This window comes from Cryptomeria japonica, chromosome 1 (assembly GCF_030272615.1).
Source record: "Cryptomeria japonica chromosome 1, Sugi_1.0, whole genome shotgun sequence".
In the NCBI taxonomy this organism is placed as follows: domain Eukaryota; kingdom Viridiplantae; phylum Streptophyta; class Pinopsida; order Cupressales; family Cupressaceae; genus Cryptomeria; species Cryptomeria japonica.
In genome coordinates, this window is record NC_081405.1 from 219,042,310 (window position 1) to 219,330,667 (window position 288,358).

Below are 288,358 nucleotides of genomic sequence, written 5' to 3' on the forward strand. Positions count from 1 at the left end.
TCAATGCTTGATTCTCATTATCTTTCAGATTTGCTTCATAATGTGCATAACCCAGTTGCTCTAACATATTTTGTTGAATTCCAGTCAACCTTGTGATTTCAACATTCTTTTCAGATACTAATGCTTCAAGCTGTTGTTTTTCTCTTTCTAGATCTCTTAATTTATCCTCGGTTGTCCTCAATGCATCAAGATTTTTAGTCATCTGTGTGCTGAAATGTTCATGTTCTCTTTTCATTGCTTTTAGCTGATCAGTCAGTGTTTTGTTCTTTTCTTTCAATGCTCCAATCATTTCTTCAGTCTCTTCAGATATACTGTTCTCAGATGATGTCTCAATTTGTTCCACCAGCTCTTGAGAGTCCTGCAAATCATCAGACAATCTTCTTCTAACTTTCAAAGATTTTTGCATTTGTTTCTACATGTCAGTAATCACTTGATTATCATGATCCGATTCATTTTAAAGATTCACAATTCTCCGAGATTGTCAGTAGCCTTCCATTGATAAGATCTTTCTCTTTAGGCAGTTAAACCCTTTTCCAAGATTCAAGCTCTGATACCAATTGTTAGGCCCGATATGGAAAGCTAATGTACTGAGAGGGGAGGGGTGAATCAGTACTTCAAATCTTTTCTTCAACAATAACTTTACTATTAAGCATAAACTGAAAACTGTTGTGACATAATATAATGCTAAAACAAATAAATAACAATCATACATGATTCACTCCATAACACATATATTTTGGTTACGCAGAAACTCCTTGTTAGAGAGAAAAACTGCGGTGGGGAAGGCACCCACAACTTCACTACTGTAATAATAAAGGTTACTCGGTTAGAGCTACATGTTTAGCTATTTCTGATAGCTTACCCTGTTAGGAGTATCAAGATCTTTAGATCTACCTTGCTAAAGGATTTTACAACACTTATTCTAAATGTTGCACCTGGTTAAAGGCTTTACAATTTATAGACTTTGTTAGTGTCTTTTACCCCGTTAAAGGTTTCTCTTACAACTCAAAATATTATAATCAAAATCTTACAAAATATCTTCAACTTCACATCTGAAATGTTATAGCAGATTCTATGTGCTCAAAATGAAATTACCTTGCTTATAGCATACCTCTGTAAATCATAAATTAACTCGATAAACCTTTCCGTTTACTTTGTTCCTTGACTGTTCTCTGAAATCCTTCTCGGTGACCTCTGTGTGTCTCTATCAATCGTAACAGTCATAACACTCTGTGCTTTCCCATGATTTTTGCTTTTCACATATGTCTTGCTTTACATACATATGTCTTACCTTTTTACACACTTATTTTGATCCACAATTCATGTTGTATAAATAGATCTCTTGTGATGGTGATCTTGTTCATGCTTCGATCTTACAAACATGATTCATTAAATGAATAACCATACAAAATTATTTCATTGGCTAGATGACCTCATAATCATATAAAATCTATAAGTGCAATTTCCAATGTGTTAACGGTTTCTTGTTCCTCGATCTTTGTAACATGTTTCCCATATGTGTCTAGGTTCAATGAATCTGGTAACACGCTCCACTCGGTGTGAATCAACTTGGTATACCATCATTGTTGCTCGGTAGTCATAGAACGTTACTCGGTAGACAACTCGGTGTATACTAAACTCTGTGGCTTGTAACTTCTGTAACCGACTTTTATGTGCTTACCGACTAAATATTTCGGTAGTAATAACCGACTAGAGTATATAGAATGACTTTGGACATAAAACTAATGACAACTTAGTAAATAGTAACAAAGAAGGACTATGGAAGTCAATCAAGAAATGGGGATGGAAGATAGAAGATATGAAAGTGAAAGAGCTTCTTGTGCGTTATCATCATTGAGCTTTATTATGGCAAAATAGGTTATGACAATTGAGGCATATGTTCGACCCAGAAAGTCATTGTACCTGTTTGCATGGAGATAAGACAATCACAAACAAGGAATGCCCCAGTTCATACTAGACTCACAGTGTCCTCATATCCTTGGACAAGTCATAGCATTACTAAGAGACAATCCGCAGACAGTAAAAGAAAAATAGGTGACGATACCCCATCCTCGCCTTTCTAGTCAAAGACATCCTGGAGATAAAATCTCTAGTCAGAGACATCCTAGAACAGCTAAAAGACATGTCACCAAAAGGATAAAATCAAAAGAAAATAAAGACTTGACACTAATATCCACTGTAGTCCTCAAGTTTAGTGTCTCTTGTCACTCGTATAAGTCTTATTTGATTGTGGTCACAATGTTTACTTTCACAAAAATGATAGATCGCAGTGAACCATAATGTTGTCTGGTCTGTTGAGAGATTTGATTTGTTGAAGCCCATTGTTGTTGTTGTGTCTCATCTGAAATTGATACTTTATTGTGAAGAAGACGTAACTTTATTGCGGATTGGTGATACAAATGTTGCTTTATTGTGGATTGTGTGTGGATAGACTGAAGAAAGCTGGAAGAAACTGTACTCCTCAGAACATGTGATACTCTCAGTTCCACACCCATTACTAGACGTAGGATTAGCCTTAGCCACAGATAGGAGCTGATTTATTATAGATAGAAAGGGGTGAAAAGGAAGGATTATTATGGATGGCTAACCAATCTTGGGTAGATCAATAACAAGCCATGATGGGAGTGGATAAGTTTATTATGAATGGATAGGTTGTGAGTGTGTGCAAAGTGAAGGATGAAATTGAATCCTGAAGGAGGGAGGAGCAATGTCTCTACGCATGGCACTGGTGACCCAGTTTTCACCATGGCACTTGCCCAGGGCGCCACCGAAGTGGTTTTCACTGTTGGACGAAATGGTTTTGTTTTTTTTGTTTTTTTACTTTTTTTATTTTTATTTTTATTTTTTTAATTTTTTGTGTCACAAGGCACCTATTTGCCAGGTTTTCACCAAGTAACAATTTTGTATTTATATGATTTTTTTGTCTTTTTGAATTAGGATATTCTGACGAGCTATGTGTAAAACTTGCGAAGGTGCATGCTATTGATAGGATCCTCCAAAGGTTCACCCTCTGTGGTTGAGAGCTGATACGCACCAGATCCATATGTTGTTGTGATGATGTAAGGACCAAGCCAGTTTGGTTCAAACTTGCCCTTCTTCTCTCTGTCTTGCTGATTTTTAGGATTTTCTCTGAGAACTAAATCACCCACCTCAAATGTGTGAGGCTTTACCTTGTGATTGTAGCTACATTGTTCCTTGACTAAATAATGTGTATCTTGAGTGTCTATCTTCCTTGATAAAGGAATTGAGATTGAATTACTAGTGTGTGGACTACACAGGCCCATATGTGTGTCACCTAAAGAAGTTTGGGCATCCCTGATAACAAAGCCCTTCAAGGAAGCTCCATTAAAGGTCCATGATGTATCACTAGAAGGGAAAGGATGTGTGGAACAAGTAGATGAGTGATGAAGGCTTATGATTGCGAAAAGAAGTGAAAGTAGGATAGCATGATGGAGACTTAGGATCAACAAGTGTGCTTTTTGACTTAAAATTTTAGAACTTTTGCCCCTAGTTATTTTGGTATTAGGGGAGATCAACTCTTGCTCTTTTTGCTTCATAGGATTTTTATCCTTGACTTTGATTTTTGTGGAGTCTAGTAGCTTTTGATTTTGATTTGAACTAAAGGACTTTTCTTTATTATTGACTTTTAGATTTTTCTTTTCAAATCTTGATTTTTGATCCCCAATAAGTGAGGGCTTTTGTGATTCTTGTTGATCCAAGTCTGGGAGAGGAGTGGAAATGGAATGAGTGGATGAAATGTTAAGGCTGTGTGAGTTCTCAAGAGGGCTAGCGATATATTCAATAAATTCTTTGTTGGAACCACTCTTAGGACTATTGATATCAAGGGTTGCTTGCACCACTAGAGGAGATTTGCATTCAAACTTAGTAGCCACAACACTAGGTGGTTCACACCCAATTCTTTGGTATTGGAAGTTGCTTGTAGACTGTTCCTGTCGACTGAATGTCTTAGGAGATAGTGGGAATTGATCAACATGAAAGATATACTCACCACATCCCATGCCTTTAATCTTGAACTTTTCTTTTAGCTCTGTTTGCTTTGATGTTAAAGCTTTTAATGATTTTGGATCCACATATGTTGATGAAGGAATAGCTTCTCGATTGACTGGGATTGTTATTTCTGATCTAGGTCATAGATTGTTGCAATATATGAATGGATTTGGGTCAGCTTTGACAGTCACTTCAACTCCATTGTGAGGGAACTTGATACATCTATGATATGTAGATGGGACTGCGCTCATCTCATGAATCCATGGACGTCCTAGCAATATATTGTATGTGAGATCAAGATCAAGGACTTGACAAACCACCTCCTTAGTAATTGGCCCAACTCTGAGAGGTAAGGTGATTGTTCCCTTGGATGAACGCTCTTCATCATCATATGCTTTGATGGTAATTTTGTTTGTATAATTTACAGCTTTATCAGAATATCCCAATTGTTTAATAGTGCTCAATGTACAAATGTTTAGACCTGCTCCTCCATCTATCAGGACTCGTTTTATTTGATGTTTGTGTATGAAGGCTTCAATGTGTAAAGGTGCATTATGTGGTTGGCTTACAGAGGCATCATCGGCTTCTATGAATGTAAGGGAGTGTGGAACAGAAAGGTATCCCACCATGGCTTGAAACTGGACCACATTCAGATCAGTGGGGACAACAGTGTCTCTTAAGATTTTATCAAGAATAGCTTTATGTGCAGAGGATATGTGTAAGAGCTCAAGGATGGATATGAGAGCGGGTGTCTTCCCTAACTGTTCTACAAGGTCATATTCAGGCTTAGTTGATGACGAAGCAGTGTTTTTAGTTGGAGGACCTTGCAAAGTGAATTTACCTCGACGAGTTGTAACATTACATTCAGAGGTAGGTTCAGAAGAAGATCCAATGCCTTTTAGAACAATCTTGGGTCTTTGGGTAGAATTCTCAGGTGTTTTGTCCTTGATGATAATGGTAGAGACATAATTGTCCATCGAAATGTGATTGATAGTTGAATCATAGTTATAAGATGCTTTGGTATAGTTGGTTTGGTCATTTGTGGCTTTAGATTTTCCCTTGTCATGTTTTGGGAATGGTTCCTTAAACATCTCATTTTTTTTATTGGATGAGTGTCCTTCAATCTCAATGTCACCTCTATCAATGAGATCTTGTATGATGTTCTTCAGTCGATGGCAATTTCTTGTCTTATGTAATTCACAATACTCATCATCATTCCACCAATTTGGTTTGACCTTTGGCTCATATGGAGGCAAATCTGGAATTGTTATTATTTTGTTTGCCACTAGCTTCTTGAAAACTGATTCTAGTGGTTCTCCCAATGGGGTGTACTTCCTTCGTGACTTTGAAGTTGTTTGAGTATTCACTTGATTGTTTGTAGAGCTTGATCCGAAAAAAACAATTTTAGGTCGCACTATATTGGCATCCACAACAGCATGATTGACTATGTTCTTGCTTTTATTCCAAAATCTTGGCTTGTCTTTTCCTTTAAAGTCCTCTTTGTTTTCTTTGAATATTTTGATGACTCCTTGCTCAATTAGGACCTTTTCTGTCGCTAAGCCTTTTTCAATGGCGTCCTTGAAGGTGGACAAACAAGCTTTTCTTAGATCATAACCAATGTCTTTGTTAACATTTTGGGTGAACATTTCTACCATTTGTTTTTGTGGAATTTCACAAGAGCATCTGTTGGCTAGATTCCTCCATCTTTGTAAAAATGATGAAAAAGATTCTCCATCTTTATGCTTGGTGTTGCACAAAGTAATGACTGATATGTCTGTCTCTATGTTGTATGAGAAATGTTGGATAAATGCCTCTGCTAAGTCACCCCATGACTTAATACCAGGTGGAAGTTGGGAGAACCATTCCATAGCTTGATCACCTAAGCTCTATGGGAATAATCTCATCAAATATGTCTCTTTTGCTGCTATCTCAATGTAAGTTGTGAAAAACTGTCTTATGTGTGCCTTAGGATCTCCTTTGCCTCTATACTTATCAAAATTAGGTGTCACAAAGTGTGTAGGAAATGGAGGCATTGGAATGATTTTGTCAAATGGATAGTGACATATGTCTCTCATTGTGTAAGTTGGCTTCAGTGTATTTATGTCCTCCATTTTCTTTTGTAAGTCCTTGATTTGTTGTTCCAAATTATTCTTAGGTGGAGACCAACTTCTTAGACCATATCCCATGCCTGAACCACCGGGTGGAGGAGGAGCATGTTGCATATATGGATGATATTGATCATACACATGTTCATATGGAGGAGGTCTCTAATGATGTTGTGTATATGGACCACTTGGTATAGAGTCATGGTGAGGAATGGAATATCTGCTTTGTCCATGTATGCCATACTCTACAGGAATGTCATGAGTTTTCTCTAGTGTGTTGCCCCCAAATTTGACGCGGGGTTTCCTTGTGTCCAAATTTTGATCATGCCTTTGGATATCCAATTGCTTTGGTAGTTGGTCTTTAGCATTGGTATGTGATTGAGCGTATTTTTTTGCATAAGACTTCCATAATGGTCTGCGAAGGTGAGTATCATATGCTTGACCATGTGTGTATGGGACCTCTGGTTTTTTGAAACAAAGATGATGGTGATTTAGGCACCATATGTGGTCCTCTATTTCCTCCACTATTAGGCCTCCTTTGATCTATGTTGGAGTGAGTTTGTTGCAAACGTCAATTTTCCATTATTTGAGACATGTCAAAATCATGAGGAATATTGGCTCCACTTTGTGCCATCACTTGTAAGAAGTATTGTCTATCTCTCCTCATTATTTCCTCAACCAAACGATTGAAATGGGGATCCATAATGGAGTCTTCCACTTCTGTTGAATGTACTGAAATGTTCCATATTGTCATTGTGTGTATCATTGTTATTTGTAGTGTCCATGTTCTCAACATTTGGAATGTTTCTATAGGCATCCATGTCAGGTAATTTAGTATGATTAGAATTGAAAAAGATATCATTGTCATACTCATAGGAACTCATGTTTGTGGACTCTTGAGCCTCTTTAGCTTCTCTCCTAGATTTTTGGGAACGGGTTTCAACCATGAACTAGGTATTGACTAAGATGTGTGAGACTAGATGAAAATGGAAAGAGTATGGAATACCAAGAGTTGGATGGAATGTAAATGAATTTGAAGTGTACTTGCAATGTCCAAAGTGTAAGACCGAGTATGTATGTAGTAGAGTAGGTGTGGCTTCCAAAGAGATGATAGTTTCTCTTGATGAGGTAAGTTGACCTTGACTCTAAGTAAGACCAAATGAGACCCAAAGGTGATAGACCTTGATGAGGGACCACTTAGCAAAATGTTGTATGTAATATGTTGACAAAGTATGATGAGGACAAGCAAGTGACCTTTTGACTCAAGTTTAGACAAATGTGAATGTAATGTAAGGTGTAAAGCAATGATGGAATTTGTGAGACCCAAAAACAAGTGGAATACTAGATGAAAACCTAGAGAGATAACCTAGGAAGTTGAATAAGTCTGAAACTGACTGTTCTTGTTTGCTGGACTGTAAATTTTTCCAATTTGTGAAGTTGTTGTTGTGACCAAATCTAAATTTTTTACTGTTTTTTGTGACAAGAGGACACAATGTTGATGAGGACTCAATGTTTGCAAGTGTTTAGACTCAAAATGACTCAAAGAAAAGTGTGTTGTTTGATGTAAAATAATTTTGCATACACTTGAAGACACAACAAACACAATGTTTTAATCTTTGGTCTTGAATATTTGATTGTTCAAAATAAGGCAAGCACAATTCTTATGGTTGGACAAGACAATAGTTGTTGATCCCACATGGAGTTTCCCCCGAGGCTACGCTATTCGGAGTGGATACTTAGATGCTTGACCCCACTGGCTCCACCCTTGGCACTCACTTCTCGGGGCAGCCAAGCATCAGTCCCCACGAAAACTCCTTGTGGTGAACTTTGTATCTCTACTTAGAACCGTATGTGTGTGGGCCACTACCAGAGATCTGACCTCTTGCCCTAACAACTAGAAGGATTTTGGCTTCTAAAACAAAAAGGTGCTAGTAAGGGCATTCGCTCGTGTGGCCATACATGTGGCACTTTCAGCTCTGTAAATACAGAAGGCTCCCAGCCGGTAGGGGTTACGCCCTACAACTGATCAAATAAATTTGATCAAACGGGTTTATGGGGAGACATAGTGTCGGTATGAACTAATCAACACACGTTATCCATAGTTTTCACCATGAATACAGTTATTTATAGTGGTTCGGAAGAGGATGGCTTTTCCTCACTACCACTTGGGTCGTTCTCTCCTCACTAGTAGTCCTAATGACCACACGGGGAGACAGGCCCTCTAAAGATGAAACAAAAAGAGCCTATTGCCCAAGACACAAAAGACACTGGTTCAATTTTAGTGCACCAACTGAAGTGTTTGCTAATCTATGAAAACAAGGCACACAATGAAAGATCAAAAACCATTGCCAAGGTCCTGCAACAAAGATTTGTTAGTAGTTTGGAGTGTTTCAAATGATCACCCCTTCCTGCAAGCACACAAGTTAGGTAAATTTTAGATCCAAAAGACTTTGTGAAATAGGGGCCTTCAACAATGCGTTTTGTTGACCAATTAAAAGATCTGATTCATCATAAAAAATTACCACCTGTAAAAATTTCAAGAGATTTCCATAAATGTAAGAAAATCCAAAAAATTTGCTAATTTGCTCCAAAAATTAATTTTTTATGAAAAATCATAAAAAAATTATATAAAATGCAAAATCGATCCAAAAAATCTGAAAGTTTTACTGGACAGTCCTAATGGTCTTCCAAACCTGCATAATAAAATTTCTACAACAAATCTAGGCAGTTTGTGAGATATGAGTAAAATACTGCAAAACCCTAATTTTTAAAGATCCGATTTTTGAGGAATGATTTTGCATCAAATTTAAAATCACAAAGAACATATCCTATGTATAATTCTAAGAGATATCCAAAAATGTAAGAAAATTCAAAAAATTCTCTAATTTTCTCTCAAAATTATTTTTTTATGAAAAATCATTAAAAAATCATATAAAATGAAACTTTGATCCAAAAAAACTGAAATTTTTACTGAACACTTCTGATATTTTTCCTGACCTACAAAATAAAATTAATGCAAAAATTCGAAGCCATTTGTGAGATTTGATCAAAATAAGGAAAAACCCTAATTTTTAAAGATCTAATTTTTTAGGAAATATTTTGCATCAAAATTAAAATCACAAAGAACAAATCATGTGTATAATTATGAGAGATTTCCAAACATGTAATAAAATCTGAAAAATTCGCTCATTTGCTCTCAAAATTATTTTTTTATGAAAATTCATAAAAAATTCATAGAAAATTAAAATATGCTCCAATGGATCTAAATTTTTCTTTGAGAGCTCTTGATACTGTCTTCAACTTGCAAAAAAACTTTGGTGCAGAATTTCCAATCCGTTTGTGAGATATGATCGAATCTCTCCAAGATCTTTATTTTGTGTCCAAAACCCTAGCTGCACAAGGTTATTCTCCAAATTGTTTTACAAAATAGCAATATAGGGTTAGAAAAATATGCAAAAAAAACACAGATCTAACAAAAATCCATGTCCCAATGGGCGTGCCAAAATGTTTATGGTGAAAATAGAAACAACAATATTGAAAGGCTAAATGAATTCAACCACAAAACACTAGCCTAACAACAACAAAGATCCACCATAACATATGAAGATTACCTGAGACAATGCAAATCAAATGAATTCACAAAGATTATACCATCACATGTCCAATAGGGTTTGGATCTCCATTCTTCCTATCTCCATTGATCTTGCTTGATATATTTGCTCTCAAATTTTATATGTGCACAAGAGCTCAACAAAGAACGAAAATGTGGTTGCAAGTAGGCTTGATTGCATATGCAAGTTCGAAAGCGTAGTTTACTTTCAAATTAAAAAAATTATATATGTGCACAAGAGCTCATATGAAAGATATATGTGCAACCACATTTCATCACATCCTGCACACAACACATGTTACTTTGATATATATGCGATCCTACTTGCAAATAGGCTTATAAATGTATTTATTTAATTAGACTGGACAATTTTAGGTGTCTACAATAAGTTTCCAGTTTCTTCCTCCTCAATACACCCTTGTCGGTTGTTGTTGCCGGTGGAGTTTGAACTGTTGCCAGAGATGACCCTTCTGCTAGTCCAATGATCTGTTTGATTTCAGAGGACATCTTCTCCACAACTTCCCCAACCTTCTTGATTTTTCCTTCCCTCTTCTTCTTGCTAAAACCTATCTTAACTTCAGATTCCTTTTGCCTTTATGTCCCAAAGGTTTTCTCAGCTTCATCAACTGGGGCATCAATAAGAGTCTTGGCATATATGTCCAAAATCTTAGCATCAACCTTATAGCCCATCTCAGTGATCCAGATATTTCATGGTTGCACTGCCTCCATCAATGTTTCATCCTTCTTAACCATAAAGGAGATTTATGTAGAGTACTTATCAACAATATGCTTAGGCGCTCTCTCTCTTTTCTTCGTTGTCTTCTGAAAAGTTTTAAAATAACCCCATAAAATGGAGTCTCTTTCTTTGTCCTGTCCCAAGCCTTTTATAGAATATTTTATTTGTTTCCCTACCAGCATATGAAATGCCCATTGTGTTTCACTGAATCCTGGTAACTCATTTAGAAAGAAAAGCATCAAGCAAACAACAAGGTTGCCATATCGGAAAACACCTTTCTTCTTACCCTTAATCTTCCCTAGGTTTAAAATAAGCTCTTCAAATATCCATTAACAGAGATCATACCTATCATTTTCTTTGACCATCTTACAAGGACAGTAAATGCATGAACTGGAAACAGTGTTCAATTGATTTGATTTGGTTACCCTGTAACCGATGATCATACTTGCAAATTGAACAACTTTGTCTCTGATAGTGCCTATCCTCATTGACCAATTGTCAAAAGTTGCACCAGTTAACTTCTCCACCTCATTGTTAGATTTTTTTTCTTTCTGGGAGTCTGACCAGTCTAGGGAAAACTGATGATTGCACGAATAGCCTCCTTGATGATTTTGTAAGGTTGGTCTAGCTACATGAATTCCCTGTGGTAACGGCTCAACACATATCGGATCATTTTATCTTCAAATTTTGGTTCTCCAAAATGTCTGTGAAACCCTGATCCTTCAGAATTTGGAATTCCAATTTCATTGATCCCTTCCTATCCAGCAGATTTGTCATGTACATTGTTTTGATTTCAGTAGAACGTAAATCCTCCAGAGTGCAATGGATATATGCACGAACATCTTCAATATACAGAACTTTGTTTAGAACCCTAGAAAACGCACAGATTGAATCATCGACCTTCGCAATCTGAGGGAAATGCTTGAAAATCGAGCATGGACAATCCTTGATGTCAACAACAACATGGGTATCCAAACATACCAGAGAAGGAGCTGATCCAGAAGCCATTGCAAACAAAAGATAACATGGAAACTGATAATATACCTCACAAACTTCGCCAGTGAAAGCTCTTGAAAATCCACTCTAAATGCACTGAAATTCTCTTGAAAATGCTCTTGATTGCCTTGAATTGCCTTAAACTTGCTCTACTTTACTTTGAATGTTGTGAGATCAGAAATAAACTAGCATTTCCCTCTTATTCTACGAAACCCTAATTTTGCATTGACATAAATGTGTGTCGGCTTATCATACCAGATTCAAAATCCATAAGCTCAGTTCCCAAAAACCTTAAGTCTAACTTCTCAAAGATCTAAAACAAGCTTTTAGACTTCTACCAGGGGTAATGTAAGATCTATAATTAATTTACCTCTTCCTAAGCCTAATACCTTAGTTACTAGATGAGTTTCCTGCCAGTGTAGGAACATTCTGCTCTGTCGATTGAGTAAATGGGTTGTTTGTCTCTGCCTGTTGATCTTCAGCTTTCCTAACCCATTTCTTCTCATGCTCCTTTCAGATATCATCAACCTTTTGTTTTCCTTTCTCATCATTTCCTACCGGATTGTTCTTGCTTTTGTAAAATTTAGCAATATATCCTATTTTTTTGCATGCATAGCAAGTGATATTATTTTTTTGAATTGGTTTATTGTATCCTTGATAATTCCTTGACTTGCATTGATTAGCCATATGTCCAAAATTTCCACATGCATGAAATTTCACATTCATTCTACAATCTTATGTCCTGTGACCATATTTCTCACAATTTGAACACTTACTGGGAACAACATTATTATCTTGATTTGCTCTATTTCTGCAATGTCTTGCCATATGACCAAATTTATTGCAAACAAACATCTACCATTGAATGTATGTGCATTGGGTTGTCTTACCAGTCATTTGTAGTTCCAATTTACAGGTGGGTTTTCCTTCTGATCGGTTGCTTCAACTTCATTTATAGTACCAGAGATTTCTCCATGCTCAAATCCAAGACCTCTAGTGTCTCCCTTGCACCTTTGATCCTTCAATAGCTCATCAAGATTTACAGAAATATCCTTAAACTTGTCTTTGTATTCATTTGCAGTATCCAGATCTCCCCTTAGGACTATTATCAATCTTTCCAACTCCTGCTCATTATTGTGGGTTTGCACTAGCTCAATTCTCAGCATATCATTCTTGTTTGCCAACCTAATGCATTGCTCAGATTTGTCTTTTAGTGATTTGCCAAGATTTTTTGCATTCTTCTTCCAGTCTTCAATATCCCTGGACATCCTCATAGTTAGGGCTTGCATTTAATTATTCATGACAATATTCTCCTAACTCAGCTTCTGACATTATTCTTTAAGGGCATTCTTTTCTTCATCATCCTAATTTTGTAAAAGTTCCTTCCTTCTAGCTTGAGCAGATGACGGCCTCTCATGTAGGATAAGAATGAATTCCTTTGCAGTGTTCAACTCATCTTGCAACTTCAATTTCTTCATCCTTTCAACATCATAATATTTAAGTGCCACTTCAAGTTGTTTCTCCATACTCATCTCCATGGATTCCAAATTCAACATTTTCCTTAAGCTATTAGACTTACTCCAAGGTACCAGACTTTGATACCAATTGTTGGAATCCAAGAACAATGAGAGCGAGGGGTGAATCAATGTTCTACCAGTGAGATCAATTTTAATCTTATTAACAAAGTAATTCAGTAACCCATAACCATAAAAGAATATAACAGTAGATAGAAATGATGCCACCACAAGAACATACACCATAACACAAAGATTTATAAGTGGAAAACCTCAAAGAGGAAAAACCACGATGGGATTGGTGACCCACAATATCTATCCACTGACCAAATGAATAAATATTACAATAGGGGCCTGCAAATGTAGGAAGGCATATAACCTAGAGCGCACTACTCATCACAAAAGGAGCCTCATTGACTACAAACACAAAATATTGATTTACAAACAAAATTCTGAACTCAGAGAATGCATCTGGTATGCTGGATGAGTTCCAATTCAAGCAATGTATGTATCAGTTTTCACTATGTCCTTTACTTGTAACTTACTTCATATCCCAAACCTCTAAACCAATGACCAAGACTGACTACAGAATATTATATTCGCATTCAGTCGATCAACATTGCTTGCATAATATCACACCACTATATATTCCTTCTCTTTGTATGTATATCCAAAATAACCTAACCGGACTGACTTAAATACCCTTCCCAAACATAAACATGAATGCCTTATGTCAGCTTACAATGATATTATAATTTATTTATATGTCGCCCTACACAAAAATAAATATTGTAAACTTCGTGACTGATGCCACTTATTGTTGTCGTGTAAACCTTTTGGATCAATCTCCTATGTCGGCCTCATATACTGATTCCTAGTTTGTCAGTTTCCCTTGTCTATCGGATGACTTGAACCCTGGTAGCTAAATCATGAATACTGATGAGTATTGGTTAAGTGACTAACCCAAAATTATGTGTGTTGCCATCAATGACAACACAACTAAATCGGATGAGTGTCAATTTCCAATAAACTCTACAATTAGCAATTTCAACACTTATCAAGTCTTCATCAACACTTTTATCATTCATGGAAGCTTTGAGAGATATTGAAGAATAATAAGGAGATCACCAACTATTGATTGGCTTGTACCTCTTCCTTAGGATTTGGTATGGTTTCATGTTATTTTCAGATCTACACAACATTATTTTTTTAGTTTTGCATTATTGCTTTAAACCTACATTGCATTTGTAATTTGAAGCATTTATATTACATTCATTTTAGCATTTGTACTGAAAACATAGGGTAGAATTATAGTTTGCATTGTAGCTCATAGGGATCTTACAAACATATGAGATTCTAGGGCGCACACACATTTTCAATACAAAATTAACTATTTGTGAAGGTAGAAATCACCGAAACAAGGGGTTTGACTAAGGCAAAACCCTATATAGCCAGAAACACACCATTTTCCATCTCGTAGGTACAATTATAGATTTCCATTAGAGTGGGCAATTTCAAGGAGATATTAGCGAACAGGCGCAAACGCATTATAAAAGATTGGACCTAGTTTTTAGGGACCAAGGTTCTCTACGCCCTTGTCCTCCAAGACTAGGGTGCTCCACACATTGGTCCTCCTTATTTGGCTTCATATTTGATGAGCTTATCTCAAACAGACTCAGAAACAGGTTCCCCCATTTGCAGCTTAGTTCAGTCTCTGAGACTAAGGCACCTAGTGCCCTGGTCCTATCAATTCAAGCTCAATTTATGATTACAGGTGCACGTAGTAATTTCATTTCCAGATCTGTACTTTTTGTCTTAGTTCAATTATTGCATCAACCTGTTATTAGTGGTGTTATGGTCACATTTGTTCATCTTATTAGTGTATCTTTTCATTCTCCTACACTTAGCATATTCCCTTTCATATCAACGAACGAATAGAAACCCTAAAAGTATCCCTTGACTCTATTTCACAAGAGTTTTTCAAAGAGGATTACTCCTTTAGGTGATTTTATATTCTAATGTTTAGATGAAAGTGAGATTAGTTCCTAAACTACCCAGTTCCAATTTCACCCTACACATTTTGGTGAACTCTACATTCTTACACTTGCATTAGTTCTAATTTTTATCTTTAGATCTAATTTATATGTGTGCTTAAACATTCATTTTTCAATCATTATTAAACATATAGCTTATTCACTTTGATTAATTGTATTGGTTAGTTCATATGCTTGCACTTAGTTAATAACATAATTACTTCATTGCTTAGACATTCAATTTACTTTCTTTACTTGCATTATTTCTTTCATTGCATTGTGTAAACCACAAAAAAAGAAGACATTTTTAAATCTTTTCATGTTGCCAAAAAAAAAATTGCATGTTGTCAATCTTAGGATGACACATTGGCCTTTGGCTGACTTGTCTTTGCATCATCACAATTTCTTAGACCTTCTTCTTACACTTCATACCCTTCTTAAAAATCCTACTAAGGACATTTTGAGGCAAGAGGATGATTTCAATAACACCTTTATTAATGCTCTCTCTCTTAAAGATGAAGCATTAATAAATGCTGGTATTCCCTCTCCCAAAATTGGTCCTACCCATGAGGACATCATAGTGCAAGAAGATATTTTTAACACTTCTCTCAATGATCTCCCTATTTGGGATGAACCATTGGATGATGATGTTGATTATTCTCTTAATCTACCCCTCATGCATGAAATTACTCCACTGAAAGAGTATGATATTATGGTAAAATAGGGTCATATGATTGACAATTCCCTTAATAACACCTTGCCTCCCCAAACTGGCTCTACTCATGAGGGCACCCTAGTTCAAGAAGAGATTGTTAATATTTCTTTCAAGATCTCTCTCTCAAGGATGAATCTTTGAAGAGTAATGTTGATCCTTCTCCTAGAGTCTACCTCCTCCATGTGGATCCTTTGGTGATAAAGGATGTTATGATGGCTACCTTTCTTCGTCACACTATACCTTCTTTCAATAGCCATCCCTATAGGGATGAATCATTACTAGCTAGTGCTACTCCCTCTCCCAATTGATCCTATTCATGATAACATTTTGTTTTTGATTAAGTAAAAACAGGTTTTAAGGAACCCGAAACCTGATTACATTCAAAAGATATTCAAGAAGGAAACAAAACAAGACAGCTGCAAAAGACCAGCAAAAAAACAAGTAGCAAAGAAAAGGACAGCAAGAGGCCAGCAAGAAATTGACCCCAAGCCCAGCATAACAAGAAAATTAAAAAATCTTCATAGTTTCCTTAGCATTCTATACCAAGAGCATCATTGCCTTGGCCACTTCCCTCAGGTCATTGTTTTCCTATCCAATCTGACTCTCTTTCATCTTCGTGTCCTTCTCAGCAGTAGTCTACCTAGTTCTGCGCCTAGGGTTCTGGTGGGTAGGGTTGGAGGTTGGAGCCTCTTCTATGATTACCAGGTTCTTCTCCTGGTTTTTCTTTTCCAGATGATCCACCAGCACATTCATATTATGGGAAGAAACTTTAAGGACCTGGAGGCTGTGGTTCATAAGGCTTTTCAATGCCTTCTCATTACAGGAAATCCAGGTGTTGACGTTGTCTTTGTCCTCCTCCACCTGTTCTTTCATAGTTCTAATAACATCCTCCAAATGTTTCAAGTCACCTTTTATCAGATCTTTCTCCAGCCAGTCCTCCATCTCCATTTCCTCCTCTGCTTCACTATTTTCTGTATCCTCATTCTGTTTCCCAGAGTCAGACATCTTAATCAGCTTATTGATCTTATCTTCCAGCTCCCTTTGCTTACCCTGCATACTGGTGATGTTTTCAACAACCCATTTCTAGAAATTGAAGAATTCAAGAGTGCAGTTGCAGGCGGTGTCCAAGATGGTATCTACAAAGTCCTTGCTTTGTTCAATCTCCTCAGCATTAGGGTTGTCATACTCCTTAGGGTTCAGAGCCTCATTCTCACTTTCTAAACCCTTAGGGTTAGAGTGAGGGTTCTCAGAATTACCCCCTTCCTCCCCTTCACCATAGTTCTCATCCTTATTTGGCTCCATTTCAGTATCAGTGTCCTTTTCCTTTCCCTCTTCTTCATCACAATGCACCTCCTTTTCTTCATGCTCTGTTTCAACTTTCCTTTTTTTATGGGTGGGGGTGTTGGGTTGATCCCCATTCATTTCAGAGTCTTTGCATTTCTTAGATATATGAGCGTTAATGATCAAAGGATCATCCTTGGTTGCCCTAGCCTTATCCTTAATATGTTCATATATAAGCAGAATGAGTCCCTGGTGAGCTAAAGGATAGGAATTAGGCTTTTTAGCATAGTCGGCAAGGCTCTCATTTAGAGAGGATGCTAAATAGAAGGGCAAGGACATTTTAACCCCATGACGGAAATGGTTCAGGATAGCGAAATGATAGTTATAATTTTTTGTAAATCTTCCATCCACAGTCAAATATTCCATTAAAGCCCTAAGAACTTTTTGCTAGAAAGGCTTTACCTGCTGGGGGGTGTAGTAGGAGATGTTGTCCTTCTTTGCAAGCTTGCCCTTCTCATCCTCCATCTTCGGGAAATTTTTGAAAGCCTTAGCTGCATACTTCCGATCCCTATAGAACTTAGTCCCCTCCATCTTGAGTCTCGTGACCTCTGCAATCAATTTTTCATTGATTTGTCAAATCTCCCCAAACAGGGTGGCTCTGTTGTTACTCGAGCTTTTAGCAAAACTGTAAGACACAGAGTTTCTGCTTCCGTGAAGATTTTCCATATAGTCAGTGAAGCCATGTCTATGGAGCCTTCTCCAGACCTTTCTTTCGCTCTTCCAATTCTCGCAACCTGGAGGCTCGTTCCTGTTTAGGTTACCACCCATTCTGAGCTCCAAGTAAAGATACCCTCTGCTGGAGTTCTCAATCCGTAGATAAAACTCTGAAAACTTATTATTTCTGGATTCCCTGTGTAAAGACTCTTTCATAGTTTTGAAGTTGTTGCTCATGTCCACACAAACCCAGCTATTATTACTATAATCTTTCACACACATATGATCTTGGTTATGATGCCGAGAAACACTCATAATCTAACAGTTAATCTGCCCCCAAAATCTATCCTTGGAACTCGTTCCCCAGAAATAAATCATGAGATTAACTTGATCCATTGATGCGATCAAAGTATAATTTCTCTTTAACCTCCCGTTTGATGTGAGTTTCTCCACTGTATTTGACATCCTTCTCCAAATTGACCCCTTCATTGGCTTGGATATCCGCAACCTTATTGCCCTCTCTAAAGGTATGAGTTATACTAATGCTAACATAGTTATTTAGAATATCTTTAGCATTTTTAATTAAATTGGTAATATTCCAGGAAACAAAACTAGTACCTTTGAGGGCTTGTATGATGTTTGAAGAATCCCCTTCGAGCCAATTTTTTTTTAATTTGAATTCCTGAGCTAGCTGGAGGCTCTTTAGCATTGCCAGAGCTTCAGCCACATGGTTATTTTGGGTCCCAAAAGGAGAAGCAAAAGCAGCAATGCAAATTCCTTGAGAATTTTGAATAACTCCTCCTCCACCAGCCTTTCCAGGGTTCCCTTTAGCTGCCCCATCAAAATTAACCTTTATCCAGTCATAATCAGGAAACCTCCATACAATGTTATCTCTCTTCTTCTTATTTTCCGATCTGTAGACCTTATGCATTAGGTTCCATTTGGTAAGGATGTCTTTTTCCATATCATTCATATCAGTAGTAGACCATTGTTGATTATTCTTGTGAGGAATGTTTATGTTCTCCTTTATAGCCCTGCATATTTTTTCAAATACCACCTGAGTATTACACTTAACTTCCCTAAATATCCTATTATTCCTTTCTTTCCAAATGCCCCAGCATATCATGGGGAGGGTCAAAGACCAAAGGTTCTTGATGATTTGGCATTTGGTAGGAAAATTCCATTGCCAGATAATATCCTTGATGCTCTTGTTCATGACCCAGTTAATTTTCCATTTTTCCAACATTTTGCACCAAATATCCTAGGTAAAGGAGCAGTGAAAAAATAGGTGATCAACTGATTCCCCCTCCTTCTGGCAAAGCTCACATCTATTAGGGAAATTGAAACCCCTTCGGATTAAATTTTCAAGAGTAAGGGTGCTATTATGAAAAGCAAGCCAAAAGAAAACTTTGACTTAATGTTGTTCCAAACTTTACTCCAAATGGGATTGCTGGTTTGAGAGAAGGTGTTTCTATAGGCAAAAGCAACCGTAAATTCACCTTTAGGATCACTTTTCCAGAGGAAAACATCATCATAGCTTTTGTTAGGGGAAAAGGACAACAACTCCTTCTGGAGAGAGGAAAATCCAGAATGGAGGTTATAAAGCCTAACCCACTTGTCCTCCTTCCAATAGTCACATACCATAAGCCCAAACCTCCTTTTACACTCCTCAATAATTTGACTATTGTTTTGATCATAAAGGGCTTGATTCTTCATCCAAGGGTCTTCCCAAAACCTTATTCTGTCACCTTTTCCAAGGACCCATCCAGCCCCAGCTTTTGCCACTTTTATGGATTTGGTAATACTGTTCCAGATGAAGGATCCAACAGGGATATCTTCAGAGTTAAGGATCCCTTGGATAGTCTGATTTTGAATGTATTTGTCAAACCAAATTTGATTCCAATATTTCTTAGTATCATAGGCTCTCCATAACTATTTAGCAAGAAGAGCTTTGTTAAAGGTTTTTATAGCTTTAATCCCCAACCCTCCTTTGTTCTTTGGTCTACACACTTTGTCCTGGGCAACCAAGGGTATTCTCTTTTTTTCTTCCACTCCTGACCATAAAAATCTCTTCTGGATTCTTTCCATAGCTTCAACAAATTTAGTCGGGATACCAAACAGGCTGAGTGCATAAACAGGGAGATTTTGAAGAGTAGCTTGAAGAAGCTGCATTTTCCCAGCCTGAGATAACATTGAGCCTTTCCATCCGGCAAGTTTTTTATTAATTTTATCAATAAGCATATTCTAGAAGGAATTTGGGGGAGCTAACCCTAAAGGAAGGCCCAGATAGGTGGAAGGGAGCATTTCCACTGTGCGCCCAATAATGTTAGCAATTTTCTGTTGTCTTGTGACCGGAGTATTGAGGAAGTACATAGCCGATTTGTCCCAAGTGACTTGTTGACCAGTAGCCAAATCATAGGAGTTAAGAGTTGTTTTGAAGGCATTAGCCTCCTTGACCAAAGAATATCCCATGAGGATAGTGTCATCAACAAATTGTTGATGAGTGCAAAAAACATTAGTGGAGGAAGGTTGAAGACCTTTGATAGTTTTGCTTTGTTTCAACTTATGAATCAATCTGCTCATACTTTCAGCCAATATGGTAAAAAGGATAGGAGATATGGGATCTCCTTGTCTTAGCCCTCTTGAAGTTTTAAAAAAGTTTGTAGGAGATCCATTAATTAGGATAGAAAACATAGGAGTAGTGATCAGCTCTCTAATTATTTTGATTACCTTATCATCAAAACCAAAAGCCCCCATGATTTTAAAGAGAACATCCCACTCAACTCTATCATAAGCCTTTGCTAGATCCAGCTTTATCAAGAAACCTTCTTTTTTAGCAGCACTGAGGGAATGAATGTTCTCATGAACAAGGATAATTGAGTCCAGAATCTACCTACCAGGAACAAAACCTTTTTGCTCCTCAGATATGATGAAACGAAGCACTGCCAAAATTCTAGTGGTCAAAACTTTGGATATAATTTTGTAGAAAGAGTTGCATAGGTTAATTGGCCTAAATTTTCCCATAGAGTCCACCCCAGCAACTTTGGGGATTAAGGCTATAAAAGTGGAATTAAGTTCCTTAAGGATTCTTCTAGATCCAAAAAATTCTTTGACTGCATTAACCATGTCTTCCCCCACAATATGCCAAAACTCTTGGAAGAAAAACATAGGAAAACCATCAGGGCCCAGAGCTTTATCCCCTTGAAACAAGAAGACAACTTTTTTTATTTCTCCAGCAGACGGGATGGCAGTAAGGGCCTTATTCTGAATAGGGTTAATGACCTTAGGAATAATATTAACCAAATTGAGTTGATGGGTCTGATCAATGTCCTTGTTACTAGAAAGGAGCTGCTTGAAGAATCTGACAGCTTCATCCCTAATTTCATCCTTATTAAGCAGAGTGTTGTTTTCAACAATTAGTCTTGTGATTCTATTTGTTGCCTTATGTTTTAGAGAAGTCATGTGGAAAAATTTAGTGTTTTTGTCCCCTACCTTCAACCATATAGCCCTAGATCTCTGCCTCCAATAGATTTCTTCCCTAGAAATAATGTTGTGGATATTGACTAGAACATCATCTTCCATGGCTTTGGAATAACTTTTGTAGCCTTCTTTCTGGATTGAATTTTGTATCTGGTCCTGTTCCTCCTTTAATTTTTTCTTTGAGTCAAAGATATCACCAAAGACCTTCTTGTTCCAGGTCTTAATGTTGGTTTTGATGTTTTTAAGTTTTTTGGCAACTTTATACATGGCAGTTCCATTAACATCAAGATTCCACCAGTTAGCAATAGGTTTTTCAAGATTAGGGTGGGAGGTCCACATCTTTTTGAAATGAAAAGGGAATCTCTGATTATTCTTAAAATTCTCAGCAACAAAAGAGATGGGATAATGATCTGACCCAATTCTATTAATAATAGAAAGGGAGCATCTATGAGAAAGAATCCAATCATTAGAGAGAAGGGATCTATCAAGTATTACTTGGATGAGATCTTCACCATCTCTTCGGTTAGACCAAGTGTAGGAAGCCCCGTTGAGATCCAAATCAATGAGCACATTGTCATTAATAAAGTCCATCAGGTCAGATCTGCTGTTTGGTTGAGCTTGACTACCTCCAAATTTTTCAATGTCTTGCAGAGGAGTATTGAAATCTCCCATCACAACCCAGCTGTACAAAGGGATTTTTTTCCTTTTATGCTGAACTTTATTCCAGGATTTACTTCTAGCGGATTTGGAGTTAGGGGCATAGATATTAGTGATAACAAATTCCTTACGATCAAAGATGCTTTTAGCTTTTGGGGATAAAATATTGCCATCAACATCAATCATATCTCCAGAGGTTGTGCTTTTATTCCAGAATATAGCAACCCCTCCTGAGGCTCCATTCGAGTTACTGCCACAAACCCCTCCATTTTTTAAAAACTTTAATTTCTCCACTTTCTCTTTACTCATTTTGGTTTCCTGAACCAGGATAATATCCAGATTTTGATCTCGAATGAGGTTCCTTAATATATCCTATTTATTGAGACCATTTAGGCCTCTGATGTTCCAAGATATTACTTTCATTTGGAAGCCTGAGGGCAGGATTCCTTGATAGTTCGTTGCCTTCCATCAACTATATTTTTCTTACTCTCTTGGTCCCTATGCCATTTCATAGTTTTGCGTCCCAGTGGGGATCTTGAAGCCCCAAAATCAGCCTTAGTTCTGGTTTAGGTTTTTACTCCATTAGGGCCTCCTACCTTCTTGGTTTTAATTTTCTTTCCATTTCCTATTGTGTTTTCTTCTTGTTGTTCTACTCTAGACTCATCTTACATGTTGCTCCATAGGTCTTCTCTTTTTTGGGATGAAGTGGTCATATCAACTTCTATATTCTGGAATATGGCATTTAAGTTTGCTTGCGGCGACCCAAACTTGTTACTCCTTCCCAGTTTTATTTCATGTTCTTGAAACTCTTCCTCTAAACAGGGTTCATCTTTCTTTGATATAGGTTCATGAAGATCCTCAGGATGAAAGTCAGTGATATCATAACATTTTGTTGTAATAAGAGACTATCAATAATTATCTCAATAATCTCCATCATATGAATGATGTTGATCCTTCTCCTAAAATGTACACCCCTTTCAAGGATACTTTGGAACAAGAGAATGATCTTAGGTTGCAAGGGTTTAATATCATTAATAATTCCCTCTATGAGGATTTCCCTTTCATTTAATCCAAAGAAAAACCTATTCATGAAGAAATGATTAAGGTTGATAATCCTCTTTATGAACCACTTGATGATTTTATCTCTACCATATCTTCCTTGCATGTTCTCAAACCCTCTTTGATCAATATGAAACATGTGAATAGTTATGAAACACCTAATAAACCCCTCTTCATGGTTCAAGGTGCTAGTCCTTCTCCAAATTCTCAACCTCTCAACAAGCCTCTTTTTTTTGGTTCAACGTCGTCATGGTGATGATGCATTTTGCACTCCTAATAAACCAGTTATTACTGTACAAGGGGGTTGTCCCACTAAGATTCCTAATGAATATGCCAAATGAATCAGTTGAGAGAGTTACAATTTAGTTGCCCACATATTTAATATGAGGAAAAATAGGCAACCTAATCCTCCTCAAGTTATCCCTTCTTGTCTTCCTACTTCTCAACCAATACTTCCACTGGCACCTCATACATAACAACATCTTGGTAAAGAGTATGATCTTATCAAACAACTTAAAGCTACTCTTGCCAAGATATCCTTTTGGGATTTAATCCAAACTCCATCCATGTATCATGGAATAGGACAAGATGCTTTAAATAACTTAGATGTCCCACTTGCAGTGACACCTAATAATATGTCTTCTTTGATTGATCCTATGAAACAACCTAAAGCTCAAATTGTGTTCTCACAAGCTGAGTTACCTTCAAAGGAAGTTCAAAATCAATATGATCCTCTTATGATTGTTGTTCTTACCAATGGTAATGTTATAAGAATAAACTTAGTGGATAATGGTTGTGGCCTTAATGTTTGTAGCATTGATTTATTGTAAAATATTAACATGGATCCTTCTCTTATTCAACTTGATTCTCTTTCTATTTGTGGCTCCGACAATGTTGGTAGATAATTTTTAGGTAATATAACCTTGCCTATTAAGGTAGGACCTATTATATTACCTACACCTATCTAAGTCATGTGTAATAGTCTTACTTATAATCATCTATTAGGATGACCTTGGCTTCTTAGTATGCAAGCTATCCCTTCTACTCTTCATCATAGCATCAAATTCATTTATAACAGTAAGATGTATAATTTGCTCGTTGATACCAATTTACGAGCTTGTTTGAAACTTCATCTAATTGTAAATCTTCTTCACCTTTTTCTAATTCTTCTACTACTCAAGTTGAAACACCATCTCCTCATAAAGATACTTCCTCATCTAAAGAGGTACCCTCGGAAGATGATTGGGGGTCCGTATATTTTACACCTACCTTATAGGAGAATATGAAATCCCCGCAATAGAGCCTAAGACTAAAAGGGAAGATGATATGGTGGAAACTAAGAAGCAACCTACTTTGTCTAAATAACTTAGTAATGATTTTGTGGTTGCTTCTAATTCAAATAATTCTTCAAAATATTCTTCTAGTTTATCTAATTATGAAAGTTAAGAGCTATGAGGCCCCACCATCTCTTTCTGATATGGCATCCCTTTATGGTCTGAGTTTTCACATTTTAGATAAAAGTGGATATAATGGTAATGGTTATGGTGCAAATAAACTAGGGATTAAGGTTCCTTTAGAAAATAACATGCATGAAGCCTCATTTGGACTTGGACATAATCCTTTAAATCCCACCAAATCATACCAAACACCATCTCTCAATGTGAATGCCATATTTAGTAGTGATGATGACTTCATCTCAATTAGATCATCCTCTACATCTCTCAACACTCATTCCACTCATAAGGAAATTATGATGATTGACGAGTCTCTTTGTGAATCTTCGCAAGAGATTGACAATCCCATTTATAAGGCTTTACCTTTAATTCATTCCAATACCCTCCTTTATACAAATGAGACCCTAATGAATTATACTTATTCCTCTCCTAAGGTTTATTTTATGTATAAGGAAATTTGTGTGCAAGAGGAACATGACTTAGTGGCCTATTCTTCTGGTAGAGACTACTTTCTTGATGAAGACATTTCAATATTTATCATTTTATGCATGGGTTTACCTTCATTTATTGTAGCGCCTTTAGCATGTTGTATTCAATCCAATCTTGCATATATTTAAATAACATTAGTGGATATCATGTTGCTCTTTGCGATGTGGCATTGGTAGCTTAGATATTGAGGGCTCATTCTCATTTATGATAGTACAATTTCACATGCAATCATACTTTGGAAGCAACATAATAGCCTATTTTTGTACCATATCTTGTCTATATGTAAGGGATAAAGAATGATTTCAAACATCTCTACTTTTTAAGATTAAAACTTTCCCTTTTGTGAAGTAGTGTCTTCTATAAGGATCTCTTATTGATTGTGGAGGTGTATATCCCTGTTGGAGATCTCCTTCCTCTTATTGGAACAAGTGTCCCTGGTGAGGATCTTACCCTTATAAGTACATATCCTTCATTAGGACCTCTTCCTTAGTGTTGTAAGTATATAATAATTCATCAAATCCTTTTCTTTATTGAACGATATATTTTATAATGAACCCCTCTATATTGCGGACGTGCTTATCCTTGTTGAGGATCCATCCCTCTTGCAGGAAAATTAATCTCTAATGAGGATCTCTTTCCTTCTTTTAGAAGAGTGTTTCTTTTATAAATGATCTCTCTTTGGTGTCCTTGTCTCTATACTTTGGGGGCAAGAATGGTATTTAAAACTTCTATCTTTTTCCAATGATTCATCTTTCCTTTGTTGAGTTGCATCTTTTATTTGATGTCATTTCTCACATAGAATACATGTGTTCCTTGTTTAGGACCTATTCTTTGTTTGAAATGATACATATTTCATGGACAATATCTCTTTGGCGAAAGTGTGTAACCCTTCACTAAGAATCCACTTTTTCTTAAATATTGCAGAAGGTGTGTATTCTTATTTTCCTTCTCTTTTTACAAATGTTATCTTTATCAAAGATAACCTCTATTCTTGAAGGTGGATATATTTGGAAAATGATCTCTTCCTCATTTTATCCATTAAAAATATCCCTTTACACTTGTCACCATTTAAAAGGTAAGTCTTTTCCCAAACCTTAATTATGCATTTTGCACTTAATCTTTCACATCTTGGGTTAGAGAGCTCTGAATCCAGGACCATCTACTACATTGGAATCGTGATTCAAATCTCTTACTTACCAAATGATCTTAATTAGTTTTGATCTTCTCTTGGACCACATTATGAGAATTTGTCATCAGATTCCTTCACAATTTGATGTGGTAAACATGATACCTTGTTTCAACTCACTGATTAGAAAGCTGAAATAGGGGAGGCATATAGATACCCTTGAATTTCATCACTCTTAGTAAGCATTTTAGGTGATTTTTTAATTTCAATTAACAATGTGGTTTTGTGGGATGTGGTTCCTAATGTTGTATTGCAGATATTGTTGGGGGCTTCATTCGACATCTTATGGACATATCTCTTTTCCCATGAATGTTTACTTTTCTATACTTTAGCTTGCACATGCACATAGTGTTATATGACCGCTAAAATGGGTACTAAATGTAGCATCATAAATAATACACCCCTAATTCGAGTTATCCAATTCCACGCTTAGGTTAGAACCCACCTTAGTGTGTCCCATTGCATCTTGCATTTACAAGGCTTCTTTAGGCATTTAATTATTAATTTAGTTAAATCTAAATTCATCTCTCAACAATTCACATATTATAAAATTGGGCCCTTAACCCTAAGAGCATCCCTTTTTATTTTATTTTAAATTAATCCTAATAATGTCCTAATTTCATTCCTCAAAGCACATTTTTGCATATTTAAACACCTTGGATTGACCTACCGTGTTGGATTTGACTTTATAGTCACGATATCTCGCATCCCCCTTTATTTTTTTCCCTGAACTTAGTGAGCTTAATTTGGTGATATTATAATGTTGAAATCCCACTTTTTGTTAATTTTTTATTAATTCTAAGTCGACCTATTATAAAAATTAAAGTTAGGGTTTCATATATAAAGCCTTTGCTTTCCCTCATTTAAGGATCTGAATCTAGCAATTGAAGGAGATCCTTGTGAAGTGAAAGTATAGATTTTATGAGAAGTATACAATCAACAAGTTTATCATTTATCAAGTCTTCATCAATACTTTTATCATTCATGGAAGCTTTAGGAGATATTGAAGAATAATAAGGAGATCACTGATTACTGATTGACTTCTACCTCTTCCTTAGGATTTGATATGGCTTCATGTTATTTTCATATCTCTATTTGAGTTTCAGATCTATACAACATTAATTTTCAGTTTTGCATTAGATCTACATCGCGTTTGTGATTTGAAGCATTTACATTACATTCATTTTAGGGTTTTTACTCAAAACATGGGGTAGAAGTCTAATTTGAATTTTAGCTCATACAAATCTTATAAACACATGAGATTCTAGGGCACACACACATTTTCAGTACAACATGGACTATCTGTGGAGGTGGAAATCACCAAAATAAGAGGTTTGACTAAGGCAAAACTCTATATAGCCACAAACAGACCATTTTCTAGATTGCAGGTACAGTTATAGATTTCTGTCAGACTGGGCAATTTTTAGGAGATCTCAACGAACAAGCATAGACCCATTGTCAAAAATTGGACTTGGTTTTTAGGGACCAGGGTGTCCCATGCTAAAGGATTGGAGCACTCCACACCCTAGTTATTTAGCTCCAGATTTGACAGGCTTATCTCATATAAACTTAGAAATAAGTCCCCCAATTTGTAGCTCAGTTCAATCTTTGAGATCAAGGCACATAGCACCCTGGTCTTGTCAATTCAAGCTCAAACTTTTTATTATAGGTGCACATCAGAATTTTATTCTTAGATCTATACTTTCTATCTTGGTTCAATTACTACATCACCATGTTATTATTGTTGTTATAGTCACATTTGTTCATCTTATTAGCATAGCTTTGCATTCTCCTTCATTTAGCATATTCCCTTTCATATTAGTGAAGGAATAGAAACCCTTAAAGTATCCCTTCACTCTCTTTCACAAGAGTTTGTCAAAGAGGATTGCTCATTTAGGTGCTTTCATATTCTAATGTTTAGATGAAGGTGGGATTAGGTCCTAAACTACCCGATTCCATTTTCTCCCTACACATAAAGGTATAGGGGTAATACTTATGATCAACAAATTTTTCTAATAGTGAAGATTCAATAAAGACAAGTTAGCAGAAGCCCCTCCTTTCCTCTACTTATGATAATATTAGATTAAGAAGGCCTTAATTAGATTTTGTACTATTGTTGCAATCCAAAAGGCTAAGAGTAACTATAATTTGAGGAACAAAGTGGTAGGTGTGGACCAAGGAAGACCAAGAATTTTATTTATTAAAACATGTCAACCAAAGCAAACTTCCCAAATCGCTAAAAGGTCTTATGACCAAAGTCAGAAGAAGGATCAATTTGACCTTCCAAATTAGGTTCACAAGAAGGAAAAGATACCTAAAACTACTCCTGCTCAAGATGTTGTAAAATCATCTCTCTACACAAAAGGAAACACATCAAAATTAGAGGTATGTAATCCTTCTTTATCTTCTAATATGCTCAATATGTCAGGTTTTGATATGGCACATGCATTGAATGAGATAAAAATTTCAATACCTTTTCTTGAATTAATGAAAATACAAGATCATAGGAATGTAGCTTCATCCATGATTGCTAGAACCTTATGGTCATCAAATAAGGGTGATGTAAATAATAAGGATCATACATCTCCACAAAAGATAAATCAAGTAGATGAAATTCAAGATAAAAATATGAAGCCCATGAGGTTTACTTGGGAACAACTATTGATAAGACCTCTTCTCATGTTGACCCTTTTTTCATAACACTCCGTATCAATAATAAACTAGTAAAGATTTGTATGTTAGATTCAAGAGCTAAAATTAACATCATGCCTCTCGGAATAATAAAACAATTAGGATTTTGGGTTGACATTGCTTATGGAAAGTGTTATGATATGGATAGTAGAGGAATACCCATCTGTGGGGTTATTAGGGACCTAGAGTTAAGATTTGTTGCATATCCTGAGGGAGTTTATAGAATGAATGTTACTATGGTTGACATTCCTTCTCAATATGACATGTTGTTGTCAAGACAGTGGGGTGTAGTCATAGGTGGACATATGAAACTAGATCTTTCATTTGCCTCTATCCCCATAAATGGTAAATATCTCAAAATTTGTAGAGAACCTAATTCTACTGTGGTCATAGAAGATGTTTCCCTGAATGAACTTGTATGCTTTTGTGTTGTGTATATTGACAATTTCAAGGTGGACAAACCACAATCATTATTAACGAACACTAATGCTATCAAATTGAGTTACAAAATGACCAACAAGGTTTATAGAGTATGAATTTTTTATGGGGCATGCTCAAAGAGGGATCAGGTGATGGGATTTTATTTATATCCCACATGGAAAAACCTTTAAATATTCTTTCCTTTTGAATTTTGAATAGATTAAAAATATTGCAGAGTATGAAGCCTTGCTCTTGGGACTTAACATCACTTAAAAACATGGAATAAGGTTGCTAAAAGAATTTGGAGATTCAGAGCTCATTGTGTCTCAAGTCAGATCTAAATACTCCTCAAAGAATAAGAGATTAAAGCAATATAGGCATGCTAATTGGGACACTCTTGAATGTTTTGATGCATTTTCCATTGAATGGATAGAGAGGAGTAAAACTATAATGTCAAGTTTCCTTGCAAATATTGCCTTGAAAGGATCTGATATAACATTTATAGGAATATCAAAAGTTGAAATAAAAACTAGGATATTAGTGCCTTATAATGTGTATAATTGGCAAGGATTTGAAGATGATGTTGACCTGTTGAGTTTTCTATAGTGTATGGATGGATATGAGTCACAAGAAATTGATTGTAATTCGCTAGCCCAAGTAGTGAGTGACAAGCAAACCATTTTTGGAAATAAGATCATTTGGTTGAGAACTAACAAAATTTCTAGAGGATTGGTTGCATTAGAAAGAAGATTGGATGGAAATGATAGGAACATACTGAAGAATGTACCAACTAAGGATGAAAACTTAGAGGAGGTAAATTTAGGTACAAACATCTCTCCCGTAAAGTTTTTTATTAGGGAGAAATTAAATACAAAAATTAGATCTAAGCTAGTTGTCGTATTGAGAAAGTATAAACATGTCTTTGCTTGATCTTATGATGTATTGAAAGCCTATACAGAAGACCTTTTTCAACATGAAATTCCTTTAAGACCAGATGCCAAATTATTTAGGCAAAAACATATACCAATAAATCCTACATTTTCCCCCAAAATGCAAGAGGAATTAGCAAATCTTAGAGATGGACAAATCATCAATCTTATAAGACATTCAATTTGGGTGTCCAAATTAGTCTTGGTTAGGAAAAAGAATGGAGGTATTAGACTATGTGTGGATTTTAGAAACCTAAATGTCACCTCTTTGAAAGATAATTACCCATTGCCCAATATGGAAGCTATGTTGCAAAGAGTAACCAGATGTGAGTTGTTATCTATGATGGATGGGTTTTCAGGATACAATCAGGTTAAGGTCAAGGAATCTGAGCAATATAAGACATCCTCCATGGGGAACTTATGTGTATGTGAGGATGCCTTTTGGATTAACAAATGCAGGGGATACTTTTCAAAGTGCCATGGATGTTGCATTTACAAGATTCATCAATATAATTATGGTTATATATTAAGATGATTTGACAACTTATTCTAAGAGGGCAGGGCATCATTGTCTCCACTTGTGGAGAATCTTTGATAGAGCTCTAGAATATGGAATTTCTTTGAACCCTAAAAAATGTATGTTTGGAGTGCTAGAAGGGAAATTGTTGGGACACATTGTTTTAAAGGATGGAATATGGATAGATGCTAAAAGGGTGGCTACAATTGACAATATCCCTATCCCTATAAAAATAAAAGAAATATAGTCCTTCTTTGGTCAAATAAATTTTTGTAAGGATATTCATGTTAACTTTGTTGAGATAGTCAAGCCCATCTCTAAGATATTGAAGAAGAATGCAATTATATTTTGAAATGATCTTGTAATTGAAGCATTTCAAGCTATCAAGAGAGCCATCTAGGAATCCACTATCCTGATTTCTCTTGATTTTACCAAGCCATTTCAGTTATTCTCTTTTGCTTCATATCACACAATAGCAGTAGTTTTGTTTCCAAAGAATTCACAAGGCTATGAACAACCTATAGAATTTTTTAGTAAATCCTTACAGGTAGCAGAACTGAAGTATGAATCGGTTGAAAAACAAGAATATGCTCTTGTTTAGGCCACTAAAACCTTTAGGCCTTATTTGGTGGGATCTCAGGTTATTGCTTATGTTTCAAGTGCAACAGTTTAAGATGTATTTGTTCAAATTCAGACAACAACAAGAAGATGTACATGGATTAATAGGATCCAAAAAATTTAATATTAACATTCAAATTACCAAACTTGTCAAAGGTCGGGGCTTACCAAAGCTAATGGCAGAGGCCAACTTGGAGGTAGCTCAACTCAATATCATCCAAACTTTGGAGAACAAGGTATGTAGTTTACAAAGATTTCCATGGTATTCAGATGTCATTTCCTATCTAAGGACTATGAAGTTCCCTGGCAATTTTACTGATAATCAAAAGAGAACCTTGAAGTTACCAGCCCAAAGATATGTTTTTATAAACAGAGACTTATAATGGAAAAAAATGAATGGTGTATTGTTGTTTTTTTAGATTAGTATCAAGACCAACGAGTCCTTAAGCAAATGCATGAGGGTGTTTGTGGTGGTCATTACACTGCAAAAACCACAACCCTTAAGATTACCCTTTTTGTAGACACGCATAGGATGGTTCAGAAGTGTGAGGGATGTCAACAGTTTATAGGAAATTTGAAGTTCTCGAGTGCCTTACCACTCAGACCTTTTCCATCAAAGGCCCCATTTTACCAATGGCAAATTGATTTTATAGGTGAAATCAATCAACCATCTAGTAGGAGGCGTATGTGGATTTTAGTGGCCACTACTTACCTTACTAAGTGGATCAAGGCAATCCCAACTAGAAGAGCCACTAGTAAGTTTATCATGGATTTTATCCTTGACAATATTATCATCAAATTTGGTGTTCCTGCTAAATTAGTTGTGGATAATGTTGTGTTTTAGGTCTTATGAATTTGTTCAATTTTACGATTCATATGGCATACAATTGTCATACTCCTCACTTTATCACCCCCAAGGGAATGGACAAGTTGAGTCAAGTAACAAAAGCCTGATGAAGATCATCGAAACAGTTTTACACAAGAACTAGAGGTCTTGGGACTCAAACCTCAAAATTGCTCTACGGGCTGATAGAGTAACTATAAAGAAAGCAACTAGTAAATCACCTTTTGAGTTGGTTTATGGGATAGATGCAAGGATCCTTGTTAATAATTTTATACCTATTTACAGGTTCATACAAGAATATGATGATGACATTTATGATCCATTGCAAGAAAGGATTGTGTAGATTACAAAGTTGGATGAAAGTATGAGATATGCACACAAAAGAAACTTGAAAATGCAACAACATGCCAAATATTTGTTTAACAACAAGACAAGTCAAAGGTCATTTGAATTAAATTACATGGTCCTCAAGAGCTCAAGAGAAAGGAAAACATGGTAAGTTTGATGCCCTTTGGCTCAATCCATATATGATAGTTGGAAAAGATGGACAAGATTCATACATTCTACAAGATGTCGATAGAAAAAATATGGAATTGCCTGTGCATGGGTAGTTTTTGAAGAAATTCTTCACTTAGCTAGAAAAGAATACACACTTTGTAAATATTTTGTATATCTTGTTTCTTTTGTTTTGTTTTTTGACTCTTCTGGTCTACATTTCCAGAGATCTAGTTTGTCATGTCAGTTTTCTCAATTGTTTGTCCCTAATTAGAGCCACTATTAGGAGGTCAATTTTTGCTTTAAAAATATGTCATTCTTGATTTAGGGTCTAAAAATAGGAAGTCTTGTTTATATTACCTTAAACCCTAAACCCTGGCCCCTTTTGTAAAGGTTTTCTCTTTTGCTACATTATATTTTGAAGAAGTTGAGAAAGTACAACTTCTGAGATCCCAAGAACATCTGCAAACAAAATACCTGTCACAAGAGAAGATTGGAGACAACACAAAAAAGACTCTGAAGAAAAAATATTATCATTCAAAGAGGGAATCGAAAAGAAAAATTACAATACAATCCTTATGATAGGAGAATATTAAACCCTAAAGATGTGCAACCCTAAAGAAACCCTAAAGGGATAAAGAGTATTTGATAATTAGAATAATTATTAAATATCTACAATATTATTAAATTCCTAAGTTTAGCTTAAGCATAGAGTATAATAGACTAATAATTAAACAAATAATTATTAACTAATACAAGATAACTCTAACACCCCCCCTTAAGATGAACTTAGGGAGTAGCTAAAAATCTAAATGTAGGAAAGCAAAATGCGACGACATGAAGAAGGCAAAAAAATTTGGGTCCCGGCAACAAATCCTGATGAGGTACCCAATCACAACCAAATCTCTATGAAACGAAGAAATAGAGAAAACCACATAGGGAAAACTCTACTCCAAAAAGAGATGGGAAAAATCATGCAAAAAAAAACATGAAGGAAGGAAGGCCTGAATGAGACCCCCCAAGGACAACTTCCTTCACCCTGAGCATAGAGCGCAACTGAAGATAGCGCAGAGATGCAAGAAATTTAGTGAAGATGTCAGCAACCTGCTGCTCTGTAGAAATATACTCCAAGATGAGAAAGCCATCCTGAATCAACTGTCTGATGAAGTGCATGTGAAGCTCAATGTGTTTAGACCTTTGGTGCTCCATTAGGTTGCAAGAAAGGTGAATGGCACTTTGATTGTCACACTAAAGAATAGTGGGACTATCAAGAAGGAACCCAAACTCACTCATTAATTGTCGAAGCCATAAAACCTCCTGACTATCTAACACCGTTGCTCGTTACTCAACCTCTGTAGATAATAATGCAATAGCAGACTGCTTCTTGCAAGAACATGTGATAGGACTAGAACCAAGGCAAAAAATAAAGCCAGGAGTAGACTTCCAATCTTGAGCATCACCAGCCCAATCTGAGTCAGTGAAGCCAACAATGTACCTGAAGTATAGTGAATGCCAAATTGTGTAGTGCCCCAAATGTACCTCAAAATATGTTTGGCTACTTTCCAATAGCTCTCATGAGGATCATGGGAGAATTGAGGGACAAGACCAACCGCAAAAGAAAGATACGGGTGTGTATGTGTCAGGTACAACAAACTGCCAACCAACTGCCTATATAAGGTAGAATCCACATAAGATGTAGAACAAGTGGTAGGCAAAACAACACCTGACTGAAACAATGTGGGTGCAGGTTTGCAAGTAAGCATATCAAATCTATGAAGAATATCAAGAGCATACTTCTACTGAAGTATGGAAATCCCATCGGAAGACTGAATAACTTGTAGGCCCAAAACTAGTGCAGAAGGCCAAGATCTGTCATCTCAAACTGCTCCATCAAGGCTCATTGAATATCCTGAATCAAGGAGGACGAGCTACCGGTAATGATAAGATTATCAACATAGAGCACAAGAATAACTATATCATCCCCCTGACGATGAATGTATATTGTAGGATTAGAATGACAACGTGTAAAGAGTGTGGAGAGTAAGAAAGAGTCCATCTTCTCATACCAGGCTCGAAAGGCCTGTTTGAGACCATATAATGAGCATCGAAGTCTGCAAACCAAAGAGGAATCTTGCACAAATCCCTAAGGCTTCTCCATATAGATCTCCTCACGAAGGTATCCATGCAAGAAAGCACTCTTCACATCCATCTGAAAAACTATCCATCCTCGTGAAGCTGCTAGAGAAAGTACAAAGCGAATAGAATTCATCTCGGTTACTAGAGCAAAGGTCTCAGAGTAATCAATACCCTCCACCTAATAAAACCCCTTCGCAACAAGACAAGCCTTATACTTATTAATAGAACCATTTATAGCATACTTGGTACGGTACACCCACTTGCACCGAACCAACTTTCTACCTTTTGGAAGAGTACACAGATCCCAAGTATGATCCTTCATCAAAGAAGAATACTCCTCATCCATGGTCCTATCCCACTCTGGGTGTTCTGTCACCTCTGAAAAGTTTTGAGGATCATCCGAAATCACATGACTGAGAAGACTAGAACCCGATGTCTATGCATGAGTACAACAAGTGTTAGAAGGATCACCTGCCATAGAACCAACAACATCAACTGTAAACTGGGCCCACTTGGGCAAAGGCTGAGCGATGGGTGGTGGTGGTGGTGGTGATGGTGGACCATCATTTGCATCATCCTCAAAGAAAAATGAATCCTCAAAAGATGAAGAGGGAGGAGGAGGCAGTGAGGGAGAAGCTGATGATGGAGAATCCATCTGAGGAAGGCGCTCATCAAACTGGACATCCCGCCTAAACAGGACCTCTCAGGAATCAGGATCAAACAACCTGTATGCCTTAACATTCTCACAATAGCCAACAAAAATGAGTGGTTGGCTCTTCCTCTCCATGGCTTTCCTCCGAGCATCTGGAAAAAATGCCCAAGCCTCACTACCAAAAACTCAGAATGAAGAAACATCAGGCTTGACATGGGACCAAGGCTCCTTAGGAGTCAACTGGCGCAATGCCTTATGAGGCATCCGATTTTGAATATAAGTGGCACAATTAACTGCCTTAGCCCAAAAAGCAAGCTACATAAAACGTGACTGAAGCATATAATTGGCCATCTCCCTTAGTGTTTTGTTCTTTCTATTAACAACACCATTCTGTCAAGGGGTGTGAGGAACTGATAACTGATTCGGTAAACCATGCTCTGTGCAGAAATCTGTAAAATCTTGATTCACATATTCTCTCCCATTATCCAAGTTTGTATCCTCTTTATAGAAAGACCAGACTGCTTCTCTACAAATGTCTTAAAGACTCGAAATGAATCAAAGGTATCAGACTTGTACTTAAGAAAGTACACCCATGTACGTCTGGAGAAGTCATCAATGAAAGTGAGCACATACTTGGACTCTGAAAAAGATGGATTTGGAAATGAGATCACTATGGATCAAATCCAAGGGTGCCTTAGCATGGGTGGCTCTTCCTATAGGAAAAGGATCACGTTGATGCTTGCCAAGTGCACAACCTCAACATACACCATTAGTACATGAGATCTGAGGGAGCCCAATAACAAGTACCTGTGTGCTCATCTGTTGTAAGTATCTATAGTTGACATAGCCAAAACACTCATGCCAAAGTCTGCCCACTGAATCTGCATGTGCTACAAGAGAAACACTTGAACCATCGAGACTCTCAAAGCCATCAAATCGGTATAACCGAGAATCGGGATCAACACAGCTAGTAGCCACAACCAAATCAGGATCATGGAGCTCTCTAATAACCACGTCATGTGGTGAGAACTCAATTGTTTTACCAAAGCCATAATGACAAATCTAATAAACAGAGAGGAGGTTCATCGAAATGTCAGGGACCAAAAGAACATCCTGAAAACAACCACCTATCAATGGAACAGAACCTGAAACTGAAAGTTGTGCTAAGTCACCAACTGCAATATGTAAAGTAGTATTGTAAGCAAGTGAGGTAACAAGATGTGGTGAGAAGCCCCGAAATCAATAATCCAAGTGGATGCAGAAGGAATAGCTCGTGCAGAAAGAGCATGTCCTTTCTCAGTAGAAGAGGAAGATGGAGGCTGAGGAGTAGAAATATGATGTTGCTGCATGGCTTCCTCTAAAGCCTCTAATATTTTCCAACAACGAGAAATTGGATGACCTTCTTTGCCACAGAAACTGCAAAGTTCATCTGATTTCTTCTTAGTCTTGGAGGAAGACTCACTAGACTTAGATGAGTGCTCCTGTTTGGGATAGGACTTTGGTTTGTAATCAGACTTAGGTGGTGACTTGGAGGGATGCTCACTACCTGTTGAATCCTTCTTAGGCGTTAGTTTCCATTTCTTGTTCTTTTTAGATGTCCGAGAAACCAATGCTTTCTGCTTTGATCCTGTGAGAGTGTCCAACTAAGATAGGTGAGCCTACTAACGAGTCAAGCAATCACAGATCACATCAAAAGTAGGCATGGTGAAGCATGTACCCAATGCATCCATAGTAGAATAAAATGTGCAAGCAAATATCTGATAGGGACCTCGAAGCTTAGAGAGAATCAGGTAGATACACTCTGGGTCTCTCTTATTTCTACCACAACTGTGTAGGATAGATCTAGTGGTTTTAAACTTGTTCAGAAAGTCCTCAATGTGAGGAAAAGACCCAGGTAACAAGGAAGAGAGCTCTGCCTCAATCTATAATGCTTTGAATTCATTGATAGTACCAAATAGATTTTCAAATTTGGACCACATAGCTCGAGGAGTGAGAAAACCATCAAGGTGAAAAAGCAAGTTGTCTGAAATATGTAAGGAGATGACACTCATAGCCTCATCCATCTTATTTTGGTGCTGAAGAATCTCAAAAGGACGCTGCAACAATGACTGATCCGCATCCAAATAGGACCACAACCATCTTGATCTAAGAAGCCTCATCATATGAGCTTTCCAGAGGTGATAGTTATGGGATGTAAGAAGCTCAACTAAAGAATCTGCCATGTGTACCTGTACCTGAACCTGGACTTGCTCTTGATTTTTTTATAATTAAGTGATCTTTCAGACTAGACAAAAGATGCAGAAGGGGTTTTTTTTGTTTTTTGTTTTAGTTTAGGTGTTCTGATTTTCTGAAGTAAATTACAGAAAATAGTAAAAAATAAACCTCCCACAATTTGTAAAACAAAAGCCAGTACAATTTGAAAGCCAGAAAAGAAGACAAGAGAAAAGAAAATGTGTTAGACACTATCTTGTGTACTTGGTTATTTGTCTAGAAAAAATAACTCCAAATCTGAGAAGAGTTCTCCAAGACCTTTCCGGCGCCTATTCATTTTTCGAAAACAGAGTCTGTTTGCCCAAGTTATGGCTCCCAGAGGGCAAAAAAGAGTGTTGACTTGGACAACAAAAAACATGTACTAGATGAAAAAATTAGAAAAATCTCACCTCTAGATTTGAGTAGAGCTCGAAAAGAGCTTTCCGGCGCCTATTAGTTTTCGAAAAAACAACTTCGTTTGCCCAAGTTAGGACAAATAACATCCCCCCTGTCAAAAGGCTTGCAAGAAGAAGCAAGAGGAGGAGAGTTGGCGGAGGTGGCGCTCTGGCTGGGCGGTGGTGGAGCTTCGGGCGGTAGCCGGGCCCTAAGCGGTGGGCGGCGAAAGCTAGGCGGAAGGTGTTTGGGTGGTTAAGAGGCCGTTGTGGCTTCCAGTTGCTAACCGCAGCGGCTGCCGGTAGGCTGCCGATTAGCAGGCGGTGGGAGACCGCCTGGCGTGGCGGTCTTGAAGACCGTTTGCAGCTCCACAGACTGTCGCATGACTGATCGGCCTTGGCAAGCCGTTAAATTGCTGAAAATTTGATTTTTTTTATTTTTTTTATTTTTTTTTAATTTTTGTCTCAAAAAACGTGCCTGTAAGAGCCAAAATCAACAAAAAAAATTCCAAAGCTAAATTTGTCCAAACTACACAAATTTTATATGAAAATGGGGGTTTTTGGGTGTTCTGAGCTCAATGGTGAGGTTTGTTTGAGCTCAAACTGGCCAAAAAAAAAAAAAAAAAAAAAGGATACCCCAGATCTAAACTAAAAAACCTCTGAAAAAAACTGAAACCCTTGCCTCTAGAGAAAATCTTCTGAAAAGAAATCAAGAACAAGCAGCAGCAGATGTAGGCTTTGATACCATGAAGAATTTGAGAAAGTACAACTTCTGAGATCCCAAGAGAATCTGCAAGCAAAAAACCTGTCACAAGAGAAGATTGGAGATAGAACACAAAAAAGGCTATGCAGCAAAAAGATTATCATTCAGAGAGGGAATCGAAAAGAAAAATTGCAATACACTCCTAATGATAGGAGAATATGAAACCCTAAAGATGTGCAACCCTAAAGAAACCCTAAAGGGATAAAGAGTATTTAATAATTAGAATAATTATTAAATATCTACAATATTATTAAATGCCTAATTTTAGCTTAAGCGTAGAGTATAATAGACTAATAATTAAACAAATAATTATTAGCTAATACAAGATAACTCTAACATATTTTTATGTTGACTTCATGTAGGAAGTTTTCAATTATCTAAGTCATGATTTATGTCCTTTATAACATTGTGTCGATTGTCCCCTCGCATTAGCTTTTATAGTTAATTATGGACCTCACTTTTGTGTTACTAACCGTGCAGGTGTATCTAAATCAATGACCTGATTTGTGCATTATTGTGCAATTCAGAAGAGATGCTCGTTGAAGCTAAGCCTGCAAGCATGTGGTCAAAGTCTTTGGTCTTTTAACTCATGCTTTTTTTATTTTTAATCAATGGCTTAGATTGAAGCACAATTGCACAATTAGCAAAAGATGCATGTTTGTCCTAGGACTACAACCCCGCATTGTTGATGTGGCACGATAGCCCACATTACAGATAGATCAACACACATGGTCCTATCAAAGTTTTCCAAGTGTAAAGGACTCAGATGGTGGGATATTTGGTCCCATAGGGTTCATTCCATTCGACCAAATAAATAACATCCATATCAAGATCAATCAACTGATAGGAATGTCCACGCAGTTGCGTGATTAGCTAAAACAACTCATGAATGTTAAGTCTGAAGCCCCACGATCAAACAAATAATGAACTTTAAAGAGTGAACATGGATGAATTATCTCACTAGTGTGATTCAAGCACCATTGCACAATTAAGAAAAGTTTATTGATCCTAAAAAGTTTGCAGCCACACGACATGGATTTTTTAACTGACGTGTTTTATTTTCATTAGTTGTCACCTGAAGTGGCTAACTAGTTGTTATTGTCACAACGTTCAAATACAAATTTCAACCGCTACTTCGCGCCAACCTAACAATTATGTGCTTGGAATTAATCAATCAATTCTACTGTTATAAGCTAGATTTCTGATCAGATCACTTCACTTTGATCTTGCTATGCCTATTTCAATAATCCTTGTACTATGTGTTGTCTTTGTGATAAAATAAAATTACGCAATAGGGTTTTATAAAAGGTTATACTAGATAAATGTTGTGTTTTCTCCTAGTACTCTAATGCTTTCTTGCCTTACTTTGCTTTGACTTTTATCCATAACTGAGCATAGTTGAGCATTCTTGCAGTGTTCCTCACTGCCCATATTTGAAACACTATTTGTGGGTAATTGATCTTTGTTTGCTGAAATCGTAGAACTAGAGATGGGTGAATCTTCTAGCCACGATAAGAGGAAGTTTTCTGATGAGATCATTTCTCGACTACCTAGGTCAATGGATACTTAGGAAAGGGCTAAAGTTGGTGCTAGGCCTGAAGAATTCCTAATTTATTATTCAGCTACATGTAAAGACCCTATCATGGAAGCTTTAGGTTTTAGCCTTTGGAGTAGGTGTTTTAACAAGAAGAAAGAGTAAGTTTCAGTGTGTAACATCTAGAATTTAAATTTGGGAAGGTTAGTTGTTCCCAATGTTTTCATAAATGTTGAACCGATTAGGTCAGATGCCAACAATTATAAACATGTTGTAAGGGAGATTGTTGCCAAAGATGGAGGAAGGATGGTTGTTATAAACGAGCAAACAATTGAGGAAGTTTTTATGTTGGATAAGATAATTTTTTGGTCTCTAAATGAGGATGAATTAGCCAAAGAGTATAAGTCTCATGAAGGGCTTTATAGGAGAATAATTCCATCTTTTGGGCCAACACACTTAAAAAGCAATAAAAGAGCCCTTACATGAAGGGATCAGTCACCATATATTATTGATCTATTTGATGGCTATTTCAAGGACACTTACTATGCTTTGTGTCAAGTCTTTGGTGTAGATTTTGAGTCATTCATTCCTAATTGGATGTTGGTTCTATGCATGGATATTCAGAATAGGGATCATACCAGACCTTTTGACTATGTAAGTGTGTTGGCAGAGAAGTTACACAAGGAACTTTGTGACTTTAAGGCAAGTCTTTCTTTGCACTTTAGGTATTATTCAATTCTTATGCATATTTTTCTCTTTAAAGATCTTAGGGTTTGGAATCCAAACCTAAGAGTAGGACAAATGGTTAAAGATGAGACTATCCTTGTCCAAGAGCGGACATATTTCTTGGATATGCATTCAAGGCAGTCAAATTATATTGTGTTTGAAAATAATTTTGTTAGAAAACTAATGATTATTCTTCAAGGTGAAGCATGATGGGTTCCGAGTGAGAAAGTGAAGAAGTTTTTAAGGGCTAAAAACCTTGAGCAAAAGAAGAAGATCAACCATAATTGGGGGTCATGGTTATATTTAAAGGATCGTACCATTATAAGGATTTTTGGTAGCCCTGCGACTCCAAGGCTTCTACCCATCAATGTACCTGATAAAGTTGCCCTTTTGGAGATAATGCATCAGTTGTCTAAGATAGGGAAGTTTCTTGTTGTGGGAGATCATAAAAAAATATCACTCCTCCCCTCTCAAGTGAGGGAAGGGATATAACATTTTACAAATAGGAGGGATTATGATCTCTTAGATAGTATGTTAAACAAGTATAATCTTCCCCAGGATACTTATAGATTTTATGATTCAGAGTGGTTTGTACAATGCCTAATAAAGGCAAAGAGCCATGAACATCAATGGAGTGAAGAAGAAGATCTGATCAGAAATGCTTCAGATTATAGTGAATTTCTCAAATGGAAGGAGAGATCGCATAAGATTCAATACTCTAAGAACTTGAAGAGAAGATTTGACAACTCGTATGTCCCACCTTGGGAGGAGATTTTGATACTTGAAGATAAGATGAAGGTGATTATGAATGCCTACCCAGATGTTGATCAAATGCCACTACCTCATAAGGGAATAGGGGTGGTGGGAGAATATGTTCCACAAGCTGAGGGTGAACCTAATTCACCTCAATATATTGCTTCCCTCATTGGACCTACTTCCCTACCTCATAGTCCTATTCCATCATCACGTCCACCTAGCTATGAGGCTCCACCTATTGTTCAACCTACCTCTGAAGTTTCACATTCACTTCCAGTGGCAACCTCTCCTACAACCAAGGTCATTTGATAAGGAAGCCTCAAAGAGGCCCATGATTGCTTCTTCCTCATCTGATGGACAATCTTACATTGTCCTCGAGAGTCCTAGAGCAGTAACTCTTTTTCACACTTTGTCTCCTAGTAGGGACATACCTTTTCAATCATATGAAGGATTCAACATCCAAGTTGAAACACCTATGCCCCCTCACAGATTTGATACAAGACTTGGAGTGAGGATATAGTACCCTTCTCCTGAAAGGGCTCTGGATGCATTTTGGTTGGGATGTGATATTTTTTATGATGTAAGGCTTCTTGCTTGTGATGAGTTTATGAATGATGGCAGTATCATTCATATTAGAGAATTCCATTTTTTTTTGCTCAGCAAAATGGTAGAAGAAATGCAGAAAAAGGAGGCTATACAACTCGACTAGCTAGATGAAGGAGAAATATTGAGGATGAAAGATGAAATCCTAAAAAATGCTAAGGAATAGCTGACAAATATAATCCATGAAATGGGGAGATAGATAGCCAGAAAGAGTGTAATATTACTCTTGGAAGGTTGGGACATCTCCTCAACTATTGCCCTTGATAATTTAAGGAGGAGACATTATATTAACCTCGAGAATTTGGATCCTAAGCAAGCATATGAGTTATTATTTGGAACAGTCTTTAATGACCATTTGGATTTGCTAACCATGCGGTGTCTATCTTCTATGACAAGGAGACCAACAATGACTCAAGAATTGGATAGGATCTATGGGAGCTTACTTGTTAAGAGGGTAGCAGATACATTAGCCACAAAGGCAACATATATGTTTGTGAATGCTACCAGATTTGTGCATAAGATAGTTGTGAAAATAGATGAAGAAAAAAAGTACATGAAGGATAGAGTGAAATAATTAGAGGCATGACTATAATCAGGACCAACCTATTAGCATCTAGCTCTACAATAGTACACTTTTGAAGACAACATGGGATTGAGAAATGACCTTGCCTAGGCTAGAATTGAAATCTCAAGAATGAAGAGTGACATTGACCAACTGAGATTTGATACAACAAGAAGAAAAGAGGAAGGCAGTTACATAGATATTAGAGGCTTTGTTAGAATCAAATTTTGATGCCATTATGGATCATGTTGTTGCTATCTGGGATGAACATAATGCATTGCTGGAGTTTTACCAATCCCATTTAAGATGACAATGATTTATTACTTGTTCTCTCTCATTTATGCAAAATATGATTTGTTCCCTTGAGATCAGTTTTGTTAGACCGACCCCTTTGTGTTTATATGAGTTGATCTCTGACATGAGGGCTAAGTTGAAAATGTTTATCCATGTCTTCATTAACCATCAAACATATACAAGGAAGATCAAGACTAAACTCTCAAGTTTTCAGTGTTTGGTGACTTGCCTCATGCCTTTTTTGTTTGACAAGGAAGTGATGGACTTATAAGGAAGGAAACTATTAAGGTCAAAGTTAGATTGGAAGTCCAAGATCAAGATAGTGATGAAGACTATGTTGGTGGATATTTTTGTAGATGATACACAGATTATGTAGAATCTTGGCACCTATTTGGATTCACTATCAAAATTTGAACATGGGTTGACAAGGGTGGAGGTTGCAAGGACCATCCTTGATAATGAAGATTACCAGTGACATCTTGCACTACTCCAACAAATCAAGGATAAATGAATTGGGATTTTTCTAGTATTCTTGCTCTCTCTATTTTTATTATTTTAAGTTTCTAAATTATTGAACTAGAAACTAGCCACTGGTTTCCCACAATTTAAAAAAAATTGTACCTTTTTAACCAAGTGAAGATAAGAAACAAATTTAATTTTGTTAGGTGATCATTTTGTAATCCTATAAGGAAGATTTTGATTAAAATATTTAAGTATTAAATGAATATCTTTTAAAAGGTGTAGTAAGTTGCTCTATGTCATGGTGGCTTTAAAAGGTCTGCAAGGTTACAAAATCTTTTAACTTTATAAGTGGGTTTGCACGAAGAAAGTAGGACTCTACATCATCTACAACAGCTACTAGCCGCAGAGGAGAAAAGGAATGTTGCAAATGTGATGTTGATGGTTGTCAGTGATATCAACATATGGTTTTAGTATTGGTGATCTAGAAGTTGCATTCCCAGAATATTTGGTGCTCCAAAAAATGTGTTTCAGTTAATATTCACTGCACATTAATTGAGTTGATGGTGATCAGGATTTGGATATGGTGTTGATCGTTTGCATTCATGAGTATCTTGATTTCATTATTATTTTGCTAAGTTGGGTAGTGCTATTTTGGGTTACGATTAAGTTTGGAATTCGAGGATAAGTAACGACATTTATTAGTGTGTGAGTCATGATTTGGCTTCAGAATTTGTGATGGATGTAATGTGTTTATTTGACTACTGATGTGTGTTGTGATAGGCCTGCTTCTCATTCCTTCCCACCACCAAAATATAATGTTGACATAGAAAAAGACAAAAAAAATAGTGAGGTGCTGACAAAGACAAATATTCCTTGTTAAATATTTGAGAAATTGAGAGGAGGAGGTGAATCAATTGACAACTTAAACCTACTGTCATAAAGATTTTGTAAAAGGCTTGAATCTTGTTGCATCCTTATTATTTTAAAAGGATATTCAAGGCCTTACTTTGACTTTCTCTTGAAATGTTTAGTCTCTTGAGTCTCATAGTTTTCCTTAGAGAACTTCACCAAAGTGATAATGTATATTTTGTCCTTAGGTCTATAATACAATGACCTATTCAGTTCTCATGTCTTGCTTTAATTTTTCTCTATGAATACGATTGATATATGAGGTTTATACAATTTGCAGAAACATCTTGGAATCAAATTCAATGACCCTTAAGTTGTCTCCAATATTTGTATTCCACACTCTTATGAAATTAATGATCAAGGATCTTTTGATTTTGTCTCTGCACTGTGTTGCTGATGTGTGTTTGATTTTTGCTTCTTCTAAAGTAGAAGATTGGAATGCTTAAATCATATACAAATATTTTGTAGAATTCTTATTGGTTAGCAAGTATGACTTGTTGATTCATTTTTCATACTATGATTAATATTAGGTATTGATAAAAGAGAAGTGGGTGTTTCTAATTGTGGATGTTGCAGTCATTTGATATGTTATACTACAGTTATAGTGTATCTTGCCCAATGGATAGGCACTAATCAGGTTCCTTGTGTTATTAGCCTTGACATCTCTTAAAAAGTCAAATAAATTATTTTTTCATGTTTGTGTTTATTTTGAGTTTTCAATTTTAGTATTAGGGTTATTTTTTCTCAAGGTTTTTAGAGTTTACTAGTTAGGGATATAATCACACTCATTCAAATCATATGCTCTTTGATTTTCCAAAGAATTCGGAATACATGTGTTACAGTAACTAAACAAAATGAACTAGAATTAAAATGTATTTTCACGAGGTACACCTGCCTAGGTTTTATATAGCTTAAAGTGTAGAGGATTTTGATTAGCTCCTTATCCCTAATCACCATCTTGTTAGTTGGCCTATGATCCAAGTCCTTGTGGATTAAAGTTGTCTACTAATAAAGGATACTTGGGCACATCAGTTGGAATCACCAACATAGAGAAGATATCAATATACGAAGAGATGGTATAAATAATAGGATAAATGAAAGAGAGAATGGAGATAAGCCTAAGAGAAATTTCTACTCCAAAGAGAGTAGCCATTCATCTGAAGATGAGGATTGTGATAATTCTAGTGAAGAAACCTTGTTTGTAGCTATAAAAACTGATGATGATGAGGAAACCAATATTTAACGGTATAATGAGAACAATCAAAGATCATTAATTGTGTGGTCTACTATGCATGCAAAAGAGGATCTAAATGCATGGGTGATTGACAGTGGTTTCTCAAACCACATGATAGGTGATAGGAAAAAATAATCAATTTTGAGAAGACAAATGGTGGATTGGTTAAGTTTGTTGGTGTAGAATCTGCTCAGGTCTATGACAATGGGACAATATATATTAATGGGAAGATCAAGACAAAGGATGTTATATATATTAAGTGTTTGAGGTACAATCTTCTTAGTGTTAGTTAGATGTGCAGTATAGGATATAGACTTACATTTGATGATAAGGGTTGCACTATCAGAAAAAGGTGACTCTAGAAGACTGATTGCAAAGGGAACAAGAACTGATGGGAATATGTACTACTTCAAGGAAAATATAGATGTCAGTTATTTAATTTCTTAGAGTAGTGAATGTTGCTTGTGGCATAAGAGGATGGAACACATAAATTTTGATAACTTGGTGAAGATTAGTTCCACACATGCTATTAGAGATTTGTCAAAGATTACCAAACCCACAAACACTATATGCAAGGAATGCCATATGGGAAAACAAACAAAGACAAGATTCAAGAGAAAGGGGTTTACTACTTCAAAACCTTTGGAGTTGATACACAATGATTTTTGCGGACCTACCAGAACAAGCGCACTTAATGGTGAAAGGAACTTTATGATACTTGTTAATGATTGTTTTAGAATGACATGGGTTACTTTTTTGAAAGAGAAATTAGAAGCTTAAGATGTTTTATAATTTTCAAATCTATGCTTGAAAATGAAATGGATGCTAAGATCAAATGCTTAAGGTCTGATAGAAGAGGTGAATTTAAATCAAATGAGTTTGAATTATTTTGTCAAGAGCATAGAATTAGGAGATATTTGTCTGCTCCAAGAAAAGAACACCGCATCAAAATGGGATTGCTTAAAGGAAAAATAGAACTGCTCAAGAGATGGATAGAACAATGTTGAAGGATGATAATCTAATAGATGATTACTGGAAGGAAGATATGCATACTATAGTGTTTATTATTAATAGAGTGAAGGTGAGAGTTAATCATTCAAATGGCCCTTATGAGATTTGTCATAAAAGACCTACTATTGTCAAGTACTTCAGAATCTTTGGAAGCAAGTGTTATATTAGAAGAGATGAAGATGATCTTGGAAAGTTTTATTCAAGAGTCGATGAAGGAATTTTTCTTGGTTATTAAACAAGAAGCAAGGCCTACATATCTTTCAATGAAAGACTCTGAAAGAGAAATGAAAGTGCAAAAGTTAAAGTATATGAATAATGGGATCATATTACACTACTCCTGAGGATTGTAGACCTGATGTTGAAGAAGAAGAAGAAGAAATAAAAGAAGAAGAAAAGAAAATAGAGGAAACAAAATTGAAAAAGACCCCTAAGACTCCAACAAGATATGTTCAAAAGAATCACTTTGAAGATCGAATCATTAGTGACAAGAATGAAGGTGTGTAGACTCGAAGGAGAATTTCCAAGACAAGTGAAGTGATAAATTTTTGCCTTCTATCAAAAATTGAACCTAAATATTATTTTGATGCATGCAAGGGTGAAGGATGGATGAAAGCTATGATAGAAGAACTTGATCAAATTGAGAAGAATAAGGCAAGGGAACTTGTTCCTAGGCCTATTGATAAGAATATCATTGGAACCAAATGAGTGTTCCAAAACAAATCGAATAGAGAAAAGAAAGTGACAAGGAACAAGGTCATATTGGTGTGTAAGGGATATTCTCAAGTTAAAGACATTGATTTTGAGGATACTTTTTCTCTAGTGGCTAGAATAGAGCCAATTAGAACGTTCTTATCTTTTTCAGCTCACAAAAACTTCAAGCTATATTAGATGGATTTCAAGTTAGCTTTTGTGAATGGATAACTAGAAGAGTATACATAGAACAATTTGATGGATTTTAGTTGCCAAAAGATCTACATATGATATACAGATTAAAAAGGCACTTTATGGTCTCAAGCAACCCCCTGGGGCTTGGTATGGTAGGTTGGACAAGTATCTACTACAACAAGGCTTCAAGAAAGGTACAACTGATAACAATCTTTATTTCACTATTGAAGATAGATTTTTGTTGATTAGTAGTTGTATATGTTGATAACAACATCTTTGGAGGAAAAGATAAGGCATGTAAAAGATTTGCAAAAGGAATTTGAGATAACAATGATTGGTGAGTTATCCTTCTTTCTTGGAATTCAAGTTGTTCAGTTAGATGATGGAATATTTATATTTCAAGCAAACTATGTCAAGGAGATATTAAATAAGTTTAGAATGGAGAATGCTAAACCAATGAGTACCCCCCATGACGATTGGTTTTCACTCGAGTAAGGATGATGGATCTCCAGAGGTTGATCAGACTCATTATATATCTATGATAAGTGGTTTGTTGTACTTATCTACTTCTAGATTTGATATTATGCATGTAGTATGTATGATTTCTAGATATCAAACTAATTCTAAGAAGTCTTGTGATGTGACAGACAAAAGGATATTTAGATATTTGAAAGGGACTTTGGATTATTGTTGAAATGTGGCGACTGATCAACAAAGTACTGTACACTCAACACGTATCCTTGCCGGGTTGGGCCTTGGGTAGGGGTTTGGGGGCGCGAGCCCCCGAGAAATTTTTTTTGGGGGTATTTTTTTGATGAAACTGACATTGTAATAAAACCCTAAAAAGGCCGACTTTGTTTTTGCCCTAAAAACACATGTTATAAGTGGCTGGGATGCTTAAGGCATTGTAAGGTTGATGTACTATTTTTTGCTGGATAATAAGAAAGATTGGACGACTGTGTATGGTGGACGTAACCCATTCTGGGTGAACCACGTTAAATCTCTGTGTTATCTGTGTCCTGTTTTATTTCTTTATCTTTTGTATTTAAATCTGCATATAATTGTTAGTTCATGTTTGCTTCGGATCTGCTTGAAACCCTAACAATTATGACCCATGGTACAAAAAGGATATCGATTTCTCTCTCATGGTTTACACAAATTTTAACTAGGTTGATTATATTGATGGCATAAGGAGTACTAGTGGTAGTGAATTTTTCTTAGAAGGTAGATTGGTCTCCTAGTTAAGCAAGAAGCAAGATTCAATTTCCTTATCCACTAGAAAAACATAATATATTGCTACAACACTCAAGTAATGTGGATGAAGCAATTTTTGAAAAATATTAAGGTACTTTATGATGTGCCCATTCCTATTATGTGTGACAATACTAGTGTAATAAATATTTCAAAGAATCTTGTGATGCATTCAAGAACCAAGCATATTTCTATACGACATCACTTTTGAAGGGAGAGAGTTGCATAAAAGGAAGTCAGATTAGAGTATATTCCCACAAAGGATCATATTGTAGACATATTTACTAAGGAACTCCCAAAGGATACCATTGAGTATCTTCAACAAAAGCTAGGGGTTATTGCCCCTCTTTCTTCCATTTAAGATGCATACATTGGTGCATCTGTCTAAGGGGATAATTTCAAGATATATCCTTAGTCTTGGATTGATGCTAAGTGCTAGTCTATGAGGGAGAAGGAAGATGGTTTGTTACTATTGTAGAGGTAGAATTATTTGAATACAAAATTAATAGGGGGAGAGATATCATTGTTGGAATAATGATGAGGCATATCTATGCACCCTTTGTCCTTAATATCAAAGGGGGAGAGTGTTGGTGTAATTAATTATTCATCTTGGATATTATTACACCTTACTTAAGTTTACTTAGATACATGCATATCATAGTAGTTTGGGCATGAGACACGGGTGTTTGTGCCACATTGGGATAGTGTGTGTAGGAGAATTTCCACCTTTTGTGGTCTTATCTTGTTGTTACATTCCACCTTCGGTGGGTGATCCACCTCATGTAGAATATTATATTGTTTCTCCTACCTACCCCTACCTATTTCCTACCTACCCTTATTTTTCATTGAGCCATGTGTCATGTTTGTGTGCTCACATATCCATATAGCCTTGCCTATATAAGCAGACTCATATTCATTGTATGTAACGATTGATGATCTAGTTGATCAGTATTTTCATCCTGATAGAATACAGTTTATTCCTATCAATATCTTGTCTCTCTATTTTGTACTTTTCATTGAGCTCTCGATCTTGGCAAAATCTCACTTGGTATCAGAGCCTCAAGGGCTTATTTGATTAGTCATTTTTTGAGGCTTCAATTTTTGGATCTAGGGAGGTGCTATTTTTTGGTGTGTCGTACATCGATTTCAACATCACAGTCGAGTCCAGGAGGCTATTTCCATAAATTTTGAGTATAAATTTGGCCTATTTTGGTGAGGGGAAATTTTTTCGCCAATCCTGGTATATGGTAAGGATTTTGTAATTTTATTTTTTTAAATTTCTGCGAATATATATATATATATATATTTTAAATTTCTTTAAATCGTAGAATTTTTTTTATTGGCCTTATTGAAAAATTTATTTGTATTTGAAATAAATTTCAAAAAAAAATATTTAAGGGGGGGGGGGGTTTATTTCACCCCGTACCGTTGCCTGCATTTATTGTTGCAGGGTTGTACATCTACCGATGACCGCCTGCAGTTTCTACCCGACCACCGTACGCCGTCGTTGACTAGCTACTGCTGTCGTGCCTCTTCTGTCGACCGACCCTGCCCTGTCGGCTCCCTGCTGATCACTGGCTCCACTTCTTCCGACCGCAACAGACTGTCCGGAGCTCTGTCCACGCGGGTTTGACTGGCCGCCATACGATGCCCTCAGACCTGTCCACGCCGATCCACTTCATTTTCCGCAAGCACATCAACAATGGACTCATCTGCCACACAGACCGCCATGTCACCTTCCACGTCTGCACTTCTGTACAGTACATAACCTAAGTTGACACGTCGCCATTTTTGTACGGTACAGACAACCATGCAGGGGGAGGTGAAGTTTTTTTGACGGTCATCTAAATTTTAAGCTCATGAATTGATGACATCAGCACTACATCAACATTTTTTTGAATTTTTTTGGACCCCCTCTCATTGAGCTTTTCAGTTTTACAGTCCGACTTCCGGAGGCCATAACTTGCTCATTTTTGCTCCTTTTTTGGTGAATTTTTTTTTTAAATGGGCTAGAATTTCATGCTCTTCGTAGTGGTGGAGGAATTTTATGATTTTGATGGATGGATTTTTTTAGAATTTTCATATTTTCATGAGTATACCTGTCTAATCCCAGATTTTGCAACTTTAGACGCTTTGTTTGGGGTCATACAACCTCCTTTTTAGGTGCCGTTTTTTTTGAAAGTGCATAATTTTTAATCTAATTTTATAATATACCATTATTTTATAGTTATTTTGAATAGAAATTGTATTTTTAGTATTTGGCCATTCTTGGCCTATTTGGTACTTGCATTTTGCTTGGATCTCAATTTAGATCTCTTGTAGTATTTGCTGAAGTCTCTTATATCTCATTTTGAGAAGTTGAAAAATTGAAATCAGAAGTTCACCTTACCTTGTTTTGCAAGTGGCCCATTGTATATGCATTTAAGTATAAAGTGCCAAATCACCATTTTTAAATTTTTTTTTTTTTGGGGGGGGGGTTGTTTCTTGATTGAGTAATTTGGGGGGGTGTCTTGTGTGTTTGTGCCTCTCTCTATCTTATGCTTTTTTGTTTTGGTGCTATGGGTTCTCCTAAATTTTCACTTTTAACTCCTCATAATTATGCATCATGTAAGATAAAGGCATGGAGTAAACTAATGGAAAAATGACTCATTGGTTATGTAAATGGAACTATTACAACACCACCTGATCCTAAGGTTGATTCTAATTCTCAAATTGAATGGCTCGCTAAGAATGATATGACACTTGGAACTCTTAGAAAATATGTATCAGATGACCTCATTTTTCACGTTGATAAGTGTACTACAATTAAAGAGGCTTGGGATTTTTTTGAGAAATTGTATGGCCAAGTTGATGAGATTAAGGGCTACAATCTTGATAGTGAACTCACAGCATTGGATCCCACGTATTTTGATACAATCCAAGATTAGGTCACAAAAGCAATTGAGCTAAGGGCAAAGCTAAAGGATTGTGGAATTGACAAAAAGGATGCTCAATTGGTTTATAACTTGTTGGACAAGCTTCCTTCAGAGTATGCAGCCTTTGTATCTAGCTTTCACACCCATAGGTTAGCTCAAGGTTCCTCATACACTTCTCTCTCATTTGATGCATTTATGGAGACGTTGATACTTGAGCAATCTAAGTTGACCAAAATGGGGATTCTCAAATCTTCAAAGTCACGAGCTTTGGTGGCTAATAAGGGGAATCAAAGCAATCAAGGAAAAGGCAAGAATCAAAATCAACCTAAGTCAAAACCACAACAAGATGGAGCACAATCATCCTCTCCACAACAAGGTGATTCTACATTCTCACCTAAGAGGAAATCATATAAGGACAATCTTTTTTGCGCATATTGCAAGAAGTCAGGACATGATGAACATCATTGTTACAAGAATGATATTGATGAGTTGAAGAATCTTCTTGAGAAGAACAAAATCAACCTACCTTCTAGAATGTCTACATCGGCTTCTTCTTTCAAGGATAAAGGAAAGGATCACTCTTTTGGGACAAATAAAGGAAAGGGACAAGCTCTTTGTGCTACTACAAGTCATGATTCAGGGAGATGGCTTCTAGATTCGGGGGCTTCTCATCATATGACATCTTCGCAGTCTATGTTCTCTTCATTTGAGCCTTGCCACATGCCGCAAATTTTGATGGGCAATCATACATACATGGACGTGATTGAGAAATGATATATTTCCATTGGGGATAACTCCTTCAATGATGTGTTGTGTGTACCCCACTTGACAAACAATCTTATTTCCATCTATCAAATCACACATGGGGCAACTAGGAAAACTGTGGAGTTCACACCTGATTCGGTTATCATTAGAGACTTGGAGACTAGAGCTATCATTGCGACTGGGGTGGTTGATCATGCATCTTGGTTGTACTCTTTTTCACATTTTGGTCCTATTGACGGGGTTGATTCTTCCTATGTTGATGATTCTGATTTTGAGGAGAACTTTGGGTACTTAAACTTGGGGATTCTCACATGTGACCTCGTTCTTGAGCCTTGCATTTCATCTCCTCCTATTGATATCACATCACCTATTGCACCCGATGATACAACTAGTGCGACAGTTTTGCCTTCTTGTGATTCAGTGCAACAGGATATTTCATGTCTTCCAGCTTTAGTTCATTGGGATGACTACTTGACAGACATTGCAGGTTTGTTTGTGGAGTCCTGCATTGTAGATTTGGGAGACATCATTGGTGATATTCATCTTCTCTTTGATGAAGATGATCCTTCTTCGATTGTTGCGAGGGAACACTCTAACCCTCTTGTGCATTATCTACATGATCATTCTTTAGAGATTGACATAATTGTGGATACTTTTGTACATCAATTGGAGGAGGTTTGTTTATGCTTAGAGGATACATACGAGTCTTTGGATATTGTTCTACATTCATCTCCACTAGATCTTGGAGTGCCTTTTTCAACAGTGTGGAGCAATTTACCACCTTAGGAGGGGATATCCTTCAGCATCGACATGGGGACACTTGAGTAGTTTTCACAGACTTCATTCATCATGAGTTTTTTTCCTACATCTTCCCTTCATGATTGGGGAGACTTCATGGATACACCTTTGGTTTTGTTTCTTCCTAAGGGGAGGAATGTTGTTCGACATTTGTGGAGCAGTTTCTTCATACATCATCGAGCTTCTACCATTGGTGCAGATTCTACATTGAGGGGGGGCTACCTAGTCTCTTTTCTTCTTCTCTCATATGGGGGGGACTTTTTCCTCACATGGGGTTTTGTTCCTTAGATACTTCTATGAGAGTTTCTTTGTATATAGTTTTCATCTCTCTTTTGGGGGAGGGTTTTTTCCCATTGGATTTTACTCTCTTTCCCCGTTTTATGGGAGATTGCATTTGCATTTGTACATGGGTACCTAACATGGCCTCGTAGCCGAGACCCATCTTGCATTGCTTAGTTGCATTGTAGACTTAAGTACATTCCCCTAAGTTGCACTTAAGGGGGGTGTTGGTGTAATTAATTATTCATCTTGGATATTATTACACCTTACTTAAGTTTACTTAGATACATGCATATCATAGTAGTTTGGGTATGAGACACTTGGGTGTTTGTGCCACATTGGGATAGTGTGTGTAGGAGAATTTCCTCCTTTTGTGGTCTTATCTTGTTGTTACATTCCACCTTTGGTGGGTGATCCACCTCATATGGAATAATATATTGTTTCTCCTACCTACCCTTGTTTCTCATTGAGCCACATGTCATGTTTGTGTGCTCACATATCCACATAGCCTTTCCTATATAAGCAGGATCATATTCATTATATGTAATGATTGATGATCCAGTTGATCAATATTTTTATCTTGATACAATATAATTTATTCCTATCAATATTCTATCTCTCTATTTTGTTCTTTTCATTGAGCTTTTGATCTTGGCAAAATCTCACAGAGAGAAACCTACTGAGGGAAAGAGTTACTGCTAATAAGGAGAGTTTATACAATGTTATATATGGTGTTTCCATCAATGAGAAGGGGGACATTGTTGCCAATATGTGTTGTCATTGATGCCAACCTAATGTTTGACAATATGTGTTGTCCTCGATGACATGTTCTCGACATTAAGTAGTTGTTATATGGTCATTGATGTTATTGTGTTAGTGTAGATGTCAATGGAGATAGTGTTAGCAGTATTGTCATTTTTTGTCAACCCACATCTTGTATTGGAATGTTAGATATGTTTTGTATTGGGTTGATGAGATATTTATTACTGATTACAGTTGCTTTGGGTTGCGGATGTCCACCTTCTTGGTGTCTGATGTCCACATTCTATATGAATTATTGATGATAATATGTTGTGGATTTGTAGCATGATGATGATGGTGAGGATGTGCTTTCCTGGGCCTAGCACTCTTGTTGTTTTTGGAATGTTTTCCGTATGAGGAGATGTGATATGTGGGAAAGAGTATTTAAAGTCTGGCTGAAAGAATGCTTCGTATTCCTTTGCATTTGAGAATTTGGTCTCACAGATCTAGACATAATGTTTATGCTCCATGGATATTACACTACTATCTTTTAAGGTTCCTGTTGTTGCAGCTGATGTGGCTAGTGATTGTTGTTTGCTGACAGACTGGTAGCCTATTATAAGTGGTTTTGATTGGTTCAAAAAATGCTTTGCATTTTTGCACATTGATGTTTCAGGTGCCATGACTTGGAGAATATGCTTTTAACATTTTTAACGTTGTCTCAGTTCCAGTTTCAAGTGTTGAAGTGTTCTGCAAGAGGATTTATGGATGTTTTGTTCAAGACTGTGTTTCTCGACATTCTAACAATGAAGTGTTTTATGTTTTTATGTTGCACCAACATGTATAGATGTGTCAATGAGATAAATATTTGGGAATGATGTTGGATGTTCTAGGAATGTATTTATGTGCTCTGCATGGTGTTGAATGTTCTAGTTGGTGTTACACTATGTCTGATATCTTTTGGGTAATTGCTCTAGTTTGCTCAACAAAGTTTTATTTTCTAGTTTGTGCTATGTCTTAATGATATTTGCCAACTTTGGAGAATGTGTTATGGTGTATTTGGGTCCTACCTTTGGTGTGTGGGGATCCACATTGAGTTTATTCATTTGAGTGCTATGTTTTTGAGCCAACTGGTTATGTGCTACATTGTTTATCTATTCGTTACCTTATTACAATCTTTGGAAAATGTGTTCCAACGTGTATATTATTTGGAGCTACTCAGAGAAGTGCAATATGATGTTTTAGGTCCTCTCTATCTCTTGGATTTGATTGCATTCACAACAATCATGTTTGGTGGATGACTGAATAGGTCTTATGATTATCCTTTATTTTGGCTGATCAATTTGACGATTATAGTGAAGAAGATGACATATATAGAAGATCAATTTGGAGTTGTGAAGCATGCAGATAGTGTGGGTATTGTGGTGCTAGGAAGTAAATCATAATATGTGCGAATGTGCTTTGATGATCATATCACTTGCAGAGTTATGCGTGTTGAAAATATTCAGGACTAACCAAGTTACTGAGAGGGGAGGGGTGAATCAGTAACACTTAAAACTTTTAATTCATTTCTGCACTTGTATATATTAAACCATTCATTCATTTAATCTACTGTATGCATGAAAGTATAATCATTCATAACACTTAACACAAAGATTTGGTGACCCAGAAACCTTCCAAATAGAAAGTAAAACTAGGGTGGGGATGGTACCCACAAAACTTTGGTACTGCAGTAAAAGTTGGCCGGTTAAGGCTTACAATGATCACTTCTGATGATCTGCCCTGTTAGAAGCAAATTTGGACTGCTAGGTCCACCTTGTTAGAGGATTTACAAACATACAATGAAGTATGCACTCGGTTAAGAGATTTACAAAAGACTGTTAAGTCTACCCGGTAAAAGGATTTACAAACTGATTCAACTGTTAGGATGAAACAGTAGATCTTGACTTACAACTTTATTGCTGATAAGATCCTTTGAGTATTGATCTCCTTCTGAGATAGATATGTCGATTCTGCTCCTTTACTGACTCTGCGAAAATGTTCTGGTCTGCTGCCTTAATGCAATTTCTGCTATGTTCTTTCTAATTTCGCATATTCATACATCTTACATACATTTTCCACATTACGGATTACAGATGGTATAATACATCACATATATATACCGTCCATAATTACATTTACATTTCATAAAGTCAGCCTCATACAAATTAATAACATAAACTCATTCTTAAGTCGGCCTTACATAGGTGAACAAAATATTACTGAGTCGGTAGATACTCGGTTCCTCAAGCTGGCTCGGTGATCTTCTGATACACGGCATCCACTACAGTACTCGGCATCGTCATGCTCTCAGTAAGAGTAGAAGCTCGGTCCATACTAGTCCCGAAGTGTAGCTTGGAACTCGGTAGTTGTGGTGACTCGGTAGATATAGTGTCACTCGGTAACCACTGGTAACTCAATAAGAACTGACTTCTCGGTTACTGCTGTTTGTCTCATATGCTCGGTAATAGTCTTACTGCTCGGTATGAACTGTTTAATCGGTAAGCTTTACCGAATGCTCGGTATAGGCTGTGGACTGAGTGATGAGCTCGGTAAGCATTCAAAATCGAATAAGTGTTTTCGCTAAGTGTTATTCACTAATGACAAATATATCATTATTCCAACAATCTCCCCCTTTGGCATTAGTGACAAAAACACTTATGAGACAACAAATGAATCTGTCATGCTGACTTGATTCTTCAAAATTGATACCAATTGTAGATTGCTGTATATACCTGTATATCTCACTGTACATAACTCCCCCATAGAATATACACATGATTCTATACTTATCTCTATACCAATTGTTATTTACATTCTCCCCTTGTCTCTAATAATATGTTCCATATTCTCCCCCTTTTTGACAATAATGCCAAAGAATAGATAACTCAAATAGAGATATTAAAGCGTGAGATAAACTCTGAGTGTACCTGTTTGATATGAGCCAAGGTATTATCCCAATTTCCTTGCAAAATTGTGCAAATAGACAATGCAACTTGAACTTTGGCTGATAGTTCAATTACATGCTCTGCAACTGAAAAACTGTTATCATGGATCAATGTTTTGGAATGTGTAATGTGTTTTTGCATTTTATCCATGTTAGGGAGGATCATATTCTGAATATCTAACAATGTAGACCGGATCCTTGCATCTTCCCTAAGCAATTCTGATTGCTTATCTGATAGGACTCTGATTTTTGAATGGTGAGTTGAGCTTGAGCTGGGGTCAAGCTGCAACTGTTGTGCACTTGCTTTCAGATCATCATCAACTTTCTTCAGTTGATCTCTGATTCCTTTTGTGAACTCGGTGACATCACATAACTTTGCAAAGAATGAAGTTACATTATTAAAAGAATTTTCTAACTTGGCCAAACTAGTGGTCAATTCAACTTGTTTTATTGCTATCTGCTGAGCAATGTGCTCAAGCACCTTGTTATCAAATTTCTTCTCGGTTCGTTCTATCAGTTTCTCTTCTCCTGATGAGTCCTCATTGAATCTATTCACAGCCTCTTCGAGTTGTAGCAAAATGTGTTGAGAGGGATCAACTTTTATGCCTAAGGCATCTGTAAGAACGGTCTTTGCACCATTTATGATGTTGAATTCCCTGTCTCTCTCACTTCTTAATTGTTTTTGTTTTGCTTTCTGTTCTAACATCTGGCTGATCAATCTCATTTCATCAATTGATGCAGTATTGAGGTCTATTTGTGGTATGACAATCTCTTTATCCAGATCTATATCTTCCTCTATAGCCTTGCCGGTAAGCAGAAGTTTTAAAGGCGTCTTTTGTATTACTTCTGTGCTTACTACCTTATCTTTTGATGTAGTTATAATGGTTGATAAGGTTGGACTAGCTGTTATAACTGGAATAGGAAGACTCATGGATGTACCGACTATTTCCAAAATTGATGTACATGCAGGAGTGCTGATAGGTGCAAAAGAATGTGTCAAAACTGGAGAGGTTGCAAAACTTACTATACATGCTGCAGGAGAAGTTGTGATCTCGGTGACTGAAGAAATCACTTGTTGCTCGGTAGAAGCAACACTCTGCATCCCGGTAGATAATGACATGCTCTGCAGCTCAGTGGATGAGGTAACTATTGGAGTCTGGAGCTGAGAGGTGATTGGCAAGGATTGAGCAATAGATGTAGCTACTGTGCTCACAATCCTGCTGGCTGAAGGTGATGATGCAACGCCTTTCTGCGGTGAGTGAGGAAGAGATGCAATGACTTTTGCTGCTACCTGTTCAGGATCATCTTCTTCATCACCTATTATCACCGTGTCACCTTCTTCTTCTTCACTTATGATTACCGTGTCTCCTTCTTCCTCAGCTGCTTCTTCTTCTTCCTTCTCCTCTTCATCCTCTTCATCCTCTTCTTTTTCACCCTTAGTTGTTACCGTGGGGTCAGATGGCATTGGCAGATTATATATCCTTTTCCACACAATTGTGGCATTATTTACTATTGCTTCTATCTGCTTGGAGAGAACTAAGAAGGTATGAAACCTAAGTGTCATTTGGTGTTCATTCTTCTTTAATGCCTCTTTTACTTCTTTATATGTCAGGTTCGGTAACAACTGTTTTAAGGTTTGTGCATAAATGTCTTTGACAGTTTGCACTGCTGAAGTCCATCTTGGTCTAATCCTGACTAGAAGCTCATTTGGAATTTGAGAGCTGATATCATCTGGGGTATATTTCCATTTACCCATTTTATTCAGTAAAAGCTCCTCGATCTGCATCTTTTCTGCATCTGATCTGTTTTCATACCTCAGTGCCTTGAAGTTAGACATGCCAGATCCTTGTTCCAACTGCTTCAATTTTTCTTCGAAGGTAGGAGGGGGTCTCCTGAATAGAATTTCACTTTCTTTCTGCCCTTTTCTGGTTTTCCTTGTGAACACTGCAGTTTTAGGTTTGGGCTTTATGATTACTACTTTGCCTTTCTTCTTTGATGTTTCTGTTTCCTCCTCTGATTCCTCTTCTGTTTCTTCTATTTTAGCTGCCTTTCTCTTGGTACTGGTGGTGGCCTTTGGAAGCTTGTTTTCAAGCTCAATTCTGGCTTTGGCCTCATCATAAGTGCCAAATGCAGGGGTGTTGGGAATGGCTGGTTCATTTATCAGGGCTTCTATTATATCCCTTGCTTCATCTATGTTAATTTCATAGGGTAATGGTTTTACCCATGCCACTCGGGGTATGGCTGCCTGGATGTAAACTTTATCACAGTCTACCATGAAGCATATATCATCCTTGTAATCTTTTACCAACTTAGGAGGAATCCTGAACCTGTTGTTCATTTTGTCCTTAAATTCTTCAAAATAATTATCCATTACTGTCTCAAAATTCTGACCTATTTCTGCTATAAACTCATTTATCTGATACAAAATTGGAGTATCCTTCCTCCATACTACCGTGCCTTTAGAAGGGAAAAAGTTTTGTACATAGAAAAATATACAAATCAACAAAGAACCAAATTTGCATGGATTATTCTTTGATGTCCTTATACTGTCCATGTTCTTGTTGAATTGTGTTAGTAAAACCTCTGCTAGGTCAAAATCCATGTTCTTCTTTACTACCTTGTAGGCAAGGTCTACTGCCTCACATGCCACACTATTTAGCCTACTGGAACTATACAGCTTATATGCAATGATAATAATACCAAATTTAAGTTCAACATCAGATACATTGTTAATTTTCATTCCTCTGCCATCCCACTCGGCTTGAGTTAACTCCTGCAGTTCGTCCCGACCTAGGGTTTTGGTGGATTTTGCTCTGTCTGACATCGGTAATCCTGTGATTCTATGAATCATCTTCTTTGTTATTAAGATAGGTTGATCTAACCAAAGTTGCCCATCATGTACACGGCTCAATACATACCTAATCCATTTTACTTGAAAGTTTCTTGGTAGGTGTGGGATATGGGTCAAGCCTTTGATTTCCAAATGTCTATGCTTGGGTTTCAGGGTTTTGTCAACACATAGCTGATCTAGGGCATTGTCCATTTCCAAAGTCCCTAACTCCTGAATAGTGCATTTGAAATGAGTACGAATGTCATTGATGAGAAGTACCTTGGAAGGAATTCTGGACTGTGCTCCACTTGGGTCGAGTGATTCTGCGATCGCTGGAACGAGTTTGAAGTTCGGCGCTGTCCATTTAACTCCTTTCACTAACATATTGGAAGTCTTCTTCGCCTTACTCCTGCTGGTTGTGCTAGTAGAAGTCATTGCTGAATAACCTAAGTTCCTTTTAGATTCTTCGTTGCAAATTCGTCTTAAATCTCCTTAAGCACTTTGAAAACCTAAGCTCTTCGAATGCTGAATAACGCGGTGAAGAATGAAGTCGATTTTGCCCTTTTTATTAAAATTCTGTCATTAATGCTTGATAAGTGGGTAGGTGAGATGACTTAATGACTTTAGCGATTGCTCGGTAAGACTGACCTAACTCGGTGTTCTTATTTCTGACCTAACTCGGTAAGGTCTGCAGTTTTACCATGCTCGGTAACATTCAACTCGGTAAGTGACTTTTCTGTATGTATCGGAAATACTGATTTCATCGATTATGCTTTTGTATTTTAGAACTGCTTATGGTAAGGTTTTGAAGATGCAGTTCCTTATCTTCTTTAATGGATCTAATTTGTAATGGTGGGGTCACCCAATTCTTGAGTGACAGGACCATTGCTTGAATTATCCTGCTCGGTAGGTTTAGGAACCCACTGCTGTCTCATCTGTTTCCGAATGTTGTCAGCTTTAGCTTTCTTTTCATCTTCAATCTTCTTTGTGTTCATGCAGTTCTTGGCTATATGTCCGAGTTCAGTGCATGTATAACATCTTATGGTTGTATCTTTCTTCCTTAGATGATGCCTTGTACAATTCAACCCAATGTGTCCATATTCTCCACAATAATGACATCTGCACCAGGTATTGTAATCCCAACCAAATATTGCTTTGATAATTTGTTCTGCTGGAGTGAATATCTTTGTTCTACATTCTGATGCTTTGTGACCTTGTTTCTTGCATTTGTGACATTTGCCTTCAAATTTTGGTTTCTCCTTGCATTCACTAGCCTTGTGACCATGCTGATTACAGTTGTAGCATTTGCCTTTGAATCTTGTCTTTCCATTGCTCCAACATTTGTTTGATGTGTGACCTGTCTTACCACAGTAATTGCATGTAGGTCTTTGATTTCTTTGGCTACCTTGCTCGGAAGATTCACCTTCTTCATTGTAACCAAGACCAGCTTTACCCTTTTGTTTGTGAAGATTTTGCTCATTTAATTGATCCAAGTCTGTTTGAGTTTTCATCATCCTTTCATTTGCTTGCTTTTGAATATCTAGCTCATTTTTCAAACTTTCATTCTGTTCTTTGAGAATTCTGATCTCTTCATTTGCATTGGAGAGTTGCTCGGTGAGATCTTCATGCTGTACAATTTCATTGCTTCTTCCTTCTATTTCATTTTGCATTTTATTCCTTTGTTCCAGGATTTCACAAAATCTTGCAGACTGAATTTCCTGTTCTCTTCTTAGCATCCTTACTTCTTTTTGCAGTAATCCATTCTTTTCTAGGAGTTCTTTGATTGCATTGTTTGCTTCATCTACTTCATTTGAACTACTTGTAGGAAAGAGATCTTCAATTTTTGTTTCAACATACTCATGATCATTTATTTCTTTTGCTAGTTCCTTTCTTCTTTTTAGGGATTGGGAAAGATGTTCTCTTGCTTCTTTGAGTTGAGCAATGGCCATTTCCAGATCTAGCTTTTCATTCTCAATAGCTTTGTCAAGTCTGAATATCTCCATTGTCTTGACCTTTTCTCAAGCTGTCAAACTTTTACTCTGAGAACCACAATGCTCTGATACCAATTGTTGAAAATATTCAGGACTAACCAAGTTACTGAGAGGGGAGGGGTGAATCAGTAACACTTAAAACTTTTAATTCATTTCTGCACTTGTATATATTAAACCATTCATTCATTTAATCTACTGTATGCATGAAAGTATAATCATTCATAACACTTAACACAAAGATTTGGTGACCCAGAAACCTTCCAAATAGAAAGTAAAACTGGGGTGGGGATGGTACCCACAAAACTTTGGTACTGCAGTAAAAGTTGGCCGGTTAAGGCTTACAATGATCACTTCTGATGATCTGCCCTGTTAGAAGCAAATTTGGACTGCTAGGTCCACCTTGTTAGAGGATTTACAAACATACAATGAAGTATGCACTCGGTTAAGAGATTTACAAAAGACTGTTAAGTCTACCCGGTAAAAGGATTTACAAACTGATTCAACTGTTAGGATGAAACAGTAGATCTTGACTTACAACTTTATTGCTAATAAGATCCTTTGAGTATTGATCTCCTTCTGAGATAGATATGTCGATTCTGCTCCTTTACTGACTCTGCGAAAATGTTCTGGTCTGCTGCCTTAATGCAGTTTCTGCTATGTTCTTTCTAATTTCGCATATTCATACATCTTACATACATTTTCCACATTACGAATTACAGATGGTATAATACATCACATATATATACCGTCCATAATTACATTTACATTTCATAAAGTCGGCCTCATACAAATTAATAACATAAACTCATTCTTAAGTCGGCCTTACATAGGTGAACAAAATATTACTGAGTCGGTAGATACTCGGTTCCTCAAGCTGGCTCGGTGATCTTCTGATACATGGCGTCCACTACAGTACTCGGCATCGTCATGCTCTCGGTAAGAGTAGAAGCTCGGTCCATACTAGTCCCGAAGTGTAGCTTGGAACTCGGTAGCTGTGGTGACTCGGTAGATATAATGTCACTCGGTAACCACTGGTAACTCGGTAAGAACTGACTTCTCGGTTACTGCTGTTTGTCTCATATGCTCGGTAATAGTCTTACTGCTCGGTATGAACTATTTAATCGGTAAGCTTTACCGAATGCTCGGTATAGGCTGTGGACTGAGTGATGAGCTCGGTAAGCATTCAAAATCGAATAAGTGTTTTCGCTAAGTGTTATTCACTAATGACAAATATATCATTATTCCAACAATGCGATGCAAAAACAATGACATTGTGGTGGTGATTGTTGTTGGAGTTGGCTACTTGTGACAATGGTTCAAGTAAAACTTTTTTTTGGAGAAGACTTTATCCTATTGATTCAAATATTGTAATATTGTATCTTGCCTTGGAGTAGTGAGCTTCAACTTTCATGTCCTTTTGTATCTTGCCTTGGAGTAGTGAGCTTCAGCCTGCAAGTCCTTTTGTATCTTGCCTGGAGTAGTGAACTTCAACTTTCATGTCCTTTTGTATCTTGCCCTGGGATAGTGCATCTCAACCTACAAGTCTTTTAGGTGGCAACGTGCTTACTTGGCAGTGAGCCTAAATTTTTTTTGTAATCATTTCATATATTGTGAGTTGACTCTCATCGTGGTTTTTCCCTCATTAGGTTTCCCATGTAAATTTGGTGTTATCTTGTGCATTATGTTTCTCTACTTTATTCTTCATTGGTGCTGATAAAATAAAAGATAAGTTGATTGTATTTTGGAAAGATAAAGTTCAAGGTTAAACGTTTTAAGGTCCAGACTGATTCACCCCCCACCTCTTATTCCTAAGGTGTGTTCAATACCCCTATTGTTTTTCCTACCTCCAATTCAACTTTGGAACCAATGTCTCCTCAACAACTTGTCATTGCTTTGGCTTCTTCCTTTATCGACTCTTTGTAATGTGTACTTTTAATTTGTCTTCTTGGATTTTATGATTCTAAATATTTTATCTCCTTCTCAAGGACTTCGCTCTCTTGTGATTGTGATTATATGCAATTTGTTATGCTTTCTATTATTACTATATTTTCTACAAGTGATCTCTCACGTCCCATGAAAAAAAATTGCTAGTGATGCACAATTAAATATAACAATTCAAAAAATGAAAAAAATCATTGAAAATAATAATCAACATCAAATATTGCTCAATCTATAAAAGGACAAAGGATAAGTCACAACAACACCACATCACTCCATAAAACCAAACACCTAATACAAAATAATAAAAAAACAATATCAACCACCTTCAAAAAATGATTTATATATCACCAATAAAATCGTTCCAAAAAAATCAAGGCACACCAAGATATGCATATACAATTTCTCAACTGTTGCATTTTAATGATAATCTTCCCAGCTGTAAAGTCCCCTTTTATTTGATCTCATCTGTAATGCCCCTTTTATTTGATCTTAAAATACAATTAAATGATCCAATGATTCTAAACATTTTATCCCCTTCTCAAGGACTTCACTCTCTTGTGATTGTGATTATATGCAATTTGTTATGCTTTCTATTATTAATATATTTTCTACAAGTGATCTCTCACGTCTTATGAAAAAAATATTGCTAGCGATGCACAATTAAATATAACAATTAAAAAAATGAAAAAAACATTGAAAATAATAATCAACATCAAATTGCTCAATCCATAAAAGGACAAAGGATAACTCACAACAACACCATATCACTCCATAAAACCAAACACCTAATACACAATAATAAAAAAACAATATCAACCACCTTCAAAAAATGATTTATATATCACCAATAGAATTGTTCCAACAAAAAATCAAGGCACACCAAGTTATGCATATACAATTTCTCAACTGTTGCATTTCAATGATAGTCTTCTATAATGTCCCCTTTTATTTGATCTCATATGTAATCCCCTTTTATTTGATCTTAAAAAAATTTAAATGATCCAAATTAAATTATAAAAAAACAAGTAAATTTATATGATAATTTATTTTAATTATTTAAAAAAATCATAAAAATAATTAATTAATTAAATATTGAATACTTTTCAAAATATTTGTACTTAATTTAATTTAGTGCCAAGTAACTTATTATATGTCAATAGAAAATTATAAAACGATCATTTAATTATTTTCCTTTTAACTAAAATTAAAAATTGAATAGAGAGAGAAATTTAAAAAGTATTCTAATTTTTTATTTTTTTAAAAAATTTTTCTGTGAAAGAGCTCTAGAGCTTGTGGCTTAACAGGATGTAGGACTGAAGTTCTTGAATCGAGTGGATTAGCGAAAACATAATTCCATTTTTTTAGGTGGTTTCCTATTAAGATGGATAGTTGCACCTCGTTATTCAAAATTTCAAATTCGTGAAACAGAGTTTAAAGTTTACATAAAATTATTAACAAGCGAATGTTATAATATTTGGTATAGTGTTATACCTTTGATTTGATGGTTTCGATTCATTTGTATGGTATGGGGAGTTGCTTTCATTAAGTTATGAGTTTGTATCTAGACGCCGAGGTATTGAAAGAATATAGTCAACCTGGTCGTACATATTACTCTCAGTTCGAACCTATTTTGGTGTTCATTCATCCATTCTGAAGCGCAAGGGAGAGGGCCACCGTGGGAGATTTAAAAGCAAATCGTGGCTCATCTGGCTCCTTTTTTAGGGCTCAGTATGGCATGAGAATATGTAGCCAAATCGTGGGTTCTTCCAGAAGGCATTTCACTTACCTAGCAGCCCATATCTACTCATTTCAATTGCAAATCTGGACGTGGGTATTCAGCACGGGGTTCTGTTTGAACAAACAACCTTCCAGTTTGTACTTATCTTTCCTCCGCAAGCAGCGACCTGCATTCACCTGCTGTGTTTTTTTTAATATGCTGAAGGTGCCTGGTCAGTCTTGCGTGAGATCATTTGGAGATTTACATCTGCTCTTTCTTGGCACGGTTCATGATAACATCTCAACTCCTTGGACGTGAACAGTGCTGGACAGTTCACTCGTAATTTCAAGATCATTTATCCCAAGTTGGAGGTCATGAAAAAACATGCTTCTATGTATTTCTGAAAGTAATTAATATGCAAGTCATTATAATATTCTGATTTTTATCTCAGAAATGTAGTATTGTTTCAGTTCACGGTCTTTGCAAGTGTGGATTTGAATGTTCATTATATATGTATCTTCAAACCAATACCAATGCTTACCCAAATTGAAGCTGTACGAAACCTAAACTATTTCAGTTCATGTGCTTTGCAAGTGTGCATTTTAATGTTCATTACATATGTATCTTCAAACCAATACCAAACCTTACACAAATTAAAGCTGTACGAACCCTGAACTTGCAAACTGAAATTCAAAACAGCAGTACAGAGATTTTATTTCTTTTAAAAAAATAAGGGCATTAAAGTGGAAATTTGGAAGATTTTGGAAGGGGGATCTTACACCATCTTTGTAACATCGTTCATTTGTCAATCTATTATATTTTAGAAGTTGAATTTTTTTTAATAAAAAATTAAATCTATAAGCCAAAATTACACTCAATTTTGTCACTTGTTCTTTGCTCTTAGCATCTATATTCATATATTTCTTACATTGACAATCTAGGAACTGAATATATTTCTTACAGTGACAATCTAGGAACTGATATCATATGTAATATCATGATTCTCCATGTACATCTTTAAATATTTTGTTTTTCATTATATTAAACTTTTTAATGGAAAATTATTTTAGATCTTTTTAAATTTTTTTTATAGATTTGTAAAGCTATCTATACAACTGTTCTTTTTTACTAGATATCTATTAGATAGGGGTTCTATGAGGGGGGCTTAAGCTCTATTTTTAAGGAAGAGGTGGTCCTATGAATAATTTTTTTTTGTGCTATGGGATTATTTGGAATCTTTTCCAAAAAAATAGAAGCCCCTACTTTTTAGGTCTGCAAATTTGAATGGGTGAATCCAGCCCCACCAACTTAGGATTTTATCTGCCACTTGTCAAACATCTAAGTTTTATTTCTATTAAAAATTAGTTTTGGAGGGAAATGAATTATTTTTACTTGTTTTTATTATGTATATACAAAGATATTATATTCATGAGACTACCAACTTCGGAACTAAAATTTTTAAGCTGAATTACAGTACAAAATTCATGGGACCACCAGTTTTAAATTTTTCCTAAAAAATATCAGCAGCTCCAGCTCTATTTTTTAAGAAGCCCCTCCATGAGACCCCAGCCTTAATCCACTTGCATGTGGATAATACACATGTTTTAGAATACATGTACTAAGAAAAACTTTAACTACATACGTACACAACAACCATACAATTTTTTTTTTAACTAATTAGATCATTCTCAATTGCAATATTGCATTAATTAGTCACATCAAAATTCACTGTAGTCCACATAACATTGGCAAGAAGCTGATGAATCAACATCAATCGAAGATTAAACTAAATGAAAAGGGAAAAAAATTTGAATACAGAAGGAGAGGGAAATATCAAATGTTCCATTTGCGAACTATACATATTACCACACTAAAAATATCATGTGACCTAACCCACTGTAGTGAATCCCAACAAAAAAATTACTGTACTGAAAATCAACAATTTCCAAATACTTTAAAAGAAAGAAAATTCAGCTCCTAATTAGGAAACTGAAATAATGTTAAATTCAATACTGTACTGGATAGGGCATTTTTTTTTAATGTCTTATGTGATGTCTGATCTAAATCGAAGGTTTGGACATTACTACTGAAGCATTGAATTCAACTCAGCAAAGATTGATGGGTAAGAGGCAATGCAACACCTTGAAACAAGATTCTATTCTGTTTCCAGTTACTACCCATAAGTAATACATTGCATCGTTCAATCATTCTTTGTTTAGTTTGAGCTTCTCGAATTTCAAGTTTCTATTTCTTTTTTCTTTTGGGTGGAATAATAATGTTCGTTAAATTGGGTCTTTTGGAGACTAAATGGTGATTTTGTTTGCCAGGTATCTGTTGGAAAGACCATAGAAACAAAAATGGTGCAGACATTAAAGAAGAGGTCCAAATCATCTAAGGAGGACATTGTCAATGGCAGTGGAGTCAAAGATGTAAAACTTCGATTTAAAGATCTGGGTAAGTTTTCTTAGACATTGTATCTGTAAGAAGTAGCCTGGAAAAGTGAATAAGCTTATTTTTTCCCCTATTATTATGGACGAAATTGCCTCATATTTTAACTTCTCGAAACTCTTCTTTCTGTAATAGATTCCAGAACTTTCAGTTCTGAATTTCTAATTCTCTTTTTGCTTTCTTAATTTATTTTGTTATACATGAAATTTTGTTTCAAAAATTACTTTATAATTTATGCTTTAAGCCATTTTGTCAAATGGGTTTCCTTTCTTTTATTTTGCTCATCTATCTTTTGGGAAGAAATTAGTTAATATCTATGTTCTTTTAAAACACAGAGCAGACCTGTTTATATTTGAAAGAAAGGGGCCAGTAGTTCCTCTAATAATGCTTGGAATAGAATATGCGTAATTTTCTGGGTGAATTGAAATAACTCATAATGCCTATGCAGGTACATCTAAGGTACAAAATTTATGGCTCGCGCCAAACTCAAGCAAGAGATGGGGTGAATTGTTTTTTCTGCTGTACTCACCTTTCTGGCTTGCATTGCTACTTGGCATAGTCGTCCCATATCGCATGTATGAGGTGCGTTGCATATGATGTTAACGTTTGTTAACCATGTCAAACATGTATTCATATTAATGTGGATGCTAAATCTGTGTGGATAGACTTTTTTAGTTTTCTGTAATGTTCTTACAACCATCCAAATTAAAGACATCTAATTGGAACAACTACTTCTGAATTACATTGCATGTTCCAATTACTTCTGGATTACATTGCATGTTAGTTTTTGCATCTAATGTGCTAGGTGCATAAACTAGCACACAATCTTATCCAGAAACAGTTATTCTAAACTAAGTTGCTAGTACGGGTACGGGTACGTGGGTACGGCAATTTTTTCTAGGGGGGCTGGGTACGTCCGTACAAAAAAAAAGTAAAAATCATAAATATATACATATATACAGTCTAATAAGTAGAAACAAAAATTAAATGTAGAATCCCACATATCATCCATATGCTAAACAAAACTTGGAACTATCATATATAATTCATATTGATATAACTATAACAAAATTACAAATTTACTATAAGTCTAATCTAATATGAAATATCCATTTGTCAAACTTTGAATGTTATGATAGATATCGAATTCATTGTTCATTGGTTCAACCGTTCGACAATAAAATAACACAACTAATAATCAGCAATAGCATCATATGGGTCACTAGGAAGATCAAGATCAACATCATCATTGACATTAGATGATGCAGGTAGAGTATTGGAACCACATGCAGCCTCACTGCCACTTGCACTAGCAGCAAATTGGCTATCAGACTCCCCAGAAAGTAAAGATTGTGTGGCAGCTGAAAAATCCAAATCAGTTCGCTCTGGATCTACATCCCAAAACTTTGTGCTCCCATCCTTATACTCATTTTGTTTATGAGTAAGAAGGCGCAAGTTTGAATGCACATAAACGAGCTCTTCCGCCTTACTTGCTGCCAGTCGGTTGCGTTTCACTGAGTGGATAAAGGAGTATGTGCTCCAATTTTGCTTAGATGAAGAGGAACTAGCAACCTATTGAATAATTGACACAAAGTGAGAGGGTGACAATTATAAAATAGTAAAAAATCTAAATTTAGAGAGCAATAAAAATTAAGAAACTTACTTGCGATAAAACTTTGATTGCAAGAGTTTGAAGGTTTGGTGATGTATGGCCATTGAGGTACCACCAAGCATGAGAATCCTTTTTATACTTGTCACGGAGAGTGGAAACACTTTGACCATTGGAGGCTACAAAATCAGCAAACTCACTTGTCATTAAATTCTCCATTTCAGAATCGGGGAAGAGTTTAGTAAGTGCTGTCCTACACCCTTCACTGACTTCTGAATCTCTATATGGTGGTACCCTTGATGGCTTAGCAAGCATTTCATCACTGTAAAATTTGGGAGTCAATGCAAATGCAAGAAGATGTAGTGGGGTGGTCATTTTGTTCCACCGCTCAACACAAATTGATTGAACCTCTTTGAAGAAAGTTTCTTCGGGATCTTGCTCTTTTGCATTGATGATGGCTTTCATTTTCTCAATCATCGAGTCAATGCCATAAATGAAAGGGAGGCAGAGTATAAGGCAGCGAACACACTGATATCATCACCTCGCAGTGGCTATATTCCCCACAACAGCGATAGTATTATAAAGATATATAAGAACAACGATTTCAGCAAAAAGAATTTGTGTCCTAGGACAACTGATGATTCAACAACAACTAGTCAAACTATCAATTATAGTATGATGTGAGCACTTCTGATAAATCTTTATTAACGTGGGCCTCTCTCTTTCTACCATCCCGACACTAAGTATCTCCATATGGAGCAACATAATTATCCCTGTAGGGGATCCAATCAGAATTAAAGATCAAAGGGATGCTGAGGATTGAAGACTAATGAATCACGATTAGAAGGAAATAATAACCATGGTGTAAAGTGCGATATATACTAATTTGAGATTTCAATTGATAGCAAGCATTGACAAAGACAACAATGATTTGTTCAACATGCAGCGATGAGTATCCAGATATGGCCACAATCAAACAATCAAAGGAAATAACCTATTCTATATCGGTAATTGATATGAAGGAAGGATTAACTGGTTAACATTAACAAGCCCAAAACACACCAACTAGTCTACTGACCGATTAATCATCCAGCCGACCAGCTTCTAACCATTTCATTGGTTAGTTACTCAAACAAATGACTAATTTAATCATAGCGACTCTAATAACAATTGATCCTTGGTTAATATAAAGCCACAATTATATTCATATAAGGATGCGCTTAGACAAATAAGAGCCACGATTAAATGAACGGTTATGGCTGTTCCAGATCATAAGATGCACCCGATTAGTATTACATGATATTTAATGAAGATCACACACTCATTTCAAATCATCAAGTTTTCCTTTTACGTTGTATCCAGTATGGGATCCACCAGAATGGAGCATTTGTCTTATTGGCAAATCTGGTTACAGGCGCCTAAATATACATCAGACACAACACCATTATTGTGGCAAGAATACATATTCAGATTAGATACAACAGCTTCATTTCTCTAAGCAATATCACTGTATAGGTCATATACACAGATTATCATATCAGATACAGCAACACTTTATAATGGTTCGAATACATTGAAATGTCAGAAATAGCAGTGATTTAGCTATGCAAAGCACTCATAAGACGCATTATTCACAGCATTAAATAAGGCTATAAAGGAATTAATCTCCTGTAATTAAGTTTGCAAGGTAATTATCCCTACTTCCGGAGTTAGACGAAGAAGGGGTCATTACAGGAAGTCCACCTGTACTTGAGTATGATTGTGGAGTCTTCCCCACTTCTTTGAGCTGTCAAGTGTCGCATTGAAGTCTCCTCCTCCATCTAAACCTCTTAATTTGTTTGTAATTTGGTGCCATATATCTCTTTTCCCTGCCGTTGAGATTGGGCCATAAACATTTATCACAAAGAAACTCTCATTCTTCTGTAGAGACTTGCATCTGTCGGACATCTAATTCTGATTTTCTTCTTCCACACTACACACCATCGTTAGAGGATTCCATAACAGTCCCAAAGCTCCCAAAGCTCCTACAGATTCCACATAGTGTCCATTCCATTGCTTCCAAGTAGCCATTCTTTTATTGCTCACATCTAGACTCAATTTGGTATCCTGTAGAAAGATTATGTCAACTTTCGTATGGTCAAGCTGTTGCTTAACCAAGTCCCACTTGCTAGGGGCATTGCTGACCCTAGCATTCAACGTTATAAGCTTCATTGCATCTTGGGAAGGAGGTCCTTCCTGGATGTCATGTCCCCACTTTTAACCAATTTCGTAAATTCTCTAAAAGAGACGAAATTGCAAATAACGCTTATCTGCAGTGGGGTACAGACTGTTGTTGTATAGCATCGGTCGGATCCTACAGGGTCGACTTCCCATCAAATGTGTGAATGGCCTAATTGGCCTTACACATTTAATATATAATTCGAATTCTATGATGCTGACCCTTGATTTATATTGGCGAATTAATGAAGTGATTCATTAATATTGTATAACTAATACCTAACTCATAAGACGTGCTAGTTAGCATTGTGGAGAGACGTGATGATTAAGAAGAGCTGACTTTGGAGAAGTCGTGCTGGTTGATATGGGTATATAGTTCGATCCTCCTCACACTTCCAAGACAGCGATTCAATTCATTGAAGCATATCGGATAATATTCTGCAGATCGTGTTCTTTGTTCAGCAAACAATCTATTATCTTCAGCAGTCCGAATCTTACAGTCAGCATACAGATCGTGTTCCTCCTTGTGTTGCGATATATCCATTATCTGCAGATCTTCTAGACACATGGCAGTGGCATCATAGACAGCGAGTGGATAGTTCCTGTAGCAGATCGAACTTATTCCTAGCAGATTGTATGTTGAACTGAATTGATACTAGCTTCAAGCAGTGAGGCAAATTCATTGTATAAACATCTTATGTATCAATAAAATAATAAGGAACTTTTTGGCTGGGTTTTTCACCTTCAAGAGGAAGGTTTTCCCAAGATATACACTGTGCATTTTGTGTAAATTCTCTATCTATATAATCTGATCACATAAATTTAACACAGACTCGAGCCATCATCTCTTTAAGTTCGATACGAAGGAGGAATAGCATACTACCGATAAAGAATAAGAAGATTAGATCGATACTCATGCACTCAACAAATTAAGTGTTCCCAAGAAGAGAATCATAGGCATCAACATAAATTATTAACAACAAAATCCACCAGTCCAATCACCTACGTCTATGCTATGATTATCTACAGCAGCAGAAGTTTATCGTATCCAACACCATGTGATAAGTATTGGATCAATTCCAGGAGACGTTATAAGTATCGTGACTAAGATAGAAGAACGGCGATGAAGATATAAAAAAGGAGAAGCACTAATCGGGGCATCATCCATTAGGGGATAACAATAATCATTAGTGTATTGAAGAAATGCGATCTATGGGAATAGACACGATTAGGAAAAAGGCATGTCCCTTGCACATTCAGGAGATGCAGCCATTTGATTTCCAAGGTATAAGTGGGACATCAATCACACTTTAGGAAGGGCATCAGGAATTGATTGATTGTTTCTGCCCCAGTTGGATTGTTCTTAAAAGAAAAGCCTTTAACGAATCAGGAGATCAATCGCATAAGGAGAACACTTCTAAATCAGGAGAAGCAGGAATTGCTGTGCATAGAATTCGCAGATTGAGATACTACCATTCTTTGGATAGACACCATCGCACCCTGGCATTGGCAGAACAATTAACATATAAATAAGAAGATTAATCAGAAACGCACTAACACCGTGTAAGCAACAGGGGCTACTTTAGCATATTTATAGAGATAGATCAGGAGCAGCAAGACCCCTCATCACTTCAAGAGATAGAAGTAGAGTTGAGGAATATTATGTAGTGTCACATCGAAGACAGCTATCAATTACATTAATAAATCATACTGTCTGTCAGAATGTATAGAACAAAGACAGAGATCTGAGATCACCGTAATAGCAGTGATACTGTATCTTATATACCATCATATTATAAGCGATACCCTTCTTAAGTCGCAACAATTATTATTATTATAACTAGATTTTGGAAAGAAGTTTTTTGCAATTAATTTGCCAGCCAGTTGTTCCCTAAATTCCTAGGGAAGGATAGGAGGGGAACATTACAGTGGTATCAGAGCAAAGTATCCTGCCAGCCTGTAGAAATTTAGTGAATGCATACATATCAGCGAAGGAAGGGTCAAGCAGCCATGGCGGAGCAGTTGGCAAAGGAAATGAAGACGTTCATGGAGCAGACTAGTGACAAGTTTGAGAAGACAAATCAGTTAATCTTCCCAGCCATTCAAAACATGAGCAACAACAATACTAGGGTCAATCCCAACTTGGGAAGAGACACACACTCCAACCAATCTGAAAATGAACATTCATCCCAAGGGTCCATCCTTAGACCTACTATGCCCTCATCCTTGCCAAGAGAAGAACCCGTGATAGAAGTGGACGAACCAATAACTGAAAACATTGATGAGATAGCAGCAATGTATGCAAGGCTAGACCCCGAAGTACAAGAGCGTATCCCTTTTAAAGAATATTACAAGGTTAGGACCCAAGCCAACCCGAATAGGAGGAAGAAGCATGTTGACAAAGATCTCAAAGCTAGGTTGAGTAAAATGACATTACCATACTTTGATGGGACCGGAAAATCTTCAGCGCAATCGTGGGTTCAAAAATTGGATGCATATTTTTCTCTCAGCCCAATGACGGAGGAAAACGCCATCAAATTTGCTACCCTTCATCTAACATGGATAGCACACGATTGGTGGCACCATGGTCTTGTCACTCAAGATCACTGAAACATTACTACATATGGCGAATTCACTCAAAGGCTTAGCTTAAGATTCGATCAAAGGCATTTGGAGTGGTACTTCAAAGAACTAACGTTACTCACACAACGAGGGACAGTGGAAGAATATGCAAATGAATTTCAGAATTTGGCAGTCATGGTCCCCAATCTCTCTCAAGGAAGGCTCACCTACTTATTTGTAGAAGGGCTCAAAGAATCCATCAAGAAGATTGTCAATCCGTTGGAGCCTCAAAATTTAAGTGAGGCAATACAAAGGGCCATCAAGGTTGAAGATAATTTCTCAAAAGAAAGACCAAGATACATGACCTCCAAGACGTATTCTAGGAGGGATCTTAGGGATGAACCTCATAGGGAGAAAGGAACACCATGCCATTTCTGCAAAGAGACATGGAGATCCGGACATAGATGTCAAAACAAGGAAGGTCTTGGGCAAAAGGAAGAATTGAAGAGAAAGAACTTATGTTTTAAGTGCAAAGAACCATGGAGACCTGATCATCAATGTAAGAGAGGGCAATTACATCAAGTAGAAGAGTCAAAAGACGAAGAAGAATGGAACTCATACAAAAGACCCCAAGGTTGGAAGAGCAAGGACATGGAACATTAGCTGCAATTTCAAACGAATGTGAAGATAGACCATTCAAACTCAAAGGAACCCTCAAGGGACAAAAGGTAATCTCCTTGGTTGATAGTGGGGCTTCCCACAGCTTCATTAGCAGAAATTTGGTAGTAAGAAGGAAGCTGAAAGCTGAAGAGTTTGAGGGGTTTAAGGTGGCCTTGGCAGATGGAACCATCAATCATTGCACCAAGGTTATGCCTCAACTAGAAATCAAAGTGGGAGAACATATTGTTAAAGGAGACTTCTATGTGATTTCCTTGGAGAATGATATAATACTAGGGAGACCTTGGATCCGCTCATTGGGTCTCTTCACTATGGACCTTCCAAATCTTGAGATTTGTTTCCAGTAGGATGGACAAGAAGTAATATTAAAAGGCCTACCTAATGGAGATCCAAAAGTAGTTTCTTGCAAAAATATAGAAAGGATCATCCGACATGGGCAAGGAGAATGGATCACTCAATGTTTGGTCTTAGACAAATCTGGTCCAAACTCACCTTTGGTTCATATAGACATGCAACCCATCTTGAAAAGACATAAGGGAGTTTTCAAAGACATTCCACATGGGATTCCGCCAAGGAGAGGATTCAAACACTCCATAGAACTCGAAGAAGGGGCCAAACCAGTAATTAGCTCTCCTTATAGACATCCACGAAGGTTCAAAGAGGAGATTGAAAAGACCATCAATGAACTCCTTAAGATGGGACGCATTCAACCGACTTGCAGCCCCTTTGCATCATCCGTTGTCTTAGTCAAGAAAAAGGATGGAACCATGAGAATGTGCATAGACTGCCGCACCCTCAACAAAAGAACCATCAAGAACAGGTACCCTATACCAAGAATTGATGAATTGATCGATGAGCTTCATGTAGCAAAATATTTCTCCAAGATTGATCTACGAATGGGTTATCACCAAATAAGAATGAGGAAGGAAGATATACCCAAGACAACCTTCCGATGCCACTATGGGCACTTTGAATTTTTGGTCATGCCCTTTGGCCTTACGAATGCACCAGCTGCTTTCAATCATGTATGAACCATGTTTTCCGTTAGCAATTAAGGAAATTCTTACTTGTATTCTTTGATGACATCCTCATTTACAGCAAAACTTGGGAAGAACACCTTCAACATGTGGAGGAAGTCCTAAGCATCCTAGAGAAAGAATCTTTGTACGCCAAAGAGTCAAAATGTGCACCAAAGCTCCAAAGCACTGGCCCTCCATTTTTCTATCCACATGGATAAAAGACCCCATCTTCCTCCCAATCTCCGCAATTATGTCCTCCCAATATTCAATGGGGAGGTTATATACGTGGATCCAAACTAGTCCAACATCCATTTTGTGTTTCCACGGATCAAAATTTGTAGTCCAATCTTTTATGTAGATTCCTGTGCCATCCAGTAGGTGTGGCCCACTATTCATTGCTTCCATTTGTCTGAGTCAGAGGGAAACTCAACCAAGAAGTATCCATTGGGTAATGCTTGGAGCAACACATTTTCTCCCCAATTATCCTTATACCAATTTATCATTTTGCCAAATGTCGGTCTACCTCCCCCCCATTTGATAAATATTCCAACATCTTTTAACCTAGCTTCAAATTTTTCTATTCAATTTCCTCTATTGAAAGTAGATTGTTTTTCCAGAGGGTGATTAGGGTTTGGGGGCCTACCTTGCAGATCCGCCAAGTTTTTGCGCTGATTGTCTCCTGGGTCCATTGTTCCCTTCCCCTTCCAGGACCTACTAGTTTTGCTTCCTCTCTCATTCCTTCCTACATAGTTGTCTTTGGCTCACCAATTGTTGGAAACATCGCTTTGTTTCGATTGTCTTGCCAAAACCGTCCATACTCAAATTTCCGAAATCCGTTCAAGAGAAGGATATCTTTGACTTGGCCATTGTGTACATTATCCAAGGTTTGATTTCGAGAGACCCAGGCATATCCTCTCCTGGGCTCCCTCCGGATGTTTTGCCTGCGTGGATCCCAAATCAAATCCGGTCGGATCATGTCTAGGTATTGGATCTCACCAACAACTGCTTTCTCCTCTCTCTTGACACATATGGCTGGTTCACATTTAAGCATTTATCCACTCATCTGCCATGTTCAAACACCCATTGAGGGATGTGTCTGTTTCCATTTGATTTTCCTTTGCTTCTGCTGCTTTCCTTGCTCGACAGTTCTAGATTATGCAACATCTCCCTAGGTTCTGCCCTCCAGATCTCCTGCCTTTTTTCAGTCGTTGCCTCTTTCGCTTGCCATTTTTTACTAATGAAAAGATTGCACATTGCAAGTGTTAGTCCACATCAAGTCCATTCAAATATTATAACTTGGAAGCAATTTACCCTAGTGAGGCATTCCCTATGTTTTACCGCGTGATGTTTGCTGTCTTTCCACGTGGTGTTTTGGGTCTTGCCATGCGACGTTTCAGGGTTTTGTTTGATTTTTTCCTCAAAAATTGTTTCAGGGTTTTTTACCATTTTTTCCACAAAAATGATGATTTGTATCTCTAGTTTTGGAGGGTTTGCCGATTTTTCCTCAAAATCACGGTTTCAGGTTTCAAGTTGGTTACCCAACACCAGGTTGGATGGATTCTGGTATTCTTGATCATTAACACTTTGCAGATCGTGGGAGGGTCTCTGCCACAGCAAAGTGTTCTTTGCGTTTGTGATCAAAAGGCCTGCAGTGTCTTCTGTAAGGTAGTTCGTTGATAGAATGACCATTAAGGGAGGGTATTAGAATATTAATTATTATTTAATTAGTATTTTAATGGTCATTAGTGTATTTTTTACTTTATTTACTTTTCTATTTTTGGCTTCTATTTTTAGAAGCAGTTGTTTTTTTTTATAAACATCACTGCTTGTAATCACCTATTTAAACGGCTCTACAATTGAATTAAGTAATCTGATTATTTTTTGAGCAATCAATTTTTCATTCTTCTAACATTGGGCTAAGGGTCAAAAAGTCTTTGTTTTTTGAATCCAAGCATGGGCTGAGATTTTTTCTGTCCCATCAAAACTAGGGATGCTTAGATTTCCTAATTTGTGGTGTAGGTTTTGGTTTGTTATTTCCTCTCTTGGGAATGTTCTTGGTTGCTGCCTCACAATAGGCTGCAAAAGGAATGCTTCTCTTAACTTCGGGGTCAAGCCTTGCATACTTTATGGCAAGTTTCCTCATATTAGGATTATGAACTTCCCTGTTTCCCTTGGTCATCTATCCCTAGTTAAAAAGGGAGGTCTGTTTGTGCATGATTTTGACCCTGTTGTAGTTTCATGGTTGTCATCTGATTGGTTGTGGTCATCTTCCCTATCGCCTCTTTGGTTGAGAGTATCATTCATGTTTTGGATGGCTTGAAGTAATGCTTCGGTTGTTCGCTCATTTCTCCCCATGTAGCCTCTCAATTCATACTCCATTTATGAGTCCTTAGTGTTGTTTTGGAAGGCAACCCTCCTTTTTTCCTTTTCTAAAGCCCTTATTGCTCGCTGACTAATTTGCATTAATTATCTTTCCTCAGGCTCACAGGAATATGCTCTGATACCACTTGTAATGTCCCTCACTGGAATTCCCCAATGTAAGCCCACTGTGTTATCAATTCAATTTAAGTTCAAGAGAATAATTCATTATTAATTCTAAAGATAACTCAAAGTTTATTTTAAGTAAGACTGAAGACAGTAATAACAGTAATTTCAGATTCAATTCATATTATATATATATGATAACATTCTATCCTACAATCTTATATTTAAGTTCACTGCAAACAGATATATCTCAGACTGTTATAATAATTGCAATTTGAGAGCCTATAAACCCTGAAGAATCTGCTAGGATATAATGTTCCTACAACTGAATGCTTAAGCAAAGTAGAATGAGATAAAGAAATACCTGGTATGTTGAAATGGAACCCTGCAGACAAGTTAGGAGGTATAAAACTATAAGATACATGATTCTAACAGATCTATTAATGTACGGCATGAACTTATTTTCAAGAGCCTAATCATAGGAATAGAGTAGGAGAGAATGACTAAGCTTGCTGCCCAAGAAACCCTTCATCCTAGGCTCAAGGGTGGCTTAACCCCCTTGACCCCATGTGGCCAATGCCATCGATGAGGTGGCCAACCTAGTGAGGCGCCCAACCTAGTGAGGCGCCCTATCACCATTTTCCTCCACTTTGCCATACCTGGCCCACAACCTAGGGTTACAGATTCGGTTAGTATGACAGAAGGTATATGGACTGTTACAGCAAGGTGCCCAGGAAGCCTTCCCTTTATAGGCCCAAAGGCAGCACCCTTTGTGCCCCTTTGGCTTCATGGGACTCTTGGGTCTTAAACCATGAAGTGGCCTGCCTTAAAGGTGACCCTAGCACCGTTCTCCTCACTGTAACCCATCACCTTAGATCATACTTACTTAAGAGCAGTTCACCAGAATTGAACGTATTAACCTACATGGAATTTCCAGATTTCAAGGATATTTACAATACTGGATATGCAAGAATATATATATTTAAATACAGTGATATTATATATGTCTTATTGTGCAGATATAGTTATGATATAATAGTAGAATATACACATATTTGTGCAAGTTTGCATACCAAATATACTGTCCTTTGATCCCTCTGAAGTGCCTGTGTGCTTCTCTTTTTCTGACATATTTGTTTTCTTTCTGTATTCCTTCCGCCTGAAAATATATAATTAATATTCCCCCTTTAGGCCTGGCAACCTGATCCCATTTATCTTGGGTGCAAGGGCAAGTTAGAAAGGCTGTGTCTCTTATAAGAGGGCATGCCTACAAAGGGTGTAACTTTTGTATTGACCGTTTCTTAATGATTTTGTATTAGTTAAGATCCAATCAGATCGACATTAGTATTAAGATCAAACATTACAACTGTGTTAGATATTTAATCAGATCAAAGCATTAACAACTAGATTAAGTGTCTAATCAGATTATAATCGAATCGATTTTTACATTAAGTACTAATATTTATATTATTATCAACTAAATTCATGATGCTGGGTGCAGCTCATGACAAACTTGATGAAATATGGCAAATCTTTGTTGTTGATCCATGTCACAGCGGCTAATGCTACATAATTATAGAAACATTACATAATTACTTTAATACCCTCCTTGAATGATCATTCTACTAGCTACCCTACAAAAGATTTGACATAATCTGCGGGTCTTTTGGCCACGAATGCATAGAAGGCTGTCCCCTTCTCCTCAGAATGCTTTGCAATAGGAGCCTGCTACTGAGACCCTCCCTAGTTCTGCAGAACTTCTGGATATGACCAAGTTTACCACAATCCTTCCAACATGATGTTGGGTAATAAAGTTATCGCTCCCTTTATCCAAAGACATCGAGATCAACTTCCGAAAAAAGTGCAAAAAACCTATCATGATTTTTTTGGAAAAAAAACAAACAAACTCAGAAAACAGTAAACACCCTTCACTATTTTTTTGTGGAAAAAATCAGAAAACCCTCCAGCAGAGAAAGAACCCACAACTTTTTTGTGAAAATATCATGCAATTAACGAACAGAGAAACCATGATTTCCCTCCATGATTTTTTGTGGAGAAAAATCAGAAAACCCATCCACAATTTTTGAGGAGAAAATCGTACAAAACCCCCCACACTATTCAAAAACTTTACTTGCGGCCATCATGAGTATTAAACAGATATAAAAATTCCCTGATTTTTGTGAAAAAATCAAGCAAAACCCTTCCATGACTTTTTGTGGAAAATAAATAGAAAACGCACAAACTTTTTCACTAAAGTTTTTTGCCAAAAAAGAACTTAAGCTCTAATACCATGAAATGATAATTCAATGTTGTAATTAATTAAGGACAAGAATACTCCTTATATACAAAATTACAAGATCTTTCCATAAGGGAAACGATCGAGAATGGAAACACGAAAGGAGACATTCTAAAATACACTAAACATGAAAAGGGAAAGATACTAAACTAACTAACTAACCAAATGACCATTATAGAAACATTACATGATTACTTTAATAAATTGTTGCTGATTAAATCAGGATTTTTCAGGGAAAAAATCGTTACAACCGAGAATCTTTTAAAAATTGTGAAAATCAGGTTTTTTTGAGATTTATGCTTCTCTGCTTGATACAAATTACAATTCTTATCTTGTAGTGGAAATAATTGTATTGATTGTGTGGTTCCTGTTGTTCGCAATTAAACAATAAATGCTGTATTCAGCTGTTTAGGAAGAACAAGAGTTTTGTGATGGTGTTCAATTTTGCTTTTGGATTATTTATGTTTTACATTTACATGATAAGGCACTTATTATTCTATGATAGTTGTGTCAGTGACTTTTTAAGATCAATAAGCAGAGTATATTCAGAATAATGGTTTGGCTCTTGGACAGAAATTCAAAGAGTTGGAGTACTTTCTCCTTGGATTGGCTACATTAGTTCCTTCTTTGTTGTTGCCATTTCTGTTCATTGGAAAGGTACGTTCACAATTTCAGTGGTTACTTGTTCAATAATTGTATGCTTCAATGAGACTTATGGAAAAATGTTTAGATTTTTGAATTGACATTATGGATCACATCCCTTGATTCATCATCAAGATGAATCTCCTGTAGGAGTTGAGTCGGCAAGATCAACAGCTAAACACTAAAAAAAAAGGATTTCTTAGGCTGAATTAATCAAGGCCTTGGAGCCCTTCTTAAGGAGAGGCCATGGCCTCCTTTGCAATCCTAGACTCTAGGAGCTTCAGATCTGCAGTCTCCCTTAATGTTTTGGAGCCTAGGGGGGATTCAAGGGAAAACACGTTAAGATAGGGTATTCAATGTATTATAAGAGCCTAGAGGAAATGATTTATACAATTCTTCACAAAGTCACATTAGTACGATGACAGAGAATGAGGACAATAATAGAATCAGCAAGTCAGTAGCAAAACACTGCAAATATTAGATTTCTCATGCTGAATTGACCAGGGCTGCAGGTCGCTTTATGGTGAGGTCATGGCCTTCTTCACAAGCCCTCACTCTAGAAGCTTCATATCTGCTACTTCCTAAAATAATCTAGAGCTTAAGGGGGATTGGAGGGGAAACACACTAAAATAGGGGTGCCAATCTGTTTTAAAGAGAAATGCTTTTGTACAGTTATTCACAAAGCCAGCAGAATGCTATGACAAAGAGAATCAATAAAACAATAGAATCAAATTGGAACTGAAATGATATATTATATTAATCTAACAATCGACGAGTTCTATACAAAGATCTGAGTAGTTGGATGTAAGGCCAAAGCTAAAAACTAAGAACTAGAAACTTCTGGATAAATAGCTATTGCTCGTAGCTATACAAATGCGGAAGACAAAGAGATAACTTAATGGTTGCAAACAAAACTACCTTTTGCCTTCTGTCAGTTGATATGGCAAGCTTTGTCTTTTTCCAGGTGTTGTCATGGCATGACTGCCGTTGACTGTGTTGACACTTTTGATACTTAGTGGTGTCATATATGATGAATTAGACTCTGTGGTTTCAACCACATGCGTTCAAGGCTGTGATCAATCACATGGCATATACTGGATTTAGTTTGGTGCACCACCATGATATGACATTATGATCAGGCTCCTGGATTGTCCTGGATCAATAGTTTCCTCTAGAAAGAACCCTTGTCATTTTTGAAAAATGGGCGCAAATAGAACAATAGTTTCCTCTAGATTCACATTAAAATAAGTGCTCGCGGTGAGTTTGGGTTTGAGAAGAAAGAACCTTGACACCTACAAAAAAATGGACAGGTGAAATGCACAAGTTAGTTCCTGGAAGAGAACGCTTCAAGAATTGGTTCTAAGGGGAAAGAATGTCAAAGGGAGTCAGTCATAGGAGATACTACACCAGAGAGGTCTTGAATTATACATTGAAAAAAATATAAAATTTTAGAGGGATTCTGAGTTAGTTCTTTCATGTAGTTTATAGAAACTCATTTTATGTAGTGATCTGACTCTAACCCTTAATTTAATTCTCTAATATGTTGGTTATACAGTGATTGTCTTTGATGTACTAAAATTTCATAAAATATTATTTGATAGTGGAGACTGTTTGATTTTCATTGAGAGCACATGATAATGGTAAAACTTCAGAAGTTCACTACATAAAATCCTTGTTAATGTACCTTATAATGAGCACTCTATTTATTTTCTTAACAGATTGTTGCCTTTCCCTTTGACTTCAATTCTACAACATTTTGTTTGGAGAAGATGCTAGCCTTGAATTCTCCAGCTTAGATTCTTTAACAAAGAATTTGATGCGATTACAATTTAGCCTTTATTAACTGTAATGGAGACTGGACCTTAGAAATAAGGGAAACCAAATAACAATATAATATGTGAACAATCTTTCAATGATAACATGGGCATTTGCCACAAACTAATAACAATTGTTGTTTGTAATTAGGGCTGGCGGATTCCAATTGCCTTGGGCAACATTGGAATACGCCTCCAACATATAGGGCCAGGCCCAATACCTCTCGGCTCCACCTAAAAGGCCTCCACGCTACATCCAAACCCAACTCGCCTCCATGATAGGGCCGACCCTATCCAATTCACTTAAAAGGAATTAAAATAATTAAAATGTTTAATTTGCAAAGAAGGCCGACATGATTGAGAAGTATTATAAATATAGCATATACTTCTCATAATTTCATCCATTCAGTTTTTGCAAGAAAGGTGCGAAATATGTTCTAAGGAAGCAAAATATTGAATCAAGGCAGTTGACATCAGCGATCTACATTGAAGTGCAGCAGAACATAATAGAAGACAGCGAATTCTACCAAATGCAGCAGATCACCACCAAGAGATAGAGAACTCCATTGAAGGCCCAAACAAACCCTATAGAAGGATTGCGAACTACTTGAAAGATGCTGCTACCCTTGTAACACACAGCAAATCTGATTAGGAGGACTGCAAATCATGATCTTCATTAGCAAACTAATTGTGAAGACTTCTATCTCATCTTCCTTGTGACTGCAACCTCTATACTCGAGATAAGTGTGTAATGATCAGTTGAATTCAAAATCATAATAAGATCTGAGGATCTTTTCTTTGGGTTTTTCCTCCTAGGAGGTTTTCCTAGGGTAATTGTGCTTTGTCTTTTTGCATTCATTTCTTTTACTATGCTTAAATCTGGAAAACAATAAATTTAATTAACCTAGTTAAAACTAATTCTGATTTTTTGAGTTTTATTCAATCTGAAAGTACTAAAATTAACATGGTATCAGAGCTATAGGTTGGATCAATCTTCAGATTTAAAATTCAGTACACCTTTATTTCTAGATTGCTGTAGCTTTTGCAGATTAGGTCAATGGGGCTGAAAGTTGAAGATAGACTTGATGGGAATCTCAATTTCACTGCATGGAAAGTTCGAATCAAGTTGGCCCTAGAGGAAGAAGATCTTCTCCAATTCATAGAAGCGAAAGAGCTAACTGAGCCTACGGATGCTGTTGAACTAAAACAATTCAAAAAGGATGCTGTTAAGGCCAGGAAGATTCTCATTGATTCAGTCAAAGACCACCTAGTCACCTCTATTGCCTCATTTACCACTGCAAGGGAAATGTTCAGCCATTTACAAGGTACATATGAAATTAACAATCTCAGTAAGGCAATTACTTTAAGACAACAACTACTTAATATCAAAATGGCTAAAGAAGATTCTGTTATTTCCTACTTCATGAGAATTTCAGAATTAAAGAATCAGCTAGGTTTAATTGGCCATAACCTGGAAGACAAAGACCTTGTCATGATTGCCTTAAATGGCCTACCTCATTCATGGGAGTCATTTATCCAAACTATCAGTGGCAGGACTGAGTTACCTTCCCTTGATCGCCTTGAGAATGATTGCATTCAAGAAGAGTCTCGCTTCATCACAAGGGGGCAAACCAAAAGTCCCCATGTAGATGATCACCTCATGCTTGCAGCTCAATGCAAGAAAGGGGGAAATTGGAGGAAACCTTATCCAAAAAGAAATAGGGATTTCAGATCCCAAAACCCTTGGAAGAAACCAAGAGATACCTCATGTGTCCGATGCTTTAGATGTGACAAATTTGGTCACTATGCTAAAGAATGTCAGAATAACCCTAACCAAAGTGAAGCCAACCTAAATGAAGTCTCAGAACAAAATAATGACTTCCTATTCATCTCCGCTCTATCTAGCACTGTTCCTTCAGATAGCAATACATGGTTGATTGACAGTGGTGCATCCAGACACATTACAGGTTATTGTGATCACCTTTCAGGCTTAGTTGAAAAGGATACCAGCCTTCACGTGGTAATTGGTGATGATGCTCGTTATTCGATAAGAGGTTCTGGCTCTACTTCCTTGAATTTAGATTCTGGTATTTCCTTGCACCTCAGTGATATCTTGTTTGTTCCTGGAATTAAAAGAAATCTAATTTCCAGTTCTGCTTTAGAAGATAAAGGTTATCAAATTGCATTTTCTGAGGGAAAAGTCCTTGCTTGGCCTAAGAAAGCTAATTTTAAATCTGCTCGCATAATTGGTCATAGATATGATAGTCTTTATAAGCTCTCTACTAACCCTATTCAAGCACTAATTAATGAGGCTCCGGAATCCTGTGAGTTATGGCATAGAAGACTTGGACATTTGCATTACCAAGCCCTTCCATCTCTTGAAATATTAGTCAGAGGTATGCCTAAACTTAGCCAAATTCATGATAACACTTGTAAAGGTTGTGCTATAGGCAAAAATGTTAAAAGTCCATTTCATAAAAGTGAAAATAGAGCTAAAGACAAACTAGAACTTGTTCACTCTGATTTATGTGGTCCTATGTCTATAGCGTCTCCTAGTGGATTTCTGTATTACGTAATCTTCATAGATGATTTTTCTAGGAAAACTTGGATCTACTCCTTGAAATCTAAAGAATCTGATGAAGTCTTAAGTAAATTTAAAGAGTTTAAAGCATTAACTGAAAACTCCTCTGGTAAAAGAATTAAATGCTTAAGATCTGACAATGGAGGTGAGTACACCTCCGGTAGCTTTTATGATTTTTGTGTTGAGTCAGAAATTAAGAGGGAGTTTTGTGTACCATACAACCCTCAACAAAATGGTGTTGTTGAAAGAAAGAATAAGACTATTATGGAAGCTGCAAAGGCTATGATACACGATCAAGACTTGCAGATCTTTCTATGGGCTGAGGCCTCTAGAACAATGGTGTATATCCAGAATAGATGTCCTCATCGTGTCCTAAAGAACGTGACCCCGAAAGAAGCCTTCACAGGATCCAAACCAGACATTAGTCACCTCAGAATCATTGGAAGTCCTGTGTATGTTCATGTGCCCAAGGAAAAGCGATCAAAGTTGGAACCTTCCGGAAAGAAAGGCATGCTAGTCGGATACAGTGAATCCTCCAAGGCATTCAGGATTCTCATCCCAGGTCAAAGGTACGTTGAGGTAAGTAGAGATGTTACATTTGAAGAAGACATTGCTTTTAAGAAATCGAAAGGTTCTTGTGTTATTGATGAAGCTGATGACAATCAAAATATAAATGTTGATTCTAACCCTGAGATTCAGAGGGAGCAAGTTGAACCTCGGCCTCAAGATGATCATGATGACCCTCCAGAACCCATGAATCACACTGATATTCCTAGTGACATTGTCATTACCAAAAAGAGGCCTCTCTGGGTAAGGAACACCATTCAAGAAGCTGAAAGATTTGCTGCTCCCAGAGGCACCTTCCGTGAAGCTAAGAAACCTCAGGTATTCTCCAACTACGTTTCCTTGATGTGTAATCTCATTGAAATTGAACCTTGCAGCGTTGAAGAAGCCTTAAGTCATCACGCTTGGAAGCTTGCTATGGATGAAGAATATCAGTCAATCATCAAGAATGATGTGTGGGACATTGTGCCCAAACCCAAAGGTAAATCTGTTGTTTCCTTTAAATGGTTATTTAAAATTAAACATAATGTTGATGGTAGTATTGAAAAATATAGGGCTAGATTTGTAGCTCGTGGTTTTTCTCAAAAGGAAGGCATAGACTATGAAGAAACATTTGCTCCTGTTGCTAGATATACTTCTATTGGAACTATAATAGCCATTGCTGCTGCTAGGGGTTGGAAACTACATCAGGATTATGAGCAACCTGAGGGTTATGAGATTCAGGATAGATTAACCCATGTGTGCAGGTTAAAGAAAGCTCTGTATGGTCTTAAACAAGCTCCTCGTGCTTGGTATGAAAGAATTGATAAATACTTGCTAAGTCTAGGGTTTTGTAAAAATGATGCTGACGCTAACATATATTTTAAAGTAGCCAATGATGAAATGCTAATTCTAGTTCTTTATGTGGATGACTTATTTCTTACTGGTAAAGATGAACTTATTATTAGATGCAAGAAAGAACTAGCTTCAGAATTTGAAATGAAAGATTTAGGTCTAGTGCATTATTTCCTAGGTCTAGAAGTATGGCAAAGATCTAACAAAATTTTTCTAAGTCAAGGAAAGTATACTATTGACATTTTGAAAAGATTTAAAATGATGGATTGTAAACCTATGTCTACTCCTATGGAATCTAACTTAAAGAAGTTAAGTGTTTTTGCAGCTAACTCTGAATTTGCAGATCCATCCGAGTACCGGCAGTTGATTGGTTCTCTGATGTATCTAGTTAACACTAGACCAGATATATGCTTTGCTGTGAATGCTCTCAGCCAGTTCATGAGCTTGCCCAAACATGTTCATCTTGTTGCTGCCAAGCATATCCTAAGATACTTGCGAGGCACAGTTGGTTTTGGGCTGAAGTATCCTCTTAACACTCCAATAACCTTAGAAGGTTATTTTGATGCAGACTGGGCTGGAAGCGTCAAAGACAGGAAAAGCACCTCCGGTATTTGCTTTAGCTTGGGATCCGCAGTAATCTCTTGGGCTTGCAGGAAACAATCCTCAGTGGCATTAAGTATTGCTGAAGCTGAGTATATTGCAGCAAGTGTAGCTTCTAGAGAAGCAGTGTGGCTTCGCAAGCTTCTTGCAGGTCTATTTGGTCAAGATTGGGATCCTACAGTTATTCACTGTGATAACCAGAGTTGTATTAAGATGTCCATCAACCCAGTGTTTCATGACAGGTCAAAACATGTGGAAACCCATTATCATTTTATTCGAGATCAAAGAGGTGCTATTCAGCTGAAGTATGTCAGCACTTATGAGCAGGTTGCAGATATTCTTACCAAGCCTCTATCCAAAGTGAAGTTTGTGTACTTCAGGGATAGACTTGGTATTGTGGAAAATGAAACCCTAATTGAGAGGGAGTCTCAATCTCAGTGATACCTTGTGCTGTATCAAACCACCCTCTGCGGGCAATGTAAGGTGGTATTGTAAACTTCTCAGGGAGAAGTATAATTATTAACCATCCTCTGTGGGCAATGTAAGATGGTATTGTAAATGTTAACCACCCTCTGTGGGCAATGTAAGGTGGTATTGTAAACTTCTAAGGGAGAAGTGTAATTATTAACCATCCTTTGCGGGCAATGTAAGATGGTATTGTAAAACTTCTCAGGGAGAAGTGTAATTGTTAAACCATCCTCTGCGGGCAATGTAAGATGGTATTAGTGTAATTGTTGACCATCCTCTGCGGGCAATGTAAGATGGTAGAAAAAGATCCTCTCCACCCTCTGTGGGCAATGCAAGGTGGATCCAGTCTATGCTTGTGTGCAAGCTGGAAGATTATGATTATGTAGTTCCATAACTTGCTTGTGTGCAAGATGGAAGATTATGGTTATGATTCTCTTCCCTAATTAAGAGGAAGTGTTGTTTGTAATTAGGGCTGGTGGATTCCAATTGCCTTGGGTAACATTGGAATCCGCCTCCAACATATAGGGCCAGGCCCAATACCTCTTGGCTCCACCTAAAAGGCCTCCACGCTACATCCAAACCCAACTCGCCTCCATGATAGGGCCGACCCGATCCAATTCACTTAAAAGGAATTAAAATAATTAAAATGTTTAATTTGCAAAGAAGGCTGACATGATTGAGAAGTATTATAAATATAGCATATACTTCTCATAATTTCATCCATTTAGTTTTTGCAAGAAAGGTGCGAAATATGTTCTAAGGAAGTGAAATATTGAATCAAGGCAGTTGACATCAGCGATCTACATTGAAGTGCAGCAGAACATAATAGAAGACAGCGAATTCTACCAAATGCAGCAGATCACCACCAAGAGATAGAGAACTCCATTGAAGGCCCAAACAAACCCTCTAGAAGGAATGCGAACTACTTGAAAGATGCTGCTACCCTTGTAACACACAACAAATCTGATTAGGAGGACTGCAAATCATGATCTTCATTAGCAAACTAATTGTGAAGACTTCTATCTCATCTTCCTTGTGACTGCAACCTCTATACTCGAGATAAGTGTGTAATGATCAGTTGAATTCAAAATCATAATCAGATCTGAGGATCTTTTGGCTGGGTTTTTCCTCCTAGGAGGTTTTCCCAGGGTAACTGTGCTTTGTCTTTTTGCATTCATTTCCTTTACTATGCTTAAATCTGGAAAACAATAAATTTAATTAACCTAGTTAAAACTAATTCTGATTTTCTGAGTTTTATTCAATCTGAAAGTACTAAAATTAACAACAACTGCATTGTCAAGCAAGCATAGATATTGAAATAAATAGACATACTCACCAATGGCAGGATGTGGTTAAAATTTTGTTGTAAAGGGGAGTTTTGAAATTCAATTGCTTAAATATGCATTTGTTATCTTCCTTTGTCAATACTTTGTGTTCTACGAAATATTTAAAGCTTTCTGTCTAAGAACATGACAAAGCTATTTTTTAAATGCAGGAAGACAGTTGCAAAAATTGGTATGATCGCTATTGGGCAAAGGTTAGATTATAAACAAGTGCTATTCCATACAAATTCTGACTGTCTATTACAATTTTGCATATTGTGGCTCCTGTCTTGCCTATTTTTAACCCATGCAATTCATTGGTATGTAGGGCTCGATTTGACAATGATTGCAATCTAGGTTGTATGCCTTCATTGACGGAAGTCGTTTCATTGCCTGTGATTAAATTAAACAATAAGCACTTCAAATTATATAACATTTTGAAAAGCTATTTGTGAGAGTAATTGTAGAGGAAATGTTTAAAATTTAGGTACATTATGTCTATGTTTGTGTTGCTGTGATGCTCCCGATCACGTCACAATGAATTTAGTCATATAAAATATAATAATAATATTCATCAACATGTTTATGAAATCAGAAGTAAATTAAGTAGTAATTTGATTCAAAAATATGTATAAATATATTGTCCTTGCTCAGAAAATCTTCTTTAGTCTTATAAGACATTACTATTTTCTGTAATTCTAGATCCAAGAAATTAATGTACTGAGCAAGTAATTATGCTATCTAAGTCTGCAGATATGTAAGTCATGGCCCGACCCTTAGGGGAGATAACAGGTAAGAAATAAATAAGAATCTGATACCTGACGAGTCAACATGGCTGACTTCAAAGTACAGAATTTATGATCAGCATTGGTATTGATCAGCAATCAAAGAGACTTTGGGAGGGAAGTAATTAATAATAGAATGCAGTGATTATAAAGAGCAGCAATTAGTATGGGAAACTAATTGCTAATATTTTAGAAGTCATTTGTTTAAAAAATAGTCAAACAATAATAAAGAGAATTCAGCGATTCCCAAGGCAGCAGAATTAATAAAGGCATCTATGAAATAATATTATCTCCAAAGTCAAAGAACTAACAATAATTGTTAAGGGGAAGTGATCAGCATGGATTAACTTGAAAAGGCAGCGAAAAGGATTTAGCAATTGTATTTGCTAAAACAGCGATTTACTTATTTAAGGCTGTGCTTAATGATAACAAAAGGTCAGCGATTAGTTTATTTACTAAAGCGTGTGATTTGGCCTTTTAACAAAAGTCATGACATTTCTATAAGGTATTTTTTCATTTGAAAGGTTGTAATGTCCCCTTTTTAGCTGTCATGAGGTGATTTGTTGTTAGCCCATCTTGCCATGGTCCTGAGGGCTAACCAAGACTTTACAGGGATTGGTGAAGGATTTGGCCTAGGCAATTTCAGTTTCAGGCCAATCGGAGGTGTTTCGATGGTTTTTTCCAGATACTTACTATTTATAGTAAGTCAGTTGTGGCTTAGTGTCTGGTAAATTATGAAACAATTTTGTTTGACGGTATTTTGGTCTATTTAATTCTTCACTTGAATTGCGAATTTAATGGGCCATTAACTAATTGGGCAATAAATCAAAAGTTCCTACAGTTAAATTTTAATATTTAACTTTAGTGATTTATTTAGTGCTACGACTAATGTTCAATGGGAAAAATTAAAATTCCCCTTTCTTTTGGAGACATAAGGGATAATGATATTTTATTGTGACTTTCTTTATCCCACATTCGTGGTGTCTTGGGAAGTGTGACCAACTGAAGTTATAAATAAGAGCATTAACTACAGATTTGATCATCTTGGAAACTGTGTTATCGGAGTTTGTGTTTCTGGAGAAATCTGGAAAATTTCTTTGCTTTTGGGGATGTACACCCTCATTGGCAACATTTCCCACATTTGTGGAAGACCGAATCTGGGAAATATTACAAATTAAATTGCTCGTCCATGAGGTGTCGCAGTGTTTGGTTGATTGGTAAGGGCATTTTTTATCAGCCGAAGGGCATTATAATTTACAGTAGAAGCCTATATTGTTCAGACAGGGAAAGTTTGCAGGTTTTGGAGACTTAAAATGCCATTAACTTCTGTTCTGAGGTTGTGGTTGGGTGTACTGAAAGTGGAAACTACTTGACACCTATAGTGCTGGCCTCTCTTGTAGAACACACAGGAAATTTGTATATCTGCAATGCACTGTCCAGTCATCTAGTTCTGGGTACAAATTGACTTGAATGACTTCATTTATATTGCTGGGCATGAATATTAAGTACTGCATCATGATTGTGTGGAATGAATTCATTGCTGGTGCCAACGTTGAGTCAGGGACGTGGTAGTAATATGCTGCAGACCAACTGTTTGGACGTTGCAAGAAGGTCCAGCAGACTTGGTCTAACTTTGGGACATGGGCAAATCTCTTTCATAGTTTGTGTTGTTGCTGCTGGAGCTTATTTCAGACCACTACATTGGGATATAGCGCTACTTTCCAGGTTCCATGGTTTCTGGGCATCACTCTTTGATAATAGACTTTCACTCTTTGATAATAGACTTGAAGTAACTCTAAGTTCTCTCAAGTTCATTGGATGTATTGTAGTATTGAAAATAATAAAATTCTGGAAATATCCTCAGCATTAACAGTTCAATAAAATTTTCAGTTTGGTGCTTGTAAGTTGGATGTGAGTTTATGTTCGTTCTTGAATGAAATTGGCATTATTTATGTTTGAAAAGACAAACTTTCAAAACCCCCAAAATGCACCAGGTTCAGCTAAGCCACAGATAAATTCAAGAAAGGAAAAATCAGATTTTTAAAGATAGTCTGCCAACTATTCGATGAAATACCAACAAGATTGTCAAGGGAAATTACATCAAATAGGGCAGTCTATTACAGTGGTATCAGATCTTTAAGACCTGCCAACCTGTGAGGGTTAATGAGTGACAAAGAGAGAAGATATTATCAGCGTGAACTAAGGAAAGAGTTGCAACCACCATTAATTCCAGAAGGACAAACTGTGTCAGGTATTTTGGGTATCAACCGAGGTTCATCTTCACAAGAAGGAGATCCAATTCCCACCATCATTTACCCCAACGATCTACCTGAAGTTGAACGAGCAGGTGATCCACTTATAGCTGGAAATATGGGGGACGAGAGAGCTGAACCAAGTAGTAAGGATATGTTAAATGATTTGGCTAGAGGACAACGAGAACTATAGATGACATTACAGCGGATGGCAGCCCTTATGAATCAACACTTAACATTTATGAACAATGGAAACAACTTGAATCAAGGTAATATTAATCTAGGTGGACAAGGAAATAATGGTAACAATGGAAATGACAGAAACAATGGGAATCATGATGGCTCGGTAAATAATGCAGGTGCAAGGCAGCGGAATAGGGCAGGATCAACAAGCACTAGACCCCTTATGCCTCAGTTTCTACCAAGGCAGGATGATCAACACAATGATCCCACTCAACAGGAGGTATAGGATCATATTTTAAATGATTGGAGGAATTCTGGGTTAGATTTTCAGGCTGGAATGTCATTCAAAGATTACATGGATGTTAGATTGAGGCATTTACCCTTTAGAGGCAATAGGCAACATCATTGTGACCTCAAGAAGAAAACAGGACAGCTCACAATACCTTTCTATGATGGTACAAGGAAAACTATAGCAAGGGCTTGGGTTCAAAAACTTGATACCTATTTTAATCTCAATCCAATGCCGGAAGAAGATGCCATCAAATATGCAGCTTTACACTTAGATGGCAGCGCTCATGAGTGGTGGCACCATGAGAAGGTAACCTTGGGACATGCTCAAATTAATACCTATGCAGAGTTCATGGAGAAACTTATGGAGAGGTTTGATATCAAAGATCCTGAATTGCATTTTAAGGAGTTAGCACAACTTAGACAGTGGGGATCAGGTGATACTAATGTTGCTGAATTTCAAAGGTTAGCAGTATCGGTGACTGTCATTTCAAAAAATAGGCTGGTTGTTTTGTTTGTAGATGGTCTTTCAGATCCATTACATGGTTGGGTACAAGGGACATGATCCTTTGTCATTGCAGGAGGCCATTAAAAAGGCTAGAGATTTGGCACCATTATCTTATAAGAGTAAATTTCAGTCTAAGGACTCGAATTTTAGGAAAGACAAAGATAAGAAGCCAACCCAAATTGACTCACATCAGCCATGTGAGGGTGCTAAGAAATTGGATAATGACAGTTGAATGAGCTTAGGAGGAAAAAACTGTGTTTTCATTGCAGGGAACCATGGGATCCTTCCCATAAGTGTCCTCTTAAGGCCAAGGCCAAGCAGATTGAGTATTTTTTTAGCAAAGGATACAACTTCGGAAAGTTTAGAAAATTCATCAGATTCTGGGGATAGTGATGGTAAATCACTAGCTAAAGGGATTTCTTGGTTTGGTTGGATTCTATTGTCGCTTTGTGAGGGGTTTTTCTCAGTCTGCTGCACCCCTTATAGATTTGACTTGGAAAGATGCTTTCGAGTGGTCAGACAGAGCCCAATAGTGTTTTGATAGATTTTAGGAGTTGATCAACACATGCTTAGTTTTGGCCACTCTTGATTTCAGTAGATAGACACCCCATTGCATTTGAGGGCAGGAAGTTGAGGGGTATTGAGAGGAGTTACAACATTTATGACAAGGAGATGTTAGTGATAATGCACACCTTGGCTAAATTCAGATAGTACTTGGTTGGAAGCAAGTTTAAGTCAAGACGGATCACAATAGTTTGAGACATTTCCTTGGGCAGAAGGATTTGAATGATAGGCAGTAGAAGTGGGTCAACAAACTATAGGCCTATGGTTTTGACATAGTTTTTGTCAAGGGCAAGAAAAACATAGTTGCTAATGCTTTATCCAGGAGACCTCACTTGTGTGCTTTGGGAGTATTGGAGGATGATTGGAGGGAGTTGATTTCTGTAAAGTATGCGAAGGACAAGTGGGCCATTGGGATTATTGATGGCACTATCCAGGATTACAGGTACACAGTGGTAAATGACTTGATCATTTACAAGGAGAGGATTTTATTAGTGCCAGGATCTGCTATGAAGCAAAAGATCTTGAGGGCTTTCCATGACTCACCGTTAGCGGGACACCCAGGCTATTTCAATACACCACCATATATATTAATGTTTTAGTCCAAATGGCAAATAACATACCAAAATGCCAAAATACACCACCGTATCACTGTTTCAGTTAAAAAATAATAATGTCAATATTAACAATGAGCCATCATTGACCAAATGACAAATATCATCAAAAGTCATCAAACGTATCCTCCTCCTCCTGTGGCAAACTAGAAATACAAATAGTGCCATTGGTAGTGGTACTATCAATCTCAGCCTAAGGAGCAGCCTCATGATCACTAGGTAGCTCATCATCACCATCATCATCAACTCCAAGTGCATCAAGGTGGGCAATTGAATCATACTATGGTTCAACATCCCAATGCTTTGCCTCTCCTTGTTTGTAGGTATTGTCTTTGTGTGTTAGGAGCCTGAAGTTTGAATGCACATAGACCAAGTCTTCCGCCTTCTTGGAATGTAGTTTATTGCGTTTTATTGAGTGGATGGAGGATTATGTGCTCCAATTCCTCTTTGATGATGATGAACTAGCAACCTATCAAGATTTTCAATTTTGAAATTAGAGAGTTAAGAGTTATGATTACAAATTTTAAATATAAATTCAATATTCATCAAGAAGAATGAAGAATTTAGAAATTAGAATCTTAAGAGTTAAGAACAAACTTGTGACAAAACTTTGATGGCAATGGGTTGTAGGTGCTGGTATATATCTCCATTGAAGTACTACCATTTATGAGCATCAACACTTGGCTTGTCTTCAAGAGCTTCAATATCACAATCACCGGTGCTTGCGAAACTCATGACTTCAGACCTCACCACGGGCCGTAATGAATCGAGAAAGAGTCTACGAAGGGCTGCCTTGTACCCAATAACAACTTCATGATTTCTATATGGGGCAACTCTAGTGCTACTCTTTTTAAGGACTTCTCGACTATAGTACTTGGGGCTCAATGCAAAGGCAAGGAACTGCAAAGGGATAGTCATTTTTTTCCATCTCTCCACCATGATTTTTTGTAGGTCCTTGAAGAATGTTTCTTCAATATTTCGCTCTTTCTCATTTATGATTTTTTTCATATCCTCAATCATGGAGTCAATGCCATTATATATCTCACCCAAGCAAGGCCTATCCATGTCAGTGTATTGGATCATGCTCAATATAGGCTCAATAAATCTCAAGAAGTACTCAACACAATCCCATCAAGTGTCATCTAGTATCATTGCCTTAATGGCAGCTGCCCTTGTGCTCGTAGATTGCCTCCATATGCTCCAATTAGCATTGGTTACCATTCTAGACAATGCCTCTTTAACCTTCACAAGATATCTCGAAACAATAAGGCAAAACGGGTCTCAATAACCTATTTCAAAATCAAAACAATAATAAATTAAAATTAAAATTAAAATTAAAAACTTAGAAAGTTTACTAAACGAAATTCTAAAACATATATAAATTTTAAATAATTTAACTTACCTTCAAGAGCTCCAATCTTGAGAATTGTCTAAATATGGCTTGTGATATATGGTGGTTCTTGATGAACATTTGGATCCCCTGGGCATCACCATACGTTTGCTTGATCCACTCAACTTTATTTGCAATTTTTTGCAGCATTAGGTTGAGTGAGTGTACAGCACAAGGTGTCCAAAAAATGTGTTTATAGTGCTCCTCAACCAATAATCCGACAACCCTACAATTTTTGGTATTGTTTGTTATCACTTGAACAACATTTTGAGGACCAACTTGCTCAATGGCTTCGAAAAGAATGTTTGCAATGAATGGATTGTCCTTCACTTGCCCTTCACAATCCACTACTCCGAAAAATATTGCACCTCTCGTAGACACTATAATAACAGTGACCAAACGGTGATTTCTTGCATCTTTCCATCCATCGGATACTATGGACACACATGTTTCAGTCTATGAATCCCTGATGGGCTTCAAGGAATCCTCTACATAAAGTGGTGTGCACCTTCTCATAACCCAGGCCCTCGAACCCCCTTGGAGCCTCATTAATTGATCTCACCATGTTTTGCCAATATGGTGAGCAAACAACATTAAATGCCAATCCATTTGCATAGATGCATCTAGCTATGTCTTGCTCGGCAATGTCTCTAGCCTCATTCTGAAATGACATTTCCAAGGGCCCCTTTGCTCTCATATTTGTCACCGGTTCTTGAGGGAGATGCAAGAATGGATGGCCCTCTATGGATTGTTCATTGGAAGTTGAAGCCATAGAGGCCTTCGTTTCTTTTTTACTTCTAGACCTTTCCAAAGTATAAACTATTGCATTCCTAGTTGCTTCATCTGCTTGTCTTTGCTCTTCAATATATTTTAGTACAATAGAGTTTGTAAGAAGGGTTTTAGCTAGAGGTTGCCTTGGAACTCTTGGCTTGCCTGGACAAAACTTGATGCCTTTTCGAGGGATAAAGCACAAATGTGCTTTCACTCTACTATACAAGCTTTTATATTCCTCTTTGCAATACCTGCAAATCCAAATGAAACGTCCTCCACTTGTTAGTTGCTGAACCAGTTCCACATATTTCCATAGTGGAGAGCCTGGGTCTGTTTTGAACAGAGAGTTCCCAGTGCTAGAAGCACTTACCATTCTATGAATGATGAATCTATGAACAACATACAAAAGTCACAAACCAAAATGAAAAAATAAAATAAAACTAGAGAATTCATTTCTTTTTGTAAAACAAATGCAAAGCAAAATTAAAAAAAGAAACAAAATCAACAAAAACCTACCTCTTTTGTTTAAATCTTCCTCTTCAATTTCTTTGAGGAGTTCTCAACATTTGTAACCATGTAGGAATAGCTCACAAACTAGCTTAGAGCATGCAACAATCACCCTTCAACACTCTTTCAGCAATGGCAAGCAAACAAGAAAGTTTAGCAATGGAGCTAAGAAGTTTTCTTTTTCATTCACAAATGCTCAAATGAGATATGCTTTACCTTTTTGGCCTTTTTAATGGTTTATTTTAGGGTTGGAGGGTTGAGTTGACCAAAATAGGCAAAAAGAAAACTTAATTTTTTAAAAAAAATGTGTCAAATCATCAAAATTCGGCCCAGGTTTTGCATCTGGAAGCAAAATTCATTTGAAATTCGCCTAAATTCTTGTTGACACGTCTAAAGTTGCATCGCTGCAAACTCCATCCAACCAACGCAAAATAGATTGTACTCGCTGAGTATCCTATCGTCTCTTGAGATAAGAAAATCCCTAATGCTGGTTTTGTTGATCAAAGGGGACGACCTCAAGGTTTCGATTGTCAGGTCTTGACGACGGGATTGCTAAGTGGTTTGATGTGTTTTGCTGGGAACACAAAGGGGACTTACAGTGATATAGATAATTGCTGGATGAGTTCCCTAAAACTTTAACAGTCTCGTTATCGATTGGTTCTAGTTAGATGATACTATTTCAGCAGGACTGTGGATTTTCTTCTTAGTAAAAAAAGGGGAAAAGAGGGATAGGGAAAGAGAGGTACAAAAAGTCTAAATTATTTAACTAAGATAGCATATTAAGAAAGCAGACAGACACCTCCAAATAACTAGATTAAACACTATCAACCATTTAAGCACAATACTTGTATGAATCTAGTGCGATCTTCAAGGAAAATAGGGTTTCCATGCTATTAAACACATCTTCAAAACTGTAACATTCATTCAATAATTGTTCAATAACCGAACTAAGCACATGGACGGTTCAGATTAACCATGCAAAAGGAATGATAGTCAGTCAATCCCAAATGGTATGAACAACGTGGATTCAATCAGATGTTTATCTAGAAAATGCTATAGAAATGAAAGAAACATAACAGAATGATTCAAATTGGTGAAGAAGGAGACCATGCACTCACAATGAAATTGGAACAGTCATAATTTTTGCATTAAATCCTGTAAATTTTGCCAGAGCTTCAGCAACAATCCATGAACTTCTTACAAAAGAAGGAAAACCAGTCCCCTTTAAATAGGCTTCAAAAATAGATGAATGGCCAAGATCTAATCTAAACAAGTGGCCCAGATTCACCCTTACAAAAGGTACCCATACCCATAAATGGAGGGTAAATGTTAGCAACTACCCCAAAGGGAGCAATAACTACCTAAAAAGGTAATTAAAACTTTACCCAAAATAATTCAGAAAGTGCAGATACACAAGGTTTTAAGCTTACAGTTGACTTGGAAGTCAAATATGACCCTTTGGCCAAAAAGTGCACTTTTCAAATTCTTAAAAGGAAAAAATGCATTCTAAGAAAGCACTTTTTCTTTTCTAGTTTCATATCCTTTTACCAAAAAATGATCCTCTCCATGCAAATATTCTTGCCAAAGGTCTCGACCTGCTGCATGTTCTTCACGAACATGCTTCTGGAACCTGATGCACAATTGGAACAACAAACCGAATTGAGGCATAGGGGGATGATGAATTTTATACTGCATGCACTCCAGATAATGATCTATGTGTTTCAAACCGTCCTGCCAACTGGACTGATTAACCTCAAAACTCAAGATATCAGAATGTAATTTACTAGCAAAATCTAGGTCCTCTGTAGATTAGGCGATCTTATCTATTTTTAATCCATCTTCCCAGTCTGGATGGATTATGGGATCAGACAGACTATTTTGCCAACCCAAAACCATGGATCGGAGGATTATTCCACCAAGGTCCCTTGTGTTCTTCAGAATTTCCTCGCATGTCTCTTGCTCTTTGTTAATGGTGGTGTTTGTGTCATTCTTCATGCTGATGGTCTAGTACCATTCTTTAAAAAATGTTGATGTCGTGGGGGTCCAAGATGTCGGACAATGTAGCAATCTGCGGATGGGTCCAGAAAAGAGCCGTTATGAGGGGGAGAGTTGTAGTAACGACTTCATGAATTATGAGGCATTCCCGCTTCATCTCGTACAGTTTGACCAAAACGATTTCTCGGTGGTGGGCCATTTTCTTTACATCCTTAATGATTAGCTCCCCCCTTTCCTTAAGACTTCGAATCCATTCTTTAACAGCTTTGGCAATATCCCGTACTCCTTCAAATTCTGTCGTGGTCCTCTGTGCCAATGCTGTCGGGGGAATATGGGATTCAGGGGCATTTTGCAATGGTCTCAGGAGTAGGTCAATGTACCCCTTGGCCTGCTCAACACGAACTCGATACATGTTCTTTTCAGCTGTTATCTCTTCGAGTTGCCTGAGCATGTTTTGTACTGAATCCTTGAATTCCTCCCTTTCCTGCCCCTTAGTGGCTCGTCCGATGGGGACAGTCGTGATGCTATAATCAGCTAGTGTAATCTGATCTATTGGCTTGTCTATAGGCGGGGTGACAATATGAAGGGTACGATTTCTTTGCTCATCCTTGGTTATCCTGGAATATGCCTTGGGATTTTTCTTCCCCTTGGCCTTGGCTTGGTCTATACGTGAGAAGATGTCCTCCAAATCGATGGGTGGCTTGGTGGCAACCTTGCGTTGAGCTCGAGCAATTAACCATTTTTGAGGTACAGTTTGGGCTGATGCTATGGTTAAATTGGCACTCTGTTCTTTGATGTTTTCAGCCGGCTCATCGCATATTTGCAACTGTTCCGTTACAAGAGGAGTAGAGGAAGTGTCGAGTTCCTTGCTCGCAGCCGAATTCTCTCCCACTTCACTGAATAACTGCCTAGTATTTTCATGTGATGGTTGTTCTTCAGTCTTTTCAGGCTCGCGGGTTTCATCTGTCCTTTGCTCTCCTTCAACAATAGAGTCATCCTTGGTAGTATTATGGAGCTGCAATTCATGGCGGCTCTGCTGGGTGGGTTCATGCAATTCAATCCCCTGAGCGGATGGAATCTCCCCTTCCTCAACTTGATTATCAAGTTGGACTGATTCAATGGCTCTTAGCTCGACATCCAGCATGTCGGGTGCAGGAGGATCATCAACCCCAAATGTGTCAATATCACTCTGGGAAGGCGGAGCAGGTATATAATCTAGTTCAACTACATCATCAGACAAACTAGGGTCTTTTGATGATGAAGTGACCTCTGGTCTTTGTTGCCGGGAATAATCACTATGTTATGTTGTCATATTATGTTTATGTTGTAATCGGTAATAATGAGTTACGACAGTCAGTCAGTTAGTCGTCCCAAAGGGCAGTTGGATGCGACGGTTGGTCGCACCCCTTCAGGTATTATATATTGCATACCATTCCTTCTTAGTATCATCATGATAGTGGTATTTGGGGTTTAATGTTATAAGCACTTGATGTACATGGACTGTTGAATTAATACAGAGACTGGTTATTTAATATATTTTCATTATGTTCTGTGCATTTACTTTCTGCATTTAATCGTTTACCCGTATGTGGCAACCATTTGGCGCCGTTGCCTAGACATACTCGGGAAAGGAAGGAGCGGATGGCGTACGGACACAATGGGCCTACCCGTCGGTGAGATTAACCCAGAGGCCGACGACGCGCAAATAGAACAATCGTCGTGGGACGCAGAGCGTGATGGCAAGAGGCAAAGGGGAAATTGAACCCTGTAATAATCCTGGTAGACTGTTGATATAAATCGTGGCCGAAAGGCAAAATAAAAAAAAAAAGAGTTTTTTTTGTGTGCATGGTGTGTGCTTGCTATGTATGGAAGTGATTTATGCCAAATATACAAAATAAAAAAAATAAAAAGATACAAAGTGACGAATGGGAAGTGGCACAAAGAACGTTGAATCTCAGGCAACAAATAGAACGAAGGCGTAGGCTAAGGCAACTTGCTGAGGAACAACCGGCCGAGGGGTTGCTCGAAGGGAACCCAAGAGGTGTCACGGAGGTTGCAGAGGCAGAGATAGACGGACAAAATTACAGTCTCTACACTGTCGTAGGGTTGCCCGAAGGGAACCTAGGAGTCACGGTGGGTGCCGAAGGAGAACTCTACATTTTGCCAGCATACCGCCGTAGGGTAAGAAGTCGCGAAGAGTTGGTGGAACAAACAAGGCGAAGTCTAAACCTGATCGATGCTACCAGAGACCTAAAGAACTTGTCCATTTCGGAGGACAACTGGAGGGAGACGACCGAAGGTGACGGTACGGTCGACGGCGCCAAGGGAGCACAAGGTACCGTATGGGAGGCAATTTGTTCGGTTCGCGGTCAACAACCTTCTCCGGAGGACCCACGAGTGGAGGGTTAGGTGCAGGAGGTGGAGGCGGAGGATCACCAGGTACAAGCACACAAGGCACCAGAGGAGTGAGACCCAGCGGTGCGATGGCAAGTAAGCAGAAGTTGTCGAAGTTCAACGGCGATGGGAAGGAAGATCCCATCCGCCATTGCCGCACTTGTGAAACCATATGGTCAGCAAACGGTTTTACCGACCAGGACGAATGGGTAACACGATTTCTAGCAACCTTAAGGGGAGTGGCCATTGACTGGTACTCAGATATGGATAAGGCCAAAGTCCGCACATGGACCGACCTGAAGAAGGAGTTCGGGATAGAGTTCCGCCTCCTCAGAGATGACAATGAAATAGTAGCCGAAATCTATGGCACAAAGTAGTACAAGAACGAGACTGTCCGAGCCTATAGTCAGCGACTCAAGGAACTGTTGGGGAAAATGGAGAGTCAACCAGCGGATGGGTTGAAAAAGAGATGGTTCGTGGAGGGACTGAAACACTCCATCCGGAAGAAGATGAAAATTGTTCCACCAACCTCGTACAAAGATGCATATAATAGAGCGATGGATCTCGAGAGCGAGACCAAGACATCCAAGAAGTAAAAGAAGAAGGATAGCTCGTCCGAGGATGATGACTCTTCCAAGGGAAGCAGCAGCGACGATGAGTCCAGCAAAAAGGTGCAAGCCCTACAAAAGGATATGCTGAGGATGATGAAAGAGCAGAAGGTTGTGAAGGGAGGTCTGAGCAAGACCGACGAAGGGGAGCTTTGGTGCATGGAATGTAAGACGGACGGCCACAAGAAAGGCTCCTGCCAAAAGAAGGCCTATTGTGATATATGCCAGTTGATGGGGCATCCCACTAGGGAATGCCCCTACAACATGAAAACACGAAACAAACAAGTATTGCTTACGCAGGAACAACCAACTACGTCAGGCGGTACCGGCAGCTCCCAGGCGAACAACAATGCAACATCGGGAGGCTACCGAGATAATCGGTGGGGAGGATGAAACAACAATAACAATACAAGGAGCGAGATCCAATATGACTCCAAAGGCCGACCTATGGTACAATGCAGAGCGTGCAACCAGTGGGGGCACTTAGCCCGAGACTGCTCGAAGGGAGAGGCTACACAATATTTTTGCAAATGGTGCGGACTGGGAGACCACAAAGATGCCACCTGCGCGAAGTCCGGCGTCAACTTGCTCAATATCGAGGAAACCAAAGAAGAGAAAGTGTTGGTCGTAACCCGCGACCAAGCCAAACACGCAATGTGCTCAGACTCGGAGATGGAGAAGCGAAGGGTACGGGAAGCACGGGAAGAAATTGAGAAAGAGATACGAGAAAGGGCGAAGGCAAAGGGTATGACAGGTACTTCCAGCAGACCGGAGGCGGAGGAGGCTATATTAAATCAAATTTTAAAACTGGAGGTGCCTGTGAAGGTACACGACCTCCTCCTGACGATGCCTCAATTACAAACAGCGCTGTTGAATAATCTCTCCCAACCACGCACCAATACCAACCACCGCCCAGATGTTCCTGGGGGGTCTGCAATAGACCCCATGCTGCTGGCAGTTAACACTGGAAGGAACCCGACCATTGTGGAGATGGGTATCCTTGGCACCATTCTAACCGATACCATCGTCGATCGTGGATCAGGAGTGAATGTTCTTCCAGAAGAAACCTGGGGAAGCCAACGCTGTGGCCATGTACATTCAATTTGCTGGGAGCAGATCAACATGGAATCAAACCCATCGGGACACTAATGGGCCAGCAAGTTACCATCGGGACGCAACCCTTCATACTGGACTTCATGGTAATCCCACTAAAGGAAAAAGGGTATGATGCGATCTTAGGGAGAGGGTGGCTTATGGCAGCCAAGGCCACCCACAACTGGAAGAAGAACACTCTGTCTATGGAGAATGGAGGAAGGAAGTTTATCATAGACCTCAGGACACAGTTGGTTAGTGAGGACCTGACATCATCTTCGGAATCGGAGGGTGAAGGAGAAGGCAACCTGAGGAACAAAGGACGGGGCTGCAGGGAGCCCAACGACGAAGGGATTCTCAAACTAGGAGAGTGCTCCGAGGATGAGACGGGGTCATTGAACGGGCTCTTCCACTGGCAGATGGAGGATTACGAAATGTTCCACAGCTACAAGCTCGAAGTAGAGGAACCAACTCAAGTAACAGAGCAGGTGTACCTGCCAGAATACAGAGAATATTGGAAGGGAGACGCCCCAAACCTCGGTGACATAGATAATCCTAAGATCATTTGTGTCTGCAACGATTGGAACCCTGTGTGGAAGGCCGCAGCCTTCGAAATCTTTATTCTTCTTCTTCTTCTTATGTACGGGAAGGAGACCGTGGTCCCTATAGAATTTGTGGTTCCAAGTCTTCGGATGGCCATTGAAAATAGACTTGCCACCAACGGGCCCAAATTGAAACCCTACCACGAGAAGCGCGCAGGGGACCCGAGAGGTCGGAAGGACACCCGAGAGTCCGTAGGGGAACCCGATAGGATGGAAAGGGACCTGAGAGGCTAGGCGGGCGACTCGAGAGGCACAGGACCAAAGCGGGAGACTCTTGGGCGAGGCAAACCGAGAAAGGGCGATCCTAGAGGCACGAAACCTGAGCCGAATCTGGACACTTAGAAAAAACAAAAAACAAAAAAAAAACAAACCAGGATGGAACCACTGTGCGGTGGAACCACCGAGGTGGGAACATCGATGGTGGGACCACCGACAGTGGATACCACCGTGCGGTGGCTACCGCCACTGCAAACATAAACGCAGCCCCGCACAAACACGCAACCCCCGCACAAACGCACTCCGCCCAACAACGCAACGCCCATGCAAGCACAGGGTAGGCACACGCTGTAATGTCCCCATTTTGCGAGCATTAGAGTTTGTAAGAATTAGCCTATCATTTGACCCTCGTAGGCTAACAATTATTGATAGAGGGCCTCGTGTGGCAATTACTTGGTGATTAGAGACATTACTCTTCAGCTGGATTCAGGTTTTGGCCTTTGCACAGGTTTTTTTGACTCAGATTGGCACACTTACTATTTATAGTAAGTTACTATTTTGGGAGAGTCAGGGTTCCTATTAATAGAAAGACACCTGAGCAGAGCTTATTGGCAGTGTCGACCTTGAATGGGCCTTTGCAGCTATTTCTAGACTCAGTTCCACATACTTACTATTTATAGTAAGTCACTATTCAGGGTTTCTATTTTTAGACAGGCATCCAATCACATGGAGAACAGGGAGAGTCGACTCCTGGCTCAGACGGCTTAGCAATTAGACAAGTACATCAAGAGATATTAAAGTTTAAGTGACTTAAGTGATTTATTTAATATTTTAATATTATTATAAAGTTCTAAAGTAACCTTATAATAATAAAGTCACTTTAATATAATAAAGTGCGTTAAGTGAATAATTTAATGTGGGAATAAATCTTTTATCCCACATTGGCTAGGCAGGTGTTTGAGCTCTCTTAAGGAAATAATAAAAGCAAAGGCAAGAGTTCATTCTCGGCATCCAGTTGATGAATAGTATTTTGATTGATTTTTATTGTGGAGCCTAGGGCTTTCGCAATTTTCTTCTTTGATCATAGGAAACGAAAACTTCCTATTGATAACAATTTTGAAGGTGTGAAATAACATCTGAATTATTGCAGTTGTGGGAAAGAATACTTCAGTTCTTTCATTTGTGCAAATTGGTGAAGTTTTCTACAAGGGTTTGAAGTTTATTGTTGAAGAACATTTATAGTTGGTTGTGAATCATCCTTCTTTGGCACATGGAGTTATATCATTCTTGTTGGGAGAGATTATCAACAAGTTATTCAAGGTTTTAAGAGCAGATTGCAAGTTATTTCATCCACTGCTACAGTGCCGTGAATAGTGCGCTACAGTGCTGTGAACAGTGCGCATGAACAGTAACTCGTGAATAGTGAAACGCTACAGTGATACGTGAATAGTAAAATCGCTACAGTATATTGCATCTTAGTTGAGTCTACTCAAGGGTTCTTCAAGGGTTTTAATTGCTGCTCATTTCTAGATTAGTTGCTGCTGTCATGACATTGGAATTTGGGCAGAATTTATAATTGTTGGAGGCCGTACTATAGCAGCAGCAGCCACACATGTTGCTTCACAATTTACATGGTATTTGAGTTGCTACATTACCCACAACGTAGGCGCTTCATTGGATCAGGTTCTCTTGCATTTAATTTCAGTATTTAATAGACATTCGAAGTTGGTTGTATGCTGCCATTGTACTCAGACCTGGGTATTTTGTTTCATATCATATTCAGCTGTCAGCCAAGAGTCTTGGCCCTTTCATATCTGTGGTAATTGGGACATCAATAAAAAGGAGTTGCATATGATATATTTGTAGTATTTATTTCAGTTTGCAAGATAACTGTTTGTCTTAATGTCCCTAGCTGAAAGTCAACATTTCATAATAGGAATTGCATGGCAAATGTTCGATAAAATGCTTATGGCTGTAGCTCTCATTTCCATACTCTAGTTTGCAGCAAATGTTATTTGCACTTTCTTTATTCCTTGGTGAAACATCATTGAAAACTCAAGCAAAACCCAAACACTGAAAACATTGAAAAATCAAACAAAGGCAGAAAATTGTGGTTGGTTAGAGTCCACCAGGTGTGGGTTCTTACACACACAAGGCATACGTAGCCATACACAGCCATCCAAGAGGTAGTTAAGCGTTCGGCGTGCAGAAGGAGGCCCGTACGGTGTGTATGGTAGACGGTTGGTCGTGTATTCGATATGGGGTGATCCGTACAGTGGAGGGGTGTTGACCGCACGGGAAGGTGGCCGTACGATTGGAGGTGTCAGTGCTGTTGGTGACCGTACGGGGAGGTTGTATGGCCGGGGTGCCATTGGGGACATTACAGCGGAAAAAAAAACGACGACGACCATATTGAAAAATCATTCGATGACATCTGGAGCCAGGACGCTGAAAATATTAGAGTGGAGAAGAAAGGTTTTGACATCTTAAAATACACAGAAATGATGCGCGCCATGGACTTTCAGGTGGTTCTGAGGGTTGTAAATTGGTGTTGGCGGCGGGGGCGCTGCCCTCGGACCTGGCGAGGGGTGCTGCCCCTTGACCCCACTGGGGCGCTGCCCCAGACCCCCAATTTATTTTTGAGCTACAATACACTTTTTGGAGTTGGGCGAAGGGCATCCGAGAAGTCATAGTAAGTGTTGGGGTTGTTCGGTACTGTGAGAAAGAAGCCTAAGGCTAAGTATTGGCGGGGAAGCCATAAGCCGTAGAGGGAGACGGATTTGGAGGTTGCGAACAAGCAGAGTTTGAAGGAAGGCATTGCAAGAACGCGAAGTCGTACGACACTAGAGAGTTATTCAGTTCAGTTATTAGCCTTTAGGGAGTGTGATGGAGGATTTGAGGTGTCTCCTAGCCTTTGTGCCAGAAGGTTGTGGCCACTTCTAGGCATGCAAGGTACGCCTTGAGGCACTCGGAATATGTCTCGACTGGACGTGAGGTTGCCTTTGGTGGATGCACAGAGGGCTCGGGAGGAGCTGACCACAGGCTGGAGGCAGTAGAAGCATGAGACTTAGCTCAACGTACCCAGGAGTTGGATGCCGAGAGGGCAGCGCGGGTGGCTATCGAGGACAAATTGGCTAGGGATACAGTATTATTTGAGTAGCAGTTGGTGGAGGCTGAGACTGAAAAGCGTGTTTTACATACAAGTTTGATTTAGGCATAGGAGGACTGTGATGTCAAAGGAAGCACTAATGGTGAAATCCGCACTTGATCATCGAATGGTAGCAGAAAAGGGTTTTCAGGTGAGGACGCAACAGGTGTATGAGTTCCACGCTTGACTAGCATAGCAGTTTCTGTAGTTCTCTACCTTGGTTTTGTTTAATGTCATCTGTATTTTGTATTAAGTCGTTCGGAGACGACTTCTTTTCTTGGGGGAAATGATGTTGCCGGGAATAATCATTATGTTATGTTGTCATATTATGTTTATGTTGTCGTCGGTAATAATGAGTTACGACAGTCGGTTAGTTAGTCGTCCCGAAGGGCAGTTGGATGCGACGGTTGGTCGCACCCGTTCGGGTATTATATATTGCATACCATTCCTTCTTAGTATCATCATGATAGTGGTATTTGGGGTTTAATGTTATAAGCACTTGCTGTACATGGACTGTTGAATTAATACAGAGACTGGTTATTTAACATATTTGCATTATGTTCTGTGCATTTACTTTTTGCATTTAATCGTTTACCCATATGTGGCAAACAATCTCCTAAAAGGGATCTTTTCCCTTCTTGTTCTTTTGGATGTCCGAGTTCCTCTGCTAGCCTTAGCCTTCTTCCTTTTCTCAGGTTTTTCGATCTCTTCTTTAGGTGCACTAGAAGTTCCCTCATCTTCGGAGGACTGAGAATCAAGGTTACCCATCAAGTGGTAGGTGAACTGGAATCCCTCATGAATCAGTCGCTCAATTTGCTAGTGCAACCACTGGTCAGTATATCTTCCTGGGCTGCCATAACCGCCTCAAAATCAGTGATTGGATCTTGCGACCAATCAATGCCTGGCAAAAGATGTCTTACTGCCTCGAATTCTCGGACCTACAGGCAATTTCCTGAATTTGTTAGTTGATCTGGGACCCGACGGTATTCATAGAGTCGCATTTGCTGCACACTCAACCTCGAATATTCGTGCCTTCGGTCCTCATAGTTATCAGAGCGATTCTTCCAATAATCTTCAACTGATTCTTTTGCTCTGTATTGCCTGCCATAGGCTCTCTTTGCCAGATTGTCGTGATCAAAACACTTCCTTGAAAAATGCTCTTGTAGGCCGTAGGAGGCGAATTCTGCAAAGGATTCCTCTTTCCGGGATGGGTTCTTTAGGTGGACATCCAGGTTACCTATAATCATAAGGAATGCGAATCCAAACTGCTTCCTGTCCCTGAGTAAGCTGCTCGTCGGACATGACTGCCTTGCGACTTCCAAGAGAACTATCTTGTCGGTTGGGTATCGCGGAAGTCAGAAAGGAGCACCCTCAAAGCCAGCTATCCGAATGTAGGAGAACCTTGGAAATTAGATGAACTAGGCCCCATAACTCTGTACTTGAATAGTAGCTTGCTCTAAGAGCCTTATGTGTAGTCGTCCCTGCATCAACCTGACCAAACGCATTGTGAAGGCGTCATTGACGCGCTCATACTGACCAACTGTATAGGCCGGGCTATTCTTTTCCCTTTGAGCTATGTCCTGATAGTGTAGCTATGGATAACAATCGTATACCTGCACCTGATCAGGCCCATTCCCGATTTCACCCTTCATGATTAAACCTGGCAGTGGCTGGTTTTTGGCGAACATGTAGACTAAATAGGATGTCATAGTGAAGTACTTCTTCGCCTCAAGTTCGATCAGTTGGGTGTAGATGTTGTCGCTTATAATCTGGGCCAAGTCAAACTTGGATTTCCCAACGAAGGTGAAGTAGAACATCCACTCTTCAAAGTAGTTGGATTGGGGAAGTCCCATAATCCTACTGAGCAGTGTGACCATGTCCCCATGCTCGTTGTGAAAGTCGCTTCTAGGGGTCATTTTCCCAATCCTGACGCTTGGAGGTCTTCTCTCCTTGTACCACTTTTCATTTATCAGAATCATACGCCCCCAACGCTTCATCTATAGTTGTTGCTATGGGGCTGTTCGGAAAGGGAATGTCAAATGCGTCGCCAATGGCTTCAGGAGTGAAGTTAGCGAGGACCATGCCCTCGAGGAGCACCAATCTGGAGCTTGGCTGGTTGTGCCGGGCAGCCTTTACTACAAGCTCATAGTTTTGCACTGCCCGGGGAAATCCTGCTGCCTGGGCAATGCAACTTTCCATCATCCGCCTAGGCCTGCCATAGGCATAAGGGGAGAAAAATCGGTTTCTGAAATCTTGAATATCAATATGGCCCAGGTCAGTATCATCGACATTCTCCTAGATACTTCGAACTTTTGATTCCCTCAGTTCCCCTCTCTGATACTGATACTTCATCTTTTCGACTCTACGAGGGATATCTTATTTGGACGCTCGTGATGTCTCGGCTGCAGCAGGTGTCTTTGATGATTCTACCGCCGATTTAGGCATTTATCCTGCACAGCGGACACAGATTACGAGGCGATACAAAGGAAACGAAGCGAGTTAGATAAAGAATATGACAACATACAAGGATCAATTTGAAAACCAAATTTAATGAACATCATGACACTTTAGCTAAAAGCTTAATTGATTTAAACATGGGTATTTATGAACCTTTTCGATTGCAAATTTATACTTGGGCATTTTAGGATCAATTTTCAACATGAATGATGCTTTAAAATTTTCCTAAGTCTGAAAATGCGTTTTCTCGCTGATTCTTAGGAACATACTCTGATTTCAATTGCTCCTGATGTTTTATACATGGGAAAAGAGGCTTTTTTAAGACAATCAATTTAATTCACTTTAGCATACTGACACATCTATCCAATTTTGCATATATTTTGAATGATTTCAAGAGAGGCGAGGCACACTTACATGGCGAAAATGAATGGCGTGAATCTGCACAACCTGCCTTGCAAGAATGATTTCCTTTGGATTTGAAAAATGATGCCTCTTATGCCTTGCGCTTTGCGAAGACAAACTCACAATTTGTAAATTTGGAATGGGAGAATTCTTGTAATTTCAAATTTCAACGGTTAACTCCCATTTGTGATTTTTGTGCCAAAGGCTCGGAGGAAAAAATGCAGTTTTTAGAAACTTAGAATTAGCAATTCTTTTACCTTAATGATTTTGCCTCTTGCGTGGTAAAAATGGCTGCGGGAGTTGCAATACTTTGAAAACCCTATCTTGCGTTTTACCCAATGGCAATTTTCAAAGGATGGGGCTTTTGCGAATTTTCAATCCTTAACATCTACGCCTAATCTGGCGAATTTCGGAGAGTGGGAGGGTTTTGTTAACTCCGACGAAAATCGTGATCTCCTTGAAATTTTTGCTATCTTACCTTGGTGACTTGGGTTAATAGCGATTTTAACTGAAACGCAGTCTTAAAAGTGTTGAGATTTTCCTAGGTTACTATTTTCGGGGTTCCGAGGCATTTCGAAAGCTTTCATTTTTACGCACTTTACCTTCAAAGTGCGAACTTCGGCAAATGGGTTGCTTTTGCCAACTTCGGACTTTTAGTGGCGTTTGCAAACTTTTAAACCTTCTTGCAACTATTCCAAATAACGCTATTTTCGGCATTTGGGGTCTCTTTGCAAGGCTTTCAGAAATCGCGATTTTGCCTTATCGCGCGATTTCGGGGTTGTTGATTGCTTTTCAAACTTTTATTTCCATCACTTATCCTCCACAATGCAATTTTCAGGGTTTTCAGAGGTTTTTAAAACTTCGGCATTTTAAGAGCTATTGCAAGTTTTCACCCTTTTCGCACTTTACCCTTCAAATGCAAATTTCGGCGAATGGGAGGAGTTTTCAAACTTTCTAAACTTTCCATTTATCTCTCATAAGGCTATTTTCGGCATTTTTGGGGTTTTTGCCAATTTTGGCATTCTAGAGTGAATTGCAAACTCTTAAATTATAATCTTAAATTATAATCTCTTAAATTAAAACTTTTCACGCCATAATGCGCTTTTCGGTGATCTAGGGGAGTTTACAAGTTTTAAACTTTTCGCAATTATCCCTCCGTGCGCGATTTTCGGAATTTAGGAGCATTTTTCAAACTTCGGCGTTTGGAGCCATTTTGCTAACCTTTTAACCTTTTACATTTGCCCTCCAAAATGCGAATTTCGGCCTTTTGAGTGGTTTTGCCAATTTCGACATTTTGGGGCATTTTGCCAATTTTTAACTTTTTCTGCGTTTTCACTTAAAAGTGCGAATTTCGGCACTTTCATGCATTTTGCCAATTTCGGCACTTTGGAGGCACTTGCAAGGTTTTTCGCCCTTTTACCCTCCAACTGGCGAAAATCGCCATTTTCATCCATCGTGCAAACTTTCAAAACATCATGTAGTTTCCTCAGCGCGAATTTTAGGATTCAGAGGAGGTTTTGAAAATTTATACTTTTGCATCCTCTTATCTCTCTTATATCCTCTTACGAAAATCGGCCTTTTGGGTCTTCATGCGACCTTCATACGCTTTATCCTTTACTTGGGGGGATTTGGCCAGTTTCTATCATCCCATGCCTATCTCAGGCGATTTTACAAGCTTAAACGATCTCTTGGAATTTTCATGCCTGAAGGCTCAATTCATCATATGGATTCACAGGCTCCTTCGTTCATAACATCGTCGTCTCATGGATTGATTACGGGCTCGCTCAAAAGGACGCGAGACACTCAGCGCATAACTCAACAGGGCGAAGGCGAAAAGGTCAAAAAGAGGAAAGGGGACCCTGTCGGCGACAGGGAGCGTGTGCAAGGCACAACAATTCCCTAGGTCCTTAGTGAACCCATAGGGCAAAATATGGAACTTGGATGAAGTTGTAGAGAATTTGGTCCGAACCAGAATTCAGACAGAACTGAATCAGGGTCTAGGGATTTTGTAGAAGAATCTGGTAACTTAGCTTGCAAGCTTAATTGTATTATCTTCATTACTGGATGATGTGGTATCACTTCCTTCATTAGATTTCAAACTGATTTGTTGAAGGTAAGCATTCCACGACTTTTCTATAGTGTACATCCTTTATGATTCTTCCAAACTCAATTGCACTCTAGCTTGGTAGATAGCCTCTCTACATGATGAACATCTGAATTTTGAGTGAGTTATGTTGTGAATCCGACACCAACAAGGGAGCAGGATGTCCTCTACACACAAGTCCTCCATACTCAACCCTTTCTTGATCATCTCTTTGAACTTCTGAAGAACTCACTTTCACTAATTGGAGGCTTTAGCTTCTGCTTTTGAGAGTACATCTGGCTCATGTACCTTTAAGAAGGAAATTTTCCCTTGCAACACTAATTCCATCCTTCAGAGAATTTTAAACAATGACCAGTGTTATGAATTCTACAATTATTCCTTGATGCGAATTTGGACAAACTCCATGGATGTAGTTGTGATTTCAATGCTCATCAAAGTCGAAGAATATCAACTTGTTGATCATCCTTGCCATGTGAATTATGAAATTGTGGCTGCTCCATTGAGAAATCCTTTTTAAATTTTTTTGATTTTTTGATTTTCAAATTTTTGATTTTTTTTTTGATTTTTTGATATAAAAGAGATCTAGCATATCTCAAATTCAACTTGAAAGCTCATTTTGGTTCTAGCTGTGAAAGATTTGAACATTGAATGTCTTTCTTCTTTTGCAAATCCGGTTGATAGTCCATCGATCATCTGCTTTTCTTGTGCAAATTCTATTAGCGACTACTTCAAAATATAACTTAATAAGTTCCGACATCAATTGTTCAACTGTTTATTCTTTCATGTATTCATTGGCATGCCCCCCTTCTAGCGCCAATTTTGTTGATGTGTTTTTTATGCACCTCAAACACAGAATAAAATAGCAAGATATCTTATCCTCTCTTGAAATGCTAAACTTCATGATCAAACGAGGTGATTCCAAGATTCTAAATGTCAGGTTTTGACTTGTAGATAAGCTCAATGGTTGATGTGATATTGCTGGAATCACAAGAGGACTTATGTTGTACATGAATGCTCATTGGAACATGGAAATTACCTCAACTTTGGAAAACAAATGGCAAAAGTGATTAAGGGTTAGGAAACCTAATTTAATCCTAAGAATGTAGGAAACAATTGTTGAATAGGAGCAACGAAACCAAGCTTTGCTTTGCCAACAAGGAACAACTACACAAAGATGGTACAATCTTCTAAGGATTAGCGAAAAATTTTCATATCACCAATGCACACCAAAATCATGAACAATGAGCATGAAGTAATAGAAGTTAAAATTTTACACAAGCTTAGTTTAACCACACATTGCAATTTGCAATCAACAAACTCCAAGTGGCATGAACATTAGGTTTCACCATTTATCAATAATAAGATCTTCCATCCATCTAATTAAGAAATCTAACTTGAGAAGAAGAGACCATGCAACATGTTGAATCAACACATGAAATTCATCATAACTTCAATGAAAGTAATATGTTTCTTGCAACAAGATTTTGGCAATAATCTCCTTTCCTCCGACTTTACTCCTACTTATAATTTTTGACTATCAACTCTTAACTATTATTGAACTCTTAACCTTCACAAATGAGGAGAGCAAGCCCTTTTATAGACTTCCCTTTACAAATGAATGGCCAAGATCAAATCCAAATCAATGGCCAAGATTACAAGATAAAACCCTAATTAGGGTTAGCTACAACTAAATTCTTCTCAGCGAATGAGAAAATTACATTATAATGGACACACGTTCAACATTGAATCCTAACCAATAGGAATCAAGGTTAGGTAAGATAAACAATATTTGATGAAGTGACATCTTTCACTCCATCTTTGAATGAATTAGGTTCATTGAACTTGGACATGTTTACCTTAATTGGTGGATGAAGGTGAGTTGTTGCCACCCCAGCTTACTCCTTGCAACTCATCACAAGTGTTTGTGGTTGAGCAATATCTCTTGATACTCAACATTTCAAATTGCTATTTGATGAATGTGATGATTGTGAGAGACATTCCTGTTGTGTTTTTTAGGCACAATCAAACACATAATAAAATACCCAAAAGTATCGTATCCTCTCTTGAGAAAAATCTTCCCAAATGCTAAACTATATGAGCAATTGGAAGACTCCAAGGTTCCTAATGTCAGGTCACGAGTTGTGGGTAAGCTCAATTGGTTGTTGTGACTGCTGTTAATACAAGGGGCCTTACATGCTTCTTAAGGGATAGACGAACGATATGCAATAAAGTTCTTCTACTTGCTACTATTTCTATTGGTTTGATAAAGAAAGTGCAAAAGGTTGAGGGCCGAGAGATGCTGAGCTATGCCTAAGAATGCAAAGATGAGGGATGACTTCTAGTGAAATTCTATTAATCTTTGCTTCAACATGCAAGAACAACTCCACAAAGGCTATTGCAATCTTCTAAGGAAATTAGATGATTTTCAAATCATTACCAAACATAGACACCATTAATCAAATGCATGTCAATAATTGAGTAACAATTGAACTAAAGCGCTTTCAAGGATTCTAGTTGACCACAGAAGGTGAATTTGCAATCAACAAACTGCTAGTGGTATGGATTAGGAGTTTCCCCATAAATCATACGCAACATTCCATCATTCAACTTAAGTACTTAAACTAATTTTAAAGCTTGATTTGAGAAGATGAATAATCATGCAAATGCTTCAAGGATTGAATAGAAAACACCAGAATTGAATGTCTTTATTAATCCAATAGCAAACATAGCAACAATTCTTCAAGTCTCTCTTATCTTTACAAATGAAAATGATTGGGGTTTATATAGTGCTCCCAAATATAATGAAAGGCCAAGATTGAATGAACATCAAGGGCCAAGATTTTGCCACCCAAACCCTAATTAGGGTACGATACAATCAAAACCTATCTAGATACACATTATCAAAAAACATTAGGCAATGAGAACATGGCACAAATAATGTGGAAGAATCTTCCAATAAGAAAATGAATTGCCACATAGGATCACAACAGTTTGTCATCTAGGATTTTGTTCCCTTTTTCTTTCTCTCCTCTGGCAAATTCAATGAACCTGATTGTCATGCATTCAATTCAGTTATTGGGGCTGTTGGCAATTGCTCTTCTAGATAGATAACTTCTCCAAAGGCTGAGGCGAAAGTAGTATCCCATCCAGGTTCGAAATCCCTTTTCTTACTGATCAGCACCATGAGAGCATGTATATCATCTAGCTGCTTTTATGTGATCAACCCATCGGTTCTATGGAAACTGACTCTTACTCTTTCTTCCAACTTGCTGATATCTATGTTCATTCCGGCCTCTATCTCCTTTTTGAGAATGATTTGCATCACTTGTCCAATCTTGTCATGAATCAAGTGGATTGCTTCGTCAACTTGATTGCATCCATTTTTGATATCCTCAAAGATAATCTTTCTTATGCGAAGCAAGCTCCCCCATTTCTAAAAGCTAGACAAATGTCCATCTTTCAATATCCCTTCCGTTACCAAGATCTTCTTAGGCGTCTTCCTCAATACTTGCAAGACAGGAATAGTGATGTCTCTAGTGTAGACAAAAGTGTCAAACGCAGCCATGAGAGCTTGAGTTTTCCCAAGAACTTTTATAGCCGTATCAAGTATCTTCATCATGTCTCTTATGAATCTATTAGCCATCTAGAAGGATTTGTCTAACCATGCATCCATTAGTTGTGCTGAATTCCTTATCTACTCTACATGATCTATACATTCTGGAGGAAGCAATGGTGGTTGTGTAACCGATGGATCATGTTGCCTTAGTGGCTCCTTGAACTGCTGGAAGTAATTTCTCCATGCACTGACTTCCCTCTCCAGTTTCTTATTCTTTTCTACTTCCATCCTAAGCATGTCGTGAACTGTTTTCACCAAGTCATTCATATCACCCAATGCTTGCTTGGTGGTAGGTGGACCTAAATCAATAGTTTCCACATCATATTCCTCTGCTATGAAATCACCTTCAAATTTATCAACCATTGGAGTGGCGATTTGTATCATTCGAGAACCTGTATCATCCCTTATCACTTTAGACATCTTTGTTGCTTTCTTCCTTTCAGTGATCTCTCGAGTCTGGTTTAGGAGACTATCCAAGTAACCTAATGGTTCTTCATCCGCTGCAATTACTTCTTTGGCGAGCCTCTCTCTAAGCCATGCAGGGATAGATGATCTTCCTTCTCCTACTTGTGTTTCATTGGGCAATTGTTCATCTCTAGGAGGCGAAGTTGTCTCATCACTATCTTCTTTTTCATCTTCATCACTTGCTTGGATGTGAGGAACTTGATTTTCTTGATCTTGTGATGGCTTTCCTTTGTCTCGCCTTTCAGTTTTGTCATTTTGAACTGTTGATTCCATGGATTCATTCACCTCATGACTCAAATCTTTATTAGGTCTTTGATTCTCATGACTTGCATTTGGATCCCTCTCTTCTTCATGGCTGGAAGTGGTACTAGTAGAAGGATGACCGGAATTTGACTTCTTCATGGCTGGAAGTGGTACTAGTAGAAGGATGACCGGATGATTCTCTTTCTTCATGATCTTCTTTTCTCTTGGAACCTTTAGAATGAGCTGATCTAGTGGCGCTTCCACTTGCACTTGCATCTTCTTCATTATCAAATGTTAATTGCACATTCTATTTTTTCAACTTTTGATGTTGGACATCTACCCATTTGCGTGTATAGGCCAAGACTTGCTTCATCAAGTCTTTCATATCAGCGAATTCCATTTTGACCCAATTGATCTTGACTTCCTTGTCTTTCTCCTTTTCGTAGGTTGGTTGGAGACATTTGCCGCTATCTTGTGCTTGATCAACAACACTAAAGACTTTACATCTCCGAATGAAATCAAGAAGTAGTCTGGAGTGCATCTTCCTTCTGACTCCAAAATCATCTTGAGCGTTCGTCCAAAATTCCTCCAATTGCCATATGTGCTTGTGTTTCTTCCCAGCAGCTCTCCTTATGTTGTCGTAAGGATCAAAGTTATCTCTAGGAACAAATGGCACGAGTGAGTAGAGAGATAATTCTTCTTCTGCACTTCCAGCTACTTGTAGAGAGGGGCAAACTTATACATAATCTCCAAGTGAAATGGGGAAAGCAATGGCGAATCTGTGTTTGTGCCTTTGTGCCTTTGTGCCTTGACAATATGCCACCAACTACCCTACCTCTTCACGTAACACTACACTGTGTGTCGGATAGCGTGGCAATATGTAAGGAGGGGAAGGGCAACCCTGAATCCTTAAGTATGTAAATTTTGGGAATTGAATGAACCAGGCACCATATTGCTTGACCAATGCTTGTGCTTCTGGAGATGACCGTTAATGGATTTTGCCTTGTAAAGTCCTTGTGACATGCATGGTGAAGGCATCATTGACTCTCCTATAATGTTGCTTAGTCGGATGGTGTAACTGAGTGTATGATTCACAAGCTCTTATTTCTCCAGGTGCTCTTCCACTTACACCTCTATATACCATTCCGGCATACTCATAATTCCTAGCAAGAGAATATATGACATAGGAGCTCATATAGAATGTCTTAGTGCGGATGAGTCTCCTTAGTTGTACGTCTAGGCTATTGCTGATAATCATTGCCCAATTGATTGTATCCTTCCCATGGGTGACTGTTTCTATGAAGAAGAACATCCAATTCTCAAAGTAGAATGCTTGAGTAGCACCTATGATTCGATTGAGCAAAGTGATCAAGTCTTTGAATTCATCTTTGAAATCAACTCTATGTAGTCTACCGGGCATCTTGCTCTTGCCGGGTCTATTTTTCAATAGCCAATATTTGTTGATGATTGCCAAACATGTTTCCGGATCATCCTCATCGAATGCTTTAGCTCCTTCTGTGCTTCTATAGATCATGTCTTTCGGTCCAAGTAGGTGGAAGGCTTCACTGATAGCTGCTTCTAAAAGATAGGCAAGCACTCTTCCATTGGACACCACTATTGTCCTTGTATGGGAATCATAGTGTTTGGTGCATTCGACCATCAACTCATAACATTGAACGGCGGGAGGAAAGTCGGCTGCCTTGATGATTCCACTTTCAACCATCTTCTTGGCTGTTGCTGTTGGCTTGCTTGTGTATAGTGAGCTTCGGAATTTCTTGACGTCAAACTTTTCAAGATTGGTATCTCCCACGTTGCTCCAATAAGAAGTGATCTTCGTCTCCAACACTTCACCCTTTGAATCCTCCTTGATGAGGGCCTGACGTGTGCCGGCTCCACTAGTCTTTGACGCTGCCATTCTTCACCTAAGAGTGCTGCCTAAGTTAGAGTTATGTGTGAAGAGTATTTTAAGCTATTGATTCAACGCCTATGAGACCTTAGAAATGACAATAAATGACTATTACATTTGACTCAAATCTGAAAATGAATATTTAAATATCATTAATTCCTTATTTTCAGTATGCCATCTGCAACTTCCTTCTAAATTTATGACATGAAGAGGGTCTAATTTAAATAAAATGATCAAAATTTAAACATAAATCAGACCTGCATATAAATTTTTACCAATCTGCACATCCTACTTACCTCTGATTTGGATGATTTCAACCCTGAATTGATGCTCCTAATCAAAAGATGTGACTGATAATGCTTAGGAAGCTTGCTGATGCTGAAGGGAGGTGAACAAATTCGCTTTACCTATGATCAAATTCGCTGCGCTAATGATCAAGTTCGCTGCTCTTGAGGTTAAATTCGCTGCTCTGCTGATTAAATTTGCTGTTCTGGTCTTTGTGGAGAAGGAATTCGCTTTGTATTTGTGATCAAATGACTAGTTTCAACTTGACATTTATAGGCCTATGAAGGAATAGGTGTGTCTTTTAGTTATAGGTCGACTTCTCAAGGTTTTAAATAAAATTGATATAGGTGGCCGACTTGATTGCCCTTTAAACATTTTCTTTCTAAATTCAAACTTTGGCGCCAAAATTGTTTATTTATGCCGCTGCTTGGCTATTGATAAGAATTTGGAGACTTTATTGGGTAAAGGAAGGAAGTTCGCTCCTTCAAGGGAGCAAAGGAAATGACTTCGTTCTTGCAGGGGAGCAATGGAAGTGAGTTCGCCCCTATGAGGGAGCAATGGAAGTCAGGCTGCTCCATTGAGGGAGCAAAGGAAGTAAGTTCGCTCCTATGAGGGAGCAATGGAAGTAACTTTGCTCCTTCAAGGGAGCAAAGGAAGTTCGCACCTCTCAAGGGGCAATGGAAATTCGCTCCTCAAGGGGCAATGGAAATTCACTCCTATGAGGAAGCAAGGGAAGTAGGTTCGCTCCTATGAGGGAGCAATGGAAGTAACGTCGCTCCTCCAAGGGAGCAAAGGAAGTTCGCTCCTCTCAAGGGGAAATGGAAATGAGTTGAAATCACCCTCTCCAGCAGCATTCCATCAACTTCTCCATCAATTTCTCCATCAATTCGATCTCTTCTCTTGCTCATGCCATGTCACTGGGCAAAGGCAAGGTTGTGTACAAGGTGAAGCATAAGAAATGCTTAAGGTTTTATGTTCTCCATGTGTTTAAGTTGATCAAATCACCTTCAAACGAACTCTTGCATCTATATCAAACATCTTGGATGATAAGAAAATGTCTACGAGGCTGGTTAAAAGATCAAAATCATTGCTTAACAAGGGTACTATATTGCAATTCATGATGAGCAAAGACATTTTCGGACCTCTTAGTAGGCAAAGGAAGTCATTTCGGGCTTCTAAAGTAGCAAAGTAAGTGAGTTCGCTCCTCTCAAGTAGCAAAGGAAGTTTGCTCTTCTCAAGTAGCAAAGGAAGTTCGCTCTTCTCAAGTAGCAAAGTAAGTTTTCCAATACATAGCCAAATCTTGCATATGTGACTCACTTCTCCATGAAGTGCAATCAGACCTCTTGGATGGCAAAGGAAATCTCTTTATACTTAGTGAAATTTCATCCAAGGGATTCACTTTCAAACTTCCTTGCTTATCTTGTTCAAATTGATCTTACTTGACACCTTCCATTCAATCTTTCGACACCATAAGCTTTGATCGATCAGATTGATGACCACACATTAACCTCATTCACTCAAATTTGCAAGAGATGGAATGCTATATGACTCGAGAGCTCGAAGCAAAGAGGGGGTCCCCATTTTGATGGGGTGATGTTGTGAAATGGTCACAACAATTCCCAAATTGGATCATCTTATTTGATTTGATCACTTTCACTTATCCTTCTTCATACACTTGAATTCACCTATGATGTGTTTCACCATTCAACCTTGGAATCCTTCACCTTGACTGCTCTTGACCTTGATCATTGTATTGATAGGAATATCTCCATGGTTTACTAGCCTTAAATCTTGAATTTCAAGACAATTGCAAAATTTCCTCCTCTTCTTTGCTCTATCTTGATGTTGTGAGTCCTCCATTGCATCATTGTGAAGTCCTCTCCATGCTATCCTTGAGGGTTGATTTCCTTGACATGACGTTGTCCTCTCCTTTGTTTCTTTTCCACTTGCATCTCTTGAGGTCGTGTTGATACTGATTTTTGATCTTATCATTGACATATTTGGCTTGTGCACGGCTTGGAACGTGTTGGTTGACAGATTTATCACCTAACTCTATATTCTCACACTCACAAAGGTGACAAATGTAACCAGAGTTGAACCAATCTCAAACAACTATCTACTGACTGATTCTCTGCTTATTTTACAAGGTGGCAGCTACCTTCATTAATTTTCAACAAATAATGAACCATTCATAATTGCTTTTAACCAGAAAGCTTCAGAAAGGCATACATACAACATGAATCATACTCTTTTTAAATTTTTTTTTCCAATCCTTAAATAAGCCAAAAAAAATCTCTACAGAAGCATCATTCACAGATAATACTTTTGCAGTAATAGAGATATTTAATCATTCACCTTCCAACATAGATCATTCATCAATAAACCATCCAACACAAACAAAGGAATTCACACACCACAACTCAAAGATCATGGATATCTGAAACCACCAATGTCTTTCTATATTGAAATTAACTGAAAAACATAAATATACTTAATAAAAACAGAAGTTTTTGCTCTAATGAGAAAATCAAAGTTTGCCCAAAAAATGCTTAATTAAGTTCAAGTCCAACTATTTAAAGCTTAAAAAGTAACGGTTTCTTGAAGGCAACCGTTATTTAAAACCGAGTCTTTAAAAAGGCATAAGTGCCAATATCAAGAAAAGCAATAAAAACTATAAAATCACAACCGCCGCTCCAGCTTCAGAATTTTGACCGCCAGTAACCTCCACCTCTTGTCGATCACATGCCGCCCCTTGAGCTTTGATTCTCTGCCTATATTCCCGGTGCCTGTTGATGACTGTGGTAATGCTTTTGTCTCCTGGTGTGGCTGTGACTTGCAACCTTGTCTTCCACTTAGAAAGCGATTTGTCTATATCAGCCAGGTTTCTGTGTATGCCATGAATTTTAGCTTCAAAGGCTACTGTGTAAGTTTGTAGATGGCTCAACCTCTTGAACACCTTTGGGGAAATGGTTTGAGGATCTTTGATTTCTTTTGGATAAGTCTCTTTGAATTGATCTAGCATTTGATTAAGCTCACATACATTTTCCTCGAATCCATCCATTTGATCGACTTACAAAGCATTAAAATTATCTTTAATCTTAACCAGGTCATCAAAGTAACGCCCTAGTGCTTTATTAATGCCATCTATGTAATCATCATAAATTTTATCTTCCAATCCAATGCCTCAAGCCAGGTAGGGTCAATTTCTTTAGGATGCTTCACCAATTTTTCAGTCACCAGCGTAGCATGGCTCATTGAAAGGACCTCTGCAATCTCTCTTGCAAGAACAAATATACTGCCATGTTCTTTCCGGACTTGTTGAAACTCAACTACCAATTCTTTCCTCTTATTTAGCACAGTTTCATACAATCTCCTAAACTTGGTGACATAAATGACACCACCCCGATACAATTCATCCATCCACTTGGTGACGGCCTTAGCGTATCCGAGATTGCTCTTAATTTTCTGCATAGTATCAGGGGCAAGTCCTTGCACATTTGAACTTGAGGTCTCCCTTGCGATAGGATTTATGATAGATGAAATGAAATCCTTCAATGACTGCACTTGAGACTACAACTCCAAATTTTCTTTCTTTTGCTCCTTTGCTCTCTTAATTAGTGCATTGACCGAAAAATCAGCTTGATAAACATCTCCTTCCAGGTTAGAAGGTCCCATATCTGCATGTGACTGATTTTGTAATTATTCTCTGTTATTTCACCTTCATTCATATCCTTTATGGGGTCAGCAATTTCCAACAGCTAGTGACCAGACACGGGATCAAAGATGACTTGAGACATCCTCTTTGCCTTCTTGGGCTTGTGGGAACTCTACAACAATAGGGCAACCGTATCAACTTCACTGGTTGCAGATGTAGCGGTTTTTCTCTTCTTCTCCACCTCTGTTTTCAGCCATGCGGGAGAAGTTGTTTCAAGTCTTGAGTCTCTATTAGTAGTACTCACAAGAGTATTTTGAACAGGAGAGGAAGGAATTTCCAATAAATCAAAAAAAGAGTTGTTTTTAATTATCTGCTGGTAAATTCTCTCGTAATCAACAAGTGGTGTCTTCCCTTTTGATGACACAACCTCTTCATCCTGCTTGTAGGCTGATTTAAGTCTGACTCCAATTTCCTCGGGTCTTTCCCCATCACCTCCAGATTGTGAGCCTTGGCTGGCCAATTTAGTGGCAGGTTTGTTTGTTGACACCTAGACAAAAGTAGCGGAGACAATCACTTGATCCCTGTGAGATGATGACTTCTGACCTTGTGAGTGGTTAACATGCTGTCTCCACTTTCCATTCAACCAATCAGATGTTCTTCTTAACACGGGAGTTGTACGAGCCATCAAATCCGAGAGTTCGCCTTCTGATCAATCAATCCTAGGTGGAGCCTTGTCAACAAGAGTGTGATATTCCAGGTGAAGAATGACCTCATCTTCCATTGCATTATCAGAGATATTAAAAGAAATGCCAAAAGCATGAATTTGTGGCGAAGTGAGTCTCATGAAACTTTTTCTTTTCCTTGGGAAAGCACTGAGGAATCCCCATTATTTTCTTGATTCTTCACTTCATTGACCTTCGGATTATTATTCTTTACTGATGTTTCCTCTTTTGAATCGTCCGTCTTGTTTGGAGATTTTCCTTTCTTGACCACATCTTTCTTAATGGCTACTCCCTTCTCTGGAAGAATCTGACTAGTGGTGAGGCTTTCTTTGATGGCGAGCTGAGTTTTCTTAGCCTCGCCTCTTTTGAGTAATACCTTGCCTTCTAACATATCTTCCTTTTTGGCTGGGAAGGCTATGGTCTGGACCATACATTCGTCTTGTTCAGATTGCTCTTTGTTATCAGCTTCCTCTTGAATTACATTGACGGTAGCTTGAGCTTTGTTGGCCGCTTCTTTGGACGGATTCTGAACATTCGACCTTATTGTGTTTGACTCATTTAGGCTATTAATCACCGCATCTTTAATCTCTGTGACTTTCAGTAGCTCGTAGAGTGGTAGGCTAATTTTGACCTTCTTGAGTTCTTCCAACACTAACATGGCCAATCTCTTCATTTCATCGCCCATGGGAGGTGCAACATTCTTTTGCCTATATTCTTGCGTATGCTGTGGATACTCTGGATTATTGCTGGCCTGCGGATCTGGAGTAGAGAAATTGTTTGGAGGAATCGATGTGGTCAGAGGTTCCTGATTTATTTGATTTCTATGATAGACTCTCAGATTCACACCCCCTGAGGATTGGTGAAATACCTCTTTTATCCCCTCAACTAGGACACTATTATTCAAGGGCGGAGAATAGTACTCTCAGTCTTCAACAGGTTCATTTGCTGATGCAGGTGGAAACTGGGAACCCGGAGGTACCATTGGTCCATTAGCCGATTCTGGTGGAAATCTCCTATTTTGAGTTTGGTTACTTTCTCCCTCTGGTGAATGTTTGTAGCTCTCCACAATCATGGCTTGATCATACCGCGTAGTTGGGACTATTTCATTTCCTGTTGTGGGCGGATTGTCAGGTGGATCGTTGCTGCGCATCTCCTGTTGGAATATGTCGGCTGCAATTTTGAATTCAGGACACTGCAACTCAGAATGCTGGTTTGTATTGTGGAGCCTACACCAGTTGGACAAGGCCGCTTCTGCTAGAAACACTTTACTGGCAGAATGATTTTCTTGATTCTGTGAACTTGATGGGTTGTCTAACGGCGTCACCACGTTTCCATTATTAGGAGCAGTATTCCATGGTCTCGTTTGAAAGTCTTGGTTGTTATTTCCCTGATAATTGTTCCTAAAACCTTGATTATTATTTCCTTGGAAATTTTGATTGTTTGTATGTTGGCCGTGGTTGACCCTTTGCATGCTTTGAAGTTGATTATTCTGATTCCTTAGATGAGTTACTTCGGTCGACAGTTTCTTGACTTGTTCAATCAATTCTTTCATTTCATCCTTTTCTTCCAGTGTTCTCGAGGAGTTTGTTGCATTTTGCAGGTACACAGGTTGTGTTGGTGGGGCTTGTGAAAGTGCAACTCCAGGATGAAGCACCAACTGGTTTGCCGGCTGTACGCTAGGATAGGTTGCTTGTGGAATACGATTCATAACTGGAGTCTGGTCGGTTAATGCCATACTAACTGCTTGTATTTGATTTGGTGCTGCAGTAGGTCCCATATGTAGAAGCGGCCCAGTAATATTCTGTCCCATGTGCTTACTGACCTCAATAGCCTTTGCATATGCTGCGTTTAGATCATTCGGGATAGGATGTGTCCTTACGAACATGGCGGTAAGATGATCTAGGGCTCCATAATAGATTTCCCTTGGGTCAGCAATGAGGTAGGGATGTCGTAACATCGTGTATGCGCGGTGGAACCTGTTGTTGAAAGAGGTGATTGGCTCATGTTCTCTCCTCTGGATTTCAACAAATTGTCTAAACAGTTCGGCTGGCGTGGTTGGTATACCAAACTTTGCAATAAATGCATCCTTCATTGCGTCCCAGGTCTTGATTGACCCTGTAGGTAAGTGAATGAACCAGAAGTATGCCTCTTCTCCCAATGAGTAGGGAAAAAGCCTACATGCTACATCTCCATATTCGACTCGCTTGTTACGAAGAAGGTCTTCGAACATCTTGATATGATCTTTTGCTGTACGATTGAAATCACTGACATTGAACTTGGGACAGAAATTCTCTGGATTCTTTGGCATGTCGTGATAGATTGCAAATTCCAATGGTGATGGGTTGTTGATCATCCAAGTAGCGCCGTTAAGCACATGAGCAGGAGGAGGAGGAGGAGGAGGAGCATTGTGAGCCATCGTGCTTCCCGAAGTTTGAAAGCTTGTCAAGAGACTTGATGAACTAGCTTGGCTTGTTGGTTGGGAAATCGCCTGGATACTTGCTTGAATTGCCGCTTGTACTTGTTCTTGAAGAGATGGAGCTTGTAATGACTCAGGAGCGTCTTCTAATCTTGATTCAAATTCCTTCGGAGTATCTTCTCTTTTGACTCGCTTCGACCTTGAAGTGAATTGAAGTTCATCCAGATTTTTGGCGCCTAGTGTCGATCTCAATATTGTTTGATGTTTCTCGGGCGAGAAAGAACCAATACGATCCAGCGTGAAGATCTGTCTTGCGGAGATTACTGTAGGTTCCTTTGATTGCGAAGTTCTCTAGCGGCGGCTCTTTGGTGTTCTTCAGCTCTATCTTCTTCTTGCTCTAAGATGATTCTCACTCTGTTATACTCAGCTTCGCTTCTCTTTACGTTCCACGCTAGGTGATTCAATCCGGAAACAATATCTTCTTGAATGTTGCATATCTCCAAATTAGGTTGCACTACCTCATTCAATCCTTCATGTGGCAACACCATTGTGATACATGACCATGTTAAAGAACATTTTTTGGACAGTTTCTGTTCCTCTTGATGATCCAACTTTTGTGTGGTTCAAGTACGTAGGCCCTCCTTCTAGCGCCAATTCTGTTGACGTGTATTTTGTACACTATCAAACATAGAATAAAATACCCAAGGGTACCTTATCCTCTCTTGAGTAAAGTCTTTGAAGGCTGAAGATATCGCAAAAAAGGATCAATCAGGGTGACTTCAAGGTTCTTTTCTGTAGGATCTCTACGTGTGGATAAGCACCAGTGGTCGTTGTGAATGCTGTTTCTTCAAGGGGTCTTACACACTTTGAAAGTTGGTTTGTGTTACTCTTACTTGCCTGCAGGAACAAGAATTTTCCTAATACTAACAAATTCTCAAAAAAGATCAAAAGATAGGGTTTGCAAGAGATGAATTCTAATCTAATCCTAAGAATGACTCAATGTAGGCTAGACTTGGTAAGATTCTACCAATTTCAGTATTGCCAAGGAATTACAACTCTACTGGAATTGATGCGATCTTCTAAGGTGATTAGTGATTTTCAAATCATCAAGAATTATAGATACTACCATAAAGGTACATATCAATAGTTCAATAATGACTGAAGGTTCAAGCAATCTAAATATCTCCAGTTGACCACGCAAGGCGTCCTTACAATCAGTAAGAAGCTAGTGGTTTGGAACATGAATCTCACCAAAGGTCAAGCACAACACTTAGTCCTTCAAACTTAAATACTACTTCGACTGAGAATGATTCAAGAAAGAAAACAACCATGAAGATAGCCACAAGAATTGCAATAAAACACCATAACTTCAATATTTTATTGATCTCAAAGCCAAAATAGACAACAATTGTTCGAAATTCTTTCTTCACTACTCAATCTTGCTACAAAATAACTTTCTTCTCTCCAAAGCTCTAACTATAATCTATATCCTTAATAGCTAATTTCTAATGACAAAATGAAAATGAGTGAGGGTACATATAGCATCCTCAATTACAATGAACGGCCCAGATCAAAAGAAGATCAATGGCTGAGATTCTGACACCTAAACCCTAATTAGGGTTTGTTACAAAAAGTTCCCTTTTTAGATGAACATTATTAAATGCATAGCCAAATATTTAATTGGCACAAAAGTCGAGGAAACATAGACCAATGATAATTAAGATGCCACATCATTCTATAACAATCGTTCCTCTAGAACCTTGTTCCCTTTCCAATGCTCTTTCTTAGCATGTGCGACGAATCTGGACACAATTCCTTCAATCTCAGCAATAGGAATCTCAGGAAGATTCTTCATTCGCTCCTCCAAGTGGATAACCTGATCAAAGGCAGTGAGAAGAGCCGTTTCCCATCCAGGTTCGAGTTCTTTGATCTTCTCAATCAGGAGCATAGTAGTGAACATTAGATCCCGTTGCTCATCTGTGATGACATTCTCATCTTTGCAAAAGATGACCTTGACTCTTTCTTCCAACTCTTGGAGGTCCACATCTGTCTCAACTTCGATCCTCTTGCCAAGAATGGTACACAACACTTCAAACACCTTATCCTGAATTGGATGGATGACATCTTCAACTTGATTGCATTTGGTGCTGACGTCTTCAAAAAGAACCTCTTTCATCTGAAGTAGAGTCGACCACTGAAGTAGGTTATGAGCTCCTCCATCCATTATCTTTTCTTGTGCTAGGATCTTCCTTGGTGTTTGCCTGATTACTTGCAGAACAGGAATGATAACATCTCTAGTGTGGGCGAAAGCGGCTACCGTTATCATTACGTTGTGGACGATCTCAAGGACCTGGATAGCTCAGTGGATTGTCTTCATCATTCTTGTTGTAAATTCAACAGCTACTGTGTGAGATTTGTCAATCCCAGAGCTCATAAGCTGAACCAAACTCTTGACTCTTTCTGCTTTGCCAACTGATTCAAGGGGAAGTGCTTGCACAGGAGATACTGCCGGATCCTGACATCTCAAGGGCTGATTGAGATGACTAAAGTAGCCTCTCCAAGCACCGACTTCTCTCTCAAGCTTTCTATTTTTTTCCATTTCTTCTTTAAGTTTGTCTTTAAGTGCTTCAAATGAATTGGTTGCCTCAACCAGTGCCTGTTCAGTAGTGAGTGGACCAAGCTCAAATGTTTCGACATCATACTCATCTGCAAGGATTTCACCTTCATACTTGTCCAGTACTGGCGTAGCTATCTGCAATTTCCTGGATCCTGTCTCATCTCTGATCACCTTGGACATCTTGGTGGCCCTCTTCTTCTCCGTTACGTCCTGAGAATTTCCTACAAGACTCTCTAAGTCAATCACATCTTCTTCATCTTCAATCACAATTACCCTTGTCAGTCTCTCTTTTAACCATTCCAGAATGGTGGATCTTGTCTCTCTAACTTGTATTTCCTTAGGTAACGGTTCATCTTCTCGGAGAGGAGATGTCGCCTCATCATCATTTTCCTGATCCTCCTGTAGCTCATCAATTTGTAGCGGTTGACTTGATGAATGCTGAGGTGTTTGTCCCTTCTCTAGTTTATCATTCTGTACCATGGATTCCATAGATTCATCAATCTCAGGTACCATCTTCTCTTGACCTTCAGCTTGACTTGCCTTCTTTCCATGTCGAGAAGATGTGCCTGATGGGCGATCTCGATTGGCCTCTTGCTTCTTCTTGGAAGGTTCTCTTTTCTCAGGTCTTTCTTTCCTCTTCGCTCCTCTAGGATGAGAATTGTCTTCACTTGCGCTCGCTCCTCCTTCTGGCCTTTCCTCCAAAGTAAAAGTCATTGGTATGTTCTGCTCTCTTAACTTCTGATGGTGTACATCCACCCATCTGCGAGTACATGACAAAACTGGAGCCATCAAAGCTCTCAAGTCCGAAATCTCAGGCTATCTTCCTTATCATAGGATGACTGGAGATGTCTGCCACTGTCCTAAGCTTGATCGGCTACTCTGTAAACTTTGCATTTCCTGATGAAATCTAAAGGTAATCTGGAATGCATCTTTCTTTTCACTTCTAAATCACTTGAGAGATTCATCCAAAAGTCTTCCACTTGAAATTCGTGTTTGTACTTCCTACCAACTGTCTCCTCCATATAACCATGAGGATCGAAATTCTCCCTCGAGGGAAAGAATGTAAATGAATACAAAGCCCATTCCTTCTCCGCATCTTCCGAGGCTTCAGTATTAGGACATACCTCAACCGAATTCCCCAATATGATGGGCACGGGAACTCCATTTCCATGCTTGTGTCTGAATGCCTTTGCATAAGCTGCCAATTGTCTGGTCACCTCAAGTAGCACTATCCTGTCTGTCGGATACCTCGGCAGCATGTAGGGAGGTGAAGGACAACCATAAATTCTGATATATGTAAACTTTTGAAACTGGATGAACCATGCACCATACTTCTTCACAAGTTCTTGTGCATCCAGAGATAGTCGATTATGAATCCCACCTTGCAATATCCTAGTGATGTTCATCGTGAAGGTGTCATTGACTAACTTGTAGTCACCTCTAGGAGGATGATGCAGATGAACATAAGAGTCACAAACTCTCACTTCTCCGGGTCCTCTTCCGATCACTCCTCTGTGAGGTAATCTTGCATATTCGAAACTCCTGATCAGGGCATATATGACATATGAGCTCATGTGGAATGATTTAGTAGGTCTTAGTCTTCTCAACTGCACATCCAGACAATGGCTAATAATTCTAGCCCAATGAATCATTCCTTTTCTTTGGACTATCACTTGGATGAAGAAGAACATCCATTTTTCGAAGTAGAAGGCTTGAGGAGCCCCTGTAACTCGATTGAGCAAAGTTATCAAATCTCTGTACTCCTCCTGGAAGTCGATCCTATGTGGTGTGTTGGGAATCTTGCTCAGTCGAGGACGACTTTTGAGCAACCAATTCTTATTGATGAGATTCAAGCAAGTGTCGGGATCATCTTCATACATTGACCTGGCTCCTTCTAGGCTTTTGTAAATCATATCTTTATGCTATGGAAGATGAAGAGCTTCACTTATAGCCTCCTCTGAAAGGTAAGCCAAAGTGTTCCCTTCCTTGGATACGATCGATCTCGATTGTGAGTTATAATGGCGGGCACACTCGATCATCAGCTCATGACACTGGACTGCTGGAGGGAATCCTGCTGCCTTGATGATGCCACTTTCAATTATTCTCTTTGCGACAGGTGATGGCTTGCCAATGTAGGGGACTTCTCAAAACTTCTTCATACTGAAGTTTCCCAAGTTGGTATCTCCGATATTGCTCCATTTGGACACGATCCTGGTCTCGAATTCTTTGTTCTTCTGATCTTCTTTCATGAGAGCCGGGCGACTAGTAGATGCTCCTGCCTTTGGAGTTGCCATCTTGACACCTACATAACATTTCACAATTAGTTCTTAGGCATTATATCTTGAAGCATAGAAATATAGGGTAGAAAGGAAGATTAAAGATCTTAATTAGGAAACTTCATGATAAGTCTTGAGTTATCATTTCCTAATTAACTACACCAAACTTGGAATTTTCAAAACAAAAGTTCAAAATTCAAATCTTCAACAATGGGATTAGGATGACTTCGCCATACCTCCTCTTGAGTATTAAACTCTAAGAAATGATGCAAAAATAGGTGAATTTCGCTAGGCAAAACGTAGATCAAAGTTCTCCTTTGAATAAAATGCGCCTCCTTCTAGCCTTCACAAGAATCAACTTCACCTTAGTTAGCCTTCAACACTTAGAAGAAATTCGTTCCAAGTAAGCTCTATTTCGCACCTCCAATCAGCTCTCCAATTTTGCACTTAAAAGGATGATTGAATGAATGATTAAACTTGATCAAAGCATCCCTATTATATAGAGCGCTTACCCCTTGCTTCCTCTAGGCCGACTTGACAAAAAGAGGTAAAAAAAAAAAAAAAAATCTCCAAAAGGGGTGGCCGACTTGGTAAAATAAATAAAAATGAGACCTCAAGCGCTCCATATTTAATTTTAATTTAATAAAAAAAATTAATTTTAAATGCCTCCAAGATAGAAGTTCGATTTTTTAAGGCTTAAAATTAATCTATTAAATGCCAAAATGCTTTTAATTTAATGAGAATTTAAGTTTAAATTTTCAAATGCCTCAAAATTAGTAATTTTGGCGATCATTTTAAGGAATATCAATGCTCAATAATGTAAAAATGAAGGATATCACCAACTTCGCCCTAGACCTTCAGTGAAGGTCAGGAGCGATCTTTCAACTTTGCCCTAGCATACCTCCCTTTTTCGTCCAAAACGTCATCTAGGCATTTAAATGGCATTTTTTAACTGTGGTTTTGAGCTTGATTTCATTTGATCTCTAGGGGGAAAGTGCTATTAGGACTTTTTCACCTTGGACCCTTAGAGAGGGTCAGGAGCGATTTTTCAATTTTGCTCTTAATCCTTTATCTTTTAATTGTCAATTCTCCTTGTGGCTTCAAAGATTTTCGCTCTGGGCCTCCGGTGAGGGTTAGGAGCGACTTTTGCAATTTAAGCTAGGATCATCAAGCTTTGGAGGTAAATTCTTGTTCATCACGTTTTGGAGGACCTTTCCACCTTAGCACAACCTTGCCTTAGCGCAATCTTGAAGAGAAGTTGTTGGTTTTGCAAATTTCTCCCTGGGCCTTCAGTGAGGGTCAGGAGCGATTTTGAGTCCTTTTGCACAAATTCTTGATGACTTCAACTTCAAATTACCTTCAAGGCGTAGAATATCATTCTTCACTCCCTTTTGAGTCTTGGAAACAAAAAATATCATCTTGAAATACAAGGGAAGTGAGAATTCTTGGAAATTTCGCCCTGGACCCTTGGTGAGGGTCAGGAGCGATTTTCCCTATTGTCATCAAAATTTGCACTTTTAGCATCTCTATTCCACTTCAAGGCATTTCAAACACCGTTTCTAACTTGTGCCTAGGCTTAGCTTCGCTCAATTTTGGAGAAAAAAGTTGGATATTAGGTTTTTCGCCCTAGACCCTCAGAGAGGGTCAGGAGCAATTTTGCAAATTCAAGTTTATCCATCTTTTGTTAGCCCTCCAAATTATCTTCAACGGGCAGACCACACTTGCTTTCATCTATTCCAATCATAAAAATCACTTTGACCTAGCAAGAGATGTGCCTTTTAAAAATTTCGCTCTGGACCTTCAGAAAGGGTCAGGAGCGAATTTTATCCTCTAGACCAAAATGCTTCACTTTTCATCATGAAATGTCTTTGCTAGGGAAGATTTCATCTTGTTTCACGCTATGAATAAAAGTTCGTGTCCAAGGAAGGTCTAAAAATGTGCATATAAAGCATTTCGCTCTGGACCTTCAGAGAGGGTCAGGAGCGAATTTACTCCCCTTGGGCAGAACTCCTTCAATTCATCATCTTCAATCAAGTCTGGACACTTTATGACGCTCATTTCATCCTCCACCCTGCCTTTGATATCTCAATTTGACTAAACAAGGTCAGGAATGACTCCAATAAGTTTTTTCGCCTTGGACCTTCAGAGAGGGTCAGGAGCGATTTTGATGATTCCAACAAGATCTTTCATCATTTCAAGTTAAAACCCCTTCAGGCGGGTGGAGAAAGTCATTCATTTTCCATTCATGCCCAACACCTGGTCCTTTTTCACTGCAAGATGAGGGAAATCAAAATTTCGCCCTGGGCCTTCAGAGAAGGTCAGGAGCGATTTTTCCTTTAGCCTTCAAAATTCACCATTTTTCGTGCCTTCAAATCTTCAAAAGCATCAAGTTACGTCCATTCATCCCTCCTGGAGACCCTGCACAAAACAAATTAGAAAAGTTAGTGACAAATATGCCTTTAAATAACATTTTCGCCCTGGACCCTCAGCAATGGTCAGGAGCGACTTTTCCTTTTCAGGCATCATTTTGCTTTCAAAAAATTCATCAAAACTTCCCCAGGCATGAACACACCAAAATCCTCTTAAAACATCTCAACACTTGGCCAAAATTGTGAAGGAAATCCAGCCTACAAGGATTTTCGCCCTGGGCCCTGAGCAAGGGTCAGGAGCGAAATTGGCATTATCAGGCTCTTGATCTATTTCCTCACTTATTCAACTTAGCCCACTAGACTCACTTTCTTCACTGACTGTGCTTAACTGACTTAGACCAGGAAATAACTGGACCTTACCGTAAAGACCTTCAATCTAGACTTAACCTGAGACCTATTTGACTCCCCTGACAGGCTTACCTTATTTCACCAATCTCAATTCTTCAGGAAGACACTTAACAATTTTCCAAAATTTGACTGGACTTAGCTTGAATAACGTCATAAGGGACCCTTAAGGTCTAGCCCTAGCCCAGACAAACCACTCACTCACTCAAAACCCTAAAAGCAGAGAGAAGAACAAGCAAAACAAAAGCAAAAAGAGGGGGTCCCCATTCCAATGGGGCAATGTGTGAAATGGTCACAACACACGGGAAACACTTTCAGAGTTAATTTGTGCAATGACCTTTTCGTCCTCTCTTTGAGTTTCTTGTTTCGCTGGGTCGTATCTTTTAGAACATGCAACAATTAAGTCGACACAGGGCATGGCAGGTGGAAAACTAGTTGCATAAGCTAAACAACTTTGAAAGATTTTATCTCATGACAAGGTCCTTCCTTTTTGTTCAAGATCTTGTAGGAACTCTTCCAAGTTCAAGTGCTCAATTTTCGTGTCCTTCACTGCCACCCAAAGGTTTTTGATCCTGCTCTACATGGGCTCGAACTAGCTAGCTCACTTCATGAAAGCACAAGCGAATAACGAAAGTTGGTTCGGAAAACATTCGCCACCTCGTCGATATACTCATATGATGTGACATGCCTTTAATGCTGTATTTATTTCGCCGCTTTGAAAACGGTTCCTTCATCTACATATCTCTGTTTACAAGACAAATCAAGGTTAGTCCGTACAACTGACCCAACACAGTGGCAGCGCCCCGAAATCTGAGCAAGTCTTCACAAGTCGCTTGGTCGTGGAGAACACAAACTTCAGAACTCATGGTCGGGGTTTTTGGACTTTTGACAACCTGCATGCGAGCCATCAAAACACAAGACAGAGAAAAGGTCGGGCGATCCGGGACTTTTAAAAATCTACAACTTCGCAACCACGGTTAGAGAAAGTGAACTATGCACGATTAACTTCAGAATTACACAAGGACCGCGACTAAACACTCAAATTATTGAGGCAAACAAGGAGAACCTTGAGAAACAGACATGGGGGGAATCAACTAAGTCGTGATTTTAATTTTTAAAGGGTAATAGAATGTAATCCTTGTTGAATACTCGATCCTTTTGTTACTTAGAATGTTCATCCTTCCATCCTTCCTAGTATGGCTCGAACCTTGACCTTGCTTTGTTGGGTTTGAAGTCCTTCATCTTTGATTCGCCTCCTCAATGCCTTCTTCCCCTTGTGAATGCTCAATCTGAATGGGGGTTCTTTCATGTTGTGATGTCTTCTCTCCATCATTCCTCGCACTCACTCCCTACTTTAGACCTGAAAAAGAACATAATTTTAATCAAAACACCAGAAATGAAAACAATATTACACAAAGCTTATGCCTCCTAAAATCGTTTCAAATCTCGTCATTAATCTCCAAAGCTGGAACTGATGTTGCTCGACTTGTAATCTGATCAAATCATACTCAAATCAGAATGCCCTAGCTGGAGAAATTTGCCAAAATCAGGTCTGATTGCTAATTTTCCTTGATTCTTGATGTGAAAATCGTTGTCTAGGGTTTCAGTGGCGTCTTGTCAAATTTGTGATTTGAATCTCTGGTCCGCAAATGGTGTTGCTTCAGGTCTGCAACTTGTTGATGTTGTTTGAAATTCGCCTTTGATATTTGGTGAAACTCGCCTTAATATTGTTTGCAATTCACTTCTCGTTGATGATCAAACTCATATCTGCCTCGTATAGATCTTATTTTATTTGCTGGATTGATCTGCCTTGATTGGGATTGAATCAAATTGATAAGCAAATGAAATGCTCATCCATCTTATATAGGTGTTGAAGCTTGAGTCACAACTCTTGGCGTTTTAATTTCTAAGCATGCCAACCTTTCAATTTGCAGTTTAAATTTAAATTTGAAATACTTTTGTCTTCATGGAGGGCCGACTTACTTAGGTCTTGAATCAACACATCCCACTTTATTAAGCATGCTCCTTACTTGCCTCATGAAATTCATGGATTTTATCATGTTATGGACAAATTTTTCATCTAACCTGAAAGTTGTGGATTTCTCCAAGTCATGGATTTGAGCAAGTTGTACATTTCTTGAGGTCGTGAATTCCTCAAGGTCGTGGATTCTTTCAACTCATGGAAAATTTGTGCCTTCCACCAAAAACTCATGGATTTTGTGAGGTCGTGGATTTCTTGCACTCAAGGAAAGTTTGCTATTGCATCACTTTTTCGTGGATTTTACCTCATGAAAAATGCTCATCATGATTTTTCGTGGATTTTGAAGGTGCAAGGAAAAATTTAATCTTTTATCACCTTGTGATGGATTTTCTTCGTTCATTGATTGAAACTTGCTATCAACTCCACAATTTCGTGGATTTTAGGAGTATAAGTTCACTCTTTACCTTTCTGGCCTGGATAATTCTTTGATAAAGTCGTGGATTTTCCAAAAGCGTGGACAAATTTGCACATCTCTCTCCAAGTCGTGGATTTGGTGAGGTCGTGGATTTTTGCTTCTTATGGACAAATCTCTCATCTCCCCTCAAAGTCGTGGGTTTTGGGAAGTGATGGACAAATCTTGCATTTGATCATGAAGTCATGGATAAAATTGTTCACTTCAGCTCTCACCTATCTTGATCATTAAAACACCTTGGTCATGGATTTTGGAGGTTTATGGATATTATTGATAGTGCAACTCCTACTTGACCTAGCCCTCAATACCTCCAAGTCGTGGATTTCATCAAGTGAAGGATAAAAATGAAGGTAAAGTTGATTTGAGGCTAACTCCTCTTGTCTAAGCCCCTCTAAGCATTGAGTCACCAAAATCATGCATCTTGAAAAATTGATCACCTCCACTTGAGCATTGAGTCACTAAATTCATGGATTTGTGAAGGTCATGGATAGATTGATGATTCCACCCTCGCCTATCTTGAGCATTGAGCCTTTCAAGTTGTTGATTTGAGCGAGCCGTGGACAAATTTCTTCACCTCACCTCAAGGTGGTGGATTTCACCCAGTCGTGGGTTTGATGAGGTCATGAATTCTAGCAAGTCGTGGATTTCTCCACTTCATGGAATTTTCAGTTTCATCCACGCTTCGCCTCATCATGGTGTCAATTTTGTGTTTGGTGAGGATTTTACCCTTGAATTTCCTTTTGGAATCCGAAGGAAAACTAACCCATACTTGACTTGCATTTCTTCACGCATCTCTCATATTCACTTATCATCCTCCTTTGAGATACAGATTTGCTTGAGGATTATTCAATCACCTTGAGAATTCATCACGGAATTCATCCCTTGACTTAGCCATTTCTGGCCTGAAGGTTGCATTGTGAGCCCTTACTCAATGAAGACCTTGACTCCTATCCAATACTTAAGCACTTTGACAAAAGGAAGCTGAAGGTTGTTTGCTCATCTTAGTCCAAGACATGGAAATGCTGACTTGATCACATCCTGATGACAAGGTACCGTATCCTTTCACAAGGAAAAGGTTAGAGACACTAAACAAATGCCAAGCTAAAGATGACTAGGCTAACACAACTATGCTATCAAGCAAAAAATGCAAAGGGGGTCCCCATTTGCAATGGGGCGATGTGTGAAAACGTCACAACAGTACTCTAATGTCCCCTTTTTTGAATTAAATGAAGTTAGAAGACCTGAAGCCTATTTTAATTCCTCATGGGCTATAGTCTGGAGCATAAGTCTGGTACCAACTTTCATTGTAAATTATGTGCTCAAAACACTCATTTACTTATTTATAAACGGTCAAGGGGTAGTTTTGAGGGACAAATTGATGACAAAATTTTCCTGTAAAAACATCAATCTAAAACAATCCTATCATTATTTGCAAAACAGAGAAAATAAAACTACTTTAATGCAGTCTAATTCTAAAACAGTTAACTAAAGACAATTAGTCTAAAATAGACTTTCATACCAAGCTTTAGAATCTACTTTCTTCTTGATATAGGCTGATTGGGATAAAGCGGCACCATTCTTTTGTGTTGTTTTTCTTAAAAACACCTGTTTTGGTGTCATATATTGAATTTGGCTGATTGTTTATTAAAGTTGGAATTCTTTGGTGGCAGCACCACTCTAAAGGTGCACAACATTCATGTCATTAAACCTGGGCGCTGTTTCTTGTTGGTGTCCACCAATCTAAAATGCACTTGGCAATGATTTAGTGGTAGAGTATTGGTAAAAGTGCACTTGAAAAAGTTTTGAATTACTTAAGTGTATGGGCATGAGTTTAAAATGATTTTGCCATTACTCAAAGTTGGGCAGATTATCATGGTACACTGAAATCACATTTTGAAGTTGATACCATATTTTAGTTTTTTTGGCATGGATCACCAAAGGTCTTGCCACTTAAAGTGCCATTTCATATTGGCTTAGACACCATGACATTTCACATGGTCATCTTTTTGGGAGGAATTTAGACTTGTTTTTGCCATCTTTTAAATATGGATACATTTTTGGTATGGTTGTGTCACCACAAACTTGCACCAATATTACTGATCTGCTGTTCATCATCTAAAGGTGTGATTTTGAATTGTGTTTGACACTAATTGGATCATAGGCTCAATTTTGACATGGTTAAGCCACCTTGGAATAGCACCAAGTTCAAGTTGGACATTTTTTACTTCAAGGTGTACTCTCTTATGACTTGGCTGCAACTGCACTTATATTAAGTTTTTGTCATTTCATTCTTCTTTTTGTGTTGGAGCTTTCACACTACGAGGAAATTCATCATCTTCATTTGACATATCTCATCCTTGAGCAGTTTGGAAACTTTATTAATTGACAAGCTAGACCAAGGCTTTGATGACTCCGCATTTTGACAAGAAGGAAATCTTGGTTTATGATGACAACATGACAAGAATGACATGGTCATTGACTACAATCTTGACTAAAGGCAATGTTTTGTAGGGGTATTGACACCACACAAATAAGCTTCTGTTTGGCTGTATGAGTTTTTATATTTTACACTACATCCTTTGCAAACCCAAACATATCCCCCACCTCTTGGAACTTGCTATATTATGTGAATCTACATGTTTGTTTGGAAGTATGGTTGGCCAACCCAACTTGAACTGGCTGCCATTGTAATCCCTATCACAAGAAGTTTTGGAAAACAACACATTTCTAACAAATGAAAACAAAAAATATAAACATGCAAACTCATATAATATTTTGAACATAGAGCAATGAAAACAAAACAGTAACAAGAGTTTTGTTTGTAAAAGGAAAGATGATAAAAACCAAAAAAACTTAACTCCAATCCAAAAATATTGCTACATGATCTCCTTGGCAATGAATGGGCTCTTGCACACACAATAATGATACTCCAATTGCTTTGGAACCTTCAGTGATCAATCTTGAATGCTATTTGTGCAATGACAATCAAGAATGAAAGTTCAAGGATGACATGGTCATTGACTACAATCTTGACTAAAGGCAATGTTTTGTAGGGGTATTGACACCACACAAATAAGCTTCTGTTTGGCTGTATGAGTTTTTATATTTTACACTACATCCATTGCAAACCCAAACATAGCCCCCACCTCTTGGAACCTGCTATATCATGTGAATCTACATGTTTGTTTGGAAGTGTGGTTGGCCAACCCAACTTGAACTGGCTGCCATTGTAATCCCTATCACAAGAAGTTTTGGAAAACGACACATTTCTAACAAATGAAAACAAAAAATATAAATATGCAAACTCATATAATATTTTGAACATAGAGCAATGAAAACAAAACAGTAACAAGAGTTTTGTTTGTAAAAGGAAAGATGATAAAAACCAAAAAAACTTACCTCCAATCCAAAAATATTGCTACATGATCTCCTTGGCAATGAATGGGCTCTTGCACACACACAATAATGATACTCCAATTGCTTTGGAACCTTCAGTGATCAATCTTAAATGCTCTTTGTGCAATGACAATCAAGAGTGAAAGTTCAGCAAGTGTATTTAGTTTGTCTTGTGTTTTCAAAATGAGAATAACGTGTTCATTTTTTCTTTAAGGTCTTTAGAGGTCAATTTTAGGGTTCAGTTTCATCTTTTTAGGTAGAATAACAAACCTAGGAGTTCAAAATAAGGAAAAGAAAATGAAAAGAAAAAAAGGCACCTGCTTCTTCCCAGATTCACTGCAGGTATTGTAGAATATATTCAGGTTCGCTCAGATATGCTGCAGAGTGAACCTAGATGTATCTAGATCTGTTTTGTAGGACCCCACCTGGACTCATAGGTGACAGAGACCAGAACCTTGATGGGGAATGAATGAAACCCAGTTCAAGGGGTTTCCTGATTGAACTGGTAACAAAGGCTACACTTGTTTGACTTTATTCTGATGTCAAGTCCAACAAACTGATGTGTGAGATATCTTTGTGTGTATTTTTGTTCTCGTTTTCTTTTTGTCTTAATGACAGACAACTTTTTTCTATTGGTGGATATCATTGTGTGCTTTTTATTTCCTTTTTTCCTTTTGTTTCAACCACAGGAAGTTTTTGTGCTGGACTTTCAGTCATCTGATCATGGAAGCATGGAATTTCTTGTGTGCCTTATTATCAAATGATTATTTCCTCTCTTTTAAGATAGGCCAAAATTCATGTTGCTTTGGTTTCATCTGTTTTGAAGGGTTTGTCCTTAAGATATTGTTTCCTTAACCTGTTTTTCAGTTTTTCTGCAATATGATCGTCACCATACCTTTTAAAATATTCCCAGTTAATATCTCAGTATAGGCCAAGAAGATGCTTCTTTCTTTAAGAAACCTCAGAGGATACAGGTTATACAAATGCTGGTTAGAACAACATATTCAAGAGTTGTTTCTCCTACGATTTAGCATATTTTGATTTTTTTTTCCATAAAGGAAGAGGAAATGTTGGACTTGTAATAGACTGATGAGAAATTTTGACCAGTCTTTGCATTTATGATGTTGCTGCTTTGATTTTTTTTGTGATTATTTATTTTAGGCAATGAAAGATATTTGAATTCTCCATAATTTGTAACATGCCTCTTAGCTAACTTTTCCTTGTCTTATTATTAAGTAGTGATTTTAAATCTTGAAAAAGTGTATTGCATTCCTAAAAATAATATATAAGGCATCCATTACTAACATGATTGTCTTCGCAGGCCCATCTTTGGATTATGATATTTAGCTATGTGGGGAACTACTTTTGGACACATTACTTTTTTAAAGTTCTTGGAGCATCATACACTTTTCCCTCTTGGAGAATGAATGACGTAAGGTTCATCCTCATTTGTTGTGAAAAATTACTATCTATGAGGGCTTCTAACTTTCATTTTTTCTCTGCTAAATATTTTAAGGAATAATCTGGAATTTCTAAGATGGGTTATGTAGAAATTGATTAATTCTAGATTAGTTGATAGGAATGAATCATATTCCTTTCAGTGTGTGGATGGAAATGTGAATAGCGTTTTCAATGATGAGGAACTTAGGCATATTCATAACATGTTTTACAAGGGCCTTTTCAATTCAATTTTTCCTTGGATTTAGTGCATTGGAGGGTCAATTTTGAACTTATAAATCTATTGTTATTATAGAGTTCTTACAGATATGCTATAATGATTTTTGTAGATTCCTCACACAACATTTTTCTTGGCACATGTATGCTTTTTGTTCTACCATGCTGTCTCCAATATTACTCTTCGGCGGCTAAGGCATGCAATTTCAGAATTACCAGGCTATATGCAGTTTGCTATTGAGGCTGTTTGGATATTCACACTCTCATATTTCATAGCATTCCTAGAGACTTATTCCATTGCAAATGTAAGTTTCTTTTGTTCTGCTGCTTTACTTGCTTGAATTTTATCTAATATTTGGCATTGTAAACATCCTCTTGTTTTTTTTGTTTTGCTGTGAATTGTGTATAATTTAAATAAAGTGAAGAAAGTATCTCTAGATGTAATGAAGTTAAATTCTCCTTCAAAATTCTTTACTTTGCATACTGATCACTGGAGACTTTGAATTTCAGGATCAAGATTATATGTAGCAACATATATGGTAGTTTAGATTCAAAATTAATTTGATTTTTTGTTGAATTAATATTATTTTTGGAGCACCAAGGCAAAACCTGACGAAACATATTTTTTCTTCTGAAATACTTACATTAATATACCAACACTTAGAAGATAAGAAGATAATAAGTGTCACATGCAAAGCAGTGCATAACAATTTCACATAAAGATACAATGCCACCAATAGAACGGTATCTGAAAAGTCCTTGTTGTGACGTCTTCACACATCACCCCATTGCAAATGAGGACCCCCACTTTTCGCTTTTTAGAGTGGGCAATTTTGCGTTTCCCGTGCCCGAGTCTCAGAGTTTTGATCATGCCTAGTGCCATGTAGGGTTTTTGAAGTGTTAGGATCAAGTTGCAAAAGATGATATTTTTAATGATCCTAAGTTTTGTCTAAGTGTAGACATATTGAACGTTAACGTGTTTTTAAACACACGCATCAGTGATTTTAAATTGCCAAGATATTCACAGACCTTTTGGAGTTGTTTTTTCGCTCCAAAGTTATTATTTAAATTGGTTTCGCACTTTATTCCAATATTTTCCTAGCGTTTCGCTCATATTTTTGGAAAATTAGTCTAAGTCCAGTTAAATTTAAAGTCGTTGAGTGATTTTGAGTGGTTAAAATGCTAAAATCCTAAGGGAAATCCATATTCCAAGGGTTAAAGGGTCAAAATCCATGTTAGAGGTGATTTTCCCCTCACATTCCAGACTACCCAACCCATTCCTCCACTCAAAATCCACACTACACATGGGTTTCCCTTGAAATCCATACTGGCTACTAATTTCCCCCACTGTTTATCCACACTTGGGTTGAATTTCCCCTGGAAGTGCTAAAATTTGGCTAAGTGTCAGGATTTATCCAGATTGCCATCGAATTTCCCCTGGGAGTGCGGACTAGAGTGCAAGGATGATTCCATGCCTGGGTCGATTTTCCACTCGGATTTTTTTGACGACTTAATAAGGATTTTTGTTCGGATTTTTATCCAGACGGATCGATTTTCCACTGGGAACATTATGAAGAGTTTTGAGTCTGGATTTTCATCCAAGCTGAGGTCGAATTTCCACCAGGGAGGTATTTTTTCCAGCTAAGTGAGTTTTGAGTGTGGATTTTTGTCCAGACACCTATCGAATTTCCCCTGGAGGTGATTTTTTGCAAATTGAGTGCATTTTTGTCAAGATTTTTGTCCAAACTCACATCGAATTTCCCCTGGGAGGTTTTTTGTGTGCATTTTGATGAAATTGAGAATGGATTTTTATCCAAGCATGGGTTGAATTTCCCTTATGGGGCAAATTTTGACACTTAAGTGATTTTTGAAGGGATTTCTCAATCCCAACTGATAGCGATTTTCCCCCTGGAGGCTTTATTCTGGATTTAAATTGCAATATATTAATAAATAAGCCCCATTTAATTGCTTTTAAATAATTATTAAGTGATTATTTAAAATTTAAAAGCAAATTTAATAACTTGCAATAATTATTAAATGTTTGAACCTTCTAGAAGCAAGTTAGGTTTTCACCAAGCAAGTATTTATACAAGTGTTCTATCCCACATTGCTTGTGTGGTGAAAGTGAGAGGTGAAAGCAAGTATATGAGAGGAGACTTAGCATTATTTTATTATTATTTCTTCTAGGTGTCACCATGAAAGCGATTTTTCTCCAAGTTGGGTGAATTTTAGCAAATGATTGAAGTGAAGTGTTGGGTTGAGGATTTTTTCCTCTATTTTTTCCAGCTTGTTGATCTATTCCCCTTTGCTGCCATTAAAGACCAGTTCCAGATTTTCGATTTTTGCTAAGTTTGGCGATTTTTCCAAATTTGGCACTTTTTGGTGAAACGTGGCGATTTTGTGTTTGGAGACTTGGGCGATATTTTTCTCCATTTTTTGCTTGCTGTTCCAACCTCCATTGTTGCAGATCCGAGCTGCCATTGAAGACATTTTCATAATTTTGGAATGGCACCATAGCTGGGAAAATTTCGATTTTTATTTGGGAGTGTTTTGTGCCATTGTTTGGGGTGATTTTCTTCATGCTTGGTGGCTGCCATTATTTTCAGACCTTGCTGGGCGCCGTTGCTTGGAGTGATATGACCTCCATTGTTGGCTGGGAACACATTTTCAAAATTATTCTTCATTGCCCAGCTCATCCACACTCAGGCGATTTTGGTTAAGGGCTGTTTGGAGGAGTTTTCAGTGCATTTTCAAGGGCTGCCATTGTTGTTACAGTCTGAAACTCCATAGTTGCAGGTTGTCTTCAGACTGATTTTCATTTCCAACCACTTGCCAACTTGGAAAATTTCACTTGGGCGTCATTTCTTATGAGTTTTTTGGGCATTTGGTGGAGCTTCCATTGTTGATCTAAGTCTGAAACTCCATTTTCAGATTTGCCTTCAGACTTAGATATTTTTTTACCAGCCCTTTGTTTGTGCCCAGATTTGACAAACTTCACTTTCGGAAGGTGAAATTCATCAAATACAGGTGTTTCCTATGACTGCGACAAGTTTAAATGACTGATTTATTAAAGTTGCAGGTTGTCTTCAGACATTGGGCAGCCATTGTTGGACCTTGGAAGGGTGTCTTCAGACTTTAAGAACTAAAAATCAGACTTTTCCACACCCTTTTCCAAGCATTTTCAGAATTGTGGTATACTTCCAAGCACCATTTTTGACATTTTTTTGAGTATACCAGGTTGTCTTTAGACTGAAACTTCATTTCCAACCACATAGTTGTGCCCATATGTGACCATTTCTGAGTTTTGAAGGTCAAAATAATTCAAATGCAAGGATGTGACATGGCTGTGACCACTTTCAGCCATTGATATTCATCATTTTCAGTGTGTCTTCAGACTTTTTGGAGCCATTTTCAGACTTTCAAAGGGTGTATTCAGACTTAAGAATCAGAAAATCAGACTTCAATACACCATTTTCTGAGTATTTTCAGACATTGGAGGGCATATTCAGACTTTGTCCTCAGAAAATCAGACTTTTATTACAACTTTGATATAAAAAATCAGTCACTTTCTGAGTGTTTTCAGACCTCCAAGTTATATTTCCAAACCTGGACATTCATTTTTGGGCTCCAAATATTTGATTTTCTGAGTTTACATGGGTGTCTTCAGACTTAGCAATTATGATCAGACTTATCCTAAGTCTGAAAATCGGTTTTTCTTAAGGGGAATTTTCCAAACTTTAATCCGGACCTTCATATTTTCCAGAATTGGTGTTGCAATTTTCTAAGACTACCTATCACATGTTTGGACAAATGTCAGGAACAAAGTCCTGATGGTGTCTGGATTTCCACTCCATGGAATGGTGATCCAGTCAACACAAGATTTTCAAGGACAATGAGTCCGGATGAGGGTCGGATTTCCACTGCAGGGCGGAATACCAAAGGAAGGAAGTTGTCCAGATAGGCATCAAATTTCCACCAAGTGAAGAATGGACAAGGATAATGCGGATGGTTTTGAGGAATGATCAATCCATATGCGGATGAATTTCCCACCAAGGTTGAAGTTAAGTTTATCATACTAGTGTTTGATTCAATGCTTATTTGTTTTGCATGACTGTTACGAGGAAAGGAAGCATGATCAAGGCTTGAAGTGAAGGAGGATGCACGCAATGCGGATAGGGAAGATCAATACTTCAAAGATTGGATGGGGATTTCCGGACAGAGATTCCAGAAGGTGAAGATGAGGACTAGATCAATCATGAAGAAGACTTCACCTTGATGATGAATAAATGAATGAAGGCGAGTTCGAGACATGAGCACAAGGGATTTCATATCAAGAAATCTGGAACTACATCAAGGAATTCCAATGTCAAAGTGTGTCAAGGAAGGATTTCAGGATTCCAAGATTGGGAAATTTTCCAAACATAAGGAGGGAACAGTTCGTGGAATTCCTTAACATAAGGATGGAATGCAAAGTATCATAAAGGATTCCAAACATTGTGAAGATGAAGAATGTACAAGGCAAATTGATTAAGTGTGCAACATAAGCTGATGTGGCATCCTAGTCACCATCCGTTCAATCAAAGGGTGCCAAGTCAACATTCATTCAGGGAGGGAATAGGTGACACATGGCGCTACATCAAATATTATTTATCTTACCTACCCTCGTTTCTTATTGGCCAATGTAATGGTGGTTGTACAAACCCTAATTAGGGTTTTATCTTGTAATCTTGGTCGTTGATCTTAGATCAATCTGGGCCATCCATTTTGTAAGAGACTCTATATATGCCTCCTTGTCTCTCATTTGTAAGAGAGAGTTTTTGTAGAATTGTTGGTATATGCTGCAGCTATTTGAATGCTAATCATTGTTCAATTGTTGGTGATTTCGCTCTTCAAATGTTGTCTTTGCATTCATGGTTCTCAATTCCTCCAAGTTAGATTAGAAATTAGATTAGAATTTATTTTCATGTCTGTTAGATTGAGTGGAAGATTTGTTGAGTATATTTGTGTGGAATCCTTAATCCATACCACTAGCCTCTTGCCGCTGGTAAGTGCGCCTTGTGTGGTCAACTGGAGTTTGAGTAAGCATAACTTCAACTATTATGCTGCCGTTGACAAGCATCAACTTGGATGGTGTCTACGTTTGATGGTAATAGTCTGAAAATCATTAAGTATACCTTAGATGATTGCACTAAGCTTGTGTCAATACCTGATTGTGAGACCTTGCCTGGTTTGATTCCACTAGATCCATTCATCATTTCCTACATTCCTAGGATTAGAAAAGATTTCCTGAACCCTATTCTTTTTCCCCTTTTTTAGTAAGAAGTAAATCTAGAGCCATATTGATAAATCCTAAGTTATCGGCATATTTATCCTGATCCATGATAAGATTGAGCATTCATGTACAACGTAAGTCCCCTTGTGATTCCAGCATTATCACATCAAACCATTGAACTTATCCATACGTCAAGACCTGACATTTCGTAACCTTGGAGTTGTCTCATTTGATCGTGAAGCATAGCATATGAGAGACTTTGTTCAAGAGAGGATAAAATACCTTGGTATTTTATTCTGTGTTCGCATGTGCATAAAAAACACATCAACAATCCTCACCAATGCATGAGCAAAGTGGTACAAAAGACTAATTTTATAGAGCAAGCTCAGCTACAAGGGAGCATTAAGGAAGTGCATAAGGAACCCCTTCGTTGAAATAATAGCTAATTCGGATTACCTTGCAAATCAAATACATGTAACTTTTATTATTTGTATTGGGCTGGGCTCAAACACATAATGTAACTTGTGCAAACTTAAGTTATATTTGGCTGGGACCAAAACATATATTGTAACGTGTAGGCCCCAAAGCTGGGCGGTAAAATATAAAAGCAAATTATGTTTTATTTTGGCGCCAAGGATCAAGTCGGCTGGGCCAAGTTGAAGGGTTGAGACTCAACCTCCCTTCCAATACACAATGTGAAAAATCATGATACCATTTTCATCCCTCTGCTTTATGCAAATTATCTACAGCAGCGAACTTCAGCGAATTGTGCTCATCAGTCTGCGATTTGTCTACTAGGCTGGGCGAAGATCTTTTGGGCTGCCAAATTTGCCTTAGGTTTGCTGGAGTGTGTCAAGGCTGCCCAAAGGCTGGCTAAGGTTGACAGCGATCTGCACATCAACTTCCAGACTAAGATAAGTTTACCATAGTTGATTTATGCCTTAGAAGAGTAAACTTGTAATCTGCTATTGTGATTAATCAAATCAGATCTGAGATTATTGTTCCTGGGTTTTTTCCTCCAAGAGGGAGGTTTTTCCAAGGTATCACTGTGTTATGTGTGCATTTGTGTTTATTTGTTCTTTATTGTCGATCGTATTGCTAAGATTAAAATAAAACTAACATGGTACCAGAGCTTTAGGTTCATTCTAAGTAATCAGATTAATAGTAAGCTTTCACCTTCAATTTGCTGTTTTATTTTCAAGATGGTGACAGGTCTGAAAGTAGAGGATAAACTTGATGGGGCTCTTAATTTTACCTCTTGGAAGGTTCGTGTTCTCCTTGCCCTTTAGGAGATTGATCTGCTGCAGTTCTTAGAATATAAGGATCTGCTTGAGCCCTCAGATCCAGAAGAGTTAAAGCATTTCAAGAAGAATGCTCTTAAGGCCAAGAAGTTCCTAATTGATTCTGTAAAGGATCATCTTGTCCCAATCATCTCCAAGTTGCCTTCAACCAGGGAGATGTTTCACACTTTGGGGCAGAGTTGCTAGGCCTTTGCAGCTTATATGGAATGGTTATATGTAATGACATGAAGAATTGTCCAAGATCTAATAGTATTACTTGCAAGACTTACAATGGGCAAAGTGTGGTTGATTATGTGATATTCTCTCAGAACTCTATTTCTAGGTTGATGAACTTCGATATTCAGAGCTGTCCCATATTCACAACGCTTTGAAAGTATGTAAGCCATCTAAACCTATGAAGAAAGTTTCAAATACTATTCTAGCTAATCCTTGGTATGATGAAGAGTGCAAGGCTGTGAATAAATCGTTTAAAGGGAAGGATTCAAACAGGAAAAACAAGAGAATATACAAACAATTGATAAAATCTAAAAAAGAAAATTATGTAATCTCAAGGAGGAAGGAATTAATCGCTTTGGGGAAACACAATCACAAAGGATTTTGGAGGGAGCTACAAATCAAAAGGAAACAAATAGAAAATAATATCATCGATGCCCAATGGTTAGAATATGCGAAATTTCTTTATGAACGAACAAATGAGAAAAGTAACCCACCCACAATTGACACTTCAGTTGAGCTTTTCTTAGTAATCGACATCAAGCAAGGTATAAAGAATTTGGCAAGTGGTAAAGCACAAGATATTGATGGTTTACAAGTAGAATATTTAAAGTGGGGAGTGGATCTCCTAGCTCCACATATCAAGAAGATCTTTAATGGTGTTACTCAAAACATCTTTCTGGTTGAATGGACAACTAGTGTTATTATTCCTCTTCATAAAATTGGAGACATTAACAACCCCTCTAATTACTGTACTATTATGGTTAACCCTCTCTTTGGGAAGCTTTTTGGGAGCATGATAGAGCGTAGAATGAGCAACTGTGTGATGTCCCCTTCTTGTTGACATCAGACTTTCAATCAGATTAGCCTATCATACTGACCCTTGTAGGCTAATGAGGATGGTTAGAGGGTCTACTGAGGATTTTTATCTTCTCTAGTGTTCAGTATACTTCAGTTTGGTCTTTGTTTGGCATCATTCGGACTTCGTTCGCTATGGTATTGCTATACTTACTATTTATAGTAAGTCTTGGGTTGTTTGAGAAGGACCCTTTCTATTTTTAGCAGGGGTGTATGGTCACATGGGGAAATGCAAGGTGGACTCCCATTTCAGATGGCACAGAGAAATATTAAGTATTTTGGGAGATATTAATGTTTATGTAGCCAAATTAATAATAAATTATTTAATAAGGTGAAAATAAACTTATAACTTAACGTTATAACGTGAGGGTCTAGGCGTCATGAGAAGGGGGCCAAAATATTAATTAATTATGTGCACACAACCCAAGGTCGATACTTTATTTAATGATTGCAATTTAATGAAATAACATTTAATGTTATTAAAAGTGCTTTTAAGGAGAAAATCGAACTTCTTGAGGAATATATATGTTGACATAAAGAAGTTCGAACCATTATTATTTGGCATTCAATTTTCATGACTTGTGGAGAGCAGAGACCAAGGGTTTCAGTTTTCATCAGCCATTGGAGAACGGGAAAATCTTTAGTGTTGCAGCCATCTGAATTGATGAAATGTCCAGTGAATTTGGCATCCAGAGGGAGCTTCATATAGAGGTTCCATTTGTGCAGATTGGTGAGGAAATACAAGGGTTGTACAGTTATTTGAAGGGATTACATCTGCAGATTGAAGGACTGATCAGAACAGCCATCTCACACATTGCCTGGCACATTTTCCAAGGAGGTACGACCTGCACTCTTTCAGCTACAGCAGGAGCTAGGAGGAGCACTAAGACTAAGGGGTGATTTTGACCAAGGAGTGTTCTATAAATTCCAATAAAATTAAGGAAGGGGTGCCTTTCAATGGAGAAACCATCAGCAAACAACACAAATGTAAAATCATTCATTTTGGAGAGGAATCGATTCATCTAGGATCTGCTTTTTAGCATAAATTGTACGATTTGTATTTATCATTCCTTGAACAAGCTTGGCATTATCAATTGCAATCGATTCATCTAGTCATTTGGCATTTGCTTTTTCAATCAAACTATTGCAAAAACACAAAATTTTTATAAAACTACAAAATCAAAAACAAATTCAATAGCAATGTCAGAGGTTAGAACTTGTGGAGTTCTTACAAAATGGGTAGAAAAAGAGGGAAAAAGGGCAAGAGTTCAGGCTGGTTTCTGACCTAAACACTCCACTGTTGACCACTGCATCACTTTAAGGCACTTAATTGAAAATCTTTCGACACTGTCCCTAGGGACAAGCTTTGGCACAAAATGGAAGAACTCGGGGTACCAGAGGAGTGTAAAGCTGTCGTCCACAACCTTTATGAGTAGGTTAAAGCCAAAATCAAAACTAAAGAGGGTATGTCTGAATGCTTCAGTAGTGACATCGGGGTCAAACAGGGATGCCCTTTATCTCCCACATTGTTCGGTATTCAGTTGGCAGGATACGTGGTAAAGTTGCTCCTATATGCTGATGACCTTATTCTTATTGCAAACTCGACACAAGGTTTGAGAGAACATTTGAAGGCTCTTGAGCTCTTTTGTCAAGAGGTTGGGATGCAAGTGAATACCAGCAAAACCAAAGTCATGATCTTTTCTTTGAAAAGGAAGAAGCAACAAGTTAATTTTATTTTTGAGGGCAGCCCCTTGGAGGTAGTAATGGAATACAAATACTTAGGAATTGATTTTCACAATAGGCTCAACTGGGAGACATGTAGATCAAATAGGATTCAAGGAGGATGGAAAGCCTTATACCTTCTTCAGAACAATTGTAGGAAAGCTGAGTTGTGGGATTGGAAGACTAAGAAAACTCTTTACGGCTTGTTAGTAGTTCCAATTATCCTTTACGAGTGTGAAGTTTGGGGGAATAGCATGTCAAACCACAAATGGCGACAAATAGAAAGAATTCAAAAGCATCTAATCACTAGCAGTCTCAAAGTCAAATCAATGATACCTTGTGAGATTCTTTTAGCAGAAGCTGGTATGTTCCCAATCGAGGCCTCGACGGTAATTCGTTGTTATCCTACTTAAAAAAGAATGAAAATATGGATAAGCACCGCTGACCCAATATAATTGTTGAAGAGGAGGTAACCTCAAGGAAGAAGACGTGGAAGAAACAAAACAAGTGGATGAACAAGTGGGACATAAATCTGCATGAATGTCCTAGCACTAAAGAGGAGGTTAAAAAGTGGGTACTAGAGAAATTCAGGAATACGATGTGGATAAAGCAGTTAGGCAGGAAAAAAACATACTATATCAAAGAATTTAACCATACTTGGGAACATGATGAAAAAGCTTATTTGAGATCTACGATCAACGAAAAGGCCAAAATTTTATTTTCTCAGCTCGGGACTGGTTCTCATCATTTGAGATTTGAAATTGGCAAGTGGAAGGTGCCCAAAGAAGAGTTGGAAGAGAGGACGTGCATTTTTTGCAGCAAGAAGAGGTGGAAATCGAATGGCATTTCATCAAGGAGTGCGCAGCGTATGAGGATCTTCGCAGTCAGTTTGAGGAGGCATCACAAAATAGCAAGTTTCTTACTCAAGATTCATAACAGAAGAAACAACATGGAAAGGAACTTGAACATGGGCTAATTTTGGTTCTTGGTCCCTTAGACCGTTGGGTCTTGTGGACGTCATTAAAATTCCTTCCTTCATTCATTCAAAAATGAAAACTATAAAAATAAAATAAAACAATATTGAATTTAATAATATTAAAAGTAAATGTTAAACTCTTTAGTAGCAATTTAATTTGACTAAAAATAATACTTGATATTTTTTAACGTTACAAACATATTTTATTAAAAAGGTCGCACTCTAGTAATATGCCATATTTGTAACATAAAAAATATGTGCACTCCAGAAATTCCCAGTCTAGAAATTTGCACCCCAGAATTTTGTCACATAATATGTGCCCTTTCTTCAACTCGAAAATAACTCAAAATTTGTACTCTAGATTAATCCGAAAACCCTAAAAGCACATTTTGTAGGAAAAACAAAGCCCTTGTTGTCGGGTAATTATGTCATATCGTAATTAGAATGTTAAGTGTGTTAAGGGTCAGTGGTTACGTGATGGTTGCCAACAGTTGGCACCGAGCAACCTGTACCGACACCTATATATATGTACTCGGGTTTCTATTTCAGTGTGTGAATGTTGCTTAAGGAAACCATGTTTTGAATGTACTAACATTTTGGAATCAATGAATACAGACATATGAGTTCTTCTTACTTACATACTCGTGTACTGTTACATTTCCTATATCTCTGTACTGTTATGCACTGAATGCACACACACCCCGCAGGGGCAAAACATTTGGAGCCGTTGCCCAGTTAAACCTGGGAATGATGGGAGCACACTACATGGAACGACGATAATGGGACAACCATTGAGCGAGGGGACAAGTAGCAATCCCGAGGAAGAGCCGAAGGAGTTATTCAAAGGAGAAAGGGCACTGACAAGGGGCTTCACCTGTATCTTACAAGTATCAATCGAAACTTACGTACGAAGGGAAGCCACGATGGAGGACGTCCCTGAGAGCGCCGTGTGCAGTGCCCTTGGCATAAGTCTGGCGGTGAACCGGTTGATGAATAACCTACCTAACCTGTTGGCACAACCATTTCTTGCCCTACAAACTCGATGAGAGGAAACTTGCCGTGAGAACAGTCGGCTACAAATTTTACAACAATTCGAAGAGAGGAGTTGACGGGAGGAGGAGGAACGTGACAAAGGCCGCTGACGAACCTTCCACTTGATGGAATGCAGGAATTGATGCCCGTGACGTTGAACAAAGACAAATTGTGTACCGAAGAGACAAGAGGAAGACAGGCACGAGGCAGTAGCGAGGGCACTAAGGTTGGAGCAACAAGCCGAACAAAGGAGAGGACTGAAGAAAATTGCCGAGGAAAGAAGTGGAGGGAATGGTAATGATGGCTCCACTGGCGAGGGCCAAGTTTCTGTATTGATAGAAACCACTAGGAAGCAGTTGGGGGACCTTTCCCTCACGTTGGAGGAGATTGGAGACGAGAGTACAGTAGAGCCGTAGACGTCATTTAGAGGTGACGAGACCAGGAGAGAAAAGGAGACCGAGACCGAGAACAGAGAAGTGGGAGATATCGGTGTGACCGAAGGTGTCGAGAGGACACAAGGGCACGGTAGTAGAAGCAATCTGTTCGGTTCAGGCTCACCAAACCCTCGAAGTCAGAGTAACTTGGTGGGAGCCAACATACCAAGTTCCGGCGGACCAATTCTTGGAGGGCCAATTCCTGGAGGACCAGTTTCTGGAGGGCAAAGTGGGCCACAACCAAGGAGCATAATGGCGAACAGGCAGAAGTTGCCTAAATTCACTGGAGGCGGGAAGGAAGATCTTGTACAGTACTATCGTACATGTGAGACCATCTGGTCGGCTAATGGAGTGATCGACAAAGCTGAATGGGTGGTGTAGTTCCCCGCCACCCTACGCGGGGTAGCCATCGATTGGTACTTCGATACAGACAAGACGAAGTAGGTACTTGGGAGGAGTTACTGAAAGCCTTTGAGACGTAGTTTCGACTCCTTCACGACGACAATGAAATCGTTGCCGAAATCTTGTGCACAAAGCAGGGGAAGAACGAGACAGTACGGGCATACAACCGACGACTCAAAGAATTGCTCAGAAAGATGGATAATCAACCCACGGATGGATTGAAAAAGCGGTGGTTCGTGGAAGGACTGAGATCCTCCCTCAGGAAGAAGATGAAGCTTGTCCCTCCTACCTTGTATGAGGACACATACAACCGAGCCATGGACCTCGAGAGCGAAGGCAAGACCTTAAAGAAGAAGGATAAATCATCGAGAGACGATGGTTCCTCTGAGAGCAGCAGTGACGAGGACTTAAGCAAGAAAGTTCACGCTCTACAGAAGGACATGCATAGGATGATGAGAGAATTCAAAGCAATGAAGGGGAGCAGCAGTAAGAACAAAGGGGACTTGTGGTGTGAAGATTGTAAGGAGGAAGGCCACACTAAGGGTACGTGCTTGAAGAAAGCTTTCTATGACATTTGTCAAGTACTGGGACACTCCACCAAGGAGTGCTCGTACAATATGAAAACAAGAAGCGCCCAAGTGCTTTTGACTTAGGAGCAACCTTCCATAGCCGCGACAGTTGCTAACCCACAACAAAGGACCAATACCACAATATCTTCTAGCGGGTACAAAAACAATAAATGAGGAGGAAAGAATAACAACAATAGCACCTGGTGAGTGTAGTATGATGCAAAAAACCGCCCGATGATCCAATGTCGAGCCTGTAATGAATGGGGACGCTATGCCCGTGACTGTCCCAAGGGAGACACCCCTCAGCATATGTGCTGGTGGTGCGGGCCAAGAGATCACGATGACGGGAGTTGCCCGAAGTTTGGAATAAATTTGTTAACAATTGAAAAGTCCACTGAAAGGGAGACGCTCGCCATCACTAGAGCACAAACAAAGAAGGTTACTTATCCTGGCCCCTGTACGGAGAAGGAATGAGTACGGGTAGCCAAGGCTGATATTGAGTGGGAAATGAGGAAGGAGCCCCTAGAAACTCCGACAAGTACATCTGCTAAATCCGAACAGAATATCCTTCGACAAGTGTTGTAGACCGAGGTACCATCAAACTCCAGGACCTCCTCAACACCATGCCCAGATTAAGAGAAGCCATCACTAATGCCATAGAAGTGCCGATCCGTATAACAACACTTCACACAGAGGTGTTGGTCAGCCCTTGGGCTGACTCCATGCTGTTGGCGGTGAACAGTGGGAGACACTCGACAGTGGTGGAAATGCGGATATTGGGTACGATCCTCACCGACACTATCATAGATGGAGGGTCCGGGGTGAATGTACTTCCTGAGGAGACTTGGTGGAAATTGGGCAAGCCAACACTATGGCCGCTGACCTTCAACCTGGTGGGTGCCGACCAACACGACATCAAACCCATCGGGACGCTCATGGCTCAACAGGTGATGATCGTCACTCAACCCTTCGTTCTCGACTTTGTGGTGGTTCCCTTGAAGAAAAGGGGCTATGACGCAATCCTTGGAAGAGGCTGGCTGATTAAAGTCAAAGTAAATCACAACTGGAAGCGGAAGACGCTGTCCATGGAGAAGGGGGTCCGAAAATTCATCATTCACCTCTGGACACAGATGGTGAGTGAATAAATGGCCTCTTCTTCAGATTTTGACTCTGATGGGGATTCCAGGGTGGATGAGAACAAAAAGGAGCTGAACGATGAAGGTGTTCTAGAATTAAAAGATTGCTCTGAGGATGAGGTAGGCTTGTTAAATGGGCTTTTCCACTGGCAGATGGAGGACTATGAAGTCTTCCATCCTACGTGTGACATGCTGCAAATTGAAGAGGAGCCACGCGAGAAAGATGAGTTCCTGCCAAAATACAAGGAGTATAAGGAGGGAGATGCCAGAGTGAATGACGTCTCGGCGTACAAGTTTACAAAGGACAAACCGATGCTGTACAAAAACCCCACCTTGAAGGAGATGAACCTAGGGGATGCTGCAACCCCTCGAAATATCTGGGTGGGAGACGATTGGGATCTCATGTTGAAGGCGGTAGACTTCAAAATTTTTATGGAATACAAGGACATGTTCGCCTGGACCTACAAAGATTTGAAGGAGTCTCGCCCGAATTGTGTGTCCATCAGATACCATTGGTCCTTGGAGCCCAGCCGGTACGAAAGAGGCCGTACCGCATAAATAAAAGCTATGCGGCCAAGGTGAACGAGGAAATCGAGCGGATGCTGGAGGCCAACATCATATTTTGGGTGGAGACAAGTGAGTGGGTCTCGCCGATCGTGATCTCGCTGAAGAAGGAGGCCAACCATATCCGCCTCTGCGTGGATTTTAATGCCTCAACGCAGTCACCATCAAGGATCCGTTCCCAATACCTTTCACAGATAGCATCCTGGAGGAGGTGGCTGGCCATGAAATGTACTCATTTATGGACGACTTCTTGGGATACAATCAAATTTCGATAGCTGTAGAGGACAAGTTAAAGATCACCTTTGTGGTAGAGGATGGAGTATATGCGTACAACCGAATGCCGTTCAGTTTGTGCAATGCTCCGACAACATTTCAAAGGATAGTTCTCCACATCTTCGACAAAATGTCTGTGGGAAACTCTAAAGCCTTCTTGGATGCCTGGTTTATTTTTAGTAGTGAAGACACTCACTTAGTGGCATTGGGGGAATGCATGGAGAGATGCCAGAGGGCCAGGATGGCCTTGAATCCGAAGAAATGCAGATTTATGGTACCGCAAGGGAAGTTGCTTGGCCACATTGTTTGCAAGACTGGATTAAAAACTGACTCGGACAAAGTACGGGTAATTGTAAAGATGGAGCCGCCCATTGACGTGACAGGAGTAAAGTCCTTCCTAGGACATATAGGATATTATCGGAAGTTCATTAAGAACTTTGCTCAACTTTCATTCTCATTGGACAAGCTGACACAGAAGGGCGAACCGTACGTGTGGGGACCGACACAGGGGGAAGCATTTGATGAACTAGAGAGGAGACTGGTGGCCGCACCCATTCCTGGTCTATCCAAAGTGGGACCAAGAATTCCGCGTACATGTGAATGCCTCAAACTATGCCATTGGGGTACGCTAGCATAGGAAGGAGGACATGGGTTGGAGGACCCCATCTATTTTGCCAGTCGCTTGTTGTCGAATGCCAAGAAGAATTAGAGTACCACCGAGAGGGAAGCCCTCAGAATGGTCTATGCCATACAAAAATTTCGGCACTACTTGCTGGCAACACCTTTCACTTTTTATGTGGATCACCAGGCGTTGATCTACCCGGTAAATAAACCCATCATTGAAGGCAAAATAAGCAGGTGGCTACTAGTCCTTCAAGAGTTCACATTCACAATAATTGTATGGCCAGGCAGGAGCCATGTGATGGTGGATCAATTGTCTTGGATTAAGTCAGGCGAGCCACCAGAGGGAGTTAATGATGACTTTCTCGACGCACATCTTTTCCAAATTGCCGCACTCCCTGCGTGGTATGCAAACATAGGGGAATACTTGTCCACTTCTCAGTTCCCAACCGATATGCTACCAAGCAAGCGACGGAAGTTGGTCCTGAGATGCAGGACATTCCAGCTGATTAATGGGTTGCTGTACAAAATGGGACCCGACCAAGTCCTCAGAAGGTGTGATGGAAGAGATTCCCGGAGTACTACAGGAAGCACATGAAGGGCCCACAAGAGGCCACATGGGTCCAGACACCACTGCAAGCAAAGTACTGCTTGTCGAACTATGGTGGCCCACCCTATATGATGATGCATGACAATGGGTTGTGGGCTGTGATACTTGCTAGAGGGTAGGAAAACCATTGAAGCGAGACTTTATGCCCCTCAATTCATCCCATGCCCAGGAGTTGTTCGAACGCTGGGTTTGGACTTCATTTGACCCTTGAAGGCGAGCAAAACACGAAGATGTCGTTACATTGGGGTGGCGACAGAGTACCTCACACTAAGTGGGCTGGGGCTCGAGCAATGCCGGATAACTCAGCTTCGAGTACGACTAAGTTCATTTACAAAAAAATCATCACAAGGTACGACATTCCAATTCATCTGACGAGTGATCGCGGTGGACACTTTGTGAACCATGTAGTCAAGCTGCTCACGACGGAATTCAAAATTTTTAATTCCTTGTCAAGCTCGTACTACCAAAGGGCCAATGGGTAGGCCGAGGCCACTAATAAAATATTGGTGTCTGTGATTTATAAGTCCTGTGGAGTTGAATAGGAAGATTGGGAAGAGAAGTTGCCATCCGTACTATGGGCATACTGGACCACCTACAAAGTCACAATGGGTCAGACACCCTTCCAAGTAATATATGACCAAGAGGCCATTGTGTCAACAGAGTTCATGGTCTTGAGCCTAAGGATAGCGATTGAGAACCAGCTAGGAGACATGGAAAGCATGCGGGAGCGTTTGTACGCATTGGGCAAGTTGGACGAACGAAGGGTGATGGCCCAATGGGCCACCGAAGTGGCCCAACAACGATGGAAATTTTGGCACGATAAGCATATCCGGCACATAGAATTCCGACCAGGTCAATGGGTGCTGAAGTATAATGGGCGGAATGAGATCAAATGCGGAAAATTCAAAGTCAGATGGTTGGGGCCATATAAAATTCGCAAAGTTGCTAACAATGGAGCGATCAAGTTGTCCACATTGGATGACCAAACAATAAAGGAGATGGTAAACGGGTCGAAATTAAAAGTCTACCGTCGCAGGTAGCAGCGGAATGACCCAGTTCGTTCGGAGGCGGGGCCTAGCCGGACAATTTGAAAAGGTACTTATTTTATTTTTTAGTTTAAAAAAATATGAAAAAACGGAGAACTCATCGACCGTACGGTCTTGTCATCAAAACCATACGGACAGATTAAAACATATTCGATAGAACCCGCAACAGTAGAAGAATCGGCGGTGATGAAATCTGTACAGCTCAAGTGGAATAGTACAGTGGTCAAAATTTTCGTATGGTCAAGGTAAATAAAAATCCGTACATTGGCAAAAGTGAGCACATCAAAATTTGTACAACGGCATAGGGGAGCAAATCAAAATCCGTACTATCACAGCAAGGTGAGGACGAATTTCGTACGGTGACAGGTGAGACAACACGAAATCCGTACGATGCAATCAATGAAATCTATACAACAACATCAATAAAATCCGTACGGTCGGAGTAGAGAAAGGGACCGTATGACTGTATAAACCAATTTTCGTATGGTGGAAGAGGCGAGTCATACACACTAAAGCAAACTGTCCCTACGCCAAGTAGGGATTATAAGCAGTCGTACAGGTCAAAGCATCCATTGATTTCGTATGGCGAGGACGAGATCTACATTGTACGATTGTGGGTTCCAAGAGTCCGTACACCCCAGTTGTCCGTACAAATCAAGGAGTCCAGACTTGAAATCCGTACACGTGGTCAGTGAAGAGAATCAAACAAGAGGGCGAGGGTTCCATACAATCCGTACATGTCCAAGGAAGTACAAAGCCGTACCAACATCGTTGTAGCCAACAAAAGAAAAGTAACGACATTTCAAAAATATTATAAGTGTTCGCGTTGGCAATTAAAACAAATTGATGGAATTAGGAAAACTAAGACTGGGGAAGCTGGACTGGCGAAAATGGTTGCAGCAGTTAGAGCAACTGTCGAAGTCAGGAAAGATGGCAGAAGCAAGCACGACAAGCATGGACAAGGGAAAGAGAATATTGCAATTTGGAGTAAAAGTTGTAGGGATGACAGACACAAGAGGGCAAAAAGAAGACAATGCCGGTAAAAATCACATCTGACACTGTTACATTTGAAGGATTAAGTGGAAGCGTATGCCGAACTTGGTGGCTAGAGATCCCAGATAATAATTTGATTAAGCAGTCTCTGAGGAAAACACGGGTGCACTGGGAAATTCAAATGCCCATCTTTGCGATCAGGGATTTTGAGCCATGTCTGCAAACGATGGTGGCCACATACGTCAGCGCAACGAGGGCATCGACTTTCTCTTATCAGCAGAGCACTGCGACAGTATCATTTGTGCCCGAGGATTTTGCCAAGGTCTTTCGCATACCAAATGAGGGGAAGAAAGTAGGCAAGAATGCCACTAAGATGTCGCTAGAGAGGAAGGAGCAACTGCTAGAGCTGATATGTCGAAGTGATCTCTCAGAATAGGAATGGGCAACGATTAAGGCACCTAAAGGCAGAGGACTGAAAAAATCTTACATCATTCCAGGAGAATGGCAGTGCTTGCTAGATGTCATGAAAAGTAGACTTACTGGAGCTAGCAGGGCACCAGACACGACGATACCCATGATGGCACTTATGAATGGACTGAGGAAGGGGACGGTGTACAACTGGGCTGTAGTGTTGTCCGACATAATTCATGAATTTCTGACCCTACGACACAAAGCTTTTTACATGTCGTTCCATGCAATAGGGTTATTTCTTGATGCTGCACGCACACAGGTCTCTCCGGAGAGGCATGTTTGGAAACCTGGGGCGGTTGGAATCTTCACAGCCAAATGGATCCACCTGGATACCGTCATACGTAGTGGGGAAGCCCATTCCAACAGGAAGCGAAGGTGACCACCACATTTATTAGTGTCAGAAAATGAGCAGGAGACAAAGACAGTCGACGAAGATGCAGAAGAAGAGGATGATAGTAGTGCAGAGGAAGGGGAAGATTCCGATAATACTTCTTCTAGAGCAGACAAAGTCTCGATGCATTCCGCCTTGCTAGCCGAAAAGAAGTAGAGAAAACCCCTGGTACAGAGGAGAGGTCGGAGAGTAGTGGCCGCGTGGTGTCTTTTGGGCACGTAACCAGAGGTATCCGTGGATTACCAGCGGGTGGAGTGCAACCTGCGGCAGTGGGCCAACTCGTGTATGCGCCAATAGTATTGACTTCGGATGGAGGATTGACACCCCTTCCGTCTTCGGGGGTGACGTGGGAGCAATACCAGCCATGCCCATTCCAGGATTTGGGCAGTTGAGACCCCGACCTCCGTTGCCGACGCCCTCTAGGGTCGCCACAACATTCCCTACAGGAGACGTACCAGTGGTTCAAGCACAAAATGTGGCAGAGGGAGCTCCAACAGTATCTTCGGTTCACAACGAACCTCCTTGCACTTAGTCTGCCGTATCGAGGGAGCCTATACACACAGAGGTGACGACAGTGGAGGGCACGGTGATTGTAATGGCTACAAATGATGATGCCACCATGGATGAGTGGCTGGGTCGCTATGAGATGCCTCCTATGCCACCACTGGGACCCCCGCTTGGCTCACCCCAACCACGTCCTTTTCCTGAGATTGTGGACTTAGATGAGGGTAGTTCTCATTAGGAGGGTTGGCAGGAGTTGGCGATGGACTTCCTGCAGGACATTGTTCAGTTTGGGGAGGAGATGAGAGAGATGCAACAACAGATGTGGGCCACTAGAGAGAGCCAGCAAGGGATCATGGAGATGTTTATGGCGGAGATGGGAGCCAGTACGCAGAGAATGGCAGCGGAGGTAGAGGCCAAGGCATGGAGATTGGCAGCCTCTATTTAGGAGCGGGCTCTCGAGAAACCTCCCGACGAGGGTCTCCTCACCTTTGCCACAAGAGGGTGTGCTGAAGAGTTTGGGAGATGTTTTGAGGCCAAGGGTTGGCCTGTTGTGGAGACTCCGGAGATGTTGGCGGAATGGAGGTGTGAGGAGACAACTGGGGCTAGTGTAGTACACTTGCTGCTATAGTAGGTAGAGCAAGCCTTCTGGGACGGGTACTACCAGCTCATGCATACCCAACATAGTGCATCTACAATAGAGACAGAGCGGGTGGTGACCATCACAAGTCGAGAGGAGCTACTCACTCGCCTGCACACGATGGAGATGGAGTTGGCACAACAGAAGGCCGACGCGACCAGTCTAGAGGAGGAGTTGGATCGCGCCGAGGCAAAATTGGCCTAGGAGGCGGTGGGGCGAGCACAGGAGGTGGCGGAACGGACAACCCTTGAGACCTGTCTCACATTTATCCTAGAGGAGTTGGATGGAAAGCAAAAGGAGCTCATGGAAGTGGTTTTTATGGTGAAAAAAATCGAGGGAGAGGCGATTGGTAGTTGAGCGAGATCTGAGGCATAAGACACAGTAGGTCCACTAGATGAGGGAGCAGTTGGCAGCAGCAACACTGTCAGCCCCTTCTTCATCAGGGATGCCCTCTGTACCCCCTCAGCTTTGATTTCTCTTGTTTGGTCTTGATGTCATTCCCCATTTTGTTTATGAGTCGTCAGGAGATGACCTTCTTTTTTGGGGGGGATGATGTTGTCAGGTAATTATGCCATATCGTAATTAGAATGTTAAGTGTGTTAAGGGTCAGTGGTTACCTGACGGTTGCCGGCAGTTGGCACCGGGCAACCTATACTGACACCTATATATATGTACTTGGGTTTCTATTTCAGTATGTGAATATTGCTTAAGGAAACCATGTTTTGAATGTATTGGCATTTTGGAATCAATGAATATAGACATATGAGTTCTTCTTACTTACATACACGCGTACTGTTACATTTCCTATATCTCTGTACTGTTATGCATTGAATGCACACACACCCCGTAGGGGCAAAACAACCCTTAGAACATGTGTGCTAGGTAAATTGAAGTCGGGTTGCTTGTGTTTGACTTGGGACATATCTGGGCACAAACTTATATTGCACCCCTACCAGGCTCGCACCCGTACCTGATTCTGGGCCCAGATGAATGAATCAAGTATCTTAAACTATTACCGTACATAGATGAAAATAGTAAAGATGAAGTCTGAAATCTGAAGTCTAACAAACTTGGAACCTCTAAGCTACAAAATCCCAAAAGGGTTTTTCGGGGATTTGAGGTTGATGGTTCAACTTACTGTGTTCGATAATTGGTCGAAATCCAAACTGTGAAAGCTCGATGCTCGATGTCCAAAGATTGTCGACAATGCAAGTTCGAAAGTTGCTCTTTGGGGATCGGAGATTGGGAAAGAGCCTTTCCATTTTCCGCAAGAAAGTGTAAGTGTAAAGGTGAACATTTTATGTCCAACACCTGACATAGAGAATTTTAGCGATGAGAAGAGGCTTTCAGGGTTCGGGGGTTTGGGTTTCACTTTACCTTTTTAACGTACTTAATGAATTCTACAATGCAAAGGCTCAATCCTTGGAGCTTGAAATGGTTAGAATATTTTTTGTCATTTTGACTATGAAAACGACATTTAAGAGGGTTTGTTGTTACAACAAGGAGATTATTTTTAAGCCCAAATAAAGAGTCCTAAGTTCATTTTAATCAACTGCAACATTTAAGATTGAAACGAAACGAACAAGATTGTCATTCTTGGTACCAACACCAAGGAACAAAACTAAAACCTATCCATTTTCATTTATTTGATTTACAATTCCTTCTTCAAGAGAGGTCCAATAAGCATAATTACAAATTACATACATTGGCAAAGGACTCAAATGTTCAAGAATTCCATATTCTCATGAATTGAACTAACTAGAATGCACAAAGAAATGATGATTAACCGGCGTCCAATGTTGCCTTCGATCAATAGCCTCTAGTCCCCAATGGTGATTAGTATGCCACCCGACCATGTGGAACTTGTATATCTACCCAAACGTGCTAGGAGATAATCACACAGTCCAAACACATACACTCACATAAAACATAAGGGGAGAAAGGCTTACACTCACATCAAACATGGATAATGCAAGACATCCAATAAGTGAAGTATACACTAACATAGAAAAGAGTGCTACATGTTTCGGGTGCTAGTCAAGCTACACTAGGATTAGATGCTAGAGAGCGAATTAGGGATTGTCATCGTGGAGCACAAGAATAGCTACCACATGAAATCGAATACCCTCTCATATGGACGAGGATGCTTGATCATACAAGTACCATGCTTGTAGAGCGAGCTTGTCTTCCCAAGTTATTCTTAGCCTTTACAAGCACTCAAGGTGTGCATGGGCTAGTCATTATCTTGGTTAATTAATTACCCATGTTTCATTAGTTTTCACTTGATTAATTGACTCCCATAGGCGATTACCTCCCTCAACCACGTTTGGGTTGGGGTCATGTGTCATGTCCCCTCCTTGATGGTTATATATATCCTAAATGAAGTAATTATTATTATTAATTAATATAATAATAACAACGAATTACTATTTGAAATTTATTTATTTATTAAATATATTATTTAATTAATATCTATTAATATTTATTACTAATAATATTCCTGAAATATTCAAATGAAAATAAATTAATAATATAATCATAGAAACTAAATATGAATGTATAAATATATACTTAAAGCAAGATATGTTATCACAATATCATGTTGAATACGATTCTTGGACTAAGGAATGAGGAAAAAAGGTGCGATTAAAGATTATGCAGGCAATTTGATCATTAGTAATTAGTTAAGGGTAAGATTGCTTGGTTAATTATTTGCAAAAGATGTGATGATAAAGCCATAACTCTTTGTATCACATCCCCATCGATGGGGTATGTAAGGGAATAGGGATTAATATATTTGATACACAGCGGGGTGCTAAGAGAGGAAACGAAGGTGGTGTATCCACCATTCTCCAAGGCCTTTTAAGAACGATTAATCAAGCATGGTTAACATCCACCCATATCGCATGGGCACAAAGATCAAGATCAGACACATAAGCATATTGAGGCATATCCTCTCCTTCAATCATCGTATGGTTATAAGGAGATAAGACTGGAAGAACGATCAGACATTATAATCAAATACATGACTGCTCAAATGCATGGTCATAAGCACAGTATTCCAGAAAAGCGATCAGACATGAGTACTAGGAGCAGAACCGTGTGCAAATACATTTATATAGGAATTCAATCGATTTCATAAGTATCCACAACATTTATAATGATATATCGGCTCAGTCCACCTGTATGCACAACAGCACTTCAGTCATCACAGATAAGAATGAAAAGTAATTCGGATTCTGAAATAGAATGCCCAGGTAAGTTATGCTAAACTCTAACCAAATGAATTATTAATGGCACAAAAGGATGATATTGAATCAAACATAAGAAATAATAATGTCATATTATATCAAGAATATATATATATTCCTCACCAATAACTTCATAAAATACATGGTATATATTAACGTGTCATACTAGATTTGTAACAGCAATGCACATGGATGCGTTTAATACATATGCTTAATATATAGGAAGTCTAATAAGGATTGAATGCAGAATATTGGTAGTAATATTAATATAGACTGCAACACGTATGAGAGTTGTTCTTAATTTCTTAAATAGTGGCAGACCAGATCTGATGCATGGTCAAATCTGTCTGTCCTTACCCCCCCCATGAGATATAATTATTGCTTTTTAGGTAGGGATGGTATTATCAATTATATATTTGGTAATTAGAAGATACATAAATATTGAATAAGATAATCCAATTCCTTTATTTATATTCAGGTCTGCAAAAGATAATAGATTTATCTATATAATAATTGTCAGTAAGATTCTCCAGATCATATCAGAACTGTCATTAAGTTATTGGCAGTATTGGTGGCATGCACGGTGATGTGTTCAATATGATGAGTAAGATTGGAAGCTCGATAATGATCATATGCAGAATTCAATAATAATATAAATATAGATATTAATATAATAGTTATAAATATACATATTAATATAATAATTATTATAATATCTTTTAGAAACTGTTCTGCAGTAATGCAAAATAATTCATATAAATATTTATTAATAAATATGTAAATGTTTTATAATGAATCAGAATAAGATTAATTATGTAGTATGGTAAATTAGCAAGTACTTGATAGACAAAGGAAAGACAGATTTGATTAGACTTGTCTCTTAATCAAGTTAGATGAAGTCATAAGTACATAGAAATAGATTAATTATGGTTATAACAGGTCTAAACCTAGTAGGGGACATTACATATTCTTTATCATACAAACTCTTATCCGTAACTAGCGAATGAACAAGTTAGAACAATTAAACAAGACATAAACAAATTGTTAATCCTTAATATGAATGTACTCGGAAGGCTGTATGAATGAATAGGGAAAGGCCTGTGTAAAACCATCGGGCGTCTATCCCAAGATGGGTAGAGATCAGCGACCCATGTAAGACCTTGAGGGTGTCGTCCCAAAATTAGGCCTGGGCTTGGATCCAAAAACCCTGAGGGAGTTGTCATGCTGAGGTATCAAATCGTCATATTCAAGATCATAATCTTTTCCAAACTTACATTGGTAGTAAGGTTTTTAAGTTGAACTCCATTGTGATGTTAATTTCTATTTCTATTTCTATTTGCTTTGAGAATGTTGGAATTTTGATGTCTTAAATGGTTAAACTTACTTGGGGACATTACATCATGTTGGAAGCCACTCCCTTCTCTAGTACCGAAGTCCTAAGCCCATCATGTTCCCCAACAAACATGGAATAAAACACAAATATGGTAGATTTCACTTTTCACATAAAATACACTTTTCTCAATTTTCTACAATATCTTTTGACATGATCCTAATGGATCCATTTTCACTTTTTACAAGGTATAAAAATATCTCCACATAATAATCCATCACAATCTACTACAACATCACATATTCTTATTTTATTTTTCACAATTTTATTAAAATCAGTAATTTTTTCACCACACGAAAGTAGCTCAAAATTTATCAAAACTTGAAAGATACCCTTATGATTTAAAAGTGCCCAACACCCCTCTTTTAACGTAAAACATGCATTTTAATCATCCTATGGGAGATTGGGCAGGCGGTTTTGGGAAAATTTCATGAAATTTCTTCAAACAAATAAATAAACTACCAAATGCGAGCTTAAAAACAATGGGAATGCTTTTCCTAACCTATTAAACATTTTTCAAACGTTTAGGAACAAGAATGAACTGAAATGGGAGAGAAACGAAGATTCTACCTCAAATTTTGCTCAAATTTCCAATTGCAAACTCTTCACACACACAAAATAAAAGCTCAATTCCTTGCAGGAGTATGAACCCCTTCCAAATCCTAGCCTAATGCAACTGATCTCATTCCGTTTCATCCAATCTAGCTCCCACAATCCTCAAAACCATATTTTAGTTGTAGGGTTTTTCTCTCTCACAATTTTTTTCCCAACAACGCATCAATGCAAAAATGAACAACCTTTTTCCTATTTGCCCAAAAACTCAGTTTCACTTTTTGAAAATAAAATAAATAATTTAATTCTTTTAATTCCCAGATGGATATATTTGACCCTTAATTTCCAAAACACATCATTGACAATACTCATAATCACATTTAAAATCTAATAATCAGTTTACCATTTAAACTACCAATCTCATTTTTGTATTTAAATTTTATGACAAATTATATATTAACATAAACATTCAGACTCTTGTTATTGGTCTTACACATGGAAGTTAGAGTTTTTGACATATTACCGATCACAATATCCAGGGTATAATATTGATCACAATAACGAGAAATCGAATGTGATATCTCCTCATAAGCACCATCGAGGACTAAATTAGACTTGACGCGTAACCACTGAATGCATGTCAAGTGTAGCTGTGCATGTATATAATAGTTGAATTACATACTGTCTCCCTGAATAGGGTGCAACCTCATAATCAGGAAAACTGTCAAACAAGCATACATGCTGCACAATTTACTGAAATAACACATTATAATAAATAAACTATAATAATAATATCAATGTCTCATAAATTGCATCTAATACTGATGCCAATACAAAAAGAAAGGTGACATGAAGAATTTCGAGTCATATATACATGTATGGCTATACAAATTATGTCTTAAAATATACATGTCAAAATGCAAACACGAGAGGCATTACATCCTCCCCTACTAGCAATAGGCTTACTCTCAGACCTTTACCTGCTCTAGAATCTTGACCCCTAAGGGGTAGCCTCTGATGTTGGAGAATATGTATAGGCTCCAAAGAAATGCCCTCCCCCCTTGACCTGCAAAGCACCCCAATGAATAATATGGGTCACATTGGGAATATATTGATTGAGAGTTGAAATATCCTCAAAAAAAAATTGGCCAGGAGGGTTTCCATTCTCGAAAACAAACTTTGTTGTAGGCTTTTCATCTAGGGTAGAAAGTTAAACAATTGCTCAATCTCCAAAGTTGCGGTTTGAAAAATAAAATGGTAAAAATGAATTTTCTTTTGCAAGCTCATTTTTATGCTTAGTATTCAATATTTGAATTAGTATACTCCATTTCCCTCTCAAAGCAACTTTTTTTTTTAATGTAACATTTATCCCCCCCTCCCCTCAAAAAAGTCATTTTTTTAATAAATTACTGAATATTTATAAAATAAATAATTAAATATAATTTATTGGTAAAATGAGTTATTTCAGACAACTTAATTTAATTGATTAATTATTCCCTTACCACATTCCAATTGGCTTACAAGAATTAAAATAGGCTAAAATTCTTCACCCATTGATCACGCTTGCACATGGGACATTACATGTGAACTCAACGTTGAGTTTAGACTTACTTTGAGAATCTGCCAAAGTAACTTGCACTATGAAGCCACATAAAGTATTTGCCTGAAATCTTTTATTTCTATCAAGTATTTTTTATCATATAGCTTATTATTTGATGCAAAAGAAGAGGATACTCAACTTTTCAAAAAAGAAAAGACAAGATTTGCTACATAGATTTTTGGTAAAAAACCTATCAGGAAGCAATACCATATGTTTCAATACCATGTAAGAGATGGGATATAATTATCTATAGCATACAAGATTTAGCTATTTAGCTATCGAGGTAGCTACCCAAGATCTAGGAGCTTCAATAAAAGCTCAAGAGAGACCCTACATAAGAGAATAATTCTAACTGTTAACAAATGATGGAAATCCACAATGTGTACAAGAATTATGACTGATTCAGGTTATAATGAGAACCCCTTGGTTATGTAGGGCAAGACGAGACACAAGACAACATAAAATTATGATATCTTTGTTTTTTATCGATAAAATATGTGTTTTATTAATATATATAAAATAGGGTTTACATTCAAAAAGCCCGTCAAAACAGGCAACCACCTTCTACTACACTATTCTGCATACCTACCATCCCAACACTATGACAAAATTGGCATCCCACTAACATACCGAACCCCCAAAATAAATTCCATACACTGTGGTATGGTTTTGTCATTGATGTCAACACCTACTAAAACTCTAGCACTTTGGAGATTCAGCAACATTCACCGGCAAGTTAGCGACTTATACATAGTCACTGGTATATGGTATACCGATAGGATATAATGATCACCGGCACTTGGAATGGCATGGAAAACACTTGGTAATGTCGAAGACATCGATTGGACATCTTGTCTTGGAGAATTATTTATTGGTATATTCGTATTTGCATATTTGCTGTTACTGGCAAATAGGTCCAGGTTATGCATCGACAGGTTTATCTTTTCGAGATCAGCACGACATGCTATGGAGATGATTTATTATTGTTGTAAATGCATCAAGCCGACATGTTGAATCAGTTATTGCATCGGATATTGTATTGTTTGTAAAATGATTTTATTGTAATATCTTGTAGAGCCGACCTACTAAAATTGGTCTTAGGTTATGGTATAAATGTAAGATCTTATTTGTAAGATCAAATGTGGAATGCGAAAAAGAATTGTGAAAAGGTATATGCGAGAATAAGCAGAGCTATACACGCAGACATCATTTGAAGGTGAAGCTAGGTTTTTGTGAAAGCATATCAGAACTACACCGGTACTGAATCCAACATATGAAGATGCTATTTTGAGTAGTACATTCTTATTGGATTTAACCCTCCAATTGTAGTCAGTGTGACTCCCATTTTGTGTTTGAGCAGTGAGCTCTAGGCGCTTGGCCTTTCTGCATGTGCAGACCCCATTTGTATACACTTACTATCTGCAGTAGTATCATTTGATTGTGGGTAAGATTTCCCAGCGTGGTTTTTCCCCTTACAGGGTTTCCACGCACAAATATTGGTGTTATGTGTTGTGGATGACTTTATCCTTTTGTTTCATGCATTAATTCTTACCGGTATTGCAATTATCTGGTAAAACTGTTCACCAGTATAATAGACTGGTTCACCGGTATTAAGCAGTAAATTGGTTAAGTTGTTTTTGGTTTTAATTTATTTGACAACTGATTCACCCCCCCCTCTCTCAGTTGTCTCCGGGACCTAACAATTGGTATCAGAGCTTAGTCCTCTTTTGCAGAAGTTTAATAGCTTGAGATGATCCAATGTCTACTAACTATTTCAGGAAGGACAGTCCTAAATTTGATGGAACCAACTATGGCATATGGAAGATCAGAATGGAGACACATCTAAATTGCATTGGAAAGGACATCTGGGAAGTTACAAAGAATGGCTATACTGCTCCCACTTCCAGTCAGCCTAATCCACCTAACTTGACTAAAGATGAAGAAAATGATTGCAAAGCAAGAGAAGCACTTTTGAGCGCATTAACAGATCAGGAAATCATGGGATTATTAGACAGATCAACTGCTAAAGCTATTTGGGATCATTTGGAAACATTGAATGAAGGAGATTCCACAGTCAAAATTGCAAAACTTGAAAGCTTTCGGGTCAGGTATGAAAATCTGAAAATGGAAGATGAAAGGATTTCTGCTTTTATGGAAAGAGTTAATGAAATTGTTTTGGGTATTAAATGTTGTGGAGGAACCTTAAGTGAAGATGAAATTGTTTCAAAAGTTTTAAGAGGATTGCCACCGGCATATAAAATGAAGGTTACTGCTATAAATGAGTTAAAAACAATGCCTAATACATCAGTAAGTAGGGATACATTGATTGGAAAACTTTCAGCCTTTGAAATTGAGGAATTTGGTCCTGTTGCTACTATAAAGACAAATTTAGCCTTTAAAGCATCAACATCATCTGCATCATCATTTGACAAATCTGATTGGAAAGCCTTTTATGCAAGAGAACTTGAGGAAAGCAGGAGAGAAAATGAAGAACTTGAAGAGCTTGAAGCACTATTTGCAAGGAAAATGCCTAAAGGTCCAGTTGGAAGCAAGTATGAAGGTAAAACACCCTTTAAATGTTTTAACTATAATAAGATTGGTCATATGGCTTCAAGATGCCTTGATAGACATGCTAGACTAAGAGAAGAAGCTAGAAGGACATACAAGCCTAACCCTGAATATCAGAGATACAGATTTAAGAAGAATAAAGACAAATCTTGTTATCTTGCTGATGAAGGAGTGATTGATGATTCTGATGAAGATCCGACAGACAATGGATGGGTTTTTGTTGCTATAACAGAAGATCAACCGGCACCTATAGTCCAACCGGTAGAGCAGGCCTTGGCAGCTAAAATTGAAGTAAGGGATGACTGGATCATTGATTCTGGAAGCTCACATCATATGACAAGAGATAAAGGTAAATTCTTGAACTTTCAAGAATATAATGGAGGCTTAGTGAGATTTGGAGATGACAAAGCTTGTTTGATCAAAGGTAAGGGTACAATATCTCTTGATGGTAAGCATAATACTGACAATGTTTACTATGTTGAAGGTTTAAAGCATAATCTTTTGAGTGTTGGTCAATTAGTTGAGAAAGGATTTCAGTTACAATTCAAAAATGGAAAATGCAAAATCATGAACAGAACTGGTTTAGAAATTGCAACTGGTAATCAGACTAGAGGTAACATCTTTCATTTGAATAACAGTGAAAAGACATGCTTGATTGCACATATTGATGAAAGTTGGCTATGGCATAAGAGACTCTGTCATGTAAACTTTGATTGCATGGTGAAAATCAGTACTACTAAGGTAGTTAGAGATTTACCTAAAATTGTCAAACCTCACAATACAGTAAGGAATGTCAATTTGGAAAACAAGTTAGAGCTAGTTTCAAAAGTATTCCAGAAAAATCTAATAATGGTCTTGATTTAATTCACACTGATTTATGTGGTCCAGCTAGAACTAAAAGCTTACAAGGTGATAGATATTTCATGCTAATCATTGATGACTATTCTAGAATGTGTTGGGTTACTTTTCTCAGAAAGAAATTAGAAGTACTTGGAAAGTTTAAATTATTCAAAGCAATGGTAGAAAATGAAACCGATAAGAAAATCAAATGTCTAAGATCAGATCAAGGAGGAAAATTTACATCTAACGAATTTAATGCATTTTGTGAAGTGAATGGAATCAGAAGACAACTATCAGCACCTCGGACACCACAACAAAATGGAGTTGTTGAAAGGAAAAACAGAACTATCTTGGATGCAGCCAGAAGTATGTTATCAGAAGCAAATCTACCACATGTATATTGGAGAGAGGCAGTAAGTACAACGGTCTATACATTCAACAAAGTTCACATCAAAGGTGAAATCAGTAAGACCCCTCATGAACTATGGTTTGGTATTACTCCTACTCTTAAATATTTCAGAATATTTGGAATTAAATGCTATATTAGAAGAGATGAGTACATTGGGAAATTTGATCCTAGAAGTGATGAAGGAATATTTCTTGGTTATTCATCTAAGAGTAAAGCATATAGATGTTTTAACAAAAGATTGCAGAAAATTGTTGAGAGTACAAATGTGAAGATTGATGAACAATTCAGAGGAACTTCAAGGTATATAGATTCTGAACCGGCAACAAAAATTCTAACAAATGAACCTACACCGAACCCATCGGTACAGACTGAAGATCCAGTTACACCGGTATCATCTGAAAATTCCACTATGACTGAGGATCAACAGCAAACAAAGACACCCCGGTATGTAAGATTGAATCATTCTGAAGATCAGATAATTGGAAACAAGTACAAAGGAGTTATGACAAGAGGAAGATTGGCAAATGAAGAGGTATGTCTTATTTCTCAAATTGAACCATCATCAGTAAATGAGGCATGTGAAGATAAATATTGGACTAAAGCTATGGAAGAAGAATTATAACAAATTGAGAAAAATAACACTTGGACATTAGTTCCCTAGCCTAAAATAAAAATGTAATTGGAACCAAATGGGTATTCAGAAACAAATTTAATGAAGATGGAAAAGTTATCAGAAATAAAGCAAGACTAGTGTGTAAAGGATATTCTCAGAAAGAAGGAATTGATTATATTGAAACTTTTGCACCGGTAGCTCGAATTGAGGCAGTCAGATTATTTTTGGCTTTTGCAGCACATAAGAACTACAAAGTATATCAAATGGATATTAAATGTGCATTTCTGAATGGAGATCTTAAAGAGGAAGTTTACATTGAACAACCTGATGGATTTTCTTTGACAGATGACAAAGATATGGCTTGTAGGTTAAGGAAAGCTTTGTATGGATTGAAACAAGCCCCAAGAGCGTGGTATGTAAGATTGGATAAGTATCTTTTGAAGATTGGTTTTCTAAAGGTAATGCTGACAACAACCTATACTATAAAGTGACTAATGATGACATCCTGGTTATAGAAGTTTTTGTTGATGATATAATCTTTGGAGGAGAAGATGGATTTTGTAAAGACTTTTCTATCAAAATGCAGCAAGAATTTGAAATGTCTATGATTGGTGAAATAAGATTCTTTTTAGGATTGCAGATTTCACAGACTGACAAAGGTATATTCTTGAGTCAATCCAAATATTTAAAGGAATTGTTAAAGAAATTTGGGATGGAGAACTCTAAACCGGTAAGCACACCTATGACTACAAATGACAAACTATCTTTAAGGGATGAATCTACACCTGTTAATCCAACAAGGTACAAATCTATGATAGGAGGTTTACTGTATTTGACACAAACCAGACTTGATATCATGAATGCAGTATGTATTGTTTCAAGATTTCAGAGTAATCCTAGAAAATATCATGAATCAGCAGTAAAAAAAGATTTCCGGTACTTACAAGGCACTACAAATCTTGGATTATGGTATCCTAGAGATGAAAATTTTGAACTATGTGCATACACAGATGCAAATTGAGTAGGAGATGTGGATGATAGAAAAAGCACCACCGGTGGAGTATTTTTTCTTGGAAGCAGACTAGTTTCTTGGTTAAGTAAGACACAAAGTTGTACATCCTTATCAAAAGCATAATCAAAATATGTTGCAACATCAACTAACTGTACACAGGTACTATGGCTCAAACAAATGTTGAAAGACATAAAGGTAAATTGTAAGGAACCTATAACTATCTATTGTGATAATATTGCAGAATTGATATATCTAAGAATCCGGTACTACATTCTAAAACAAAACATGTTTCCATCAAACTGAATTTTTTAAGGGAAAATGTTGAAGCAAAACAAATAAAACTGGTTTATGTGAATACTAAAGAGCAGATTGCAGATATTTTCACTAAACCTCTACCTAAGGAGACTTTTGAATATCTCAGAGAGCAACTTGGGGTCATACCCCCACCGGTAGATACTTAGAGAGTTGATATTTGTCATGAACCGACCAAATTAACAGAGAAATCTTTTACTCCGACTTTGACGAGGAAGCTACTTCTCAGGGGGAGTAGTTGGTATACTGAATTGGTTGGTATTTTGCATATGAACTTGGTTTTGTTGTAACTTTGGCATTTGATGTCAAAGGGGGAGAGATTGGGTGTGGAAAAACATAATATAAAGCATGGTACACAAAGGAAACACATGTTACTCTCAGGGGGAGAGATTGATACTTTGGGAGAGTTTACTTATGCTTTGGTAACTATTGGTATTTTGGTATTTGGCATTTCTGTTTTGGCACTTTGATGGTTTTTCCATCTTGTGTTGCCATCAATGCCAAAGGGGGAGATTGTTGGTATTTTGGTATGGTTTTGTCATTGATGTCAACACCTACTAAAACTCTAGCACTTTGGAGATTCAACAACATTAACCGACAAGCTAGTGACTTATGCACAGTCACCGGTATATGGTACACCGGCAGGATATAATGATCACCGACACTTGGAATGGCATGGAAAACACTTGGTAATGTCAAAGACATCGATTGGACATCTTGTCTTGGAGAATTATTTATTGGTATATTCGTATTTGCATATTTGCTGTTACCGACAAATAGGTCCAGGTTATGCACCGACAGGTTTATCTTTTCCAGATCAGCACGACATCTATGGAGATGATTTATTATTGTTTTAAATGCATCAAGCCGACATGTTGAATCGGTTATTGCATCGGATATTGTATTGTTTGTAAAATGATTTTATTGTAATATCTTGTAGAGCCGACCTACTAAAATTGGTCTTAGGTTATAATATAAATGTAAGATCTCATTTGTAAGATCAAATGTGGAATGCGAAAAAGAATTGTGAAAAGGTATATGCGAGAATAAGCAGAGCTATACACACAGACATCATTTGAAGGTGAAGCTAGGTTTTGGTGAAAGCATATCAGAACTACACCGGTACTGAATCCAGCATATGAAGATGCTATTTTGAGCAGTACATTCTTATTGGATTTAACCATCCAATTGTAGTCAGTGTGACTCCCATTTTGTGTTTGAGCAGTGAGCTCTAGGCGCTTGGCCTTTCTGCATGTGCAGACCTCATTTGTATACACTTACTATCTGTAGTAGTATCATCTGATTGTGGGTAAGGTTTCCCACCATGGTTTTTCCCCTTACAGGGTTTCCACGTACAAATACTGGTGTTATGTGTTGTGGATGACTTTGTCCTTTTGTTTCATGCATTAATTCTTACCGGTATTGCAATTATCTGGCAAAACGGTTCACCGGTATTAAGCAGTAAATTGGTTAAGTTGTTTTTGGTTTAAATTTATTTAACAACTGATTCACCCCCACACCCCCCCCCCCCCTCTCAGTTGTCTCCGGGACCTAACAAGATGAAGCCCCGAATATAATCCCACCATTGATAGTAATATTTACAAACTAATCCCAACCAATCATAAAGGCTGATACAAAAATCTACCATAAACATGAGTTACAAAATCAGGGCATCCAAGCTCCAGAAAAACAAAGCCAATGGATACCTTGCAACCTTGAATCTAAACAACAATTAGATGAAAACAGACCCCCACCAAGCCACACCCGTAAAATTCCATACCATGATATTGCAAATTGGCCAGAGGTAGAACTCGGCCTATCTGGGAATTCAGCTTTAAGCTTCAAATTGTGGTTGGTCTTCTTGTTTGCAGCCCGTACCATCTCTCGCTCTATCTCTGCAAACCAAACATGGACCATCAAGTCTTCCCAAGCTTCACAAGCCTTCTCTGAACGCGCCACCTTGTCCGCTCCATCTCTCCATAGCAGGAAGGGCCTAAACTCGACTTGGATTCTATCTGACATTATGCCCACACCATATGGTCATGTAAAACCGTGCCCCGACACTGCAATACCCAGCAATGAGACCAACCCGCACAGAGAATGGGCTGGAACACAAGCTTTCAGAATCCACTTGACCTCCTGTTTTGTGTTGAACATTAACCCCCAAGCCGCCACCATGGATACAATATCCATATTGGTCCTGTACCTATACTCAGACGCCAAATATTCCTTGCCCAAAAGATGTTTAATGATATCAAGAAAATTTGCCTCATCATACCGAAAAATGCCCCCCAGTCTCTTATTAGAAATAACCCCAAGAAAGGCAAGTTGTTTCTTGGAATGGAGAGTAAAGTTTGCCTCCATTTCCACACAGAGCTGAAACCAAAGGAGCTCTCACTACTGGTAAAATACACCACTCAATCTACAACGAGGAAGACAACTCATACTGTCAAAGAATCTGGAGGTCTCTAAAATAAATGAATGCCATCAAACTCCCCTCTTGCCGTGAAGCGTGCCATCTTTCAAACCGCCAATCCCCAAGTCACTTGTTATGATGACAAATTAAGGTCAGGATTTAATGATGTAAAGGCACTGCCTCGAAAGCCCATCACATGAGATTAAGGATATTGAAGTACTGCAAATCTTAAAAAATTTATCATCTTGCAATTAAATCTGCCAGGTCACTTCCTCGTTTGAAAGATCCCACCAACGGACCAAAAGGGGTTCCATGTCACATGCCACATTGGACAAATGATCGGCTTCTCCATTTCCCTCCCTTTTAATACGGGAAATTTTAATAGCTTCAAAATAATTCAACTTTGAGCAAATAATGTGAATGGATTTATTAATACGCCAACACGGGGTTGATTCCTTTGAGATGGCATTAGTAACTATTTTAGAATCTCCTTCCAAATGGAGCTTTGAGACATTTAGGATGTGGGCTAATTCTACTACCAGAAGCGCTGCTTGAGCCTCCGCCTCATTATTTGTACCATCCTGCAATCTTTGAGCACCTTTGATCAGAACTTTACCCTCATGATCCCGAGCCACACATGCCGCACCTGAAACACCCGGATTACCTCTAGATGCACCATCAAAATTAATCTTCACCCAACCTTTCTCCGGAGCTTGCCAAGAAACACTAGATTTAGGGGAACTAGGAGGATTATCCCTCAAGAGCCCATCAACGGGCCAAAATTATGATATCTTAACCTAATGTCCTGAGACTTAAAATGACAATCCTCTAAGTGTAGACACAAATATAAGTTTTCTATCTTCATTATTATCCATTATTATATTGTCGTTCTTCATTAATATTCTTTATCATCTTATTTTCGTCCATTAATATTTTATCATCATTTCAGTTGAATATTTTCTAATTTATTTAATTAATATGAGCTATTATCATATAGTAAATAAATGAATAAATAAAATCTTTCTCACATCATCCATAAATATTTAAATAATATTCCATCTCATTATTTATGAAATAAATTAATAAAATCCATAATTATCAACTCATGAGTTTACTGCCTAATCAATTGAATCCATTAATCGATCAAATTAGTTAACTATTCCATGGAAATATTTAACTTATAATATTCAATTTAGTAATCCACCTGTCTTTGTCAACTCCACAATCCATGCTTGCAAAAACTTGTGAGTACTCGTACGTCCAAACCTTGTGCAAATCAATCATAGGAAAACTCAGCCGCGAGTTTTCTAAAAAATAGTGGCACTCTCTTTAAAAATTCACTAAAATATGCTGATTTTTTTTGCTAAACTTGTCAAAAGCATGGCTTGGAAAGCTATAAAGTCATCATTATTTGCCTTCATGTTTGTTTGGAGGGTTTTGTATCATTTTGCGGGTGCAATTTTCTCTATTGAGCAACTGAGGGAACGGCGTTTTTCTTCATCTGCAACTTTTGTGATTATCAAAGGTTTTGTTCTATTTGTTTTACAGGTCTCTCAGTGCCTTGTTTATGCTTACACATATTACTTGCATGGCTTTAATTTGATGGATGTACATACGCCACTCCAAACTCACCCTTGCTGCACATAACTTGTGATCATTGCCTTCTATGGGATAAAACAATTCACATGCCTTGTCTGTGCCTCTGCATCTTGGTCTATACAGTACAAGAGGTAGTATAATGACAAAAAACTATGAAGAAATATGATGTACAGTGTATAATATCTGTGAAGAAGAATGTAATAAGTTTAACATATGAATATGGTTGGACCTCTACTTTTCACTTTATGTGAAGATACCTTTGGCAGAAATTGAATTTACAACATCAGCAAAATACTAAATCAATAATTTTGTTGTGAAATTTGTCATAAAAATAATCTCATAAACAAGGAAAACAAAATAAACAAAAATTTAAAACTGCCAAATAAATTTGAAATTCATTTCAGAGTTTAAAATATTTCTACATGAAGAAGCAAATAGGGATCTAGCACTAGGTATTACAATTAAAATAATATATGAAAACAGCCATAGATAAAACATTAGACGACATAACCAATGTCTTCATTTAATAGATAACAACATATTTTTGTATTTTCGAATGTTCAATAAATTTGCCGAGTTATTGCCAAGTTTCTCCCCGAGTTTTTTAAAATTTTGGGCTTTCCGAGTTATTGTCAAGTCTGAGTTTTTCAATTATGCCACAATCAATGTAGCTAACTCATGCCTCATGATCAAAATCATAAAACCGCATAATGAATTCCTTCATTTAACAGTTAACAACATAATTGTGTAAATTGTAATAAGGAAGAGTCAACTTCCCCACTTTCTTCTGCAGATAATAGTTTTGTGTTATACCAGCACGAGATCTATGCTTCGTCGTAACATCAATATTGTCTCTCAATACAATAGTAGCCTGGAACTTAGGATTTCCACTCTCCCAATCATGCCTAAATTGGTCCTATAAATCTGTTTTTGGAGGATGATTATCAACTTGTGGTTGAGCCCTAGGTGGAAAGATAGGCATAAGAGGTCTAGAAGGTATTGTTTAGGTTTGCTGATTTGTGTTCCCACCATGAATTGAATTCTCTCCTTGACCATTCTTGTCTTCATTGTTGACACCAATGTTTACATTATTGGCATTAATTGCATTATTTGCATTGTTACCACCAATATTTACTCCCAACTACCTAGCCATTAACTTTGTCAAAAGACCCAACTGCTGGTTTTGCTCTTGTGCTCCCTGTTCTGCAGCTTGCTGCCGTCTAACCAAGGCATCCAATAAGTTCAGAAAATGTTCCTCTCTTGAACCTCTTGGATTCCTATCACCCATATTGCCTGTATTGCGTTCCTCTATTGCCCTCTGTTCTTCTGCAACCAAATTAGTATTAGAGTTGTTCCCCCTAGTGTTGTAATGGTGTGAAAGGTTGCTGGTCAAACCCTGACATATCACTGCACTATTATGCTGGACCCTTCAGGATGATAGGATACACTGCTCTGATACCACTGCAATATGCAGCCTTGTTTTGCCTTGTTTCTTTTTTTTTGTTTTTTGGTTTGTGTTTTGTAATTGTTTGTATAATTAAGAAGAGTGCGAATAATAGAAATACTTGCTGCAATTAACTAACACAGAAAATTGAGAATATTCAAAAATCACATGACTGAAATATTCCAGATTTAATTTTAGTACTAGAGATACAGTATTTCTCAAAAGTATGAACAACGCAATTCACGAAATGACATTACAAATGTTTTTTAGACATACTCATAAAAAGTAGCAACATTAAAGCCTGATTTGATGTAGAAATCTGCAAATGGAGATGCCAAACTAGACGCCACTCTCCAAGTATCACCTCCAATGCTATAATATGAATAATCTGAGGTTGCAAACCCAAGTGCACTCTCTAGCAACAAAAACCAATTTCAAAAAAACCAGGTTAAACTTCACTAGAAATTGTCACGCCATTGCTGTAGGTGTATGACCAGCCTATGGAAGTGTAGGGGCAGCCAAGAAAGAGGTACGCCCAGCAAACAAACTCTCAAACCCTCCTTTAATTGATCCCCTTCAATTAGATACGCAATGAACCCCAACGACAACTGAATATTAAACTCACCAATGAGCTCAATCTGTAACTTCTGTATGAAAATCACCAAGATATCCTCTAGATTGTGTCTCTCACCAACACGGAAGATGTTGCCTGTAAGGGATTTCATCCTTACAAACATTCAGGAAGAACAAACTCCTTCAAACAAGAAGAATATTAAATATCAAAACCTGCATGAGAAATGAGTTCCCAAAACTATGGTGAAAGCCTGAAATAGCCTTCCTCAAAAGCTACGTCCTCTTGCCTTGGCTCATTTTAATTAGTTTAAAACTTCACTTTATTTCCCCAATGTGGCGTCCAAGTCTCGAAAGGGGCCATTTATTAATTTTTATCACTTGAGTTTAATATTGGCACCCATATAGACTTTTATCAAAAATATTTAAATATTGATAGTTAAATCTTTAATTTAACTTCATAATATACTAACTTATCGCTATTTAATTTAAAATTATTAGACTATATAAAATATCGAGGTATTGATATCTACTGCCTCCACTGGCACACTTAAAAATAGTAATGCTGCCAATTGGCTTAGTTGTTGCTTGAAACTAACTTACTAAAAATAGGAAGTATTGGAGAACTCAACCAAAAACACTCCAGAAAAGGGCGTTATGCACATCATAGCCACCCGAGCTCGAGTATACACTTGACATTGCCAGTCCCCTGAATCAATTGTCACCAAGAGTTACGTAAACCTAACTCACTAGCCTATGGGAATCCATTGAATAGGCCAACGACCCACTATACAGACTGGTTATGAAAGGGACATTATAGATTGTTGCTTGAGAAGAAATCAGGTTAGATTTGAGAGATATGCATTTAGATCCAAATATAGATGGGAAGAGACCACATTGTGGTGAAGACTAAGAGATCAGGTTATCTCTAAGGGTTGTAGAGTAAAGAAAATGGAGAAGACTACAAGAAATAGTTGATGAAATCCCAACCATACAATTTCAAAGTCTAAGCCCATCTTGATAAAGAAATCGAAATTGGAGCCGTAGTGAGAGAAACAAAAACACTTCCACTAGAAGAAAACATACAAAAGGAGAGTGGGAAGAAATAGCTTGGCATTTACCACTATGTAATGAAATGCTGGTTGATCTTTTTGTCCAAGTACAACAGCCAATACAACAACGAGTAGACAAAGAATTATGGGAGAGAATCTAGACTTGTTAGAAACCTACAAGATTAACATTCAAGAAATCGAATTATTGTTGACTGAAGGAAAAGAAGAATTGGTGATTGAACGATTTGATCCAAAACCTCCTAGGCAAAAGGTGTTTAAAAAGGGATATGAAGGCAACTCAAATGTGTGGAATGCTGAAGTAGTAGTTGAGGTTTCTCACACAAATGATGGTGCAAGAGGAGCGCTAGAGCATCTGAATCAACATTGAGGTTATGTTAGAACAAATATATAGTTGTCCATCAAATCCTAGTATCGAAAGGAAATATTTACCCAAATTCGTAGGCAATGGGTCAAAGGATCTTGCAAGGCATTGTAAATCCTGTGAAATGATCTAGACAATGAATGGCTAGGATGTAATGTCCCCCCTTTGAAATATAATTTAATAGTAAAATTAAAATACAAAAGAATAAAAAATAAATTAAAATGTAAAATAATATAATTAAAATTTAATTAATTTAATGAATGGTCAAAAGACATAAATGAAAAGTTGTGATTCCCTCAAACATGAGATATAAAAGGGCGAAGAGAACCTCATATGAGGAGTAAATACTTTATGGAATCAGGAGTGCCGATCTGATTTAAATAAGTGCAGATATGACAAGACAACAATGAGGAGGCATGACCATTTAAATGGATCTCTCTTTTTTAAGAGATGTGTCTCCTCAATAAAATAGGATAGTATAAAAGGATATGGAATGAAAGGAGGAAGAAAACTCACAAGCAGAATCACACCAAATAAGACATTCAGAAGATCAAAGAAGTGATAATTCTGATAAAGGAAGTAAAGGAATTTCAGATCAAACCTCTAGTCATCCAACAGCTAATATATCAAATGAACTAATCTTCAGATCAAGCTTAAAACAACAGTCTGATATTATTTTCAGATCTGCCCTTCTCAACACTCTATACTCTCACAACCACTGGTGTTATGTATATATACATGTTGCTTATGCATAATATTACTAACAAGTAATTGTTAAAAATATGAATTGTATTCACAGAATGATCAATAGATCATTATAAAGAATTACAACAACAATGTTTCTAAAAAGAAACAGTCGTAAATAGAAACAAACTAATCCAAACTAATTATTTACAAAATATTACATAATTGACCATTAACTAGAAATAAATAATATTATTCTAATACCCTCCCTTAATGGTCAATCTGTTAACAACACCAAGCTGCCCCCTGAATTTAGTAAACTTATCTGGACTGAGAGACTTGGTGAGAATATTTGCAGTTTGATCCGTAGTTGGAACATACTGCAACTGAACTGAACCGTCTTCAACAAGCTTCCGAATAAAATGACAATGAGTTTCCACATGCTTGGTTCTTTCATGGAAGACGAGATTCTTGGCAAGTTTGAGAACTCCTAGATTATCACAGAACAGGGGAGTCGGACTTGCTTGAGATATTTGCATATCCGTAAGCATCCAACGAAGCCAAACTGCCTCACAAGTTGCTTTAACTGCTCCTCGATACTCCGCTTTTGTCTAAGAGAGAGCCATTGCTTTTTGCTTCTACTAGTCCATGTGACTGCACTAGATCCAAACTAAACACATACCCAGAGTTTGATTTCTTGTCATCAACCGAACTTGCCCAATCTGAATCTGTGAAATCACTGAGTCTAGGATCGTGACTTCTAGTGTAAAGAAGTCCATAATCAGAAGTGCCCTTCACATAATGCAGCACACGCTTTGCTGCTACCCAATTATCAACCTTGGGGTTTGTCATGAAGCGTGAAATGTAGCTCATTGCAAAACTGAGATCAGGTCTAGTGGAAGTGAGATAGATGAGACTACCCACTAGTTGCCTGAATGTTGTTTCATCTACAGGAGGAGAATCAGACTTGGTTGACAGCTTCAGTCCTATCTCCTTAAGTATGGAAGGAGGTTTACAATCCTGGATTTGAAACCTGTCAAGCAAGTTCCTGGCATGCTTAGACTGAGAAATAAAAATGCTACCATCAGTCTGCCAAACCTCAACACCTAAACAATAATGGAGAAGCCCCAAATCTGTCATGTCAAAAGCCTTGCATAGGTCTTGTTTGATTTCTGCAATCAAATGTCCTGAACAACCAGTAATGAACAAGTCATCCACATAGACAACAAGAAAGAGAATATCATCACCAGAGTGTTTTATATACTGAATATGTTAGAAGGACTACGTTGAAAACAATGAGCAACCAAGTACTGACCAATCTTGATGTACCACGCTTGAGGATCATGTTTGAGTCCATAGAGTACTTTCATGAGTCTACATACTTGATGTTTTTTGCCAGCAACCTTGAAACTAGGAGGCTGCGTCATGTAGACTTCTTCATACAACTCATCGTTGAGGAAGCCATTCTTAACTTACATCTGATGGACTTTCCATCCAAACTGAGCTGCAATAGCGAGAAGAAGACGAATTGTACTCACCTTGGTAGTAGGAGCAAAAGTCTCTTCATAATCAATGCCCTCCCGCTGTGTGAATCGTCGAGCTACCAATCTAGCCTTGTATTTATCTAAGGTACCATTTGCATGATACTTGACCCTATACACCCATTTGCAACTAATGGGCTTCTTCCCTTGAGGAAGATTGGAGAGAACCCAGGTGTTTTTCTTCAGAATACTCCGGTATTCTATGCCCATTGCCTATTTCCACTCTGGAATCCCTTTTGCCTCTGCATATTTCTGAGGCTCATAAATACTATGTATGTTGGCCATGAGAGCAAAGTTAATTGTATTTTGTTGCTTGCTCTTATTGCTGGAAGATCTTTCCTTGATGAGCTGATCAGGACAAAGATCACTAATGGTCATAGCCAACCATTTAGGCTGGAGAGTAGAAGTACCAACATCAGATGGAGGAGGAATAACTGGAATTGGAGGTGGAACAGGATTTGGAAGAGGTGGAAGATTATCATCGTTTGGAGGAAATTCAAGTAGTGCATCATCAAATTCAGATTCTCCATCATCCATCCCATCAAGTGAACCAAATGGAAGACGAACACCCAAATCAGAAGCCTTCAAAGGCTGATCCTCAAAATTCTGTTCAAACGAGGAAAGCTGAAATGGTCCTCGTTCTTCATCAAGACAACATCACAACTGAAGATAAGACGATCAATGTCTACATCAATCAGTCGATAAGCCTTGTGGTTGTCAGTGTACCCTGTGAACATAAGCTTTTGACTCTTGGAATCCAACTTGGAGTGCTTAGCATTTGGAATCCATACATATGCTAGAGCCGATTGATCCTGGGTTTGCTACCAGTCGAAGCTTCCTCAGGAGTCTTCCCCTTAACAACATGAGTGGGAGACCTATTAAGGAGATAGAGTGCAGTAAACACCGCTTCTTCCCAATACTTCTTAGGAACATTTTTGTGTTCCAACATTGACCTAGCCATTTTTGTAATGTTGTGGTTGCGACGTTCTACAACGTCGTTCTGTTGAGGTGTGTATGGTGTGGTTAACTGTCGTTTTATGCCATGTGTATCACAAAAAGTGGAGAAAGCAGTAGAACAAAACTGCTCCCCATTATCAGATCTGTTGTGCGTTGCACACGCTCCCTGTCACCGACAGGGTCCCCTTTCCTTTTTTTGGTCTTTTCGCCTTGTTGAGTTCCGCGTGGGGTGTTTTGCGTCCTTTTGAGCGTGCCCGTAATCAGTCCATAAGATGATGATATTATGAACGGAAGCTTGTGAATTCACAAGATCAGTTGAGCCTTTGGGCAGGAAATTCCAAGAGATAGTTTAAACTTGAAAAATCACCTGAGATAGGTGTAGAATGATAGAAACTGGCAGAATCCCCCTAGAAAGATAAAATGTCTAAAGGTCGCATGAGGACCCAAAGTGTTGATTTTCGTCGAGGATATAGGAGAGATAAAAGGATGCAAAAGGTTTAAAGTAACATGAGGTTTTAAAAAGTTTACAAAATGGACGAAAATAGCGATTTTCGCCAGTTAGAGGGTAATTACGAGAGGGAGTAAAAGTTTTCAAATCCTCCTCCAATCGCCGAAATTCGCAATTGGAGGAATGGTGCATAAAAAATTAAAGTTTTCAAAACTTGCAAAGCACTTAAAAATGCCGAAGTTTGAAAAACGCCTAAAAGGTGCGAAGTTTGCAAAGCACTTAAAAGTGCCGAAATTGGCAAACTGGCTCCAAATGCCGAAGTTTTCAAAATGCTCCAAATTGCCGAAGTTCGCATTATGAAGGTAAGTCGCAAAAGTTGAAAAGTTTGCAAAGTGGGTCAAAACCCCGAAAAGAGCAAAGTGGGTCGAAACCCCGAAAATGGCATCATAAGGTATAAGTGTGAATTTTTATAAGTGCATGAAAATGCCGAAAATCGCATTCCAAGCGATAAGTGAAAAAGAATGAAAGCTCGCAAACCTCTCCAAATCGCCGAAGTTGGCAATCCTCTCAAAATCGCCGAAGTTAGCGTGTGATTTAAAATCGCGATTCTTTTTTTGAAGAAGTTCCCAAACCTCCTCCATTCCCTGAAGATTGGTAAAGGGGTAAGGGATGAAGATTTTGTGAAGTTTGCAAAGGGCATCCAAATGCCGAAGTTCGCGCAGGGTAGGTTCGCGCGAGGCTCTTAATCCTTGCAAGGCTCCCCAAACCCATTCTCATCGCGCCATTGAGGAGGAGATCGCGAGTTTTCAAAGTTTGAAAACCCTTCCCATTCTCCGAAGTTTGCCAGAAGCTCTGTGGGTGTACAAGTGTGAAGTTTGAAAGGCTCTTCAAACATCCAGGCCGCGGTCTCAAACTTTGTAGAGAGCATTCAAACCCTGAAGTTCGTGTAAGAGAAAATCGCAATCTCTAAGCATTACAATCATTCCAAACTCCCGAAGTTTGAAAAATCGCTATTAACCCAAGTCACCAAGGTAAGATAGCAGAAATTTCAAGGAGATCGCGATTTTTGCCGGAGTTAAAAAAACCCTCCCACTCTCCGAAATTCGTCAAATAGGGCGTAGATGTTAAGGATTGAAAATTTGGAGAAGCTCCATCCTTTGAAAATCACCATTGGGTAAAGCGCAAGATAGAGTTTTCAAAGTATTGCAACTCCCCCATTCATTTCTACCACGCAGGAGGCAAAATCATTAAGGTAAAAGAATTGCTAATTCTAAGTTTCTAAAACTGCATTTTTTCCCTCCGAGCATTGGGCGCAAAAATCACGAATAGGGAGTTAACCGTCGAAATTTGAAATTACAAGAACTCTCCCATTCCAAATTTACAAATTGTGAGTTTGTCTTCGCAAAACGCAGGGCATAAGAGGCATCATTTTTCGAATCCAAAGGAAATCATTCTTGCAAGGCAGGTTGTGTGAATTCACGCCATTCATTTCGCCAGTTAAGTGTGCTTCGCCTCTCTTGAAATCATTCGAAATATATGCTAAATTGGATAGATGTGTTTGTGTGCAAAAGTTGATTAAAACGATTAAATCTTAAAACCGCATCTTTTCCCATTTATAGGACATCAAGCAACGCAATTGAAATCAGACTTTGTTCCCAGGGTTAGCGAGAAAATGCATTTTTTAGACTTAGGGAAAATCTTAAACTTCGTCCATTTTGAAAATTGATCCTAGAATGCCTAAGTGTGAATTCGGTAGTCGAAATTGTCTAAGTCCATGAACCGTAGCCGAATAAATAAATTCGTAGTCGAAAAGCTTCATAAATATTCATGTCTAAATCAATCAAGCTTTTTAGCTAAAGTATCATGCTATTCTTTAAAACTCGGTTTTCAAATTAATCTTTGTATGCCGACGTATCCCTTTATCTAACCCGCTTCGTTTCCTTTATATCGTCTCGTAATTCGCGTCCGACTGTGCAAGATAAATGCCTAAATCGGCGGTAGAATCATCAAAGACACCTGCTGCAGCCAAGACATCACGAGCATCCAAGTGAGATATCCCTCGCAGAGTCGAAAAGATGAAGTATCAATATCAGAGAGGAGGACTAAGCGAATCAAAAGTTCAAAGTGTCTGGGAAAATGTAGGTGATACTGACCTGGGGCATATTGATCTTCAAGATTTCAGGGACCAAGTTTTCTCCCCTAATGCCTATGGCAGGCCTAGGCGGATGATGGAAAGTGGAATCGCCCAAGCAACGGGATTTCCCCCATTAGTACAAAACTATGAGCTAGTAGTAGAGGCTGCCCGACATTACCAACCAAACTCCAGATTGGTGCTCCTTGAGAATATGGTCCTTGCTGACTTCACTCTTGAGGCCATTAGCGACGCATTTAATATTCCCCTCCCAAACAACCCCATAGCAACAACTATAGATGAAGTGCAAGTGGCGTATGATATGAACCCTGCCAAATGCAGAACACTGATAAATGAGGAGTGGTACAAGGAGAGAAGACCTCCAAGCGTTAGGATTGGGAAAAAGACCCCTAGGAGCGACTTTCACAATGAGCATGGAGACATGGTCACATAACTCAGCAGGATTATGGGACTCCCCCAATCCAACTACTTTGAAGAGTGGATGTTTTACTTCACAAAACAGGTCTTCGCTGGGAAATCCAAGTTCGACTGGGCCCAGATCATAAGCGACAACATCCGCACCCAATTGATCGAACTTGAGGCAAAGAAATACTTTACCATGACATCCTATTTAGTCTACATGTTCGCCAGAAACCAGCCATTGTTGGGTTTAATCATGAAAGGTGAGATTGGGAATGGACCCAAACAGGTAAAGGTATATTATTGTTATCCATAGCTGCACTATCGAGACATAGCTCAAAGGGAAAAGAATAGCCCTGCCTATGCAATTGGTTAGTATGAGCGCGTCAATGACGCGTTCACAATGCGCTTGGTCAGGCAGATGCAAGGAGGACTACACATAAGGCTCTCAAAGCAAGCTACTATTCTATTACAGAGGTATGGTGCCTGGTTCATCCAGTTCCCAAGGTTCTCCTACATCCGGATAGCTGGCTTTGAGGGTGCTCCTTTCCGACTTCTGCAATACCCAATTGACAAAATAGTTATCCTGGAAGTCGCAAGGCAGTCACATTCGGCGAACAGTTTACTCAGAGACAGGAAGCAGTTTGGATTCGCATTCCCTATGATTATAGGTAACCTTGATGTCCATCTAAAGAACCCAGCCCAGGAAGAGGAATCCTTTGCAGAACTAGCCTCCTATGGCCTTCAAGAGCATTTTCCAAGGAAATGCTTTGATCACGACAATTTGGCAAACAGAGCTTATGGCAGGCGATACAGAGCAAATGAATCAGTTGAAGATTATTGGAAAACTGCTCTGATGACTATGAAGTTCGACGACGTGAATATTCAAGGCTAAGTGTGCACCAAATGCGACTCTATGAATATCATCGAGTCCCAGATCAACTAACAGATTCAGGAAATTGCCTACAAGTCCAAAAATTTGAGGCAGTAAGACATCTTTTGCCAGGCATCGATTGGTCGCAGGATCCAATCATTGATTTTGAGGCGGTTATGGCAGCCCCAGGAAGATATACTGACCAGTGGTTGCACTAGCAAATTGAGCGGCTGATTCATGAGGTAGTCCAATTCACCTACCAAATGATGGGTAGCCTTGATTCTCAGTCCTCTGAAGATGAGGGAACATCCAGTGCACCAAAGGAAGAGGTTGAAAAGCTTGAAAAAAGGAAGAAGGCTAAAGCTAGCAGAGGGACTCGGACATCTAAAAGAACAAGAAGGGAAAAGATCCCTTTTAGTAGACCAGAAGTCACTTCATCATCAAAAGACCCTAGTTCGTCTGATGATGTAGTTGAACTAGATTATATACCTACTCCACCTTCCCAGAGTGATATTAACGCATTTGGAGTTGATGATCCTCTTGAACAAGACAAGCTAGATACCGAGGTAAGAGCCATTGAACCCGCCGAACCTGATAATCAAGTGGAGGAAGGAGAGATTCCATCCATTCAGGGGGCGAAGATGCATGAGCCCACCCAGCAGAGCCGCCATGAATTGGAGCTGCATAATACTACTAAGGATGACTCCATTGTTGAAGGAGAGCAAAGGACATATGAGACCCACGAGCCTGAAAGGACAGAAGAGCAACCATCACATGAAAATACTAGACAGTTGTTCAGTGAAGTGGGAGAGAATTCAGCTACGAGCAAGGAACTTGACACTTCCTCCAGTCCATTAATCGAGCAGCTGCAAATATGCAATGAGCCGACTGAAAACATTAAAGAACAGAGTGCAAATTTAACCATAGCATCAGCCTAGACTGTACCTCAAGATTGGTTAATTGCTCGAGCTTAGCGTAAGGCAGCCACCAAGCCACCCATGGACTTGGAGGACATCTTCTCACGCATAGACCAAGCCAAGGCCAAGGGGAAGAAAAAGCCTAAGGCGTATTCCAGGATAACCCATGATGAGCAAAGGAACCGTACCCTTCATATCGCCACCCCGCCTGTCAACAAGCCAACAGATCAAATTACACTGGTTGATTATAGCATCACAATTGTCCCCATCGGACGAGCCACTAAGGAGCAGGAATGAGAGGAATTCAAAGACTCCGTGCAAAATGTGCTCAGACAACTCGAAGAGATAACAGCTGAAAAGTACATGTATCGAGTTCGTGCTGAACAGGCCGAGGGATACATTGATCAACTCTTGAGACCATTGCATAATGCTTTCGAATCCCACATTCCCCCTACAACATTGGCAAAGAGGACCACCACAGAATTTGAAGGAGTACGAGATACTGCAAAGGCCGTCAAGGAATGGATGCGAGGCCTTAAGGAAAGAGGAGAACAAATTATTGAGGAGGTAAAAGAAATGGCCCACCATTGAGAGACCATTTTGGTCAAGCTGCTCGAGGTAAAACGAGAATGCCTCGAAATCCATGAGGTAGCTGCTACAACCCTGCCTCTTGTAAGAGCCCTTTTCTGGACCCAGGCGTAGATCCCTACACTCTCCGCCATCCTGGACCCCCATGATATTAGCGTTTTTAAAGAATGGTACTGGATTATAACTATGAAGAATGAGACAAGGGAGATCATTGACAAAGAGCAAGATGCATGTGATGGAATTCTGAAAAACATGCAAGAACTTGGCAAGACCATCCTCCGATCAATGGTTTTGGGGTGGAAGAATGATCTGTCTGATGACGTAATGCAGCCGGACTTGGAGAAAAGATTAAGAACAGACAAGATCGCGTTCTCAACCGAGGACCTTGGTTTTGCCAGTCAACTACATGCAGACATGTTGTGTTTTGAGCATAATCGGTCCAGCTGGCAAGATGGTTTGAGGCACGTAGACCATTATCTAGAGGGCATGCAGTATAAAATTCGTCATCCCCCCATGCCTCCGTTCAGTTTGCTGTTCCAATTGTGCATCAGGTACCAAGAGTATGTTCGCGAAGAACATGCAATAGGTCGGGACCTTTGGAAAGAGTATTTGCATGGTGAAGATGAATTTTTGGAAAGAAAATCTACAACTGGAAAAGAAAAAGTGCTTTCCTAAAGTGCTTTTTTCTTTCAAATTTGAAAAAGTCACTTTTTGGCCAAAGTTCATATTTGACTTCCAAGTCAACTGTAAACTTTAAAACTTTGTGCATGGGCACTTTTTGAGTTATTATGGACATCTTTTATTTAATTACCTTTTTTGGGTAGTTATTGCTCCCTTTGGGGTAGTTGTTGATATTTGCCCTCCATTTATGGGTATGGGTACCTTTTTGTAAGGATGAATCTGGGCCACTTGTTTATGTTTAGATCTTGGCCATTCATCTGTTTTTGGAAGTCTATTTAAAGGGGACCGGTTTTCCCTCATTTTGTAAGAAGTTCATAGATTGGTGTTGAAGCTCTGGCGAAATTTACACAGGATTTAATGCAAAGTTAAGACTGTTTCTATTTCATTGTGAGTGCATGGTCTCCTTCTTCAATATTTGAATTATTCTGTTATGTTTCTTTCATTTTCCATAGCATTTTCTAGATAAGCATCTGATAGAATCCTCGCTGTTCATACCATTAGGGACTTACAGATTGTCATTCCTTTTGCATGGTTAATCTGAACCCTCCCACATGCTTAGTTCGGTTATTGAACACTTAATGAATGAATGTTAAAGTTCTGAAATTACGTTTAATAACATGAAAAGTCAATTTTTCCTTGAAGATCGCACTAGATTCATACAAATATTGTGCTTAAATAGCTTATAGTGTTTAATCTGGTTATTTTGAGGTGCTTGTTTGCTTTTCTTGAATATGCTATCTTAGTTGAATAATTAGATTTCCTTTATCTCTTATCCCTATCCCTCTTTATTCCCTTTTTTTTACGAAGAAGAATCCGTAGTCCAGCTGAAATAGTATCATCTAACTGAAATCAATTGATAACGAGACCGTTAGAATTTTAGGGAACTCATCCAGTAATTGCCTATCTCACCGTAAGTCCCCTCGTGTTTCCAGCAAAACACATCAAACCACTAAGTAATCCCGCAGTCAAGACCTGACGATCAAAACCTTGAGGTGATCCCCTTTGATCAAACGCAAAAACAACATTAGGGATTTCCTTATCTCAAGAGAGGATAGGATACTCAACAAGTATATTCTATTCTGCGTTGGCCAGATGGAGTTTGCAGCGATGCGACTATAGACATGTCAACAAGATCTAAGAGTAATAATAAAACAACCAGACTCTTTTTCTAAGGCCTTAAATTTCTAAAATACAAGAAACACATTTGATTTTTGTTGAAGAAAATACACCCACATTTTATGACTGAAATCATCAACAAAGAGCAAGAAATACCTACACCCAGTAACAAAAGGTGTATTCATTGGATCACATGCATCGGCGTGGACCAACTGTAGTACCTTAGAGGCTCGCCATGAGTCATCATCCTTGAATGGTGTCCTCTGTTGCTTCCCAGCCTGACAAGTTTCACAAACTCTCTGATTCTGAGTTTGAATTTCAAGTAGTCCATGTACTAAATCTTTTCGAACAAGATGAACAAGGTAGTGAACGTTCAGATGACCATATCCCTAATGCCATAGACTAGTGATAGAGGAGGATTTAGCTGCAAATCATGCTCAAGAGAATCACTAGTATCCACAAGTCTATAAAGACCATGATCGTCAATTCCAACAGCTATAGTAGTGCATGTCACATGATCAACAATCGAACACTTGTGAGCACTGAATATCACATCAAGCTGAGGAGAATGCTGCATAATTTGACTCATAGAGAGAAGGTTCAATTCCATGCCAGGAACGTAGTATAATTTGAGGAATATAAGATTCCTCCCACCAAACTCTATCTGAATGTTGCCCTTGGCGAGAACGGTTTACTCTTCACCTCCTCCATATATGACTAAATCAGTATAAGGAGAGAATTCTGTAAATCAATCGCGCTTGTGAGTGAAATGCCAAGAAGCACCAAAATCTATATAGCATGCAAAAGATTTCACATGGTCTGCAGGTCTTTTAGCCATAAAGGCGTACAAAGCAAACTTTTTCTACTCTATGTTCTTAGCGACATTGGCTTTAGGATGAGACCCCCCCTACTTACACTGTTTGGAAGCTATCCAATTGCAACAATCCTTGATCATATGGCCATATTTATGATAGTAGTTGCATTGAACCTTCTTCTCCTTCAAACCATCCTAAGACTGACTGGAGCCCTTCTGTTGAGATGATTGAGATTTGCCTTTATCCTTGTGAAAGGATTTGGCTGCAAAGGCTTGTGCTCTGAGGAGGATGAAGTGGCACTGCTACCAAATTGTTGTTTCCAACGATCTTGTTGCAGAAGTTTGGTGCACAACTTGGAAATTTCAGATCAACATTCGTAGACGTAATGTTGAGAGTCTCTATGAAGTTCTCATAGGATTTAGGTAGACTTTTCAAGGTTATGACTACCATATCCTCTTCCTCCATTTTCCGACCAATAGCTTTGAGCTGATCTCTAATGTCCTTAATCTTCGTGAGATGCTCCTGTAAGGACATACGTTCATTCATCATAATGGAAAATAATTGGTTCTTTAAGAAGAACGCTTGGCTTTTGTCGGATGTCTCATGCAATTCCTTCAGATGCTTCCAAATTTCTTATCCTAACTTACCAAAAGGAATCTGAGGTAATTGGTCATCTGTGATAGAGAGCTTGAGAAGCATGATAGCTTCTCGATTTCGGTCATCAAACTTGTCTCGATCTGCTCTGGTTGCGGTAGGTCAAGACTCTTTTCCCAAAACAAGATCATCAAGGCGACAATATTCTAAGATTGTCAACATGCGTTGCTTCCAAGTGTTATAATTCTTGCCTTTAAATCTTTGATTGCCTTCCAACATTAGGTTGGTCAATGACGCCATCTTGCACGCTTCCCAAAGCATGGAAAACAAGAAAATCTATAATGGTGTGAAACTGAAACAGAGGCAGATCTGGTACAAACTTTAAAAAATAGATGAAGTACGACTGACATGGATTTCGAGGTAAAATTTCCGGCTGACCCAAAAAAAACTGATGAAGACCTAGAAATGCTTGCGAAAAACCCACCAAGAATCTGTGGTTTAAAATTTATTCAAACCAGAAAATTTGAGGGTTTTGATAAAACCCTAGTCGGCTAAACCTTGGTCGTCAAAACATAGAGAACTCGTGTTGAGAATCTGTAAAAAAATTGTGGGTTAAGAGGGTTAGAAAATCCTTGCCGTCGTAGACCAAAAACACCCAGAATAAACGCGAGTCGGGCGAATCAAAGATTGCGTCACACGGGTCAAAGAGTCGCGGGTTGCAGGCTAGAAAAGACACGAAATCATGCCGTGTAGAAAGAAAGAAAATCGCGAGCTGTAGAATGGAGATCGTTTGCGATTTGCAGATGAGTTTGAGCATGAAAAAATTGCAAAATGCAGGCAAAATCGCGCGGGTTATGTCGCATTGTAGAAAAAATAACGGGAGCCACCGCCAGGAAGAATGACCTAGATCATGGGTGGAAAAAATATGTTAAATTTTTCCTTCATGTGTCTTCGCGAAATGCGCAAACACAAGTCGTGCACAGAGAAAAAATGGCGGCACAAAGACAAGAATCAGGAAAAATTCGGTCTTGAAATTTTTCACACGACCCTGCAAGAAGAAAAAGCAACGTCGGAAGAAACCCACGAGAAAACAAACACAGGGTTTAGAAATCTCAAATCGTGATTGGAACCCTTCAAGAAGCCACAAACAAAAACGAGTAAAAAATCTTGCGAAAAGAACTTTTGAATGCCTGCAAATTTAAAAAAAAAGAAAAACGCTTTTCAAAATTGAGAAAATTTCTTTATTTTAGAAAAACGAATTTTTATAATGTGGCTTTGATACCATATTACTAACAAGTAATTAGTAAAAGTATGAATTGTATTTACAGAATGATCAATAGGTCATTATAAAGAATTACAACAACGATGTTTCTAAAAAGAAACAGTTGTAAATAGAAACAAACTAATCCAAACTAATTATTTACAAAATATTATGTAATTGACCATTAACTAATAATAAATAATATAATTATAATACATAATACATATACATATTTGCATATGTTGTCTATGTTATGATTGCTGGATTCAAACTCAGAATGACATTATTTAAAGAGATATTTTACTTGATAAGATGTAACCCTAACCCTAATTTGTTGCCATTATGATTCTAGGGCAAATTAGGGAGGGTACATTACATAGTATGATAGAGTCCATTAACAGTGATCTTTTTTTAGCAACCCTAAGGGGCATAACTATTGAATGGTACACAAAGGTCATCCCGAATTCCAAACTACTTGGGAAAGATTGAAAAAAGATTTTGAAGAGGAGTTCAAATTACTACAAGATGATGATGATGATGATATTGTAGCAAAGATTTATATTTTGAAGCAAGTAAAACACAAGAACATCAAAGCTTTATAGCTTTAGGCCTAAGGAACTCCTACTAAAACTAGAGAAGAAACCAGCCGAGGACTTGAAGAAGCAATAGATCGTTGAAGGTCTCATCCCTCATTGTAGAAGAAGATGAAGGTAGTGCAACCCTGTTCTTATACAAAAGCATTCAATTTGGCTATTGATGTAGCAAGTGAAGATAACCTCTCGTCCCCTAACAAAACAAAAATAGAGGATGATTCACTATAGGATCTTTACTTTCACTTCGTAGATTTTGATGTTTAAGAGCTTGGTTCATCTCAAATCACCATTCCTTATCGGTGATCAATTTGTAGACATTGTTAGTTGATAGATTGACAAGAATGATAATCAACCTAACATTGACCATCTTGATACAAATACCTTGGTTGTTGACTATAAAGTCAATTGTATGCAATGTTTCATAGGGGTACCAATATTAGTTAACCTACAAGAATAGTTATTTGTATTACTTTATCTTTTACAGTTGTTTGACCTTCAAATAAAGATAGTTAACCCTAAAAAAAATCACATTCAGCCAGACCAAGTTTTTCTAGCCATCATAGTAGTTAATCCTTTGCATGATGGTTGCTTCCTTTCCTTTAGTTGGTCCTGCAAAAATGCTAGTTGCTTTTGAATCCACAACAAAGAGTTTGCTTTTTCAATTTTGGGCAACTGTCCCTTTGACAACATTTCTCCTTTCCTCCTTCAATCTTCTCCATCAAATTTCTTTATCGTACCCTTTCCTAGGGTTTCCGCATGCTGAATCAGCAGACCCTTCTTAGGACATCCTGACTCTTATACAAAATTCTGGAAGAATAAATGCATTGCATTTGAGATAATTGGAGGGCACACATTAACAATTTACGCCTGTATATTGTTAGTGCATGGAGAAGTTATACTTGTAGGTGTAACCTACAATGTAAGCTACACATTAGACATAACTAATGTGTTGTTATTGCATTATTAACGTAAGTCTGTGTTTCGAAATTTTAGTCTACCAATATGCTATATCGAATAAATGAAGGGTTCTTTTACTGTACTATATGCATTCTTTATTTATTTTTAGTGTTTTCTTGTGAAATTTTTTGATCTTTGGTGGTGACATTTCACATATTTAGGTGGCCTTTTTCTTACATGACTGATATTATGACTTGGTATGTATTATTATTCCTGTTGATCTCTTCCTGCTGCTTGTGTATATCAGTACCTCTTGCACCCTTCCACACCTCTCTTTTCCTCACTCTTTATCTATATTTTATAGATTCTTTTGTTGGATAGCAAGTAACAAATTAGATTTTTTTGTCAAAATTATTCTGGCCTGATTTGTGTTTTTTCTCACTCATGCAGTTTCCTTATTACGATTTTGAGGACCGAGCAGCAATGTACAAAGTGGGGTCACTCTTTTATGCAATCTACTTCTTTGTCAGCTTTCCCATGTTTATAAGGTTTGTTCTCCACAAAAGGTTTGCATGTTCTAGGCTTGATTTGTTTTTAACATCTAATCAGCTATGCTTCAAGCCAATACAATTGTATTTACATTTTTTCTTCTTTTTTAATGAAAAGTACCAAACTGTCTTTTAAATTAATTATTTACAGCTTATATTTTCTTTTACAAGTAATGAAGTTTCATAGGCCAAAGCATTCCTTTGGGGAATATGAAAGGAAATTTAACATTCTGACCCATTGAAATAGCTTCCAACTCCAAGTGGTGCATAAAATTGATGTACTTTGTAAGCCGTGTTCTATCGTTTAACTAGTTGTGGAAGAAATAACTTATATAGCAATGATTTGTAGGGCGTGATTTTGAAATCCAACCCTTATCCTCCAAGATAGGTCCGTTTTAGGTTTACAACAGGAATGCTCTAGTCTGAGGATCAAAATAATGCCCCTGTAATCCTTTTAATCTTTTTGCCCACTCAGAAAAATAAATTATTCTTTCGTTATGTTTCATTTATTGCTTTTGTTCATTCCTCTCCCATTTGGTAATATACCCGTTCATGTGTATAGTTCACTTTGTTGCATTGATTTGTTTGAGATTCAATTATTATTGTAGGTGAAAATTGTAATTTAATTCCAATCCTTCTCCTATCCACACATCCCATCCATTAAATGAGGTTATTTCAGCTAACAAGACGCAGCCTTCTTAACAAAACCGCCAGTGACCTATTGGATCTAGTGGTTGCCCGCAATGGACTATGGCCTTCTCATAGAATGATAACCCTCAAAAATGAAACTGCAATTTCAGATTGTCATTTCTCTAGAATCGCCAAGATGCAAGGAAGATCTATAATGATTCACACAATACTGTGCTCAGAGAATAACCAGTTCACCCAAAATCCCCATAACCATGGAAAACGGATGTAATCCTTAAACGGAAACCTGACCAAAGCTCTCATTCTCAATAGGTGAAATGGAAACAAGCATTTGATTTCCAAAGGAACTTTCTTATGCAAATTTTTTAATGCCTCTCTTAGACAAAAGACATTAACTATCTGTGTCTAGAAAAATTGGGAACCCTAAAGCTTTGTGGATGCCCTTGGAACATTTCATTGCAGTTTTTCCAACAAAACAAGAGAAATATATTTAATGTTTCAAGGAGGGCCTATAATGTCCCCTTGCTCAAAGTAGTCAGAAGTGTCCCATTCAACCTATTTAATTTTCATAGGCTAATTTCAGGCTATATTAGATAATAAATTTAATTAATTAACTAGAGTTCTCCAGGAAAGCAAAGTTTGCTGATGACATTATTTTAATTAATTTCATAAAGTGATTTAAGTGAATTTAAAGGAGAAATATTAAACGTCACTTTACAAAGGTGCTTTAATGAAATATTTTAAGTGGGAAACTAAAAGGTCCCTTCGGGAATGTTCTATGGGAATAAGATTTAGATCTTTAACAAATGAAAAGTTTTTGATAAACTTATCAGAAACTTTATATTGAAATCTGAAAGAAATGCAACCACACAATGAAGCCAATGCACAAGAAATATGTGGAAAACCCAAGATGGAAAAAATCATGGTGATAAACGCCTGCTAGGAACTACTGTCCTAATCCAGCCTCACGAATAAGATTGTTTACAATATTTTAAGGACACCAACCCTCAGGGATCACCCAATCCCTTGCTTAAGAGCACCAACTCTTATTATTACAAACTTATCAATCTGAGCACCAACCCAGCATCCTTAAGGCACCAACTACAGGATGTTACAAAACAAGTTTTCACTGAATGTAAATCTGCAACTTCAAACTTCACAAATATGATGATATACAATTATAAATTACAGCAAACTGAATAACACAACCCTTCAGATATTTTGGTCCAATTTACAAATCACAAAAACATCAATCTTCTGACAAATCTGCCTTCTCCAAGGCCTTTTCACATATACTTAGTACAACTCCATCAGATAGAATATTATAAATCACTGTACTATCAAACCTTGTTCACCATTTAAACAATGTATGCTTGAAACACTGTTAAAATGAATAATTTGCATACATATTGTATACCTCAGGCTTTGTACGTTTGCAGTATTCTGTACTTGATCAGATTTCTTAAGAAAAACATTTGTATTCACCCATCCACCATTCAGAAATGATTGCAGATCAGATCATGGTATTCTGAAAAATGTTCCTCAGCAACAATCTAAATATTTACACCAAGTTTTCTATGAACAATACATCTTATAAGATACTTTTCTTTCTTTACATAAGGCAATCAAATATGCAAAACATCCTCATGCTTCCTATCTTCATCGGCTATATGGTTGTAGGAAGTTTTAACTATCTAAGCAGTTACAACTGCAGCCTCATTGGTTACAACTGTCAACTGTCATCAGCCTCTTCACTTAACATTCTTTTACATCACTCGAATCGATAATGTTTAAGTAGCATTCGTTTATCGTGCCAAAGCATGTATATGTTTCTAGAAACGATTGAAGGAAGATTCCAAAGACTCTGTAACAGATTCAAAGACGGTTTGCACCAGATCGAACCATTCAACTACAATTTAATCAATGCCAACAATAAATCGTGACCAGACTCCAATCGAACTGAGACTTATTGTATGTAAATACAATCTGTAATCCATATATCTGTTTTGCAGATTAAGTTTTGACCATTCAATCATAAACTGAACTGACCTTATCTTGTTTGCAGATCGAGTCTTAATCATTCAACATAGATTGATTAGAACAGCAAAACATTCTATAAATATCTAAGAAGTCAGAGAAGTATATTGTGAAATCACCATTTATTATTTTGGTTTGAACTGCACAGAAGATTGTCCAATATTGTTTGACATAGAACAAATCTGATGATGTGATTTGCGTAGGTATGCATTACTAAACTTCTGTATCTTGACATCGATGACAAACATTTTAACAATCTCCCCTTTTGGCATTGATTTCAAAACTCCAGCACTTCAGTCTGCAACAAGAAATTATCTATTGTGCAAATTTCAACTGTACAAAATTCAGTTGATACCAAAACGCCAATACCATCAAATCATAAACAATCCAAATCTAAAATAAAGCATAATCATCAAGGCTGGAATCTGAACATGGCTCCCTTCACCAAACCAATCTGAAAGCAAAGCAAACTGAAGCCTTTGGAACTCTGCAATTTATCCCACTTTGACATCAATGACAAAGCGTTAGGGACAACAAATGAGACAATAAAAGAATCCCCCTAAGTAGATGCTTGTACATGAACATAACTAGGCTGGAGAAGCCACAACCCTAAGCTTTTGACGAAGAGTCTCAAAAGTCTCCTTAGGAACGGATTTGGTAAATATATCTGCCAATTGATCCTTAGTGGCAACATAATCAAGTTTAACCTCATGATCTGCAAACTTTTCCCTCAAGAAATGATATCTTATTGAGATATGTTTAGTACGAGAATGAAGAACTGGATTCTTAGAGATGTTTATGGCACTAGCATTGTCACAAAGAATTGAAATGGGCTGATCATAAATCACCTTTATATCCTAAAGAGTTTGTTTCATTCACAAGACATGTGTACAACACGAAACTACAACAACATATTCCCCCTCAGCAATGGACAAGGACACTAATTCCCGTTTCTTGCTTAACCAAGAAACCGATTTATCTCCTAAAAAGAATGCTCCACCACTAGTGCTGCATCTATAATCTATACATCCTACCCAGTCTGTATGTGTATAGGCTATTAAAGTAAAATCATTAGTTCTTGGATACCATAAACCATAATATACAGTGCCCTTCAGATACCTAAAAGTCATTTTTACAACATGAAGATGAGAAACCTTAGGAGCAGATTGGAATCTAGCAATCATACAAACAACTTGCATTATATTTGGTCTTGATGCAATAATATACAAGAAACTGCCTATCATGGACCTATATTTTGTTTGATTTGTATTAGGTGACTCATCATTCTTACTCAATTTGCAACCAGTTATCATTGGCATACTCATAAGCTTACAATCCTCCATTTGAAACTTCTTAAGCATTTCTTTTTCATACTTTGTCTGAGATAAGAAGATACCTATTTACATTCGGGAGACTTGCAAACCAAGAAAGAATGGAAGTTCCCCAATCATAGACATTTCAAACTGTGTTTACATTTGAGTAGTAAAATCTTTGCTTATATTGTCATTACCACCAAAAACAATATCATAAAATATAAATAACCACTACAAACACATGCTCATCTGTTGTCTTGAGATATAAATTGCTACCTGCATTACGTTTGTTGAATCCTTGCTGAAGAAGATATTGATCAAGCTTGGAATATTAAGCCTCAGGAGCCTGTTTAAGACCACATAAGGCTTTCTCTAACATGCAAACATAGTCTTCTTTACTTGTAGGTTGAAAACCTTCTGGCTGCTCCATATACACTTCCTCTTCTAAATTTCCATTTAGAAATGCTGATTTTACATCCATTTGTCAAACCTTGAAATTCTTATAAACTCAAAATGCCAAGAACATTCGAATGGTTTCCAATCAGGCTACAGGAGTGAATGTCTCTTCAAAATCAATGCCCTCAATCTGTGTATACCGTTTGCAAACAAGTCTCGACTTATTTGTAACAATTTTTCCATCCTTGTTAAGTTTGTTCCTAAACAATAATTTAGCACCAATTACATTATTATTGGTAGGTCTAGGAACTAACTCCCATGCTTTGTTTTTCTCAATTTGGTTGAACTCTTCCATTGCTTTGAACAAACTTTCATCTTTGTTGGCTTCATTGTATGTCTTAGGTTTCATTTCAAACAACAAAGAAAGATGAACCTCTTCATCATTTGATCTTGCAACTCTTTGTATTGTTCTAACTCCATCATCTTTGTGTCCTATGATTTGTTGCTCAAGACTGTTGTCGTATGTATTTGCGGGAGTCTCCTTGAGGGATGATTCCACCAAATATGTAACTGGCCTTCGGCCTTACATATTTGGAGTCTATCGATAATTACCCAAGTGGTGCGATTCTTTATTTGTTTGCAAAATAAATATACTTATAAAGAGGGCCGACTTTTGGCAAAGTCCGCCACCCTTAATGAAAGTTTACATTGCCCTAAACGAAGAGATGTCTTATTCCTAAGGGAGTTGAGTCCTCATGCAAAGTCACCTTGCATAGGTATAAAGGGAGATCAATTATCTTCCCCTTGGCATTCGAATACACACTTAGGAGATTGTAGAATTCTCACAAGAGTTCGCACCTATCTGCAGATCGAAGATCATCTACAACAGTTCGTGGATTATCTAAGGAAGTCCAATTCACATTGCAGATCGTATATCATCAATGGTGGATTGTTTCCAATTATCTAGCTTCAATGAGTGAAGCAATTTTGTAACTACAAATTGCTATTTTGTCGAATATAATAAAAGACATTTTTTGCTGGGTTTTTCACCTTCAAGTTGGAAGGTTTTCCCAGGGTATATGCTATGTAAACTTGTGTGAATTGGTTCATATCTGCATTTTATTAATCTAATGATAAAAAAATATATATATAACATGATCTCAGAGCTAAGGGATCAACTAAGCGCCGTTTGTTCCCTACTGTGAATGGTTTAAGTTCCAGAATGAATCACGAATAAGCACAAAACATATACCAACAATACAACTATGCAAGTAACATTCATATGGCAGAAATATGTTCTTTATTGTATTCTCCCAAATATTCAGTACATCAAACTTATTGCTGGGGTTCCCTTACATGGCAATATATACCAACTCACGGTTGGTAGAAATACCAACCGTTACAACTAACACTAACTGGTGGTTGGCGGAAGTACCAACCGTTACAACTAACACGTGAACCCACACGGTCGACTCCAAACATAACAAAAAGACATAACAATAACTTTAAAGTTTTATTCCCTAATTACGGCCTCACATTAGCCCCCCCCAAAAAAGAAGTCGTCTTCCAGACGACAAACAAATGGAAGCTAACAGAACCAACTGAAACTAATGTGAGGAGGGATGAGAAGGCGTCCTTGGAAGTATGAGATGACTGAGATGTGCCTGCTCGTTGGAGTCGCTATGTGGCCGCCAGTTCCCGCTCTTGTGCCAACTTGACCATATGGGCGACCTCAACAATTTTGTTGCGAGCTTTCGAAATCTCCTGGCTCTGCACCTGCAACTGTTCCTCCTTCTCTGCCAATCGGGCCTCCAAGCCTGTACCTTATCTGTCAGCTCATCCTTCGCCTTACCACTCACTTCCAACTCCTGCACGTGCCTGACAACTGTCTCCTCCAACGTGGTAATCCGAGAGTGCTCTAGGGCCAATGTTTTCTTGACACTCTCTGCTTCCTGCAGTGCCTGGTCCCGTCGGGTCTTCATAGCTTCCATCCGCACCACTGCCATACGCCGATACTTCAAGACTAGGTCTTGAAAAGCTGTCTCTATTCCCCGCATGTAACCATAAAGCCCACTCTCTTCTGTCACTATCATGCTCCTCATCCAAGTATCCGTCATCTCTGTAGTTTCTGTCGTTGACCATCCTTTGGCTGTGAAGCATCGAAAGAATTCCCACTCAGTCTTCCCTGACAAAGGAGAGCAGGCGCTCGATCACTTGACCTATCCTCACATCTTGGCCAATTTCCACACCCTTCATGATATGGCCGACATCACTCCAGAACTTCGCCATGCCCTCCAACTGGAGGGTACAACGCTGCAAGGTGTCAATTGGGCATGGGGGGTCAGGTTTCTCGAGCTGAAGTATCAATTCTTCTGTATGAGGCGAGGAAGATTCCCCCCTCCCTTCCTGAACTTCCTTGTGCAATGTAAGTTCTTCTGTAGACCTGGGAATCTGGAGATCCTTCCCTGCAACAAATTCCATACTGCCAATCTGCAGAGTGCTGGTATCAAGTCCTCCATCCCCACCAGGTGACGGTGGCAGTTCATGCAATTTCTCCACGCTTACCTCAAGGGTCTCCAACAACCAAGAGTCGATCGTCTGCTCCTGGTGGTCATCAGCACATGTGGGACTTGTTGTGACCTTTTCACACATCGCCCCATTGCTAACGGGGACCCCCTCTTTGCCAGCTTTCTGCGTTGTTAGGTTAGGGTTTTGGCTGCTTAGTGGGCAATTTTGCGTTTACCGTGCCCGAGTCTCGGAGTTTCGATCATGCCTAGTGTCGTCTAGGGTTTTTGAAGTTATAGGATCAAGTTGTAAAATGTTGATATTTTAATGATTCTAAGTTTTGTCTAAGTGTAGACCTTTTGAGTGTTAATGTGTTTTTAAACACGCGCATCAGTGATTTTAAAGTGCCAAGATATTCACAGACCGTTTGGAGTTGTTTTCTTGCTCCTAAGGTATTATTTAAGTTGGTTTCACACTTTATTCCAATATTTTCCTAGCGTTTCGCTCATATTTTTGGAAAATTAGCCTAAGTCCAGTGTAAATTCAATGTTTCTAAGTGATTTTGAGTGGTTAAAATGATAAAATCCTAAGGGAAATTCATATTCCAAGGGTTAAAGGGTCAAATTCCATGCTAGAAGTGTTTTTCCCCTCACATTCCAGACTACCCAACCCATTCCCCCACTCAAAATCCATACTACACATGGGTTTCCCCTGAAATCTATACTTGCTACTAATTTCCCCCACTGTTTATCTAGACTGCCATTGAATTTCCCTTGGAAGTGTTAAAATTTGGCTAAGTGTCAGGAGTTATCCAGACTGCCATCGATTTTCCACCAGGAGTGCAGACTGCAGTGCGAAGATAATTCCATGCCTGGGTCAATTTTCCACCTGGATTTTTGTAACAACTAAGTGAGGATTTTTGTCCGGACTACCATCCAGACAGAGGTCGAATTTCCCCTGAGAACATTTGTAAGGATTTTTGTTTGGATTTTCATCCAGATAGGGATCGATTTTCCACTGGGAATATTTTTGAAGAGTTTTGAGTCCGTATTTTCATCTAGACTGAGGTCGAAATTCCACCAGGGAGGTTTTTTCCAAGTTAAGTGAGTTTTGAGTGTAGATTTTTGTCCAAACTCACATCGATTTTCCCCTGGGAGGTTTTTTTGTGTGCATTTTGATGAAGTTATGCATGGATTTTTATCCAAGCATGGGTCGAATTTCCCTTATGGGGTAAATTTAGGCATTTTAATGATTTTTGAAAGGATTTTTCAATTCCAACCAATATCGATTTTCCCCTAGAGGCTTATTTTGGATTTAATTTGCAATATTTTAATAGATAAGCCCCATTTTAATTGCTTTTAAATAATTATTAATGATTATTTAAAATTTAAAAGCAAATTTAATAACTTGCAAAATTATTTAATATTTGAACCTTCTAGAAGCAAGTTAGGTTTTCACCAAGCAAGTATTTATACAAGTGTTTTATCCCACATTGCTTGTGTGGTGAAAGTGAGAGGTGAAAGCAAGTATATGAGAGGAGACTTAACATTATTTTATTATTATTTCTGTCAGGTGTCTCCATGAAAGCGATTTTTCTCCAAGTTGGGCGAATTTTTTAGCAAGGCGTTTTTGTGAAGTGTGGGATTGAGGATTTATTTTCCTCCATTTTTTCTAGCTTGCTGATCTATTCCTCTTGGCTGCCATTAAAGACCAGTTTCAAAAATTCGATTTTGCTAAGTTTGGCGATTTTTTCAAACTTTAGCATTTTTTGGTAAAAATTGGCAATTTCATGTTTGGAGACTTGGGCGATTTTTCCTCCACCATTTTTGCTTGCTGTTCAGACCTTCATTGTTGTTGATTGCTGCCATTAACAACATTTTTCAGAATTCTGAAAATTTCGATTTTTTGTTAAGGAAGGCGATTTTTGTGTTTGGGGTATCCAATCCCAACTTGGGTGATTTTTCAGATTGCCGCCATCCTTGCTACTGCAGATAAAGGCTGCCATTGACATCAATCTTCAGATTTCAGTTTGGTGCCATAGTTGGGAAAATTCGATTTTGCTAAGGAGGTGATTTGGTGCCATATTTTGGTGATTTTCGTGCATGATTGTTGGCTGCCATCATTTCCAGCCTGCTGATTCGCTTCAGATTTGAGGTTTGCTTCAGATTTTGACCTCCATTAATGGCTGCCATTAATTTTCAGACTTAAGTTTTTATTGCCCAGCCAATTCCAACTTAAACAGTAGCATTTGGAGGTGTTTTATGGAGTTTTCTGTGCATTTTTTAGACCATATTATCGCTGTTGCAGGTCTAAAACTCCATTGTTAGGCAGTTGTCCTCAGAAATTTTCATTTCCAGCCACCTTACCAATTTTGGCGAATTTGCTTGGGGCTGTTTCCTTAGCAATTTTTCATCATTTTCAGGGATTTAAACCACTTTGCAAGGTGCTGGTAAGTCTGAAGTATCCAATTTTTTCAGACTTGTCCTCAGAAAACTAAATTTTACCAGCCATACTTACATTTCAGAAAATGATTGTTTTCATCAATAAAACTGATTTTATTGATTTTATGCACATTTTGAAGATTACAACATGTTTTAAAAATTCTGATTTTCAGGTTGTCTTCAGAAATTTTGACCTCCATTGTTGACTACGGAAGGTGTCTTTAGACATTCATTGTGTGAAAACACAACCTTTCACACCTTTCCTTAGTCATCATCAATCCGGTATACTCCTTTGCATTTTAGCTTGCATATTTTCTAAGCATAAGGAGGTATTCAATGAATTTTATGGAAGGTTTCCATGCCTTAGTGTTGTCACACTTTGAACTTAATTGCTAAAATTTACCAAGTGTATGGATTATTCAATGCAGCTTGATCCATGCCTTAGTGTTGTCACACTTTGAACATAATTGCTAAAATTTATCTATAGTGTTGGCAGACAATAGATCTCTTCAATGCAGCTTGATCCATAATGCATGCTCTTCATATACAAGATGTAATCAAGGACTGAGAAAATAATTTCATTCAAGCTTCAAATACTCGCATTTACAACAAGGATTTGTATTGACACATGATAAACACAAAACAAAAATAAGACAGGCAAAGGCTCTTGCTTGACAGTTGAAGCGTCTGTACGCTAATGCTTGCTCGAAGTTTTGACAAAGATCAATTCTGGATGCAAAACAAAAGAGCAAACGATGATGTGATCCTAGAGCATAAATCCAAAGTGTGATCCCGCTAGAGATTAAGGGTATATCTCTTTCTTTCCTCCCAAACCAAAACAATGTGCTATAGATTATGAGTTACCATATGTGGAAGCTCTTTCGCTCGTCCTTTCTAAAAATGCTTTCCAATAAGTGCTTCTTCCATATCAAAAATCATAACCCCCTACCTGGCCAAGGAATGGCTATAAATAATGAATGCATCGTGGAGACTACCACTCCAAGAAGAGGGAGCACAAGTCCAAGAAAACTGAACATGACAGCTCACGCATTAAGGTGGTAGCGCTAACATTCCAGAGGAAGGAACTCCACCTTAAAACAATTGCCTCAATGAAAAATAATCACCCCCAACTTGTCGGTAAATAATTAAAATAGAATGAACATTTGATGGCATTCACCCAAAATAAATATATGTATCATTAATATATATATTCATAGTATATACATATTTATACATGTACATCCCATCTACGTACATGTGTAAATACGTATATAAATGTATGTATGTATTATTAAATAATTAAACACTTCAACGGCTTATATATATATATATATATATATATATATATATATATATATATATATATTGATTGGTAAATGGTTCTTTATATTTATATTATGAAATAGAAACATATATTGTCTGTGACAAATATTCATAGAAGCGGTAAGTATCTTCGAATATCCTACCATAATAGGCCCTATTCTTCCTAGCCCTAACCTCCCATAACGTGTCTACCAGCAATTACAAAATAGGAACAAGTTCCCTTTACAAAACATTAACAAATTTATACACAACAGTTATCAAATTTTGCTCTTCGGCTCCGTCTCTAGAATCACCTTCCCTCGAGCATCCACCACCTTTTCTCCTTCTTGCACCTTTTTTTCGTTACTAGGAATCACCTTGTGTGATGAGGAAGTGCCACCCTTCAACAATTGCCTTTTCCTTGTGTTGTAAGAACCCAAGTCAATCTCGAAAAATCATCCGCAAATAACATAAAATACCTTTCATTTTTTAAACCCTTAGTTCTGGTGGGACCACAGAGATTGGTATGAACTAATTCCAAGGGTTGTGACCTTGAGCATTCTTTAGATTTGAAACTTACTCTTGTATGTTTTCCCTGTTGGCATTCTTTACAAATAATATTTTTAGGCTTTGTGATTTTAGGCATATGTCTTACTGAATTCATATAACTAATTTTGACAAGATTATCAAAATTAACATGTCCTAATCGTCAATGCCAAAGCCAACATTCATCAACTTGCCTCAACAAACATTTTTACCTTTTACCTCCCTGAGATCATAAACATTACTTTCTGTTATTTTCTCTTGAGCAATTAATTTACTTGATTTAGCTTTCCTTATTTTACATCCTTGAGCATTAAAGATTACAAAATATCCATTGTCACACATTTGACTAATACTCAGCAAATTATATTTTAGACATACCAAACATTATTTGTTTCTAAAGTACCATTAATGCTCAAAGAATCTTTAGCATGAATCTGAACTGACAAACCTGTCTCCAAATTTCACTGCACCTCCAGTCCAATCATAAAATCTAACAAACTTACTTTTATCAACAATCATGTGATTAGAGCAACTGCTGTCTTTAACCCATAAATTCTGCCTTTTTGCATGCAAAGTAGTCTGAACAATCATGGACTTTCCTTAAGCTCTCAAAAATGTTCAAGAACTTGCTCCCATTACTTCTCTATGCTGCAAAACTCATGTTACACTGTCTTGTAACATGGCCAATGTTTTGACAATTATAACAAATCACACTGAAATCTTTCAAGGAATCAAAAGGATTCATACTAACAAAGTTAGTTCTCCTTCTTAATATAACTCTACAATGAATTGCTCTATGACCAAAATAATTATAGAAGTTACAATAACCATAGAAATAAGGATAATATCTGTTTGTTACCACTTGTCTTGTAGGAGGGCGCCATGATGGATACCTTTTTTTGCTTTTGGACGTCAACAAAACCATTATCCTTCAGATTAAGAGAATTACTTTTATTTGAACTTTGACCTTTGTCAAAACCCAAACCAGATTTGTTTTTGCCTAACCTTTGACTGGCTAACATTTCATCCAACATATTAAAACTTTTAACAAATTTTGATCTTATTTCAGGCTCACTTTTGTATTGTTCAAGATCATTTTGTAAAGCCACTACTTTAGTTTCTAATATCAAACATTCTTCAAACTTCGACAAAAATTTAGAATTGATTAGCTCTTCTCTTTTCTTGACTTCAACTTTAGCTTTCAAAGTAATAATTACTTGATTACTTTCTTCAAGGTCTTCCTTCATTGCTTCAATTTCTTCCAACGCAGAGGTCTTTTGTTTGTTATTCTTTCTTTAATCTTTTGATCTCGTCTAATGCACATGACAATTCTCCTTCAAGATCTATCTCTCCTTCTTCAACATCGTACAAAACTTCACCACTCTGATCTACAGTGAGTGACGCAATTGCCATAAACAAAGTTTCACAATTTTCAGCATCAAAGTTATTGCTATCTTTTGAGATTGCTCTAGCTTCTTCCTTCATATACAAGCTTTTCTTCTTCATTGAAGAATTTCTTTGTTTGTAGAACTGGCCTTTGTTTTTCTTCTTGAAACTTTCTTCATCATTGTTTTTGGCATAGGTGCACTTAGCAACAAAATGCCCAATTTTCCCACAGTTGAAACATTTGAAGGGTAGTTTCCCTCTGTACTTGCCAAAACCTTTTTTGAAATTTTTAACAAGGTTTGCAATCTCTTCATTAGTATCACAATTTGACTCTGAACTTACTTCCTTTATTTTCCTTGTTGCTTTAAAACCAGCTTCTCCTCTAGAAGTATCTTCACCATCCATTCTCATTTCATATACCGTGAGAATGCCATGTAGATCATCAATTGTAATTTTACTGGGATCTCTAGCTTCTTCAATTGTTGAGATTTTAGCATTATATCTTGAGGGTAAAGACCTCAAAACCTTTTGAACAAATACGGAGTCTTTCATATCTTCTCCCTGGCCTTTGATTGCATTCACTATCTCATCAACCCTTAGGAGATAGTCAACAATCTGCTCTTCTTCCTTCATTATTAATGCTTCAAACTTTGTCTTATATGTCTGTAATTTTGCTTGCTTCAGTTTGGCATCACCTTCGTAAATACTCTTCAATTTATGCCAAATTGCTTTTGCTGTTTGACAATGCATCATTTTAACAAACCACAAAGAATTGCATTATTAGCCTTAACATTATTTTCATGCTCTCTCTTTTCAGCAAGATCAGTTAAAGGATGTGTTGGCATTGTATAACCATTAACATAGACATCCAAACATCAAATCCCAAAGAAGACAAATAACTTTCCATTCTTGTACTCTAGAAGGCATAATTAGTACAATCAAATAAGGGGGCTTTATTTGAGGAGGTTCCTTCTAAACAAGCCATGTGTTGTTTAACCAAGATCTACTTATGTTGATTAAGCCTATTCAAACACCAGGCTCTGATACCAATTGTAGAACACAATTCACTCTCAACCCTAGCCGACCTAAACCTCATGTTGTCTAATTCCTCAACAAAGCTATGGATTTTCATTGAGAATGGAAAAATCTGAAGCAATTGAAAATTTCGTGGATTTTCCTCTCTCCTAGAAAAATTCATGTCATCCTAAATTTTCGTGGATTTTTCAATGACATGGCAAAAAAATTCATCCCTTTGAATTTATGTGGATTTAGGGAGGTTATTGAAAAATCCAAATTTGCAAAAAAATTCATGGATTTCAGCGTTTTGTGGAGGTTTTTTGCTCTTGCAATTTTCTGTGGATTCAGCCTATGCATGGATTTTTGCAAGAAATGCAAGCAAAACTTTCATTTTTCCATGATTTTTTCATTGTTTTCTCTTTCATTTTAACTCAAGAATTTCACGTTTCAACTTTGGATTTCATATTTCAACTTAGAAATTTCATATTTCACCTTAGGATTTTGCACTTTGAGTTTGGGTTTTCATCCCTTTAGTTTGGATTTCAAAGGCGAAAATCAACTTTGACATGGATTATGAAGTGGAAATGCAAGGCCTAGTCAAGGAATTTCTAGCAAATTCAACTCTAAAACATGGATTTTCAATGGGAATTGCAACTTGGACAAGGATTTTGAATGGAAACTTAACCTTAATGTTGGATTTTGAAAAGAATTTTAACTCTATTTCAAGAATTAATTTTTAGAATTTTCCCTATTTTCCATTTCTTGTCAAGGTCAGAAATCTGACCTTGATAAGGAATTTTCCTTGTAATTTCCTTTTCAAGTTTGGAATTATCATTTTTTTTCAAATCGCAATTTCACAATTTTCATCCTTAGAATCCACCATGTTTACACAAGACGACTTTTCTCCTACAAGTTCATTCCTTGACTCACTCCTAGACTCACATGCTTACTCAAGACTAGAGTTCACCATCTTGCTCCTCAACCAAACCCCTCATTCTAAGGTCAGAAACTTTAAAATCATTGCCAAACCTAAACTATCAAAGAAAACACTAAGCTATCTAGCAAATAAGAGGGGTCCCCATTTTCAATGGGGTGTGTTTACAACACAACAAAAACCAAGATGGTTTTAGTCCTCTGGATCCCCTACAACAAAGGTTTTTGTCCTTTAATGCTCAACCTCTGAAAATGGAGTTGAACAAACAATGTTGTTGGTTGAAAATTCTGTACACCTGGGGGATGTGCAAAATTGTGGTTTCAGCCAGAGTTCCGTGACTCGCGGCGAGTCACGTGAGTCACGAGAGTCAGCGGGCTGGGTGACCCCTGCCGGGTCACAGTGACCCTGACCCAGGCTCGGGCAGGTCAGGGGGCGTGACTCGCCTGACTCGCCGAGTCAGCGAGTCACTCCCTGACTCGTTGAGTCCAAGGGTCATGACTTGGCCAGTCACTTAAAAAAGTGCAGTAAAAAAAACAAAAAAAAAAACAAAACATTTTTTAATGATTTTTTGGCCTTGCGGGGCGCTGCCCCTCGACCCCGCCTTGTATCGCGACAGGGAACGTGCAAGGGGCGATGCCCCTTGACCCCAACTTGGGGGCACTGCCCCCAAACCCCCGTTGAAAAATATAGGGGGAAACCGCGTCGATAGAAGTAGGGAAAATCTAACCTCCGAGTCTGATTAGGCTCCATATAACAACACAACTTAGAAATCTTGGTAATTGGTATTTAGATTTAGTATTTCAAATTTCCTATAGTCTCATTTGAAAATGTAATTCTTATACTGTAATACTATCATACTTCTTTTCAAAACTAGTTTTTCAAGTACTATATGTATATGTATAACTATATCAGCACCACCACCCCGCCACCCCCCTGTCACCGTCCGCAAACTACAATTTACATTTCTACGCATGTGATGGATGTATGTTTATGTATGTGATCAAATTAGCTTCTATTTGATGATGTTATAGTGTCTTTAAGCTTAATTCAATAATGGGTGTATGAAACAAGTTTTAAATCATTAAAAATCTCTAAATTTCAAGGGTTTTCTTATTTTGCCGAGTCATTGCCGAGTCACGAGTCGACTCAGCCTTGCCGAGTCAGAGCCGAGTCCGAGTCTGGGAACTTTGGTTTCAGCCACAGTATGTGACTATGATACTCTCCTAATTTAGGGAAGGCTCCCCCTATCTACAAACTAAACTAATCTAATATGGGTGAAACAACAATCTTTCTTCTTTCAAGAAAAACTATATTCTTTTCTCTTCACAGAAAAGTAATAGCAATTGGAAATAAATAACAACAAATATAGAAATAAACTTTTTTGTAGGATTTTTGGAACATAAAGGAAAGCAAAGTTTCCATGAAAGCACAAAGACCTTTGTCACTTCCCCAGGATGGGAAAACAGAAATGAAAGCACAAGTCTTCAGCACTTCTACTGTCCTATCAACCTTTGTAGATGATTTTCTGCTAATTAAGCACAATATGTAGCAGCTCAAAATCTAACTACATGATGCACCTCTTATGCACAAACATAGAAAATAAAAGTAGCACAAAGACTGCAAGTTACACCCTTTGCTTGAGCATCCTACAATAGTTTCAAACGTGACAAGCAACTCAAGGTCTGCACTATCAAAACTTAAAACCTATCTAAAACTCCAAACACAATAAGCAACTCAAAGTTTGCAAGATTGAACTTGAATCCTCCTGTATAACACCTCAAAACTCACAATCAATTTCTAGAAAATGTCGTCACATAACACCTTGAATCAACACAAAATTTGAAAGCAATTTGCCTCTTTTAATTGATTGCAATCTGATTTACAACTAAGCTCAAAGTCTTATAGTGTACATACAAATTGGTAGTGTCTTGTTGCATTGCCAAAAAATAAAAATTACAATGGATCCCCTCAAGTATTTATAGGAAAGGAGTCTTGAGAAAAAGGCGGGAGGATCCTAACTAACTTGAGAAATTCTCTCAACCACCATGACTTACTCCAACTACAGTCGTAATCTAACTCAACTCGTAGTTGTCTTACACGTAATTACATTTTACAAAAGTGCAAGTGAAAGCAACACTTGCAATTACAAAACTTGTTTTTTACATGTAACTTGTCAAAACAAAATTACAAATACACAATTGAAGCTATTCTCTGTGTCTGAAGACATAACTCTACTACATCATCCTTTTTTTGTGATGATCTTCATGTTGCTTTAGGATGCTAGAACTTGAAGTATTCAGGATTAGTGAAGACATCTTGAACTGGAACGAGAATTTGCATCCTTAATGATCTTTGTGTCCTTGGCCAACGAACTTCAATCTTATCTTCTTGCTTGGGGTAGTACTGGCTTTTCAGGAGGGAAGTTCTTTGCAAGGCTGAAGTAAGAAGCCTATCTCTGTCTTGAAAGCATTCTATGCTCTCAATCATTCATATCACTTATCCATCTCCTTGTGTGGCTCCGTCATGTTGTTGTTCTTTCTCCAATCTTGGAATCTGCTTGCAAAATAAGGCCCATGTCTTAATTTATTGATTTGGTAGGTTGTGTGTGCAAACAGGGTTGACAAGGGAAGGGATAAAGTGATGCAAAAATGGGCTCACAAGTGAATTTCGGGTTCTGGAAACTACATTACATCTGTGGAAAAACAAGAGCATTAACTCGCAATTGTGGAGAACAAACATGCAACTTCATATGTATAATGGGTAACTACAAGTTTACGCTTGTAATTGGACCTTTAAGACTCATTTTCAAGTATTTTGAGTGCATTTTGGACCAATTTCGGGTTCTGGAAGGCTGACTGCAAGTAAGAGAACATTACAACTTGCACTTGTAATTGAGTTTTAAAATTCCGATTGCAAGTAAATAGGAAAAAAATTGCAAGAGGGGAAAATCATACAAATTTACAAATTGCATTCAAAGAACAAAATGATTTGGGAAGATCTTATGGAAACCCGAAATTAGAGCAAGAGCAAGATTATTTACAAGACTTGATCAAACAAGAAACTAAAAACAACCAAAAAGAAAGCAAAATAAAACTGAAAACACGCACCTTGCTTTATCAAAATGCTCTTAGCAAAGAAGAATGAGCTTGGGATGGACCAAAAAGCTCTATAATAAACACGTTGAAAACACTTGGCAGCTAACAACGGATTTCCATTCAACCTCCAAGCGCCAAAAACAGCATGAAGAGGAGAGATTAAAAATGCACAAGGAGCATTAAACCTTCATATTGGAAAGGAGTGAATACGCCCAGCATACACGTTGCAAGAAAGAGTGAAAACGTGGCAAAAGGAACCAGCAAATGGAGGAGAAAAAACCTCCCACGTCTCTTGCATTCAACGCCCAACTTCCTTGCAATTCGGATTCAAAGGAAAAGCCAAGAAAAACGGGTTTCTTGGAGACAAAAATGCAGGTTGGGTTCTTCACATCCGATTGCAAACAAGAAAAAGCCTCTCATAAAGATGCAATCGGGTTTCTAAAACCTTTTTGCAAGTTAAAAATGACTTATTTTCCTTCAATAAGCAAAATCGGGTTTTAGGAGACAAAAACATAAAACTTTTAAAAGGAAAGCACATAAAGACTTGTAATAGGGTTTCAAAATCCCTATTACAAGTTTAATATAAAACAAAGTAGGAACTTTTAAGAGAACTTACAAGTTCTCATAAACTTGTAATTTTAAATTCACTTGCAATTTGTTTAAAAAGTTCCTACAAAACAACTTAAAAGACAAAAAGGGAAATGGAAAAGAAAACACAAGTTACAAGTTACAAGTCTTTTATAAAGTTCACTTGTAATTGCTTGAAAAAATCCCTACAACTTAAAAACAAAAGAAACCTCCTAACTTGCAAAACAAGGAAAATTTCCCACTTGCAGTCAAGAGGAAAATACCCGATTTTGAAGGAAAGACATAGCAAACAAACTCGGAACGCGATGAAATTTGAAACATGGATCGTGGATGAACCAAAGATTAGCCCAGTTCAAAAAAAAGCAAAAATTTTGCCTCGAGAAGTGTACCTTAGAGTAAAATTTCCAACTTGCAATGACTTCTCGGAAACCCAAAATTGCAAAGAAAACTAGGAAAATGAAGGCCAAAACTCACCAAAATTTGGACAATGATGACAAAGACAACCCTTGATGATCTGACACTAACAAGTGTGAGATTTGTATTTCGTAAAACATGCCTTAGAGACATAAATGACACATTTTAAGCAAAAATTTGTAGGGGTCGTCACATTTTTGAAAATCCAAAAATGAGGACTATAGCTGGCTCTGACTGGGAAACTTCCTTTGATTGTTGGAACGATTGAAGGGGGTAGAATCTAGAACTCTAAGTGGTTTAGCATCCATTGGGCTACAAAGTCAAGCAACAAAGACACAAATGACAAGGAGGAGGATGTGACTGAAAGCAAGACGCAGACTTGTGCAACTGCACTTATTGGAAATGGAAACCTACCTATCCTACGCTAGCCATAATGAAAACCTTTCAAATGAAACCATTCACTGGCTCAGCAAAATAGTTGCCTCTTTTTAACAGCTTGCAGTACCTTGCATGATCATGAGTAGCCACAACCAATAGAAGCATGAACAATTGTACCATAGCTTGATGCACAACTCCTTGAAAAAGATGAACAAATTCACTTGCCTTCTCAAATAAATCACACATACTACTGCTCCAAAGTGGATCAATGAATTTGGACTACCCTTGCTCAACCATAGATTCATCTTTGGCCTCACTCTCAACCGTATCTTCAAGCGAATCCTCTAGCTTTCCATTGGTGTCCAACCAAGCAAGATGTCTGATTGGACATCCTCTTGATCGTACAAAGACTAAATTCTTCTTGCTAATTACACCTTTATCAGATGCTTCTTCAATCACAACCTCATGCTAAAAAGAATGAGTTTCTTCATGTGAGTCAATTGAAAACATGACTGCATTGCTTACCTCAACATGTTGTTCACAATCTTCATATTTGGGAGAATTTGAATTGTTATCAAGACTTGAGCAAAACTCCTCTATTATGTTTGTGAAAAGATCTTCATCAAGTTCTAGGGTAGGTCTCTTATGCATGATATGCCCAAGTTCATGACCTTGGAGCATAAATGCATTTATTTCAACTTGACTGGGACCTTCATGCCTATCCATCTTTTCACATCTCATGATATGATTGTCCTCCTTTACCAGCACCTTGAAAAAGTGGCCTTTAGCCTCTTGTTGGGTATCCCCCATGGTTTCTGGCATGGTCTTTTCGTTTTGTTCATCAGCTTTCTAGAACTGCATAAACCAGATTTGAGAGTTGCCATCTATGTCCGCTTCCTCCTCTTCTTGGAAGAGACCAGCAAGATCACTTCGTTCAGATTCAGAATCCTCGACTGCTGCATTTGTTGGTGGTGCCTCAAGTAGAAGCTTTTCTGATAGTGAAGGAAACTTGTCTTGATTTTTATCTACATAACTAGGAGCAGTATTTGGATATGGCCTCCTTGGAATGTCTTCTTCATAAGGGGAAGAGAATATACCTTGAGTTATTGGCCTTTTGAGGGCAACCAGCTCATTAGCCAACCTCTGCACCACGGGATTTGTTCTCTTGGTAGACCATGATCCCAATGAAGAGATTTCTTTGGACCCATTTGGCTCTATCTTTATCTTACCAGCAAGGATAAGATCATCTTCAATATCATTGCTAAGGCTTGCATTGCTACAAGGTCTCTTGGAACAACCCTTCTCACCAGAAAACTTACCTCAGGCACTTGAGCATTAATGAAGAAGCACTTCAAATTTTCAGCGGTAGGCTGAGAAAAAATTAGAATTTTGTTACACAACTTGTTGAATTTATCCACAAACCCCCACATGGGTTCATGTGACTCCTTTTTCATTTGAGTTAGTTGTGCTAACAAAGCATGAGCATCTTCTGTAGTCTTGAACCTCTCTTCAAACATTTTTTGAGAGTAGTCCAGTTTATGATGGTATGTGGTGCGAGGTGGTAGAACCAATCTGCTACAGCACCTTGGAGTGTCTCACTAAAACATCCTCATGTCCCACACCAAGCACACCACATGCAATATAGAAGGCAACAATGTGCTCATCTGGATGTTGTCTTCCATCTCCAAAGAACTTGGGAAAGTTCTTCCTCGAACCATCAGGAAGAGCATGTAAAGGCAGAGTTAGATTTAACGGACCAAAAGCATTCCCCCAAGGACCTTGAACAGCCATCTTACATGTCCTTGGTGAAAGCTTGAAAAATTGCAATTACAATGAATTGGATTCCGGTATACTTCAACCAAAAGTGTGAGGCTTTTGTATGCGTATTGTATCCCCAATAGATTCGCTATTGGTGACTCGGATGGGTCAATCTGCTATGTAATGATTCAACAAATTTATATCAAAAATTCTAAGATAGAATCAAAATATTTTAAAATCTGTCTCTCTAGTAGAAACCCAAGAAAAGTTATTTTGAAAACAACAAGACACTAGATTTCAAACGAAAGCATGAGGCTTTCGAATGCATTCGTGTCCCCAGTGAAGTCGCCAAAAACTATTGGTTAAAAATTTTATACTCAACAATTGTACAAAATTGTGGATTTCAGCCATATGTGAGTAAACACTCCTAATTCTAAGGGAAGGCTCACCCTATCTAAACTAATTTAATATGGATGGGACAACAGTTTTTCTTCTTCTTTCAAGAAAAACTATATTCTTCTATCTTGACAAAAAAAGAATAGCAACTGGAAACTTCATTTCCTCTCTCTCATTTTACTGCACAAGTTATTGCTGATATTTGTTTCTAGTTGCTGTTCTTTTCCGTGAAGAGAGAAGAATACAATTTTTCTTGAAAGAAGAAGGAAAACTGTTGTCCCATCCATATTAAATTAGTTTAGATAGGGGGAGCCTTCCCTTAGAATTAGGAGAGTGTTTACTCACATGCTGTGGGTGAAATCCACAATTTTGTACAACTATTGAGGTGTACAAAATTTTCAACCAACAAATGTCAATGAATAGATTTCTTTGAACAAATGACTTTCTTTTGTATGTGCCTTTTGGGCCCTCAATTTGAATTTACATTTTCTTCAAAGTGGTTAAAACAACTCTTTAAATAAAATATTACATAGGTCTTACAATGATGTCATTAGACAGCCACTTTATTAAAATAATAGTAATATTTAGGTTGTCCTTTTGAACATAAAGTGAATGAGCCTAACTTAAAATTTTATTTAAAAAAAATTCTCTTATTTTATCCCCGAACCTACAGGAAATATGATATAGGCTATGAATAGGCTATGAGTTCTCAATGAATTCTTTTAATTATGAAAAGGAGACATGACAAAAATGTTCTACCCTAACGGTTTCCATTATATGTTGTTAGGTGAACGGAGCTTAACTTTTAGCCAATATCCAGCTCAAAAGCTAGTTAATTAATGTGCATGGTAATCAAAATGGTTGTTATACATATTATAATCTGATCAGAAGGGTAAAGGAAAAATATTTGCAATGAATTGAAATTTTGTAGCCCTACATCCGGATTTCTCACATTTACTTATGAAACAAAATTAAGCCAATAATATAGAAATGAGACAAGCTTATTTTTTGGGGTAATGTCCTCTTCTGTTGAGAGAGATTACTAAATACACATCTTATGACTGACTACAAGTTCTATAAGATATATAATACAATTTCATCATAACCCAACATTTTAAAATTTCTTCGAGTTCTGATTTTGATGCCATTTAAATCACATGATTTGTATACATTTATAAAACATCTCTTTAGATTCCCATGCAGTAATAGCAAGCGTATATTGACCTCCACATGCAACAAGTTTAGCAAACTAATTGTCATTATAATCTGAAGTATCCTTTGCTGATTCTATGTCTATTTGTACTTCATTGGGTGGACAGTTGTCACTTTTTGACCGTATCCAAGATGTATGTGACCACCTCTTCCATACCATCCATAACAATAAATGTTCCTATCAATTTTTTTCTGATACAATTAAATTTACATTTGTACCTAACAACTTAATTTGTGTCAACTGTTAGGTGAATTCTCAATTCAACTCTAATGTTATGTAATATGGTTCTATAATGAATATGATGAATGCCTTATACCATGAGTATTTTAAATTTCTTATATTTTTTTAGATTTTCCTTTTTTTTTAATTCAAATTGTCACCCCCTGTTATTTCCAAAAAATGCCTCCTGTCCCCTGCCACCCTGGAAACACATTCGCACATTTTGTGCTAGCCGTATCCACAAACACCATGGAAATTCTTAAAAATGTCTAGAACTCTAACTAGTATCTGTCAATGAGACTAGCATGGAGACTAGTAAAATGGAATCACTTTGGGCAACAATCCCATGATCCCAACAGTGATCTATGCTTAACAAGTACAAGCCTATCTCCTCATCCATAATGAAACACATCAAATCAGCAACAACATTGCTGCTCCAGTGCACTGCTTGGCAGCTTGGCAGAGGGGATGAAGAGAGATTCTGTTGACATTGTTTGAATGGAAAATCGATCTCTACACCAAACTAACAACATTTTGTAATACAGAGAGTCGGTCATAGTAGATTAGAATGTTATCTACAAACCATAAGAGGATGGGAAACAATGGAATATTGACCTCCTTCGACACTAGAGCTCTCTATACCTTAGGGTCCACACTATACAATAGGTTTTTTGAGTTTATTGTGGTACAAACTATTCACCAATAAGGACAAAGTGATGTTGAATTCTACCCAATAATGAGAGTGTCTGGTGGCCTCATTTTAATCCTTCTCAATAAGGACTTCGCAGCTCCCAACAAAAATGGAGGATCCTCTGGTCCCTCTACATGACCTAAAATCAAACTCCTACAACTGGCTATACATGGTAGAATTTTAACATTTGTTTTGATGTAAAAAGAGGGAGTGGATCAGGCAATCCATCTCTTCTAGTTTCCAGGAGGAATATCAATAAACAATTGCCCATTTGTTTCCACAATGCTCTTATGCTACTACCATATGGAATGTACTAGAAGGAATATTCATACATGGTCCTGCGAAGGGCATCCATTAGTATTAATGCTGGAAGGCTGGGCTAATCTGAAAATGTTAATGGACATTATATAAATAATGGCCCAACTCCTGCCATAGTTGCAAAGTACATTTAGAGAGAGCAACTGCAAATATGATGGATCTCAGTATTACCAACCATTAGAAACTACAATATTTTTGAATCTCTTTTTACATAAGAGTAAATGCTAAAGCAAGCTAGGTGCTACTAGCTGAAGATTGAATTAAGCTGAACTTCGATTGTGGGGCCAAAAGAGATTCAAGTATGCTAGAATAGGTGGATTTTTTAGAATGCCATAGGTCAACACTTGTACCTATCAGCAATCTATTGCCCAGCAAACAATAAATGTTACAGAACTCCTAGCAGTGAGTAAAGGACTTAAATAGCACTCCGAAGGGCCTAATGCAAACTAAAGTTGTGGGGGACTCTCAAATTGTCGTTCATTAGTCTACATATAACCAACACAACCAACTTTACAACATCATTTAAATGCTAAGCTTGTCATAGCCTCCAAATCAATAAAGCATATTATTGCCATTTTCAGGGACTGGGAAGTTGAATAAGCTTTCAAATCCAATACAGAGGAAGGGTATATAATGTTGCAGTTGATTTTCTGGCTAAAACAGCAGATGCAAACACCAATCAAGGTCAATCTATTCTCTATCACAAAGCCAAATCCCTCTCCAAGCAAATTCAAACCAGGGCTGCAAAAAGAATTTGTATGTCTAGAAAAATGATAATACATAACAATTAAATGGCTTTTTCAAAACTGTAGTGACTCCCCTCCAAGTCAATCCAAGTTTAAAATAAATAGCGGTATGATTTAAAGCCCATTATCATATTGCAGACGCTTTTTCAATTTTGAAGAGTCATTGGGCTCCCAATAGTCTTATTTTATGTACTTGCCTAAAGGCTTCAATACCAAAAACACACTTCTATGAGCCCCCATACTCCTTATAAAAATAAATATGATATCTCGCTAAATAATTTGCATTCATACGTTCTACAGCTATTGACAAAAAAAGGTTCTAGCTTTTAACTATATATGTTCTCATTCTACAGATGCACACTTTCATTCTACAGTTACGTGCTTGCCCATTAAATAAGAAAACTATAACCTAACAGCAGGTTGTTCTCATTCTAGAGTTTTACGCTTTCATTTTACAGCTGTATGCAGTCCAAAATAAAGATATGTATATTCTTCTGTGTGAACAATTATCAATATGAAACCAGTCACAAAGTTTTTAGGATTGTAAGGTATCCAAACGAGTGCTTTGGCCAAATGCAATTTAAAAAAATCTCCGTTAATATAATTTGCTGTTTTATCAAAAAAGTTTGATTCGTCTGAGATGCTTTACCCAAACTAATTGTTGTAGAAAAATTATATTGACAACATGTCTGCTAATGTTATTCGTAAATCTTTTTTGTTAGTGTTTTCTCAGAGATAGTTGATCAACAAATGCATTGCCTATGTTGTGCTAGTTCTAAGTACTTAATACAAAATACATCAATAGAATATGAGAAATATATGTCTATTATCCATGCAATCCTTAAATATTTATTGAATTGGTATATAGTACGTTACTTGACAAATACATATTTTTCAGCTTAACTGCACCTTATTTTGGAGTATGTAGTTACTGGAGTAGTCATAATTCATGTCCTTGAAGGTGCTTACTGTAAAGTATCTATCTTGAGGATTATCTGCAGAGATTGTTTGGAATGTTGATATTTAACCTTGCACGCAATTTTATTGAGCTGATTTTTGAAAAGAAATTTTGTTTGTTTTGTCAGGTTGGATGAGAAGGCAAGTGATCCATGGAGCTTGTCTAGAACAACTATTGATGCACTGGGAGCAGCAATGCTTGTGACAATCCTGTTAGATTTGTGGCGTCTGTTTCTGGGACCCATTGTAAACACTACGGCACATAAAGAATGCTTTTCCCATGGCCTACCCTGGTTATCGTAACCCAAGTCAATGCTAAACATTCCAGCACGTAAAAATGCTTCTCCCATGTCCTCCCTTCGATTATCAACCCAAGCCAATTCAGACATATTATTCAAGTACTGAATTCATTCTCTGCAATTCAAACTTATAAGATGGATGTGTTATTATATGCTCGTAGTAACAAATGGCCCCTTGTTTTTCATCTTTCTATGGATAAATATTGGTTTCTTCTGAAATTATTAAATTAGAATTTGGGCTTCATGTTTAAAGAAACACTGTTTCGGAAAATCAAATATAGCAACCGTGGTGATGCTATTTCTGTTAATTGATCCATTCATAATCGCATAATTTAAAATTTAAAATCATGAGGAACTCAGATTTTAGACTCGTTGCATATTTGTTTCAAAACAATCCACCAAGTTGGCTAAAAAATGGAAGAAAAATAGATACTCCCTTGCACTTTAGGCTCTACAAAACCTAGGAAAGTAGAACTATAAGATTCACTAGATATGCAACATATAAATATAATTGTGCCAATCAGATGTAAAGATTCATAAAAAATGACAAGGATCTATGAGATTACAAATTACCATAACTTATTCTCTTGTATATTTAACTCTGAAGTATGAATGCCATAATAATTTAAACAATTAAATTTAACTTAAAGAATTTTCCCTCATTGTTATATATAGGTTGGGAGAAGTCTTAGCCTATAGATCAGTTCCTTAACTAGAATAAGTCACTAAATTGCATAATAACTTAACAATGTTTGTATTGGCTTATTTATTTATTGCTACATTACAATAACTAAACCAATCACATATAACCCTATAATATAATCTCTATTTAATAATCCATTATATATTCAATACTTCCTATTTTTATTGGTAAAAGGTTTACATTAATACTTGAATAACAATTAATATAAAATAATAATTTGTCACAAGAAATGTGTAAAGAATTTTGAAGCCCTTATTTCATCAATTCAATTTTCAAAAACCGTGTTTTAATACAATTCAACAATAATGTACACTTGGTATAATCACAATAAAAGTATTTCCCTTCTATTTTCCAGCCTCTTACAATGCAAAACCTTTCTTCTTTGAAAGAGAAAACACAAGGCAAAGAATTCTTAGATGAGTGACACTTGTCACAATAAAATTTCATCACGAGTAACTATTTGGTTATGATACAACATATAAAAATCTTGGCACTAAATATTTACAGATCTCCCTTTGTTTGTCAGTGATTTGAAGAAGTTAGAAATCATTTAAAATATTAGCTACATAAATAAAACACTTCTATTGGCCTCTTTAAAGGAATTCAAACTAGTCGACGCCCTTGAGAAATCCATCGAGCTTTCAATGAAATGTAAAACCTACAAAATACTGTCGAACGTTCGGTGAGTGTGAACTTGTAAAATTACTTTTCTTCAATGTTACACACTTGTTGCTACTGTAGTGAACCATATCAAACATTCACACTTCTTTTGAATTAAAGAACCATGGGGGCCTTTTGAGAAGTTAATAACTTAGAAACTTTTTTAATGGAGTTTTAGGCATTTATGGGTGAAGAAAATGGGTACTGGAATAATAGAATGTTGAAAGTTTGACTTTGAGAAGTTATGTAGATAAAATTGGTGAAGTTTTAGACATTTAAGGTTTAATACGAAGAAGTATCAGAATATGGAATGACTTAGATTCCGAATCTAATAGAATCTGTTATAGAGATATCAAGAAGAGTTGTTGCTAGACTAGAACTTGTAAGCTATACAATCATTTTTTATTTATTTTTCATATTTTTATTTAGTTGTTTTATTTAAAAATAAATTAATTAATTAGACTATCTATAGTAATGAATCTTTTGTGTATATCTTAATTTATCACGTCATGGGACCATGCTCTTAATTTTATTCTATTTTAAAATAATACTCTTAAAAAAAAATAAAAAATTATAGATACAATTTAAGTTAATATTAAATTTGTCTTATTGTAAATTCATTATGATTTGTTGCAAGTCATTTATAGCTTGAATTAAGTGGTTTACTAGTGCGGGAACACCTACCTATGAAGTCGTGAACCAAGAACAAGATGATTTTCTATTTGCCTAGAAGGAATGTAACAAGGCCCTATGGGTCCCTTTTTGTAATTCAATGTCCTAGGAGTGACAAATTTGTCCATGTTTGGGTCAAATTGTCATCTAGGGTCTAGTAGAGTGAATTGAGTCAATAAGGGTCACAATGGTCTAAATTGAGGGATCAAGTGACCACAAGTCTATTTGAGTCGTTTTTGATGTTTTAGAATCAAATGTAATCATTTTGGGGGACTATGATAGTCTACAGTCTAAGTTGGTTGAATTATGCAAAAGTTGTCATATTGTCAATTTGTTGTCATGACAATTTTGTACTTTTTGTAAGTCGTGATTCTCCAACGATCAATCAGTTTGAAAAACAATTGGAGGTTGTGGTCGTTTGGGAGATATCTTTAAAGGCCCCAAACATCGAATGATGTATGTTGGTTGATTTGGAAAGGAAATCGAAGCATCAATAACTGTTGGAAACTTGGAAAACCGTTTAATTTTTGTTGATTGCATACCAAAGGTAGATTGGCAAGAATGCTCATGGTATAGTCCCTGTAACTAGATCGTTTTACCTTTGTTTTGCTTTCAGTGTGAAGTCTTGAAGTGATTGTTGCCCCATTCTAAAAGCAAATCCCTAGCGGGTAGTCTAAAACCCTTAAACCCCTAGGGTTTGATTGCAATAATGGGTTTTGGCCTATCAATCCTTAACTGAACACTTTGCCGTTATAGGAGATGATTGGCCACTGTATCATATGTTAGTTCCAAAATCCATTAAGAGGATACAACACGGCGAAGAGGATGAAGAACTAACCCTAGGTCTGGCATCTCTATGTGACAGATCAGTTTGATGAGTGCAATGCGTGAGAATTGAGTGGTAGAGCACTGGAAAAGGGTTTGAATGTGGTAGAAGAGTACTTTGGAGGTTTACATAACATTTCATGGTCAGTGATGGTCACCCATTAGGAGAACCAAACCAGTTTGTGAAAGGCATTTAGTCAAATAGGTCTAAAAGCCCTATTAGGTCTGTTAGTGCAGCATTGGTTGGAATATTTGCAAGTTGGACCGGTATTAGAAATTGAGATATTGTTGAGACCTCCCAAAAGGGTATCTGAAAATATAATTTGTTTGCCTAGATCCTCAAGGTGTCGAAAGTTATCACCTGATTCCCTTGATGTTTCGGTGGGTCTAAACCATGAAATCTTGTTTCGTCTGTGTTAAGGTGTTGTGAGAACACCCCTCCAAGGATCGTTGTATTGAATTGGTCAAGTGGGCCATTCAAACCCTAAAGCCTAGTCGTAGCCCACTCATGTATGCAAGGGTGTGGGTAGTCACACAAGAACTTGAGAGGTGTTAGTTGTTTGTAAGTGGACATAGTTGAGCCTATGGGTTTTCCAAGGTGTTGTTTGGTGTCATTGAACCATTGCTTGACTTGGTGTTGTGTAAGGGTCTTTGGAATTAGGGATTACTGGTTGAGTTTGTATGCCTTAGAGATTGGTTGTTTCAAGGTTACCTCCTTCTGGTCCGTTGCCTCCTCATCATTTACCCTAAGTAAAGAAAACCCCTCACCCAAAAAAAACTTGCTCTTCATCGAATTGGATCACTTGATATTTTCTTAAAATTTAATCATAGACTTATACATGCTTATAGAAATAAAATGTGTTGGATGCACTAGTATTAGATGAGCGCACATCTAATTAAACATAAAAAATAAATCAATAAAATTGGCTTAGTTTACTATTGTGTGCATTGGATTGTCATTGATGTCAACATTGAGCAAATTGAGTGTCACAGATATAAGGACCTATTCCATTCGCAACAACCTTTGGACGACTCAACTTAGCACACCAAGTGATTATGATTTGTAAATGGAGATGCGGAAAAATCCTCCATTGACTATTGAGATTTTGGTCTGCAATTGTTAATGTGTGTGTGCTTGTATTTATTCCAACTATTGTAATCATTGGCAACCCTTAGAATCCTATGTGACTAGCTGCATGAGTTATCCTAACTCCAAAAGCAACTTGGATAGAGCCTCGTTGCTAGCAGACCTAGCCCTGAAGAGGTTATCACTATAATTTCTCGAATATTGCTCCATTGCTAGTAGATGTCTATAGTATGGATGGAGTTACTTGTATGTTTGCATAGCCAAGCTTAGAATATTCAATGCAATTCTTTGCTTGATATTTCCCTTTCTTGCTCATTATTATTTTATTTTTTTTGCCTTGATCTTTTGACATATTGTTAGGCGTCTCTTGTTTTTCTTTCTTTGTCTTGTAAGTAATGAAACTCACATGGGTGTGACAATTACAGTGGCGCTGAAGTGGGCTTTCAGATTTTTCACTAGTCACGCCATCAATTAGGTATCTATAATGGCTTAGAGCAACTTATTAATGTGTGAAATATATAGCAATTGATAGATTTTAGTAACAAGAACAACAATGAGTTCTCTACAGAACCAAAGACAAAATCTAATTACAAGACAACGCTAAGGATGAGCGACCTCGGGTTTTGAAAACTTCACAAATGAATATCTAAGAAAGGAGATGAACCTTAACTTGCTCAAATGCAAACAAGTGACTAATTCACACAATTGCCTTCATAGTTAAAATGTTTTATTGTTGCAAATATATGCCAATGCAATGCACTGCAATGCAAGATGAGACAAACTTAAAAGAAACTATAGGCAATGAAATGCAAGATGAAACAAACTCGAAAGAGACTAAATGCGATGTAATGAAAATGTAGAGAAATTTAAACTATCGAGCCACTAGATATAGTACTTTTTGAGGTGCCTATTGTTGATGGGTTTAGGGAGTGAATCACCCTCCATTGTGGCCAAATGATACACGTCATTGCCAATTACTCTGGTTATCATATAAGGGCCCAACCAGTTAGGTTCAAACTTGCCTGGCCATTCTTACTCTACTAGATTTCTCTGATTTTTCGTCAAGACTAAATCCCCAACTTCAAAGAACCTTACCCTTACTCTTTTATTATAGCTTCTCTTAGCCTGTTTTGATATCCTTGCAAGTGGTTGAGTGCACTTTGTCATTTTTCATCTAGCATTTCTAGCTCTTATAATCTAGCCACTCTGTAATTCTCATCCGATATGATATGCTTCAAGGAAACTCTCAAAGATGGCAATTCTACCTCGATAGGCAAAATTGCTTCTTATTCGTAGACCAAAGAGTACGGAGTAGCTCCTGTAGCTATGCAAACACCTATTCTGTAAACCCACAATACATGATTCAACTGGAGTTACCAATCTCGTCAAGCTTCATTGACAACTTTCTTGAGGATCTTGAGATGGTCTTATGTGTTGCCTCTGCTTGGTCGTTACTCTGAGGTTAGTAGGGGGTTGTGAAGTGATGTTGAATATGGAATCAATCGCATAATTCTTGTACTTCCTGGTTCTTAAAAGGACATCCATTGTCTATCACTATACACATCGGGACTCCATACCAACAGATAATGTAATTGAGTATGAACTTTTCTATCAACTTGCCAATTGTGTATGTTAGAGGGATTGCCTCGACCCACTTGGTGAAATACTCAGTAGCTATCAAAATGAACTTGTGCTTGTTGGAAGAGGTAGAGTTGATTTTCCCTACTAGATCAAGTCCCCATTGTGAAAATGGTCATGGTGATATGATCGGTTGGAGATCTTGGGTAGGTGCATATATCAGATCTCCATGTATTTGGCACTGTCAGCATTTTTGTACATATTTGTAAGCATCTTTCTCTATGGTTGGCCAATAGTAACATGTGCGCAAGATTTTCTTTGCTAGGGCAGGGCCACTAGAATGTGCACCATAGATTCCATCAAGCACTTCTTTTAAGGCCAATTGTGCTTCTTCGAAATCTAGACATTGAAGAAGTATGTCATCTAGACTCTTTCTACACAAGGTATCTGCTATGAGGACATGTCTAGATGCTTGACGCATAAGACTTTTGCATTGTTTCGAGAAAGATCAAGAGATATGTATTGGTCATGAAGGTATGCATATATGTCGTTTTACCAAGGTGACTAAAGACCATGAACTCGAACTGTGTTACATTGCTCGGCATGTGAATGAGAGATCCTACAGTTGCCATTGCATCTGCTGCCTTATTCTGTAGTCTAGGAATTTGCTCAAAGATAATATGACTAAAATGTTGCTTGAAGTCATCCACCATCCATTTATAAGGCATCAATTTGTCATCTTTAGTGGTATAGTCATCATTAACTTGGTTGATTATGAGCTATGAATTTTCATAGACATGTATGCCCGCTATTTTCCATTGTACAGTATTGTGAAGTCTTGTAATGAGAGATTCATATTCAGCCATGTTATTAGTGCATGGGAAATTCATTCTATATGATTTTGGAATTGAATAACCTTGGGGGGTGATAAAGAGAATTCTGGCATCTGCTCCATGGTTATCCATCAAAATATAACTTCCAACTTGTGGAAGTTGCCAATGTGAATACTACTTCATCAGGAAAGTTTATGAGTAAGGGATGACTATCTTGTACAAGTGCTTCTGCCAATTGGTCTGCTATTATCTAGCCCTTGATTGCTTTTCTATCAACATACTCGATGTCAAAGTCACTTAGGATCATGACCCATTTGGCTGGTCTACATGTTAGCGCAACTTTGCTTAGGAGATATTTGAGTGGATCAAAGCTTACAATGAGTTGCACCTTGTGGCTAAGCATGTAATGTTTGAGTTTTTGTGATTCAAAAATTATTGCCAAACATGCTCTCTCAATAGGAGTATAATTTAGTTCATATCCTACCAATGTTCTACTGATATAGTAGATAGCCATTTCTTTTCCTTGGTCATCATGTTGTGCCATGAGTGCTCCTAAGGAAGAGTTCGTTGTTGAGATGTATAATAACAAAGGCTTGCTCGATGTCGGAGGTACTAGGACTAGTGTTGACAAAAGATAATCTTTCAATGCTTGGAATGCTTCCTGACATTGGTCTGTCCATTTAAAGGTTACTCCTTTCTTCAAAATATGTTGGAATGGTTGACACTTATCAGCTAATTGTGCAATGAAGCGCCTGATGGATTGCAACTTGTCTTGTAAGCACCTCAATTGTTTGAGTGTGGATGGTGGAGGTATTTCAATAATAGAATTTACTTTGGTTGGGTCCACTTCAATACCTCTATTAGAGACAATGAAGCCTAAGAGTTTATTAGTTGTTACACCGAATACACATTTCTTTGGGTTCAATCGGACTTTATATTGATCGAGTCTATCAAAGATCTTGGCAAGAACATCAAGGTGGTCATTCTAGTTCTAGATTTTGCTAACAAATTATCAACAAAGCCCTACATGATATCATGTATCATGTCATGGAGCAAAGTTGTCAAGGCCCTTTGGTAAGTGGCACCAACATTCTTTAGTCCAAACGACATCACAGTCTAGCAGTATGTCCCCCATGGATAGGTGGATGTTGTTTTATGTTGATCCTCTGGTGCAATTCTGATTTGGTTATATCGAGAGAAACTGTCCATGAGTGATAACATTTCATGTCCAACAGTTAAGTCGACATTCATGTTGATGTTTGGGAGAGAGAAATCATCTTTTGGAGAGACCTTATTCAAGTCTTTGAAGTTTGTGTAGATTTTGATGCCACTAGTGGGTTTAGTCACTAGTACCAAATCGGAGGTCCTCTGCATAGTCTATTGGACCGATGAAGCCCACATCTAGCAATTTTCGTAATTCCACTTTTACTAACAAAGCAATTTGTGGATGCATCTTTCAAAGATTTTGTTTATAGGGCTTTGTTCTTCGCAGTAGTGGTAAATGATGTAGCACAAGTTCTGGATCTAGTCCTGGCATGTCAGTATATGATCAGGCCAAGTTTATTGGTCTTTGTTTAAAGAACTGGATAAATTTCTCTTTTTCCTCAGGTTTTAAAGATTGAGCCAAGTGTATCTTATGCACCATTTCGACATCCCCAATGTTGACTTCTTTTGTCTTCTCTACCAGCAATGGTGATCTTTCTAGATCAATCGGGAGATCATCTAGCCTATTCTAGCTTGTATTTTCATCTTCTTCAGAATCTCCTAGATTAGAAGATGAGCTTGCCTCTCCAAAATATGTTGTTCTATCCACTTCTATTGTAAAGCTAGCCTTATGATCTTCATAAGGTAATCTTTCTCATGCACCAAGGAACTCTGCTATGGCTTCATCATTTTCAAACCAATCTAGGTGTGGTTTCTCTTGTTGCCCCAAGTCTATCAAATGTGGATACATGAGACATAGATCATTGCCCTCGTTAGAATGAGGTGTTGTTGATATCATGCATGCTCAGGCTTCAAAATGATGCCTCTAGGAATTGGGATCTATTGCCTCATCTTCATAAATGATACCATCATCAATGGGTGGTTCATGACCATAAGACATGTCCATTGCATAGGTGTTGCTGCTATGAAGAGACATCCATTCATATTCATGGGAATTTGTCTCAGTTTCAATATATGTTTCTATGTCTAATTCCTCTTCATAAGGTTCTTCAACTTCTTCAATTGAAGGGAGTGGAGTTTCTGTAGCGTTAATGATCAATGGAGCATTGCTATAATTGGTAAACCCTTCTTTTGTTATGGAGGTGGCATTGATCTCTTCGATGAGAGGTTCTAGTCTTTTGACACTTGATTCATTGGCGGGTGCAATATCGGTTTCCAATGATACATTAGCATGAGATGAGGGTGCAAGCCTGATACTTAGTTCACTTGTAGGTGCTATACCCATTTTTGTTACCACATTCACATGAGATCATGGCACATACACCACTATTGGTAAATCACTTTGATCTGGGGATTCTATATCAGTGATTATACTGGTAGGATGGGGTGTTCCTAGAGTAGGCATATTCAACATAACCATGGTGTCCTTCCTAGATGTTGATCTTTGTGTTCCATTACCATATCCTAGGCCTTGATTTCTTGGGCTCTCTGAAGGTAAAATTGGTTCTATGATCCCTTTACCTTGTGCCCTCGGGCCTGTTGTACCATCATAACCGTACCTTTGCAACATTTTGAAGCCATTTCCATACTGATCCAAGGGGAGTTTGATTGTGGGACTGTCTTCCTCTTCTCTGTACAACCATTTGTTTACATCTTCATCCAAATATTCTTCATTTTATTCTCCCCATCTAATAAAAGAATATGAGGAAGAATATCTAACCACTTCTTTTCGTTTGTTTGGTTATGCATATTGGTTAATGGTCTCCCAAAAGATATCGAGGAGAGAGATAATTGATCACCAGAGAGTGTTCCCGAATAAGAATATTCACCACATCCTTCCTCTTTGATTTGTAATGGTGGTGCATAAGGTGTATAAGATGAAGATGCCTGTGTATCTGCAATTTTCAAGGATTCCAGTTGTGAGGTGAGAGGAGCTGCTTGATTGATAGGGCCCTAGTTATCAGTACTTGCTCTTAGATTGTTGCAGTGCTGAAATGGATTTGGATCACCTTGTATTGTGATCTCAATGTCGTTATATGGAAATTTAATGCACTAATGAAAAGTTGACGGCACGACCTGCATGGCATGTATCCATGGGTGACCCAGTAGCACGTTGTATCCTAATTCTCTATCCAACACTTGGAATGTGACATTTGTAGTGATAGGTCCTACTTGTACAGGTAGAGTAACCACACCTTTTGATGGGCGTTCTTCATCATCATATGCTTTAATATTTATCCTTTTGGTAGGATCGATGTGAAGGTTTGAATAACCCAATGCATAAAATTAGATTGAATGCATGTGTTTAGACTGGCTCCGCCATCTATCAACACTCCTAAATTTCCTCTTATGAACAAAAGCCTCAAGATGTAGTGGGTCGATATGAAAATGTTTGTTTGCTGGGACATCTCATTCCATGAAGGCAACATGGGGAGCAACAGCTAGATTTCCAACACTAGTACAAAAACAACAATATATGACTAAAAAAACTACTAAAAATTGTATATAAATGATTAATCTTGGTCACGTGGCCATTAGTAGTTTATTGCTGATCATTTATAATGTGACCAAATTTATGAATAAACTATTTTAGTTATTTATTGGTTGTTTTGATTGATCAATTTGGTCATTGATTTGGTCATTGATTTAGTCATTGATTTAGTTGTTAATTTAGACATTGATTGTTGTTAACTGGTCATTTATTTAGTCATGGTAGTGATTTATTTAGTCATTAATTTAGTCATTGATTGTTGTCAACTGGTCATTTATTTAGTCATGGTAGTCATTTATTTAGTCATACATTTAGTCATTGACATCATTGATTTTTGTTAAGCGATCATTTATTTAGTTATTGTAATCATTAATTGTCGTCAATTGGTAGTATATTTAGTCATTTTATTCACTAATTTTCGTCCATTGGTAGCATATTTAGTCATTTTTATTTACTAGTTTCCATCAATGGTTAGTAAATATAGTTATGATATGAATAATTTATTAAATACCATAAATTTTATAATGCAAAAATAACATAATATTAAACTTGAACTAAAACATAAAAGCAAATAAAACTATTATATATACAAACAAGCTACAACATCCTAGAATTAAAAGATTGATTCAACATCATGATAAATAAAGGTAATTTGCAATAAAAAATATAATGCAATATATAAAATAAAAAATGTCAAAGTTGTCTAAGAGTTTCCAACTCTTTCAAATACAACATGATAATTAAGACCCCTAGACAACACATTCAAACTACTGCATAAAGCAGTGAGCAAAGATGTCTAACAACTAGTACATGATAAATATGATCAACTATGTCATTTTTTGCAAATATTTTAGTGGCTACCGTGTGAAGGTTCCCTCTTTCTTTTTCAGACGGATAGCTCCATCTATTTTGTCTTCGTAAGCAAGGGGTATGTTAATTGTGACCTTTAAAATGTTTACATTAGCATCTCATGTTCCTTTGAAGTTGACTCCATGTACAACAATTAGGGAGTGAATCCGCCCAATGCCCACAGCAACACCATCAAATGGATACAACACCCTAAATTTATCCCCTTCTTTGAGTTTATCAATACATTTCTGCAAAAAGAAAAAAAAAACACATTATACTACATAGGTAATGATTACCCTTGTTTGCATAATAAAACAACAATTACTTAAATAGTACTTACGTGTGTGTTAAAATAATTGCAAAAGGAAAATTTCAAAAATAATTGCAATGATTATATAGCTCTATGAGTGTTATAGAAAGATGTTGAACCATTTACACAAAAGCTATTGAGAAATGTTGTAGAAACTTCATGCAATATTAGATTGTCAATAGTAAAATGAAAGATTGTGCCTAACATAATGGATGGTGAACTAGAAAGCTAAGAGTTGATAGTGATAAGGTTCTACTACATCATGTCATCATAAAAAAAAACTTTCAAGTTTGTTTTGATGGGTTTCCTTATTCTAGTTTTATAGCTAGTTCATGATAGGAAAGTCTCAAAGGTGGAAAATTTCATTAGATTTCTGTGTTGAACAATTATTACATGGCTATTGTTTATGATTTTTAGCTTCTTTGGTAATCCTAAACAAGCATGCTTTAGCTATTGGAATGATGTGGTGCCACAAGAACAAGTCTATCTATGTGTGATTAGAAATAATACTAATAATACCCTAACATCATGTTCCCATGCAGCTGCTTAACTCTATTTTCTGCTTAAATTTAAGCAGTTAAGTGTTCCCATGCAACTTAAAAATTGTCAAAAAAGGGATAATTTGGAATCTTTCCCTATTTTGGTGGAGCAGCTATTGTTTAGGAATTGGAAATAAGCTATGGAACAAAAGGGGGGGCTGAAAATAAGTAGTGGCTGCTTATTAACAAAAATGCCACATGGCTAAAAAATAAATAAAAATAGATAATGAAGAATATTTTCAAACTAAGATCAAGTGATATGCTTAAACATTAGGACAAAGGACAAATCTAAGATAGTAATGCTTTAAGAGTCAATGAGCAAATTAAAGAGATCTACATAGCAAAGCAAGCGAGAGAACCTATGAAGAAGGTTAAACCTGCAAATAAGAAGATATTCATGACAATGAAAGCCTTATGGTAGATTTGGACAGGTTATGACAGTCATAAAAGGATTAAGAAAGATTCATACCAACACAAGATAATAATCTTTAAGCACATATAAGATTGTGAGTAGCAAAGCAAATAGTTAGAATGATCGGTGGGCCATGAAGGTTATATAAGACAGAGAGCTAATAAAGACATCCTTAAGAGTACTATGTAAGGATTTGAAGATACAAAGAAACTCAAGAAATAAACCACCATGTCAATAATATTATAGAGAGAAAAGGACTATTGATAGTGAAAAGAACATCAAAACAATGAATCCAAAACAATGATAGCAGTTTGTTACAAAAGTTAATACAGTGACAAACCCTTACATGGATACAAGAAAAGAAAGTATTAGAGCAACAATAATGTATAAGTGATGGGGTTCACCTAGTTTGCTAACACTTCACCTAGCTGGTGTTGCTCAATTCCACCAACTCTCTAGGCCTAATTGCATTCTAGACCTCCAAGTCCTTCTCAATCTCTTCTATGTCTTTCTTCTTAACCATTCCAAGGTGTTTGCTTCAAGTGTTTTGGCTAGGAACCCTACCAATTCACAATGCTTCCCATGCACTCATTATGGTTGTCTTGGCTTCAACTTGTCAAAATGCCCTCCTACTGTTGTGAGTTGATGCGGAGGTGTGGAGGTGGCTTCTAATATGTTTTGAATATATTTTGGTTCCATTTGAGGTTTGCAACCATTTCCCTTCTTACCGATTTCACCATTTTGCCTAGAAAAGGGCTACAAGGAATTAGCCCTATTAGGCTTTCTAAATCCGGTTTTTTAGGGCTTGAGAGAAAATGGTCCAAAAGACCCCTCAACAAGTTTGGATTTTATTCAATGACTCATCTAACCTCAAGTTATTTTTGTGGTTTTGGCTCCTTATCCCACCGTACAATGCCCTAACCCAAAAATGAGGGTTTTTAAGGGTTTCTAGGCCTTCTAACCGACAGTGACTGGTCAAGTTGGTGTTTAGGGAACAAATGAATTTTTCAAGGCTTCCCCTTGATTGGAAAATCTGTACTAACTTCATGAACCCCTCCAAAAGGTTAGATGGTGGTTTGATATTCACCCCTGCACTTTGCACATAAATTTCACCATGTCTCCTCTAGTCGGGTTACTCTTGGACTCGCCTAGAACAAGGTGACAGTCATATTAAATGTCATCTCCAGTACTTTTCCCTGCATTTGTACACTATAAAAGTGGTTTCCCTTCATGCCCCAACAGGTTGTGATGGTATCACATGTGGAATTCATGGGGCAACTATTTTACATAAAACTGCTATATACAAGCCAAAACTGGTTGTTTGCAAACCAAAACAAGAAAACACTAATACAAACTATCTACAAAGCTTGAAATGGAACTAACAACTCTGTAACACACCCAAGAAACTCAATCCATTACTGGATAAATGGATTCAATCCATTTGCATTTACAAAATGAACAAAACAAGCCAAAATGTTGCCAACTAGTTTGAAAATGAGTAGTTTCAGATTGTTGAACTTACAAAACAAAGACTCTAACCTTGATAACCATGCAAGAGAGGCTTATTATAGTATTCACCATGTGTGGAGTCTTTCTATGGCGTTGGACAATCCCTAACTCTGTCGCTAATCAAATTAGGACAAAAGTTGTCATGACAACTTTTTGCAACTTTGCACTTTTGCACTTTTTGGCCTTCTCAACCTATGAGACCTATTATAAGTCATCACTCATGACTTTTAAAACATTTATAAGACTAATTTAACCCTCCCTAATTCCTATACCATGTTTTAACACTTTTGACCATCAAGAAGGTCAACTACCTACTCAAACCACTATTTATGCACAAAATGCAAACCTAAGAAGAACTGATTCACTCTAGGCCTACATTGACTCTAAACACTCACTCTTGGACCCTCTTGGATTCCTTATTCACTACCTTACTTGGCTAGGGTCGGTACAAGCCAAAATTGAGAAAAGACTACTAGCCTAAGTCCTAGGTGCTCCTGCACCATTTTCCCAAACAAAAGAAGATCATGTCACCTCCTTGGGAATCGGATTGTGATCAATTCCTAGCTTCTTAAACTCTATCTCAAGAACCCATGTAGCTTCAACATCATCTATACCCTGCCATTTGATTAGGTGCTCCCAATAGGCTTGATGCCTTGTCTTCTTGGCAATCCTTTAACTCAACACCTTCTCCACCTTTGGATTTGGTTTGGCTGGTAACTGAAGATTGTTCACATCATCTGATACCTTTGAGTGACTGCAATCTGAACCTTGAATTGTTGCCTTGTAGGAAACTAAGTCTGCTATGTTGAAAACCGGTGAAAATCCTATGTCACTAGGTAGATCCACCTTGTATGCATTTTCTTTATACTTGGCTAGAATGGCACATGGACCTAGCCTTCCCATTTGCAAGTTGTTAGGCACTCTTTGTTGTAGCCTTTCTTTGTTTAGGTGCACCATGACAAGATCTCCCACTTGAAATTGTAGGTTCTTCCTTCTTTCATCAACGTTTTGTTTGATTTTGCTTGTGTTCTCCATCAATGCTTGCTTGATTGATTCATGTACCTCCTTCATTGACTGATCAAAGTCTTCTGCATATCCACTTCTTGTTGCTGCACTACCTAAGTCTCTCAAATCCAAAATACCTCTTGGGTGAACACCATAAACCACTTCAAAAGGGCTCTTGTCGATAGTCCTATTTATGGTGTCATTGTATGCATATTCAGCTTTTGAAAGTACTTGATCCCATGTCTACCCATACTCTTTAGTAAGGCACCTTAATAAATTTCTTAAGCTTTTATTCACCACTTCGGTCTACCCATTTGTTTGAGGATGGTAGGCTGAGCCAAAAGAGAGGTTGGTGCCAAGATTTTGCCAAACAATGCTCATGGGTAAGCCATGTATCCTTACTACCTCTTTGAAGAACAAATGAGCTATTTGGCATGCATCATGAGTAGTCTTGCAAGGCACAATGTGAGCCATTTTGCTAAATCTATCCTCAATGACATAAATGTTGTCAAATCCCTGCTTTGTCCTTGGTAAACCTACTAGAAAGTCCATACTAATGCACTCCCAATGTCTATTTGGTATGGGAAGGGGTTGGTATAAACCGACATATGAAGAAGTACCTTTGGCCTTTTGGCAAACCATGCAAGTTTGCACATACTTTTTCACATCTTGATTCATCCTTGGCCAATAGTAATACCTCTGAACCAACTCTTGAGTCTTATTGACTCCAAAATGTCCACTAAGGTTGCCATTATGCTTCTCTTGTATGAGATTTTCTGTCATTGAGCCTCTAGGCACACAAAGCTGCCCACCTCTAAACAATAGTCCATTTTGCAAAGTAAAATCAGAATACTCACTATGGAAATGATTTTGATACTCCTTACACACCTTGTAGGCATTTGAGAAGTCTTCATCCTTCGGGTATAAGTCTCTAAAGCTGTCAACACCTATGCTCCTCAATTGGATTTCTTGGACTGTCAAAAGTCTCCTTCTTAATGCATCAGCTACCCAGTTTAACTGCCCTTTCTTGTGCTTAATTGTGAATGTGTAGGCCTACATGTACTCCACCCATTTCATGTGTTTATGACTGAGTTTGTCTTGTGAGTTTAGAAATCTCAATGCTTGGTTGTCTGTATAGACTACAAATTCCTTAGGAAGGAGATAGCGTCTCCACTTCCTCAAAGCCTGCACTAAAGAATATAACTCTAGATCATAAGAGGAGTATTTCCTCTTTGCATCACTTAGCTTCTCACTATGGAAAGCTACTGGTCTTTCTTCTTGGCCTAGGACAACACCTACTGCAACATTGCTTGCATCACATTCCACTATGAAAAATTTCTCAAAACTAGGCAACACTAGCACCGGTTGAGTAGCTATCTTCTCCTTCAAGGTTTCAAAATCTTTGTTTGCTTGTTCACTCCACTGAAACTTTTCCTTCATTCCACCTCTAATGGTGTCTAACATTGGTGCAAATATATCACTGAATTTCCTAATGAACTTCTTGTAGTACTGAGCTAGTCCATGGAAGCTTCTCACCTCTGTTGTTGACTTGTAGTAGGCCAATTTACTATGGCTTCAACCTTGTCGGGATCCATCTTGAGGTTTTCTTGAGACAAAACAAATCCAAGGTAAACCAACTCCTTCTTAAAAAAATCACACTTGTCCAAGTTCATGGTTAGCTTTTCATCATACAATCTTTGTAACGCATCTTGCAAATGATTAATATGATCTGCCCTATCCTTACTAAAAATGAGAATATCATCTAGGTATACCACCACAAATTTACATATGAAGTCCTTCATCACCTCATTCATGAGTCTCATGAAGGTTCTTGGAGCATTGGATAAGCCAAATGGCATTATAAGCCACTCATAAAGACCCTATGTAGTCTTGAATGCAGTTTTCCATTCATCACCCTCCTTAATCCTAATTTGGTGATATCCACTTTTAAGATCAATCTTGGTAAAGTACTCTCCTTTCACCACCTTGTGATGATGATCCCTTCTCTGGACACCTATATGCTGGATGACCGAGTTGGTTACAATGGTAACACTTCATTGTTGCAAAATATGAGGAACCTCTACCTTGTCCACTAGATCTTCCTCTAAATCCACTGTTTGATCCCCTTCCTCTATTGAATCCTCCTTTATTAGTGCCACTCTCTTGCTGCTCAGTGATTTTAGACTCTCCTTGTGTTCTTTGTTTAGAACATCTTCCTCCAAAGCCTCCCCTATGGCCTCTATAGTCTTTTCATCTACCTCTGCCCCTATTGCTACTTGAGTCATGTCTTCTTTTCAGTTTTTCCTCCACCTTAAGGGCAAGTTGATAGGTTTGATGGACTGTTTTTGGGCTCATTAAACTGATTTCTTCTTGGATATTCCACCGTAGTCCATTTAGGTACCTAGCAACCTTGAGACTCTCTTCTTCCACCGCGTGAGATCTAAGGCTAAGTTTGTGAAACTCCTTCATATAGCTACTGACATCAAGGTCTTTTTGTCTTAAGTTTTGCCTCTTCCTATGAATTTGCACTTCATAGTCATCAGGGAGATAGACTTCTTTGATTTTGACTAACATCCCTTTCCAAGAAGAGATGGGTGCTTTGCCCATTTTCTTCCTCTCATCTTGCACAAATTTCCACCATGTGAGAGCAGCTCCTCTCATCCTTGACTTGGCTACTTTGACTCTCTGGGCTTCAGTTATGCCTTCACATTCAAAATGGTTCTCCATACCTTCTATCCATTCTAGGACCACTTCTGCCTCCATCTTACTAGTGAATAATGGCAATCCTTCTAGTGATTTACCACTTAAGGCCTTCAATGCCTTTAGGAAAGGCTCTTTCTCTAAGATAGGATTAGGTTTAGGTACTTTGTCTATCTCTAACACTTCTTTACCCTTCCCTTCTACTCCTTCAACCTTTACCAACACTTCATCTGCCTTGGTTTCAACCTCACCAAGCTTACTCTCCAATTCGAGCAACTTCTCCTTCAGGAGTCTATTCTCTTCCTCCTAATCATCCACTTTATTTTCCAAATCTGCATTGGTCACCATGTTGTTGTCTCCTACAGATTCCATTGAGGACATCTACTCACCTAGCCCAAATCTTTTAGGCTCTGATACCAATTTGATGGGGTTCACCTAGTTTGCTAACACTTCACCTAGTTGGTGTTGCTCAATTCCACCAACTCACCAATCCTAGTTGCACTCTAGACCTCCAATTCCTTCTCAGTCTCTTCTAGGGCTTTCTTCTTAACCATTCCAAGATGTTTGCTTCAAGTGTTTTGGCTAGGAACCCTACCAATTCACATTGCTTCCCATGTGCTCATTATGGTTGTCTTGGCTTCAATTTATCAAATTGACCTCCTACTATTGTGAGTTGATGCAGAGGTGTGGAGGTGGCTACTAACATGTTTTGAATTCATTTAGGTCCCATTTGAGGTTTGCAATCTTTTCCTTGTTTACCGATTTCACCATTTTGCCTAGAAAAGGGCTACAAGGAATTAGCCCTCTTAGGCCTCCAAAATCCGGTTTTCTAGGGCTTGAGAGAAAACGGTCCAAAAGACCCCCTATCAATTTTTTATTTTCTTCAATGACTCATCTAACCTCAAGTGATTTTTTTGGTTTTGGTTCTTTACTCCACCGTACAATGCCCTAACCCAAAAATAAGGGTTTTCAAGGGTTTAAAGGCCTTCTAACCGGCAGTGACTGGTCAAGTTGGTGTTTGGGCATCAAATGACTTTTTCAAGGCTTCCCCTTGCATTTTCAACTCTTTCTCAACTTCATGGACCCCTCCAAAAGCTTAGATGGTGGTTTGGCATTCACCCCTACAGTTTTCTCTTCAATTTCACTCTGTCTCCTCTAGTCAGGTTGCTCTTGGACTCACCTAGAACAAGGTGACAGTCACATTAAATTTCATCTCCAACACTTGTCCCTACATATGTACACTATAAAAGTGGTTTTCCTTCATACCCCAACAGGCCGTGATGGTAGCACGTGTGGAATTCATGGGGCAACTATTTTATATAAAACTGTTATATACAAGCCAAAACTAGTTGTTTGCAAACCAAAAGAAGAAAACACTAATACAAACTATCTACAAAGCTTGAAATGTAACTAACAATTCTGTATCACACCCAAGAAACTCAATCTATTACTGGATCAATGGATCCAATCCATTTGCATTTACAAAATGAACAAAACAAGCCAAAATGTTGCCAACTAGTCTGAAAATGAGTAGTTTCAGATTGTTGAACTTACAAAACAAAGACTCTAACCTTGGTAACAATGCAAGAGAGGATTCTTATAGTATTCCCCATATGTGGAGTCTTTCTAGGGCGTTGGAAAATCCCTAACTCCATCACTAATCAAATTAGGACAAAAGTTGTCATGACAACTTTTTGCAACTTTGCACTTTTGCACTTCTTGGCCTTCTCAACCTATGAGACCTATTCTAAGTCATCACTCGTGACTTTTAAAACATTTCTAAGACTAATTTAATCCTCCCCAATGCCTATACCAAGTTTTGACACTTTTGACCATCAAGAAGGTCAACTACCTACTCAAACCACTCTTTATGCACAAAATGCAAACCTAAGAAGAACTAATTCACTCTAGGCCTACATTGACTCTAAACACTCATTCTTGGACCCTCCTGGAGTCCTTATTCACTACCTGACTTGGCTAGGGTCAGTACAAGCCAAAATTGAGAAAAGACTACTAGCCTAAGTCCTAGGTGCTCTTGCACCAATAAGGACAATGCCCTTAAGCCTTATTGAGGAAAAATGATGCTTATCACGGTCATAGGTAATCTATGAATCAAATGGACTGTGCAGTGAAGCAATAGAAGTTCAAACAAGTCCAAGCTTTTGAGGAATGATAGGCATGGTTGTTACAAGATGAATCAACTTTGGAATATATGGGATTAAATAAGTGTCAACACTTATAATCATAGAACAATCTAATTTCTTGAAGGAAAAATCACTATCCAAAGGCACAATAACAGTGTTTAGTGCATCAATAACAGTGAAAAAGCATTCTTATGATAAACCTGCTTACCATAGAGGTCTCAGTCACAACTAAAGACTAGCCTCAGACCCTTTAAGAAAAATAAGGACTTTGCCACACTCATGTCAAGTCTGAGAAAAGAAACAACAATGACAATTTTCATAAGAACCAATTATCACAATGCCAAGGATTGAGAACGTAGCCTCTTTAACAATGAGCATCAAGCATAAAGGACAATGTTGATATAAGAAAGAAACACCAAAGATTGATGGTAATGGTTTCAATTATCATTGACGGTTTTAGTCATCTTGAAAGAGGATACCCACCTTAGCCCTTTGACAACCAATACAAGACCAAAACAATAAGAAAATGATGATTACAGTGGTAAAGAGTAGTCTTAAACATAGGTTACTACTCTAAAATTAATTGCATCAATTCATATCCTGCAATGATTGCAAGATATGCAGAAAATGGATTTGTTGAAAAGGATTCAGAAAATTTCAAGAAGAAGCAATTGGCTGGCATAAAGCCAGATTCCACGACCTTTACCAACATCCTCTCTATCTATACCAAAATAGTGAGCTTTGGAGAAGGGTATGGACATCCATCAAAGAATAATCAAAGGGGAATTTGTGTCCTATATTATAGTTGTAAATTCTTTGGTAGGCACATGTTTGTAAAATATGGAAGTATAGACAAGGGACATGAACTATTTGACATGATGCCTCAAATAAATGTGGTTTCATGGAATACTATGATTGGAGGATATACAAAAAATAGATTTCTTCAAAAGTCTTTCGAAACTTTCAACCAAATAAAACTGGCCAGTGTAAAGCCAAATTCCAAAACATTTTCTAGCATCCTCACTACCTATGCTAAAATGGGAGCGTTGGAACAAGGTATGGCCATCCATCAAAGCATAAATGAAGGGGGATTTTTGTCAGATGTAGTTGTGACTACACTCATAGACATGTCTACAAAATGTGGATGCATAGACAAGGCATGTAAATGATCAATACCACAATACCATTTCTAGTCAACAAGAATGAAGTAAACATTGCATCTTCAAAGACAACCATTTAAGATGAAGGGAATTCCTTCACTAGGATCCTTTAAGTAGTCAATAAGGACAAGGTTATGACTGCTAAAAGAAGGCAGAGTGTTTAGTCCATTATGGTAACAGTGGCATATATCACATAATGTCAGTCATTCCAAGTAAGGTTTTGAAAATATCTATGACAAAGCCCTCTTACTAAAGCCAAGAATCAGAGATAGACAATGTTCTAGATGTATTATAGAGGTCAAATATTCTTGTACTATTAGAACATTGATACAATTTTCAAACCCTAAACATAGCAATCCAAAATGCTAGTGAACACACCAATGACTACAATAGGGGTAATATGGATAAAAAAGACAATCATCAATCAAGCCCTCACAGGGTTACAGACCTAGATCTTGCATGATAACAGCCATGAAGTAAAATACAATCTCAGCAAGAGACATGATAGTGAAGTCTAAAGAAATTGTCCTAAGATCTAAAGAAAGGCAGTCATGAAAGAGGAAACAATGAACAAAAGTTATTTTGTAAGGATTCCATACAAAAGGATAACAATTTTACATTTGAAACACAAGAGATCACAACCAATTCAATGGTGCAAGGAGCTCCAAATAGTAGGGTTTCAAAAGAATCTAAGAAAGGAGTTTCATATGCTACAAAAGATATCAAAAGAAGGCAAACTCACAATGGTGATTAAAGGCCAAAATATAGATAGTGAAAATCAACCATCAATATAACATCAAAAGAGACCAATGAAGACCAAAAAGTTTGAATGAACAATCCATACAAGGGTTCTATTAAGAAATCACAACCAAATCTATCAAAGAACAATCATATTATGAGACAATGATGAATAGCCTCAATTCTCAAAAAACAATCCCTAACAAAGGGTAATGATTGGTATATAATATGTCAAGATAAGATTAAAAGATAGGGAATAATGAAGGCCACTGCCCATATAGTCCATAATGATAGTCAATAAGCTAAAGAACACATTTTATATGTTAAAACCTTCAAAGTCTTCAAATGCAGGGTCATGACCAATGAACACAAAGCCAAATACAATAGCTCTCATACAAAAGATTAGTGAGCACCAAGCACCATGAAAACAAAGACAAAATGATAGTGTATCTTGAAGATGATAATTGTAGCATTAAGACAAAATGATAGTGACAGATTATCAGCAACAAGGGGAAATGTTAATAATATTTTGTCTTAGATAGTAATAGAGAGTGCAAATCTATGATCTTGGTGACCTTCAAACATTAAAAAAAGAGATGTAGGGGTTCTACAAGACACAATGGTAACTATTTGCAAAGGACAATAAATAAAATAATTACAAGCCAACTATACAAATTAAATAAGAGGTTAAAGTTCATGATATAATTCTTTCCATCAAATATCTAAAGTCATCCAAAGCAATGTTGTGCACCTTAATAAGTGAACATTAAGTCTTACCTCTACTTGGTTATTATCTCTATTGCCTATTTTACATTTCCAAAAATAAGATGTCTTTCCTCATGGTCATCCAACCCTAGTCTCCTTAGGTGTTGGCATAATGTATCTATTGGCAAAAGGAATTAGGAAAGCTTAAGTTTTGTATCACTATAAGCACCTTATAGAAGTGTTGCATTTGTTTCTAAATTTTACCTTTTGTAATTTTTCCTCTAGAGAGTTGCAGAATGCCTACTACAACAAAAATCAATCCAAGAAGTTTTGAACTATGATTTTCCTCAACAAATCTAGTTCGAAGCTCCTCTGCCAACTTACTTTTTAAAACATATGATTGGATGTCATATCTCTTCAAGAATGTTTGATGCAAAATGAAAAAAATCACTTATTTCTTTTTCAGACTAGGGTTCTTATTTAGGTTTGAAAACCTACCTTCTCATGTAGATTCAGACTATAACTTGTCATTAAACTACTCTTCTCACGCATCCAAAAGTTGCTTCACCCTTCTTCGATTGTTCTAACAACCACTGAAGTCGTTCTCCAACTTTTGTAATTGTGACATGAAGCTTTAAGAATCTTCACAACTACATGTGATCCCTTTGCATGCTACAAAAATTGCTCTTTGTGATCTTTGATGATAAAATATAGGGGTGATTGAGTTTGCATGCAATTATTTTGCAAGTAAACTCCACATTCACAGTGAAGGAGAAAGAACCGTAAGAAAAACTCTTCATAGATACAAAGAAAACACTAACAACAACATGACTATACTTTTAGTTTTGATTTAGCTATGATTTTTTCCCTCCAACATTGAAACATAGTTTTGATTTAGCCTTGTTTTTTTCCCTCCAACGTTGAAACACGAAGTCTTTTGATTTGGTTTCATCTAAAATTTCATGGCTTTTAAGACTTTCACTCAAAATAAAAGAGGAATTTTAATGTGTTGAGACATTATCTAATAGACCAAAAGTATTTAAAATTAAATAGACCTCTTTTATCAATTAAAAATTCTAAAACATTCTCAATAATATCTTGTGCTCATCACAAAACTATTTTGGCTTAAAGAGGAGTAAAATGGTAACAAACCTATTTGATAAAAATGAAACAGAGAACTTGGAAAATCACTTGCGATTCTCAATTTAAACAAATAAAATAAAAAATTTGTTGGATTCTCGATTGTGTCCATCAATTTTTTTATTTTATTTGTTTAATATATATATATATATATATATACATGTACATACATACATACATACATACATACATACATACATGTATATATGTATATGTGTATACATATACATATATACATACATATATATGTACATGCACATGTATGTATGTATATATACATATATGTATGTATATATGTATATATATATATATATGTATATATATATATATGTATATATATATACATATATGTATGTATATATGTATATATATATATATATATGTATATATATATACATATGTATATATGTATATATATATGTGTGTGTGTGTGTGTATATATTTGTGTGTGTGTGTGTACGTGTATATATATATGTGTGTGTGTGTATGTATATGTGTATGTATATGTGTATGTGTATATGTATATATATGTATATATGTATATGCATATATATGTATATATGTATATGCATGTATATGTATATGTATATACACACACATATATGTGTATGTGTATGTGTATGTTTATGTGTATGTGTATGCATATGCGTATGTACACTAGTACATTCGGGGCTAATTTTTGATGACCGATTGTCGGAATTGCGACTACTTTTCATCGAACTGCCAACAAAAGTAGCTGTCAAAAACTCATCATCGGACTTGTCGACGATGCCTTTGACCATCAGAAATATGACAATCCCATGGACTCTGCCGACGGCGGGCATAATCGCTCTTCTGGTCAAAAAAATTGTCGGACATACAACATCCTCGTCGAATGTTTGTTTAGATTGCGTCGGAAAGTCGACGGAAGTCTGAAACTTTGCACCGATGGGGATGCTGGTTGTCCAACAGTTGTGTCATCGGTCCATTAATATGCATTGATGATCGTCTGACAAGGAAGTGTCGTCGGACATACAACATCCTCGTCGGATGTTTGTGTAGTTTGAGTCAAAATTTCGATGACTCCAAAAAATTTGCACCGATGAGAACATTGTTGGTCCAATGATTCCATCGTTGGTGGAAAGCTTAGTCTCCGTCGTAATTCCAATGAACATTTATTTTTATTTTAAAAAATATTATTATCTAGACGTAAAGAAAACCTCATTGATATGTACAACGAATGATATTCTATCCCCATCAGCGACCAATAGGGGGCATAGGTTTGAACCTAATATGAGGCGCACTGGTTTCAAGCTAATATGATCAAGCGCACCATGGTTGAGATGGTCCAAATCCTAAGAGGACTGTATGAACCACTGAGTACTGGTAAACCTATTAAAAATGGTGTTGATAGGGAATTAGCTAACCCAAATATAAGAGTCTTTAAAGTCAATCAGGGAGATGAAATGACTTTATCTACCTTATCTAAGTTAGTTGTTCTTGGGAGCTACCAAAACTTATCTACTATATATATACATTAAATGAATTTATCTACTATATATGCACATATTTCTTATAAGTATATCCCAAATTGATAATCTCATATAAAGTGTCATCCTATGTCAATACATGACATATACCTATTGAATGACATGTATATATATCATACTAAGTAGTCACTCATTATTATATATTCAACATAAATTCAAAGACAATAATCATGCATTCTGGACTACATGAATATCCTCTTTAATAAAATAAATCACATGTACAAGGTTATTGGGTTGATCGAGTCCAATAGAAAAGTACAATAGGTAAAGATAGTGTATATATATATATATCATACTAAGTAGTCACTCGTTATTATATATTCAACATATATTCAAAGATGATAATCATGCATTCTGGACTACATGAGTATCCTCTTTAATAAAATAAATCGCATGTACAAGGTTATTGGGTTGATCGAGCCCAATAGAAAAGTACAATAGGTAAAGATAGTACTCAAAATAATGTTACTAGCATCTTAAAAGAAAACATAAATGCATTATGACCACCCAAAAAACACTTGGTATAAAATAGTTCCAACCTTTCTTTTGTTTAAGTCCACCCAACCACGTGGAACCCTTAGGTCCACCCCATCATGCTTGTGGATAGTTTCAAATAGTCAATCAAAGTATACAAGGGGGATGATAGGCTCACACATGCCATACATGATGCATACATGACACAATTAATGGAACAATACAGTGCAAAATCAATAGAGAAGGATGATACCAAGTCATGAATCCACATAGGGTCACTACTTTAAAACTACACAAGGCATTAGATTCTAGAGTGCAGTGGAGGAAGTGTCATCGTTTGTCTCTTCGCACAAGTCCCAACGCTCTATGTGTGGGCTTTCCTTTCATTGTATGTGCTCGTGGAGACACATCATATGGAACCAAGCATTTTCTCATACAAACAAGAATGACAATCACACAATCCCTATGCTACATGAGCGGGTATGTCTCTTTGCACAAGTCCCAACGCTCCATGTGCAGGCATGCCTTTCATCATATGTGCTACATGGGGACAGACCATATGGAACCAAGCATTCTCTCATATGAATGTGAATAATGATCACATAATCATTGTGTGAGTGGGAATGCCTCTTTGCACAAGTCCCAATGCTCCATGTGCGAGCATGCCTTCCCAAAACACCCTTGGTGTTGTGATAGCCCTCAAGGCGTGCTCAAGGAACCAATTTTCTTGTTATTTGTTTTAACCCAAGTTTATTGTTATGTTATCACTTGATTAAAAAACTCCCCAAACACGAATTCCAAGCGTACTAGGTACGCTGATGGACGAGGGACTTGAGTGGGAGCCACTCCCTAGTCTCACTCTAGGACTAAGCTCATGCCATATCTAAATGAAAGACATCTGAAATACATCGTCGATGGAAAGTTGAAAAATGCCATTTTCATAAATAATAAATACATACTAAATTGGTCACAACACCAAGAGAACGGATGCAACTCATCATTCTTTCTTCTTGAAAACACAACTCTTCTTGTTTCACCTTCCTTCACTAGGCTTCACCAAGATGCCCAAATAGAACTATCAACCTCACCAACTTGTTACAACACTTCCTAGGGTCTCTACATACCCTATTCCACTTTACCCAATAGGCTTCACTCACCCTATCAACTGGTTCACTCACAAACCCTTACCCGGGTCCCTAAATAGGCCAATCCCTAATAGCCTTATTCAGCGGTAATCTAACCTTTACTCAAAATAATCCCCAAAAAATTGAAAAAAAAATTATATGTGGATACCCTTTTGGAAGTTACATAACATGTGTGAAAATAAACTATGGTTCTTTTGGACAAAATACTCAAACTAGCACCCTGCTACACACCAACTAGGCCCAATTAGCCCTCTTTTCCAAAGCAAGTACCAACAAATGGTACGACCAGAACTCCAAACCAAAAAAAAGTCTTTAAAAATGTTCCAAAACCATATATTTTCTAGGTTTCAAGACAATACACACTCATTTGATAGGTTAGATACTAAACCCCCCTTTTTAGGCCTAAAAAACTAGGGTCTCCTTGTTCAAACCCCAAAACTCACTTCCAGAGCTTTAAACTTGGTATTCACCATGAATTTACCATCCCCTAACACTATTTCACATAGAAAAACTACCTCCTTAAGGTAGATCTTCTGCTGCTATACTCATGCCTCCATTTTCATGCTCTTCTTCACTCAATCTCTTACCCTAGGGTATCAACACTTCATCTCCACATTATTTCCTACAAATGTAAGGTTAGAGACACATATAATAAAATATTACTGACCCATTCCACAAGAAACATCAACCACATAAAGTGGATCGAGTCACATTTGCATTGTGACTCTCAAAACTCCCTAATACAATCACCTACAACAAACTTTAGAATAGCCAATAGAAGTATATCAGATTTGAATGTAAAACCTTTAGTAACATTATCAAATGATATTAAAAACACTCCTCTACATTTTCAAATCCATTTCCAATAAAAAATGAAGCAAAGAAGAAGAGTTTCAGACCAATAAAATGCAGATTCTAGAGAAAAAATGCAAGGAAAACCTTGTATTTTAATTGCCAAACCCCAAACTCTTACAATGCCAAGAAAATCCGACCCTCAACCTCTTAATTTTGGATCATTACAAACATATTTAAACCTCTTCCCTACATGGAAACCTAAAACCAACTCTTAACCACCCATACAACCACTTTTGGGTGTTTACAACTTTAATTTATTGTCAAATTGACACTTTTAGTTGTCAATTGACAAGTTTTTAACCTTTTTGCATCTTGACACATTCTAATTAACTTTAATACATTAATATTGGATGGAATGTTGGAAGAGATGTGTGGGACCCCTGCACACCCCATAGAAGCATTTAGAAGCCATAAAAAAGTGTCATAGACCAAATATTAATGATTGTCCTAAGGGTACCAATTGTGACAATCACAAGTTTACCAGTGATACTGCCTACTCAAACAAGTTGTGTTTGGAAACCCCACTAGGTGTGTATATGTAATGGTAATGAAATGTCCTAAGAGTAGCCCTTACACCATTATGCACAAACCTTGGTGTCACAACGGTGTTGGTGTGGCCTTGGGCCAATGGTGGTTGACTGTTACAATTGGGACAATGTTCTCAAACACAATTTATGGTGTTTATAACTCTAATGTCTCAATCTACTTGTATATATTTTCACAAAACAATTAACAACCCAACCATTTGTTAATATAAAGAATATTAATGGTATAGCATGATTCACCATTTATTATGACATATATGACATACCTTAACATATGTGAGATTGTTATGTTGGATAAACCATTCATAACCTTCAAGTTCACCAAAAAAAATACAACAGAGAGAAGAGTTGTCTGCAAGCCTTCATAAAGGGCCTCAGATGCCTTCTCAAGTAGAGGGACATCATGAACAACATCAAGGTCATCTTCATCATCATGATCAGTTGTGCGAGTACTAAATGTGTCATGGATCAATGTATTTGTACCATCATCTTCAATTGTGTTTTATGGCTCATGATCGTCATCTTCCATGGGATCATTATCTTCAGCTTCGATATTCACACCTCCATGTTCGTCCACTTCGAAAACCATATTCTCTGGGATGTGTTGATCCATATCATGTGCTCTGGGGTGCTCTACCTATATAAAATTAATAAACATAAATAAACCATGATCATGATCTCATCATCAAGTGATTTATTATGTATATAAATTGTTAAAATGATATAATGAAAAACTTACCAATGGATGATAATCATGTCCACTTTCAATGTGACCATGCAGCCTACAATGTTTCTTAGTTGTTTTGATTAGAAGTCTTCTAGTCTTTAATCCGTTACAAATTTTGCAGGGACAATAACATTTTCCATCACCTTTTCTTTTCAAGTTAGACCACAATCTAGAAATTGTCTCCTTATTTTGTTGTTCGCTGATATTGTCTGACATGGTCTTTCTTCACAGCCAAGAAAATCGGGCTATAGAACTAGTTATATAGAAGTTGAAATGTTAGTTATGAAATCACGTTTCAGTATAATATACCATATTAAATTACTTGAAAATAGAAATTATCATCATTGAACCAAAACCATTTAACTCTTCTTTTTCATCTCAAAACATATCTAAGGGCTTTGTGGTATGCAATCCTTGTATCATATCTTAATTTGACTAATGTCTAATTAGGATAATCCATGAGTGTCTAATGTGAATTCAGTATCCTAAATATTGGAGAGACCTTATCTGAATTGCCTAATCAATGTGGTTGTTGTCCTAATATAAAATATTGAGTTCTATCCTGGCCTCTACATCAAACTTCTCACATCATGTTTCTTCAACAAAACACACTAATATGAATTGAGCCAATACCATGAGGATAGGGTCAAGAATCATGGCAACTAATCATAATACGTGAAGACGGGGTTCACACATAAGTGTTGGCTCTCAACAATGCCACACTTCCAAAATTGTCAGTCTCAAGACTTCTCCTATTGGGTCAACACTCATTGATGGCCACAAGGCCAAATCAATGTATGTAGGCTTTGAACTCCTTACTCTAGGCTTGGAGGACCCTACACAAGTCCTATGAACATTCACTTGGTATTACAATAGAAAGAGCCTTCGTCTAGAACTTTGTTTGCAACGCACACATCAATATTGGTAATATTTGTTATGATGGGTGGTCTATTAGGACAGTAAATACAATGCTTATTCTTTTTCCACCCTTTGAAACTACAACAAGGTATTTGACTTGGCAGGGTCCCCACACATCACTTCAAAAACAAACATTAGGCAATTCAACCTTTTGCCTTCTCAATGTATTTTTTTTTGTCTTTCACTGGTTTTCTCAGTCTGATACATAGGGATATCATACCTTTCATGGCATCATCACATGTGCCTTCCAATATGTAGTCCTTTCATATTTTAGGTGCCTACACACTATGTTGTTGTTAAGTATTGATGTATTCTTAAGACATCTCATGACTCCATTACTTGTCCACACTTGGCTTTACAAACACAACTCTATCAAAACAAAAACAATATCACTAGTAAAACTATGACTGTGACAATCAATACCCTTAGGACAGTAATAGAAATTTAATCTATTTCATTTGGTTTTGATCCACAAACCCTTCCGAAGGTTTCATAGGGCTGCCTCACCCCTCTCTCTGTCATAAACCACTTCAAAATACCAATCGCTTGGTCTTCCCATCAAATTCTTCACTCTTACTACCTTTTACTGTCTGATACATAAGAGATATCAGACTGTCCTCATGCCCAAACACGTACCAAATCTAATTTGGAGTCCTACACATAGCATAATATGATACATAGCATGAACAAAGGCCTTCCCACGCATTTGGGTGAATTTATATGCATGGGAGACCAAACTATACATTATTTACTCCTCTCGGTAAACACTAGGCAAGCTTTGACATTTTTTGGAAAAACTGTGATATCTTCTTTAAAACACTATGAAATCTCATCTCTATTATGCTTTGATGGATGTCGCATCCTGTTACAAACCTCACATTTTGGCACTGGCAGAAAGGATTTTAACAAAGGTTGTGGAATATGGCTTTTAAATCTACCAATTGTCATTCCATCTTGTGCATATGGCTTTTACATGTAGAAGAAATAAATTTGATAATTAGGCCATATGGTGGATGATAAGTGAAGGATTTTTCATACTAAAGGTGTGGCACTAGTGGCTTTGGTACATGAAGGTGACTAGAGGTTGTTATCCACTGCCCCCTGAGCTACTACCCCCTTTCTTACCATTGAACTACTGCCCCCTTTCTTACCATTCCATTGTTGGCTTGAGTGTAGATTATTTTCAACACCCATTATAATACACATCATAGGTTCTTGGGGCTCCTAACCTAACCTATCTTTGATAACATTTTGAGCTGCTACTCATGGACTAGTTAGGTTACCAATATATAACCTTCTATTTGTTGTTAGAATGCGATCTATGACTAAGTATTAGAGGATCTTACTAACTTGGGTATCATGCTTTTATGTGTCTCTAACATGACTCCTAGTAACTATATAAGGATCTTACTGGTCCTAGATCTATGCAAACATTTTAGTCATCTTGTGACAGTCAAAGAGGGCAATAGTAATAATTCTTTATGATGGAAGTCCATTAAAGGTGGTAGTCAACATAGTGAAAAAGTCATGATGTTTAGAGCAATAGGCAACCATCAGAAGTTACTGAGATGCCTTCTTAGGTTTCTAATTCAAATGAGTTTTTAATGTATGTACTAATACTAAAATCAATAGACAATTGAAACTTCATGTCATCACTGCAAAGTGCAACTCTTTAAGTTTTGGCCTCAATGCTCATCAGAGAGAAATAGTCAAGAGAAATGCCACACTACAAAAGATATGTACATTGTAAACATGATTTTGTGTTACCAGTAGTGATTAGAAATCTGGCTAGGGGCATGACATTCAGTTAAGGTTGCCTCAGGATTTCTACTATTCAAGCAACGTGTCCAATAGCACTAGGGTAAATCTTGAGGATACTTTCAACTTGGATCTTGAATGATATCCAATTTCTTGACAAATTCATTCAGATTTCCTTAAGAATTCTTTTGTTTGGTTGTGTAGCTGTAAGTTTTGGTTTTGGCTTCCTCCCAAAAAGAAAATGAGTCTAAGAAAATAGGAACTTATAATTCTCAAAAAAATCAATAGCAAAAAAACATGTATGTTTGCATATCAAGCTAGGTATCTCTTGAAAACAAAAGAAAACTCAAATAAGCTAATTCTAGTAAATCCTAGTGAAAGAAAATAACTACTTCAAGAAAACACTCAAAGAAGTCATTGATATCAATAACCACATGACCCACCTAATCACTATGAGAAGGGGAGCTTGATTTTGGCATGACAACCCATGTTAAACTCCATGCATATCAAGTCTTCCAAGGGAAACAATGGACTGGTGAAAAAGTGAATTGTGTTACAGGTTGCTTCATCAGACAGAAAACAATTGTTCTATAGTTAGAATGCAATGTATTCTACTCAAACATTAGGTATATCATGGCAAGAAACCTAAAGCAATTAATGATATGAATATCAAAGCTCCTCTAGGACTACAACCAATTTGACAAGTGTTTCATAGAATACATGCATCAATGTTGTCACCACAAGTTGGACCCTACTTGTTCAATGGTTATGTTCATATGGTGGGTCTTCCCAGTCAATGGCTCCATTCATATTTCAAGTCATAATTTGGCTACTACACAAACCTACCCAAATTCTAAATCAGACGAATGAATATAACTACAGTACCTATAAATAGTATTGATCCCCATCACCTTAGAGTCCATTTTTAGGGCCTATTCTCTTAATTCTGATTAATTAACTAGCTTCATTTTGAACACTAATCCACAAAAAATTATGTTGTGCAATGCCACCATAAGAAAAAATAGCCTTAGAACCCAATATCATTTGACTCTATATTATCCAGGGCACAATAACACATATCACAATAGGTATAAATATTAATACACATCATTGTTGAACTTACCTTTGCCTCATATAACCCTATGTTGGCTAGGCCCCACCATAATTAGAAGATCCTAATTACTATTGTCCTAAACCTTGCATTGACTGTCACAATTTGACAGTGAGTTGAGTTAGTCCATTAGCAAGATTGGGAAAGAGTTTGGTATTGAGTTTGGTGTTGGTGGAAGGTTTAAGGAGGTACACTACGGCATGAAATGACTCATCTTATCCCTCATGTGAATGTACTCCTCTTGAAGCACTACGACATGGATGACCCTTCCTTCCATTTCCTACACCCTATTTTCTAACCCACACCTCATAACCTAACCTAGCTTTGATAACATTTTGAGCTACTACTCATGGTTGGCTATGCTATGTCAAAATAAAGTAAAATAGATCAAGTGATCTTTTAGATAATTCATGTAGCTTGTTAAATATGGTTGATACTTAGTAATTTTGGGGCAAGAAATCTTTTTGAATTTTTCTACGATGAGATCAAAATATAATATTTTTTTGGTGAGAGAATTGAACCTTTATTTGGAATTTGCCCTGTCATTGTTGGGGTTGCATTAGATAGCTGCTTAGTAGTTTGCAACAAATGGTTTTCTAGAGAGTTCCTGCAGATTTTAAAGCTTTTGTTGTTGTTTTCACATAAAATCATGGGCAAGTTTATGGGCCTCCTTTAATTTGATGTGAATTAAGGGTTGTGTGAAACACAATCTTAAGATCTGTCAATAAAGGTCAATCTTGGATGTGCCTCATTTTTTTTGGGTACCATAACCTTGGCACTTTGTCCATTGGTATCATGGTCTAACTTATTATTTGAATATGTTGTGCACTTTTTAAAGTGTCTCCTTACTCCACGTGCCTTGAAATTTGTACCCTAGGTAAATAACTTGATGTAATTGGGATAAGTGATCATTTCAAGTGTTAATAAATGTGGTTAAATGAGGTCAAGACTCAATTTTGAGGGAAAGAAATTTGAACCTTTTTGCTGCCCCTAGTTTTGACATGGCTAAGCTAAGTCAAGATTCATTAATTTTAAGTTGAAAGTATTCAAATTGTCTGTTTGTTCCTAATTTTATTGTTAATAGTAGTTTCAGTAAGGATTTGTGGGATAACTAAATGTTTGGTGTTGAATTAAGTGGAATTCCAGGCATGAAGTGCAGAGTGGGAAATATTTGTGAGTTTTTTAACAAATAAGTTAATCTATATCAAGATTGATTTGGTTGAGAGCAATGCATTTTGTGAGGGATTCACCTTTTAAATTATCTCACAAAAGAGTTCATTATCTCCCCTAACATATCCTAACTTACTCTTTCACCATTACATCCTTCATCACTTACCTCCCTATCTTATCCTAACCCACACCTCATAACCTTATACCTCTCAGCTTCCATTTTATACCACCTTCCTATCATGATATGCTTATCCTCCCTTTCAAAACACCGACAAAAAATGGCACTCGATCACTACATAGTGGTCTGACGGTCCTGCAACAGGGAGTTTCTATCACAGCCATATATGTCAGCATCCATACCCAAGGTAAGCTCCTCAGCTAGTGCCTACGTTCAGGCCACTTCCAAAGGATGTCAGATACAAGAGTGGCACAATCTATGTTCTTCCTTATTTGATCACGCAGGTTTAGGTCATCTCGGTCCTTAATTAAGGTCTGCCCTAAGAGGTTATGCCTATAAAGAGGATAATTGATCATTTCATTTGATCAACCATCCAAATCAATCTTATTTTTCTCTTTTTCTACCAGACTGAATATGAGCTAGGGAAAAAAAATTATGAGCAGGAAAATTCATTATAATAAAGATAAAACTTGATCATCAACCAACACAAATGGAACCTCCTATGTATATTTCAAACAATTTCATCACTACATAAAGCAAATTCGACACATTGTCACAAACATAAATATTTTTTCTTCAAGAAAACATTGCTTGAATGAATTGGTTGATTACCCTACCTTTTTTCTTCAACCGGATCTTAACGGCACTGCAATCCATAAATGTTTCCCTCCTTGTAATACCCAATTTTTTTATGAATATCGCCGAGGTCGATGGGACGAAGAGGCGGGATTAATGTTTATCAAATGACTTGGTTTTTTTTTAAGTAATGCCTGCGGTCGTTGGAATTTCAACGAACGCGAGAAATTTTTAAAAAAAACACAAATCTCATTGCCAATTCCTTCTTCGTCAAAACAAAATGTTGAATTATTGTCGGAATTTTGACGAATGCAGGCATTTTTTCAAAAAAAAATCAAATTTGGTCACAATAAGCCTTCTCCGTCGGAAACCTTCGTCAGAATTTTAGGCCAAATGTATTAGTGGTGTGCGTGTGTGTGTGTGTGTGTGTGTGTAACTATTGTACAAACATAAATCTGTTCTGAGTTGTGTATTTTACCTTCAAATTAGATATATTTATTTGTATGACTAATTATTTAGTTTTGTTTCTTACCCGATGACCAAATTAGTCATTTTTAGTTGTTGTGACTAAACATTTTAGTCACATAGTCATTTATTTGCTAAATGTCTACTAGTGCAACCATGGCTAGGAAGGTATTCTCATCTATTGCTCTAGTGAAAACAAGCTCATGAAGTACTTTGTCCAGGATTGCTCTATGATTTCGAGAAATGTTGAGCAATTCAAAGAGTGATATTTATGCTGGAGTTTTCTTCAATTGGTTCATAACATTGTAGTTCCCTATTAGCGGAGGAGGATTAGAAGGAACTCCTTGCAATGTGACCTTTGATTAGCTGGTAACAATTGCACAATCTCGATTCCTTGGGTTGATAGTAATTGTGGCAACTATCTCATCACCTAAGCTGTGAGTATTGATTGCACAATCATAGGAAACCTTAGTGTAGTTGGTCTAGTTGTCCTGTGAACCTAAGCTTGAAGCTTTTTCTTTGTCATGATTGACAAACAGGCCTTTTAAAATAGTATCATCTGTATTGGCAGAGCTTTTATTATTATCCATAGTGATATCCCCCTAATCTATGAGGTCTTGAATAAATTTTTTGAGCTTATAGAAACTTGATGCTTTGTGACCCTTGGTGCAATGATATTCACAAAAATAATTATTGTTTCACTGGGTCAGTTTGAAAGGACTTGGTTCATATGCCTTCACCTCTGGTAAAGTTATGACATTTGTCTATATTAGTTTCTTGAGTGCTGACTCAATTGATTCTCCAAGTGGTGTATAATTCCTTCTTGGTGTATTATTCCTTGGAGGTTTGGAATTTCTAGGTTGCGTTGCATTTGCATTTGTTGATGTTGCATTGTTTTCCTGAGACTAATTTTTTGTTTGGCACAAAAGGATTGATTGGTTCTTGAAGTGAAACTAATAGTTGATCTTTGTTCACAACACGAGCATCTACAACCCCATCACCTATCAGATTTTTTTTTCGACCAGAATTTTGACTTTTGATTGTTTGAGTTACTAGTCAAACCACTTTCCTTATTGTTCTTCAAAATTCCCTACTCAACAAGACCCTTCTCACACTTTAAACCTTTCTCTGTAATTTCTTTGAATGTACCGAGACACTACAGTTGTAGCGGATATTTGATTTTAGGAATTAGATTTTCTATAAAAATATCCACTTGTTCATCTTCAAGGATGTGTCATGGACATCTATGAGTAAGGGATCTCCAATGTTGCAATAATGAAGTAAAACTTTTCCCTCTCTTGCCTAGTGGCACATAAACCCATTATATTCATAGGGTTGTCTATGTTATGGGAGAAATTCATGATGAATTGCTTTGCTAATTCACCCCATGATCTTATCTTTGGTGGTAAATGAGAAAATCACTCTAAGGCCTGACCACCAAGACTCTTAGGGAATAGGTGTATTAAATATGTATCTTCATCAACTACCTCAATGCAAGCCATAAAAAATTCCCTAATATGATCTCTTGGGTCACCTTTTCCTCTGTACTTATCAAATTTTAGCATTTCAAAATGTAGAGGAAAAGGTGGCATGTATATTGTCCAATCAAAAGGATACAGACAAAGATCTTCCATGGTGTAACTTTTCTTCTAATTCCACAATTGCATGATGATCATTTATCTTTGTAGATTTTGAACTTGTTGGAGGAGAAATCCATTTGAGCCACGTGTATATTTGGTGTGTGTGTTTCCCACAAAGGGATTAGTGTTGGTGTACACCAGAGTTTGTTGGAACATTGATTAATTGTGAATTTACATACTAAAAGTTTCATGAGGTGTAGTAAAGTATGTAAACTATGTGCTGACATTAGGTTGGGTTGGACCAATTGAATTATTGGGACCTTGATTTAGAATTTGGTTGTTATAATTTGATCCCATTGAGACCGACACTACCAATTGGGATGTACTGGTTGGAAGGTACTTGTCTAACTTTGTGTTGGGACACTTGACGTTCTTTGCAAAGTAACATTGGCCTATGTTTGGGATGCGATGTTTTCATTAGAGGATGCCATGCTAGATTGTGAACCTTCGTTTGAAGCTATGGTAGCTTGGGTTGATGATGATTGTGTGCTTTGAGTTGTTCCTCGACTAGATCTTGAGGATACAGCTTGTGTTTGAGATGAGTGTTGTACTTTATTCATGTTTTGGTTTAAAGTTACTCTTGGTAGTAAGATTGTTGTCACATCAAATTTTTTGGGGAACTTAGCACCATTCTACAATAGCATGGAGAGATATCTATCTCGATCATGATTTAAGAGAGCATTGAGGGCAACAAGGACTTGTGGATCTTGTTGTACAACCTCAAGCTCTTTTGTTGTCAGGTTGTGTTGAATTTCATCTATCGAGGGCATGTTGTTCAATTTTGTTGGTAAGGTTGCCCCTCCTTGGGGTTGTCCATGTGAATAGTTTGACCAATTCATTATGCTAGTTGGGTTAAACAAAGGGTCATTGTTTGGATCCATCTTGTTCTTATCCTTTTGTGATCTAGTAACGAGCATGTGGACCTCTAAGATGACTCAAATATGCAATGTCATACCTATGACTGGTTGTGACACACTAAGGATCTAAATGGAAGGCCTAAGATTAAGGATGAATTATGTATGCAAGTGAGACTGGAATACGTATGTAACCTAACTCGACAATCTATTGAGGATTAGGATGAGGTTGTTGTTGTTGTTGTTGTTGTTGTTATAGCCTGAGTCTCTCAAGTCTTTGTTGAATGATTTCTCTTTCAACTTCAGCCTCGATGCGATGAGCTTTTCGTATTTCATCCTCTATGACAAACGTGATTCCTATATACTAGACATAATTCCTTCTTAGCCTCCAAGCAAGGTTATCAAGACCATCACTGATTTCCTCCTGATTGTCGTTTGGTCCTAGATTAGGTTGTAGGAATGGGAAGAAATTGTCACCTTGTAATACCATTTTGACGCATGCTATGAAACTTTTTTAAAATGGGGTATGATTCCTAAAATGAAAATGAAAACATTGAGGCAAAATCGAATGACCAAACTGCTGACACTACTCAAAAGCAATGAGGATTATTTTTGACCTGGGTTGAGTTTTGATAGATAATACACTAGACTAGACTGATGAGTATGGGCACCTAGACTGAGTAGAGATTGATTGGTAAAAATGAGGGTCTTTTGAGTTCAAAAATTCTAAAAAAATGTTTGGACTTGAACATAAGACAATGCAAGTGCAAAATGAGGACTATGTAGCCTATGAGACTTATGGGTTTGGAAAGACTTCCTAAACCAAAGCTTGGACTTGATCTTAAGACAATGTAGGTGCAAAATGAGGATTATGAAAACTATAAGACTTATGGGTTTGATGACTTCCTAAACCAAAGCTTGGACTTGATCTTAAGACAATGCAAGCACAAAATGAGGACTATGCAAATGTAACCTATGAGAACCTATGGACTTGATGGATTTTTTATCGCAAAGATGTGAATAAGACAGTGTGAAGTTTGAGTTTGATTAGTGTTTTGACTGTGGGAATTTTGCTTGCAGTTTATTGTTGACCGAGTTTTTTGTTTTTGTGATCTTACTTGAGTTTCTGATGTTTTTGGTCAAATGGTGGATTTCAAACATTCAGCAAACAGTACAGACAGTATGGCCAATAAATTTGTTTTGAAGAAACTATGAAAATCAAAGTCATGCATGACAAGGCCTAGATTGGTCCAAGATTGGACTAACTCTTACTGGTCTAGCACATTGGAAGATTTGCAAAGAGACTGAAAACAATTAAAAGCATACTCTAGATATAATGAAAACCATCTAATGGGGCCTTTACGATAGAATACCACAAGTAATACGAACAGATAGAGATTTTGGTAGCATTGACCCCCCCACCACGACACTCACTTATCGAGCATACCAGATTCTACCCCGAAGATCCTATAACTAGGGGATTCCTATCTCATCATGAAGGGTACATGAGAGGTATCTACAAGGTACGATTTGCACTTCCTGAACCATCAGATGTAAGGGTTTTGGCCACTATGAACAAGGTTTCTAGTCTGACTCCAAGGTCGCCAACACTCTACATGCACCAAGATAATTGTACTCAATATTTGAAACCCCTTTTGGATTAGCAAGAACAGTAAGAGCTAATGTTGGTGGGCTATGAATTTTGTCACACCCTTTTTTGTATAATGGACTGGAATAGTACCGCTTGGTTCGTTGCCTCTCACCTGGCCTGATGGGCTACTCAAGAGGCAAACCCTCTAAAGGTTACACAAAGGAGCCTATTGCTCAAAACACATAAAATAATGGTTCATTTTAATCCAAATTGAAAGGGTTATCTATTCTAAAAAAATCATAGACACTCTTCTATTTTAGCTCTACAAACAAAATGTTAGTAGTTTAAAGTTTGTTTAAGTATTGGACCGATCTAGACACCTCTGTTATCCTTGACACATGCTGCAGAAAGGCCATTAGTAGCATTGAAAGAAAAAAAATAGAACAAAGATAAAAAAAGCAAAGACAAAATGAATTGAATTTTACCAGTTGATTGCGACACAAAAACAAAACAAATGCAAAACAATGAAACTACGCATGCAAAATATCATTAAAACACATGTGAAATACTATCTTCATGGATGCAAAACAACATATGCATGAATGCGAAACAAAGATCTGTGCAAAAATTAAAAATCAGAACCTACAAATCCAATTGATTAGTTTTCATAGATCTTAGATAAAAATATAAGCGCGTCCATGGAAGCATGTTTTATTTGAATATGAGGGCCAGAAGTCATTGTTCATATTGGAAATACTTCATTTGGTCTTCTTGCTTGTTGATCTATTGTTCTTCTCTTAAATTCCTATAGTATTGTCTCAATATTCGTCTACGTTTTTCTTTTTATCTCGATCTTGCAACCTTAACTCTTATCCTACAAGCCATTGGTTAGATGCATTGCAATTCTAGAGCCTATGCTATTTAATGACATTTCCTAAACTAGGAAACTAATTATACTCCAGAAACTAAGAGGCGACACCACAACTAAGAAAATTCAATTAATTATCTCAACTCCCTTTTACTTGTCATGTATGTGAAACATTCAACAGACAAATGCAAAATACTTGCCCAACGGATACAACATAGTAGCTAAACGTTTGTGAAATACTGATGTGATGCATGTGACATCCTGGGTACGAATGCAAAATGTTGTACTATATGTATTTGTAGAAAACACATAAAACAAATAAAAATCAAAATGTTGTTTACTTCATGTTGGGTTCACCAATGTTTTTAAGGGAAAATTTAGTATAATTAAGCTAGGTTAACCAAGTTAACCACTAGAACTTTAATCTAACTAGCTAAATCCATAAATGGCAATGAAACTTAATAAAATCAATAAATGAATGAAATAATGCATCAAAAAAACCCTTTGTTGATTCCATTGGCTTCCATTGCTATTCTCCAATATTGTGGTTGTGTGACTCTCAGTGTTGCATTGGGATTCCTGCATAAGATTGACACAATAATTTCTAAGGTAGTGGTTATTGAATTTGGGAAATGGATGCCCAATTTATATATTTCAAAGAGAAAAATTGAACAGTTGTGATGCATTTGAGAACATAATTGATCAATGGTTGATATTAGTTGAGATAGAACTGATTGGGAGTTGAAATTATTTGATTGATGAGTTTATTAGATTGATTGATCAATGATCTGGACAGATTGATCAGTGAACTGAATAGATGAGTTTGTTCCAAAAAGTTGATTTGGAGTTAGAAAAGGTGATTGGGGAGTTAACTGAATTAACTAGTTAGTTGATTGAATTGATTGCCCATTCAGACTAAAAGCTAGTGCCAGTTAGGATTTTGACATGTGTTGTAGGAAATTGGTATGAAACTTAAATTTCATTTGCATTTGGTTTGAATTTGGATTTTTGAATTTATGAAATGAAATGCACATGTATTTCAAATTAGGCGAAATTAGAATTTGGGGATTTGAATTTTTGAATCTGAATTAGCAAATAATGAAATAGTTAATTAAATAATTTAAAGAAATTATTTAATTATTAGAAATTGAATTGAATTAAATAATAAATATCATTTAATTAAATGTATTAATTTGAAATTAATTAAATAAAATATTCAATTAATATAAAGAAGAGGAGGTTAAATGATTAATTGATTAGAAAGAAAGTAAATAATTAGTAATGATGAAAATCTGATCAGTAAATTAGTTCAAAAGAAAAAAATAGATTAATTAAACAATTAAAGAATTATTTAACTAATAAAGATGAATAATTAGTGTGTTAGTGCTGAGACATTTTTTGGTGTCTACATTTTGCTACAAAAATAGGAACACTTTTGTGTGCATGAATCTTTGATCCTCTTAATCTTATCTATTTTTGAAAAAAAATAGTAGTTTGGAAACTAGACTCAAAGTACTACAATTCTTGTTATTTTTGTATCTTCAAATGTTGAGTGCATGAGTCTCAAATTACTTCTTCGAGTTTAGGTTTGTGGGCATTTTTTACCCCCTTTATATGCACCATATTCATGCATATACCCACATATTTTAAACCTTTTGAGATAAATTTTTTTTTAAAAAAAATACATATATTAGATCATTAAAATGCAATAGAACAACCCATATTAAAGACAATTCTAAACTTTTATTGAAAATAAAGGTATCCTTATGGCAAAGTAATTCTAGAAATGTCTTGTTGTTGTTTGAAATTGAGGTTTACATTCAATTCTCAATCATGAACTTATTGATTTTGAGTTAGAATGCATGATGGAACTAAGAAAAACATATATTTTTTGTAGGTTATAACATATTACACTTAGACAACAATTAAGGAACTCTTTGAATTTAGTCCTAAGTGTGCCTACATAGTATACAACCATCTCCACATGGGATAGAATCTAGGGCTCACTAAAAGTACAAATTAAATTCTTATTAGCTAACTCAACCTACTTTGGGTGCCCAATTGGAGTGCTCATTGATGGGTCTTCATTGTCTTGACTTGTTGGAGCCTCTTCCACTTGCCATGTTGTCGATTGGACTACCAAATGCTTGGGATGTGTTGGAACTTCCCTGTAGATCTCTATTTAGTCTTCAAACTATGTCAAAAAATACCTTCTCAACTAATCCTAAATCTACTCAACCAACTGGACGAGTCAACAATCTACCATACACTCCCTCCTAGATGCTTGCATGATGCCCATAACTTCCCTAGGCTGGATGGAACTGAATTTAGCCACTAAGGACCTCTTAAACTACTCCAAAATGTGTCATTATGTCTTGAAACTTCTATCCAGGTGTTTATTATCCTTAAAAGGTATTTGCTCATGTGAAAATTTCATCTATAAGCCATAAATATGTTCTTATCACCAATTATTTTTACCTCAAACTTTGTTATCTTCACAGTACTATAAAATATTCTCCTTCACTGAGAATGGCATCTGGTATAAATTTCTTATACTAATGTTTCTCATTATAACAGTTTTGGTCCTTTCATGACATCTCTCAAGGCAAGATCCCCTTTACCTAATAATGTTATACATTCACTATATTTATTGGGTAAAGATTAGGATTTTATCAACATTCTTCAAGGCCAATACTATCATAAACTATCTTGTTATATTGCCTTTACCATCAATGACTTTGCAAACCATCTTTATGAATATCTTTCACATTCTATTCCCTTTGATAATGAAACTTTTTATTTGGTGGCTATAGATCCTTTATGACTATCTTCATAAGATATTCCATTTTTATATCATAAGGAGCTCACCTACAATTGTTACACTTCATTTAAACTCATTGTCATGACCATTGAATGCTTAGTATGACTATTTTTGTGTATCTCTTGTGTCTTGAAAACCCCTTGATGATTATGGCTAAGTCTTAATTGTCACTACCTTTAAGTTCTAAGATATGTTTTAATGTCATGACAAATACATCCCTACCTTTGATCATTATTTCTCATAGCAAACTTATTTCTCACTAAGGACACTAATTTTGTATAGAAAAAATAAAACCATATCTAGGATTCAATAACCAATCTCGTCCCTATTTTGTGAAGATAGTGATAAAAAAGGTTTGGAAGATAATGGGATTTTCCTCCAATATTTTTTATTCACTTTTATTACCCATTCATATGATAATCATTTTTGTGTCTTGAAAACCTTGTTTTCATGATTTCCATTATGAACTGTCTAGTAGATATTTGTTTGATTTTCATACCTTCCATTCATGTTGTCTCAATTTTGCTTTAAACTTGTCCATCATGACTATCATTTCTTCTCTTTGAGATGCAAAATTATTTAGAAAAATCATTATGTGCTTCTTTTACTTTTGTTGTGCCATTTTATTATTGTTTTCATTGCTATGACCTAATGCTTTGTTAACATCCCTACCTTTTATTCATCTTTTTAAACTATTAATTGTCAACTATGCTTATTTCAATTCCCAACTAGGCTCTAGGAACTACAGACTATCTTCTTTTACTCTTCATGGCTTCTAGAAACCTTTGTGCATCATGAATATTAGTATCTACATATGAATATTGCTCTTGACTATACAATCCCTAGTATGTTGCTCTTCTCTATCTTTTTCGCATAACTATCCACTATCCATTCTTATCACTATCTAGTGTCTTTATTCTTCTTGCATGGTGGCATTCATGTAGAGATCAAACTCAACTATCTAAATTGAACCTCATGAAACACCTTATGTGTGTATTTAAATAAGATGAAAAATTGGTGCAACTATTGCTAGGGTTGACATAGCAAAAGAAAATGGATCTTATTCTACTCAAGTTATATCTTTATATATAGTCCACCCGTGTCATTAATTTGCAGCATGGATCTTAACTTAAGAAACCTTCATGCATGAACTTCTACTATACATGCCGATGAGCCCAAATAATGGCTCAATTATGTGTCTTTTATGTTTTTACTGGTTCTGACAGGGTTTCAGATACTATTATAGCTCGTAAGAATTTGTTAATGATGGTTCTATGTTGTTTTCCTGAACTTGACAAAAGTGGCCATGAACTGGCCCTTATACTTCCTTTTTGATTAAATGGTGAAAGATGATAGGCGACCTTTCTATGTGATTTATTCATATTAATCTTACATGTAGTTAAATAAATGTTGTTATGATGTGAAATGGATATGCCTTTGTTTTGTACACTCTAATGTCATGATGCAGGAATAAATGAAGGAGCAACAATGGTCAAAGCCTCATAGCATGGGAGTTCATGCCAATTAACTAGTTGAAGACAAGTCGTGCCAAGATGAACATTGAAAGATTCAGCAATTGATTATTTACAGCTCGTGTAGAGTAATAATGAGACTTTAATATTCATGCTTATAGTAGAGTTGATCTAGTGGAAGCAATTATGGTAGATTTCCTCTGCAGCAGAAACAACTTGACTATTTCCTATTCAGAGCATAAGTTCCTTCCCTTTTCTGATGTTGTAATAAATTGCATCCTCCTAATGTCTTGGGAGTGTGTTGTTGTTAGTTAGTATCAGTTAGGAGTCTTCTTGCTATAAATAAAGTTCATATACCCCTTCTCAAGGGGTAGAACTTCAGATATTCTAATTCCAGTTTTTAGTTTATAAAAGAATAGTTTCTTCTACATTATGATGTAACAACATTTTTAGCTAAATAAGATGATATTCTAGTTTGTAGTACCTAGTTGATCTTTGGGAAGACTCACTAAGGGGGCCCACTTAGTGAAAATTCCAATCTTTGTGTTCAGTAGTTATTTTTCATGCAGTATTTAGTTGTTATCTGGGTGGTTGACTATTCCTGCACAACCACTAGAAACTCCACCCTGTGACTGTTCCTGTAGCCAAAGCAAACATACCAGTTTCTTGTTTGTTTGTCATGGATTAGATTGTTGTTATTCATTCGAGTCTAGTTTAGATTGTTGTTGACAAAAAATGAGCCTTCATAATGATGAGGTAACTACTTAGCATGGATATCCAATCCCTAAGTTATGGTTTTAGGGCCTAGTTATTTGTTATCCTCATTTTTAACATTAGCAAAAATGAGGGTACCCCAAAAAAATTTACTCGTTTGTGGTTTTTGCCTACTCTATAGTTTGCTTTTCGAGATGTTTTGTGTAATCAAAAGCATGTTTTTTCTTGTTTTACCCCTTTTTCATTAATTGTAAATTTTTCACAACTTAGGTGTAATTCGGGTCTGTAAACCCGATTTACACCAAGTTTCACCATTTTGGTGTAATTCGGGTCCATAAACCCAATTTACACCAAGTTTCACCTTCTAGGTGCAATTCGGGTCCGTAGACCCAAATTACACTTCATAGGTGCAAATCGGGTTCATAAACCTGAATTGCACTTATTTAATACACTTTGAGTTATTTGTGGAATTTTTGAAGTGTTGGATTAGGAGTCTACTTTCCTCTTTTTAAGGCTAAATTATCTCTTTAATCTTCATTTTAATCCCTCTGAGATCGAATTTGTGGCTAGAAGGAGAAGGATTCTCAACTTCCATTTTCGAGTATGAATCTTTCCCCTTCGACTTAGGGTTTTTATAACCCTTTTTGTTTTACTTTTTTCATGATTTTATATGTTATCAAATCGTTCTTCATATCTTTTTCCCTGGTCATATCTTTGATCCAAGTCAAGTTTTATTTGATTCATTGATTTAATTCACAATGGTGTCATGACGGGGTCGTAGGCCCACCATTCACCATTGATTGGTTTGTGGTAGGTCTGCAACCTCTCCACGACATCGGGTATTACCTACAGATTGTAATTTCATCATTGTGGTGATGTGGAGGGTTGATGGTCCATCACACACCACAATGTGGTGTGTGGTGGGTCGTCAACTCGCCACATTGTTTCTATCTTGCAGTTTTTATTGTGGTGTTGGCATGACCTTTGGCCTGCCATACACCACGGCATGGTGTATGACAAGTTGGAGACCCTACCAACACCTCGTTGTTCCCTAGTTTTTCTTGCAATACCTAAGCAGTGTTTGGTGGGGTCATAGGCTTTCCATACACCACAAAATGGTGTATGTCGGGTCTATGACCCCGCCCGACACCATTTCAAAATATTTTAAAGTACAACGCGGGCTTATAAACCCGCCCTAAGTTATACAGTTTTCATGCAATTTTTAAGTGTATGGCATGTCTATAGACCTGGCCAACACTTTGGTTCTTTTCTTTAATATGTGTATTTCAGATCTATGAGCACGAATTACACTTGTTTTTTGGGGATTTTCTAAGTGTAATTAGATTGTTTTTAAATGAATTTTAATTACGTTTTTTCATTCTACACTTTTATAAATGGATTTTTTCAAATGTTTTTGTTTGAAATTCCTTTATTTTGCACACACATAAATGGTATTTTTTCATTCCATTTACTTTGGAAATATAAAGTTATCAAAATAAGGTTTCTGGAAAACCTAATTATCTCAAATGTGCTATTGTCAGAATTTGTTGAAATCATATGAATAAAAATGAATTAAGCAAGTGTATTATGTTGATACTAATAAATTTCCTTTTATCTCAATATTGTTATTATAATAATGATAGAGGTATCTCTAAACAAAAGAGGAATGAAATTCAAGAAGCAAAACTTACATCCGGTTTTTCCTTCTTCTTGAGTTACTTCTAATATTGATCATATTAGAGACATGGAGATAGGTCATGTAGACCTAGAAGAATTTCTCAAGAGAATCAAGAAACCACCTTCATATCAGAATATGGAAGCAGTAATCAATAGTGATATACACTTAGCTGCAACTTTTCCCATGTTAGCACATGATCCTGAGTTTGTGATTGCAGTGGCGAAGCATTTTGATCCTAAAAGCAGAAGCATGAAAGATGAATTTGGAAAGAAGTTAATTAGGCTTGATGAAGAGTTTTTTGATTCCATGTTCAAATGTCTGAGTATTGAGAGATATTCAAATATCACTATGCAATCATTTGTAGCTTACTTTGATAGAAATTATAACAATTATAGGCGTAATATTAATGTCAATTGGCTTAAAACTCCAAGGCCAACTATTGCCAGATGGCCGAAAACTCTTCCCAAGTGTGACTTCATTGAAGAATTCAATGACTTGATAACTCTTTTGAGTAGAGTTAAAGGACTTCCCACTTACAATACTTTCTATAAGTGGATGTATCAATACATCCATGTGATCAGAAAAAATAAAGAGAAGAGATTTTGGGGAAAATAAATTAGTGATGCCATTTGTGAACAACTCACCTCCCACTACTCTCAAGTTCTATATGACTTCTTACTTGGTGTACGTTGCAGCCTTAATGAGACACTTTCCTAGCTTAACTACTACTCGTGATAGAAGGCAATTAGAGGTATATGAATACTATACCCAGTTGGTTTTGAAAGAAATTCAGTCATTTCTGAAGAGTCAATGATGCCTTCTTTGGTTATTATATGGTTATAATGGATAAAAACCTATATAATAAGAGGGTGTCTGATCATGCATGGGAAGTTGTTAATCAATATGGATGCATGTTTCTTTAGTTTCCACCTTTTACCTATAGTAGGGTTGGATGTTTCAGTGGTGAGCCCTTCATGCTCCCTAGATATCCTTCTGACAAAATTGTGATAATGGAGCTTCCTTATCAAATGAATGCAGTACATGAGTCCCAATCTGGTTCTCATAAGATAGGTTTGAAATTATCTATCTCCATTGGAAGATATTCTATCAATTCTATTTTCAAGGCCAGATCCATGGAGGATGAGATGAGAATAGTCACTATGATATTCTTCAAAGCCAAGAAGGATTTTGACTATAGGGGTATGAGAAACAAATTGAAGAAGGTCTATGTGCATGTTCATCGAATCGAATATGTTTGGGCTGACTGTAGATCCGAGCATGATATAAGGAAACTTGATTATTGTCGCTTGACAGTTGAGCAAATTCATAACTTTGTTATTGCTGACGTTCCTGATGATCTGGAAGAGGATGGTGATATCTTGGATCCTTTATATGAAAAGAACAGGGTTTCTTCTACTTCTTTGCCTCTTATTCAATGGTAGAAAAAGGAGTGTATTTCTATTAGAGCACATTTTCAGAGTATTCTCACGAATATTAATATTTGGTTATCTTTGCATGGTGGTCCCCTAAAACTTTTCTCCTTTGTTTCTGATGATGACACTGTTGGCCCAATGGGAAAGAGATCTAAGATTAGAACCAAGAACAAACATGATGTTGCGGTTCTAGCGAAAGCTCTGAAATTAAAATTCGCAATTGGATCCAAGAAAGGTAAATCTTAGGGAGAGCCTTCAAGTTCTAATGTTCAAGAGATATCAAAATTGGATACACCAAATGAGAAGGAAGAGGGTGAACTTCCTGATGTAGAGTTAGTTAATGAACAAGAGGGTGATCAGGAACAAGATGATTTGAATGTAGAAGAGTTTCCACAAACAAATGAACCTTTACTCCAGGTATCCTCTCCTACATCTACATTGCAAGTTCTTGTCTCTACTTCTGATCTTGAGCCTCTGATATTTGCAAGTGTTGTTTCATCAAGTATTATTTATGTATGTTCCACAAGTGCTAGTGAGTCAGCCATAGACACACCCCATGATAATATTGAGAATGTTTTCTCGGCTTTTCCCACATTGTACGAAGTGTCTACATCTATATTAGATGATTTTGATAAGTTCACCAATGAGCCGACTACTAGGTCAAATGAATCTTCATTAGAAAATCCCACCAATGTGATCACCATAGCCTCTCCTTTTGTGACTACAATTATTCAGGACTCTATCAATCCTTCCCCAGATGTGGTGGTTGGTGGGGAGGATGACTCTACCTTGCCACCTTGGTTGTTTTCTAATGCCCCAAAAAGGAAGAAGCAAGTTGTTTCCCTTGAAGATATTGATTTCACTCAACTTGTTCCTATCAAATCCAAAACTACCAAGAAAGCTAAGACTGTGTCAAGATTTAAGGTCAGTAAGAATAAGAACAAGTATGTTGAGGTTGTTGTTCCTCCCCAAGATGTAATTATTGGTCAAGTATAGGATACTGATTATATTATTCAGAGGGTTGAGTTGGGAAAACAAACTCATGATTTTGCTTTAGGTGACGCAATATTGACTTTGGAAGCTCTTGTTGCCAGATATGATGAAGACAAGGTTAAGAAAGATCAACTCAAATCAAGGATAGAGGAAATTGCTTTGATCTTGATCAAGGTAAATAAGTCTTCTGAGACTGTTGAACCAATAACTTCTTCCTTGGATGAGTAGGTTGTTAAAAGAGTTGAACAAGTGGTATCTCGTAGTAGAGTTGTGGCAGAATGGATGGATCGTATTTTGAGTATAGGCACATGACTTAGGTTCAGCTAGTACCATTGTCAATAACCTTGATACCATTAGGACAGAGATAGATAGGACTATAGAGGTCTTCTCTCAGAAGCTCGAAACACAAGAAAAAGACTTTGAGGCTTGGTTGAAATTTGAAGATTGTGATCCTGATGAACTCATACAGAATAATGTTATTCCTTCATGATGCATTTATGTGGAGCAACGAGAAGTCTTAGAACACAAAATGAACATTCTTGATCATCTAGTCAAGGATATGAGGAAAGTTTTAAAGGAATGTGTTGACAAGAAGGAAGAGATTGTTACAAAGATTTTAGAAATTCCATGTATGTTCCTTGATCGAGATGGGAAAGTGCTACCAAGAGATGAGATCATTAAAGAATTCAGTTTACTTGTAACTGTTGAAGTTGATAGAGAGGATTTCTCTTACCTCAATTGATAAATTGGTTGACCTTCAATTTGTCCTGGATTTATTAGATACTATTATGAGGAAGCATAAGAAATGTTGTACTAATTTAGAGGATTTCATTACTAGATTCAAGATCATCACCAGTAATAACCAAGGACCTGATGAAGTCTAGATGAAGCATGCTTTCCAAAAGTTTGAAGAATTTCAGAAGAAGAATTCTACCTAGGGAAAGTGAAACTTAGTCATTTTCGTGGTTCTCCAATGGCTTTTAGTTTTACCCAGCGACACTTCAAGTGTCTTTTTGTAATTTCTCCTATGCAGGTGTTGAGTGCACAAGTCCTAAGTCAAATTGAACTATTCTTTTGACTTAGTCATAGAATTAGTTGTATTTTCATATTTTCATGTTGCACCCCTCTCATATATATATGAGGGTTTTTATTGTAATAAGGATATTTTTCCATCTTTATTTTATGCAACAAAACTTTGCCCAAGTGAAGAACAAATTGAGACTTTGTGTTCTTTTTGTGAATTTACAATTTAATCAAGAAGGATTGAATCTTGGCATTCAAACTTTGTTTTGAATTCAATATTTGTGTGATATTGATGTTCTTATGTCATTTAGTATCATATGACCTCAATTGATTAAAGTTGGTGAAAGTTATTGGTGATAGATATTGAAGAACTTTGGATTTTTACAAGTAATCTTTGAGTTACTTTGAAGATTCAATAATTGGGATCTGGTTAAGATAATATTGTTTTAAGTCTTTGTGTTTTTGCATATTATCCCTTGAGTTAAATTTAAAAAGAAAGAAAGTGAATTCTTTATGTTGTGCAGACTATCTAGTTGTTGTCTGTATTTTTGTATTAACAAAACTAGACAACTCCTTTAAAAAAATTGTTAAAAAATAAAAATTTTACTCTAAGGCATGCTTCCTGAGGTAAAATTTTGCTTCACCCTTCGACAAGATTAATCCTTAGTCCATCCTCAATCCATGTTTCAAATTTCATCACATTTCGAGTTCGTTTGCTATGTTTTTCCTTCAATTTTGAGTTTTTTTCCCTGACTACAGGTGGGAAATTTTCCTTAAATTGCAAGTTTTATGTTTTCCTTTGTTTTAGTGTTGTAGGGAAATTTTAATTTAATTACAAGTACACTTTATGAAAAATATAACTTGTACCTTACTTTTTATTTCTCCTTGTTGCTTTTTGGCTTTTAAGTCATTGTAGGAACTTTTTGGACATATTACAAGTGAACTTTAAATTATAAAGTTAAAACAAAGCTTGTAATTTATTTAAAAAGTTTCACTTACTCAATTTTAAGTTATGGTAGGGGTTTTTCTCCTCCATTACAAGTTGTATAAAGTCACTTTAAGTTGTAATAGGGATTTTATTTCCCTATTACAAGTTTTATTTTTAAGTTCTTTTTGTGACTTGTACAAGGAATTTTATTTTTCCTTTAGTAGTCTTTTGTTGAGTTGTTTAAAACTTGTAAAGGGAGGTTTATTTCCCTTTTACATGCATTTTAAACTTGTTGTTTTCTCTCACAAACCTGATTTTTCCTTTGTGCATGAAAAAGTGAACATTTTTAACTTGCAAATAGGTTAAAGAAACTTGATTTCCTTGGTTTCATGCATTTTAAACTTGTCATTCCTCCTCAAGAACTCAATCAGCAATATTGGAGGTTTTTGTTAAATATTTCCACCGATTTTTGTGGAGAAATTCAAGGAGGGATAAGGTATTTTGGATTCCTTCCTATTTTCATGCATCTTGGAACTCTTTTCACGCCATTTGGAAGACATTATTGCAGGTTTTGTGGCCTTCAAATAACAAACACGTGCTTGTAGAATGTCACGATTTTCTTCATGCAAATGCCACGAATCTTATTTCTTCCAAATCATTTTTTCTTGTCTTGCCTAGGCATGGAGGTTGGATGTCTTTCTTGACCAATTCTTCATGCTTTTGAATAACGTTTTGATCCATATGGCGATTTTCTAAAAACATGGCTAGGGTTTGGAGTTTAGTTGTCTATTTAAGAGATTCTATCTCTTCTTTCAAGAATTGTTTCTTGTTCTTGAAAGGTCATTTTGTTGATCAATGTATGCTTTTTTTCCTTGTTTTTGTTTTCTTCTCTTTTTTTTTTGCTTTCTTTTCTTGTTTTAGTTTGTTTTGTTTTCTTCATCAAGTTTTATATATATTAGTTTTGTTTTTCTCTTGCCTAAAATCAGTTTTGTGAGAGATTTTCCCCTTTGTTCCAAGTTGTTAGTGTAAATAATTATTCATCTTGGATATTATTACACTTTACTTAAGTTTACTTAGGAAATGCTTTTCATATTAGTTTGGGTATGAGACACTTGGGTGTTTGTGCCACATTGGGATAGTGTGTGTAGGAGAATTTCCACCTTTTGTGGACTTATCTTGTTGTCACATTCACATTCAGTGGGTGATCTGCCTCATGTGGAATATTATATTTTTTCTCCTACCTACCCCCACCTATTTCCTACCTACCCTTGTTTCTTATTGAACCACATGCCATGTTTGTGTTCTCACATATCCATATAGCCTTGCCTATATAAGCAGGCTCATATTCATTGTATGTAATGCTTGATGATCCAGTTGATCAGTGTTTTCATCTTGATAGAATACAGTTTATTTCTATCATCTATTTTGTCTCTCTATTATATTTTTAATTGAGCCCTTGATCTTGGTAAAATCTCACATGGTATCAGAGCCTATAGGGCTTCATTGATTAGTCTTTTGGAGAAATTTTGGAGGCTTCAATTTTTGGATTTAGGGATCTTCATTTTTGGGGGCATCATACAATGATTTGGACATCATGGTTGCATCCAGGAGGCCGTTTCCATAAATTTTGACTATAAGTCGACTATATTTGGGTGCACAGAATTTCTGCAGTCGACGCCTATACTTCCTCCGGCACACGGGCTCCGCCACCGTACCCACTTCGGTCGTTGGCGACCTTCGTCCGGTCATCTACTCCTGCCGGACTGCAACCTCGGTCGACTATGCCTACCGGCAACCATACCAACCTTACCGCTCTGCTCAGCACCGACCCGAGCCCCTCCACCACCTCGACCGCTCCCCTTTGTCGCCGATGTCAACTCCCCGACCACCTTCTCTGGCCATCATGCAGCTCCATGGCCAGAACTCCGTGCCACCTGACGTGTTTTGCCGCTTGGTCCACCACTTTGTGTCCTGCCCACATGGCACCCTGTACCCTGCTAGCTCACCTGCCACATCAGCAGGTTCGTACAAATAGTCAACTACCACGTCACTTTTTTTGACCAGTCACAGATCACCACGTCACCCAGTCCATACTGTACAGACGTCGAATGGGCAAGGAGGTGAATTTTTTTTTATGAGCAGACGGGCGTCAATTTTAAGCCCGTCATTTACTGATGTCAGCACCACATCAGCAGTACGTTGAAATTTTTTTAACCCCCTCTCATTGAGCTTTTCAGTTTTGCAATTCATCTTTGGAAGGCCATATCTTGCTCATTTTTGCTCCTTTTTTGGTGCATTATTTTTTGAAATGGGCTATAATTTCATGCTCTTCGTAGTGGTGGAAGAATTTTCTGATTTTGATGGATATATTTTTTAGAAATTGTAGATCGTCATGATTGTACCTATCTAATCCCTGATTTTGCAACTTAAGAGGCTTTGTTTGGGGTCATACGACCTCCTTTTCAGGTGTCATTTTTTTTTGAAGTGCATAATTTTTTGTCTACTTTCATAATCTGCCATTTGTTTGCAGTGATTTTAAGTAGAAATTGTACTTTCAGTATTTGGTCATTCTTGGCATATTTGGTACTTGTATTTCACTTGGATCTCAGTTTAGATCACTAAAAGTATTTGTTGAAGTCTCTTATATATCATTTTGGGAAGTTGTAAATTGAAATCAGAAGTCCACTTTGCCTTGTTTTGCAAGTGGCCCATTGTATACGCACTAAGTATAAAGTGCCAAATCACTTTTTTTTTTTTTTTTTTTTGGGGGGGGGGGGTTCTTGATTGAGTATTTTGGGGGGGTGTCTTGTGTGATTGTGCCTCTCTCTATCTTGTGTTTTTTTATTTTGGTGCTATGGGTTCTCCTAAATTTCTACTTTTAACTCCTCATAATTATGCTTCATGGAAGATTAAGGCTTGGAGTAAACTAATGGAAAAAGGACTCATTCATTATGTAACTAGAACTATTACAACACCACCTGATCCTAATGCTCAACTTGAATGGCTCACTAAAAATGCTATGGCAATTGGAACTCTTAGAAATGATGTATCAGATGACCTCATTTTTCACATTGATAAGTGTACTACAATTAAAGAGGCTTGGGATATTTTTCAGAAATTGTACAGTCAAGTTGATGAGATTAAGGGTTGCAAGCTTGATAGTGAACACAACTTTGGATCCCAAGGATTTTGATACAATCCAAGATTATGTCATAAAATCAAATGAGCTAAGAGCAAAGCTAAAGGATTGTGTAATTGACAAAAAGGATGCTCAATTGGTTTATAACTTGTTGGACAAGCTTCCTTCAGAGTATGCAGCCTTTGTACCTAGCTTTCACACCCATAGGCTAGCTCAAGGTTCCTCATACACTTCTCCCTCATTTGATTCATTCACAGAGATCTTGATACTTGAGCAATCTAAGTTGACCACGATGGGGATTCTCAAATCTTCAAAGTCACAAGCTTTGGTGGCTAATAAAGGGAATCAAAGCAATCAAGGAAAAGGCAAGAATCAAAAGCAACCTAAGTCAAAACCACAACAAGATGGAGCACAATCTTCCTCTCCACAACAAGGTGATTCACCATTCTCACCTAAGAGGAAATCATATAAGGACAATCTTTTTTGTGGATATTGCAAGAAGTCGGGACATGATGAACATCATTGTTATAAGAAGGATATTGATGGGTTGAAGAATCTTTTTGAGAAGAACAAAAATCAACCTACCTTCTAGAATGTCTACCCCGGCTTCTTCTTCCAAGGATAAGGATAAAGGAAAGGATCACTCTTTTAGGATAGATAAAGGAAGGGACAAGCTCTTTGTGCTACTACAAGTCATGATTCAGGGAGATGGCTTCTAGATCCAGGAGCTTCTCATCATATGGCATCTTTGCAGTCTATGTTTTCTACATTTGAGCCTTGGCACATGCCGCAGACTTTGATGGACAATCATACATACATGGATGTGATTGGGAAAGGATCTATTGCCATTGGGGATAACTCCTTCAATGATGTGTTGTGTGTACCCCACTTGACAAATAATCTTCTTTCCATCTATCAAATCACACATGGGGCAACTAGGAAAACTGTGGAGTTCACACCTGATTCAGTTATCATTAGAGACTTGGAGAGTGGAGCAATCATTGTGACTGGGGTGGTTGATCATGCATCTCGGTTGTACTTTTTTTCACATTTTGGTCCTATTGATGAGGTTGATTCTTCCTATGTTGATGATTTATATTTTGAGGAGAACTTTGGGCACTTGAACTTTGGGATTCTCACATGTGAGCCCATTCTTGAGCCTTGCATTTCATCTCCTCCTCTTGATATCACACCACCTATTTCACCTGATGATGCAGCTAGTGCGATAGTTTTACCTTCTTGTGATTTAGTGCAATAGGATATTTTGTGTCTTCCAGCTTCAGTTAATTGGGATGCCTACTTGACAGACATTGCAGGTTTGTTTTTAGAGTCCTACATTGTAGATTTGGGAGATATCATTGATGGCATTCATCTTCTATTTGATGAAGATGATCCTTCTTCGATTGTTGTGAGGGATCACTCTAACCCTCTTAAGCATTCTCTACATGATCAATCTTTAGAGGTTGACATGATTGTGGATACTTTTTTCCAACAGTTCGAGGAGGTTTCTTTATCTTTTGAGGCGACATATGAGTCTTTGGATATTGTTCTACATTCATCTCCACTAAATCTTGGAGTGCCTTTTTCAAAAGTGTGGCATAGTTTACCACCTTTGGAGGGGGTAACTTTCAGCATCGACATGGGGACACTTGAGCAGTGATTCCATTCATCATGAGTATTTTTCCTACATCTTCCCTTCATGGTTGGGGAGACTTCGTGGATACACCTTTATTTTTGTTTCTTCCTAAGGGGAGGAATGTGGTTTGACATTCGTGGAGCAATTTCTTCATTCATCGTCGAGCTTCTATCATTGGTGCAGATTCCACATTGAGGGGGGGCTTTGTAGTCTCTCTTTTTCTTCTCTCATATGGGGGGGGACTTTTTCCTCACATGGTGTTTTGTCCTTCACATGCTTCTATGAGAGTTCTTTGTATCTAGTTTTCATCTCTCTTTTGGGGGAGGGTTTTTTCCCATTGGGTTTTTCTCTCTTTCATCGCTTTGTGAGAGATTTCATTGCATTGGTTTGCATGCATTTTCATTTGTACATGGGTACCTAAAATGGCCTAGTAGCCGGGACCCATCTTCCATTTCTCAGTTGCATTGTAGACTTAAGTTCATTCCCCTAAGTTGCACTTAAGGGGGGGTGTTGGTGAAAATAATTATTCATCTTGGATATTATTACACTTTACTTAAGTTTACTTAGGAAATGCATTTCATATTAGTTTGGGTATGAGACACTTGGGTGTTTGTGCCACATTGGGATAGTGTGTGTAGGAGAATTCCCACCTTTTGTGGACTTATCTTGTTGTCACATTCTACATTTAGTGGGTGATCCACCTTATGTAGAATATTATATTGTTTCTCCTACCTACCCACACCTATTTCCTACCTACCCTTGTTTCTTATTGAGCCACATTTCATGTTTGTGTTCTCACATATCCATATAGCCTTGCCTATATAAGCAGGCTCATATTCATTATATGTAACGCTTGATGATCAAGTTGATCAGTATTTTCATCTTGATAGAATACAGTTTATTTCTATCATCTATTTTGTCTCTCTATTGTATTTTTCATTGAGCCCTTGATCTTGGCAAAATCTCACACAAGTTTGTAAAGAAGTTTGTGAATTGCATTGTCTTTCCCCATTTTCCCTCTTTACTTGCATTCCGGATTTAAAAGCCCGATTGCATGTGAGATGAAAATAGTTGATCTACCCCTTTGGTTGAAAAGACTTTATCCTCTTTTGCCAAAACTTCAAGTTTCAAAGTTGGAAAAATGCTCATCCTTTCAAAATCGGGATTTTAAAACCTGATTACAAGTTGAAAATTCTTCCCATTTTCATAAAGATGATCTTCCCAAAATCTCTTCATTTTCACTCATATTCATTAGCATCATCCGTACATACCATTCCCACCATTTCATCCACTCATTTCACACCTTCATCCATTTTTTCCCATTTAAAGTCTACTTGCAGTCAACCATCCAAAACCCGAAATTGGTCCAAAATTCACTCAAAAAACACTTGAAAATGAGTTTTAAAGGTACAATTACAAGTGCAAACTTGTAGTTACCCATTACACATATGAATTTGCATGTTTGTTCTCCACAATTGCAAGCTAATGCTCTTATTTTCCCCACACATGTGATGCAGCTTCCAGAACCCAAAATTCATGTGTGAGCCCAATTTGGCATTAATTTATACCTTCCCTTCTCAGTCCAGTTTGCGCACATGATCTACCAAATCAATGGATTAAGGCATGGGCCTTATTTTGCAAGCAGATTTCAAGATTAAAGGAGGATACAAAGAAGAGATACATCAACAATTCATGGCTGAGAGCATAGAATGCTTTCAAGATAGAGATGGTCATGACATGAAAAGAGGAAGGCAACCCTTTCCCTCTTGAAAAGCCAGTACTACCCCAAGAAAGAAGATAAGGTTGAATTTTGTTGGCCAAGGACACAAATATCATTATGGATGCAAGTTCCCATTCTGATTCAAGATGTCATCACTGATCCAAAATACTTCAAGTTCTAGCATTTTGAAGCAACATGAAGATCATCACAGACAAAGGATGAAGTAGTCAGAGTCGTGTCTTTGGACACATAGAATAGTTTTAATTATGCATTTGTAATTTTGTTTTGACAAGTTACATGTAAAAAATAACTTTTTAATTGCAAGTTAACTAATCACTTGCACTTTTATAATTACATGTAAAGCAACTACAAGTTGAGTTCAATTAGGACTGCAGTTCGAATAAGTTAGAGTTACTTGTTGAATAAGTCTTGGTGGTTGAGAGAATTTCTCAAGTTAGTTAGGATCCTCCCACCTTTTTCTCAAGGTCCCTCTCCTATAAATACTTTAGGGGATCTATTGTAATGGATATCTTTTGGCAATGCAACAAAATTATGTCAATTTGTATGTGCACTCTAAGACTTTGAGATTAGATGTAAATCAGAATGCTTTCAATAAAAGAGGCAAGATGTGTTGAGACTTTGTACCAATTCAAGTTGTTATGTGACGACATTTTCTAGAGTTGACAGTGAGTTTTGTTCTATTGTGAAAGGGGGATTTAAATTCAATCTTGCAGACTTTGAGATGCTAATTGTATTTAGAGTTATATGTTTGGTTATCGAATTTGGTCTTGCAGACTTTGAGTTGCTTATCATATATGAAACTAGTGTGGAAAGCTAAAGTGGGAAGATAGCTTATAGACTTAATGTTGCTTCTATTTTTAAGACTTGTGAATGTAAGGTGAAGTGCATTGTGTACTTAGACTTTGAGCTGCTACATATTGTGCTTAGTTAGAAGAGAATCGTCTAAAAAGGTTGATAGGAGAATAGATAGTTGAAGACTTTGAGCTTTCTTTCTATTTTCCTATCCTGGGGAAGTGATGGAGGTCTTTGTGCCTTCATGGAAACTTTGCTTCCCTTTATGTTCCAAAAATCCTACAAAAAAGTCTCATTTCTATATTTGTTGTTATTTATTTTCAATTGCTACTACTTTTCTATGTAGAGAAAAGAGTATAGTTTTTCTTGAAAGAAGAAGAAAGACCAATGTCTCACCCATATTAGATTATTTTAGTTTGTAGATAGGGGCACCTTCCCTAAATTAGGAGAGTATCATACTCACACATTGTGGCTGAAACCACAATTTTGTACATCCCTCAGGTGTACAAAAATTTCAACCAACGGTTTTTGGCGACTTTGCTAGGGACACAAATACATTCAAAAGTCTCACGCTTTCGTTTGAAGTCTAGTGTCTTGTTGTTTTCAGAATAAATTCTCTTGGGTTTCTATTGGAAATACCAATGTGCATCCAAAAGCCTCACACTTTTGTTTGAAGTGTTTCTTTTTTGTAATTTCTCAAGCTTTCACTAGGGACATATAAGATGGCTTCTCAAGGTCCTTGGGGGAACGCTTTTGGTCCGTTAAATCTGACTCTGCCTTTGCATGCTCTTCCTGATGGTAGGAGGAAGAACTTTCTCATGTTCTTCGGAGATGGACAACAACATCCTGATGAACACATTGTTGCTTTCTACATTGCATGTCATGTTCATGGTTTTGAACACGGAGATGTATTTGTAAGGCTATTTGTGGAGACTCTCCAAGGTATTGCAGCTGACTAGTTCTATAATCTTTCTGTTGGTTCGATTATATCTTGGGCCACACTTAAATACAAGTTTGAAGAGAGGTTCAAGCCTATAGAAGATGTGCATGCATTGTTATCTCAGTTGGCTTAAATGAAAAAAGAGTCACGTGAACCCATGCAGGATTTTATGGCTAAATTCAATAAATTGTGTAACAAAATTCCACCTGTTGCTTAGCCTACCGCTAAAAATTTGAAGTGCCTCTTCATCAATGCTCAAGAGCTTGAGGTGCGTTTCTTGTTGAGAAGAGTTGTTCCAAGAGACCTTGCAGTAGCACAAGCCTTGGCAATCGATATTGAAACTAATCTTATCCTTGCAAGTACGATAAATATAGAATCAAATGGGTCCAAAGAAATCTCTTCATTGGGATCATGGGATACCAAGAGAACATATCTCATGGTGCAAAAGCTGGCTAATGAGTTGGTTGCCCTCAAAAGGAAAATAGCTCAAGGTGTATTCTCTTCCCCTTATGAAGAAGACATTCCAAGGAGGCCATATCCAAATATTGCTCCTAGTTATGCAGCTGAAAATCAAGATAAGCTTCCTTCATCACCAAAAGGGCTTTCTCTTGAGGCACCACCAGCAAATGAAGCCATGGAGGATTCTGAATTTGAACAAACTGATCCTATTGGTCTCTTCCAAGAAGAAGAGGAAGATGACATAGCTGGCGACTCTCAAATCTGGTTTATGCAGTTCCAGAAAGATGATGAACAAAAAGAATGGACCATGTCAGATACCATGGACAATGCACAAGAGGTTGAAGGTCACTCTTCCAAGGTGTTGGTAAAGGAGGACAATCATGTCATGGGATGTGAAAAGATGGTTTATGAACACAAAGACAATTCTATTTTGAAGTTTGGAAAGTTTGATGAGAGTTGTCACGAAGCAAATTTCAGCTCTCCTATTCAAAAGAGAAAAGAAGATATTGAAGAGGATACATTTTGAAATGAGATGGAACTATTTTGTTCAAGATTTGATGTCAAACAAGTATCCCATAAGTTAGAAGATCATGAGCAGCTTGAGAAAGATGAAAAACAAGAGTCTATTTTCCAAGATGGAGGTTTTGATATTTGTTCAAATCCTCAAGAAAGTTCTATAGAAGAGTCTTGTTCAAGTCTTGTTGATGATTCTCTCAAATTTTAAGTTTGTAAACAACATATTGAGGAATGCAATGTAGTCATGGTTTCATTTGAATCAGATGAAAATATTTCTGTTCAACATGCGGTTGTCATGGTTGAAAAACCATTTGTTCAAGTTGTAGCTAGTAAGAAAGATTCAGTCTTTGTACGGTCAAGAGGATGTCCAATCAAACATCTTGCTTGGTTGGAATCCAATGGGAGGACAGAGGTTTCACTTGTTCCTGAACATGAGCTTCAAGATACACTTGAAGAAGAGGTCAAACATGCATTTTCAGCTAAGCAAGAGCAATTTGATTTCAAAAATCTACTTTGGAGCAGTAGCACATATGAGTTATTTCGAGTGGAAAGCAAATTTGTTCATCTTTTCCAAGGAGTGTTGCATCAAGTTCTAGTACGCGTGTTCGTGCTTCAATTGGTTGTGGCTACTAATGATCATGCAAGGTACCATAAGTTGTTGAAGAAAGGCAACTATTTTGTTGAGCCAGTGAATGGTTTCATCATTGTGGCTAGTTTAGGATAGGTAGATTTCCATTTTTAATAAGTGCAATTGCACAAGTTAGCATATTGTTTTTAGTTATTTGCTTTACGTCAGTCATAAAATCCTTCTTGTCGTCTATGTCATTTTCTTTTGGTCTTTTGTTATTTGGTTTTTGGTTTTTGCTTTGATTGACTCTGTGGCCCAATGGATAAGGAGGAAGGCACTTAGAGATCTATTTTCTATTCTTTCACAATAAGCAAAATGAATTCCCCAATCAAAGCTAGTTGTTGTTCGTATTTTTGTATTCACAAAAATAGACAACTCCTTTAAAAAAATTGTTAAAAAATAAAAATTTTACTCTAAGGCATGCTTCTCGGGGTAAAAAAATTATTCGCCATTGGAATATCTTAATCCTCAGTCCATCCTCGATCCACGTTTCAAATTTCATTGCATTTCAAGTTCGTTTGCTATGTTTTCCTTAAATTTTGGGTTTTTTCTCCCTGACTCCAGGTGGGAAATTTTCCTTAAGTTGCAAGTTTTATGTTTTCCTTTGTTTTAGTGTTGTAGGGAAAGTTTAAGTTAATTACAAGTGCAATTTATAAAAAATAGAACTTGTAACTTACTTTTTATTTCCTTTTTGTTGCTTTTTGGCTTTTAAGTCATTGTAGGAACTTTTTGGACATGTTACAAGTGAACTTTAAATTATAAAGTTAAAACAAAATTTTTAATTTATTTAAAAAGTTTCACTTAAGTGATTTTAAGTTATGGTAGGGTTTTTTCTCCTCCATTACAAGTTTTATAAAGTCACTTTAAGTTGTAATGGGGATTTTATTTCCCTATTACAAGTTTTATTTTTAAGTTATTTTTGTGACTTGTAAAAGGAATTTTATTTTCCCTTTACTAGTCCTTTGTTGAGTTGTTTAAAACTTGTAAAGGGAGTTTTATTTTCTTTTTACATGAATTTTAAACTTGTTGTTTTCTCTCACAAACCTGATTTTGTCTTTGTGCATGAAAAAGTGAATATTTTTAACTTGTAAGTAGGTTAAAGAAACCCAATTTCCTTGGTTTCAAGCATTTTAAACTTGTCATTCCTCCTCAAGAACCCAATCAACAATATTGGAGGTTGTAGTTGAATATTTCCACTGATTTTTGTGGATAAATTCAAGGAGGGAGAAGGTGTTTTGGATTCCTTCCTATTTTCATGCTTCTTGGAACTTTTTTCACGCCATTTGCAAGACATTATTGCTAGTTTTGTGGCCTTCAAATAGCAAACACATTTTTGTCGAATGCCATGATTTTCTTCATGCAAATGCCACGAATCTTCTTTCTTCCAAATTGTTTTTGCTTGTCTTTCCTAGGCATGGAGGTTGGATGTTTTTCATGACTGATTCTTCATGCTTTTGAATAGCATTTTGATCCATATGGTGATTTTCTAAAAACGTGTCTAGGGTTTGGAGCTTAGTTTGTTGTCTATTTAAGAGATTCTATCTCTTCTTTCAAGGATTGTTTCTTGATCTTGGAAGGTCGTTTTGTTGATCAAGGTATGCTTTCTTTCCTTGTTTTTGTTCTCTTCTCTTTTTTTTTGCTTTCTTTTCTTATTTTAGTTTGTTTTGTTTCCTTGATCAATTTGTATATATATTGGTTTTGTTTTGCTCTTGCCTAAAATCGGTTTTGTGAGAAATTTTCCCGTTTGCTCCAAGTTTTTAAAGCAATTTGTGAATTTCATTGTCTTTCCCCATTTTCCCTCTTTACTTGCATTTCGGATTTAAAAACCTGATTGCATGTGAGATGAAATAGTTGATCTACCCCTTTGGTTAAAAAGACTTAATCCTATTTTGCCAAAATTTCAAGTTTCAAAGTTGGAAAAATGCTCATCCTTTCAAGTTGAAAGTTCTTCCCATTTTCATAAAGATGATCTTCCCAAAATCTTTTCATTTTCAGTAATATTCGTTGCCATCATCCGTACATACCATTCCCACCATTTCATCCACTCATTTCACACCTTCATTCATTTTTTCCCATTTAAAGTCTACTTGCAGTCAACCATCGAGAACCCAAAATTGGTCCAAAATGCACTCAAAAAACACTTGAAAATGAGTTTTAAAGGTCCAATTACAAGTGCAAACTTGTAATTACCCATTACACATATAAAGTTGCATATTTGTTCTCTACAATTGCAAGTTAATGCTCTTGTTTTCCCCACACATGTAATACATCTTCCAAAACCTGAAATTCACTTGTGAGCCCAATTTGGCATCAATTTATACCTTCCCTTCCCAGTCCGGTTTGCACACATGATCTACCAAATCAATGGATTAAGGCATGGGCCTTATTTTGCAAGCATATTTCAATATTGGAGGATAAAACAAAGAAGAGATACAATAACGATTCATGGTTGAGAGTATAGAATGCTTTCAAGATAGAGATGGTAATGACATTAAAAGAGGAAGGTAGCCCGTTCACTCCTGAAAAGCCAGTACTACCCCAAGAAATAAGATAAGGTTCAATTGTGTTGGCCAAGGACACAAAGATCATTAAGGATGCAAGTTCTCATTCCAATTCAAGATGTCATCACTGATCCAGAATACTTCAAGTTCTAGCATCTTGAAGCAGCATGAAGATCATCACAGACAAAGGATGAAGCAGTTAGAGTCATGTCTTTGGACACATAGAATAGCTTTAATTATGTATTTGTAATTTTGTTTTGACAAGTTACATGTAAAAAATAACTTTGTAATTGCAAGTTAACTCATCACTTGCACTTTTGTAATTACATGTAAAGCAACTACAAGTTGAGTTCAATTAGGACTGTAGTTGGAATAAGTCATAGTTAGTTGTTGAATAAGTCTTGGTGGTTGAGAGAATTTCTCAAGTTAGTTAGGATCCTCCCACTTTTTTCTCAAGTCTCCTCTCCTATAAATACTTGAGGGGATCTATTGTAATGGATATGTTTTGGCAATGCAACAAAATTATGTCAATTTGTATGTGCACTCTAAGACTTTGAGCTTAGATGTAAATCAGATTGCTATCAATAAAAGAGGATTGATTGTGAGTTTTGTATGTGCAAGTTGTGTTGAGACTTTGTGCCAATTCAAGTTGTTATGTGACGACATTTTCTAGAGTTGATTGTGAGTTTTGTTCTATTGTGAAAGAGGGATTTAAATTCAATCTTGCAGACTTTGAGTTGCTAATTGTATTTAGAGTTATATCTTTGGTTTTCAGATTTGGTCTTACAGACTTTGCGTTGCTTATCATATTTGAAACTAGTGTGGAAAGCTAAAGTGGGAAGATAGCTTGTAGACTTTGTGTTGCTTCTATTTTTAAGACTTGTGCATGTAAGGTGAAGTGCATCATGTAGTTAGACTTTGAGTTGCTACATATTGTGCTTAGTTAGCAAAAAAACATCTTAAAAAGTTGATAGGAGAATAGATAGTTGAAGACTTTGAGCTTTCTTTATGTTTTCCCATCCCGGGGAAGTGACGAAGGTCTTTGTGCCTTCATGGAAACTTTGCTTCCCTTTATGTTCCAAAAATCCTACAAAAAAGTCTCATTTATGTATTTCCTATTATTTATTTCCAATTGCTATTACTTTTCTATGAAAAGAAAAGAGTATAGTTTTTCTTAAAAGAAGAAGAAAGACTATTGTCCCACCCATATTAGATTAGTTTAGTTTGTAGATAGGGGGAACCTTCCCTAAATTAGGAGAGTATCATACTCACAGACTGTGGCTAAAACCACAATTTTGTACATCCCCCAGGTATATAAAATTCTCAACCAACACTAGTTAGAGTAGAATGTATTTCAATATATTTGTCGGTCTTTGAGCTAATGGTATATTTGGGTTACAGTGGTTGATAAGAGTTATAATACATAAAAGGAATCTTTGAGTTCTTAAGTGTGTGCGTTCTCGTCCCTAGGTCATTTTCAGAAAAGGAATGTAACGAGAGACTTTGTTCTTTCATGGACACTTTACTTTCCAAAAGAATTAGTTTAAGTATTACTGCAAGTTTTCAAGCTATTTAAGTTAAGGGAAAAGTTTGTTCTTAAAAGAGAATTAGATGGAACTGGTTCTGGAAAAATAGAACTAAGTTGTTGTTGTAACTTGGATTAGTGTAAAGTTAGCAGGTAGAAGAAAGTAGAAAAATTGCAGTAGAAAGAGGGAGACTTCCCTTATAATTAGGAGGGAGCATACGTTCCTTTTGAGAGATATTATCTTGAGTGTTGTCGTGAAACACTCTTTTTGTAACCCTTTACAAGTTTACAAAAAATTTCCCCAACATTATTAAAACCATTTAAAGGAGACCAACACATGCCTTGAACTAATCTAAAAGGCAACAAAAATCAAAGATCTACTTCAACCTAAACAACAATAGTAAACCCCAAAACTCATAAAAAGTGGGACCAAAAGATATCTTCATAACCATGCCAACCACAACTTAACAAAGTAAAATACAAGCCATAGAATGTTGCTTATATCAAGGCTAAAAGTATCATAATATAGACTCTTATCCATTAGAGGACCATAACCAGGGCAATTGTTGCATTTGAAATATTTTCTAGTATTAGTGGATATCAAATAGATTCCAAAATAAAATATATCATATTAGGACTTTAGAATCGCTGGAAGGTTAACCTTGTTGAAGTTATTTTGGAATCGTTGAACTTTTCCACCTTCCATGAAGAACATATCAATTATGAACCTCTTGTACTTTCCATTACTCTTTTTTGCTACCTTTATATCATCACATTCTAGACCCATTTCATCAACAACCTTGATATCATCACATTTCAAACCCATAGAATCAACAATCAATTGGGGCATAACCAAAAATTGTAAGCTCCCAATGGTGACCTCTCCTTCCTTCCAAGGGTTATAAAATTTTGAAATGTGTTTTTAATGATATCCCTTCATAGAGTTAAAGAACTGAGTTAGGTTGGCATTGTCAAATATTTGTCATAACTCAATGTTGTATTGAAGCACCTCATAGGACATTGGTTTAGAATGCTTCTTGGGCCCACCCATTTTACCTTAGTTGAGACTCCTTCTCCGTTGTCATATCATCTCTCCTAGTTGGCAATATTTTATCCATCAACATCATGGTAATTATTATAATTTTTTTAATTTTAAATATTTCATTTGAAATTACCTCCTTGATCTTTGGCGGGAGCACAACATACTCCAAATAGGTCCATTGTAAACAAGATATGCATTCATTAGAGATTGCATATGTAGCTATAAATGTGTTGAATAGTATATTCTAGGAAGCTCCTTATCATACTTTTATAGTTGTCCATCATGTCTTTGATTAGCCATGGAGCATTATTCTTCCCTTTTAGAATGTCAATAATCATCTTGGAATCACCTTCAATAACAATTTGATTAAAACCCATTTCTTTTTCTTTTTATTCCCCACTAGGTAGCAATGGCTTCGGCAACTTTGTTAGTGCAGTTAACTAGATTTATAGAAAAACCTTCCACGAAGTGTCCATTTTTATGTTTGGTATTTTCCCCAAGTCCAATCATCCCATGGTTCCCTTTTGATAATTTTTCAAATTTTAATTTGACCCATCCCTCTTCAGGAGATTTTCATTTGGAGT

At 37.5% G+C, this 288,358-nt stretch overlaps 1 protein-coding gene across 3 annotated transcripts; it reads left to right on the forward strand.

Annotated features, from left to right (window-relative positions):
- The first annotated feature begins 65,713 nt into the window (after positions 1-65,713).
- On the forward strand, positions 65,714-222,473 carry LOC131042902 (cycloeucalenol cycloisomerase). Of its 3 annotated transcripts, none has more exons than XM_057976233.2 (9): positions 65,714-66,361; positions 68,283-68,409; positions 68,852-68,985; positions 81,842-81,925; positions 90,267-90,308; positions 141,116-141,226; positions 141,582-141,773; positions 196,471-196,568; positions 221,995-222,473. In XM_057976233.2, exons 2-9 carry the CDS (start codon positions 68,313-68,315, stop codon positions 222,167-222,169), a joined length of 933 nt encoding a protein of 310 aa, XP_057832216.2. In that variant the 5' UTR covers positions 65,714-66,361; positions 68,283-68,312; the 3' UTR covers positions 222,170-222,473. The 3 variants fall into 3 exon arrangements, with proteins under 3 accessions (XP_057832216.2, XP_057832214.2, XP_057832215.2); XM_057976231.2 differs by having other exon boundaries at positions 65,714-66,326; XM_057976232.2 differs by having other exon boundaries at positions 65,715-66,294.
- Positions 222,474-288,358: the final 65,885 nt, after the last annotated feature.

What these genes read in the sequence shown, in the direction of transcription:
- LOC131042902 (XM_057976233.2), top strand. Translation starts at nt 68,313, where the DNA reads ATGGTGCAGACATTAAAGAAGAGGTCCAAATCATCTAAGGAGGACATT. An exon ending in CATTTCTGTTCATTGGAAAG is followed by an intron (nt 81,926 to 90,266) that starts GTACGTTCACAA and finishes TTTTAAATGCAG; the next exon opens with GAAGACAGTTGCAAAAATTG. An exon ending in AGACTTATTCCATTGCAAAT is followed by an intron (nt 141,774 to 196,470) that starts GTAAGTTTCTTT and finishes TCACTCATGCAG; the next exon opens with TTTCCTTATTACGATTTTGA.